Raw genomic sequence first — 288,358 nt, 5'->3', positions numbered from 1 at the left:
TAAACGCATTGTGTAAAGTGTAAAACTCACAGCTGCCAATCAAGATGAATCTTTTTTTTTATTAAGCTGGCTACAGTGAAATGAAAGTTTGTTGCTATGACAATTGACATATGACATCAATCTTCACTTGCCTACTAAACAAGTCTTGCTTGTCATTTTTAAATGTATCACCTTGCTTGCTTTGTGCAAAAACATATTTTTAGAATGTGGAACTTCAGGGACAAGGGTAAACTCCACCCCATAATTGAGCTCCCATAAGGCTTTGTTTAGGTAAGTGTATTAAAAGCAATGTTTTTTGTAGAGTAGAAACAAGTTAGAATTCCATTAGGTTTGTATTGGTGTCTATGTCCCCACTGAGGAGATTCATCCTTACTGTTTGTTCTGTTGACCATTCTCACCAAACTAAAAACAAGGGATCAGCCACATTTTTGGTTGTCCAGGAGACCAAAGGAGAGGAAATCATCGGATGGGACCATTTGTTCCTTGTAAAAGCCCTCTAGTAGAGGATTTTCCTGTAACAGACTGGGAAACTGCTCCCACTAGGCAGGGAACTGGCTAACCAGGACATTGTTTCAGCAGTTGGGCAGAAAGTGGCAAAAGTCACCGAATAGGCACAGAAATCATGAAAACCACACTGGGAAATACTAGAAGTCACTTTGGATCACAGGGTGGGCTGGGTGCTAGCATCTGGACACCTTCAAACACTGAGCAACCCATACCCGTACTCTTGCCAGAAGAAGCACCAAGCTGGCAGATACACACAGCGGGGAAGACATAGAGCAGGAGCATAAAACAGGTGAGTGTATGGGCTGGACCACTCCCCCTGCACATTGGGGTACCTTTAGTGTGAACACACCCATCAATGCCCAGGACCAGGGGGGAGCCACGGTCATGTGTAAATCAAACATTAAGGTGGTTCCACAGCTTAGAGATGAGCCGTAACACTGTGTGCAATGGTAAAAGTACAGAGTTCCTCTGAAAAGTACCATCCCGTGTCACTACACTCTGTTGCTTGATGCATGATGCATTTAGGAGGGACACCGCTGAGCCCATGCCCTCTCCACCAGTCCAGCATACCTCTATCACCTCACTCCCAGTGAAAAAATGGGGTCCTGTCATGCACCTAGCACAAACCTCATTTGCAAACTCCTTTCTTCCCATACCATGCGGCCAGTTTAAGGGTCTCTGCAATGTTAGTTTGGTACTGGTTGCTATGAGAAACTGGGGAGGGAGCCAGGTTGCTGACCCCCTTGCTACCAAAGGACCCATCACCTGCACCAGGTACCATGATTTATAACCGGCTTCAACGTACCTTGCACCAGTACTTGTTTACCCACAGCAACTGCATTAATCCTCCTGCTTGGCTTGCCGAGTAGATCTTTTGTAGTGGCTTTACCTCATATTCCATGTGCTTTACTGACCCTAGTTCTTTCATATGCCAGAACCATCATGCAACCCTTTAGTAAACTTCAGACCAGGCTTAGAACAGTTAATGCAACTTTTACTGAAACGCTTTGTCAATACAGTCCGATGTGAACAATTACAATAGAGTATCCCTGCCTATCTCTACTAGGCTGCCCAAGCATACCTCCACAAGGTAGTAATCCATTTTTGGTGCTCACCAGGAATTGGTAGATCTCTGGACCGCCGGTGCCTCTGATGCCGCGTACACACGATCAGACTATCGGAGGACTATCAGACTATCCGGCGGACTAAGAAAGAAGTTTTGACTCGTTGGAGGCTACGATATTGACTTCCTGCGCTAGTCCCGGCTACCTGGAGCCATGTTCAAAATTAACTGACTTTTCTCTGTGTGTGGGCAAGTCTGTTCATTCCCAAAGTCCGGCAGACTCCTGCCTAACCCGCCGGAAAAGTCCGGTCGTGTGTGGGCAGGTCCGCTCATTCGGAAAGTCCGGCGGACCTCAGCTGCAAAGTCTAGCGGTTTGTCCGCCGGATTAAGTCCACTGGATAGTCCGATCATGTGTACGCGGAATGACTGACAGCAAGGCTCAGCAGTCCTCCTCCACACCAATCACGTCATTCTTCCTCTTGAGTGGCTTGACACCGACTTTCCCTGTTATTTATGTTAAGCTAGGTCCACAAATCTTGGGAACAGCAGCACACAACATTAACCCCTTTACCAGCCTGGCACAGACAATAGTCTAGCTAACATATTCATACCTCCCAACTTTTTGAGATGGAAACGATTAGCGAAAGCATGTAGACATAGGACACACCCCTGTCACGTCCTCCTTAAAAGAGAATTATACAAAAAAATGATTAGTCAAACCCATAAGTGTTTTTTTTTTTACTTCTACTATTCCTTTATAGTGGCTTTATACTGGCTTTTGAAAATTACAAATGCAGCAATTTAGAAATTGTATGAAAGGTTTAGCACTTGGAAACACTTTTTGAAAGATAAAAAGTGCATTGTATATACATTATACAACTATATATAGATTGGAGCAAAATGAAGGACAAAAGAGGAGGAAAGAAGGACAGAAGGGCTTTTTACCAAATCAGGGACAGTCCCTCGAAAACAGGGACAGTCCCTCGAAAACAGGGACAGTCCCTCCAAATCAGGAACAGTTGGGAGCAATGCATACTGTAGACAAGCTGCCTACAAGTGTGACATTTCATACCATTTCCTGTTGTGTCTAAAGGGCAGGGCGTCAAAAGAAAACCATCCTAGTGGGACATGGGAAAGGCAAAACGAACCTAGGGAGCTTGTAACATTACTTGTTCTATCTAAAAATAAAAAAATAAAATGTTTTAGCCGGAGATATACCTAAAAAAAACAATCCTCATACTCTGCTGCATTAATCAGATACTTCCGTATGGAGTGATTCATATTACAAGTTCACAAGCTTGCTGAATCATGCTTGTCATTCTGTCTGTGAACCTGTGAAAAGTCTCCACATTGTTCTGTGTTAGCTTATGCTGTTTGATGGTTTTGAACCTCGGTGTGCCCAGCTGATTTGCAGCAAAGTCTAGAAAAACTATAAATTCATCATATAGACTATAAAGTCAATGGGCTGCCAGTGGGGTTTTAATATTCCCACCACCACTAAGCTTTGAGGCAACTTTGTAAGTAAAAAAATTGCAGTTCTGAGGAAAGATTCCTTATGGCAATGAATGTCATGGGCACGTGGGATTGATGTCACTGTCAGAACTACAGTTTTCAGCATTGATTTATAGATAAATGAAGAATGTGAGTGACATTGGGTATTGTCAAGTTTTCAATGAGCCGAGACTGGAGGAAGTTTTGCTGTACCTCATCTCTCCATCACCATGTGATTTGTTAATATGATACTAAGGCCCCATTCACACCTGAGCATAGCGTTTTCAGGCATAAAATGCGTGATTTTACCCTGATTTTGCAGCATTTTTTACCGAGATTCTGTGGCGTCTTTTATGGTGTTTTGCCACGATTTTGTGCAGGGCAAAAGGTCACCAATGTAAAAAGAAGATAAATGCCCAAATCTGCCTGATCCGAGCGACCAAAAAGGGTCCAGAACTTGTTTGAGCTTCAGGCGTTCGGCTTCAGGTGACTTGGAGTGGAGATGTGAACCATCTCCATTGAGAATAATAGATTTTTTCCCCGCCAGCATTTTGTAGCTTCAGGCTTCAAGCTACAAAACGCTCAGGTGTGAATGGGGCCTTAGGGGTACATTTATAAAGCAGTGATTGTGATTCCCCGTTGGAGAATCAATGGCTGTCATTTAAAACACATGAACCTGGAAGATTCACCTGCAGCGAATGTTAGCTGAATGTCATGGCTTTAAAAATAACGGTGTATCTCCACGTCTTATATTATTTACATATCCCTTAGAATCCCACACAACACTGTTTTATATTTACTGTTTTAAATTTTGTGTTCTTTCACTCCCCCACATTTTGTTGTCTCCCTAATCACATAAACTCCAGTGCGTTGCTTGATAAAGGAAAGTCTAGGTGAAAGAGCGTATAATTAGTGGCCTGCTCGCAAAGCAGTGCTCTTCTCACGGATCATTAATTTGAACTTGATTATTTCAGCTCATAACATTTGCAATCCAGGCACACAATGAAGCCGTTATACATAAACAAGTGTCAAAAAACATTGCCATATAAAGGACGGACTGGAAACCAAAGCCGCGAATGGCCTACAACTGCTGCGTGTGCAGGGGAGAATTTCCTTAGCCTGCCAGTTTTATTCCTTGTATGTAAGTCATTTTCGAAGGCAATCTTACCCATATTTACAAGCAGCTGTTCGCCAAAGAACCCTCTGTGCAGAAGCTACACAGAGCTATAAGCACTGCTACATGTGGAACTCATTTAAATTGAAGACTCATTTTTACATTTACTGAGTAATTATAAAACATTTAATGGCTCTCAGTAAGGTGTGGGGGTCCTTAATGCTTACATATGTTACACGGGATATAATTGTACCTAATGTCCACATACTATAACGCAGCTATTCTGTGAATCGTAATACTGAAAAATACATAGTCTACGAATGCCGAGCTCGCCTTTCTAAAATACACCTTGTCTAATGCCGCGTACACACGAACGAAATTCCGGCCAGAAAAAGACAGATGAGAGCTTTTCATCGGAAAATGCGACTGTGTGTATGCTCCATCGGGATTTAGCTGTCTGAATTTCGGCCAGCCAAAAATTGATAGCATGTTCTCAATTTTCCCGATGGAAAAACTTTCTATCGGTAATTCCGATCGTGCGTATGCAATTCCGACACGCCAAAAATCACGCATACTCAGATTCAACTACAAGACAGAAGCTATTGGCTACTGGCTATTGAACTTCCTTTTTCTAGTCACGTCGTACGTGTTGTACGTCACCGCTTTATAAGCGATCGGAATTTGATGTGACCGGGTGTAGGCAAGACAGCTTGAGCCGAATTCCGTCGGGAAAACCATCAGAGCTTTTTCCAACGAGAATCCCAATCGTGTGTATGCGGCATAAGTGTTATGCTAATTCAGAAGCTTCAATTCTTTCTGATCTATTCATCACAGGTATTTATATAGCATGACAATTTATGCAACACTCAAAGGGCTTTTAATCGAAGACCCTTATCCCACATGTATGCATAGAGAGAGCATGCAAACTCAATGCAGATAGTGCCCAGACTCTGGATTTAACTCAAGTACTTGAATGCTGTAAGGCAGAAATACTAACCAGTAACCACTAAGCTACTGCGTTGCTCAAGCCTGCACCAACTTTGAAATTATTGGAGTTGGAGATGGCCAGGGAACTCTGTTTTTTCAGAAGCAGGTTGATAACGGCAGAAAAATGCATTCTGTAGGTAGGGCATCACTAATAAATTAAAATAATAAATGCCTTTTCAAATTGAGCCATTTTGATCAAACATTTACTTTTCTGTGGGTGACAATATAAAGACTATGCCACAACTATGACACAGTAACAACAAATACTTATTTCAAAATAAGATATATGAATAAAATAAATATATTAGAAGACATCAGCTGACACCAAGGACATCAATGATACCACATGGCTACTATTTTCACACCATGGTTATCTCTCAAACACGGTACAAAGGGTAAACCGCGCTACTCAAACAGCAAAAGAAAGTAACCTATAAGCAGCAACCCTAATCGTAATACTCCGATATCAAACTAAATAGGTGAACAAAATGAGCTGCGCTAAAAACAAAAAATTATATACCTAAAACCTAATCCAAAACTATACCGATAGATATAGAAAAGAACAATATTAATTGCCGAAAAAATAATTAGTAAATAGTATACATAAATGTTATCATATCATCATATAAGTGAATAAAGTGTATACTAAATCTGAAATGAAGTTGACATAAATCATATAGAAAAAAACCCCCACAAAAATTAATGTATATTAAAACAAAAATTGTGTGTGCTAAATCTAAACCAATAAAATTAGCAAAAATAGTAATCAAAAGCAATAAAAAGTTCGTATATGATGAAGAAAAAATTGTCCAAAAAGTATTGCTGATTCCTCAAATTGATATTAAGGTGCAAAAATATCCACAAATGCGTGTATATAGAAAATAATCAAAACAATCCTCCACCAGTGAGAAGAAGGGCCGCTTACCAGAGTTTTAGATCCCAGTGTTAGTGAGATCAGTAAGGCAACAGCACAGAGGTTTCTGGATAAACCGTCACAGACACCACACCATTTGCATCTCCAATACGAAGGCTCCAATCGGGAAACGAAGGTATCGTAGATTGCTGACACCACGCTGCTTCTATCTCCAATACGAAGCCTCCAGTCAGGAAACGAGGGTATCGTGGATCATGTATAAAAAATCAAAGGCACTCGCATAGCGTAAAACCACTTGGTTTAATGAAATAGAGTAAAAAAATTTACACTCACATATGTATAGAAAAAACGATCACATAAAAAACGAGCCGGCCGGACTCGTGTGCCGCCCGCACTTCCTGGTTGGGCGTAGAACGCGGAGACGTCAGAACGCCGGGATGAACACGTCCGTTCGTGACGAAACGCGCGTAGGGAGATAGGCGTTCTGACGTCTCCGCGTTCTACGCCCAACCAGGAAGTGCGGCCGGCTCGTTTTTTATGTGATCGTTTTTTCTATACATATGTGAGTGTAAATTTTTTTACTCTATTTCATTAAACCAAGTGGTTTTACACTATGCGAGTGCCTTTGATTTTTTATACATGATCCACGATACCCTCGTTTCCTGACTGGAGGCTTCGTATTGGAGATAGAAGCAGCGTGGTGTCAGCAATCTACGATACCTTCGTTTCCCGATTGGAGCCTTCGTATTGGAGATGCAAATGGTGTGGTGTCTGTGACGGTTTATCCAGAAACCTCTGTGCTGTTGCCTTACTGATCTCACTAACACTGGGATCTAAAACTCTGGTAAGAGGCCCTTCTTCTCACTGGTGGAGGATTGTTTTGATTATTTTCTATATACACGCATTTGTGGATATTTTTGCACCTTAATATCAATTTGAGGAATCAGCAATACTTTTTGGACAATTTTTTCTTCATCAAATACGAACTTTTTATTGCTTTTGATTACTATTTTTGCTAATTTTATTGGTTTAGATTTAGCACACACAATTTTTGTTTTAATATACATTAATTTTTGTGGGGGTTTTTTTCTATATGATTTATGTCAACTTCATTTCAGATTTAGTATACACTTTATTCACTTATATGATGATATGATAACATTTATGTATACTATTTACTAATTATTTTTTCGTCACTTAATATTGTTCTTTTCTATATCTATCGGTATAGTTTTGGATTAGGTTTTAGGTATATAATTTTTTGTTTTTAGCGCAGCTCATTTTGTTCACCTACATGGTTATCTCTCGCCTTGACTACTGCAACTCCCTCCTCAATGGCTTACCTTTACATAGGGTATCTCCTATTCAGTCCATTATAAATGCTGCTGCCAGACTCATCTACCTTACAAACTGCCTCTCTCTGCCAATCGCTCCATTAGCTGCCACTCACCCAACTAATTCAATTCAAAATAGTAAATTAATTACTATTCAAAATAGTAATAATAATTTACAAAGCCATCCACAACTTGGCCCCCAGCTACATCACTAACCTATTCTCAAAATACCAACCTAATAGTTCTCTTCATTCTTCCCAAGACCTCCTGTTCTCTAATTCTCTTGTCATCTCCTCCCATGCTCATATCCAAGACTTCTCCCGAGCCTCTCCCATCCTCTGGAATTAATCTGTCCGACCATCTCCTACTCTATCCAATTTTAGGTGATCTCCAAAAATGTATCTCTTCAGAGAAGCCTATCCTGCATTCACCTAACTGCACTGTTATTTTCTCCAGTAGTTGTTGGCTTTATATAAATCCTGCATAATAATAATAATAATAATAATAATAATCAGCTAGCCACTCATATTTCAGACACATGTAATATAGTTGTTAATACCATGTTGGATGCTAGAGGTATTTCTGTATGAAGCCCAATGAACAGATGGGAGTCATTATGAACACAGTGCCACCTATATTTCTCAAAAATTCATAAGTCAGTGACAAAACAATCAAATTTATAACCTCATATCACCCCCCCCCCCCCCCACCCACAAAAATAACCCACTGAAGACAAATCAAGCAGATCAGGTTGGAATGCAAAAACAGTATGTAGAATCTGGAAAACCTCTTAATGACTAAACAGCATTAGGCAGAGAATAATAATTAGTCTAATAATCCCTGTTATAAAATAGTCATTAAAATATTCATTTTTTTTTCCTTTGTAAATGGCTAATAGCTGTTGTAAACCTCTTGGTCTTCTCTGATTCTCCCCTTCTTTGACTGTCCCCAACCCATCTGCTGATAGAACAGAGTCTTGGGGGCTAGCACATGCTCAGTTTGGTGTGTATTGCTGGAGAGGTTTTCTTGGGAGAGTGCATGTGATAAGTACAGGGCCAATCAGCACTGTCCACACAGAGGGTCATGAGTCATGCAGCCTCATAGGACAGTCAGGGGAGAATGAAAATTACTCCTACAAGCTTTAACCAGACATTGATAGAAGTTACAAGACTGCTCTAGCTGCTGATGAGAAAAGGTACTTAGTTTATATTTACTAAAACTATTGCATTTCCATGTTCTTTGTACTGTGGGAGACCAGATATAGTGAATGCACACCGTGAAAAGCTAATAGTGTGCTGTGAAATCCGAGTAAATATTTCAGTAGAGCAGAGGAGCCTGCAGAGCTGTGTAGGCCTGACCGTAAGGCTGAAGTTCTGTTTTTAACGGTGTTAGGCAGAACAGGATGGTGCTATTAAAACAGCAGCTATTAATATATATATATATATATATATATATATATATATATATATATATATATATATATATATATATATATATATATATATATATATATATATATATATATATATATATATATTAGCATGAGAAAAGTTTAGAACCTTTGTCAGGATTATTGTTGTCTGTGTCCCTATGCCCAGGATCACCCCTCACTTCCTGTTCAGGTTACAGATGTAGGGACAGCATTTTATTCCTGACAAAGGAATCTCCTCAATGAAGACATGGATAACATGAAAATGTTACTCTACTTTAAGTCTCGGAAACTTCACCACTCCATCCAAAACTAAAAAACAGGCTGTAACTGGTATTTAAAGCACACCTCAACATTATATGTATAAAAATCCTAAGAAACAAATGTCCATTAGTACAAATTTGCAGAAATGTTTCCCAAGAGGTGTGTAGGTGCAGCAGCGGGGTTATGGAAGATTTAAGAGCTTGGCTTTGATCTGTCCTTGCAGTATGCCTCCCTCTGTGTGCAGTGCAGTCCTACCTTGCATCCTGCTTTTTATGATGTGCATGGCTAAATAGTTCATTGGGTACTTTGAGCTCATTGCTGAGAGCCGATGATTAATCTGTAATTTGAATCTTCTCTTTTTTTGTCCGGGTTTTTTTACCCAACAGCCTATGGGCTGTGGTGGGAAAAGGCAAATAATAGCAAACCATTTGCATTGCCCCAAACTAGGGGCATTAGTCAAGCTGCACATGCCCTGCCTACATAGAGGCAATGAGGTTTAGTGCATCACAGGGATTCAAAGCCTTTACTAGTAGTAGAAAATGTGTAGTGTTGAAAGAAAGGAGCTAATGGACAGTCGGCTGCTCTGACCCCTCCCCACTATGTTAAGGAGAAAGACAGGACAGTGTTTTGTAGTTTTGTCCTATGGTGACAATGCTGCTTCTTTAAAGCAATGGGAAAGGTAATGTGCTTTGCATGCTCCTACTAATGACAGTCTCTTTAGGGCACCAAAGAAAGCATTGTGGTCCCACTGATTCTCTTTAAAGAACCAGTGAAGGCATTGGGGGTTATTTACTAAAGACAACTCCAATTTTCACTACAAGTGCAACGTGCACTTGAAATTGCACTAAAAGTGCACTTGGAAGTGCAGTCGCTGTAGGTCTGGGGGGGACATGCAAGGAAAATAAAAAACAGCATTTTAGCTTGCATAAGATTGGATAATAAAACCAGCAGAGCGTCCCCTCATTTCAGATCTACCCCTCAGATTTACAGCGACTGCACTTCCAAGGGCACTTTCAGTGCAATTTCAAGTGCACTTTGCACTTGTAGTGCAAAGTGGATTTGCCTTTCATAAATAACCTCCATTTTGTTCATGTATGATCCCACTGATAATAAGTTATCTTTAAAGCACCAGAGAAGGCATTGTACCTATATATTCCTCTCTCACTGGTTACTAGGACCCCTGTATAGAACCAGTAATGTATGCATACTTTACTATTGATAGACACACATATATATGATTGGCATGACAGCCCCACCCAGGTATAGTACTCAACATCTCCCACCCTCTTATAGTTTCTCAATCTCACCCGCAGCACCTTTGACATGCTTGGCAGCCCAGAAGCACCAAACTCCACAGCAGAGATTACTTTCAGGTATGCTCAATCCTGATAGGACAAATAGCATCACCTGATGCACTTCAGGGGTTGCAGTTCCGCCATTATATGGGCATGGGAAAGTGATGGATGATTAGGTAAGTGGAGATTTGGATCATGATGACACTGGCAGACTCCAGCTTGTACGTGTGCAGTGTATAAACGGGGAAAGGGGTTCCCTGATGCTGCCCATGGACATTCACAAATGGGGGGGAAAAAAACATGTATTTTTGCGAATAACTTGTAAATTAATGGGTAGATGGCAACCCTGGTGACTAAATTCCAAGGATTTGGTTTGACCCAAAGAAATCTGTTTGCAAGCTTGCATGGAACCCAAAGTTAAAGTGGAAAGAGATGACCAATTGGATCCTCAAAGATGTGGTTGAGTTAAATCAATCTGTGTGTAAGGGGAGAAGGGGATTGAACAGGGGCTACTCCAAAAACATATTGACCCTTAATCACCCAGAGAAAGTTGGACTATTGCAGTACCCAGTGATGCAAAAAAAGCATTGATAAAAATAATATTTATTTGAAAATGTACAAAAACATTACAACCCAAACATCAGAATAATTGTTACAAATATAATGCAATAAAAATTCCTTGGTAGAGGCCCCTACAGATATATGGGGGTACAAGTGGGGGTACGGCATAGCTGACACACCCTGAACTGGGTGTTCCCCCTGGGGGCGGACACAGGGTATGTTGCTAGGGCTGCCCCGCCCCCCCCCGTGTCTGCCCCCAGGGGGAACACCCAGTTCAGGGTGTCTCAGCTATGCCATCTGTTGCCCCTTTGGGCCCTTGTTGGTAAGTCGCACTGGTTTAACTTAATACTCCAATGCTATCATGCATTTGCTGTTTGATTTTTTGATTTATTGTTACTATAATCTTATATTGTATTGCTCTTAGATGTGTGGGTTGACGCCTCCTGAGGAAGCGGCATTGGCCGCAAAACTAGTCAAGGTTCACGTCTATACCAACACCACTTGTACCGGCACATACCTGTGGGGGCCTCCACCAAGGAATTTTTATTGCATTATATTTGTAACAATTATCCTGATGTCTGTGTTGTAATTTATGAATATTTTTGTACATTTTTTAAATATATATTATGCTTTTTTTGCATCACAGGGTACCGCAATAGTCCAACTTTCTCTGGGTGATTAAGGGCCAATATGTTTTTGGAGTAGCCCTTGTTCAATCCCCTTCTCCCTTTTCATTGTGTAATTTTCAGGATGATGGTACCTTTTTTTTTAACCTACTTTTGAGGCAAAATCATCAATCTGTGTGTAAGCATACATAGAAAAAAAATGGAAAATGATGGGCCCAAAAAGATTCAGATTAAGCCTAAATTTTATTTTTATTTTTTAAATAGTTAAATAAGTTATTCGAGATGTCCCTCATCCATATCACTAACTTTTTTTTTTATGCAGTTTTACTTCGAAAAAAAGATTTTGAAAAAAGGAAAGGCAGAGTTCAACTTTAACATTGGTAATGCCTGCAGCTTGTCTTGGGAATTGTATTTAGCTTTTCCTTAAATAGAACTGAAACCTTTATATTATTATGAACCACATGGGATTAACATATTGGAAGATGAAGAAGCAAAGATGCACCTGTTCTGTTTTGTTTAGACCGCAACGTCCTTCCGCAGTACAGCAAGACAGAAGAATAAAAGAGAATCCTTTTTCCTGGCTTCAGTTCACAACATGAATAGACTGTGCAAGGTCAGCATACAGGGCTGCCAGGGTTACAGTCAGTCCCAGGAAAGTTTGGGGAGCAGATGGCACAGATTACAGAAAACAGACATTTCTGCAGTTCTACTGGATAGCGGGGCTTTATCTGCAATCTGAAAATGTGTTGTTTTTGCAGCCGTCAGGCACTGTCTGCATATACCGTACTTTACATAGCTCCATCCAAGAACTGACATATTGAAGTTACAAGCAACCATATACCGGCGTCATCTGTTCAGATGTCTTTTTCATTTTTTTTTTTTTTTTTATGAAAGATTATGTGGTTGTTTCCCAGCAAAAGTAGAATCTTTTAATATAAGGTGTAAAATATTCAGCTTTACATAATGTTTACAGCTTGTGTTTATGTCTGTTAACCCATCAATAATATAACACATTGGAAAGCCAATTTAAATACATCTGATGGTGGATTTTGCCGAGAGTCTGGAATTTTAAAGCGCGGGGAAAAAAAGCTGACCTCCATATTAAATACTTTTTTTTTTTTTTCATTATCTGACATGCGGTGACCCCTACTGTATCCTTTTCAGACAAAAAGCTGCAAAAATCTGACTAATGTATGAGCTGTGCTCATTCTAAGTCATCCTGTCCATCTATTTAGCAGATGAACTGCATATTTGGTTTAACAGCCTTGACAGAAATGATAAGCCTAGGCCTTGGCATTAAGTTCTGTGAAAGCTCTTTTAAGATCCACTACAAGGCCCCTTTGCATTAGCATAATTTAATGCATTTGAAAAGTGTCACTGAGAACATTCTGGGCTGTATATAATCAGGAAAAATGTCCTAGCTCTGGGGCAAGAACTGCAATAATATCCTTTTGTTCTAGTTAATTATGCATAAGAATAAATATTTTGTGGCTTAATTGATCAATATTGACTTTTTTATTGTATCATACCATGTATCCAGGATTGGCTCCCTGAACAGCTGAACCCAGTATACTCCTGTAAGAGAAAGAGTATTATACGGTACACTGTTACAATAGATGTGCAAGGTTAAAGCAATGTTATAGGATGCAAACATTCCTAGAAACTGAATTTACTGGTAAATCCATTTTTTTTTTGTGGTAAATGAGCATGCCATTGTTGCTCCATTAAGAAACACTGCCAGTGTTAAAGTTAAAAATTCCACTGAAATGTTATAAAGCAGGGGTAGGCAACCTATCAAGGGTTAAGATCTACCTGGACAACATGGAGGAAATCAAAGATTCCCAGAGAAGGGGGGGGGGCGCCCTTTAAAAAAACACAAACTCCATGACCACGTGTTCTTGGTGGAAATGAAACCCAAGATCCAACCACCACAAGGTGAGAGTGCTAACAGCTTATCTATGATGTTGCGTGAATCCTAGTATTTTGATTTTTTTTTTTTTTTTGTGATGACTGAGGATTTCTAATGCCACATACACACGATCGGACTATCTGACAGACTTAGCCCGGACTTAGCCCGGTGGACAAACCGCCTGACTTTGAAGCGGAGGTCCGTCGGACTTTCCAGACGAGCAGACCTGCCCACACACGACCGAACTTTTGAAATGAATGGAATTGCCCACACACGGAGGAAAGTCCGTTCATTTTGAACGTGGCTCCAGGTAGACGGGACTAGCGAAGGAAGTCAGATTGACACCTTGCTAGCCCCATCATCTGGTATGGACTTAAAGGTGAAGCCCAACACCGAAAAAAAAGTCCATATCAGACCCTTATCCGAGCACGCAGCCCGGCCAGTCAGGAAAGGGGGTGGGGACGAGCGAGCTGGAAGAAGGAGCGGAGGCCCGACAAGAAGAACCGAAGAGGGGGACAAGACTCCCAAAGTTGGATGAAGAGGCGGCGGCGACAGAAGACCGGGCCACCGCTAGTAAAAGAGCTATAGGAAGAAGGCAGAGGCCCAGCAAGAAGAACCAAAGAGGGGGACAAGACCCCCGAAGAGGGGGACAAGACCCCCAAAGTCGGAAGAAGACCCCCGGACGGCGGCGGCGACGAAGAAGAAAGCCGGCTCCTCCGCTAGTAAAAAAGCGAGCAGAAGATATCGGAGGAGTCCGGCAAGAAGACCCCCCCAAGATGGAAGAAGACCCCCGGAGCTGTGCAATAAATTATTTTAAAGCCTTGTGTTGTGTTTTATTTACATTTTTTTTCACCAGGTGAATGGGTAGGGGTACCCCATACTCATTCACATAGGGTGGGGGCCGGTATCTGGGGGCCCCCTTATTAAAGGGGGCTCCCAGATTCCGATAAGCCCCCCACCCTTAGACCCCGACAACCAACGGTCAGGGTTGTCGGGAAGAGGCCCTTGTCCTCATCAACATGGGGACAAGGTGCTTTGGGGAAAGGGGGGGCCGCAGAGCCCCCTCTTCCCCAAAGCACCCCCCATGTTGAGGGCACGCAGTCTGGTACGGCTCAGGTGGGGGGCACTTGCTCGCCCCCACCCCATTTCCTGACCGACCAGGCTGCGTGCTCGAATAAGGGTCTGATATGGACTTGGGGGGGACCCCCACGCCGTTTTTTCTGCATAGGGCTTCCCCTAAGTCCATACCAGGTGACAGGGCTAGCGAGGTGTCAATCTGGCCGCCGAAGGTGGCGACATTGACTTCCTTCGCTAGTCCGTCTACCTGGAGCCGCGTTCAAAATGAACAGACTTTCCTTCGTGTGTGGGCAAGTCCGTTCATTTTAAAAGTTCGGCGGACTAGCACACCGACGGCCGGATTGTGCCCGGCAGAACATTTTTGAGTCAAAACTTCTTTCTAAGTCCGCCAGACTTTTGGGGAAAAAAAGTCCGCCGGAGCCCACACACGGGCTGATTGTCCGGTGAACTTTGGTCTGCCGGACCAAGTCCGCCGGATAGTCTGATCGTGTGTACGTGGCATAAGACTTTTCAAACATGCAACATGCTGCAGATATGATTGTATGGTGCTGTTCCTAGAAACCCAGCCTACTGCAGCATGGCAAAGAGGTGGCGCAAGCAGTCATATTTATTCTTTAAATCACATTGTCTGTAGCCTTTTGCAGTATGCACCTTACAGGTAGTGAGCCAAGGTTCAAACTAATGGCCATAAGGCCATAGCTCTCTGGCTAAACATAAAAATATAGAGGGGGCAAGCCATCTGAGTGATGGGCAGTGGAAATTCCTCCATTAGGGGCGCACGGTGCCACCCCCCTATCCATGTGTCCCGCGTCCTAATCTACGTACGCATGGATTTCAATGTTTTGGGTTTTTTGATGCACGTGATTAGAGCCTGAGCCTCTAATAGGCTTCAAAAAAGCACTGCAAGCACTGGAGCACTGCGCCCTGATCCCACTCAGTTGTGTGACAACAGCGAATGATTATTCACTATTGTCACACTGATTTTCCTCCTGGCCAATCAGGAAGCGGGTCCTGAGACCCATTTCCTGATTGGCTGAAAGGAATTAGACATGTGCAGAGTAAAATATTTCGTTTCGGAATTTCGTTTTCGTCCGAAAACTTAATTTATTTAGTTACTCCCGAAATTCGTTTTTATTTATTTCGTTTTTCGTTCAAAAATTGCATTCGTCCGAAAATCCACATGAATTACGGTCGAATCTGTCTTGGAAGGCTTATGGTGTCTGTCGAATGTATAAAGAAGATTCGACGGAGCTAACTATATAGCATACTTTAGAACCCTATTAAAGTCTATGGGACTCCAACGTTCAAAATCTAAAGTGCTAATTTTAAAGGCTAATTTGCAAGTTACTGTCCTAAAAAGTGTTTGGGGACCCGGGTCCTGCCCCAGGGGACATGTATCAATGCAAAAAAAAGTTTTAAAAACGGCAGTTTTTTCGGGAGCAGTGATTTTAATAATGATTAAAGTGAAACAATAAAAGTGTAATATTCCTTTAAATTTCGTAGGGGGGGGGTTGTCTATAGTATGCCTGTGAAGGGGCGCATGTTTCCCGTGCTTAGAATTGTCCCTGCACAAAGTGTCATTTATGCAGGAAAAAAAGTCCTTTAAAATCACTCGCAGCTATTATGAATTGTCGGCTCCGTAATACAGAGAACACTCATTGAAAGTCATTGATAAAAAAAAAAAAATAATAAAAAAGCGTGGGGGTCCCCCAAATTCAATTACCAGGCCCTTCAGGTCTGGTATGGATATTAAGGGGAACCCTGCCTCAAATTTAAGAAAAAATTTGACGTGGGGTTCCCCCTAAATATCCATAACCAGACCCTTCAGGTCTGGTATGGATATTAAGGGGAACCCCGCGTCAAATTTTAAAAAAAATTGACGTGGGGTTCCCCCTAAAAATCCATACCAGACCCTTTATCCGAGCACGCAACCTGGCAGGCCGCAGGAAAAGAGGGGGGGCGAGAGAGCGGCCCCCCTCCCTCCTGAACCGTACCAGGCCACATGCCCTCAACATTGGGAGGATGCTTTGGGGGTCCGTGACCCCTCAAAGCACCTTGTCCCCATGTTGATGAGGACAAGGGCCTCATCCCCACAACCCTGGCCGGTGGTTGTGGAGGTCTGCGGGCGGGGGGCTTATCAGAATCTGGAAGCCCCCTTTAACAAGGGGACCCCCAGATCCCGCCCCCCCCCCTGTTTGAAATGGTAAGGGGGTACAAAAGTACCCCTACCATTTCACAAAGAAAGTGTAAAAAATGGTTAAATAAAACAAACACACTTTTGAAAAATTCCTTTATTAAAAATAAAAAAATAAAAAAAAGATTCCAGCGGCGGTAATCCACTCTTGCTATCCAGCAACGGACGGTCATCTCTCCAGCGATGTCTCGTCTCATCCAGCGCAGCGATCCATCCTTCTTCTGTCTCCGTGGAGGAGACACTGGAGGCATTCCGGCGGCTGACGTTTCTTATATACGGAGGGCGGGGCCACCCGTCACCTGACCCCGCCCCCCTCTGACGCAAGGGGAAATCCGGGGTTCCCCGTGACGTATGGGTGACCCCGCCCCCCTCTGATGTAACGGAAACCTGCCTGTGTTACATCAGAGGGGTGCGGGTCACCCCTACGTCACAGGGAACCCCGGGTTTCCCCTTGCGTCAGAGGGGGACGGGGTCAGGTGACGGGTGGCCCCGCCCTCCGTATATAAGAAACGTCAGCCGCCGGAATGCCTGCAGTGTCTCCATGGAGGAGACAGAAGAAGGATGTATTCGCTGTGCTGGATGACATGAGACATCGCTGGAGACATGACCGTCCGTCGCTGGATAGCAAGAGTGGATTACCACCGCTGGAATCTTTTTTTTATTTTTTTATTTTTAATAAAGGAATTTTTCAAAAGTGTGTTTGTTTTATTTAACCATTTTTTACACTTTCTTTGTGAAATGGTAGGGGTACTTTTGTACCCCCTTACCATTTCAAACAGCAGGGGGGGGGGCGGGATCTGGGGGTCCCCTTGTTAAAGGGGGCTTCCAGATTCTGATAAGCCCCCCGCCCGCAGACCTCCACAACCACCGGCCAGGGTTGTGGGGATGAGGCCCTTGTCCTCATCAACATGGGGACAAGGTGCTTTGAGGGGTCACAGACCCCCAAAGCATCCTCCCAATGTTGAGGGCATGTGGCCTGGTACGGTTCAGGAGGGAGGGGGGGGCGCTCTCTCGCCCCCCCCTCTTTTCCTGCGGCCTGCCAGGTTGCGTGCTCGGATAAAGGGTCTGGTATGGATTTTTAGGGGGAACCCCACGTCAATTTTTTTTTAAATTTGATGTGGGGTTCCCCTTAATATCCATACCAGACCTGAAGGGTCTGGTTATGGATATTTAGGGGGAACCCCACGTCAAATTTTTTCTTAAATTTGAGGCAGGGTTCCCCTTAATATCCATACCAGACCTGAAGGGCCTGGTAATTGAATTTGGGGGACCCCCACGCTTTTTTTTTTATTTATTTTTTTATTTTTTTATCAATGACTTTCAATGAGTGTTCTCTGTATTACGGAGCCGACAATTCATAATAGCTGCGAGTGATTTTAAAGGACTTTTTTTCCTGCATAAATGACATTTTGTGCAGGGACAATTCTAAGCACGGGAAACATGCGCCCCTTCACAGGCATACTATAGACAACCCCCCCCCTACGAAATTTAAAGGAATATTACACTTTTATTGTTTCACTTTAATCATTATTAAAATCACTGCTCCCGAAAAAACGGCCGTTTTTAAAACTTTTTTTTGCATTGATACATGTCCCCTGGGGCAGGACCCGGGTCCCCAAACACTTTTTAGGACAGTAACTTGCAGAATCTTTTCTCTCTGTCAAATCTTTTTTCTCTGTCGAATATTTTCTCTATATAATCTTGGACTAATAGAGGTAAGGTTAAGCACATTCGACCACAGGTTCTATAGACACAGATTGTTGTCAGAGTCATGTCGAATCTCCTATTCTATATCGAACTGTTGTAACAATGAAAATGAAAATAAAGCATTTATTTATGTCGGATCTTTCGTTTTTGTGCTTTCGTTATCGTTTGTCAAAAACGAAAACGAAAATAGCTGAAATTCGGACGAAAATGCATTCGGACGAAAACTAATGCACATGTCTAAAAGGAGTAGGAAGGATCCTATTGGCCTAGGAGGAGGAGGGAGGAGATGCACAGCCAGAAGAGATGCAGGGAAACCCCGACCAACCAACCCACCACCCGCCACTGTCTCCAGGGATGGCTCACCAACAGTGGCTCAGCCATATCCAGCACTCCCTGGCTTGAACAGGGAAGGAAGTAAGAGGGGAGATCAGAGTGTCATCCCGGGCAGGGCATCTGCCTTCCCATCCATCTGTCTCCTGCGGGGGGGGGTGTTGTTGGTGTTCCTGTTGTTCCCCACCTTCATGTTCGTCTTCCGCTGGGGGGGGGGGGGTGGTGTTGATTTATTGAAATAGGAGAATCAGTCATTTACGTTTTTTATATGGTCCATCTGATCTTACAACTAGAACATCCAGGCAACTGTGCTTTATAAATTATATAATTTGCTGAAAATTGAAAATTTTGAATGCATACTGTAATTTATATTCAGGGAAATTGAAAGCATTCACAAATTTATAGTTTGTTGATTTACACATTATTTTACTTGCTGACCTATGAATGAATTACGGTAAGCCTACAAAGGTCATTCATAAGTAAACTTTTTTTTTAGGTTTACACTCATTCTTTAGCACCACACTAAAAAAATATAAAACTCACTTTAAAAAAGCCTAATTTGTAATAGTAATATTTTTTACATCTTAAAACACAGTGATTCAGCAAATGAACCCCTCTACAAAGCACTCTTGAGTAGAAGTTTAACAATATTTTAAATATATTCAAAAACTTATATTAAGGCCCCTTTCACACTGGGGCTGTTTTCAAAAACTGGCCCCTATCACTCCAATGTGAAAGCCAAAGGGCTTTCACACTGGAGCGGTGCGCTAGCAGGATGGTGAAAAAAGCCCTGCTAGCCGCATCTTTGGAGCGGTGAAAGGAGCGGTGAATAAACCGCTCCTACCCATTGAAATCAATGGGACAGCACGGCTATACCGCCGGCAAAGCACCGCTGCAGCGGCGCTTTGGGGGTGGTTTTAACCATTTTTCGTCCGCTAGCGGGGGTTAAAACCACCCCGCTAGCGCCCGCAGACCGCCGCTAAAACAACGATGCCCGCACCGCCCCAGTGTGAAAGGGGCCTTAAAGTTGATGACTGATTATACTTATTAATATCTTTAACTTTTATGTACAGGATTACGTTATTGGGGCTGTGCTTTATTTTGGTGGAGAGATCATAGAGGGACACCAGTGATACATGCCTCATACTTACCTGTTTGTGGTGGGTGTTGAATTTAAGGGGAGCGGGACACACTCGCGGTGATTTTGGTGATAGACATCTCAAATCTTATTGGAGTTGCTTTCCTCGGATGTCACTCTTATATAAAGACTTTCTCACACAAGATGGACTATGAATTTATTTAACTTCTAGTGGCAGATTGTATGAGGATAATCTAACCCCATGGGGTGGATACAATTACTGCTTTTTCCATCTGTAATATCTTTGTTGGATATATGTGTTGAAAGACATTTATATGCATGTAATTTAGTGTTGTTAAGTGATGGAGCGCTGCCGATGCTGTTTTTATAATAATATTTTTTACATACTTGTGCTTTGTACCAGAAACATAATTAAAATGTATAAAAGGAACACTCTATGGAATAACATTTTCTTGTTTGGTAAGACGAGATTGTTAAAGTGATATTAAACACACACTGTTTAATCTATATTGTGCCTTCTATTTCTTATTTTAATTTAAAAAAAACATTGAAGTACCTTTTTTCTAAATGATGTACAGCTGTCACATGACCCAGATCTTTCCCAGCCTGTCTGCAGGGATAACATAAGCAGGAGGAATGTCTAGTCCTCTCCTGCTGGTCACATGTTCAAAAAAAAAAAGTAAAAATAAATGATTAATATCAATAATATCAATATGTTTTAAATTGGCAAGGAAATATATATTTGAAATTAAATTATTTTTTGGAAATAACATGGTGTCGGGTGATTTCTGCCAGTCACAAGCTGTATCACACCCCCCCAGCCTGTGTCTTAGAATAAGAGGGAGGTGAAGTCTCCATCAATCTACATGCAATATCCAGTCTCCATTGTGTTTAGGTGGTTAGTGGGTATGGAGGAGGAGGAGGGAGGGAGTGGGCTGTCATTTACCACTGTGGATACGCCCACATGAGTGACTCTATAGTCACATGGGCTGCTCAGATGTGACAGGGAGGAAATTCTTAGCATAGAAACTCACTGAAAACTGAGCATGTGCAGAGTTTTCACTGCAGCTGCACAATCCCTAGCTGAATTGGGGGCATGGACAGAAGGTGGAGCTAGGGAGCAGCAGGATCAATCATGTTTTTTTGCAGAAAACAGAAAAGGAATCTCATAGTCACTGAGTGAGTATGAACAGTGCGTAATAAATCATTTATTGATAGTTTTTTTATGATGTGGGTTTAGTGACACTTTGAGGGTATTTTACTAAAGGAAAATCCACTCTGCACTGCAAGTGCACTTGGAAGTAAAGTCGCTGTAGATCTGAGGGGGACATGCAAGGAAAATTTAAAAAAAACAGCATTTTAGCTTGCACATGATTGGATGATAAAATCAGCAAAGCTTCCCCTCATTTCAGATCTACCCCTTAGATTTAGGGCGACTGCACTTCCAAGTGCACTTTCAAGGCACTTTCAAGTGCACTTGCAGTGCAAAGTGGATTTGCCTTTCGTAAATAGCCCCCTTTAAGCTATAAGCTGCCTGATCCGGATGGAAGAAAATTTATAAAAAAACAAATATTATAATTGTAGTGGAGACTTGGCTCTGTTTTATGATGGTCATTATAACCAAATCACACAGCTTTAACCACACCAGCTGAGCCATGCCCACTTTAGATAAACCACACCCATTTTCTGGTGCAGCATTTTAGTAGACACTACAAGACCACCCCTCTCCTTTCGGATTTCCATAAACTGAAAGGGGGCAACCCTAAGGACTTCAGAAAATACCTATCATTTCTGAGCAGGAGCATTCTTAGCATTCTGAGGCCGCGTACACACGGGCGGACTGTTCGCCCAACTTTGTTCGTCAAACAATCCGACAAACAGTCCGCTCAAAATTTGCATGAACGGACTTGACCACACACGATGAACGAACAGTCCGCTGAAAGCGTGCGCGATGACGTGAACGGCACGTACGACGGGACGAGAAATTCGACGTCCAATACACTGCAATGCAACCTTCGCCGTGTAAATCCTTTCTGAGCATGCGCGAAACTTAGTTTGTCGAACAAGCCTACACACGAGCGGACTGTCCGCTGAAACCAAGTTTCAGCGGACTGTCTTACGGAAATTCCGAAAAACTTTGTTCGTCAGACTGTCCGCTGAAACTGTCTGCTGAAGCCCACACACGAGCGGACTGTCCGCTGAAACACTGTTCAGCGGACAAAGTTGTGCGAACAGTCCGCCCGTGTGTACGCGGCCTCAAGGAGCATCCCTGGGCACTGCAAGTTGACGTTTGATATGGCAAACGGTGTGTGTGGACACTAGACGTGTGCACTGGTGAAAAATGTGTTTTGTTTCTGTTTCTTTTTTTTTCTGTTTATCGGATCATTCATTATGATCAGCATTTGTTTCTTCAGATCATTCATCAATTTGGATGTATTCATATTCGATCAGTTCCATTCATTTAGCTGCGGCATTCCTTACTTTGGATAATTCGTAACTTCGGATACATTTGTATTCATTCTATTCCATTCATTTAGATGCGGCACTCGTTACTTCGGATAATTCGTAACTTTAGATGCATTCATATTCATTTCATTCCTTTAGTTTAGATACAGCATTCATTACTTTGGACTCGGACCCTTCGTTCATTCAGGCGTTGGTGGTTGTATTCGTAATCGTTCATAACCTTCGTAAGTTCGGAATCAGAGGTATATTTATCTCTGAATCTCTATGTCATAAGAGACTCACAAATCCAGCAAAACCACCGGTCCACTACACCCTGTCCGGACTCTGGATAGAATCCTGTCTGACACAGAAAAAAACATAAGGGAGAAGCTCATTGGCCAGAGATAGCACACTAACACTGCCCATCCAAAAATCGAATGAGTCCGAATATATCCAAAATAAATATGAATACAAATGCATTCATCAATTATTTCCCTATATTCAGTGATCACGAATAGTCGGAAAGGACGAAAATACAAAAAACAAAATTATCCAAATGTAATCGATTCATTAAACTTGTAGGTTGAATTGTTTTCCGTTATTTCAGATTTTTGTATATTTTTGGATTTTCGTTCTTTAGATTTTTGTTCTTTCAGATTTTCGTTCTCTCTGATTTTTGTTCTTTCTGACAAATCATTTTCGTGCTGATGCTCCCGAATGAACGATTATGGCGAATTTCGTCTGAAAACAAATTTGTAACTAAACTAATTACACATGTCTAGTGGACACATTGCACTGACGAAGGGGGAGCTTGTATAGTTTGTAATAAAAACATCTTTGCTATTCTGAAACGTCCCTCCAACCACTGTGCATATTATTTTATATATACTGTGATTCTGTATTTACCAAACAGGCTGCAGAAATCTCCCTCCACTGAATCTGGTTGCAACCATTTTAACTGTGGGCAGCTGAAGCTGCTGCCTGTTCACTTCCTGGATTTACGAGGCACATCTCCAGCTCTGCGGCTCTCATTGGTCCTCTTATGACTCATCACCCCTCCCTTCCTGGAAAACTCTCATGAGAATGAGAGAGTTGTACATGGTGTCGTAAGCCTACCAGACAAGAAAAAGGAAGTGCGCTGTATAAGGTATTTACTGGCATAAAAAATATATTTTACTATCCAAAGTTAAAACAGCGAGGGCACAAGATAATAGAAGGAAAGATGAAAAAAATGACTGAAGGTCGGCTTTAATGAGATAAAGTTAAATAGAACCTGGGGCCACTCACTGTATACACAGCACACGTATGCCACAGTCTTTGCACCTATAAAACTGATTTTAAATGCTTTTATTAAAATATGAAGAATAATAGATACAGGGGTGATATATATTTAATTTGTTGCAAATATTCCTTTTTTTCATAAGCTCTGCAAAATGAATAGGAATTTGAAAAACCTCTGGGAGTGTTGAATCCTACTATCTTCCAGTGCCCCCCAGAGCTGTCATGGCTCATGCTGACAGTGTTTAAGCCGCTTGCTGATAGTATGAATGAATGAAAGAAAGTGTTTTTATCTAAAGCTCTACAGTGCCAGAAAGAGTTCCTGCAGAGCTATCAGGACCACAGCATGAAAAATACTCCATTCCTTCATGCGATCAGCAAGCGGTTCCTGTTTTCAACTTCTGTACTATCATTATCAGTGTGCAACTTTGCAGGGCGCCTCCTAAGATCTGTATGCAAACAGTGACTCGGGACCCAAATCATACCCGTAGTACTGACCACAGATCCCTGTAAAGCCACACATTGGTAATGACCATGCAGAGGCTAAAAGCAGGAGGAACTCATGGCTGACATTATAAATAATAATCAAGGAAGCAAGATTAAAACACTTGCATTCATTAAAGTGGTGCGCCAATTTAAAAAAAATAAAAGTCAGCAGTTACAAATACTGCAGCTGCTGACTTTTAATAATGGGACACTTACCTGTCCCAGGGTCCAGCGATGTGGGGGATCGAAGCCCCGCTTGTCCCTTCCTCCATTCGGCGGCACCAGCATTGTAACTGTGGGCGCCTGGCTATGGCTTCACAGCTGGGCACCCGCTGGACATGCGCGAGCATCACCGTGCGCCGTGAGTGGCTGCACAATCATCTGGGACCTGTCACATGTCCCAGATGATTGACAAGAGGGAGGGGACAGAGCTGAGCCCTTCCTGCGCCGAGGGGAACTGATGTCACCAGCCCAGGCACTGAAGGAGGCAGACTACGAGGAACCCCCTTGCAAGAGACATTTAGAGGTGAGTTAAAAGAAAAATCCCAATTTTTTTTTTTTTTTTTAGGAATATTAATGATTTTTTTTTGGTGTGCAACCCCAATTTAATGCTATCAGCAAGGGGCTCAAGCAGTGTTAGCATGAGCTGTGACAGCTGCAGATTATTTTTTAATAATTCAAATTAAAAACCTTAATCTAATGCTAAGCTATTTTTAAATTAGTGTACCACTGATTAATATCAACCTCAACAAATTATTTTTTTAAAACAAATCTTTTTCATTACATATACTTTTCTGCACATAAATATACAGAGATGTAGCACTTTGTCTGAGCCAACCTTAAAGAGGAACTAAAGATTTCCTCTTTAATTGTACCCACAGGTAAGCCTATAATAAGGCTTACCAGTAGGTACTGTACATATCTCCTATACCTGCACCGTTTAGGAGATATTTACTATATACGCAGACGCTGACGTCATCGGCGCATGCGCACTGATGGAATGGCCCCGCTCGTGCCAATTCTTCAGAACCCGCGCCGTGACAGGCAGCGCCCGCAAACCTAAACAGTTTGAGTAGGCTGACTTCCCCACCCCTTCAACCTCTGCAGCAATGGTGGCAGCACTCATACATCTCTGGATATGACGCTGATCATGTGCACTCAACTTCTTTGGTAGACCATGGCGAGGTCACCATGCTGCAGGTCAGTTTCAGGGTCTTGGAAATCTTCTTCTAGCCTAGGCCATCTTCATGTAGAGCAACAATTTTTTTTTTCAGATCCTCAGAGAGTTCTTTGACATGAGGTGCCATGTTGAACTTCCAGTGACCAGCATGAGAGAGTGAGAGCGATAACACCAAATTTAACACACCTGCTCCCCATTCACACCTTAGACCTTGTAACACTAACAAGTGACATGACACCAGGGAGGGAAAATGGCCAATTGGGCCCAATTTGGACATTTTCACTTAGGGGTATACTCACTTTTGTTGCCAGCGGTTTAGACATTAATGGCTGTGTGTTGAGTTTTTTTGAGAGGACAGCACATTTACACCGTTATACAAGCTGTACACTCACTACTTTACATTGTAGCAAAGTGTAATTTCTTCAGTTCTGTCACATGAAAAGATATAAAATATTTACAAAAATATGAGGGGTGTAAACACTTTTGTAAAATACTGTGTATGAATTGAGGAGGGAAAAATGCCAGCATAACATAAAATCCTTAACAAATGATTTTGTTGAATAAGTAATGCACGTACATCAATATGGATGGATACAGGCACTGTATATGTGATCACAAAAGGAGGAGAATGAGGAGCACGATGACAGGGAGCCAGCACAATACAGGCATACCCCACTTTTAAGTACACAATGGGGTTTATTTACTAAAGCTGGAAAGTGCAAAGTCAGGGTCACTTCTGCATAGAAACCAATGAGCTTCCAGGTTTTATTACCAAAGCTTAATTGAACAAGCTGGGGTTAGAAGCACATTGGTTTCTATGCAGAAGTGAGTCTGATTTGCACTTTCCAGCTTTAGTAAATAACCCCCATTGTGTACTTAAAAGTGGGGTATGCCTGTACAATGCAGCCCACTGCCATCTTCTCCCCACACACATACTTACAATGTAGCCCCCTGACCCTTCCTCATACATATTGAAATGGATATTTTATAGATAGGCAACTCCTATCCTCATATTGATTAGTGGTTCCAAATTAATAATAACTACTGCAGTAGGGAACAGACACAAAAGATACGCTCAGCATCTTTCCAAATAACCGTTCTCCTTGATTATGACGCATTTGAAGGTTTTTATACACATGATTACATAGGTATCACATTAATATTACAATTGTACGTTTATGGTAACAAGGGGCGTTACATAGGCAGGCTAATTTTAATCAGGACTCGAAAGAATGCAAAACATGTACTGAAAACATTATTAGTGCCGTGTGCACAGTGAGGGCATTGTGCAATACATATAAAATAGAATACAATTATATACAGAACCTACACATTTCCATTACAATACACACAATGTAACCCCCTGCCCGCATCTCCTCAAACCTACATACAATGCAACCTCCTGCTCCCCTTCCTTCATACTTGTCCTCCCATACTCCTAGTAGACCCCTACACACACACACATACACACAGAGAACATACACTGCAGTCCCGCACATGCACACACACATACAATGCAGTCTCTCTCCACCCCCCACCCCCTACACACACATACATATTGTACATACAAGGAAAAAGTGCAGAAAAATGTCCTGAAAAAATGAAAAAAGTGGTGAAGAATTAAAATTTTGCATATAGGATAAATTGGTGAAAATGATGATCCAAAAAATAATAAATGAGTCCCAAAGACACCATGGGGGTCATCACTGTGACAAGATCCACCACCATTAGAATATATGGGGGCTTACCAGAACATGTGGACCTAATTGGCTTATACCTAGTGGGTAGGGATGGGCGAATGGTTCAGGCCGAACTTTAGTTGTTCGGCCCTTCATCGAACATTGAACAATATGCGGTGTTTGGGGCAAATTCAAAAGCTGCAGAACACCGTTAAAGTCTGTGGGACACTAACATGAAAAACCAAAACTGCTAATTTTAAAGGCTAATATGCAATTTATTGTCATAAAAAGTGTCTAGGGACCTGGGTCCTGCCCCAGGGGACATGTAGCAATGCAAAAAAAAGTTTTAAAAACTGACGTTTTTTCAGGAGCAGTGATTTTAATCATGCTTAAAGTGAAACAATAAAAGTCAAATATTCCTTTAACTATTTTGCCTGGGGGGTGTCTATAGTATGCGAAAAATTTGAGAACCTGCTAGCCAAAATTTGTTGGTGGAAAGTCCGACAACAAATGTTCAATGGAGCATACACATAGTCGGACTTTCCGCCAACAAGCTCACATCCTACATTTGTTGTCGGAAAATGCGATCGTGTGTACGGGGCATTAGTTTGGGGTTGAAGTCCTTTACTTTGTAAGTAGCAGTCCTCGTTTCAGCACTCTCTCTAAATTTCTCCGTGTTCAGTACAACTGTCTTTATTAGGCACGATTTAACTAAGACAAGAGACACCTATTATGCTTGTGCAAAACATCTCACTAAATATGCTCAGTCAACGGGGCCATCCATCTCTATTACATTAAACTTTTACAGATCTGTGTAATGAAATGCACAGCGGTGGAAGGCAGAACAGAAGTCGATAGGAAGATCACCTTTTATAAACAACTTGTTTTTCCATTAACCTAAAATTCCCAGAGTTTTTAGAAATTATAACAAAGTTTTAGAAGTTGAAGAGGTGTTTTATTAAGTGGGAGACAAGAGACAGACTAGAGCAAGTGCTGAATGTGCTGGAGAGATGGCACAGTGTGTGAGTAAGGTATAGTATTTAACCTTTATTCAAGCTGATAGAGGATGATCTAGTATTCTATTATCCACACTGACAGATGATTTATTGGGATAGTGCCTTTTCCAGCAAACTCTTTTAAACCATTATTTCCTCTGAAATATAAAGGCTTTTTTCCAACATACAGAAAGCGCGGCGGGTAAACATTTTTCAAGAAAAATTATATGGCACCTGGAGAATTGTTTAGCACATAAATTGCAGCTTGCAAATTTATCCAGGAAGATGGAAAATGTCTACTATGAATTACTCAAGAGTTTTTTTGTTTTTTTAATTGCTGGGCTAACCCTTTTGGAGACAAGGTATAGTATCATGCTTCTCTGATGTCTTGCTTTTTTCCAGGTCAAACAGAGAATGCAATCAGTTTCTGCAATCAGGCTCTCTTTATCCAGGTAAGCGGCACCACTCAGACATCTCTAGAATATAATTCGATCCTGCTCGAGTCACATGGAGCTGCAAATTCAGAGATGTTCCCTTCTAGGATTCAATGCACACAGCATGTCGTAATCTGTCTATGTATTACAATATCTGGGTAAAACAATAGCATAAGAGCCTTGATATTGATGCATCTTCAATTGCATTCTTTGGGCCTATTGATTTTCATAGATAAAAAGGAAGCATAGACTACCTTTGGCAGCCAGAACAGATTATTCTATTGGTCCCATATGTTTGACTGTTTTTTCTTTTATTGTTTCCTTATTACAGCAAGTCAAGATTACATTGTCTGATAGATAATAGCTTCCAAAAAATGAGAAGCAGGGAGGCGTTTGGTGTAAAAACGACCTTTTCACTATGAGTTCAATAGCACAGAGCCAGATTTATACTGTATGTACAGTAAACAGTGTACACATGCGACTAACACATCATTTCTGTACACAAAGCTTACCTGACTCCCCTAAAAAAGCCAAAATTCCTCCATACTTATGACCCGACATGCCATTTGTGCCACGCAGCAACAGGTACGTTCTTCCAACTCATATGGAGCTGCCCAAACATTCAGACATATTGGATGCAGATTGTTCAGTTTTTACACGGCAATATGGGATCCCCAGTAGTATTAGCCCTTGTACACACGGTCGAACATTCCGATGGAAAATGTCCGATCGGACTGTGTTGTCGGATAATGTGTCGACTGTGTGTGAGCTCCATCGGACTGTTTCCGTCGGAATATCCGACGGACAAAGTTTTAGAGCTGGGCTATAAAACTTTCCGACAACATGATCCGATCGGACTTGGTCCGATTGTGTGTAGAGAATTCCGATCGGACAAAGTGCCACGCATGCTCAGATCAAACTCCTAGACCAAAGCTATTGGCTAGTAGCCTCAAAGTAGGCCCGTCGTAACGAAATAACGTCGTCACGTTACGTACGATCTGATTTTCCGTCAACTTTGTCCGACCGTGTGTATGCAACACAGGTTTCGGACAAAATCCGACGGATTTTGTTGTCGGAATGTCTGACCATGTGTACAAGGGCTTAGACCCCAAACTATGTCTTCTAGGACTTCTGCCAGATGTAGAAATTGACAAATACCAAGCTACATTTCTAAATGAAACTCTGTTTATGGTGCGTAAGGGCATAGCCAAGGTATGGATGCAGGTTCAGCCTCTCTCCATACACCAGTGGAAGAGGGATGTTAATTATGCACTGCCACTTAAAAAATTAGTCTATGGCCATAGAAAGTGCGCCCATAAGTACTCAAAGGTGTGGGATAGATGGTTAGAGGATGGAGAAACATGTGCCTAAAATACTCCAAGCCCTACAGACAGGCCTACTAAGATGAAAGTAGAAAGTGACTGTTCTATGAAGGTGTAAACCATGAAAATCTTAATCAGAACTGTATTGGTAGCAGAATGAATTCTCTTATATACTGGATGTCTATACCCTCATAAACTTGTGTCTTAACATGTACTGTTTATTATTCCACATAAGCAACTACTTTGTAAAATGACTTTTATCCAAATAAAGTTGTATTTTTCCAATAAAAAAAAAAATACATAATTTCTACTTCAGACTTCGTGTCATATTTCATGTTATATTTTATAATTTTGTGCGTATAAAGTATATGGTATACATTATATTGTATGTTTTATTTCATATAAAAGAGATTAAATGTATGTAAACCCTAAATCTATTTTTTATTATGTTTGGCATAATGTCTGACTATACACAGTTTTCCTCAAGAAATTATTTTTGTGAATATTTTGTACATTTTGTTACATGTTACCTGGAGATCCTGCCAAAAACAGCACTTCCTGCTGTAGGCTGACATTAAGCCATTAACTGGCAATTGGCAGTAGTGTTGCCAGACTGCCATGTACACTTCTTCAGTCTGGTCTGTCTGAGTGATCCATTTGATCTTGATATGAACGAGACACCTGAGCAGTGACAGTCTTCTTCGGATTTTGTGTGCATTGCAAGCACCCTCAAACTTTATTTTTAACACACTTTTTTATTTTGACACAGTACAGTGTCAATCATGACCACAGCCTATTGTACTAGGTTGTGCACTCCAAACCTCATAGTACCGATCACTCACTGTGTTCATTCAGAAAAAGAAGGGGCAGGTAAATTACATATTTACAGACCTCTTCTCCCATTCATTCTAAAACATCCCCCTTTGTGTGCCCACAGCAGCAGCCAATAGGAGAGAAGAGGAAGGAAGCCAGCAGCACTGGTGTGGGGGGGCAGGAAGTAGGGGTAATCTGCACTGCATGGGGTGAGTAGGGTGTGTCTAGGCATGCATATGATCATGACATAAACAGTGCAGCAATCATGTACAATCTTGGATAGACATGACTTTTCCAAAGCAGTTCACAGTATGAGCAAAGCTCAAAATATTTGTCATTGGTATGTTAAGTTAACCTCGTGTTTCCCTGGGGCCATGGGTTGACATTATCCTAATTGGATTGCGTTTAACATGCCAATAAACACTGTGGTGTGATGTGTTCTTCTTGTCAGATTTGTTTAATGTTGCTAAGCATGACTTATGTTGAGAAGGTCGGTCTGCAGGTTATCTTTATGGCAAAATCTCTTTTATTAAACCTATAGGGAACCCTTAATAAAAAAAACGATAAAGTGATCTTTGACGGTTTGTAGTTATTCTTGACTGGGTGCATCTCTAGCAAAGATTTTTCTGCTTTTTGATAGCCTAATGCCTAAGAAGAGAAGAAGAGAGCACAGCAGAACATTCTGGAATGTGCAGAGTATATGTGGACGAGGATGCAATTATGGTCCCGCAGTGGGACCTTTTCATACATTCTGCAGCAAGCCTCCTTCCTGTCATCTTGAGTAGTGTTGCCACCATTTCTTTAAACCAAACCCGAAGTGGCACACAGCATTTTTGTTTTTTTTAAGTATACACTATACATATATTTTGTGATTAAATAGCATTTCTAATCGTATAGATTTAATCACAAGTGTACCCCTTTACATCAGAACTCACAGAGTTCCCCTTTACATTTGAACTTGCAGAGTTCCCTTTCACTGTAAGGTGGGACATTACAGACTCTGTTTTAAAGAGAAAAACTGAGAAATGCTGATGTAAAGAGTTTCCAGCATTCTCCTTTGAAGGATAATTTCACCTTTGTAAAAAAAAAAATATATATATATATATATATATATATATATATATATATATATATATATATATATATACACATTTTTTGCAGGTAAAAAAATGGGTATTTATTATTTTTTACTAGGAGCCTGAAAAGCATTGCACCTGGCAGTATCAGATGTCAGTGTAAGCTGTCAGTGCAAGCTGTCTGCTTGTACCTCGTACAGGCAGGCAGTTACATAATGACAGGAAGAATCAGCGAACTACCTAGAGAGCTTAACATTGCCCTGGTAGTTCATTGAGACCTACAGGCTGACAGCCACAAAGGCTGTCAGAACTTGTAGTTTTTTCATTCACAGAACTCCATCAATGAATGGCAGGGCCAGGCACTAGAAGCCCCACATGACTGTGTTTTTTTAAAACTGTGACAGCGAGCAGGGGGAGAAGATCCCCCACTCGCTGTCAAAATGGGGGATGGGGGGTGCGGGGGCTGGTGCTTCTGTAACATGTTACACCCTGAATATGGGTGTAACATCTTACAAAATGTGAAATTTTCCTTTAATCAGGGTTCCTAGAGCCCCCTTTACATCAAAGTCTGTACAATTTCACTGTAAGGGGGAGCTCTGTGAGCTTAAATGTAAAATGGAACTCTGATGTAAGGAGTGCTCTGGGAACCCTGATTTAAGGGAGGGCTTATCATTAGTGTACTCAGAGACAAGAGAGAAAAGGGAGGGAGGACAGTTCAGTCATCATGGAAGGTGAGCTCACTCACCCCAGGAAGGAGGTTCAGGTGGTCTGCACATTTGCTGCACAATGTAGTTGCTGACTGCTGGGTTTTCCACAGGCATACAAGGAGGAGAAGGAGAGGAGGAGGAGGAGCAGATCCAGCTCTCTCTCTCCTCACCCATCCATGCGAGGGAGGGGGGCTATCAGTGCTGGTACTGGGCAGTGTGAGAGAGACTGTACCAGACATTCTCTGCTTACAACTGCAGCCTGCAACCCAGCTGAGAAGTCACAGTCTGAGCTCTTGCCCTCACAGTGGCAGAACACCAGGGCCCAGTCATAAATGCAACATTTGCGACCCTGGTAGTTCCACCACTGGTGTGTTTACTTCAACACTGTTGTTGAAACATATTAGACCAGATCAGATTTAAAATAAGTTAAAGCTCCTCTCCATGCATCAGCCCTTTTCTTCCATGATATTTCCCCTTTTTTTCCAACTAATCATCATTTTACCAGCAAAGGGAATACTGCATCCAAAGATGCAAAATTATAATCTTCCTTTATCAAAATAGGCAGTGGGAACACATTTTATTCTGATTTATTTCATGCTAGACACATTTTTTTCTATTTTAATAAATGAAGATTTACGGCTTCCTGTTGCTGGTATAATTGATTTCTTCAGTGGTGAGGCGCCAAGAAAGTACCTGAAATGTAATCATGGAGTATGGGTTTTAAACCCACCTGGAGCAGCGTGTGGAATGTGTAAATGCAAAAACTAAAATAGAAAGGTAAAAGCTCATGTAATATACCTAAAACCTTAAAAACTTTATGCTCAGGTCCTGGGTTTTCTTTCTTCTTCTGCAAAGGGGAGCTTTTCATTGGTTGCCAGTGTTACTGGCTGGGTTACATAGATACTTCCAATTGGCTGTTCAACAGCAGAGTTTTCTCAGGCTCCAGAAGACTGCACAGCAAAAGGACATCATGAAGAGGGAACTTCTTCAGCACTTGATCAAATGACTTGATCATGAAGAGGGAACTTCTTCAGCACTTGATCAAATGACTTGATCATGAAGAGAGAACTTCTTCAGCACTTGATCAAATGACTTGATCATGAAGAGGGAACTTCGTCAGCACTCGATCAAATGACTTGATCATGAAGAGGGAACTTCGTCAGTACTTGATCAAATGACTTGATCATGAAGAGGGAACTTCATCAGCACTCGATCAAATGACTTGATCATGAAGAGGGAACTCTGTCAGCACTTGATTAAATGACTTGATCATGAAGAGGGAACTCTGTCAGAACTTGATCAAATGACTTGATCATGAAGAGGGAACTTCTTCAGCACTTGATCAAATGACTTGATCATGAAGAGGGAACTTCTTCAGCACTTGATCAAATGACGTGATCATGAAGAGGGAACTTCTTCAGCACTTGATCAAATGACTTGATCATGAAGAGGGAACTTCTTCAGCACTTTATCAAATGTCTTCAATGAGCAATGCACTCGGACAGTGGTGAGTAAAAACAAGTCTGAGATGTTTTTTTTAAAGAGGTTGTGAATAGTTGGGAGTCGGGTGGGAGGGGGGTTTGTGAATGCCCAATAATAGTATTTAAGGTTAATGGGAACTTTTTACACAAGTGGAACTTTATGGCTCCGTGCACACTGGAGCTCATAAACTGCAGTTTATTGGAGTTTGGGCATTTTTTTAAAAGCCCATAAACTCCACTCTATGTTAGCCTATGTGTCCATGCACACATGGACGTTTTTTAGCTTTAATGAGCAGTGGAGTTTATGGGCTTTTTCCTGAGCGCCAGAAATTCGCGTTCAAAGTGCCGTTTTTCACCTCCAAAAAACGACAAACGCCGATAAACGCTCATAAATGCTTATTAACGCTCTTAGCATGTGTTAATTAGTGTTCGGCATTCTATTTTTTCAATGCATTGTGGGAGTTTGGAATGCACTGTGGGATATTTGGAGTGTCCTCTGTGTATTTTTATTGACAACGCCCATAAATGCTAACGCTAATAAACGCTCATAAACGCTCATAAACGCTGTTAAAAGAACGTTTTTCAACCAGCGTTTTCTGCCAGCAATCTGGCGTCCAGAAATTTTTTTTTGAGCTTCAGTGTGCATGGAGCCTAAACATAAAAAAGGCAACAGAAAGCTAGGCCTGCCTCACTCCAACAAGCTACCATCATACAAGAGGCTTACCAATTAACTTGTAGAAAAAGAAAAAGATATTAGACATTATTAGACAATATATGTATATGTTCTACGTGTTCCCCTATGAGATCAAAGATACAGACAGTTATCCCATCCCGCGATTGGCAATCTTGACCTAAACATGCTTTAGGATGTTCAAGGTTACATGTGTTTTTTCTTCTTGTAACCACTATGGTCTCTATTGGACGTTATTTACTCTACGGTACATGATTATGTTGTTTTACTTCTATGTAATATACTGTAAAACCTAATAAAATTCTTGGAAAAGAAAGAAAGGCCTGATGAAGACTAATTGAAACAAAAATAATACACTTTAAATTTTAAAATTACATATATTAACTTGCTTTGGAAAACTACTGGAAAAAAACAAAAAAACAAGCTCATTGTACGGGTACCGAATGTGTCCTAAATCTGTGCTAAAGCCTAGCGATAACATATTTTCTTTTCTTGCTAACATGACCTAAACTTTTTAATGATGTTCCTTTTATGTCATAGCAGCCCAGAAAGCACTAGCAGAAAAAGGTATCGTGGCACCTTTTTCCTGAATGGTTTGAACTTCTTAAGGCTGCTAGAGTTCTTCGTGTAGCAAGTCACCGGCATCACAGCATTTATCTGAATTGCAAATCTGGAAGATAAAGCGTTTCATGATTTTTAATCACATACCATATTTGCTTTAATCCGTTTTATGCAAGTCAGACTACTGAAAAGTGTTATTGTTCAGCATGTTAAAATCCTGAGACTATTGCCTTTCTTATTTCCCCTAGTCTTACATCATTAGGAGATTTTTTTATTAGAAGTGCTGCCAAAATTAACCAGCTATAAATTGTAATTGGATGTTCACTCTGGACATGCCGTTCCGGTAGAAAATAACAGTCTTCATTAATGTGGTCTGTAATTCCAAAGCTGCAATGTTATTCCTTAACAAGAATTTTAATGTAAGAGAGCAATGCAAAACTGTAATGGTATACTGTATTAAGGCTGAATCTTTTCTGCTGGTAGATTTGAAGAGAAGGGGAATTAAGTATGTTCTCCTGTGTAAGTTTTCTCAAGGCGCTCTACTTTCCTTCCACAACTCAATGTAAAAGCACTTTAGATCCTTCTTAAAACAGAAGGTATCTGCATGTTTTACATTCTTCACAGATACATAGTTATGAAGTTAGTCTGGTTGGAAAAAGATACAAGTCCATCTAGTTCAACCAAAAAAAAAAAAAAATCATACAATCCCATATTCACAATCCTTTACCCACAGTTGATCCAGAGGAAGGCGGAAAACTCCAGCAAAGCATGATCCAATTTGTTACAGCAGGGGAAAACAATTCTTCCTGATCCCCCGAGAGGCAATCGGATATTCCCCGGATCAACTTTAACCACTTCAGCCCCGGACCATTTTGCTGGCCAAGGACCAGAGCACTTTTTGCGGTTCGACACTGCGCCGCTTTAACTGACAATTGCATGGTCATGCTCCCAAACAAAATTTACGTCTTTTTTTTTCCCCCCCATAAATAGGGCTTTCTTTTGGTGGTATTTGATCACCTCTGCGGTTTTATTTTTTGCGCTATAAACAAAAAATAGCGACAATTTTGAAAAACGCATTATTTTTAGCTTTTTGCTATAGTAAATAGCCCCTCAAAAATATATAAAAAATATTTTTTTTTCCTCATTTTAGGCCCGATACGTATTCTTCTACATATTTTTGGTAAAAAATGTTTTGCAATAAGCGTTTATTGATTGGTTTGCGCAAAAGTTATAGCGTCTACAAAATAGGGGATAGTTTTATGCCTTTTTTATACATTTTTTTTTTTTACTAGTAATGGCAGTGATCAGTGATTTTTTATCGTGACTGCGACATTATGGCGGAAACGTTGGACAATTTTGGGGCGATTTTGGGACCATTCACATTTATACAGCGATCAGTGTGATTAAAATTGCATTGATTACTGTGTAAATGTGACTGGCAGTAAAGGGGTTAACAAAAGGTGGCGCTGCAGGGGTTAAGTGTGTCCTAGGGATGTGTTCTAACTGTAGGGGGGATGGGCTAGCTGTGACACATCACTGATCATAGCTCCCGATCACAGGGAGCTATGATCAGTGACACTTTCACTAGGCAAAACGGGGAGATGCTTGTTTACATTAGCATCTCCCCATTCTTCCTCTCTTTGAGATGATCACTAGTATCCCCACAGACATCGAGTCCGCGGACCAGCGACCCGACTCGCGGAGATCCCAGCCGCCGCACGCACGCCGCCGGCGATGTGCACATGATAGTACGGTGGCAAATTTAAAGGTACATACAGGTATGCCCATTTGCCCAGCCGTGCCATTCTGCCGATGTACATTGGCGTGTGCCGGTCGGGAACCGGTTAACTTATAATGTTAGTACCCAGTTATATTAAGTACACCTAGAAAATAATTCTGGCCTTTTATTAAAGCAATCTACTGGTCAGAACCACCTCTGCAGGGAGTCTATTCCACATTTTCACAGCTCTTACTGTGAAGAAACCTTTTCATATTTGAAGATAAAACTCTTTTCCTCTAGACGTAAAGAGTGCCCCCTTGTCCTCTGTGATGACCTTAAAGGGAATAAAAAGTTCACTATATGGAACCCTTATGTATTTGTACATGTTGATCATATCTCCCCTTAATCTCCTCTTCTCAAGAGAGAATAAATGCAGTTCCTCTAATATTTCCTCATAGCGGAGCTCCTCCATGCCTCTTATCAGTTTGGTTCTCTGCACTTTCTCCAGTTCCCTGATATCCTTTTTTAGAACTGGTGCCCAAAACTAAATTACAAATTCCAATTCCAATGATTTGTAAAGAGGCAAAATGATATCTCTCACTCTCTGGAGTCCATACCTCTCTTAATACAAGAAAGACTTTGCTCGCTTTGGAAACCGCAGCTTGGTACTGCATGCTATTATTAAAGGGGTTGTAAACCATTGTGTTTTTACACCTTTATGCATCCTATGCCCCCTGTTTAACTTACCTGAGACCCGTAATTCCCTTGGCAGAGACACGTTCCCCTCTCTGCACGGGATCCGGCTCTTGATTGGATAGACTGATAGCAGCGCAGCCATTGGCTCCAACTGTTGTCAATCAAGTCCAATGACGCGGGCGTCCGCACGTTAACCTCCCAGGAGATCGCATCTCCTAGGGGAGTATGTGATGTGAGGAGGAGCCGTGAGAGCCACAGAGGGACCCCAAAAGAGGAGGATCTGGGCCACTCTGTGCAAAACAAGCTCTACAGTGGAGGTAAGTATGGCATGTTTGTTACTTTAAAAAAATAAAACAGGAAGGTTTACAATCACTTTAAGTTATAATCTACCAAAACCCCCAGATCCTTCTCCACTATGAATTCCCCAGTTGTACTCCCCCTAGTATGTATGATGCATGCATATTCTTAGCCCCCAAGTGCATAACTTTACATTTATCAACATTAAACTTTATTTGCCACATAGTCACCTAATTAAACAGTCCATAGAGCTCGGCTTGTAAGTTAGAGACATCCTGTAAGGACAGTATTCTACCCATAGCTTGGTGTCATCTGCAAAGACTGAAATAGTACTTTTAATCTCAGACCCCGCATCATTTATAAATATATTTAAAAGTAGGGGGCCCAACACTGAACCTTGGGGTACACCACTGATAACCTTAGACCGTTCAGAGTAAGCATCGTTAACCACTAGTCTCGGAATTCTGTCTTTTAGCCAGTTTATTATCAATTTACAAACCGATTTTTCCAAGTCTGTAGATTTAACCTTACACATTAGCCTTGTTTTCGCTCTTTTTTTGTTTATAGCTCAAAAAATAAAAACTGCTGAGGTGATCAAATACCACCAAAAGAAAACTCTATTTGTGGGGAAAAAAAAGGACGTCAATTTTGTTTGGGTACAATATTGCACGACCGCGCAATTGTCAGCTAAAGCGACGCTGTACAGAATCACAAAAAAATGCTCTGGTCGGGAAGGGCACATGGCTTTGGTATGTTAAGCCAATCAACTGATTGTCCAAATGTCCATGTGTGATGTCAGGAGATAACTCTTAACCACTTCCCGACCAGCGCACGATGATGTACGTCGACAGAATGGCACGGGCAGGCATATTGGCGTACAGGTACGTCCAATATTCGATGCCACCGTGCCATCGGGAGCGCGCCGCCGGCGGCGCGCTCCCGCGCTGGTCGGGACCCCCGTGAGTCCGGTCGCAGGACCCGCGGACTCGATCGCCGCGGGCATCCCCGCGATCGTCTCACGGAGCGGCCGAATGGAGGAAATGCTGTATAAACAACATTTCTCCATTCTGCCTAGCAACTAGTGACGCTGATCTCTGCTCCATGTGATTGGAGCAGAGGTCAGTGTACACTAAATGAAAGCCCAACCCCCCCACAGTTAGTAACACACCCCTAGGAACACTTAACCCCTACACTGCCACCCACTGGTTAACCCTTTCACTGCCAGTGTCATTTACACAGGAATCACTGCATTTATATAGCAGTGATTACTGTATAAATGACAATGGTCCCAAAAATGTGTCAAAAATGTCCGATGGGTCCCCCACAATGTCGCAGTCACAATAAAAATCGCAGATCGCCGCCATTACTAGTAAAAAAAAAAATAATAAAAAATTATTAATAAAAATGCTATAAAACTATCCCTATTTTGTAAACGCTATAACTTTTGCGCAAACCAATCAATAATCGCTTATTGCGATTTTTTTACCAAAAATATGTAGAAGAATACGTATCGGCCTAGACTGAGGGAAAAAAATATTTTTTTATATATTTTTGGGGGATATTTATTATAACAAAAAGTAAAAAATAATGTGTTTTTTTCAAAATTGTCGCTCTATTTTTGTTTATAGCGCAAAAAATAAAAACCGCAGGGGTGATCAAATACCACCAAAAGAAAGCTCTATTTGTGGGAAAAAAAGGACGTCAATTTTGTTTGGGAGCCACGTCGCACGACCGCGCAATTGTCAGTTAAAGCGTCGCAGTGCCGAATCGCAAAAAGTGGTCTGGTCTTTGACCAGCAAAATGGTCCGGTCTGCAAGTGGTTAATAAACGTATACTTGCAAGAGAGGCCATGACTCTGCACATCAAGGAGAGATTACAGTTAATATTAAATAGTTTATCATATCAAAGAGGGGTTGATAATGGTCAGCCATACACAGAGAAAATTTCTTTCCATCCCCGCTGGGAGATGACAGTGATTATTGCTAGCGGCTTTAGCAGGCGCTAGTTATAATTACAGGTAAAACCATGCATGCTGGTTGTACCCAAGTTGATCAATCGATCAACTTTGTACATTCAGCCTGCCCATACATGGTTCAAATCTCGGTCGGTTCCTGCTGAACCAGCCGAAATTAGAATTATGTATGGCCTGCCTTACCATCCAATCACTTCAATGAGAAGTAATTGAATTGAATCATTTTGGACCAATCAATGGGAAATGAGAGTAACTAGGTCAAAAACAAGAGCAAGAGAGGCACACTGAGGGATACCTTAAGGACAGACACACGGAGGTCAGGCAGGAGCCTGAGAGAGGAGCCAGCCATTGTTCAATTTTTGATATGCTTTGCTGGCTAGAAATCTATCCAGTGTCTGATGATTGAGTATAGTTTCTTTGGTTCTATAGATATTTGTCCTCTAAGGTGCAGGGGCTTAATTATTTGATAGTATCAAGTGTTACTGTTAAAGGGGAAGTCCACCCTAACACTAAATTCGCTACATCTACAGACATCCACGATATAAGCCTAACCTATCTAGCCCTATAGAGAAGAAGTCAGTATACATACCTTTTTTGAAGCCGATCTGATCTCCAGCGGCGGAAGCTCTGCAGAGGACACTGCTGACAACGGCTGTGAAATGAATGGGAAGTGACGCCAACCAGACAGGTACTTTGGGGCTTCCGTTGTCGGCTGTGTCCTCTGCACCCACCTTCACAGCATAGACCAAGGTTGACAGCTTAGCGTAGGATCGGGTGGGATGGGCTTCAAAAAAGGCATGTATAATGATTTCTTCTTTACAGTATTAGATAGGTTAGTGTTAGATCTTGGATGTCTGTATATGTAGAGATTTTAGTGTTAGGGTGGACTTATCCTTTAAAGTGGAAGTAAACCCATCGATTTAAACAGTTAAAAAAAAAAGGCATGCCGGGAATGCTAACTGCACATTGGCTGTGCTCTCAGCCAAACTATCAAACCATCCAATGGCTGGTGTCATAACGAATCACATGTGCAGCACCATAGCAGTTGAAGATTAAACAGAGGCAAAGATGGCAGCTTCCTTGGCTAAAAACGATAGGGGAGTTTACTTCCACTTTAATCTTTGGATCTATATAAGGATTGCTTCTGTCATTTTTGTAGAATATTTCCTTACTAGTTACTAGGCTGTTCATGTATAATTCTATGTACAACATATACTTGTTCACCTACAGTTAGGCCTCATGCACACGAGACGCAGATGAAACCTCTGTTAAAAAAAAGCTGAAACGCGCGTTTAGAAACGCGCGTTTTGCCGCGTTTGCATGTCGCGTTTAGACGCGTTTAGACGCGTTTAGACGCGTTTAGACGCGTTTAGACGCGTTTGCGTTTAGACGCGTTTATAAAGATAACATCATGTAGACCCTCCCCAAGCTCTCAAAGCATTTTTTTTAACTATTTCTGCTATTTTGATCAGAGTGAGCAGCAGCAGCATAGAGAGCAGTTGTACACTTGCATTTGCCGTGTCACTTGCCACGGCACCTGCCACAAGTTGTGGATTGCCCACTTGCCACGTCACTTGCCACAAGTTGGGGATTGTCCACTTGCCACATCACCTGCCACGTCACCTGCCACAAATTGTGGATTGTCCACTTGCCACGTCACTTGCCACATCACCTGCCACGTCACTTGCCACGAGATGTGGATTGTCCACTTTCCACGTCATCTGCCATGCCACCTGCCACAAGCTGTGGATTGTCCACTTTCCACGTCACCAGCCACATCACCTGCCACAAGTTGTGGATTGTCTACTTGCCGCGTCACTTGCCACATCACCTGCCACGTCACTTGCCACGTCACCTGCCACAAGTTGTGGATTGTTCACTTGCCACGTCACCTGCCACGTCACCTGCCACAAGTTGTGGATTGTCCACTTGCCACGTCACTTGCCACAAGCTGTGGATTGTCCACTTGCCACATCACTTGCCACGTCACCTGCCACATCACTTGCCACGTCACCTGCCACAAGTTTTGGATTGTCCACTTGCCACGTCACTTGCCACGTCAGCTGCCACGTCACTTGCCACGAGATGTGGATTGTCCACTTTCCACGTCATCTGCCATGCCACCTGCCACAAGCTGTGGATTGTCCACTTGACACGTCACCAGCCACATCACCTGCCACAAGTTGTGGATTGTCCACTTGCCACGTGACTTGCCACATCACCTGCCACGTCACTTGCCACATCACCTGCCACAAGTTGTGGATTGTCTACTTGCCGCGTCACTTGCCACTTCACCTGCCACGTCACTTGCCACGTCACCTGCCACAAGTTGTGGATTGTTCACTTGCCACGTCACCTGCCACGTCACCTGCCACAAGTTGTGGATTGTCCACTTGCCACGTCACTTGCCACATGCTGTGGATTGTCCACTTGCCACATCACTTGCCACGTCACTTGCCACGTCACCTGCCACAAGTTTTGGATTGTCCACTTGCCACGTCAGCCGCCACGTCACTTGCCACATCACCTGCCACGTCACCTGCCACAAGTTGTGGATTGTCCACTTGCCACGTCACTTGCCACATCACCTGCCACGTCACTTGCCACGAGATGTGGATTGTCCACTTGCCATGTCACTTGCCACGTCACCTGCCACGTCACTTGCCACGTCAGCTGCCACGTCACTTGCCACAAGATGTGGATTGTCCACTTGTCACATCACCTGCCACATCACTTGCCACATCACCTGCCACAAGTTGTGGATTGTCCACTTGCCACGTCACTTGCCACATCACCTGCCACGTCACTTGCCACGAGATGTGGATTGTCCACTTGCCATGTCACTTGCCACGTCACCTGCCACGTCACTTGCCACGTCAGCTGCCACGTCACTTGCCACAAGATGTGGATTGTCCACTTGTCACATCACCTGCCACATCACTTGCCACATCACCTGCCACAAGTTGTGGATTGTCCACTTGCCACGTCACTTGCCACATCACCTGCCACGTCACTTGCCACAAGATGTGGATTGTCCACTTTCCACATCACCTGCCATGCCATCTGCCACAAGTTGTGGATTGTCCACTTACCACGTCACCAGCCACATCACCTGCCACAAGTTGTGGATTGTCCACTTGCCACACCACTTTCCACGTCACCTGCCACGTCACCTGCCACAAGATGTGGATTGTCCACTTGCCACGTCACCAGCCACATCACCTGCCACAAGTTGTGGATTGTCCACTTGCCACGTCCCTTGCCACGTCCCCTGCCACGTCACCTGCCACAAGTGGATTGTCCACTTGCCACATCACTTGCCACATCACCTGCCACAAGTTGTGGATTGTCCACTTGCCACGTCACCTGACACAAGTTGTGGATTGTCCACTCGCCACGTCACTTGCCACATCCCCTGCCACAAGTGGATTGTCCACTTGCCACATCACTTGCTCCATCACCTGCCACAAGTTGTGGATTGTCCACTTGCCACGTCACTTGCCACAAGTTGGGGATTGTCCACTTGCCACATCACCTGCCACGTCACCTGCCACAAATTGTGGATTGTCCACTTGCCACGTCACTTGCCACATCACCTGCCACGTCACTTGCCACGAGATGTGGATTGTCCACTTTCCACGTCATCTGCCACATCACCTGACACAAGTTGTGGATTGTCCACTCGCCACGTCACTTGCCACATCACCTTCCACAAGTGGATTGTCCACTTGCCACGTCACTTGCCACGTCCCCTGCCACAAGTGGATTGTCCACTTGCCACGTCACTTGCCACGTCACCTGCCACAAGTTATGGATTGTCCACTTGCCACGTCACATGCCAGTCACCTGCCACAAGTTGTTGATTTTCCACTTGCCACGTCACCTGCCAAGTCACTTGCCGCGTCACCTGCCAGGTCACTTGCCACGTCACCTGCCACAAGTTGTCTATTGTCCACTTGCCACGTCACATGCCAGTCACCTGCCACAAGTTGTTGATTTTCCACTTGCCACGTCACCTGCCAAGTCACTTGCCGCGTCACCTGCCAGGTCACTTGCCACGTCACCTGCCACAAGTTGTCTATTGTCCACTTTCCACGTCACTTGCCACTTCACCTGCCACGTCACTTGCCACAAGTTGTGGATTGTCCACTTGCCACATCACTTGCCACCTGCCATGTCACTTGCCACAAGTTGTGGATTGTCCACTTGCCACGTCACTTGCCACAAGTTGTGGATTGTCCACTTGCAATTGCAATTGTTTAAAATATTTTTCTAATGGTTTTTCATCATTTGCAATCATTTTTGAGATTTTTAATGTAAAAAAAAAGGTCACCTTTAAAAACGCATTTAAACGCAAACGCGGCTAAACGCGGTAGCGGCGTTTTGCCGCGTTTTACCGCGTTTTGCCGCGTTTTGCGTCTGAAACGCAGAAATTTTTGTTTCTGAACGCATTTTTTTGCTTCTGGAAAAACGAGATTAAACGCAACTGCATATAAACGGAAAAAAACGAGACTGTGTGCATGGACACATAGGATAACATTGAATGAGTTCAGGTGCAGTTGAAAAAACTGTCCAACTGCATCTGAACGCGCGTTTAACTGCGTCTCGTGTGCATGAGGCTTTACCGGTGTGTGTTTCATTGCTCCCTTATTAAATGGTAAGAAGTGGTTGTTGATTTATAATTTAGCTATTATGTTGATAATATTATTATTTGCTTAATCACCCGTATTTTGATATAACTGTGGAAGAATTTTACCATGAAGAACATAGGTGTGCGCAGCCTATTGCATTAGGGTGTGCACCCCAAAGGTCAAACACATATGCTTGTGTGTGCATGTATGTATATATATATATATATATATATATATATATATATATATATATATATACTGAGGGGTCAATAATTTTTATTTTTTTTACTATTTTTTTTAGCAGAAAAAAGAAAAACAAGATTTTTTTTTTTATTTGGTGAAATATTAGGGGTCTAAACAGGGGGAATGTGCACCACATGGGATAATTACGGCCTGGCACACCTTGTGTGCACACCTATGATGAAGAATCAAAGGACTGCTACAAGTATTCATCGCACTAGAAAAAGAAAGGCTGCTTCATTGTGCATAGGCACCTAAAAAAAAAAAACAATAAAAAGATTTAAAAAATAGAAACAGGATGTAAAATGTTTAGTTAAATGTGTGCCAGGCCGTCATAAACTGCGCAGGTGATGAGCTTTTGCTACAGGGTCTATTCATCTATAATTACACCTTCTCCTATCTCTGACATGCTACATTCTCACACCTCTGGATATAGACAAGCATCAAAACTCCTTTCATTTCTCTCGCCTTTCATTCACACATTATACCAGTGGTTAAGCAGATACAGGAGTCACTTACAAGCACATAAAACTAAACAAAATCACTTTCTTACTTCACTTACGATTAAATTAGACATTTGTACATCTTGATGACAGGCATATATTAACATATCAGATTTTGACAACGCAAAGTGCACTCCATAATAAGGGAAAAACATAGCTGTTGGGGATTTTTGTTACATTACAAATCGGCATCCTGTAGTGCCAAACTAAGTAGCTTGAGCTTTTGCTATATTGTGCCTATTTCTGCCGGTGACATTGAGATTTTCCAGGAAGTTTAAAACCTCTAACTCTTTGTTTATGTAACAGTAAAAAGGTGACAATACTTTCCTATTGTAAGATGTAACTGGATTTTATTATCTGCAGACATGCCTTGTTGGCTCTGTACCAAATGGAGTATTAGGTCACATCCAGCTTACAGTATCTCACAAAAGTGAGTACACCCTCACATTTTTGTAAATATTTTATTATATCTTTTCATGTGACAACACTGAAGAAATTACACTTTGCTACATTGTAAAGTAGTGAGTGTACAGCTTGTATAACAATGTAAATTTGCTGTCCCCACAAAATAACTCAATACACAGCCATTAACGTCTAAACTGCTGGCAACAAAAGTGAGTACACCCCAGTGGCGTCAGCGGGAGGGGCTGTCAGTGGCTGAAGCCCCGAGTGGGACCCCAAAAAGCCCAGGGTCTCAGGTGCGCACTCTTCTATTATTAGCCCCGAGCGCCACTGCCTGCCACTGAGTGGGGACCGATCTGATCTCGAGCGCCACCGAGTACAGCTGAGTCACATAGCAGGTCCCCCTCGGGAGCCTGCAGCACCTATGATGGATGTTCCACTGATCCAGTGGCGGGACTGCGGGACGTGTGACATCCATCAAAGGCTCCAGAAGGCGGGAACTACAATACGGCGGCCACGCAACATCGATCCCTGCTCAGCACTTGGGTGGGCGGCTCTCCTCTTCTCTGGCTCACCAGGGCTGAGCTGAGCTGCTGCTGCAGGACACGTGAAGTCTGTCTCCTGGTCAGGTAGGTCAGTGTGTGTATGTCAGGTAGGTAGGCCAGTTAGGTCAGTGCATGTCAGTTAGGTCATTGTATGTCAGCTAGGTCAGTGCATGTCAGGTAGGTCAGTGTATGTCAGGTAGGTATGTCAGTGCATGTCAGGTAGGTCAGTACATGTCAGGTATGTAGGTCAGTGTATGTGTCAGGTAGGTAGGTCAGTGCATGTCAGGTGGGTAGGTCAGTGTGTCAGGTAGGTCAGTGTGTGTCAGATAAGTAGGTCAGTGTATGTGTTAGGTAGGTAGGTCAGTGTGTGTAAGGGCACTGGTAAGCCAAGCAGCAAAAGAGCTTACCCCCTGCCACACAACCACACAACCCCACTGCCCAGCCAAAAAACCCTGTGCCACTACCGCCCCCCACCCCCGTCCATCCCCAAGATGCCCCCCGTGCGAGCCTTGGACTTCAGGCTGAAGCCCCTGGTCTTTTTGCCACCTAGCAACTCCCCTGGTACACCCCTAAGTGAAAATGTCCAAAGTGGGCCCAATTAGCCCCTCCCAGGTGTCTTGTGACTCTTTAGTGTTAGGTCTCAGGTGTGATTTGGAGATTTGGTGCTATCGCTCTCACGCTCTCATATTGGTCACTGGAAGTTCAACATGGCACCTCATGGCAAAGAACTCTCTGAGGATCTGAAAAAAAGAATTGTTGCTCTACACAAAGATGGTCTAGGGTATAATAAGATTGCCAAGACCCTTAAACTGAGCTGGAGCACATTGACCAAGACCATACAGCGGTTCACCAGGACAGGTTCCACTCAGAACAGGCCTCGCCATGGTCAACCAAAGAAGTTGAGTGCACATGATCAGCGTCATATACAGAGGTTGTCTTTAGCAAATAGATGTATAGATGTATGAGTGCTGCCAGCATTGCTGCCGAGGTTGAAGGGGTGGGGGTTCCCACAAAGTGTCAAAAGTATCAGTTAGTGTCAGATTGTTTGCCGCAATATTATAGTGCCGCTATAAGTTGCTGATCACTGCCATTACTAGTATAAAAAGTAAACACAAATTCCAGTATACAGTATATACCAATCAATATACGCTTATTGGGATTTTTTACAAAAATTATGTAACATAATATTGGCCTAAATTCATGAAGAAACTGAATGTAAAAAAAAATATATATATTGGATATGTCTTATAGCGATAAGTAAAAAATATTAGGTTTTTGTTTTTTGTTTTTGCAAAATTGCCAAAAAAAAACCCCAGAGGTGATGAAATACCACCGAAAGAAAGGTCTATTTGTGGGACAAAGGACATACATTATTATATGGGTACAGTGTTGCATGACCACGCAATTGTCAGTTAAAGTAATGCAGTGTCTATCATAAAAAATGGCCTTGTTATGGAGACTGTCACAGAAGCTGAGTTATATTTTAAAAGAGATGTAATGTTTGTTTGTTTTTTTAATCGTACCGAACTAGGTGGATGCAGCATTGATTCGAAGGTTCATTTGTCCCTCCCCGTCTCTAAGGCTGAGAACTGAGGGCTCAAACACCACTGATCACTCAGTGACTGTTAGGCACCGGCTGTCTGCTCTGCCCCCTGCATTTGCTCATGCGCTGGGTTTTGGAGTGGGCAGGAGCAGCTGACTCAGGCTCTCTTACCGAGAGGCTGAGCCAGCTGCCAATCCAGGTTTCTAAGTGTATCCCGACCATATGGGCTGGCTCTGTAATGTTTTAGCCCGCTTTCTGCTGAAAACAGGTCGCAGGAGTGTAGAATAAACTGCACTTCTGTGATCCACAGGAGAAGTACCACTTTGCATATTATTTTATATATACTCTTATTCTGTACTTGCCAAATATGCTACAGAAATCTCCCTCCACTGAGTCTGGCTGCAACCATTTTCACTGTGGGCAGCTGAAGCTGCTGCCTGTTCACTTCCTGGATTTATACAGACACACAAAGGCACACCTCCAGCTCTGCAGCTCTCATTGGCCCCCTTATGACTCATCCCCCCTCCCTTCCTGGTAAACTCTCACGAGAGTGAGAGAGAGAGAGAGAGCTGTGCATGATGCCATAAGCCTAGGCCAGTGATGGCGAACCTTGGCATTCCAGATGTTTTGGAGCTACATGTCCCATGATGCTCAGCTACACTACAGAGTGCGTGAGAATCATGGGAAATGTCAAACATCTGGGGTCTCCATCACTGGCCTAGGCTAATGACCAGACAAGAAAGAAGAATGGGGCTGTATAAGGTATTTACTGGCAGAAAAAAAAATGTACTATCCAAAGTTAATGACCGAAGTTCCACTTTAAGTGTAATCCACCTGCAGTATACAACATGCATACGCCTGGAGAATGTTACTTGTTGATCTGTAGAAGATATTTCTATGCCTCTGACTAATCATTTATGACGATTTGTCTAATGGCATGCTCACTGTCCAGCAATTAGAATAGGCTCATTGATAATCTGTCAGAGCTCAACAGCTCAGTACAATTATAATTGCACTTACTGCATAGAGAATGTAGTAGAAAAAACACTTTATACGTAAAATCTCTCAGCATTAATAGCAACAGTATATTACAGTCTGTTGCCTAATGCAAAAGATCTTTAAGCGGCATAAATATAGTATGTTTGCAGTCAAAGCACATCTCAGCACATGACAAAATATCTGCAGTTTTATATGTATAAATTTATCCTGCTTATTCTACACGTTAATAAAAGTTTACCAAGGTAATACAGTGTCACGAGTAAACATACCATACTGGGGGTTATTTACGAAAGGTAAATCCACTTTGCACTACAAGTGCACTTGGAAGTGTAGTCGCTCTAAATCTAAGGGGTAGATCTGAAATGAGGGGAAGCTCTGCTGATTTTATCATCCAATCATGTGCAAGCTAAAATGCTGTTTTTTATTTTCCTTGCATGTCCCCCTTGGATTTACAGCGACTTTACTTCCAAATGCGAAGTGGATTTGCCTTTCGTAAATAACCCCCATAGTCTCCTAAATTGGAACTTTTAGTAACCTTTTGGAGTCTATTCATATCAAATTTGCTGAGCAATAAGCTTTAACAATAATCCCCATATTTTGTCTAATAGGTTTATTTCCTGAGATCCTCAGCCCCATCTAGTGGCCATAATGCAGTATTTTGCTGAAACACCCCAATTCGGAAGATGTCACATTAGGGCCATTAGATGGAGATGACAATCATATGTAATAAACATAATAGATATATGGGAATTATTTGTGATAAAAGTAAAAAAGAATAAAAACACCAAAAGCTCTGAAGTCTAGAAAATCAATGACCGCAATAAGCTGATGGCAAGATGGATATAAAAGCCAAAACAGTTCGACAGGAATCCGTCAATAACTCTTGAATTCTTGAACTGTCTTGAATTCAAATTCGAGAATAGATTGGAATATAATTCAAAACAATGGAAACTAAAATAGAAAAGAATAGAAAAACAATAGCACAGACTATATATATATATATATATATATATATATTGTGAGGGGTTAGCTCGGTAGCGGGTGTGTGTGACCCCCTGGATGGGTTCACAACACAAAGTCAGGCACAGCAGACAGCGGTGTAGGTTCAAAAAACAAAAGATCCGGTTTATTTCTGCTACATGCAGTGATACATAAACAGCCAAACAAAATAAAACAAGAAAATAAATCCTGGTCAGCTTGACCTCTAACTACACACGTAGACTCCCTGTCTAACAACTGGGTACAGCCTTGTGCTGCCCCAGTCCCTGTCTCTATTGTAGGGGTTTGCCACACAGGCGTTAACTCACCGCACAGAACAGATCTCAGACTCCCCAGTCTATACACACAAAACTGGTTCCAGGATGGAGCATCTCCCTATGCATACTGGGGTTTTTTGTAGAGGCCTTAATGAGCCCACTTAATACAGCTGGGCTCATTAACTCTTCCCCTCTAATTGTAAAAGTCTGCATACAGCCTGAATCTAGGACACACATATTTCCCATCCTGAATACAACCAGGTGATTTTACCTGCGTGCTGCCACATACCCCCCCCTCTTGTTTCAACCTTGGGGTTGTAACACAAGCAGCCAGACACGCATGTATCCGAGACAAAGCATCCACATTCCCCATTTTAACACCAGGGCGATGCTTAACTGTAAAGTTAAATTCCTGTAGGGCCAGGAACCACCTATTTACCCTTCTATTGGTCTCCTTGTTCTGAGCCATCCACTTTAAAGGAGCGTGATCAGTCACCAGGTCAAAGTGCCTACCTAGCAGATAGTACCGAAGGGAATCTAGAGCCCACTTCACTGCTAAACATTCCTTCTCAATCGTGAAGTAATTTACCTCATGGGACTTTAACTTCCTGCTGAGGTAAATGACTGGGTGCTCTTCCCCGTTCCAGACCTGGGATAACACTGCTCCTAACCCAACGTCTGATGCATCAGTTTGTACAACAAAGTCCTTAGAGAAGTCTGGTGAGTACAACACTGGCTGGCTACATAAGGCTGTTTTTAAGGACTGAAATGCTTCTTCAGCCTCTGGGGACCATTTAACCATGACCGACTCTTTCCCTTTTGTCAGGTTGGTGAGGGGCACAGCCTGAGAAGCAAAATGGGGAATGAAGCGTCGATAATAGCCAGCGATTCCCAGAAAGGCTCGTACCTGTTTCTTGCTGTTGGGACGTGGCCAACTCTGTATGGCCTCGACTTTATTGACTTGGGGTTTTATCACCCCCCTCCCAATAGTGTACCCAAGATATTTGGCCTCCTCCTGTCCAATGGTACACTTCTTTGGATTGGCCGTAAACCCAGCTTCCCGGATAGAGTCTAGGACTGCTTGTACTTTTGGCAAATGTGAGACCCAGTCTGTGCTATGGATAATCACATCATCCAGGTAAGCTGCAGCATATTTCTGATGGGGCCTCAGAATCTTATCCATTTTCCGTTGGAATGTTGCCGGTGCATTCTGTAACCCAAACGGCATTCTCTTATATTGGAATGCCCCATCTGGGGTTACAAACGCAGTTTTCTCCTTGGCCGATTCGGCCAGGGGAATTTGCCAATACCCTTTGGTGAGATCAAGAGTTGTCATATATCGGGCTGTTCCCAGCCGGTCAACCAACTCATCTATACGTGGCATGGGGTAGGTGTCAAATTTTGTAACTTTATTTAATTGTCTAAAATCGTTACAAAACCGCCAGCTCCCATCAGGTTTGGGCACTAGTACAATAGGACTGGACCAGTCACTCTGGGACTCCTCTATCACACCCAATTCCAGCATCCTTTGAACCTCCCCACGTATTGCCTCCCGTCGGGCCTCTGGTATTCTATAAGGTTTTAGTTTAACCCTTTCTCCTGGCGGGGTGATAATGTCATGCTCTACGCCAGATGTTTGTCCCGGAAGCTCAGAGAAAATCTCTTTGTTACGAAGTACAAACTCTTTAACCTCCTGTTGTTGGGGTTTCGATAAGGTGTCTGCTATTCCAACCTCAGGAACTAAGCAATCAGGCTGTACTTGTGACAAAGTCTCTGCGACTAGGGATTCCCTATCCCTCCAGGCTTTCAGCAGATTGACGTGATAGATCTGCTCCGGCTTTCGCCTTCCTGGCTGTCTAACCCTGTAGGTCACCTCACAAATTTTTTCAATTACTTCATATGGACCTTGCCATTTGGCCAGAAATTTGCTTTCAACCGTAGGGACTAGCACCAAGACCCTATCCCCCGGGGAAAAAGTACGTGTCTTGGCCCCACGGTTGTACACTCTCTGCTGTGCTAACTGCGCTTGGGTTAAATGTTCCTTTACAATTGGCATTACCTGTGCAATTCTATCTTGCATCAGGGCGACATGCTCAATCACGCTCCTGTGAGGAGAACTCTCATTTTCCCAAGTTTCCTTGGTGATATCCAGCAGCCCTCTTGGGTGTCTCCCATAGAGCAACTCGAAGGGTGAGAAACCCGTAGAGGATTGGGGTACCTCCCTAATGGCAAACATCAGATAGGGTATTAGACAATCCCAATTCTTTCCATCTCTATCCACCACCTTCTTTAACATTTGTTTTAGGGTTTTGTTGAATCTTTCAACCAACCCATCTGTTTGGGGGTGATACACAGATGTACGCAATTGCTTCACTTTGTACAACTTGCATAATTCTTTCATAACCCGGGACATAAAGGGTGTACCTTGGTCCGTAAGCAGTTCCTTACAAATACCCACGCGGCTAAAAACAAGGGATAGCTCTTTGGCTATGGTTTTGGCCGAGGTATTTCGGAGAGGAATTGCTTCCGGATAACGGGTGGCATAGTCCAATATAACCAAAATGTACTGATGCCCCCTAGCAGACTTCATTATCGGACCTACCAAATCCATTGCGATCCTCTCAAAGGGGACCTCAATGATAGGAAGAGGTACCAGTGGGTTACGGAAATGTGGCATAGGTGCCGACTTCTGACACACAGGGCAGGAGGAACAATACTTTTCTATTTCCTTCATGACCCCAGGCCAATAGAATCTCTGCAATACCCTCTCTCTGGTTTTCTCTGTCCCCAGATGACCTCCCAGAATGTGTCCATGAGCCAATTCTAACACCAACTTCCTGTAAGGTTTGGGCACTACAAGTTGCTCAATGGTTTCTTCTGCCTTTGAGCCACTCGATATAGCAGGTCCCTTTCCATAGTGAAGTAAGGATAAGGGCAAGTCTTATCTGGGTTCACTAACTCGCCATCTATTTTCACCACATTTTCCCGTGCCTTTATTAGGGTGGGGTCTTTTAACTGTTCTGTGGCAAAATTTTCCCTGTGAACCTCAAGATCCGAAAACTCCACAGACGGCATGTTTTCATCTGAGGATGTTGGCTCCTCCCCAGTTTCTCGAGTTTCCCCCGCCAATACCGACAAGGGAAATTCAGGAGAGTCCTCACCACTCCCAGAGGAATTCTGGTCATCTTCCTGGTTTATAGGGGCACCAATGGGGGCCTCAGGACAATCCCAGAGTTCCCAGAATTTTGGAAAATCCCTTCCCACAATAGCATCATGTGGTAACTGAGACACTAACCCCACCTGATGAGAGAGGTTACCTTTGGGGGTCTCAAAAAACACTGAAGTTACAGGATACTCTCGGGTGTCCCCATGCACACAAATAACAGCCACCCTGTTCTTCCCAGAGACCTCTGTAGTAACTAATTCAGCTTTTATCAATGTTACCAGGCTACCTGAATCTAGCAACACATCAACATGTCTACCATTAATACACATTTTACATAAATGTTTCTCAGGTCCCCGAATGGCAGTGCATGCAACTGTCGCAAACAGCGACTGACGTCTCTCCCTTATAAAGTCACATTGCATAGGCTCATCCACAACTGGGCAATTGGCTGCAATATGTCCCTCTTGCCGGCAGCGGTAGCAAATAATTTTTTTCGCTGCCTCTTGCAGCATGGGCTTCCTGGGCTGCTCCCGCCAGACCTTAGGTAGAACTCCCACCCTCTCACTCTCTCCACCCTCACCCCTTGGAGTCATCTTACCCGCCACTGGGGATAATCTGGTCTTAGGGGGGAAAGTCCGTGAGTCCCTGGAAGAGGTGGTCAAGTTCTCTGTAGCCAAATACCTCTCAACCAGATCCACAAGTTTATCTGCATTTTCTGGGTCTCCATGGCTTACCCATTTTTGGATGGCAGTAGGAAGAGCTCTCAGGAAACGATCCATAACCACACGTTCCACAATGTTTGGTGCGGTCAAAATCTCTGGCTGCAGCCACTTCCTGCTCAGGTGAATGAGATCATACATTTGAGACCTGGGAGGTTTTCCAACCTGAAAAGTCCAGTTATGCACACGCTGAGCCCGGACTGCCAGGGTGACACCCAGCCGTGCCAATATTTCTGCTTTTAGCACCACATAGTCTTTTGCTTGGTCAGGCTCTAGGTCATAATAAGCTTTCTGCGATTCCCCAGTTAACAGAGGGGCCACCAGTCCAGCCCACTGCTCCTTAGGCCACTTTTCCCTTTCAGCAGTCCTTTCAAATGTGGTCAAAAACACCTCCGGATCATCCTCTCCAGTCATTTTTGTCAGTAAACGGCTCACACCAAAGGTTGCGGTATTATTGTACCCACTTGCTTCATTGGTCTGCGGACGTTGCTGTATCAATGTCTCTATTTGCTGTTGAAAATTCTGCTCTTGCTTCTGCAACAGGTCTATGAAGCGGGCTTCAGATCGCTGCTGGGCTTGTTGCTGAGCTTCCAGACTCTGCTGCAAAGTTGCATTTGTCTGCTGCTGATTTGCATTTGCCTGCTGCTGGGCTTCCAAACTCTGCTGCAAAGTTGCATTTATCTGCTGCTGATTTGCATTTGCCTGCTGCTGGGCTTGTTGTTGAGCTGCAAGGCTCTGTTGTTGAGCTGCAAGGCTCTTTTGTAAACCCGCATTTGTTTGCTGCTGATTTGCATTTGCTAGAGCCAGCTGTCTCAGTATCTCCTCCATGCTGGCCTTAACAAAAAAAAAAAAAAAAACTGCCAAAATTCTCCACCAACTGTGAGGGGTTAGCTCGGTAGCGGGTGTGTGTGACCCCCTGGATGGGTTCACAACACAAAGTCAGGCACAGCAGACAGCGGTGTAGGTTCAAAAAACAAAAGATCCGGTTTATTTCTGCTACATGCAGTGATACATAAACAGCCAAACAAAATAAAACAAGAAAATAAATCCTGGTCAGCTTGACCTCTAACTACACACGTAGACTCCCTGTCTAACAACTGGGTACAGCCTTGTGCTGCCCCAGTCCCTGTCTCTATTGTAGGGGTTTGCCACACAGGCGTTAACTCACCGCACAGAACAGATCTCAGACTCCCCAGTCTATACACACAGAACTGGTTCCAGGATGGAGCATCTCCCTATGCATGCTGGGGTTTTTTGTAGAGGCCTTAATGAGCCCACTTAATACAGCTGGGCTCATTAACTCTTCCCCTCTAATTGTAAAAGTCTGCATACAGCCTGAATCTAGGACACACATATTTCCCATCCTGAATACAACCAGGTGATTTTACCTGCGTGCTGCCACAATATATATATATATATTATTCTGTTCTATTGTTTTTCTAATCTATTCTTTTGTATTATTTTCTATTCTATTCTAATTCATTCTATACGAAATTCGAATTTTGGAAAATGGTTATATATATATATATATATATATATATAATATATATATATATATATATATATATATATATATATATTATTAAATCAAATTATAATAGAAAAGACTAGAATAGAAAAAACAATAGAACAGAACAGAAAACAAAATTATATATATATATATATATATATATATATATATATATATATATATATAAACCATATTCCGAAATTCGAATTTGGTACAGAATTAATTCGAATAGAAAAGATTAGAATAGAATATATTATATTTGCTTCTATTCTGTTCTATTGTTTTTCTATGCTATTCTTTTCTATTATGTTCTATTCTATTCTAATCTTTGCTATTGGAAGTTGATTTCATTCTATACGAAACTCGGATTTCAGAAGTCGTTATATATATACAGTGGTGTGAAAAAGTGTTTGCCCCCTTCCTCATTTCCTGTTCCTTTGCATGTTTGTCACACTTAAGTGTTTCGGAACATCAAACCAATTTAAACAATAGTCAAGGACAACACAAGTAAACACAAAATGCAATTTGTAAATGAAGGTGTTTATTATTAAAGGTGAAAAAAAATCCAAACCATCATGGCCCTGTGTGAAAAAGTGATTGCCCCCCTTGTTAAAACATACTATAACTGTGGTTGTCCACACCTGAGTTAAATTTCTCTAGCCACACCCAGGCCTGATTATTGCCACATCTGTTCACAATCAAGGCATCACTTAAATAGGAGCTGCTTGACACAGTAAGGTCCACCAGAAGATCCTTAAAAGCTACACATCATGCCGAGACCCAAAGAAATTCAGGAACAATTGAGAAAGAAAGTAATTGAGATCTATCAGTCTGGAAAGGGTTATAAAGCCATTTCCAAAGCTTTGGGAATCCAGCAAACCACAGTGAGAGCCATTATCCACAAATGGCGAAGACATGGAACAGTGGTGAACCTTCCCAGGAGTGGCCGGCCGCCCAAAATTACCCCAAGAGCGCAGCGACGACTCATCCAAGAGGTCACAAAAGACCCCACAGCAACGTCCAAGGAACTGCAGGCCTCACTTGCCTCAGTTAAGGTCAGCGTTCATGCCTCCACCATCAGGAAAAGACTGGGCAAAAATGGCCTGCATGGCAGAGTTCCAAGGAGAAAACCACTGCTGAGCAAAAAGAACATCAAAGCTCGTCTCAATTTCTCCACAACACATCTTGATGATCCCCAAGACTTTTGTGACAACATTCTGTGGACCGATGAGACAAAAGTGGAACTCTTTGGAAGGTGTGTGTCCAAGTATATCTGGCGTAGAAGGAACACTGCATTTCATAAAAAGAACATTATACCAACAGTAAAATATGGTGGTGGTAGTGTGATGGTCTGGGGCTGTTTTGCTGCTTCAGGACCTGGAAGACTTGCCATGATAAAAGGAACTATGAATTCTGCTGTCTACCAAGAGATCCTGAAGGAGAATGTCCGACCATCTGTTCGTGTACTCAAGCTGAAACGAACTTGGGTTCTGCAGCAGGACAATGATCCTAAACACACCAGCAAGTCCACCACCGAATGGCTGAAGAAAAACAAAATGAAGACTTTGGAGTGGCCTAGCCAAAGTCCTGACCTGAATCCTATTGAGATGTTGTGGTATGACCTTAAAAAGGCCGTTCATGCTCGAAAACCCTCTAATGTAACTGAATTAGGACAATTCTGCAAAGATGAGTGGGCCAAAATTCCTCCAGGACGCTGTAAAAGCCTCATTGCACGTTATCGCAAACGCTTGGTTGCAGTTGTTGCTGCTAAGGGTGGCCCAACCAGTTATTAGGTTTAGGGGGCAATCACTTTTTCACACAGGGCCATGATGGTTTGGATTTTTTTTCACCTTTAATAATAAACACCTTAATTTACAAATTGCATTTTGTGTTTACTTGTGTTGTCCTTGACTATTGTTTAAATTGGTTTGATGTTCCGAAACACTTAAGTGTGACAAACATGCAAAGGAACAGGAAATGAGGAAGGGGGCAAACACTTTTTCACACCACTGTAGATATATATCTATATATATATATATAGATATATATAGATAGATATAGATCTCTCTCTCTCTCTTTCTCTCTCTCTCTCACTCTCTCTCTCTCTCTCTCTCTCTCTCTCTCTCTCTCTTTCTCTATATATATATATATATATATATATATATATATATATATATAGATATAGATATATATAGATAGATAGATAGAATACATCTATATATAGATAGATATATCTATATCTATATCTATCTAGATATAGATATATATAATATTTTTTTCTGTTCTGTGCTATTGTTTTTTTCTATGCTATTCTTTTCTAATCTTTTCTATTCAAATTTGTTCGTTTTTTTTTTTCGAATTCGGTAGATTTTTTTTTTCGAATACAAATATGAAACGAAACGAATCCTGAAAACAAATGTAACAAATGCAATGAATTTAAGTAAATTAATTGAAAAGAAATTAAACAATTTTTTTCATGCTGCACATGTCTAGTAGAAAATTGGATCATGCTTTGCTGTTTTTTTTTGCCTTTCTCTGAATCAACTGTGGGTATAGGATTGGGTATATGGGATTGTAGGATGCTATTTATTTATTTTTATGGCTGAACTAGATGGACTTGTGTCTTTTTTCAACCTGACTATGTAACTATGACCCTGCATTCATTATATCTGGTCTCCTACAGGACACAGGACATGGTAATGCAATTATTTTAGTAAATATAAATTGCTAAATACCTTTTCTCATCACCTGTATATAACAGTCTTGTGATTTCTATAAGTTCCTGGTGAAGATTGTACGAGGAGTTCTCATACTGCACTGAGCTGTCCTATGAGGCTGCAGGGCTCCTGACCCTCTGTCTGGACAGTGCTGATTGGCCCTGTGCTGATCACATGCACTCTCCCAAGAAAAAAACAACTCTCTAGCAATAGCAAACTGAGCATGTGCAGCCTGATTCCAAAAGCTCTGTCTTATCCAGACTTGTCCAGGGGGACAGTGGAAGGAGGGGAGGATCTATGCATACAGAATCAAGCAGCCTTTTTACACAATGCCGAGGATTAACCCCTTAGGTTTCATAATGAGTAAAACAAGCATGCTTTACTGCATATACATACTGATTTTAATGTTGTAGGTTTAGTAACACTTTAAGTTCTGCTCAAATGATTTTGCTTACTGCAGACAGAAGGAAGCATTTTCTCAGTCACCTCTTTCCCAGTGATCAGAGTCCAGCATTGTAACTTTTTATAGCAAGTCATAAGGTGACAGCCTGCAGCAGTGAGCTGATATGTGTTAGATATTTATGAATGCAGTCAAGAGCTGGAAAGCCCCTGGGATTTACATGATTGTATCATTTCTGAGCTAGCATCACAGGCCGGGAAGTAGATGCTGACCCTGATAATCCCTGCACAAAGATGGCGCTGGCCTTCTGAAGAGAGAGGCAGATGAAAGCATAATCAGGGGAAGCACTATGATTTCCTGTGAGAGGTAATATATATCTATAAGTGTTACACCAACATATTACTTTGATCAGATGTACTTTTCGTGGAAAAAATATAGCTGATGCTAGGTCCAATTTTAAGAATCATTTAGCTGTGGTTTAGATGTGATCAATTTGGATCATAATTGGAGTGCTGTCCACGAGTGTAAATTTTGACATGAAATATCAATTTTGTTTTAATCATAGTCTTTGGATTAAAGCGCCATTTTAGGTTTAGTCATATTTTGGTCGACTAAAATCTTCAGTACATTTTACTAAAAAAATATATATCTATATCTAATGGGTTTAGATACATTGTAATGTATTATTTAAGCATTTCTCTAGAATTGCCAAACTCATTATCTACTCCTGGAGTAAAAATCTAATAACGTGTTATTATTTATGGTATTAACATCACAAAAAAGGGGGGTTTTATTAGGGACTTTGAGGAAGCCATGGCCGGTAGGTCACGTATTTCCATCCCTAGGGACTTTAATTAAAACCCTGACCTGGTAAGGTCAGGCATTTCCATCCCAATCTAGTTCAACAAAAGGGGGGCTAAACAAAGGGGGGATTGGGACTTTGTATGAAGCACAAGACTACAAAAAGGTAATAGGTGAATCTAAGGAATTTTATTGGATACACAACAGATACACAATTATAGTGGCAATATCAAAGGTACATGCTAGCATACATATAATACAGTATAGACATACAAATAATAATGGTAGTAATCATAAGTTGATAGACATGATAATAGCAAATAGCATGGCAAATTCATGATATTATATGACCACAATAAGTTTCCTGGTTCACCATCAAAGAGATTTGTATAAAACCATAATACAAATTAATATCTGTGGGGCCTATGTCCTTAGTGGCCTGGAAGGGTAGGTATTCCATAAACTTGAAAAAAGTGTAGATAAAATGAGTAACAATATAATGTCTGGTAGCTCTACGCATTTTGTGGCTTAAATGGCACTCATCAGGAGCAGACGGTATCTGGAATGAAACTAATATGAGTTACAATGTAGGATACAAAAGAGATGCTGGTTGGGGGTGGGGTACATAATAGTAACCCCCAGAGTCAATAATTACTTACTGAGGTTGTGTGTGTCGATGGCATGGAGGCAGGGCCCCCGTAAGGCATCCGAAAGTATCCCCAACTGGGAGCCGGGATGGGCAACCACATGGGCGGACAAGGCGACACGAGGGAATACTGTGAAAGAGTGGGCATGGTTAGACCAAAGGAGTGATAGCAGGTGGGTGTGAGGAAGGTGAGGAGGAGGGGTACAGAACCCCTCTTTCTTTCCACTCTCTCCCTCTATCCCCCCCTCTCCTCCCCCTCTCTCTCTACCCTCTCTCTCCACTCTCTCCCCCCTCTCTCCCCTCCCCTACTTCTCTCTCTCTTTCTCTCTCCATCTCTCTCCTCCCCTCTCTCCCCCTCTCTCTCCCCCTCCCTCTCTCCCCCCTCCCTCGGTCTCCCCCTCTCTCCCCCTCCCCTCCTTCTCTAATTCTCTCTCCCCCTCTCTCCCCCTCCCCTCCTCTCTCTCTCTCCCCTTCCCTCCTTCTCTCCTTCTCCTTCTCTCTCTCTCCCTCCTCCCTCTTTCTCCCCCCTCCCTCTCCCCCCCCCCCTCTCTCTCTTTTGCCCCCCTCCTATCACAGCGCCAGAGCATGCGAAACTGGAAGTAACTTCAGGAAAGACATTGGCAAAGTTATCTGTCTGCCAATTCCATTTCAGGCTATTTCATAATGAGCTTGTGTGTGATGCATACATGTTCATTATGCCTTTGTCTTCCATGTTGTTTTTATGTTTTTATTTTATGTATTTATTATTTTTTTAGAGGTTTACAACCTCTTTAATCCTATTTACCAAACAATCACAAATTAGTGTGCACTTCTTCTCCATATCACAGGTTGATTTTCTTTCTTTTTTGTTCAATTACTTTTTATTGCCATTTCAAACACAAATACAAAAAGAAGAAAATAATATATATAGTCAGGCATTTTAGCTCTTACTGAAAAAAAAAATGAACAATTGAAACAGCAAATATATATATATATATATATATATATATATATATATATATATATATATATATATATATATATATATATATATATATATATATATATATTATATATATATATATATATATATATATATATAAATATAGTATATTATTTAAATATTAATACTGTATCTCTGCTTATAGAACAAAAGCAAAAACAAAAAGAAGATGGGGGAGGAATAGGGAAGGAGGAAAGGACGATGGAAACAAATAAATAAAAAAATAAAAAAATAACAAGATAAATGCCAATGTGCTGCGTTTAATTCCTGAACTTCTATTGCACAATATCTATCCAAATGTTATGTATTATATCATCTGACAACTTTATGTCATTAGAATACTATAATATCAGGGATCTGATATCATATTATAATATAACAAAGTCGTTTTAAAATCAAAGCAACATGCCCATATCTTTAAGTGTTTGTCAACCCTTGTTATTGTACCTACATTCTTCTTTCTGATATATATCATCTATTTTTCATAACCATTGAGCTAAGTTTGGTGTACACTTTTTCTTCCAGTACATCGGTATTAAGAATTTTGCCGCGTTTAGCAAATGCGGAGTTATTGAGTTTTTATATCTAGATATTGATTGTGAAGTAAGGTGAAATAGAATAACCCAAGGATCAAACTGAATTTTATCTTTTTTGTATTATAGATGCCATATTAACCACTTCAGCCCCGCAAGATATAGCTGCTGAATGACCAGGCCATTTTTGCGATTTCTGCATCAATTTAACTGACAATTGCATGCTCGTGCGACACTGCACCCAAATAAAATTGACATCTTTTTTTTTCCCAGAAATAGAGCTTTATTTTGGTGGTATTTGATCATCTCTGCAGTTTTTATTTTTTGCACTATAAACAAAAAAAAGCAACAATTTTGAAAAAAACACAATATTTTATACTTTTTGCTATAATAAATATCCCCATTTTTAAAAAAAGCACATTTTTTCTCAGTTTAGGCCGATATATAGTCTTCTACATATTTTTGGTAAAAGAAAATCACAATAAGCATATACTGATTGGTTTGCGCAAAAGTTATAGCGTCTACAAATAACATTTTTATTATAATTAATTTTTACTAGTAATGGCGGTGATTTGCGATTTTTTTATTGGGACTTTGACATTATGGTGGACACATTGGACACTTTTGACACATTTTTGGGACCATTGGCATCTATACAGCAATCAGTGCTATAAAAATGCACTCATAACTCTAAAAATGTCTCTGGCAGGGCAGGGGTTAACACTAGGGGGCGATCAAGGGGTTCAGTGTGTTCCCTAGTGTGTGTTCTACTTGAAGGGGGGATGGAACGGTCTAGTGGAGATTACAGATCGCTGTCCATACTTTTTATGAGAAGACAATTTGTCCCTTCTCCCCTCAGAGAACCGGGATCTGTGTGTTTTCGTGCGCAGTATCGAATGCATACGTGAGTAGCGCCCGCATATTAAAACGGTAGTCAAGCCACACATGTGAGGTATTGCCGCGATCGGCAGAGCAAGAGCAATAGTTCTAGCCCTAGACCTTCTTTGTAACGCAAAACATGCAACCTGTAGAATTTTTTTAATGTTGCTTATGGAATTTTTTGAGGGTAAAAGTTTGACGCCATTTCACGAGCGGGCGCAATTTTGAAGCATGACATGTTGGGTATCACTTAACTCGGTGTAACATTATTTTTCACAATATAAAAAAATTGGGCTAATTTTACTGGTGTTTTATTATTTTATTCAAAAAAGTGATTTTTTTCAACAAAAAGTGCACTTGTAAGACCGCTGCGCAAATATGATGTGAAAAAAAGTATTGCAATGACCACCATTTTATTCTCTAGGGTGTTAGAAAAAAAGTATAATGTTTGGGGGTTCTAAGTAATTTTCTAGCAAAAAAAAAGAGTCTGAAAAAGAGGCCTGGTCCTTAAGTGGTTAACAGGCTTATAGTACCACCTAACAAGCAATTTATAGTTGATTTCCTCTATTCTGGAAGAAAGGGAGGCAACGTGAGAAAGTATCAGAATCTTGTCTCTTTGTGTATTATCAAGACTGGATTGTAGGTCAGTTTCCCAATGGGTTAGATACGCTGGATATCCAGTATCTCAAAAGACAGCAAAGCTTTAGAAAATTATACAATATACAATCCGCCCGTCAAAATATTGCCTCTACTTTAGTTAATTTTTTAATGATCGAATAGGTTTTGCTAAACTGCTACAAAATGAGATAACATATCCATGTAGCTATATCTTGTTGCACCACATAACAATCGCATAGATTTCATTTTAGAGTTTTCGGTCACATGGTGAAGTTGGGATTTGTCCTTTAAAAATCTTGACCTAAACCCTTTTTCTAAGGAGCAAGGCAGAAAATAGGAATGGTGTAACAAGGGCATCAAAGAGGAGTTATATTTCCATGAGTATCAGGAATTCAACGAGTCCCCTATAGCCAAGGTGGATACCGTCAGGGCCGATACTGAAGGTGCTAAAATTTTATATTTATGTGGGAGCCATACAATAACCGATAGATCAGTTTCTGCCATAATATGTTCCATCTGTACACACAACCTGGAATCCCCTGCATATATCCAATCTGATATTCGGACTATACTATAAGACTATTGCCTGGTAATATAGCTTAAAATTAGGAAGAGCTAAACCTCCGGCTTCTTTAGTGCGTTACAGTACATCCCACGAGATTCTAGAATACTGTCCTTTCCATATAAAATGGGAAACCAAGGATTGAAGGGTAGAAACAAACCCAGAAGTGACTCCAAAGGGAATCATTTGAAACATGAATAAGATACGTGGTAGGATATTCATTTTAGCTATATTTATTTTCCCCAAACAACTATGAAAAATATACTGTATTTATTGGTGTATAACCTGAAAATTAGGTGCAAATAGTGTGAGCGTTTTAATACGCCGATACTGCGATTTGGGCTGCCTAGGAGGGTACGGGGAGGGAGCGGGACGAGAGCCATCAGATTACATACAGCGAGAATCTCCTTTACCCAGCTTCTTCTGTAATAGGAAGTCCCATCTCCTGGGCAGGCATTGGACCAGTGTTCTGTCTATCATATTTGTATTACAGAGGCTGCCAAATAAACAGGAAATTCTCGCTGTATGTAATCTGACGGCACTTGTCCCCCCCCCCCCCGTCCCCTCCGAGGCAGCATGCTGATAATACAGAAACAGCACACATAGCGTGCCGTAAATTAAACGTCGGACTGCGCATGCGAGGGTGATGTCATCAACCATTGCAGGACGGATTGTGAGAATACTGTAAAAGTGGAGTTTCACAGGCACCAATCAGTAGCCTTATCAATGTAGACTGCAATAACCTAAAGCAGGGATATACAATTAGCGGACAGCTGTTGCAGAACTATAAGTCCCATGAGGCATAGCAAGACTCTGACAACCACAAGCATAACACCCAGAGGCAGAGGCATGATGGTACTTGTAGTTTTGCAACATCTGGAGGTCTGCTAATTGCTTATCCCTGACCTAAAGTGTAACTTGAAAGTTTACAACCACTTTAAAAGTGAATGTAAATCCTCTCCTATACCCAGTGAAATGAACAGCCTCAGATGATACACATAAATGAAACAAATCCCCCTACATAAAGTTTTATATGTATATCTGCTGTCTTCTGTTTTTTATATTCTTTAGAAAGTGTTCATTGTGTTAGAATGTTTTCTTCCTGTTCCACCACTGGGTGTAGAGTCTTGGCATACACTGTGTGGCAGCTGATTGAAGGAAAGGCACACACCTCCTCTCCACAGGAGTAATGATACTTGCAGAGCTGTGCTGTGAATAGACCAGCTCTCTGCTAATCTATTTAAAGCACCCTCCCCGATACAAATTTCAGGCTGGTTTTATCTCGGTTGTCAGGGAACTTGTCAGAAGTTATCATGTTGACAACAGAAAAACGGAGCAGCAGAAAGACACGGGACATAGGGCTTTGGAGAGAGATAAGAAAACACTGCAGATGTATGTGCCTAGGTCTGATTTCATGAATCGGGTTTACATCCATGTTAATGAACACTGCACTATTTATCATAGATATACTGTATATTTTTGTCTTGTGATTTTACTTGAGTGATTTAGCGGCTCCTGGTTTATATATAGTATATATGCCATATTATATATGGTATATTATTACTAGGGGTAGCGTGGGGATATTTTCTTTACATTTTTTTTATACAAGAACATAATCTTGCTGTATCTGGTAAATCAACTTTAGGATAGTAATTGTGTTAACCCTAAAGTGTCAGGAGGTTAAAAAATTCTATTGTTGTTATAGTTGGCTCCGTACTGTCATCGTGCATTTCCCATGAATTGTAAATGACCTAAGACTCAGCATATTGGATGCAACCACCAAAGGGGTTAACCTTGTCCACATTCTATAACTAGTATGCTGGAAACATCATTGTGCAAGGTAATGTAAGTAATGAACCTTTCATGTGAAATGATGTAGTGTCACAACTCATTTGCATCCCACTTAAAGTGTAATTAAGATTCTCTGACAGTGTTGCTCATCGCCGAAAGAACATGGATAGCTGCTAAATGAATCCAGAATCCCTTTAGTTAACAGCGTGCAAGAAAAGCTAGGCAATTTTCACTTGCTAAAATCCCCTCTCAGGTGACAGTTAATCATTTTTTTTTTTTTAATCTTAATGTATAATTGTGGCATTGTTATGCCATAAGCTCTGTGAGTGGCAAAATGCTATATTGCAATGATTTCTTGGATATAGAACAAAATAGGAGTTACTGCAAAGACGCATTATACAACAGAACATTCTGTTCAGCTGTCAGATTGAGGTGTGGTGTATCCAAATTATTAACTTAGTATTAACTGATTACAGCATGTACGTTGACTGGGGGACGAGTGATGTCATCTCAGGTATTCATCAAAGCCATTCCATCATACCTAATAAAGTACCTCCGATAACAGATTTTTTGGCATTTTTACTTTGTTGAATTTTGTTTTATAACTAGAAATTTGAATAAAAACACACCAGTAAAATTCATATATATTTTAACTCTATTGTTAAACGAATACATGCGATGACATCATAAAACATGCTAAGTGTTATGCCATGTACACACGACCGGACTTTCCGGCAGACTAGGTCCGACAGTCTTCCCGACGGACTTTCAGCAGACTTCCGTCTGACTTTCCGAACGAACAGACTTGGCCACACACAATCACATCAAAGTCCGACAGATTCGAACGTGATGACGTACGACCGGACTAGAATAAGGAAGTTCATAGCCAGTAGCCAATAGCTGCCCTAGCGTCAGTTCTCGTCCGTCGCACTAGCATACAGGTGGATGGATTTTTCAACGGACTCGAGTCCATCGGAAAGATTTGAAACATGTTCTAAATCTTAAGTCCATCTGATTTTTAGACAGCAAAGGTCCGATGAAGCTCACACACGATCGAATTGTCCGACGGATTCCTTCCGTCGGACCTTTGCTGACGAAAAGTCCGCTTGTGTGTACACAGCATTATTTATTCCTCCTATGACTACAAAACATTGTCAATTTAGAAAACATAACCTCTTTCTGTGTGGGAATCTGATTTTATAGTGTCCACTTGCCTTTAACTTCCAGATATGGAGAAATTCCTATTTTTGGTTATATACAGTGCCTTGCAAAAGTATTCACCCCCCTTGGCATTTTTCATGTTTTGTTGCCTCTCAACCTGAAATTAACATGGATTATTTGAGGATTTGCATCATTTAATTTACAGAACATGCCCACAACTTTGAAGATTTTTTTTTTTTATTGTGAAGTAAACAACAAATAGGGCAAAATAAAAGAAAAAGTCAGTGTGCATAACTATTCACCCCCCTAAAGTCAATACTTTTTAGAGCCATGTTTTTCAGCTATCACAGCTCCAAAGTCACTTTGGATAAGTCTCTATGAGCTTGCCACATCTTACCACTTTGATTTTTGTCCATTCCTCCTTGCAAAACTGCTTCAGCTCCTTCAAGTTGGATGGTTTGCACTTGTGAACAGGATTCTTTAAGTCTGACCAGAGATTTTCTATTGGATTGAGGTCTGGGCTTTGACTAGACCATTCCAACACATTTGCATGTTTCCTCTTAAACCACTCAAGTGTTGCTTTAGCAGTGTGTTTGGGGTCATTGTCCTGCTGGAAGGTGAACCTCCGTACTAGCCTCAAATCACACACAGAGTTGTACAGGTTGTGCTCAAGAATATCCCTGTATTTAGCACAATCCATCTTTCCCTCAACTCTGACTAGTTCCCCAGTCCTGAGTGCTGAAAAACATTCCAACAGCATGATGCTGCCACCACCATGTTTCACTGTGGGGATGGTATTCTTTGGGTGAAAGTAAAAGCTTTCTTCAGGCCACTCTGCCATAAAGCCCAACTCTATAGAGCGTACAGCTTATTGTCATCCTATGTACAGATACTCTAGTCTCTGCTATGGAACTCTGCAGCTCCTCCAGGGTTACCTTAGGTCTCTGTGCTGCCTCTCTGATTAATGCCCTCCTTGCCCGGTCCATGAGTTTTGTTGTGCGGCCGTCTCTTGGCAGGTTTGCTGTTGTGCCATGTTCTTTCCATTTGGTTATGATAGATTTGATGGTGCTCCTAGGGATCATCAAAGATTTGGATATTTTTTATAACCTAACCCTGACTTGTACTTCTCAACAGTATTGTCCCTTACTTGTTTGGAGAGTTCCTTGGTCGTCATGGCAGTGTTTGGTTAGTGGCGCCTCTTGCTTAGGTGTTGCAGCATCTGGGGCCTTTAAAAAAGGTGTGTATATGTAATGACAGATCATGTGACACTTATATTGCACACAGGTGGACATCATTTCACTAATTATGTGCCTTCTGAAGGTAACTGGTTGCACCAGAGCTTTTTATGGGCTTTATAACAAAGGGGGTGAATACGTACGCACATGGCAATTATACATTTATTAATTCTGAAAAATTGTTTTATGTATATATTTTTCTAATTTTACTTCACCAACTTAGACTATTGTGTTCTGATTCGTCATATATAATTCAGATTAAAAAAACATTGAACTAAAGGCTGTAATGTAACAAAATAGGTAAAAAGCCAAGGGGGTGAATACCTTTGCAAGGCACTGTATATGGCCACTGCTCCTCTTCAAAGTGATTTGTAGTTCAGTTTTGGGCACCAATTCTCAAAAAGGATATCGGGGAACTGGAGAAAGTTCAGAGAAGAGCAACCAAACTGATAAGAGGCACGGAGGAGCTCAGCTATGAAGAAAGATTGAAGGAACTGAATTTATTCTCTCTTGAGAAGAGGAGAATAAGGGTGGATATGAATAAACTGTACAAATACATGAGGGGTCCATACAGTGAACTTGGTGTTGAGGTCATCACAGAGGACAAGGGGGCACTCTTTACGTCTAGAGGAAAAAAAGATTTCCTCTCCAAATATGGAAAGGTTTCTTCACAGTAAGAGCTGTGAAAATGTGGAATAGACTCCCTCCAGAGGTAGTTCTGGCCAGCTAAGTAGATTGCTTTAAAAAAGGCCTGGATTCTTTCCTAAATGTACATAATATAACTGGGTACTAACTTTTATAGGCAAAGTTGATCCATGGAATATCAGATTGCCTCTCAGGGGATTAGGAAGGATTTTTTCCTCTGTTGTAGCGAATTGGATCATGCTTTACTGGGCCTTTTCACCTTCCTCTGGATCAACTGTGGGTGAAGGATTGTGTATATGGGATTGTACAATTTTTTTTTTCTTTAATTGGTTGAACTAGAGGAACCTGTTCTTAATTAACCTGACCAACTATGTAACTATAGCCAAAAAGGTAAAAAAAACAAAAAAGGCTTGGCCCTTAAGATGAAATGGCATGGAAGTATTGGGTCATAATTATTGCTTAAGTTAGGCAAGTACCTGTGTTGTTTTTTAAAAAGTTGTTGTATGCCTGGGTAGCCACTTTGGGAGTCAGGTAATGTCTCTTTTTGCTGGACAGTTACCAGGATGATTCCTTGAATGATCTTATCTTAAACCTTCTTTGTCTTGAACCATGAACTCTTTGCTACTCCCATGAACTTCCTAATTTAAGCCATGTCTCTGCACTTTCTATCTGCCAGATTATTATGCTCTTTCCAGCCAGTATCTCACTCTTGTATTCCCTGCTGCCATCTATATTTTGCTACCACTCCTTATCGACCCTTACCTTGTTCCTTAGCTAGGCTTCTGCCTGATCCCAACCTGCAACTACTCGTTACGGACCTTTTGGCTTGTTTACTGACTATGCTTCTGTTTGATCCCTACCTGCTTATCCATTACTGAGCACCACGACCTGGTTCTAACATGCAGCAAAATCCATCTCCACCATCAGGAGCTCTGGTTAACACCGGTTATTACTTAGACTTCACACCTCAGGTGAGCCTGGGTTATTCACCAAGATGACTGACTGCTTGAGTACCTATTCTTCTGCTACTGCTATACCCATTGGTCTTTAAGCATAGCCCCTGGTCGTGACACCTGCCCAACTCAGCATTAAAGTACAACTAGAGGCTGCTGTATGGCAGTCTAAACAAAGAACACATCCAGTTACCATGTCATGCACAAGCCTCATGAAGTAAACCAGAAACTTCCTTCACTTTACACAAGTCTCACATGCTTCCCTACCTAGACATTGCAACAGTGGGAGGGATTTAGCCAAAGAGACAGTGTTGTTAATAGAGAAATTAGTGGGAACGACTAGGCATGGCCAGTTACTGATTCACAAGCTACATGCTTATGAATCAGCACTTAGAATGCTGATAACCATGCCCCCTTCAATATTTTTTCAGTCCACTACACAGCCTGCATGAGAGCTGCATTTTTGCTCTCAAATCAGGTGCAGTGCAGCATCATCCCCACACCATTACAGGAAGTTGATTTCACTGGTAGGATTCTTTAATGGGTGGTCATAGTTCTACGTTAAGCCTTTCCACCGCTATAGAACAATCCAATGTCAGACTCCGATTGGTTGATAAAGGTACTGTCATTAGAATGGTATATGACAATTTGTAAATTTGAGTGCAGATTTTCTTGTAATTATCCACCATTAAAATTGCTTTGGCCTTCTGACAAATGTCCATACCAGATTCCCTCTATTCCTACTCACATAGGAACCATTGTTTCAACCACATGCATAACTCAACCTCTTATGGGTTTCTGGGATTTCTTTTGAGAAATGTTATGAATGAGATTGACATTGTTTTTTCTCAATATAATCACCCCCCACTCCCTTTTGTGTGGGTATGTATATGGCACAGAGCAGAAACACATGCCACCTTTAGTGGACTTGCCCCTACCTTGAAGATGGTGGCAACTTCATGTCTTATTTTTAGGGAATTGCTCCCTAATTATGGGTCTAGCTGCTCGATTGCTATGAAAAGCAGTGGGAGGGGAAGCCCCTGCTTTTGCCATCTTCTGCCACCAGGCTCAGGCTCTTGTCCCACAGGGGGACTTGAGCTACCAACCAGCATCCCCTCCAGCCAGTCGAACACTCTAACAAAGCCAAGATCAGCTTTGATCAGGTCTCTGCTATACTATAAATATCCATATAAATCCACTTGCTCCAAACTGAATAGTGTGAAGCAAATGTATCTAAACCTGTGCAAAAAATATTTTACATATGTGTAGCTGCTGTTTTCAAACCCTCGGGTTGGAAAATGCTGAGAAAAGAGGGCACACTTAAAAATATTGTGGGTTAAAAACACAAATCAACATAACATAACTGTGCAAAAAATCATGAAATAAGCATCTGTAAAACCACAATATTGAGTGCAATTCATAAAGTGATAAAATAATGTGCAAAAAAGCAGGAAAAGGTCCTTAATAATATGAAATGCTATGGAATTCCTACTGCATGGATCATACATAGCTCCAATAAAGAAAACCAGGGTGGGTAAACATCACGTGTGATGGGTAAGGTATAGTTTGGCACTCGCCGCAAGTCATTGACCCCCTTGCTTTATGACAAGAAGGATCTAAAAAGGCTTTAAGAGTCTCCAATCTCCTTTATATCCTCCGGCTGATTCCTCAGAGATCCTCCTCACAATTCCCAAAGCATTCCAGTGCGGAATGTCACCAGCGGCAAAAGGAAAGAAAAACGGAGAACAAACTCCCCATAGTGTCAAAACATTGAGGTAGCTTTATTAAAAGCCACCCTGGGCTATACAATATAAAAAAAAGCTGTTTAATATCTAAAAAGCCTTCTGTGCAAACAACCGCTCTATGCAGTGAAGGCAATGGGAAGAGTGAGATCCACATGGAGTCAGCGTGCATTCCACCAGAGCGCGACGTAGCGCAATGTGCGTCCCACCTTGATGCATTTCTTCATCAACATGGCATCTTCAGAAGCTGGAGGCCACACTGCACTCATTCCAAATATGTCCTCCCCATCCCACCCAGATACCGCCCCTCTCCTCCATGCACAGGAAAAAGATATGCAGATCAAATGGCACTTCTAAAACTCATAGCGGAAAGCCAGAAAGGGGATTTCTTGAAAGGCAGATTGACAGGAACCCATGTAAACAGGCTATAATGCCATCCCCTGCCACCAGTGGCCACCTGGTGGTCATGACGAATAACACAATCCAATATTTCACTATATGCTGGAATGGGCAATAACGATACAGCTCCTAAAGTGCACTATGGCTGAAAATTTTTTGAATAGAAAAATCTCAAATTCAATTAAGAAAAAAATTATAAAAACAATTACAAAAAAATATAAACGAACATTGATAAGAAACAAGAAATACAAATATGAAAATCCAAAGCTGGGCTAGTCCTCCCTCTAAGAGAACATCCTGATATGCCATATGATCTCCAGAGTACGTGTAAAATTAAAAATTAAAAATGGGATATGAAGCAATTAATATGCATTTCAATGTTCATACCCTGAGGACTCATAGTACACATCTTATGGATCCAGCATGTTTCATTTTGAGACACTACATTCCGCGTGTCAGTACCCCTACAGTGATTGTCTATTTTATCTATCCCGCAGAATGTGAGTAAACTGGGGTCTCTGTTGTGCTTGAGCCTGCAAAACACTATGCTTCCTGAAGCCTTTTCTTATATTGTTGAGATGTTCACCCAATCTCACCATCAACTTTCGTGTAGTGCCACCGATGTACTGTAGGTCACATGGACAAAAAAGCAGATATGTGACATGGGTGCTCTGTCAAGTAATGAGCTTTTTAACTGCATACTGCTTGTGAGTAACATGGGATTGAAAAGTCATTGTTTTTCTTGTTCTTTCTTTTACAGTCCTACAAGGTTTGCATCTGCCACATGTGGTCCAAAAATGTTGCCATTCTCTTTGGGGGGTCCGGTACATTATATACCAGTCTATCCCTCAAATTGGGTACCCTACAATACATAAATCTTGGTCTATTGGGTAGAATGGGAGCCAATGCAAGATCCCCAACAGAATAAGACAATTTCTGCATACTACTCTTTTGAATTCCTTATAGCTATTATTATAACCAGTAATGAAGACCAAAGTGTGATCTTCCCCCTGCTTCGATTTCTAATTCAACAGAACTGCCCTGTCCACATTCTGTGCCTCTTGTTTTGTATCCTGTAGAAAAAGATTTTTATATCCCTTCCCTCTAAACCTATCAATGAGTAATGCCGCGTACACACGATAAAATTATCCGGCGGACTTAGTCCGCTGGACCACATTTCACCGGACAATGCGATCGTGTGTGGGCTTCAGCGGACTTTTTCAGCGTTCGTGAGTATGCTAGTCCAGCGGACTAAGAATGACGCATGCTCAGAAGCAAGTACGAAAAGGAAGCTATTGGCTACTGGCTATTGAACTTTCTTTTTCTAGTCCTGTCGTATGTGCTGTACGTCATCGCGCTAGCAATCGCCGGACTTTCCGTGTGTCCGTGTGTGGCCAAGTCCGTTTGGTAGAAAGTCCGCCAGGCTATCCGCTGAATTGTTTGCCAGACTAAGTACGCTGGACAATTCGATCGTGTGTATGCAGCATAAGTCTGCCTGATGGCTGAAAGCCTCCTTCTCCCTGCAGTTGCGATGAAGCCTCATCAGTTGCCCCTTTGGTATTCTCCTTATCCACATAGGATGGTGGCAGCTATGTGTTGTATCCATTAAGGTCCGTTATCTTAAAAATTGTTTTTGTATATAACTTGTTATCTTTATTATATAATGTTATAGCCAAGAAATTTGCTTATTCATGATCCCAAACATGATGTTATACACATTAATATTAATCTCCTCCAGAAAAGTTTTCAACCCCTTTTCGGTACCACTCCACATTATTCCATACATCATCTATATACCTTTTATAGATTTTTCAATTCCTTTCTTGGCTTTCCAAATATCTCTTCCTGTTCCTATTTACTGAGGAAAATATTCACTACACAGGGCGCATATTTATCCCCCATTGCAATGCCTTTCTGCTGGCAGTAAAAGTCACCATCATGCCAAAAGTAATTGCTACCCATAGCTAATTTGAGAACCTCTAAAAATGCTATGGTAACCTGGAAGTAATTACATGACATCACTTCTGGTTTACCCAGATGTCAATGGCACCATTTAAAAAAAATCAAAAGTATGTGAATGCTTTGAATGAATGACTTGTATAGCGCTACCTATATGAACTGAATCGCCTCAGGGTGCTTTTCTTGCCACCAGTGTCCATCTGCAGCTATTTATGCAGTCCTTTAACCTGTAGAGTCCTGACACACTTACAACATTGACATACATATACACATATTATGGCCAATTTTTTTGGACAGGGTCTAATTAACCTACCAGCATGTCTTTGGAGTGTGGGAGGAAACTGGAGTACCCGGAGGAAACCCACACAGGCACAGGGAGAACATGCAAACTCCAGGCAGATAGTGTTATGGTTGGGATTTGAACCAGCAACCCTATTGCTGCTAGGTGAAAGTGCTAACCACTACACCACTGTGCTGCCCATCAGGGCTAGAGGAGGGATTTTGAATCTTATAGACCCCAGATCCTTCCATAAAGTGTACCTGTCATTTGCCTATTGCTGTCACAAAGGATTTTTATATTCCTTGTGACAGCAATAAAAGTGATCAAAAAAAAATGTTTTTTTTTTAAGCAACAGTGTGAAAATAAAATAAAATAAATTAATAATTTGCCCATGCTAGCATGCAAAGGCGAGCCCACGCTTTGGTCTGGCATGCACGCAAACAGCAATCGTCCCACACATGTGGGGTATCGCCGCAAACATCAGATTATGGGCAATAATTCTACCACTAGAATTATCCTCCTCTGAAAATCAAAAGTGGTAAAATGCAAAGGTTTTTAGTGTGCCATCTATGCATAGTAAAGTTTACGTCGTTTGCAACCGTTGCACAGGCAATTTTAAAGCGTGACATGTTTGTCATCAAAAGCCTGGTCTTCAAGTGGTTAAGTGCTTTACATTTCAAATTGATCTGTTACAGATTGCTGTGTTTGAATCTAATACTCTATTTGTTCTTTTTCTTCCTTTTCACTCCTTCTCTAAATGCACCCTCTGTTCCTGTGAGTATTACGTTCCTGAAGTACCACCTAGTAAAATTATGTAGTCCTAATAGGCAAATAAGCAGTAATATAACTTACCAAACAGATATGTTAAGCACCTATACACCTAAATTCCTGATATTTACTCATAATGTACAAGGTCTCCCTCTAAGAGGACTGAAGCTTTTCAACACTATAACAGGCTGGTCATAGATATTTTATTGCTCCAAGAAATACACTTTCCCCATTCTTCGACCCCTAAATACATCCATAACAAAAACCCCACTTTTTCTTGTTAATGGCTCTGAGAAAAAGAGAGAGGTGGTGATTCGCTTATCTAAATATGTATCCTTTACTTCACCTATGGTCATTATCGATAAGGAAGGTAGACATCCTGTAAGATAAAATAATGAAAATGTAGTCACTGTAATATCTCATTACTACCCCAATGCTGGGCAAATGGAATTTTTCCATACAATGCTTGACACTTTGTTGTCTGATGTGGTGGGCCACGTAATTTTAGGAAATAGCAGTGATAAGATTGGAAATTAATGGATTATAGTTCTACTTAAGTTTTGTTTAATTTTCTTTCATTTCTCTCTCTGCATTCTATGTGTACGTGTCAAAATATGTTGCAAGGTTGTAGTTTGTGGTTTTCTGTTAAACGACTGACCATCGCGTGATGTATGTTGAAATTAACTGCTTGTTACCTTATATGGAAACTTTGCTAAAACCTATACTTTTGTAACCACCCTATATAAGTTAATAAAAAAGAGGAAGAAGCTGAGCACGGGACATTTGAAGCTCAAAGCTGGCATACGGAGCATGGTCTTTCTGTGTCTCATTCTTTAAAGAGCTAAAATTTGGCACAGCAATATAAACTAGAAAGCAATTAAGTTTGAAATTGCAATTAACAGTTGGCGCCCGAACAGGGACCCGGCCAATGAAACTACAAGAGGTGGACGAACGGGACCGACGGAACAATCGGATCAGGCATTCTGGGAACCACAGACCAAAACCTGCGCAGGTAAGAAAAAGCTTTATTTTTCTTATATTCTGTGCTCCCCTGATTTGTGCCTATCCGTTCTGTCAGTTACTGTCCTCCTGGTGCAGAGCATCAGCCTCTGTAGTGGCGGGTCTTCAATTACTGTATATTTGGTTTATATTGCTGGAATTATTTGTTGTTTGTTGTCTGTCTGTCTTGTTGAGAAAGTGAATGAGCCTTGTCAAGGATGGTATGAGTTGGAAGGGGATTGCCGAACTAAGCAACGGAATGCGCCCTTTCGGGGGGGTCTGACGCTTATGCTTAACCTCACATCTAATTCATAAACCATAGGCGGGTTGAGAGTATAAGCCCTGTCTGCTCCATAAAGCAGGGATAAGAGTGCACGAGAGGGATCCCAGATACAAAGGGGAATAAGGTCTCCACAAGCCCGGAGATCTAGAGGGGATACCTGGCCACTTAAAGGAATGCTTGTATATGTTGTAGCCGTCAGTCTGGTTATAATATTTGTCAGTTGGCTAGCATATAAGGTAATTCGATTTCAGAAATCTCATCCAGGAGAGGTTTTTAGTATTTTTTGGCACCCTAGGAGGAAAGTAACGAGGTGTTTTTTGTAACTTTTTGAATTATATATATATCGGTACATTAAGTGTCCCACACGCTACCTAGGCACAGACTGCCAAAATGGGCCAGCTGAATACAAAGCCCCGACAGGGAACTGTGGCACACTATACTGTGCAACAGATAGTTAAAAACATCTATGGTAAAGATGGAGCGAGGGATTTGAAAAATGTCCTCCGTAAATTCAAAGTGAAAGGAGCAGCGGGTTTAGACCCAGAAGTATGGGATGAAATAAGAAAGGACAGACAGGGAGAGGTGTTAGAGAAACAATGGACGTATCAGATTGAATGCTTAATTAAGGTCTCAAATCTAGCACAGGATGAAGGGTGGAAATATAATCCAGAGTGTGACGGATGGGATATGAAAGACCGACGAATGAAACTGGTTGAGCCTAAAGTTAACCCCAAACCATCCACCCCACCCCCATATGCTGACATAGAGCGTAAGACACACAAGATACATCCTGTACTTGAGGGGAGAGGATGGGTTTGTCAGGTCTGTGGAGCACAGAACCCAGAATGGGCAATAGAATGTGTGCATTGTGGGGCACAAAAACCTCACTCAGAAACGGTAGCTCCCGTACGAACTGACACGCGTATAGTGCAAGTGAAAAACCCAGATTTTGGACCAGCCAACCCAAATGCCCCACCAACTGTCACCCGTAGAATGCAGATAAGGACTTGGGCGCCTTGGTCAGCAGACACCCTTATGGCATTAATACAGAGCGCCCCAGACCCAGTAGCAAAACCAGCTGCTTTCTGCAGATTTGTAACCCAATTAATGAATACGCATGAAGCGGCCTAGCAGGACGGAGAGGACTTATGTAGACATAAAATGACTTTGACATTATTCAACCAATTTATGAATGAGATAGGTCCACATCGGCCGGCAGGACAGACTGATGTGGATGGTAACCTGTTGGGAGGGCATGTGAGACACATAGACTCAAGGGCCCCTTTTATTGCTAGATTAGAAGCTTTCTGTCAGGCAAAACAACAGGAGAGGGGGTCCATATCACCCATGAAACAAATGCCAGACACAGGTCACCTTTCTGGGACATTGTATATCACAGGGTACGAGACACCTCACCGAGGAAAGAGTTCAGGTAATAAAGGGAATGTTACCCCCACGGAATTTCAAGCAATTGCGCATGTTTTTAGGTATTATATCATACTGTAGACAGTGGATACCACACGCTAGCGCCTTGATGCAGCCATTATACGATTGTTTAAAAATCGTACCGTATGTGCTCACTGAAGTAGCACATGAGTCTTTTGTCACTTTGAAAAAGTTACTGATATCGGCCCCGGCTATTGGTATACCAGACTACACAAAGACATTTCATCTGTACATTGCTGAGATCACTGGACATGCCACGGGGGTCTTGACTCAGACACATATAAAACAAAGACCCGTTGCATATTTCTCAGCAGCCCTAGATCCAGTATCTAGAGGTTCGCCGTCCTGTGTACGGGCGGTAGCTGCAGTATCAATCATTATAGATAAATCATCCGAGATTGTTCTAGACAATCCAGTTGTAGTGCATACCACACATGACATACATGCCATCCTGTCTCAAGTACAACCTAAGCATATTTCCATGGCTAGGCAATTAAGGCTCCAGTGTACTCTACTCTTACCTCCGAACGTCACTTTTCAGCGCTGTACAACTTTGAATCTAGCTACCTTTCTGCCTCTTCAGTCATCAGATTTGACAGGGGGGAGTAATGGTGAAGGCACGTCACAAGAAACTCAGGATTCTGACACACTTTCATTTCATGACATAACATCTGATGAACACGATTGTTTTCAACTTATGGAACAAGAGACCACGGGGTTCCCACATGTCACAGACACACCCATTGCAAATGCAGAACACACACTGTACATAGATGGTAGTAGATTTGCCGATGACAAAGGTAAATATCACATAGGTTATGCTGTGGTAACGGACACACAGGTAATTGAGGCAAAGTCACTACCAGCACACATGTCTGCACAAGAAGCGGAACTAACAGCTTTAGAAAAAGCCTTAGAACACTTAGAGGGACAAGAAGGGAACGTTTACACTGATTCTGCATACGCCTACGGTGTGGCACATGATTATGGCCACATATGGAAAGCTAGAGGTTACCTTACAGCAGCAGGCACACCTGTTAAACATGGTGAAGGAATCAAAAGAGTCCTGAACAATCTTCAAAAAGTTAGAAGAGTAGCCATTATGAAGATAGCGGCACACACGAGCGCAAAAACAACTGAGGCAAAAGGAAATGCATTTGCAGATTTAATTGCAAAACAAGCAGCTCTAGGGGAAGTAAGCCCTGAGACCTTAGCAACGGTAAAGGTGAGCATCCCAGAACCGACATGGCAGCAGCTGAGTAAACTACAGGAGCAAGCAGGAGAGAGCGAGAAAGATAGATGGGTAAAAATGGGAGCAGCACCAGGCCTTGACAATATATGGAGGGAAGGAGGCATAATATGCCTACCTGCCTCTCTGTATCCAGCAATGGCGGCGGCGGTTCACCTACCCACCCATGTCAGTTCCAATTCCATGTATAGGATTGTGAACCAAGGATGGCTCGCTCCTGGATTCAGTAGTACTGCGAGAAACTACTGTGCAGCCTGCCAAATCTGTCTCCTGAATAACCCAGGACAGAAAGTAAAAACTCCACAGAAACACCAGGTTCGGGCCCAGTATCCCTTTCAGAGACTGCAAATTGACTATATCCAAATGCCTAAGAGCGGCCCATTTGAATTTTGTCTCGTGTGATCGACTTATTTTCAGGCTGGCCCGAAAGTTATTCAGTGAAATCAGCTACAGCAAAAGCCACAGCCAAGAAACTGATCACTGAGTTAATACCTAGGTTTGGTCTTCCTGAAACCATAGAATCAGATAGGGGAACACACTTTACAGGAGAAATCATGCAGAATGTAATGGCTATGTTAGGGGTTCAACAAAGTTTCCACACCCCTTACCACCCACAGAGTTCAGGATCAGTAGAAAGAGTAAATGGGACAATAAAGTTAAAAATACAAAAAGCTATGCAGGAGTTAAATAAACCATGGCCTGAATGCCTACCCTTAGCTTTGTTCTCTATAAGGTACACTCCAACAGGGAAGACAGGCTTGTCTCCATATGAAATACTTTTTGGGAATGCACCCAGACTAGGTTTATACTTTCCACAGAGTATGCAATTGCAATGTGATAGTTTGACTGCATATGTGATACAATTACAACAGCGTCTAACTAAAGTCCACAAAAGTGTGTATTCTTCTCTTCCAGACCCTAACTCAATAGCAGGTACTCATTCGCTGAGCCCCGGAGATTGGGTCTATGTAAAGAAACATACCAGAAAAGCTTTAGAGCCACGGTTTGAAGGACCATATCAAGTACTGCTGACCACTCCCACATCGGTCAAGTTGGAGGGTAAAGCAGCCTGGATCCACGCATCACACTGCAAAAAGAGTCCTGAATCGAGAGAAACAGAATGACGATCTTTCTAACTATGATAATAGTGCTTGAGTGTTTTCAAACGTTTGTTTACACATGGACTCCCGGTATCAATGTAACAGTACATGAAAACAGTACTGATCTTAGATGGATAAATCAAGATAAGAGTATAACGCAATATCCTTACTATGAATGGTATACTGTAGGAAATTTCACAGTGTCAGGACAGGAGGGTCCTTTTTACATGATGCAGAATGTGGATTCACCAGTAGTGTGGATAAAAGCAAAGTCACAAGCACAAGTAAACATAACTTTCCATTGGAGGGACAATTTAACATGGCCCTTTAATAGCACACCACATAAATGTGGAGGGAAGTATTTGACAAAACACGAATGTTACTTTTTACCCCAGATTCCCAAATCTACAGGAACCAACAGAGGGGAAAGGGTCCCAGACCAGTAAGTGGAAGTGAACAATTCAATCTAACAGGTCCTATTAGTACAAATCAATCTGCAACTTATATTTGTGCAGCATGGTATTTTGTACCAATAAGGAAATCAGGTAAAAAATAGGAGGATATATACAATGGCAACATTATGGTTTCGATATAAAGATAGAGGACACTCTACCTACCATCTTTGAATCCTCTGTATTAACTCCTATTCCTAAAACTTGCATAAATGTTTCGGTATCACAACAGAAAACAAAAATCAAATTTAATGTAACTTTTCCCCAGCTACCAGAGTGTAGGTATCGACGAGAATGGTATGATACAGTTTTGGGAGCTGCAGGAACTGGAATGGGAGTAATGAATGGGATACAGATGGAAATGATACAAAATAAGTGGAAACGTGCAGGAAGTCACATAGCTGATAGTTTAATAATCACAAGCAAATGGTTACCTACAACATTTGAAACACAAATTAGCCAGGTACAGTTAACTAAATATCTCAATATTATGGTTAATCACACAGTACTAGCTAGTTTGGAGTTGTGGAAAGCAAATCAGAAGTTCATAAATATTACTCAATGTGCTTTCTCTACACTATCTTATCACATTCAAATTAATAGAGCTCGAGATGAGCTACGATTGGGGAATTATCACACTTGGATGACCTATTTCAAGGGTTTAAATTTAGAAAATACATGGTTTGGAGTACCAGGAAAAGAAGTTGAATGTGAAGAAAGATGGTGTGCTGGAAGATTTGATGTTTATAAAGTAGAAGGGATTGAGGTAATGTGTAAGTTAATAGTAATGCCACTCCTGATAGGGAAGGATCTACCTGAATTTTGGTATCCTGAGATCTATGGACATTATGTAGATACACAAAACATGACTCATGATCTAAGTCTATGTACTAAAACTAATAAGGGAATAGTTTGTGGAAGAAGTTCTCCAGTCTATGAACCTTGCTTATTGAAACATCAATCTAATATATGTAAGTTTCAGAGACTACCAGTAAGTGTAGGAAACAGATTTATGGAGATAGGACCACAACATATTTGTTTAATTACAAATGATCAGGAAACTATGGAAAGTTTAAATAAAACAGCTCCTTATTTAGGATGTGTAAAGAATGTTAAAATGCTTAAATGGCAGAATGAAACTTTCCTTTTTGAACCAGATGCACATAGAATATTCAATCAAGAATGGACGGTAGATAATCTTACTGATACTACACCTTTCATAATATCATTAGAGCCCTTACAACAAATCTTAAGAGAGTCCGAAATACTTAGAAAACACATAGAGACACAGGAACATACCCTTCAAAATAATCTAATATCTGCAGTTATAGATAAAGGAAAATTAATACATTTATCCTCACAGATAAGAGCTGAAACTACCCACCATTGGTACAATGTTTTCAGTGGATGGTCACCCACAGCTACGGGTATTTTCAATTGGATGCTCAATCCGATGCTTATTCTAATTTTAGCTTTTGTATTGCTTACCATAATAAACTGTTGCTTATATAGGAAGATTAAGGCACGAACAGATAGAATGGAAAGAGAAAGAAGATATTAAGGAACTCTAATGATAAAAAGGGTATTTTGACATCACCCCTTTTCTATTCTCTTTGCTTATAAGATGCTGGTATGGATTTGAGGGATGAGGGTAAATAGAGAAGACTTATCCTCCTCTGACAACCCGTGGTCAGGGATAGTACTCTTTGAAGTATCAGCTGTTCACTTGTTTGCAAGGACCCAGAATGGTGAAGGGTATGATGTCAAAGGGGGAAAATGATAAGATTGGAAATTAATGGATTATAGTTCTACTTAAGTTTTGTTTAATTTTCTTTCATTTCTCTCTCTGCATTCTATGTGTACGTGTCAAAATATGTTGCAAGGTTGTAGTTTGTGGTTTTCTGTTAAACGACTGACCATCGCGTGATGTATGTTGAAATGAACTGCTTGTTACCTTATATGGAAACTTTGCTAAAACCTATACTTTTGTAACCACCCTATATAAGTTAATAAAAAAGAGGAAGAAGCTGAGCACGGGACATTTGAAGCTCAAAGCTGGCATACGGAGCATGGTCTTTCTGTGTCTCATTCTTTAAAGAGCTAAAATTTGGCACAGCAATATAAACTAGAAAGCAATTAAGTTTGAAATTGCAATTAACAGCAGTATCCCTTCAGATCAAACACTGGATAAACAAAGCAATCTTGAAACACAGCCATTACATTATACCAATCGATTTATGATTTAATCGGTGTTTGGAGGGACTGTAATCCAACAGTGAAATATTACACATTCTACTTCTATGTGCATGGGACATACTCATGCATTTACCATCTACAAGTATTTACTCTCACCCCCTTGCTTCTTTTTTACTTCGGCCAAAATTCTCTCCACCCCTTGGATTGACCATTTGCTGGTACAATTGTATCTATCCAAATTTTGGTCTAAGCCACAGCCGTCTTCATGGTACTTTAACGCATTGTTACGCAACGACTCCATAATATTCAAGAGGATTAAATCGGAACTATACCAATTTTTTCGAGATTATGCATCTGATGCTGCCCTCGCAATTATTAATTGGGCTGCTCATAAGGCCACTATTGGGGGCAAACAAATTCAGTAAGCCTCCAAAGCAAAACGCATCAGTGAAACTACTATTAAACAACAAGAAGGGAAATTACCACTTCCGATGAGAGAACAGAGGAAGGCCCACATTTGGATATTAGATGACAAATAGACTTGGCAAAAACCCGCTTTAAAGTTAAAGGGGCTGTAAACCTAAGACATGATTTATGAACAAAGCATTTCCCTCTATAGTTTGTACTTGTCTCAATTAAGAGCAAGCATCATTTCTGTCTGCTGCTTCGTTCCTCTGCCATCAGTATTACTCATTTCTGAAAAGTTTTCCTGACACCAAGAGAAAATAAGATGACAGAGGAGGGATCTCCAGCTGATTGATAGGCACAGCTTTGTTCCTGTGGGGTGTGAAGGGGGTGTGTCCCCTCTCTCCAATCAGATGTCAAAGCTCCCATCACTGAGATCTTCAGAGTGTAACTTCAACTCCCCGCCCCCTTTTTTTGACAATCAGAAAAGCTTTATAAATTCTGAACTGAAGTAGAGAAGAAAAGACTGCAAATAAACAGGTATAACTTAAGTAGGAGGATTTGTTTGATCTCTGTGTATCACCTGAGGCGGGTCATTTCACTGGGTATATGTAAGGATTTACAACCACTTTAAGCCTCACAGCAAAGGCCAAAAAGTACACTATATTGCCAAAAGTATTGGCACACATGCATTTACACGCACATACACTTTAATGACATCCCAGTCTCAGTCTGTAGGGTTCAATATTGAGTTGGCCCACCCTTTTGCTGTTATAACAGCTTAAACTCTTCTAGGAAGGCTGTCCACAAGGTTTAGTAATGTGTCTACAGGAATGTTTGATCAATCTTCCAGAAGCGCATTTGTGAGGTCAGGCACTGATGTTGGATGAGAAAGCCTGGCTCGCAGTCTCCGTTCTAATTCATCCCAAAGGTGTTCTATCAGGTTGAGGTTAGGACTCTGTGCAGGCCTGTCAAGTTCCTTTACCCAAAACTCACTTATCCATGTCTTTATGGACCTTGCTGTGTGCACTGGTATGCAGCCATGTTGGTACAGGAAGGGGCCATCCCCAAACTGTTCCCACAAAGATGGGAGAATGAAATTGTCCAAAATGCCTTGGTATGCTGACGCCTTAAAGCGGAATTCCACCCAAAAGTGGAACTTCTGCTCATTTGTCTCTTCTCCCCCTCCGGTGCCACAATTAGCACCTTTCAGGGGGGAGGGGGGACAGGATACTCCGTCTTTGACAGGTATCGTGTTTCCACTTCCGGTAGTCTGCGTCACGGACCATCACATCACCGTGGGGCTCCCTCCTCCTCCCCCTGTCGCCGGGCCAGTAAGAGAGGGGCAGGGCCTCGCGCATGCGCAGTAGGGTTTCCTCTACCCGCAATGGTAGCGGCAGCACCCGACAGCCGATAGAAACATCAGCTGCGGTGCCGCCATCGCTGGACTCCAGGACAGGTAAGTGTCCTATTAATAAAAGCCAGCAGCTGCAGTATGCGGGGGAACGCAGTTCTGGCACCTCCAGTACTGAATGTACTGTATATAATGGCAAGGGGTGCTGGGGTGTGCTGGAGGATCTATTGATACTGGCTGTTGGGGGGATCTATTGTTGCTGGAGGGGATCTATGTTTGCATAGTGGTCTATTGTTGCTGGGGAGGTGTATTGTTGCTGTTTTGCTGGGAGGCTTATGTTGCTAGGAGGTCAGTTGTTGCTGTAAGGGATCTGCTATTGAGGGAGGGATCTATTGATACTGGCTGCTGGGAGATCTGTTGTTGCTGCTCAAGGTCTGTTGTTGCTGGGGTAGTATTTTTTTGCAGGCGTCCATTGTTGTTGGGAGAAATATATTGCTGCTGCAGAGGGTCTATTTCTGCTGGCTGCAAGGGTTCTAGTTTACTGCTTTTCTAGTTATCATTAACAAGTTCCAAACAAATTACTTAGCACCACAAAACGATACTTGGTTCTGTATTCTCTTAAAGGGACGGTACAGAGAGGTGGGTGAGGGTGGAATCAGGAAATGGTGCTCCGAGATGGGTAGGGGGCAGAGAAAATAATTTACTCCGAAAGGGGGAGTACGTGTTTGAGCAGCTTTCATTATATTGCGGTATATGCATTATTTTGCCATTCATGTATTGTATTATTGTACATACATACATATATATATATATATTTGTATGTATATGTATTATTGCTTCTATCTTTGCACATGTGTATTAAACTGCAAGTTGTAGTTATTCCCTATTCTGTTAAAATGTTAGCTATGCTGTGTTGTAAATCTCAGGAATGGATGGACCACATTATAAATCTGTTGGCGGGTAGGACAGCTTTTAAATATAGATTTCATCATTATATTTAGCTATTTGTTTTGAGTTCAGCTTTGATGCTACCTTAGGCCCTGTATAATGTCTGGGCCTGATACCCAAGTGGCCCATCGGAAGATAGGCAGGTCAGAAGAAGAAAACAGATCATTTGCAAGCAACACGAGTCAATGGGATTGCAGCAGCATTGTAAGCTTAGAATTCTAAAAACCTGACAGTAGTTTTTTTTTTTAGTACTTTCTTCTGTGTAAGTTGGCTGTTTATTAGTGTGATGCAGTGCGGTGAAGGTGTCAAGTACTGGACCGAACAGTAAATACAAGACCTTTGAAAGAAAAGAAGGCTAAAGTGTTAAAGGACAGAATTAGGTGATTTCAACAGGTCCTCATTTTAATATATGGATAGTCTAATTTTTAATTAGGCTGTAGATCTTCTTTATGGCCCCATTCACATCTATGCATTTTTTGTGCTTTTTGCATTTTGCAGATTTTCACTATAGTCCATTTAACATGTTTCCTATGGAACCCATTCTGTAGGGCAAAGCTGCAAAATGCAAAAAACACTAAAAATGCATCGGTGTGAATCAGGCCTAAACCCCTAGCAGTCTACCCCGATCACTGGTCAGAGGTATATGTAAGTACACAAAGCGGAAAATAGCAGTATATCTGAGTTCTTTTCCAAAGAACTTAGATTAATTACAGCAATGGCATCTTACTTCACATTGCACCAACTAGTTATTCATTATAAATAGCCCTGACAGCTTATTGTCAATGTTATTGTGAGTCTTATCTTTGCTAAGTGGGTTAGGATGCAGACACTGGCATGCAGTTGCCTGCCAACAATCTGATGTCACATCCTTGAAAGTGCAACTGTACACAGACTATGAACAATAAAGTATTTCCTGTTCAAATTTTCAACAATCAGTAAAAGCTTTAAAACAAGCCTTTATTGACCTATGTAGCTTTGAGACATTGTAAGACATTTATCTTTAAAGAATATCTAAAGGCATTCTGTGCACTGGGAGATTCACCCATTCAAATAGAGTCCAGTATACTGTTATCACTGGGAGTGAAAGTCAAAGAAAATACCAATAAGCGTATAAAGCAGTGGCGGCCCGTGCGCACCAACCCCCCCCCCCCCCCATCCATGCACCCAGCCCCTTTCAGGACACTAGACACATGGCGGGGCAGGAGGGGGTGGTACTTTTTGAAGCACCTGTTTAGAGCCAGAGGCTCTAATAGGCTTCAAAATAGTGTGGGCTCGGGGCGCAGAGCCCTGATCCCACCCAATTGTGCGATGATAGCAAATTCATTTTAATACTATTTTCACACTAACCTTTCTCCCCACCAATCAGGAGTCAGGGCTTCAGACCTGTTTCCTGATTGGCCAAATCGCCAGGCACTTAGGAAGAGGAGCAGAGGACTCAGAGACACACGCTGGAGTGGAGGTCACGGTAAGTGCCACAATATCAGAGCCGCGCGTGGGGGACTGAATTTTGCTGCCAGTGCCGTGAGCCCCGTGAGTGGGGAGGGTCGGTGGGCACAGTGGCTGCATATGATGGGCACAAGAGTGGCTGCATTTGATGTTCACAAGAGTGGCTGCATTTGATGGGCACAAGTGGCTGCATTTGATGGGCACAAGTGGCTGCGTTTGATGGGCACAATGTCTGCATATGATGGGGACATGTGGCTGCATATGATGGGCACAATGACTACATATGATTGGCACAAGTGGCTGCATATGATTGGCACAAGTGGCTGCATATGATGGGCACAATGGCTGCATATGATGGGCACAGTGGCTGCATATGATGGGCACAGTGGCTGAATTTGATGGGCACAATGGCTGCATTTGATGGGTACAATGAGGGTGCAATTGATGGGGGGGCAGTATTTTTCAGTTTGTTTGCACCCCCCCAAAAAAAAATTGGAGCACCAGCTGCCACTGGTATACAGCTCAAGATAACAGTGTAAAAAATTATGTGTACAAGTGAGGAAGTACCAGAAAGGTCAGGACATAGGCCGGGATCATCAAAAGCATATTAGGAAGGAAGAGTACAATTGCAATGATATCTGACAAAACGAGTATGATCAATATATGCGGATACGTTTGCCAGAGGGACAACCCTTCAGCACAGGGTCTGCTCCTCAGTGTTAGTGAATGCAACTCGCCGGTCGGGGGAATGGCCTAAGTGCCCTTCATTATGTAACAGGCAAGTGGGGGGAAAGATGCCCAAGAGGGAAGAAAGAAACAGGGCAAAGAAAGAAGAAAAAGGGGAGGGGATGGAGGAGGGAGGGAAAAGGGAAACCTTGCAGCGTACACCCAAACATCCACATGTAGGCTGCAGACAACACATTACATCGAGAGTAGGGAACAGTCCAGGTTCAGGCTGCCATTATATGTGAGACATGGTTTCCAGACCTTTAGAAACACAGCATGTGTGTCGTTCAAGATAGAAGTGAGCTTCTCATGCAACATGGTCCCCATTGTCAAAAGTTTTGGGACACCTCTCTTTGCAAGCACATTACGTTTAATAGCATTCCAGTCTTAGTCCTTATGGTTCAATATTGAGTTGGCCCACCCTTTACAGCTATAGCAGCTTAAATTCTTCTGGGAAGGTTGTCTACAAGGTTTAGAAGTGTCTCTATCGGAATGTTTGACCATTTCTCCAGAAGCGTATTTGCGAGGTCGGGCACTGATGTTGGACGAGAATGCCTGGGTCGCAGTCTCCGCTCTAATTCATAACAAAGGTCTTCTATTAGGTTGAGGTCAGTCAAGTTCCTCCACCTCAAACTCACTCATCCATGTCTTCAGGACCTATCATCTGCCTGCTCAGCAGAGATCAGCGCAGAGTTTCCCCACTGAGCATTCCTCTCGGACAGATCCGCCCTGTGTGAAAGGGGCCTAAAGTGGAACTTCACTCCCAATCAATTTTTATTGTTTTTAAACCTCATACTGCTAACATTAGTAAATAGATAAGAAGGTATATCATATTTACTGGTTTTAAACTCTTTTTTAACATTTCTTCAGTTACTTCCTGGTTTCTTGCCTAGGCAAATGTGTCATACATCCCAGGAGTGTTCAGCAGGAGAGGAGAGGAGCTGGGGTTTTCTTGGCTAAGCATACTCTCCTGCGTGCATGCCTGAACTAAGGGCAGATGGATTCCAGGAAGTAAATGTTACATGAATCATTTGCCCTTACTCAAGATGGCCACAACCAGAAATGCTAGGGGAATGTTTTTCCAAGTAATTTCTCAACAAAATAAATCAGAGACATGGATAGTGTTTTTGGTTTGCGCTGGTCAGATGCAGTGAAAATCGGCTTTAAGCAGGCCATACATGATTTATTTTCTTTGGTTCAACCAGCTGGTTGAACCAAAAATAATGAATCGATTTCCCAGCCACACATTTGAGGTATCCTTCCCTCACAGCTATTGTATTCTGACAGCAGAGATTATTCGCCACCGTCAGGATACACTCATCAGCTCCACCGTCAATAGCCCACAGCACTGGGCAAGCAAAAAACTTCCAACAGACTGGTTGTACAGTAGTCAGTCTCCTGGTCGACATTTGTACAACCAGCCTGTTGGAAAATTTTCCCTTCCCATAGATGGATAGCAATTTGGCCAGAATGGAGCAATCATGATAGCTGGTACTCTTGGATAGCAATTTGTCTGGTCCCTGCTGAATTGGCTCAGTTTTAAACCATGTATGGCCAGCTTTAGTTGGCAACATGCTATACCATATCCATAGAATTTGTCAACAAGGTAAATAGATTGAAATTAAAGCCTGTCAGACCTTAGGTATCATGAACTTGATTTTCTTGGCTTTGTTGCCTTGTATACGAGATTCAATGCCTTACGTACTGGTTTCATTGTCTTATTTACTGATGATTTCTGTACATTTGGAAATTGTTTTGTCCTGAACAACAACATATTTTTCAAACTATATCCCTTTTGTACTTACCTAGGATGCTGTTTCTTTATCTTCTATTTGTTACTGTTTTCACTCATCTTTGACTATACATGTCATATGTTGGATGATGTCTCTTATTGTACCTTGCTCTATACCCCAGAGAAAACGTCTCTCTGGAGATGCTGTATCAGATGTATATTTTTATTTTATTTTTTTAATAAACTTGGTTTAAACAAAAAAAATGTATAAATTAGAGCCCGAAGAGAGGAACCGGACCACTAGAGACTCTCTTGACCATGAGATATCCGTGAGGGCTGAAAGCGCAGACACCTGGACCTGCAGGGTGTTGTAGCTAAGTTCTGCATCAAGGCCGGATTGCAAGAATTCCAGAATATTAGCCACTGCAGGGGAGCGGAAAGAAAATCCCCTCTGGACCTCAAAAGCTTTGAACTTCTGCCACACTCTGTAATATGCGGAGTTGGTAGAATTTTTCCTGGCTGATAGAAGGGTTGGCAATACCAAACTAGAGAGGTTCAAGTCTCGCAGCATACCCCTCTCGAATTCCAGGCAGTCAAGGCCAGATGGGCCGGGTTGGGGTGAGTGCGACTGTTGCAAAGGAGCAGGTCATGGACTTAAGGCAGTTTGAGTGGTGGACATGCCGTTTGGTGACACAGAAGGGGAAACCATGGCCCCCTTGGCCAGAATGGAGCAATCATGATAGCTGGTACTCTTGGATAGCAATTTGTCTGGTCCCTGCTGAATTGGCTCAGTTTTAAACCATGTATGGCCAGCTTTAGTTGGCAACATGCTATACCATATCCATAGAATTTGTCAACAAGGTAAATAGATTGAAATTAAAGCCTGTCAGACCTTAGGTATCATGAACTTGATTTTCTTGGCTTTGTTGCCTTGTATACGAGATTCAATGCCTTACGTACTGGTTTCATTGTCTTATTTACTGATGATTTCTGTACATTTGGAAATTGTTTTGTCCTGAACAACAACATATTTTTCAAACTATATCCCTTTTGTACTTACCTAGGATGCTGTTTCTTTATCTTCTATTTGTTACTGTTTTCACTCATCTTTGACTATACATGTCATATGTTGGATGATGTCTCTTATTGTACCTTGCTCTATACCCCAGAGAAAACGTCTCTCTGGAGATGCTGTATCAGATGTATATTTTTATTTTATTTTTTTAATAAACTTGGTTTAAACAAAAAAAATGTATAAATTAGAGCCCGAAGAGAGGAACCGGACCACTAGAGACTCTCTTGACCATGAGATATCCGTGAGGGCTGAAAGCGCAGACACCTGGACCTGCAGGGTGTTGTAGCTAAGTTCTGCATCAAGGCCGGATTGCAAGAATTCCAGAATATTAGCCACTGCAGGGGAGCGGAAAGAAAATCCCCTCTGGACCTCAAAAGCTTTGAACTTCTGCCACACTCTGTAATATGCGGAGTTGGTAGAATTTTTCCTGGCTGATAGAAGGGTTGGCAATACCAAACTAGAGAGGTTCAAGTCTCGCAGCATACCCCTCTCGAATTCCAGGCAGTCAAGGCCAGATGGGCCGGGTTGGGGTGAGTGCGACTGTTGCAAAGGAGCAGGTCATGGACTTAAGGCAGTTTGAGTGGTGGACATGCCGTTTGGTGACACAGAAGGGGAAACCATGGCCCCCTTGGCCAGAATGGAGCAATCATGATAGCTGGTACTCTTGGATAGCAATTTGTCTGGTCCCTGCTGAATTGGCTCAGTTTTGATCCATGTATGGCCAGCTTTAGTTGGCAACATGCTATACCATATCCATAGAATTTGTCAACAAGGTAAATAGATTGAAATTAAAGCCTGTCAGACCTTAGGTATCATGAATTTGATTTTCTTGGCTTTGTTGCCTTGTATACGAGATTCAATGCCTTACGTACTGGTTTCATTGTCTTATTTACTGATGATTTCTGTACATTTGGAAATTGTTTTGTCCTGAACAACAACATATTTTTCAAACTATATCCTTTTTGTACTTACCTAGGATGCTGTTTCTTTATCTTCTATTTGTTACTGTTTTAACTCATCTTTGACTATACATGTCATATGTTGGATGATGTCTCTTATTGTACCTTGTTCTATACCCCAGAGAAAACGTCTCACTTGAGATGCTGTATCAGATGTATATTTTTATTTTATTTTTTTAATAAACTTGGTTTTAACAAAAAAAATGATAAATTAGAGTCCAAACAGAGGAACCGGACCACTAGAAACTCTCTTGACCACAAAATATCCGTGAGGGCTGAAAGCACAGACACCTGGACCTCCAGGGTGTTGTAGCTAAGTTCTGCATCAAGGCCGGATTGCAAGAATTCCAGAATATTAGCCACTGCAGGAGAGCGGAAAGAAAATCCCCTCTGGACCTCAAAAGCTTTGAACTTCTGCCACACTCTGTAATATGCGGAGTTGGTAGAATTCTTCCTGGCTGATAGAAGGGTGGACATTACCAAACTAGAGAGGTTCAAGTCTCGCAGCATACCCCTCTCGAATTCCAGGCAGTCAAGGCCAGATGGGCCGGGTTGGGGTGAGTGCAACTGTTGCAATGGAGCAGGTCTTGGACTTAAGGCAGTCTGAGTGGTGGACATGCCGCTTGGTGACACAGAAGGGGAAGCCATGGCCCCCTTGGCCAGAATGGAGCAATCATGATAGCTGGTACTCTCTCTTCCATGATCTTCAATAATGACTTGAGAATCAGGGCAATAGGCGGGAACAGGTAAACTTGTCTGAAGAGCCATTTCTGAGAGAGCTCATCTTGGGCTAGATAGAAGAGGTGGGAGAAAAATTTAGGTATCTGACAGTTGAATGGCGTCGCCATTAAATCTATGTCGGGAACCCCCCACTGCGTGAAGACCTCTGCCAGGTATATTGGATTCAGCATCCACTTGATATGGCTCAAGAACTTCTGGCTCAGCTGAACTGCCAGGGTGTTCCAAGGGCCGGTAGATATGATGCAGACAGGTCAAGTAAATGGGCTTCGGAAAATGAGAAGATATACACTGCCACCTGCTGTAGACTCCTTGTGCCCCCTTGTTTGACAATGTACGAAACTGCTGTCGTGTTGTCCATTATCATCTTGACCCTTCTGCCCCGAATTACAGGAAAAAATGTTTTGAGTGCCTCCATGGCCGCCTTCCTCTCCAGGAGGTCCAGGAGAAATGAGGAGCACGGCAAGCGATGGTTCCACATCCCCTGGGCCTTCAGGCCTAGATAGTGAGCTTCCCAACTGTGGAGACTGGCATCCGAAGTAATCATGATCCAGTCTCCAGGATTGAGTGGCCTGCCCAAACAGAAGTTGCTTTCCTTGGTTCACCATAGAAGGCTGTTGGAAATGAAGTGAGGAACTTGCAGCTTCTAGTTCAGAGAACTGCGATGCCACGGATTTAGTAGGCAGAACTGAAACCTTGCATGTCACTGCGCCTAAGCCACCGCTGGAATACAAGCTGTTAAGAGGCCCAAAAAACAATTGGCCCGATGTACGGTAATCACCGTTGAAGATCTCACTTCTGCTGCTTCCGCACAAACACGATTGACCTTGTCCTTCGGCAGGGTTTTGGGTTGGTATGAAGTGGCTTTTGGTGAGTTTACCATCAAAACCGAACTCCAATAAGGTTTGTAAGACTTGGTCCTGGTGCTTTATCAGAAGATCTTGTGCCAACACAAGGACATCATCCAGATAATGGAATATGCAAATACCCCTCTCGTGAAGAAAAGCAATCACCGTCACCAAAAATTTGGAAAAGTGAACTGAGGCCAAAGGATAGGCACTTGAACTGAAAATGGTTGCCGCTGAAGTGGAACCTGAGATACCGCTGATGAGCCTTGGCTACTGGGATATGAAAATAGGCATTTTCGAGATCTATTGAGATCATCCATTCTTCTCTCTGTACCACCACAGATATGGTCCTGAATGATTCCTGCTTGAGAAAAGTGTTTAGGTAATTGAAGTCCAAAACGAGGCGCCACTTGTCTGAAGACTAGAAATAAAGGGGAATAGATACCCCTGTCGTCGAGTTGCGTGAGCATCATGAGAAATGGTTAAACTCCCTACCTACCTAGTCTGTAGGATCTTGCGTCTCTGAACTGCTCCCGACATTTCCTATTTGTGCAAAAGACTGTGTTCGATGTCTCCGATCCTAGGGGAGGAGGCCAGATTTCCCTCCAGTCATCCAACATGTTGCATAATCCAGAGTTTTTATCAAAAAGCTTTCCTCCTTAAAACAGGATAGAACATAGGCCTTGTTTTGAGGCAGAGTCCACAGGCCAGTGCTTCAACCATGAGGCCCGTCTGGCCATGACAGAATGTGCCATAATTCGTGAAGTGAACATCACCAGATCCACAGCCGCTTCCGCAATGAATTCTGCAGGCAACTTGAGTTCCTGGAGGCTAGTAAAAACAGCTTTCTCATCGCCTTGTGATCTGAGAGCCAGCTCCACATTTGCAGACCATACTCTAACGGCCCTTGTGACAGAAGTCAGGGCAACAGCTGGCCTGCAGGCTGCCCCCACTGTAGAGAACACTCTCTTGACGTCTGAATCAGCCTTCCTCTCCATGGAGTCCTTGAATGACACAGTCTCCTCCAGTGCAGAGTAATATGCCTTGCTAAGTGTTGCAAAGGTGGGTCCACTTTTGGACGCATGTCCCAGGATTTTAAATCCGACGGCCGGAACGGATAAAGTTTATTCACTCTGTTCTGAAACGCTGGTTTTCTATCTGGCCTGGCCCACGCATCTTCTATCAGTTCCTTTATATCCTCCATAAGAGGAAACTTTGGCAGATCCCTCTTTAAGTTAGGGCAATATTTCCTTTGGTCTTGAGGAGCTGAGGTAAATTCCTCCAATTCAATAGCCTACTTAACTGTTGTAATGAAAGCATGAATTAAGGAAAAATATAAAGAAAATGAATCCATCTTATTTTGTTCCCCTTGAGGCGTCAGACCCACCGGTCACCAGCCCTGGTTCCTGTGAATCGCCTCCCTGCACCCCCTGGTGTATAGACCTACCCTTCCTGGAGGAGACAGGCAAAAGATCCTTTACAATATCTTGAACTGCTCTTTAATTTACCACTTGATATATTTGTTCACCGCTTAGCTGGACTAAGAGGCTTCCTTGAAGCACGATTCACACAGCCGTTTGTATGGCATAGATACACCTTCACACCCCCGAAAAATATTAGCCGTCGGACCAGTAGGATCAACTGCCCTTCTACACATAGATGAGCCTGTATGGCAATGTCTAGAAGATGGGCTGGCTGAAACAGAAGAGGATTCCTGATGGACAAGGTGTCGCTTGAACTTTGCTTTAGAATGAGAAAGACATGGAGATGGGGAATGATGATCACTGGATGAAGATATTACCCTTTTACGATTCTTGTGTGAAGAGCCTCTCCCCCTTTCCGTGCCTCATCCACAAGAGCTGGTGAACTCATCCTGGGCTAATAAGGAAGGAAGAAGCAAAGGGAGTAGAAATCAGAAGCTTTAACACATAAAATATACGAAAATAGGGAAGACTCAATCTGCAACACTCACCAGTAATATAGTTAGCAGGACACACAGGCATTAAAATCAGGTGAATGGAGATTGCTTCCCCAGCAGCACAAGGACAGACACAGGCTGTTAATAACATATGGTAGAGATTTAGCAGAGGTTAGCAGAGAGGCCGACCATTTAGTCCACCGGTGCAGCTATGGGCTAACTTTCTTACCAAGACAAAAAATCAGACAGCCTGGGCAGCAGCAGAAGGAGAACCGCCGAAACAGCAATTAAAAAAAATACATATTTACTGTTACATGTACTGTAGGCTGTTGCTTCCTATATTACCATTTTGTTTTTAAACTCTGGGCTTTTATCACAGTGGCCATTTTAAGTAAGGGCAGAAGATTTGATCTCCCTTTTTGACCTGGAACGGTTTTTCACCCCCTGTGATGATGCATATAAAGATCCCATTCCTGCACACTCAGCATATACAGGTCTGTGAATGAATTAACAAAATATCACCGAATTTTCTTAATTCATGTATATCTCTGTATTTGCCTCCTTGCACACATCATCTGTTGAATAAAAACATTATTTTAAAAGAGATCTTGCAGTTTACTAACAAGTGGGAGGCACTTGTTATGTAGTGTTCCCAAAATGTTAAGTTTGATATTGATTTTACATATAACTTCAAATTGGCTAGTAATCAGTAGGTAGAGCTACACGCTCCAGGGCTTTTTTGTGTTTGGGGTATGATTTAAGTATTTTAAGAGGTATCAGACAGATATGGACAACATTTTTTCAACCCACCAAGTCCTTGTGTTTCTAGAAAAATTGTATGTATCACAAAACAGTTTCTTTCCATGGATTTCTTCCGAGCGTTATAAACTATTAAGCAAGTAGAAGAAACGCATTTTGTGCACAAACGCTCCACGCGTATGAAGCGCTGACCTCTAATAATGTCCCCAACACTTTAGACAGTTCTAGATGACAATATAATTTACGTTTGTCAAAAGCCAAAAAAAACCCTTGTAGGCAAGGCTTATATTTTTCCACTGGTTTTCTGATATCTTTAAATGAGCCAACATTACTGGATACTTCGGTTCAGAAGTTTTGTTTCTGCAGAGTTTTGTTCATCAGATTACAATAAAAGAAAAGGATTTTCTTTGACAAAAAGCTATAAAGTGATATGTCAAACGATCTGCGTTCCCTCATGAGCTAAAACATATTGGTAAACTCTGTGTATCTCAGCTTCCAGTTATCTCCTCACTTCTGCATCTTGTCTGTGCCTTTTTATTTTCCTGTCTACATCTCCTCCTGAGATTAAACTGTCAGACTTTTCACAAGTACATATGAAGTAGACATCAAGGCAAAAAGTGAAGTACATCAGCCCATTGCACAACAGGATATTTATTTACTGAATGGGTGTGAAATATGTCTGCTGATCAATACACAATGCGTAGCTTGAAAGGAAGCTCTCACTTTGTAGTGTTTTTGTTGTTTTTGTGTAATGGTTTTATTATAGAAACCCATCAGAAGAAGTGGAAGTACATCCTTTTAAGTATCGCTGGATACATACAGTGCACTGTTAAAATAATTAAAACAGCCAGTACACTGGCCAGAATCATTTGTACTAAACGTACTAAGTGCTTCTTTTTCATCTATAAAAGAAGACAGTGACAGAAATTCTGGCTTTACACCTGCCGAATTTTATTTGAAAATTGTCATTTTCAGAATGTTAGTTAGATTAACTCATGCTGCATACACAAGACCGGACTTTTCGACATCAAAGGTCAGACGGAACGATTCCGGCGGACCATTCGATCGTGTGTGGGCTGCAGCGGACTTTTGATTTGCAAAAATCCGACAGACTTTAGAAATGGAACATGTTTCAAATTTTTCCGCCGGAACTCCGCCGGACCCAGTTCCTACTGAGAAATCCGCTCGTGTGTATACTAGTCCAACGGACAAAAACCGACGCGAGGGCAGCTATTGGCTACTGGCTATGAACGTCTTTATTCTAGTCCGGTCGTACGTCATCACGTTCGAATCCATCGGACTTTGGTGTGATTATGTGTGGCCAAGTCCGTTCATTCGGAAAGTCCATCAGAACTCCGCCGAAAGTTCGTCCGACCTAGTCCCTCGAAAAAAAAACGGCCGTGTGTACGCGGCATAAGAGTTAAAGGAGACAAATCAACAATTGGTTTTGACCAAAGCAAGTGAAAAAATTCAAAGGACAAGGATGGAAGTTGCCACATTTAATAGGAAAGGAAAAAGTTTCTAATCATTGAATTCCTTTCCGAACGAGAAAAATCATAACTAGTCCAATGTGCATGCACTTGTCAAAATTAATCCAGAAGTCGGACATTCATTGTACAAAAATAGAGGTATTGACATGGTACTTGAAAAAAAAAAAGTAATTCAAAATCAGTCCATAAAGTCACCATCAAATAGCCAGATGAATGATTTTTATACTTTTTAGTCCAAATGTTCAAACTAAATTCTATAGGTGTAAAGCCAGCATTACTTAGTTTTTGTGGCATCCATACAATATAGGATTATAATGTGCACTCATATACTCTAGTTACAGGGGTACAACCACTTCCTAATCTTAAAAAGCTTAACAAGCTTTTAGGTCTTACAAAAGGCATTCTTTCTAAGAATTAAAAATAAAAATCTGGAACACACAAAGCCAAACCCTGCTTCACATGAACTCAATGCCCCATCTGGTCAAATGTAGACAAGTCATCTTTGACATTCTCTGTTCTTTTCAGGGCCTCAAGATTTATAATCCTGTTAGGACCAGAACAGTTAGGAGTGATGTGTAAGATGTCTGGGTACTTTAGGTGCAAATCCTCTGTGAGCAAGGTTACCACAATTCTCCCAATATATATACTGTATGCAAGTCTTTAGGAGGCACAAGGTTGATATATGAGATGTGTGAGTGGTATATGATACGGGGGCACTATACCAATCTTATTAGTGAACATAAAGTGCTCTAGTGTTGTTATTGACAAACCATACTATTTATACAGTAATAAACATAAATTGCTTATCTAGACATGTAACAATAAATCACATTAATCTCAAAAAAGTCCATATAGTTGAAGAAAAAGTTTGCACTGAAGTGAATGAATTCGTTAAACCGTCACCACTTGCACATGAAGACAAACGCTGAATCACCCAGTGGATAATAGTAGGTAACCTACTCACCGACTCACCATGACCCCTTTAATTATAAAGACAGGTCAGGTGCAGCTTTGGCAGATTAAGGAACTGCTGCCTTAAGGCCGGGTTCACACCGATGCGATGCGGGAACGCCGCAAATCCGCAGCGTTTTCCCGCATCGCACACCTCCCGCCGGCAGTTCACACTGCCCTATGCGGACGGCTGGGAGTGTCAATGTTATGTTAATGACACCCCCAGATCCGTCTGCATATCGCAGTGTGATCTGCCGACTCGCACAGGAATCGGATCGCATGGTGTGAACCCCCATGCGATCCGATTCTGTTGCGGACCCAAAAAAGGGTCCCGTGCGAGTTTGCTGCGGGAGCGCTGCGAATTCAGCCATACTATCTGTATGGCTGAACTCGCATTGCTACGGAGATCGGATGTGATTTGCTGTGCGAATCACATCCGGATCTCCCCCCGCAGCAGTGTGAACCCAGCCTTAATGGAAAATCTCTGCTTTTGATATGCCAGGGAATGTTGATTCCATCCATAAAAGCTCAGAAAGAATGCAAAAAGAGCAGGGCCATAGCGTGATATCGTTTAATAAAAAATTATAACATACAAAATAAAACAGTCAAGTGGCCTCTTACATTAAAAAGTGCCTTGCCTCGGCACTTAAGGAAGTAGGCATGTCAGACCGGGTGTGCTGTGAACTGGCCGCGCCGTTTCCGCAATCGGCGTGCGTTCCACCGCTTCAACTGAAGAAACTGGAAGTTCCAATAGGTAAACGTGATATATGAGATGATTATTATGGCTTGTTTTATGGCATCTCTGTAATATGTAGGCCTGTAGGATTAAACGCAAACAACTGGAAATAGCAATACCACCATAGAACATGTTTCTCTTTGTTTCTCTGTTATTTTCTTTGCTAAAACTATACCAAAAACAATAAGTTTCTCCATCCCTTGACTGCCATATGTTTAAACCCAGCAGCAGCAGCAGCAACTTTTGTTCTGTTGTGCTTACATGTTTGCCTGTCTTCTCGCCTAATTTTGGTAGAGCTCAAAGTGAACACATGATTTCCCTTTCAAAGCTACACTGAAACCCAGGTAGGGAACTAAATAAATAAGTGTAAATTATTGGCATAATATTAAGATTAGATTAAGCCGGATTGACGAGGGCATAAATTAGCGACTTTTGTGCAGGTGTGCAATTTCTAGAAATGTCAGTGATATTGTATTCACTACGTGAACATCTAAAACTTGTACAGTAAATGTCATTACGCAAATGTCATCCAGTTCATACAACATCAATGTTGGGACCTGGGGAGGGAAATATGTATATTTATTTATTTGTTCTTATATTTTTTACACTTTTTTCCTCATGGGAGGTCTAGATCTGAATCGTGAAGGCCTTAAAGTTATTGTAAATGCTTGTACAAGGCTCGTAAATAACAAACATGCTATACTTACCTCATCTGTGCAGGTTTTGTACAGAGCAGCCTGGATCCTCCTCTTACCTCCTTTTTGCTTCTCCTGACCCCTCCCTCTTATCGAGTTTCCCCTCAGCCTGCAGCTCTCTATGGGGGCACCCAAACCGAGTCAGAGCTCCGTGTATCCATTCAGATGAGGAGCCCTGACCTGGCCCCGCCCCTCTCTTCCTTGATTGGGGGACTTTGATTGACAACTGCAGGAGCCAATGGCGCCACTGCTGTGTCTCAGTCAATCAGGAGTGTCCCGGAGGGCTTAGACACTCGTGGACATCGCTGGGGCTCAGGTAAGTAATTAGGGGGTGCTAGGGAGGCTGCTAAACACATGCATAGAATGCATTAAGATAAAAAAAAAACCTTCTGCCTTTACAACTCCTTTAAGTGGTATTCCGCCTGGGGAAAAAAAATCAGCAAATACTGTAACTGCTGACTTTTAATATATAAACACTTACCTTTCCAGGGAGTTAGCTAAGTCGGCACCCCAGCCAATTTTCTGATCAACTGTCGGGTGCTGCCCCTGCCATTCGTCGCGAGGGAAACTGGCTTCACAACCGGTTCCCTACTGCGCATGCTTTCTAATGCTTTCTAATGCTGTGTACACACAGTCCCGGAGGATGCTGGGGCTGAGACATCATAAGCGGTGGGGTCACCATGTGACATCACCCGGTAACCCCGCCCATTGTCCCTATATATGTCGCCGCACAACGCGTCCCCAGCAATACGGCCAGAGACAGCATTATGTCTACATCTGAAGAAGGAAGAAGAAGCAGAAGAAGCAGGAGGCGGCAACAGAGAAGGCGACAGAAGACCGGGCCAAGGCTAGTAAAAGAGCTGGAAGAAGAAAGCGGAGGCCCAGCAAGAAGAACCGAAGAGCGGGACAAGACCCCCGAAGAGCGGGACAAGACCTCCGAAGTCAAAAGAAGACCCCCGGTCAAAGGAGGAAGCCGGGCTCCTCCGCTAGTAAAAGAGCTAGCAGAAGATAGCTGAGGAGTCTGGCGAAAAGACCCCATCAAGACTGAAGAAGACCACCGGAGCTGTCTAATAAAGTATTTTAAAAACCTGTGTTGTGTTTTTTTATTTACACTTTTTTCCTCAGGTGAATGGGTAGGGGTACATTGTACCCCATACTCATTCACATATGGTAGGGGGCCGGAATCTGGGGGCCCCCTTATCAAAGGGGGCTGCCGGATTCTGATAATCCCCCTGCCTGCAGAACCCGACAACCAACGGCCAGGGTTGTCGGGAAGAGGCCCTTGTCCTCATCAACATGGGGACAAGGTGCTTTGAGGGTGCCCCCTCCCCCAAAGCACCCCCCCATGTTGAGGGCACATGGACTGGTACGGCTCGGGGGGGGGGGGGGGGGGGGGCGCTCGCTCATCCCCTCTCGTGAACGGCCAGGCGACGTGCTCGGATAAGGGTCTGCTATGGTATTTGGGGGGACCCCCATGCCGTTTTTTCGGCGTAGGCCTTCCCCTTTAAATCCATAGGCGACGGGGCTCGTGAGGTGTCAATCTCGCCGATGGAGGTGGCGACATTGACTTCCTTTGCTAGTTCTGTCTACCTGAAGCCACATTCAAAATGAACTGACTTTTCAGAAGGGCAGACAATTTTGAGTCAAAACTTATTTCTAAGTCCGCCCGACTTTTGGGAACAAAAAGTCCGCCGGAGCCTACACACGGGCGGATTGTCTGGCGGACTCTGGTCCACCGGATAATGCGATTGTGTGTACGCGGCATAATTGGCACGGTGGCAAAAAAAGGAGGAGGTGGTTTGAAATTCTGAGGGATGGCGCCGTGGTGCTGTCTCACAGAAAAGGGGAAGGGTACCTGTCAAAAACAGGTACCTGTTCCCCCTCCCCCCTGAAAGGTGCCAAATGTGGAACCAGAGGAGGGGAGATCAGTGGAAGCTCCACTTTTGGGTGGAACTTCGCTTTAACCAGATTCCTCATGCTGCTGTGCAGAACAGATCCCTTCTAATAGAGATCTATTGCTGCCTGCACTCTGCCTGCAATAGATCACTTTTGCAAAGATCTATTGCTGGGCAGAGCTGCAACAGAGGAAGTGCTGTGATGTCACTCGTGAAGTCACATTCCCTCCAATGTAAACACAACACAAATCAATGTGTTCACAGCTGTCTGCTACATGGGCTCTGATAGAGTGCCATGTAGAAAGAACCAAAGCCCACAAGCTGATCATTTCAGCTCCTGGGCTTAGTGCTGGACCTCAGCTGTCACTGACAGATGGTGGTTCTAGTACCAGAAGCCATTAAGGCTAATGGTACAAAAAGCTAGTGTCCTTATGTTGATGCCAAAGATAGCCAGTCGGTTAGAATATTCAGAAAGAATTCAGCAATGTTTCTATTCCCATAGGTTTCCTTTAATAAGCTGATTATGCATTGTCCCAAGGTGCCTTCCCTTATCATTCATTTTATAATCCACTATTGATGTTACCTTCACTGTTCTGCAAAATGTAGTCTGTGGAAAATCACAATGTACTGTACCCATGGACAAACAGCATTTTTCATCTTCTGCCGGCGAGGAAAATGCTACATTTGCAAATACTATAGCTCCATGTGTTGTGTCCCATTTTATTATACATAACACAAGATAAAATAACCAGCACACTTTAGATGACTTGAGAAAAGAAGAACATCTGTTCCCTGATGACATCACATAATCCATAGTGCAGTAAAATAGATAGAGGTAACACTTTTGCCAGGGGCAATGTGTGGTTTGAATTATATTCTGCTTTATTCTTTTTTTTTTTTAAGACAGTTCAATTCCCTGTTAGTTGTCCTTTAGCCCAGTGTATATTAGATTATATCTGGAAAGCTTAATCCAAACAAGAATCCATGGCATTTACATATCTCACCTCTGAAACATGCATGCAGTGGACTGGAAATATATAATTTGAAAGCGAGAAAAAAAAAAAAAAAGATCCATTCATCTCAGCATTGACAGCATCTATCTACCCTCCCTTTCTCAAGACTAAACTGTGCTGAGACATAATGCCGTTACATTATACATTAATGCATATGGCCACCTACAGGATATTAGCAGCAGCATCCAGCAAATATGAAGTGCATTCTCCTGCTGCCAATTTACCAGCCTTACTGCTTCCTTCCAGTTTACATGACAGTGCCGGAAAAGAGGGAGGGTTACACCTTCAAATCGTAAAGGTAATCATCTCAACCGCACAAGCTGTCATTTCTGAGAGCACTAGCTAAGCACCATTACCTTGACTGAATGAAATGTATTCAGGGTAGTGACTGATATCTATAAATAAACAGCAGGTCATCTGCCATTCTTAGTGGCTTTGCACAAACCTTCCCTACCTTTGGTTTATTATAACTTTCACTACAAAAAAAATCACACCATACCCAATATATAATGGTTATATAGATGCATTTATTCTAAGTATAGTTCTTTCAATATTTAAAATATATGTGTAACTGTAGGATTCACTTCAAGTAAATCATGATTTTGTTGTGCTAATGTTTTTTTTTTTTTAAATGGTTTCAATATATTGTTTGCAATTACATATCTACATGGTGGAAGCCATGTTTTCTTGCATGTTCAAACTCTACTTCCAGTGCTACACAATGCTTATGCTTTACTACTTCATCTCAGAATGCAAGCCATTATGGCGGTCAACACCCTAAAAAAAAAAAACCTCTGTCGCTTATATCTTTGCTCAATGGTGGTAAAGTTTTGGGTGTGTGTATATATATATATATATATATCTATATATATATATATATATATATATATATACTGTATATATATATATATATATATATATATATATACAGTATCTCACAAAAGTGAATACACCCCTCACATTTTTGTAAATATTTTATTATATCTTTTCATGTGACAACACTTAAGAAATGACACGTTGCTACAATGTAAAGTAGTGAGTGTACAGCTTGTGTAACAGTGTACATTTGCTGTCTCCTCAAAAAAAACTCAACACATATCCATTAATGTCTAAACCACTGGCAACAAAGGTGAGTACACCCCTAATTGAAAATGTTCAAATTGGGCCTAATGTGTCAATATTTTGTGTGCCCGTCAATGTTTTCCAGCACTGCCTTAACCCTATTGGGCATGAGGCTCACCAGAGCTTCACATGATGCCACTGGTGTCCTCTTCCACTCCTCCATGACAATATCACAGAGCTGGTGGATGTTAGAGACCTTGCGCTCCTCCACCTTCCGTTTGAAGATGCCTCACAGATGCTCAATAGGGTTTAGGTCTGGAGACATTTTTGGCCAGTCCGTCACCTTTACCCTCAGCTTCTTTAACAAGGCAGTGGTCATCTTGGAGGTGTGTTTGAGATCGTTATCATGTTGGAATACTGCCCTGCAACCCAGTCTCTGAAGGCAGGGGATCATGCCATGCTTCAGTATGTCACAGTACATGCTGGCATTTATGGTTCCCTCCATGAACTGTAGCTCCCCAGTGCCGGCAACACTCATGCAGGCCCAGACCATGACACTCTCACCACTATGCTTAACTGTAGGCAAGACACACTTGTCTTTGTACTCCTCACCTGGTTGCCACCACACATGCTTGACACCATCTAAACCAAATAAGTTTATCTTGGTCTCATCAGACCACAGGACATGATTCCAGTAAACCATGTCCTTAGTCTGTATGTCTTCAGCAAATTGTTTGTAGGATTTCTTGGGCATCATTTTTAGAAGAGGCTTCCTTCTGGGACGACAGCCATGCATACCAATTTGATGCAGTGTGCAGCGTATGGTCTGAGCACTGATAGGCTGACCCCCCACCCCTTCAACCTCTGCAGCAATGCTGGCGGCACTCATACGTCTATCTCCCAAAGACACTCTGGATATGATGCTGAACATGTGCACTCAACTTCTTTGGTTGACCATGGCGAGTCCCGTTCTGAGTGGAACCTGTCCTGGTAAACTGCTGTATGGTCTTGGCTACCATGCTGCAGCTCAGTTTCAGGGTCTTGGAAATCTTCTTATGGCCTAGGCCATCTTTATGTAGAGCAACAATTCCGAGAGCGATAACACTAAAAATAACACACCTGCTCCCCATTCACACCTGAGACCTTGTAACACTAATGAGTGGCATGACACTGTGGAGGCAAAATTGCTAATTGGGCCCAATTGGGTTCAATCTGGACATTTTCACTTAGGGGTGTACACACTTTTTTTTGCCAGCGGTTTAGACATTAATGGCTGTGTGTTGAGTTATTTTGAGGGGACAGCAAATTTACACTGTTATACAAGCTGTACACTCACTACTTTACATTGTAGCAAAGTGTCATTTCTTCAGTGTTGTCACATGAAAAGATATAATAAAATATTTACAAAAATGTGAGGGCTGTACTCACTTTTGTGAGATACTGTATATATATATATATATATATATATATATATATATATATATATGTACTTTAAGAGCCACCAGCTGACACATTTTTGTGTGGCTACTGGCTTGCCATGTCAGCTCTTACTGACAGGGTCCCCATTGGCAGCCAGGAACCAATCACAGTGGTTCCCAATTCGGTAACCACTACAATATGTATATAGTCTCTGTGCACATACCTACAAGGCTATAAATTCAAACCAAACCATATTTTATGACTAAAATTACAATAATGAATAATTATATAAAAGTGTTTGTGCTTAGTACAAGAAAAGTGTCAGTGCTTTATATAAAAAAGTGTCCAGTGGACAAAAACAAAGTGATCAGTGCTATGCCTCTTCCACACCAGTATTAGATCCACCTCTTTCTTCATTTAACAATAACGATTGTTTTACACACCCTACCTGATCCTTCATCTCCACACAAGTGAACTCACCAGATCTCCATGATCCTATAGTTTCCAGTGGGTCATTAAAGGGGTTGTAAAGGTAAATGTTTTTTCACCTTAATGCATTCTATGCATTAAGGTGAAAAAACATCTGACAGTGCCTGCGACCCCAGCCCCCCCCCCCCCCCCCCGTTTTACTTACCTCACCCCTCGAAAGTCCCGCGCTCGTCCCCCGACATCCTTTCCACTGTTCAGCCTGCCCGCTGATTGGCTGCAGTGGATGGATGGAAAGCAGTGCAGCCATTGGCCGGGGGGGCGGGGCCGTGTGATACAGCGAGCGGCTTTAGCCGCCGGCTGTATCACGGGAGCGTGCCCGCAGATGCTTCTCATCATGCGAGGGAGCTTGCATGAACGTGAGAAGCACCTGCGGGAGGAAGCCGAGACAGCCGCCGAGGGACCCCAGAAGAGCAGGTTCGGGGCCACTCTATGCAAAACGAGCTGCACAGTGGAGGTAAGTATAACATGTTTGTTATTTAAAAGAAAAAAAAAATCACTTTACAATCCCTTTAAGCACTTGTATTCCCCAGGAATAAATCCATCCAGGACTCCCTCCAGTCCTTTGACAATTGTCATGCCCCAAGCATCATAGAGAAGAGGAAAGCGGAAAAACGAATTAAAAACATATGAAAAGTGCCCACTCACATGTTACATGCCCTGCACAAAGGTGTAAATAGGTGTAAAAAGGGGTAAATGAGCAGCACAGTGGTGTAGCGGGTAACACTTTCACCTAGTAGCACTAGGGTTGCTCGTTCGAATTCCAGCCACGACAATACCTGCCTGGAGTTTGGATGTTCCCATGCTCCCAGTGTCTGCGTTGGTTTCCCCCAGGTACTCCGATTTCCTTCCACACTCCAAAGACATGCTGGTAGGTTAATTGGAAGGAGTCTGTCTAAATTCACCCCAGTATGTGTATGTATGAATGCGAGTTAGGGACCTTAGATTGTTAGTGCCTTGAGGGCAGGGACTGATGTGAATGTACAATATATATGTAAAGCACTGCATAAATTAACGGTGCTATATAAGTCAGGGCCGTTTTTAAGGCAGGGCAAAAGGGACAGCTGCCCTGGGCCCTGCCATTGTTGTGGGGCCCAAAGCAGCTGCTTCATACTTGCCAACTATCCTGGTTTAAATTCCCTCGTCTCTTGAGTCCCAATACTCAGTGCGAAGTGCTGCTACTAATGCTGCCCAGCTCTGCCCTATTGTTGTGTACAGATGACTCGCCTGTAGACCCTGTGTTTACATCTAAATTACCGGCATTGATATGTAAATAGCGTCGGCCGGCCGCATTGATATGTATATCATGCCCCCCTGAGGTCATATCCACAGTAATCTCTAGCAACCAATCAACAAGCAGAAATCATGTGCTGTAACCTCTAGTAACTAATCAGTGAGCCCTGTGTGCTGTAACCTCTAGCAACCAGTCAGTGAGCGGTAAGGATACACTGTAACCTCTGGCAACCAATTGCAATAGCTGCCTGATTTTGAGTCTAACTGCTATTTGTTGTATGTCTCAGACCAGGTGGAGAGTAAAACTGCACAGGGGGGAGGGGCCCCACAAAAAGTTTTGCCCAGGGTCCAATCAGTATTAAAGATGGCCCTGATATAAGTACCTGTAATAAATAAATAAAATAATAAATAAATCCCATTTACTCTTTAAGAAACCAGCTCCACCCTCTGCTATGTAAGCCAGGTTCCCTATATCAGACCTTGATTCCAGGTATAAGCATCACTTCTGGGAGTATCTGTCAGGGAAATGGCAAAAGAACTGGCAATCTTGCCAACACCCATCATGGCCTCATTAGGCGCACTCCCGTACATATTGGCACATGCAGATCCGTGGCTGCCCGAACAGGCATACGCAGATGCTCGGCGGCGCTAATGGGTATCCACAGATACGTGATGTTGCCTGCTGGCCTATATAAATCTGCTGCTAATTCCTGAGTTGCTGGATTATAATCAGCTCCCCCGTGTTCCTTGTGCTCCTGTATTCTGACCTTGGACTTCCCGTTTCCAACCCGACTTCCACTACTCGCTTATCTTGTCTTCCTGGTTTGACCCCTTGCTTGTATCCTGACCCGCTTCTGCCTGCTCCACTACTTGATCCGAGCTTGGCTCATCGACTCTGCTTCTGCCTGTCTTACCAATTACCAACCCTGGCTTGTTCCAGTATTAGGCCCCATTCACACCTGAGCATAGCATTTTCAGGCAGAAAATCACGTGATTTTACCGCAATTTTGCAGCTTTTTTTGCTGCGATTTTGCTGTGTTTTTTACCGCGTTTTGCCGTGATTTTGTGCAGGGCAAAAGGTCACCAATGTAAAAAGAAGAAAAATGCCCAAATCTGCTGATTTCAGTGATAAAAAAGGGTCCAGAACTTGTTTGAGCTTCAGGCGTTCGGCTTCAGGTGACTTGGAGTGGAGATGTGAACCATCTCCATTGAGAACACTTTTTTCCCCTCCAGCATTTTGTAGCTTCAGGCTTCAAGCTACAAAATGCTCAGGTGTGAATGGGGCCTTACTGCCTCAATCCCGAACCTGCTATTGACTGATCTTGCTGTGTATGAGCCCTGGCCTGGCTTCTGATACTCCTTCTGATCACCCAACCTGCCAGCCGCTGCTGGCTCTCCACAAGCACACCTGCCATACAGAACATCTCGCTTGTTCAAGTCGCCCCACAGTAATCAAGCCTTCAACTATGACCACTAGCAAACCGTGCTTCTCTGGGCACTGAATTCCCTGTTTCACCTTCAGGGTTGCACTGAACTCAGCCACAAGCAGAGCCCTCTTAGCACCTTGGCCCCAACCAGACCCCTGATAGTATTGTGCGGGTTGATATTGCTTCCTGTAGCTCCTAAAATCCTTGCTGCTCATTTTGGTAGCATGTGCAGAAATTTGAGTTAGTTCTTGTGACTGACTGCTTAGCACCAAGCGTGGGTGCCTCTGTCAAGATTCAGCTTCCTCCACTTTGCAACCAGAAACCAGGTATTATAGCATAGACTTGCACCCAAGAACTAGACAGCACTAGTTTAGATGCAAACTGGAACTGACTTTATTTTAAATTCACACAGAATATATACCACACAAAATCAGGTACAAGCTTGATCACATTATCCTAAACAATGCAAACTGTAAACAGTAATATCATCACTACATCTAACAGTACTAATGAACCGCTAACATAAACATAAATAGTAATCTAATTAAACAGTCAGCCTAGATAAGCCTAGGTGACTTGGGTCAGTGCCCAACTGTCTGTGTGGTATTCAAGAAGACCCAGGGCTGTCAAAATCGCATTAACCAGCTTTCTCTTCACACCTCTCTTCTCACTGTTTCAGTGAGTGTTGGCAGAGACCATCATGGCTTCCTTTACTGTTAAATGTGGTAATGTCTTCTTGCATTATATAACAGAATATCTTCCTGAATGCTCGTAGCGGCTACCCTGCAGTCCCCACAAAAGCCCCTGTCCTGGCTGGGTCTGTTATGCCGCGTACACACGACAGGACTTAAGTCCGGCAGACTTTCGGCGGAGTTCTGACGGAGTTCTGATGGACTTTCCGAATGAACGGACTTGGCCACACATAATCACACCAAAGTCCGACGGATTCGAACGTGATGTATGACTGGACTAGAATAAGGAAGTTCATAGCCAGTAGCCAATAGCTGCCCTAGCGTCGGTTTTAGTCCGTCAGACTAGCACACACACGAGCGGATTTCTGGGTCCGGCAGAGTTCTTTTGGAAAAATTTGAAGCATGTTCCATTTCTAAAGTCTGTCAGACTTTTGCGAATCAAAAGTCCGTTGCAGCCCACACACGATCGAATAGTCTGCCGGAATCATTCCGTCAGACTTTGGATGTTGAAAAGTCCGCTCGTGTGTACGGGGCTTTACAGTTCTTAATAGTGACATTTTTACAAAGTGGTACTTTGAATGCACCAAATTCAAAAATAATTACCTTCAGTTCATAGATAATGAAATTGGACCAAGAGCAAATCTAACTTGCCATACAAAGACAGGCAGACTGATGGGGAAGAAGCTCAGCTACACTGAGGACAGAGTGTCCATAGTTACACGCTGGTCTTAGTGCGTCTTTGTATATGGTGAATGGCCAAAATTCATGTACCTGTTTTACACAAATCTGTCCTCCACACCAACATTTGTCTTGCAAAGGCACAATGAGATTCTAAAGCGTGTCATAGACACTGTTTATGATTCTAAAGCGTGTCATAGACACTGTTTATTAATTCCCCTGAATGAGTCCTCAGTGGGATCTTGCAGTTTTGGTGGCTGTATTTGCAGAAAAACTAAATAATGCAGCTGCCTCATCTAATGGCTGGCAAGCTGCAATTTATTACACCTTTGCCCTTGGGCTTAGACATACTTATATTATATGATAATGATTGGGTTTACATACACTTTAACTCTCCAGCATCTACTAAAAACTGATGTATCAGTTTGGATGAATTCACACTTTAAATAAGTACTTCTCTAAACTCTGTAGTGCAGGAATAAGAACAAGCGTTACGAACAGTATCCAGCAATTAAGGCAAGAAGTGCTCTGTACGTGCTGGGCAGCTGGATAGCATTATCAGGGACGCCATCAGAAACAGGTATTTCTGTCAATATTTCAGTGAATGTGCCAAGTGCAATCCCAAGTGGAAGAAAGTTAATTTGTTTAACAGGTTTTATCACAAATAATTTGTTGGGTTTTCCAAAATAAGAGATAAACTCATTTCCATGGTGACTGCATCTGCTAAACACAGGTAGTCAGAACTTTCTTTGACGTTTTGGGAACTTAAGGCTGTTAAGGAGTGTAAGTCAAAGACGAGCTGTGAGACAGTCCCTGGAGCTATGAGAAGCAAAAAAAAAAAAAGCGTCTGACTCAAAGATATATGAACTTATTTTTCCAATCACATCCAGCATTATGCTTGTGTTTGTTGTGTATATGTATGTGTGGGAAGCATCAAGGGGATTATGTAGGGGGGAAATGAAGGGGAAATCAAGTGCTCTTTATTTCCACTTGTAGGTTCCCGCTGTTTCTGAGAAAACAAAAAAAGAAAAAAGGAAGAAAAATCTACTTATAGCATTCTATAGCTCCAACAACATTAATCAGTTTTAGCTGGAGACTAGTATAAAATGAAATGTTATATTTCTGATATACAATACAGCCCGAAGCAAAAAATAAATAAAACAAGAATGAGCACAGGGCTATCATGATATGGGACTCAGGAGAATCTGAAGGTGACAGAGTTAACTATTTCGTAGTGAAGGGGACCTTTAAGGGGATTGGTGCGGATAGTCATTTGGAAGGAGCTTCACGGGGAGTTTTTGGAGGAAAGAGAAAAGAACTTCAGACATCCGATAAAGAAACATGGGGGAAGAACATTCCCAGCAACAGCATGCCTTCATATCGATCTCCTGGCTTCCCTGCCCGCCTGCTCACCCCCACCACCTCTACTATGGTCGACCTGCTAGAGCTGCAGGAGCAGCTCCGCTTCATGGCGGCTGCAATGGGTGACTAACTGGCTGCAGGACCAGGTATCAGCCTTGCTGGGAGCCTCTGCCACGACAACTCAAGTATCTTCCCCATGGCATGTTCATTCATCAGGCGTCTGAGGAAGGAACACGTTTGTTCCGACCGCGTGCACGCCATTAGCATTATCCGATCGTGACAACACGCCATTAGTATCATCTGATTGTGACATTAGCATCATCCAATCATGACCCAGGACTCTGCGGACTGATGATTCTCGTTGTGCCTTGCCTACTCTGATCTGTGACACTGGAAGCCACGGGCTCCGGTAGACAAGAGCATACAGCCTGAGTGGATCATCTCCTTTGAAGCCCCGTTGTCCATCCTGCTGTCCATTTGGATTACTTTTATGATACGTCTGCTTACATCTTACACAGAGTGAGTGCATTTTAAACTATAATTAAAAGCATGTTTTAAACTACTACACAAAGGTTGGCGCTGCTTGTTCTCTGTTTTTATAGTGCTCTTCATATACCAAGGTCTGGCAGGAGTGGGGGGATTTTCTTCAGCGGGCTGGAGTGGGCATGGACAGTTCTTGGTGGTTTCGTCGGATATCGTAGGCTGCACGTCTTGGTGCCAGGTCTGTGGACAAACAGGGTAAGAGTTAAAATGAATAAGGAGGTTGGGGAGTTCATTTCACAAAACTGAAGTTTTGTGGTCCGGCCCCGGGAGCTGGAGATGGATACCTGATGGTATCTCCGCAGTGACGGTTTGTGCACCTTAACGTGATGGGCATGGATCTTTGGGTTCTGGGATTACAAGATGGGGTGCAGAGGGCATTGCACACTTTGCTCTGTGGCGGTTGGGGTCTTTGGAGGCAGTTTAAACAAACTGTGTGCTTATCAGATTAGGGACCCATCTAAGGTATGGAGTCCCTGGTGGAATGCCAGTTAGGCCAGTCGGTGTAGTATGGCTAGGGACCATGTAAGTACAACTTTCATTTTCTTGTGTTTGTTTACTATTTTTGGTTTCCTGTTTTAAGGAAGTTTTTTGTTATGTTTTGTTATTGTTTTAATAAAGGGGCTGAGACAGCCATTTTTTTACTCCAACATTGGTGTCAATTGTTTTTTCTTGTAAGCTTAAGTTGGGGAAAAAGAGGAATTGCGTAGCAGTTAGCGTTTAAGGGTCAGGATTGCACCTGAGGTACCTTAGTCAAATACAGCCCGAAGCAATAAATAAATAAAATTAAAATGAGTGTAGGGCTGGCATGATATGGGACTCAGGGGAATCTGAAGGTGACAGGGTTAACAATTTTGTAGCCAAGGGGACCTTTTAGGGGATTGGTGCTGATAGTAAGTTAAAGTGTGGTATCTTCTGAATGTGGTTCGTCCTCGAGCCGGTGTGGTGGGGCTAGGGACCGTATAAGCACTTACGCAGATACGAAATGTATAATTGATAATTGGTGCCTCCAAGGATCAGCAACCTTCATTTTCTGGTATTTGTTTATTATTTTTGGCTTCCTATTTTAAGGAAGGTTTTTGTAATGTTTTGTTATTGTTTTAATAAAGGGGCCAAGATGGCCATATTTTGCTCCAACATTGGTGTCAATGTTTTTTTCTTATAGGCTTCAGCTGCACCATTTTATTGCAGCTTGCAAATTTAATATTTCATCTGCATTTACACATCTAGAATTGTAGCTCTTGCTTCCATGTGTGCTTTGTGAAAAGAATGCCTTTAGTCTTGCAAGCAATCCCTGATATTGATAAAGAGTATCATAGACTCTTTTAATAAATCTGTCACACCATGCATCACAAGTATCAGTGCTGGCAACAGATTTATGCTCCGGCTGGGAACTGGTGCATTAATTTGTAGTAGGGGGTGGTTGACACTGTGGCCAGAGTGTCTATACCAGACACATTCACTCCTAAGTGCAACTCATTAATACTAAGCCAAACAAAATCCCAGACTTAGCATTAGTAACTCCATCCCCTTTAACTGTGCCCTTCACACAAAGAGGTGAAGTAGCCAAGGAGTTTTGTTGTGAGCTGGGTGGAGCCTGATGGAGAATGCTGAGACTAGATCTTCATCAGGTTCACCTGCCTTGCGACTGACAGCAAAAGGCAGTGGGTGGATTCCATTGCCATTATTGGACTGAGATTGTTTGGTCTTTAGTTAGGACAAAAGTAGGAAAACATAACGATACGAACCCGGTAAAAACGTGAGTATCATAACACCCCTAATGTGATACCCAAGAATGATATAAACTATGTTCTTAATGTTCTTAACTTAACCTAGATATGGACATAATAACCAAATGTATGGATAAGCCTACAGTTAAATGGACTGTTCCAGTTAATTCTTACAGTGTATACATTTTTAAAGCACATATTTTAAATGAAATGTGTCTCGGTAATGTTTTTTTAGAATCTGATACGAGAAACCAAAGTTTGGCTTAGCTGCTGAACATGCCATACTCATAAATTAGTCCTTCTGGAAAAATAACTATACAACCAATAACTTGATAGGGAAGTGGTTGGATGACTGGTGTTTTTCTGAGGAGGGTCCACCTGCTTGACGGTGACAGGAAAGTTTCCTCTGGGTGTGCAGGCCTGGCTACAGGGCCCCCATATATCAATGACCTTGGGTGTTTGGTGGGATCCCGTGGAGACTAGACCTGACACCAATCAAAAAAAGGTGTCTGATGTAAGTGTTTACATGAGATTCCCATCATAGCCCAAGACCGATAAAATAAAATAAAAAGTTGGCAAGAGAAAATTGGAAGGTTGGTCATACAGGCATTATGCAAAAGTCTTCTGAGAAAGCCACAGCATGGTAATTCAACTCTCATGTAGGGGATGCTAAAACAGCAACCCACTTAACAGTAAAAACATGTCCAGAGTAGTTGCTATATGTTGATTTAAAAAAAGGGCACTTAAATACCTTTATTTTGATGATTTATATTCAGTCACATGACATCAAAGCCCAGATAGCAAACAAATGTGCTGCAAGTTTGAAAAAGTAAAAAAACATAAAAACTGTTTGCTGCGCTTAGGGTTGATCTTAGGGTTAAACATGCAGAACACACAAAAAATGTATAAACTCTCATTAGATGATGAAACAAAATGCTTGTGCTTAAATTGACATCTTCTGTGCAATGGTGTTCAGATAGGGTGTCCCACATAGATGTCCATTCACCCTGGATGTTGACCAACTATCGCTAGTATGGTTGTTTAGGCATGTGGGGATACCCCTAGGGAGCCTGTTAAAATGACGTCTCATGCATGAATGCACCTCATAAGTATGGATGGAAATCACAAACGAGAACCTTTAATGCTGTAAAACCAGGCTTATTAAATACACAAATTAAAATAATTCACTCACATTTAAAAGTGCCTTGTAGTCCTGGCACCCGGCGTGTGTAGCAGGTGATTATTAAGGGTAACCGCCCTGATAGGAAAAGCCGTCGTTTGCAGCGTTCAGCTCAAATCCTGGGTAGTTTCGTATAGGCGGAAGTAACAAGATGATGCGGTGAAACCTTTGATGTTTCGGCCTGTCACAAAGCCATCATCAGTGGTTGAAAATGGCTTGCTAAGTTATTGCTAGACCTGCCAGGCTTTACAAGTTTGTTTCACAATTGCAGAAAGTCCGCATTGCATAACTCCAGCTCAACTTTCTTTGCAAACATTCTACAAGTCTGCTGCAAGTTCTGGTTTTGTTGGTAAATAGTCATCCCACCACAGGGGTAATTGTGACTTGCAGAGCTTTTGCTGTAGACTCACCATTGCAACTTTGCTCTTGCTAGATAAAATTAGAAAAGTGCCAAGTGCTTCAAGTGCTCTGCAAGTGTGCAACTTACCAGTGAAAAATGTGCAGCAAGTTAACAGACTTACAATTCAACATTGCCACAAATTTCAGGCAATTCAGCCACAGTGACCCCTGTGGTGGGATGACTATTGTACAACATAACTGAACCAGAACATGCAGCAGACTTGCAGAATGTTTTGTAAATAAAGTTGATCTTGAGTCATGCAATGCGAACATTCATCCTTGGCCTTGTTTATAACTGTTGTTATCCTTCCAATGCTTCTTACCGTGATAGCTATAGATGGGGGCAAGTGGTGTACCCTTTTTGTATCACTGTACGCACTGATACCTTTGCAGCCATTGTGCTATATGCTGGGTGTTCAGTGTGTCACTGTACCTTTAAGAAGGGGTGGCTCCCCTTCAGTCTACCTGCTCTTAACTATCCATCAGAATGCATGCACCTCCACTGTGGGGACACTTATAAGTTAGTGTTAGGTACCACAGATACCAGGGTGCCTTGACGAGGCTCTGTGGCTTACACATGCATTTGCAAATGTGTGAAGACTAAACCCCTGCTTTTAACGCATACTGTTAGACAGGTTTTCTTGGTTGTCTGCGGGCTGGTCGACAAGCTTGTTTTTTTCTTTGGATTTATCCTTGGCCTTGTTTATAACTCTGATGAGGACCCCTGATGTAAGGTACAACTCCGATATGGACACTTGTCATAAAGAGGCACAAGTTTGTTTTATCATCCTAATCTAATGTTATTTGCATCTGTACTATGAGTTGTGACTCATGATACAGATGCATGCTGAGTGAACAGGGAATACTGGTTTCCTGCATATATGTCACACTGTTGACATTATGCCCCCTGACTTTATATAATGCACCCCAGATCAGATAGGCTATATCCAGCCCTGGGGTCACGTGGTCTATTTTTACTACAGCAGCTTCTATAGCTGCTGTTTTAACACTGCAATTCCCAGCTATAATTTTGACAGCTGGTATTTGCTGGCAAGTGCAAGGGGGTTAGTAGCAGTGGGTAAGTAGCACCGTAGGCACTACACACATCCTGTGTACTTTAATTATATGTTTGTGCAGTGTGTGTGTGGCATGCCCATTGTCCGCAACTGGTGTATGTTACCCCAACATTTCATATTCCTGATGCCTGTCGTAGCATGTACTTGTATCCTGCTCTCTTAGCATAGCTTCCTTTGTGTGAAATAACTGGTGATTCTGCCAGTACCCTTGCTTTCCTATTTCTAAATGAGGCACATCCATCACAGCATGGTCCATTTCTTTCTTTGCATTCTACTTGGGAGCTCAACCTGCTGTGCTTCATATATATATATATATATATATATATATATATATATATTTTTTTTTTTTTGTCACGTTAATGTATTTTATTGGAGTTTTATGTGATAGACCAACACAAAGTGCACAATAGTTGTGAAATGGAATGAAAATTATAAATGTTTTTTAATTTTTTTTTTTACAAATAAGTATATATACTTTCATACTTGCATACTTTCTAGAACCCACCTTTCACTGCAATTACAGCTGCATGTCTTTTGGGGAATGTCTCTACCATCTTTGCACATCTAAAGAGTGAAATCTTTGCCCATTCTCTTTTGGAAAATAGCTCAAGCTCTGTTAGATTGGATGGAGAGCATCTGTGAACAACGATTTTCAAGTCTTGCTACAGATTCTCAATTGGATTTAGATATGGACTTTGACTGGGCCATTCTGACACATAAATATGCTTTGATCAAAACGATTTCATTGTAGCTCTGGCTGCATGTTTAGGATATTGTGTTCAGGGTGATGTGCAGTGTTAGTTTTCCGCCACACATAGCGTTTTGCTTTTAGGCCAAAAAGTTCAATTTTGGTCTCATCTGACTGGAGCACCTTCTTCCACGTGTTTGCTGTGTCCCCCACATCTTCTCACAAACTGCAAACTGAACTTCTTATGGTTTTCTTTCAACAATGGCTTTCTTCTTGCTACTCTTCCATAAAGGTCAGACTTGTGAAGTGCATGATTTATGGCGCGTACACACGACCGGACTTTCCGGCAGAAAAGGTCAAACGGAATCATTTCATCGGATATTCCGATTGTGTGTGGACTTCAGCAGACTTTTTTTTCAAAAAGTCTGATGGACCTAGAAATAGAACATGTTTTAAATCTTTCAGACGGATTCAATTCCTAACGGTAAAAACCATTCTGTATGCTAGTCCGATGGACCAAATACGATCCAAGGGCAGCTATTGGCTACTGGCTTTTGAACTTCCTTTTCTAGTCCCGTCGTACTTCATCACGTTCCAAACGAACGGACTTTGGTGTGATGGTGTATAGGCAAATCAGTTCGGTTGGAACACCGTTGGAAAGACCGTCAGAATTTATTCTGACGGAAAGTCCAGTCGTGTGTACGCAGCATAATAGTTGTTCTGTGGACAGATTCTCCCACCTGAGCTCCTTCAGTTACCATGGGCCTCTTGGCTGCTTCTCCGATTAATGCTCTCCTTGCCCAGCCTGTCAGTTTAGGTGGACGGCCATGTCTTTGTAGGTTTTCAGTTGTGCCATACTCTTTCCATTTTCAGATGATGCATTCAGCAGTGAGATGTTCAAAGCTTGGGATATTTGTTTTTATAACCAAACCCTGCTTTAAACTTCTCCACAATTTTATCCCTGACCTATTTAGTATGCTCCTTGGCCTGCATGATGCTGTTTGTTTACTAAGGTTCTCTACCAAAACTCTGAGGGCTTCACAAAAAAGCTGTATTTATACTGAGATTAAATTACACACAGGTTTACTCTATTTACTAGGTGACTTCTGAGGGCAATTGGTTCCACTAGATTTTAGTTAGGGGTATCAGAGTAAAGGGGGCTGAATCCAAATGCATGCCACACTTTTCAAATGTTTATTTGAAAAAAATTTGGAAAACCATTTATCATTTTCCTTCCACTTCACAATTATGTGCCACTTTGTGTTGGTCTATCACATAAAATCCCAATAAAATACATGTAGGTTTTTGGTTGTAACATGACAACATGTGGAAAAGTTCAACGGGTAAGAATATTTTTTCAAGGCACTGTAAACTGAATGGTTTGTTTTTGTGAGGATTCACAAGAAAGCGCAGATGTATCTGTAGTCATTGTACTAGGAAAATAACTACAAAGATCACAAATTTGTAGCAGTGTATTTTACATGCCAGCTTTCCGGAACTTATAAGGACAGAGAGGTAAGGAAACATGATGGCATTACTCAGCAGAAGTGGGTGTATAAATCCCCAGTATTTCGGCCTGATTACACAGAACATTGTACAGCAGGCTAAGGTGGTTAGAGGTGACGAATAATTCTCACATTTATCAAAACACCACCATTCTAAGTGTTTTTTTTTTGGTTTTTTTTTTGCAGTACAACATTTTCTTTACAGGCTTTAAAATGAAATGTGTAAAACTGCTCAATAGCTTTAAAAAAGTGAAAACATCCAAGTTATCGCTTTTATTCCCAGGTATGTATAGATAGATGTCTGCTACTATAAAGTCCACATCCCAGAATTTATGTTTATATATTTTATGGTACAAGTAAAAGTGAAAACAACCAATCTGTTAAACTATGACATCACTCTGGCAGTCAAATAAAAAGTATTGAAATGAGCAATTAATACGCGGTATCAAAAGAGTTTTAGTAATGAAAAAGAATAAGCAATTTGCTAAATGCTAAATGCCAGTAGGAATTTATTTTTCTTCGAATTGGTCTTATTTTTATAGAGAGGAGACAGAGATGTTACAGGGAATAGAATCCCATAGGCAAGACGAGGGCTGCTCCCATTCTTCTCCCATGATCCATTTCAGTTTGAATGCTTTGAAATATTCCAGACGATGACTGCAAATATAAACAAATAGCATTAAATTGAAAAAAAGATGAAAGCCTCACAGCTCTCTTTGTATTTGGACTTGATAGGCTTGCATCAGTTCTTAAGTGCTTTTTGTCTTTGTCTCTACCGCTATTAAGATGCCTATTCACCAAAAGAAGCAGATACTTGATGCAACCGTTGGGTAGCCAGATTTTCAACAGATTTCTACAAACTCATTACCTGCTCTGAAGTGCTGGCTATTTGGCACTCTTTTTTTCAGATAGGAGACAATACATGTTCTCACATATTAATGAATCAAGAGGTGGGGGAGAGGTGCTGGATATGAATCCTCTACAAGTAAAAATGAAGTTCTTAGTGGAGCCACAAGACTTGGGTTAGGTGTCTCTCCACAAAGTGCCTCTGATCTACTGATCCTGGTCATATCTGATTCTCAAACAGTAAGATCCATTAAATAGGAGTTCCACCAATTTTTTTATTTTTTTTTAAGGTCAGCAGCTACAAATACTGCAGCTGCTGACTTTTAAAATATGAACACTTACCTGTCCAGGGCGCCCACACTGTCATCGCCCAAAGCCAATCTGTCCCTCGGCTCTCAAGTGGAGGTGCCGCCATCTTCGGTAAGGAAATCAGGAAGTGAAATCTGTCACAAAACATGGCCTGTGCAGGTTTGGTACCATGTTGTATAGTCAAATAGTACATGAAACTCAATGAACAATCACTGGTATAAGTGAAAGTGGTATAAGGGCTATTGGGTCTTTTTTCCCTAGCTCTCTTCTGATTCCACTGTTTTCTGTATCACTGATTCAACTATGTGCTAATTTTTAAATCCCAGAAAAGCAGGTGTGGTAAATGTCAATTTTAAATGAAACAGTGGGACAAATTGAGTGTTAAATACAGTATCTTCAAACAAATATTCCATCTCAACCTGTCCTTAAAGGGTAACTCCATCTTCATAGGAAAAAAAATATTGCATATACAATTGATATACAAGTTATATTGTAATTGAATGTTATTAAAAATTATCTTTACGTTTCAATCTGCAGCACTGCAATTTTCTGTAGAGTGCAATGCAATATGGCAACCTGGAGGTGTTCTGTATATAGATGCTGTACAGAATACCCCCTGGAAATGTAATGTCCTGCTTGTGTATTTGGTTACTGATTTTCCCAGAAGTCTGCACCAAGATACAAGTCAGATTTTGGGCATCCTCTGCAACAACAAAAAAATCTATTTTGGTGTGATACCCCCAAAGGGAAATCACATGTAAAAGGGATTCAGATCCTGCCACCTTCTTCATTAAATCCCTGCAAGTGCATCAGCTGACTGATAATTATAACATCACTCCCATTCACATGGACACAAACAGCGATTTCTTTAGAATAACAAAGGGTAGGAATGTGCAACAAAGTTTGATAAAGTTCTTGGAATGTACATAGATCACCCTCAGTGGAATGTTTTTTTCTCAGCAAAAGCGGAGTTACTCTTTAAAGTTATATCAAACTCAGTTTTTAACCACTTTTAGTAACTGATGCAATCACCAATATGCAACTTCTTCAACTTTTAATCCTTGCCTAAGTTCCAGTTTAATTTGGTGACCAGGGCTGCTCCTTTCACTTGAAACATCCTATGAAGTCAACCTTGCAGGCAGGGACTATAGCTGTTTCCCTACACTGTGTACATCAAAAGAAACACATAGCCCAATAACCTAAGATTGTAAGGCACTGCCCTGCTCCTACATCTCCTCTTCTCTATGGTAACCGACTGTCTGGTGACATTACTGTCCACTGTTAAAGTGTTACTAAGCCCAGGACCCTGCATTCACTATATCTGGTCTCCTACAGTACACAGAATTTGGAAATGCAATTATTTTAGCAAACATATACTGCTAAATACCTTTTCTCATCAGCAGTCTTGAGACTTCTATCAGTGTATGGTTAAAGCATGTAGGAGGAGTTTTTATTCTCTTCTGACTGAGGCTGCAGGGCTTCTGACCCTCTGTCTGGACATTGCTGTCCCAGCATGCCTCATGACCTAACATCATAAAGGGTGGGGCACCATGTGACATCACCCGGTGACTACGCCCCATTCCTATATAAATGAGCGTGCATCGCTCACATGGCAGGAAGAAAGAAGAGAGAAGAGGGAAGAAGGACAGAGGAGACCGGGCTCCTCCACAATTAAAAGAGCTGCAAGAAGATAGAGGAGGAACCCTGAAGAAGAACCGGTGAGAGTGGGAGAAGACGCCAGAGAAGAGACCGGACACCGGGAGAAGAGGCCGAACAGAGCGGAGAAGTCAGAAGAAGACCCCCAAAGATGGAAGAAGACCCTCGGAGCTGATTAATAAAAACCTGTGTTGTGTTTTTTTTATTAACACTTTTTTCCCCAGGCGAATGGGTAGGGGTACACCGTACCCCATACTCATTCACATAGGGTAGGGGGCCGGAATCTGGGGGCCCCCTGATTAAAGGGGGCTCCCAGATTCTGATAAGCCCCCAGCCCCCAGACCCTGACAACCAACGGCCAGGGTTGTCGGGAAGAGACCCTTTTCCTCATCAACATGGGGACAAGGTGCTTTGGGGTGGGGGGGGGGGGGCGCAGGGCTTTTTCATTTTTGATCAGGAAAGCGGCAAGGTCTACATTATTTTAGGAGTGATTAACCCTTTAGAAGCATCTAATCAAAACTTTATTGTTGCAGAGGATGCCTTAAATCTGACTTGTATCTTAGTGCAGACTTCTGGGAAAATCAGTAAGCCAATCACACAAGCAGGAAATTACATCTCTGGAGGTGTTCCATACACCATTTGTGTACAGAACACCTCCAGAGATGCAATATTGTATTGAATTTTACAGAAAGTCACAGCATTGAAGATTGAAAAGAAAAGGTAATTTTTACTAACATTCCATTAAGATATGGCTTGTGTCACAATGTTATGCAACATTCAGATGGTAGGGTCAGAATTTGGCATAAACAATATGAAAGCATGGATCCATCCTGCCTTCTATCAATGGTTCAGGCGTGTGGTGTAATGATGTGGGGGATGGTTTCTTGGCACACTTTGGGCCCCTTAGTACCAATTAATTGAGCATTGTTTTAATGCCACGGCCTACCTGAGTATTGTTGCTCACCATGTCCATCTCTTTGTGACTACAATGCACCCATCTTCTGATGGCTACTTCCAGCAGGATAATGCACCATGTCACAAAGCTCGAATAACCCCAAACTGGTTTCTTGAACATGACAATGAGTTCACTGTACCCCAATGGCCTCCACAGTCACCAGATCTCAATCCAATAGAACACCTTTGGGATGTGGTTAATTCACATCATGGATGTGCAGCCGACAAATCTGCAGCAACTGCATGATGCTATCATGTCAATATGGACCAAAATCTCTGAGGAATGTTTCCAACACCTTGTTACATCAATGCCACAAAGAATTAAGTGAATTTTAGAAGGCAAAAGGGGGTCCAACCCAGTACTAGCAACGTGCACCCAATAAAGTAGCCGGTGAGTGTATATCTTCAGCATTTTATTTTTGTGATTATTTTTTTACCCACAAAAGTGGAGTTACTAGTTGCTATGATCAATCAATTTATGGTCGCTAATGTTGTTGGGGGTGTGATGTTGTTTTGCATCTGACTCAGATTTCTTGGAGTGGAAATATAGAAAAAACATAGGAAAGAGTAAGATGATACAATCAATGTTATGAATTTGTTCATAAACTTGAAAGCAGCAATATGAAAGCTATGTTCAGTATATACTGTAAATGCCACTTCACTAAACAATTGAAATATGAAGTGAATATTTTCATTTAAAGGATAATAGGGAGTCTGTCTCTCTTACTGCAGTCTAATGAGCCATAAGTAAGACTTAGGATTTATATCATACTGTAAGTGCACTTGTGTTTCTGGAGTACATATGCCTTTATATTCTGTACCGTATATACTCGAGTATAGGCCGACCCGAATATAAGCCGAGGCCCCCAATTTACCCCCAAAAAAACTGGCAAACTTATTGACTCGTGTATAAGCCGAGGGTGAGACATGCCTGTCCATCCCTGTGTGTGTGTCCGTCCATCCCTGTGTGTCCGTCCATCCCTGTGTGTCCGTCCATCCCTGTGTGTCCGTCCATCCCTGTGTGTCCGTCCATCCATCCCTGTGTGTGTGTGTGTCCATCCATCCATCCATCCCTGTGTGTGTGTGTCTCCATCCATCCATCCATCCCTGTGTGTGTGTGTCTCCATCCATCCATCCATCCATCCCTGTGTGTGTGTGTCTCCATCCATCCATCCATCCATCCCTGTGTGTGTCTCCATCCATGTGTGTGTGTGTGTGTGTGTGTGTGTGTGTGTGTGTGTGTGTGTGTGTGTGTGTGTGTGTGTGTGTCCAGCCTACCTTTGTCCCGAGCCTCCGTCCCGTGCCTTGCCTCCTTGCCTCCGTCCCGTGCCGTGCCTTGCCTCCTTGCATCCGTCCCGTGTCGTGCCTTGCCTTGCCCCCGTCCCGTCCCGTCCCGTGCCGTGCCGTGCCGTCCCGTGCCCTCTTCGTCGGCGGCCATTGTAAAGTTCAAAAGCTGCGCCGCCGCCTTCGCCTGTGATAGGCGGAACACTGAATTTCCCAGCAGCCTGTGTTCCGCCTATCACAGACGTCGTATCATCCTCGTCCGTAGTACGAGGATGATACGATGTCCGTGATAGGCGGAACACAGGCTGCTGGGAAATTCAGTGTTCCGCCTATCACAGGCGAAGGCGGAGCCGGAGGCGCGGCTTTTGAATAGAATGGCCGCTGTCTGTCTGCTCGACACGCTGATCGAGCGGGCAGACAGCGATGACTCGAGTATAAGCCGAGGGGGGCACTTTCAGCCTCAAAAAAGAGGCTGAAAATCTCGGCTTATACTCGAGTATATACGGTATGTTTTATTAATTATATGATAAATTAAGACAATCATAGATAAGGAACATGAAGCATTCTGGTGGCATATGGGGTTACCGTATATGATAACAACAATATTTGGTTATATGTAAAAGTGTATGTTGCTCTAAAAATATTATAAATTAATATAAATAAAACCAGTCCAAGAGTCACAAACATGACAAATGATAGTTTGACTGTTGTGTCACCAACTTCCTCCACCTTGTGAGACCACCACTAATAGACAGGATGTGCCCTTACCAAAGAGCGTTGACCACCTATGCACTTACATGAAAGACAATTAAAACAGCATGTACCGGACACAATAATTTCCAAAGGTGTATCCTCCAATCACGATGACACAAACTGATGCTATCGCGATAGGAGGATAAACTTTTGGAAACTATTGTGTCCAGCACATGCTGATTTAATCGTCTTTCATGTAAGTGCATTACCTTAATAAAATCTTGGTTGAAAAGCTTTTACACTATTGTGGCGTTTGTCTCTCATGTGGGGTCAGGGGCGTTGATAGGTGGCAAAAAAGACCAGGGACTTCAGCCCGAAGTCTGAGCCTGGCATTGGGGGAGTGGGGGTGTTACTTAATTGACGCGCACTGACCTACCTGACACACACTGACCTACCTGACATACACTGACTTACCTGACATACACTGACCCACAATGATATGCACTGACCTACCTAACCAGACTTCAGATGACCTGACCTCCTCCTGCAGCTCAGCCGTAGTGTGAGGCTCGCCCATCCCAGTAGACAGCAGGCACTCCAGGCAGCCAGAGCCAGAGCCATGACAGGACAGGAGAGGAGAGCCACCCGCCCGAGCGCCGAGTGGGTATCTTCTGACAGTGGCGCATCGGCCGCATTGTAATTCCCGCCTTCTGGTGCCTGCAGCGCCCATGATGGACGTTACACGTCCTGCGGTCCCGGCATTGAACCAGTGGGACGTCCATCATAGACGCTGTGGCGGTGGCGCTCAGGGCTAATAACAGAACTGTGCATGCCAGAGACCCGGGACTTTTTGGGGACCCACTCGGGGGTCCAGCCCCCCCCCCCCAACGAAACTGTTTGGGGTATATGATCTGATGTCACGGTTGGAGTGAAAGAAACCTGATGTCCCCCCCCCCTGCTGGTGGCTTGGAGCTTTTGCTGAGTGGACCTCTTTAGAGACGTGGAATATCTCAGATATACAAGCCTATGTTTACCCCCCGTAATAGGTGGTCAACGCTCTTTGGTAAGGTCACATCCTGTCTATTGGTGGTGGTCTCACAAGGTGGAGGAAGTTGGTGGCACAACAGTGAAACTTTCATTTCTGGTCATGTTTGTGACTCTTGGACTCACTTCTTTCATTTATATTCATTTATAATTTATTTAGCGCAACATACACTTTTACTTATCTTGTATTGTGATAATATCTCAGTAGATTGTTGCAGCTGTGCATTTGTTTCTTCGTCACAAGCACAGTTTATTTTTTGTTTTCAATATTTGGTTATATGCTGAGTAATTAAAGTGACACCAAACAGTATCTTTATTCCCCCCCCCCCCCCCAACAATCTGCGCACATTCACCAATTAATGGCTCTTTAACCTTTTCTTAAATAAAATAAATGGTATTGTCATGTGTCGTGCTCTATGAATACTACAAATCCTGTGGTTTCTAGTCTATATTGGGAGTGAGCGGAAAAAAACAGCAGCAGGAAAAAAAATAAAAATTTGGAGGAGGCTCAGAGCAAAATAAGGTACTGAATTTGCATTAAGAATACAAACTTGAATGGGGTTTGTTTTTAATCAGAGTTTAGTGCCAATATTTAATAAAAGGATCAGTTGTAATGACAATATGCTAAGTATGGTGACCTGCAAAGCAACCTGGTTGCTGTGGGTTGCTGAGCTTTTCTCAAAAAGTCATGCATTTTATACTTCCCTATTGAAGAGGTTCAGTGATAACATGCTGCATCATATGTTAGCTTTGCATTTAATGGTATATTTAAAATGCAAAACAAAAAAAAATACATATATAATGCAGTCTGCCGCTAGTATTACCACAGCAGTCTTTGTTTTTACAAAAATCGGTGTTGCTAGACATTCCTTTTTGCTCGTACGCCACACCACAAGAAAAGCTAGACTCGTTTTTACTTGCGTGTACACCTACTTGTGACTATGGATCTGTATTAACCACTACAGATCCACGCTATTGCCAAATGACGGCATCAGCGCGGACCTACATTTCCGGGACTACGTCTATTGACGTCGTCCCGGATACGAGCGGCCTGCGCGCCCCCTGAGGGGCGCGCGCGGCGCGCTCTGTGATCGGCGAGTCCGTGAGACTCGCCTGATCACCGATCCGTGCAAGGGGTCGATCCCGACCCCTTATCACGTGATCAGCTGTCAGCCAATGACAGCTGATCATGTGATAGAACGGAGCCGGTAATCGGCTATTATTCTTCCTCGCGCTGACAGCGCGAGGAGAGAAAAAAAAAGCCGATCACCGGCGGCCGTGATCGGGACATCAGTCCCGATCACGGCCAGCAATACAGCTGACCACCTGCCCCCTGCCAGTGCCCACCTGCCCACCGCCGTGCCATCCTGAATAAAAGTAAGTGCCCCCCATCAGTGCCCCCCATCAGTGCCCATAGTGCCCACAGTGCCACCTACAGTGCCACCCACAATGCCACCCACAGTGCCATCCAGCAGTGCCACCAACAGTGCCACCCACAGTGCCCACAATCTGCCTCAAAGGTGCTGCGACCCAGTGCCGCCCATCAGTGCCCAGCAGTGCCGCCCATCAGTGCCCAGCAGTGCCACCTATCAGAGCCACCTATCAGTGCCACCTATCAGTGCCCATCAGTCCCATCTATCAGTGGTACCTATCAGTGCCCATCCGTGCCACCCATCCGTGCCACTTATCCGTGCCACCCATCCATGCCATCTTATCTGTGCCCATCTTTGCCCATCAGTGCCGCCTTATCTGTGCCCATCGGTGCCGCCTTATCTGTGCCTATTAGTGCCGCCTTAACTATGCCTATCAGTGCCCACCAGTGCAGCCCATCAGTGCCCACCAATGCAGCCCATCAGTGCCCACCAATGCAGCCCATCAGTGCCCACCAATGCAGCCATCAGTGCCGCCTAATCAGCGCACTTCAATGAAGGAGAAAAATGACCCGTTTGCAAAATTTTATAACAAACTATTAAAACATGATTTATTTATTTTTATTTTTTTGCAACTTTTTTTGTTTGTTTAGCAAAAAATAAAACTCCGAGCTGTAACTAAATACCACCAAAAGAAAGCTCTATTTGTGGGAAAAAAATGATAAAAATTTCATTTGGGTACAGTGTTGTATGCCCGCGCAATTGTCATTCAAAGTGCATCAGCGCTGAAAGCTGAAAATTGGTCTAGGACTGAGGGGGGTTTAAGTGCCCAGTAAGCAAGTGGTTAAACAGCCCCATCCTTGCATTTTTATCCTGGAATTTTCTGCCGCCAATCTGATGTGCATACAATAATGCACTGGGGGTTATTTACGAAAGGCAAATCCACTTTGCACTGCAAGTGCACTTGGAAGTGCAGTCGCTCTAAATCTAAGGGGTAGATCTGAAATGAGGGGAAGCTCTGCTGATTTTATCATCCAATCATGTGCAAGCTGAAATGCTGTTTTTTATTTTCCTTTGCAATTGCAGTGCAAAGTGATTTTTCCTTTAGTAAATAACCCCCAATGTGCGAGTGCCCAAATCCAATTGGACTTTTTTTGTGTTTGTTCAATTAGATTTGTGCAATCTGGTTTATCACTTCATATGGGGGACAATTTACATTAAAGCAGTATTAAACCCAAAAGCAAACATTTATTATATTGCAGCTTATCAATTCTTACATATGATGATTGCATTCGTTTTCTAGTTCCTTCTATTTTTATCTGGAAATCTAGCTAGCAAGTCTGTTATTTTTCACAGCACATCTCTTCAGCAGAATTTATCAGTTTATATGAATGAGAAAAAACACCTAAAAGTGTAGCTAAACCCAGGACTCTGCATTCACTATATCTGGTCTTCCACAGTACACAGAACACAGAAATGCAATAATTGTAGTAAATATAAACTGCTAAATAACTTTTTTCAACAGAAGTTAGAGCAGTCTTGTGACTTCTATCAGTCTGATTAAAGCTTGTAGGAGGAGTTTTCATTCTCCTGTGATAGTTCACAGGACCTCCGACCCTCTGTCTGCACAGTGCTGATTGGACCTGTGCTGATCACATGCACTCTCCCAAGAAAAATAAAAAACTCTCTAGCAATACACACCAATTGAGCATGTGCAGCTTGTCCCCTGGACTTTGTTCTAACAGGAGATGAATTAGGGACAGTGGAAGAAGGGGAAGATCGGAGAAGGCAGGACCAAACAGCCTTTTTACACAATGCAGAGGGTTAACCCCTTAGGTTCCACAGTGAGTATAACAAGCATGCTTTACTGCATAATCAGACTGATTTTACTGTTGTGGGTTTAGTAACACTTTAACACTGGCAGGGGTGATTAAAATGATCAGCTTTTATTAATTCATGCAATATTTTTATCCCAAAAAGTAAAAGAAATGTTTGCTGTAACTGATTATGAAGTGTGAGCTGGAGTTTGGCTTCAGTTAGTGGTTCTAAATCTGCTAATACTTTTAACACTCACCTTTCCCCAGACTGGCATAGCTGTGGTCTGCTGTACCTCCTGTGCTCATTCCTCTAGAGTTGTGTCTGACTAATACAGTGTGTTACTGGCCCAATCACCAGGTGAAAACAGAAGGAAAAATGCCAAAGAAAAGAAAACTGATTCAACCACCACATCTGATTGGTAGGCTGCAATATGATATATTTTTGGTTTTGGGTTTATTACCTCTTTAAAGTGGAACTTTACTCTGTCAAACAACAGTGACTATTTTTATTCCTTATGCTGCTAGCATTAGTAAACAGAGAGAACAGTATATCATATTTATTTGTTTTAAACTTTTCTTGTAAATTTCTTTAGTTTATTTCTGCATTGTCATGCCTAGACAAATGATGTCATACACCCCAGGAGTCTTCAGGAGGGGAAGAGGGATTTTCTCAGCTAAGCACACCCTCCTGGCTGCATGTCTGAGCTAAGGGCAGATGGATTCCAGGCTGTAAATGCTAGATGAATCATCTGGCATTACTCAGGGTGGTCACACCCAGAAATGGATCGGGGGGGGGAGGGGGTTTCAAAGTATTTTCCCAGCAAAATGAAGCATTGACACATGGATGGAGGGGTGAGTTTGCTTTGAATATTAAAAATTAATTAAATAGCGTTTTTTGGTTTGTGCCACTCAGATGCAGTGTAGTTCTGCTTTAAGCAATTTTCTATGAAATAGTAGGATTGGGAGTGCTACTTGGTGTTTATTTATATCCTTTTATGATTTATTTTAGTTTTGGGCAAGGCCTGCATTTCACTGTAGTGGGATGTTCTATACAGTGCTTATATTGGATTCAAGGGCTCTATTTGTCAAAATTTGTACCCAAGATTCACACAATTTTTATCCAAGATCTACGCATTTTTCACTTAAGATTCATTAAGAAAAATATGTGACTCTTGGGTAAAAGTTGTGTGAATCTTGGTTAAAAACATTGATAAATAGATCCTTGGATGTTAATGTTATGCTGTATATATTTAAAGGAAGCAAAATAAAAATTTTATTAGGACGAACATGTGGCGGACTTCTTTTAATTCTTACTAAGCATATCCTTGCCTATGTTGCTTACAGACAGCTGCCAACCACCCAGTTTTGGCAGGACAGTGTCGGTTCTTTGATCCCAGGAGGGCTGAGCTTAGTAATAATAGGCCTCGTTTATTAATATCATAAATACTGTAGAGCAGATTAAATTTTCCTCTTTTTTTTTTCTAAATAATAAAGTATATTCATACTTACAAATTAGGTCCTTGACCTTCAGTTATTTCTTCTGGAGGAATTGGATATAAGGACTCGTATACTCTGCCAATCCCAGAGCCATGGATAGCATAAGAATTCATCATGTCAACTCCAGGAGGAAAATAGGACCAGGGGATAAGAGCCGTGCCCTGCCATTTTCCCCAGTCTGACGTGACATCTGCTGAAAATTCCAGTGGCAGCTCTGTCTAATAAAGTACAATATAATATTTAGTACAGTGTTCGCATTTATCAGCTAAATACTAATAAATCTACAAACGGTTGTAACTGAAATAGAATTCATGAAGCAGAAGATCTAGCATGCAAAAATGATCAGTCTAAAAAGTATAATCTTCATTACTTCGCAACTGTTTTATGTAATTGAAATTTGAAAAACTGTTGTTTGTGGTGTAAGGCCTCTTTCACACTAATCTGTTTTTGTTGTGCTAAAACGCAGCTGTATGGCACCCCAAAACGCAATAAAAATATTTCCCTTTAAATCCATATAGAACTCTTCACATTAGTGCACTGCGGGTGCCGTGTATTTTGAAAAGTACTGCATGCTGCATCTTTGGTGCTCTGTTTCAAAACACATCAAATATGTACCGCCCATTGATTTCTATTGGAAACGCGCCAAAAACAAAAATAAATTAAAAATGCATGAAGCTGGACATACAGGGGTGAGGATGCCAGAGATCCACTCACATAACTCAGTTACAACCTATACAGGGGATATCGACTGGCTCACAGCATGTCTCCTTATGCTACAAAGGCGGTGGGCTTCATCTCAACCCCAGAGATCCTCCAAACTGAGGCGTGGATCGATTGATTTTTTTTTTTGCTGAGTGCCGGATGGCTCAGAGGTAGACATCCAAGCTGGTGCTGGAGCAAAGATGGGACCTGCAGAGCAGACTGCCACCTTCTACACATGCAGCCTCCCATCCCATCACCTAGACTGGTGAGTGAATCGGTTTCCCCTGATTCTCCCCTCTCCCCTGTCTCCAAAGATCAGAGTTCAGATGTGGCTAAAATCATTGGTGTAGTGACCTAAAGAAACAGATTTGTTCTCTCCCCACTAAAAAAGGATTTAGAGTGTTCTGCCTGCAGGGTAGAGAAAGTATTCAAAATTCATCATTTATCATGTGATGTTATCTATCTCCCCTAGCTTTCTCTACAATCTATCATTAAAAAAGCTCTTGGCAAGGGTCAGAACCATCTACTAAGTGCTTCCTTTGTTTCATCCTTATCTGTAACCCCTGGCAACCCCTTAATACAGCAATAAAATCTCAACTCTTACCTACATTCCGCATTCTCCTTATTGACAAACTTCAATTGCAGAGACATATGTGATATGCTGCCCTCTACTGTCTGAATTTGTAAATGCCTTTAACTATACTGTATTGTGCATGCACTTCCTGTCCACGGGTTGTTGGCTTTGAAAGAAGAAGTGGAGAGTGAGGAGGTGTCAGCCACTTGTCCTGCCCACGCTGCTAATCCCTAAACCAGAAGAGACTATTATGCAAGTTTTCCTATGCTCTTTACATTGCTGAGTGTATATCTAAATCCTTGTGACAGACAGATTATCTTTACCCTGTGTAGCGCCGGGCTCCTGAAGAGCACGTGCTATGTTTTTCAAAGTTAAAACTTTAATCAAACTACAGTTTGGTTTGGGTCTATTTGTCTAAATTTGACTTCTGTGTCAGTCTGACTGGACTGTGAAATGCTCAGCCTGAACGCAGGGGGCACTGTCTCTAGTGGCAGGCGTGGAACTATGGTCTGGTCAGGCAATTAAGTTACTCTTTCTTGGAGTCAGGTCAGTGGGAGTGGACCTCTCGCTTTGCCCTCTGGGAGAGGGTATTTAAGATACGAACATCACGTGGTTCGGGGTTCCGGTGCAGTATGAAGTGTTGATTACATGGTCCTGGTCCTCCTGACCAGCCCCTAGGAAGGCTATGGCCTGGGGTGCAGTTCCACCCGACTTTTATGCCTCGGGGCTGGCTAGCCCAAGGCGTGGAAACTAGAGGAGGATCCTGAGGTGGATGGGTGCCGTCTCTGGTCCGGGAGAGACCCATTGAACTTTGAGCATTCCAGGGGAGGACTCTTTAGAAGAACACCACGTGTGAGTTTGGTTTTCTTAACAAGAGCCTGGAAGGGCTGAAGTAACCAAGAGAATCCGGTCTTGTGGATATCGCCAAGTGGGCTGAAAGATCCAGGTATCCTACAAGTGTTCTACAGCTTAGTTTCCTACGTGTTCTGCAACAACGTCTGTGACAAAGACTTTATTCCTGAGTAAGCACCTTGTTGGCTACTAGACCTTGTGAGAGAGGGACTGTCCAACCTGAGTGTTCATCCAGCTGCAAATGGCTATTCTCTGGATGCAGTCAAAGTAAGCAAGTTCCTTAACGTTTATAGACTTTGACATTGAGAGTACCTGAATTCCTTTCCCACCCTCTTATCCCAAGTTAAAAGACTGTTCAATGGTGAAGTTTGCAAATAAAATCCATTCAATTGGATCTATTGTCAGTCTCAAGTTACTGGGTCACCTACCATGGGACATCCCCTAGACATGCAACAAGGATGTGGATGGTAATGGTAAGCCCAAAAATAACCAGCAGCTCCTTCGGGGGTTAGTGCTATACCTGCCTTTGTTAATATTTCACATGCACAGTGCCAGATAGCTAGGTTTGTGCTATTGTATGTGTAGTGGTCACCTTCCAGTACATTGGTAGGTGAACCTGTTTTTTGCAATGCAAACTATTGTTTCTGGGCTGTACTAGTGGTAACTAACATATGCATATGTGGTATTGCTGTGAACATCAGGAGCAGGAAATTTATATAAAGTGACATTTAAAAAAAAAATGTTTTGTTTCATTTTTTTTACTATTTTGAGGCAATTTTCCTTAGATAATAAAAAAAATCAGAAGATTTCTATTACCATTTACCACCAAATGAAAGTCCAGTTTGTCCTGTAAAACACAAGGTATAATCCACCTGGATGCGCAGAGTAGTTGTGATGATATGTACGGTTTTACTAACACATGAAAAAAATTGCAAACTTGGGCGTAGGCATTAAGATTTGTTTTATCCTTAGGCGTGAAGGTGTTAATAAAGTTTTTTGTAGCTTACCGTATGTCAAATTGAACTACATCATATGGAATTAGCATGGCTCATTGGTTCCTGGGGTAAAACTAAACTCTCCCAATCAACATTAACCATTTATATTCCTTATGCTGCTGGCCTTGTGTAGCATACACACGCCCGAACTTTCCGGGCAGAAAAGGTCCGACGGAATTATTCCGTTGGATATTATGATCATGTGTGGGCTTCATCAGACTTTTTTCTTCAAAAATTCATCAGATGGACCTAGAAATAGAACATGTTTCAAATCTGTCCGACGGAATCAATTGGGAACACCGTTGGTCTGTATGCTGGTCCGATGCACCAAATACGATGCTAGGGCAGCTATTGGCTATTGAACATCCTTTTCTAGTCCAGTCGTATACATCATCACGTTCAAAACTAACGGACTTTGGTCCGTTCATGTGTGGACAAGTCCGTTCGGTCAGAACTTCGTCGGAACTCCGTCGGGAAGACCGTCTGACCTTTTCTGCCGGAAAGTCCATTCGTGTGTACGCGACATAAGAGACACCCAAAGAGTATTTTTTCTGCACCTGTTTGACAGGTGCATATCATTGCAATTATTTTTGCCTTCATCAAGAGCACCTCTATAGGGTTACAGTGGGAAGGCGCCCCCAACACCCAAAGACCAATTTTTCTGCACCTGTTTGACAGGTGCATATCATTGCAATTTATTACAGCAAGTTCTTGCTTTTATCAAGATCACCTCTATAGGGTTATGGTGGGAAGGCGCCCCTGACACCTAAAGACCAATTTGTCTGCACTTGTTTGACAGGTACATATCATTGCAATTTTTTTTGCCTTCATCAAGAGCATCTCTAGGGAGCACAGTAGGAAGGCGCCAATGACACACTAAGACAAATTTTTCTGCACCTGTTTGATGGGTGCATATCATTGTAATTTTTCTCGTTCAAAAGATTTATTTGTTTTAGAAATAATAAATAACAACAAATACAGAATATTTGACAAAACAAAAATATTAAAATATAACATTAAAGTATAAATGTTATATAAAAAAAATTAAATACATAAAAAAAATATGCAAATAAATAAAAATAAACACACTAAAAGAAGAGAGGGGTGCTCCATCATTTACAACCTATGGAGATGGATGCAAATTATAACTACAGATATCTAAGTAAAAAGGGAATAAAATACCAAGGAGGAATAATAAACATTCCAAAAAAATAAATAAAAAAAGTGTGGTTATTATATAATCTAGAGAAGACTAGAGTATAAAATTATTTATATCTGAAATGTCAGGAGCTCAATAAACTAGAAAAGACAGAAATATATCAATTTTACATATTTGAGCAAAACGAAATCCTGACCTTAGGTATACTTCAATATAGATAACAAATACTGTAGTATAATTAAAGGTTTTTTGAAGAAGTATGGAAGAGAAAATGGTAAAAGGAGATGGGGACAGAAAGGAGGGGGAGAGACAATTATTTAACTCCAGGTATAAATTATAGTTTATATAGCTAAATATTATACTATTATACCAGAAAGAGAGAGAGAGAGAGAAAGAAAAAATAAATAAATAAATAAATAAATAAATAAATATATATATATATATATATATATATATATATATAAATTACCATGACAAGAGCGTTCGATTATCAAAATTATCTGACATATAGTATCTAATCCATGGTCTCCATATGTTTATTGAATTTTGATAGACGATTCTTATCTAAAGCGTCCATTTTGGCATGTATAAAAGATTGGTTCATTCTAGTTTTGGTTTCTGAAATATTCACAACAGATGTTTTCCATGCATTGGCTACTGTCTGTTTTGCGGCTATCAGAAACGTGAGGAATAGTTTGAATTGGTTCTGTGTGAGAGAATCCGGTTTTAGATTAAGAAGAGCTAGCATTGGGTCTGGTGAAATAGAACAATCGAATCGTTTCGAGATAATCAGAAAGACTTTTTTCCAAAATGAGTACACAATAGGACAATGCCACCAGATGTGCATATAAGTACCCTGTTCTGGACAGCCGCGAAAACAGAGGCCTAAATTATCAATTGTGAATTTGGCTAATCTGGCAGGAACCAAATACCATCTTGTAAGCACCTTATAAGATGTCTCAATTGCCAAAATGCTTGTGGAAGAAGATTTAGTATTAGACCAGATATGAGACCAAGTTTTGGGATCAATCGTGCGCTCAAGATCTTTTTCCCAAGTGGATGTATATGTAGGTACTATTGTGTTAGATTTAGTAATCAATTGAGTGTAAATTGTAGAGATACAACCTTTAGCGTGAGGTTCTTTGAGGCAGATTTTTTCAAATTGGGAAATAGATTGTAGATTTTCACTAGAATTAAGGAAAGGAGTATAAAAAAAAATTTATTTGTAGGTATCTAAATAGTTCAGATTGGGGTAACCCCGAAGTCTCACATAGTTCTGGGAAAGGTCGTATCGAGGACAATGATGTCAAATCATATAGGCAAGTAATGCCAGCTTTAGACCAGGCTTTAAAAGTTTTAGGATATATCCAGGCTGGGTAGAAGGATGGCTTTTTATGGAAGGAAAGAAGTGGGTTATGCAGTGATTGTAAGCCATGTGAAGTTTTATGTTTATCCCACAAAGATAGGGAATGCCTAGTGATTGGATTTTTTAAAGTCTTGCGAACTGCAGGTTGTAACCATAGTAAATTGTTGACAATAAAAGGGTCGCAGTCAATAGCCTCAATGGATACCCATATAGGGATCTCCGTTGTCGAGTGATATTTTGTTAATTGTGCCAACTGAGCTGCTTTATAATATAATGTAAAATCTGGGAATCCCAGACCACCCATACATTTAGGGAGAACTAAGGTATTCTTATGTAGTCAGGGTTTTATTTTACCCCACGTGAATTGTATCGCCTTTTGCTGAATCAATCTGAGAAAATAAGCAGGAGTATGAATAGGCATAAATAAATATAAGAATTTGGAAAGTATGGTCATTTTTATAATGTTAATTTTTCCAAACCATGAGATCGGTAGGGATGACCAGTTTGATAATAGACTGGTGATGTGTTTCAGTAAAGTTTCATTGTAATTTTTTACAGCAAGGCCAATTCTTGCTTTCATCAAGAGTACCTCTATAGGGTTACAGTGGGAAGACACCACCGACACCCAAAGACCAATTTTTACACATCCATTACTTCTATCCAAAGTCAAAGTGACACCAGAATGTATCCAAAAAATCTTTAATCTTGTTCCCAGTGCGCTACATTGTGGCCTCATCATACACACTGGCTCCCCAGCTGTTGCTGAGCAAAATAAAGGCAGCTTGCAGGGAAAATTTAATTTTGTTTGGCTTTATAAATGCAATTATTACTGCCTCAGATTCTAGACATGGTACAGATCTGCCACTTTACAGCTAACCTTAGTAAATAGATGGCGGTGCTCATGGCATTAATCCCTCGGCAAACTATTTGTTAAAATTCTTACCCCAGTACATGGGGTATTATTACTATTGTTGTGCACAGTGTAGGGATACACAACTCTAGTACCTGCATGCAAGGTTGACTTCATAGGATACTGCAAGAAAGGACCACCCAGAAAAAGGAAATCTGAGGCAGTGGTCATAGCACTAGGTTAAACTAGAACAAAGGCAAATATTAACATATGAAGACACTGCATACCAAGTTACGTAAATAAATCAGCTGCAGAAAATGCTTTAAAAAGCTGAGAGCAATTTCTCTAATTCAAGGTCAGCAGCCAAAGTAAGTTCATGGTGAAGAGACCAGAAGTCCTTAATATATGTGACTCAACTGCAGTACACACATGGGATCAAACTCGATAAATAAAAATAGAACACAGTACCTCCATAAACAGCGAATTAACAAAAATTATGAATTATTCATATTCAGACTAAAAAGTAATTACAAGGGCACCACAAGAACAACAGCCATTGCTAATATCTGAAAAGGTAGTACAATATCTTCATAGCCTGTATTCATTCCACATTGTGACAATAAATAGTAAATTATGAACAGTGAGTTGAAAAGTCACTAATAAAATAATTACTGTTCATGCACAAAGGTTTCAGAGGTTTATTTAATCGATTCCTCAAAGCCTGGGCTGATAATTAGTGCCTAAATCGAAAGATCACGTGCAGGAAACGTGGTGACCAGCAATTACGGAAAGGTTAACACTGAACTTGAGGTAATACATTTTTCCCACCTTGTTTCTCAAGTATCTAGATGGCAAAAATATTAATGAAGCCGTTTACATGTAACAATCAAGAAACTGCATTACACGGGGATAGACTTCTGCTCAGTGACCCTGGATGTCATTTTTAAAGTGTATTTCCCACAAGCACATTTCTCTGCTATCAGACAGTTCCCAAAATATATTTAGAGTGTATGTAAAGCCAAATATTATTTTTAGTCTTAGTTGGATTATGGAAATGTTTAAACACCTATCGAGTTATTTTTTGCAGTCTGTGTCTAGCAGGGGAAATTTCCCTCCACTTCAAGTCCTGCATATGCAAGGAGGAACAAGAGCAAATCTTCCAAAAGGGAATGGAATTCCCAACAGAGGGTTGTCAGAGGAATAGGTATCCTCAGTGGAGGACTTTCCCCCACCTACCACTCTGATGACAACTACCTCACATTCTGCCTTGGTGACAATGGTCAGGTAAAGGGGTGAATCTACAGAGTAGGGACAGCAAAATAAAATAAACTTGACAAAGAGTTAAACCCTTCTCTAACAAAAAAAATTAAATAAAAACTGATTAAACATTTTAAGTACAAGTACAGGTTTACATGTAACAAAAGCAGCTATTTATTTTGTTTTACTTTACTTGGTTAAAGATCGTGGAACAGGGATGCGGAAAACCTGATTTTTTTTCTTTCATAACTTAGACTCATGTGGCCTTCCAATATACAGTGGTGTGAAAAAGTGTTTGCCCCCTTCCTCATTTCCTGTTCCTTTGCATGTTTGTCACACTTAAGTGTTTCGGAACATCAAACCAATTTAAACAATAGTCAAGGACAACACAAGTAAACACAAAATGCAATTTGTAAATGAAGGTGTTTATTATTAAAGGTGAAAAAAAATCCAAACCATCATGGCCCTGTGTGAAAAAGTGATTGCCCCCCTTGTTAAAACATACTATAACTGTGGTTGTCCACACCTGAGTTCAATTTCTCTAGCCACACCCAGGCCTGATTATTGCCACACCTGTTCACAATCAAGGCATCACTTAAATAGGAGCTGCTTGACACAGTTAGGTCCACCAGAAGATCCTTAAAAGCTACACATCATGCCGAGACCCAAAGAAATTCAGGAACAATTGAGAAAGAAAGTAATTGAGATCTATCAGTCTGGAAAGGGTTATAAAGCCATTTCCAAAGCTTTGGGAATCCAGCGAACCACAGTGAGAGCCATTATCCACAAATGGCGAAGACATGGAACAGTGGTCAACCTTCCCAGGAGTGGCCGGCCGCCCAAAATTACCCCAAGAGCGCAGCGACGACTCATCCAAGAGGTCACAAAAGACCCCACAACAACGTCCAAGGAACTGCAGGCCTCACTTGCCTCAGTTAAGGTCAGCGTTCATGCCTCCACCATCAGGAAAAGACTGGGCAAAAATGGCCTGCATGGCAGAGTTCCAAGGAGAAAACCACTGCTTAGCAAAAAGAACATCAAAGCTCGTCCCAATTTCTCCACAACACATCTTGATGATCCCCAAGACTTTTGGGACAACATTCTGTGGACCGATGAGACAAAAGTGGAACTCTTTGGAAGGTGTGTGTCCAAGTATATCTGGCGTAGAAGGAACACTGCATTTCATAAAAAGAACATTATACCAACAGTAAAATATGGTGGTGGTAGTGTGATGGTCTGGGGCTGTTTTGCTGCTTCAGGACCTGGAAGACTTGCCGTGATAAAAGGAACTATGAATTCTGCTGTCTACCAAGAGATCCTGAAGGAGAATGTCCGACCATCTGTTCGTGTACTCAAGCTGAAACGAACTTGGGTTCTGCAGCAGGACAATGATCCTAAACACACCAGCAAGTCCACCACCGAATGGCTGAAGAAAAACAAAATGAAGACTTTGGAGTGGCCTAGCCAAAGTCCTGACCTGAATCCTATTGAGATGTTGTGGTATGACCTTAAAAAGGCCGTTCATGCTCGAAAACCCTCTAATGTAACTGAATTAGGACAATTCTGCAAAGATGAGTGGGCCAAAATTCCTCCAGGACGCTGTAAAAGCCTCATTACACGTTATCACTGCACGTTATCGCAAACGCTTGGTTGCAGTTGTTGCTGCTAAGGGTGGCCCAACCAGTTATTAGGTTTAGGGGGCAATCACTTTTTCACACAGGGCCATGATGGTTTGGATTTTTTTTCACCTTTAATAATAAACACCTTCATTTACAAATTGCATTTTGTGTTTACTTGTGTTGTCCTTGACTATTGTTTAAATTGGTTTGATGTTCCGAAACACTTAAGTGTGACAAACATGCAAAGGAACAGGAAATGAGGAAGGGGCAAACACTTTTTCACACCACTGTATCCTGGCAATACAGCTACAGAATCCCTTTAAGCTTTTTAAAAAAAAATTTGCATTAGTGCATGTCTCTAGGGCCGTCTTTAAGGCAGGGCAAAAGGGGCAGCTGCCCTGGGCCCTGTCATTGTTGTGGGGCAGCTGTCTTATACTTGCCAACCATCTGGGATTAAATTCCTTTGTCCCTTGAAGTTTGTGTCCCGATATATATGTGAAGTGCTGCTACTAATGGTGCCCAGCTCTGCCCTATTGCTGTGTACAGATGTTGTGTATAAATGGCTCACCTGCAGACCTGTGTTTATATATAAATAACCAGCATTGATATGTAAATAGTGGCAGCATTTGGTATGCAAATAGCCGTGGCTGGCAGCATTGATCTGTAAATAAAAAGTGGCATTCATATGTATATCATGTCCCCCTGAGGTCATATCCACCATCACCTATACTGAATGATGCCCGATGGGGAGACAAAGAGGCATGCTTGATAGTCCTGCCTGCAACTGTGGTTATTAAGCCTAACATCAGCCTGTTGCGCAAATGTAAGCAAATTGGTGGGGGGAGGGTAGTGTGGGGTGTGCCGAGGTAGGCAGAAAAGGTATTACAGTTTAGGAAGCACAGGTTAGCAAGGAGGGGATGTATGGAGGTAAGGAAGGTGGGTGCAAAGACAAGCAGAGGAGGCAGGCAGAGTTAAAGGGGGGAGGGTTGGAGTGGAGAGGATGGGGGAGGTTTGGGTTGCAGAGGTTAGTATGGGTTTTAGGTGTACTAACAGGGTGGATAAAGATGTAGATCACGTGTAGGGCAGCCCAGTAATTTCAATGGGCTGCTCTATGTGCTAGAATTGCAGAAGAAAGTCCCTAAAACGTTTTCAAAATCACACAGTGCCACAGCACGTCAGCAGATGCGTGAGGGTAACATTAACAATTGATGGCACTGCTGTGTATCTGCTAAAGGGCAGCACATTTCTTTGGTGTCAGGAAAGTGATTTTGCATGCATTCCCGACACACACAAATGTCAACGCAGCCTAAATGTCTCAGTTACACTGGTGGTTGCTGTAAATCTTCTCATTACATTGGGGCTTGGTGTAGAATCATTTCATTCACACTAGTGGTCAGTAGAGATGGGCAAATGGTTCGGCCCGGGCATAAGTTCAGGCCGAACTTTTGCTGTTTGGACGTTCGATGAACAGCCGAACAAAGGGGTCGTTCAACTGTATGCATTGTATTGTGGTGCTGAACAATGCATTGCAAGCCCTGATTGGCTGAAGCAGTGAAAGCTTCAGCCAATCAGGGCATAGAGCACTGTCAGAGTTATGATTGGACACTGTCATCATGAGTTTATCCAATCATAGCTCATTCCTGCCCCACAGTATAAAAGTATTCTTTCAATGGCAGCCATTTTCAGTGTGATTTCGGAGTGGACAGAGAGCTTCCATATCTCATCGGCAGCGTCTGCATCACATGATGGACGATTACCTCGGGGCCAAAACAGAGATGGAGAGCTTTCCAGCTGGCGATCCACTGACTTACTGGGTCATGAGAATAGATCACTGGCCAGAACTTGCCCAGTATTCTATTGAGTTGTTGGGTTGCCCTGCATCCAGCATGCCTTCAAAATGGGTATTCAATGCTGCAGGAGGTTTTGTTACCGATCATAGAACGCGTCCGTACACAGACTCCGTGGACCGTTTGACTTTTATTCAAATTAATCAGTCCTGGACTACCAGCTATGAAGCCCATGATGCCGAAGTCACGATTAATCTTTTTGGGATGTGGAATCTCTGCAGGACTTTAAGGTTGCATAGCTTTGAGGGTGTTCAATTATTTCATCCGGAAAAATGTTTTTGATAAAGATTTCATGGGCACAAGTAACACCCAAAAAACATTTTTTCAGCACCTGTTTGACACATGCAAATCATTGCAATTTTTTTGCCTTCATCAAGAGTACCTCTATAGGGTTAGGGTGGGAAGGCGCCCTGGAACCCAAACACCAATTTTTCTGCACCTGTTTGACAGGTGAATATCATTGCAAGCTTTTACAGCAAGGCCAATTCTTGCTTACATCAAGATTACCTCTATAGGATTACAGTGGGAAGGCACCACCAACACCCTACTTCTATACAAAGTCAAAGTGACACCAGAATGTATCCAAAAAATCTCTAATCTTGTTCCCAGTGCACTACATTGTGGCCTCATCATACCCCAGCTGTTGCTGAGTAAAAAAAAGTCAGCTTGCAGGGAAAATGCCTTTTTTTTGGCTTTATAAGTGCAATGGTACAGATATGCCATTTTACAGGTGGACTAAGGGGACCCCCCAGACCTATATAGGCTTTCACTTTTAAAATCAAAAAATCACTGCTAATTTAAAAATTATGTTTTTCACAAACTTTTTTTATTGATACATGTCCCCTAGGGCAGGGCTCAGACCCCTATAACCATTGTATGCCCAATTACTTGCATATAAGCCTTCAAAATGGGCACTTTTGATGTTCAGGTCCCATTGACTTTAATGGGGTTCGTTATTCGGGTCTGAACTTTTGCGGTGTTCGAAAGTTCTGATGCAAACTGAACAGAGGTCCATTCAGCCCATCCCTAGTGGCCAGTGTAAAGGTCCCCCTACATTAGTGGTCAGTGTAAATCCCTCCTCACAATGGTGTTTACTGTGAATGCGTCTATTACATTAGTGGTCAGCGTAAACCCCTATTTTATTGGTAGTCAGTAAAAAAAAAAAACAGCATTGCCATTGATCACACCCTCCCCTCCACCCAGCACTACCAATGATCCCAGGAGTTTTAGGATCCCTGGGAGTTTTCTGTCTATTGATGGGTCCCCTCACCACCCCAGTCAATGGTGTGCAGGCAGTGAGGAGATGCTGTGCTGTAAACTCTAGCGACCAGTGAGCAGTAAGGGCCCAAGAAAATATTTGCCCAGGGTCCAATCAATATTAGAGATGGCCCTGCATGTCTCCCAGGCCAGTGCCCAGCTGGCTATGCCCTTTCATGTTGCTTTCTGCAGAAAAAAGGCAGCAGGTAAATGCCATTTAACAGCAAATGGTATTTTCCTTTGTAAATGTCAATTTTGCTTGTATACATCCTACACATGTGCCACTTCAAAGGCTTGTTTGTATATCATTCAAATGATTTGTCTATGTTTAATGTTGCCATTTAAAGCAGAGCTCCACCCAAAAGTGATTCCTCCCCCTCTTCGATGCCACAATTGGTACCTTTCAGGAGGGAGGGGGGTGCAGATACCTGTAATAATACAGGTATCTGCACCCACTTCCGGGAATAAACCTCCTCGGGAGTCACGCCCCTTCCCGCACTCCCCCCCCCCCTGTCTCATGGGAAACACACAGGTCCCAGGAGATAACGGGACCATTTAGCATGCGCAGCGCGACTCATCGCGACTCAGCGCGATTCCTGCTTCCCTCACTGAGAATGGCGGTGGCAGCAGCTGAGAGCCGAGCAATTGATCGGCTTCAGCTGCCGAAATCACTGAACTCCTGAAAAGGTAAGTGTTCATTTATTAAAAGTCAGCAGCTGCAGTTTTTGTAGCTGCTGGCTTTTAATATATATTTTTTTTTAGGGGGAATCTCGCTTTAAAGAGGATATAAACCCTGATGACGTTGGCTCAAGCATATATGGTAAATATCTCCCAATGAGATATTTCCAGTACCTACAGGTAAGCCTTATTATAGGCTTACCTGTAGGTAAAAGTGATGTAACTGGGTTTACAACCACTTTAAGTCTTATTAAAAAAGCTGGTCCCCACCAAACCTTATTTTTTTAACCATTTATCTTACATTGGTACATGTCCCCCCTGGCAGTGCCTAGTTTCCCATGCCGTTGGCTATTATCCTTGAGAATTAATCTTCAATATTTGACTTCAGTGGGGTTCACATTAAGGCATGCAAGTTTCTGATATTTGGACTTGTTCGTCAAACCTGCACTCAAATCAAACCCAAGCTCATTCGCCCATTACTCCTCCGTTGTGTTTCTTGTCAGCACATGAGCACATAGGACACCTGATTGCCCCCTAATGTTGCTTCTCCTTCTCCCAGATTGAGTTCTGCAGTACAGGAGGCTAAAATCAAGTCAAATTTGGATATTTATATTAGTGGCATTTAAATTATATTTAAAGCGGAGGTCCACCCTAAAGTGGACCTCCGCTCATCGGAACCCTCCCCCCCTCCGGCGCCACAATTGGCACCTTTCAGGGGGGAGGGGGGTGCAGATACCTGTACAGTACAGGTATTCTGCACCCACTTCCGGGATAGCTCTCTGCAGAAAGGGGCGTAGATTACGCGCCTTTCCGCAAGTGCCCGCCCCTTTCCGCAAGTGCCCCGCTGCCTGCTGGGAAACACACAGATCCCAGAGGCAGCAGGGACCGTCCTTATTGCGCAGCGCGATTCGCGCATGCGCAGTAGGGAACCGGGAAATGAAGCCGAAAGGCTCCATTTCCTGATTCCCATACCCAAGATGGCGGCGGCAGCACCTTACAGACGACCTAGAGATCGGCTTCGGGTGCCGACATCGCGGGCGCGCTGGACAGGTAAGTGTCACTATTTTAAAAGTCAGCAGCTGCAGTATTTGTAGCTGCTGGCTTTAAAAAAAAAAAAAAAAAAAACGCGGAGTCCCGGTGGACTCCCGCTTTAAGTCTTTTTTAATGAATGCATTTTAAGTGTTTATTTAGTGTCTGTCTGGAGTTCAGCTTAGAAGTAATATTGTACAGCCCCTGATCTATGCAAATTGAGCCTGTGACCCCTTTGGCTCAATCTAAAGGTCAAACAAACAGTTTCAATATGCCTGATGTACTAGAGTTCACGCCCACTTTGTAAGACTGGCAAAAACATTCTACATGCTTGCAAGATCACATACAGTAATTGAGGCCCTACTCATGTCATGTACCAGAGCCCACTGCAAAGTTAGGGAAGTGATTTTTTTTTTTAATAAGCAAGTGCAATGATACAATGCCTCTTTGTGATTGTAGCAAGCACAGAAAATTCGGTAACTTCTGTAGAACATTTTCCAAAGCTAGATCACAATTTTCAAAGTTGCAGCATTCACACCTCTATGTAAAATATAGCATAGGTCAAAAGGTGTTTCTGTGTAGTTGCAGTTTTGCATTCCGAATTGAACTTTCAGACTAAACTTTTTCCGGTAGATGATGACAGTAATACTGCTAGGCTTATAATAAAAGATACAGCAGTCAGACATTATTTTTCAAATGCAGATCACTTTAAAATGATATCTGAATACCGATCCTCAAAGGAATGCTTAAATCTGCTTGAGAGCAAAAAAAAATTATAATGCAGTTTGGCCGCCAGATGATAAGAACAAAAAAAAAAAACAAAGTGATTGGATTTTTCAGAAACCGAGAGAAAGAAGCTGCTACTGGGAGCTTGTATTTAAAATGTATTCTGTAAGCATAGAAAAGTGTCACCTGGTAAAGCCCCCATAGATGACTAAATTTTCAGCTGATTTTATGCCTATTTCGAGCAGTGGGTGGCCCTGCAAGTGCCACCAGGCTCAACAAAAGTCAATCTGAAATTCCACTGAGCCGGGCAGAAATGATCGACTTATCAATGACTGCATCCTGTCTCATGGAGTCACCTATTGACAGCGCCAATGTATACAGGCAGGTGAGGCGGCTGTTTAAGTACAACATCCATTGGCGGAGATTTGTCCTTACTGACTCTCATACCACTGTAAAAGCATAGCTTTCAATAGTTCAGGCTTTGTTTTATACAGTATGTCTTTTTTGTTTTCTAGAGTGAGTGAGGAAGGATTAGCACAACACTGTAAAGCCTCACAGATACTTTTGTTGAGCACAGAAACAGGCACTGCTGTGAAATATTAGATCAAAAATTGTAATTACGTGCCCCTGTTAAACAGGGGCATACAAATTGGGCCTTAGGCAGTGGTGATGGTGCCCTGAACTGAAAATATTTCTAGAAGCTATCATCATGAAGATTGAGGAGGAATTAGGATAGTCACTCAGCATATACAGTCTTCAAAGGATCCCACATCCATAGAAAAATCAATCGGTTACATCAGCATCAGGTGCTGGTGATCCAAGACTGATTTTTTTTTAATGAATGTGAGCCGATCAACAGAGTCTGTGGACAGGCGTACTCTGTGATCAGTTACAAACCTCCAGCAGCACTGACTGTGCATTCAGAAAGAACGCTGGTTGTAGGACAGGCCAGTAGCTCAATTGCATATTGAGTAAGCTCTGGCTAGTGGTCCATCCTCCAGACCCAGTAACCCAGTGGATGTTCTGGTGGAAAGGTCTCCAAGTGTGATCTTGCCCCTAGATTTTCCTGCACCATGTAATTCAGATGCTAGCGATGGTTGCTGGAAGACCTGGGTGCCGAGGACTGAAGAATTGTCTGAAGGCATCGGTCAGCTGTCCACCTCCCCCGCTCTTTCTGTGACTGAACGAAGTCTCAGCAACACGTTGTCCAGCACCAGGAAATTGTAACCTACCAGGCTCTGGAAACGCATTGCACAAACCTTTCTGCACAGCCTCCTTAAGATCCTCTGCTCCCTCTGCAAAGGCTGGATAAGTTCTGCAACCTTACCCTTGTAACGTGGATCGGGACGGGTTGCCAACCAGTAATGATCCTTCTCCTTGATACCACGAATCCTAGGGTCCTTTCGCAGGCTTTGCAGGATCAGGGAGGTCATGCAGCGTAAGTTTGCAGAGGCATTTGATCCTGAGTCCTCTGGGTCACTAAGGATCACATGATCCTGAACCACCTCCTCCCAGCCACGTGCAATGCTATGGATTTCTGGGGACTGCAAACGATCCCTTGAAGACTGCTGCTGAGTGTTATCCTCCACCTCCATGCTGATAAAATCCTACTCCTCCTCGTCTTTTTCTTCCTGTGTGATCGACAGGCCTGCAGGAATACTAGTATCTGGATAAAGGGTGCCTTGAGAGGTAAGGAAGTCCTCCTCTTCCTTACACTGTTCTGCCTCAAATGCCCCATCCATTATTCCACAAATCATGTGCTCGAACAGGAAGACAAGAGGAACAGTATCATTGATGCATGCACTGTCACTGCTCACCATCCTCGTGGCCTCCTCAAATGGTGACAGGACAGTGCATACATCCTTGATCAGTAGCCACAGGCGTGGCAAAAAAAGCCAAGCTCCCCTGACCCTGTCCTGGTGCCATACTCACGCAGGTACTCATTGATAGCCCTTGTGCAGCCACTACAGCATTGCCAACGTTTGAGTTCCACCTGGTGGGCATGTCACAAATGAGGCAGTTTTTGGGCAGGTTTCATTCTCTTTGAATGTCAGCCAGCCGAGCACTGGCATTATATGACCGGTGGAAATTACCACATACTTTTCTGGCCTGCCTCAGGAGATCCTATAAGCCAGGGTACCTGCTGAAGAACGACTGCGCCACCAAATTCAGGACGTGAGCCAAACGGGGGGAACATGGGTCAAGTGTCCCTGTCGGAGGGCAGAGAGGAGGTTGGTGCCATTGTCGCATCCAACCATTCCGGGCTGAAGCTGGCATGGCGTCAACCACCTCTGAGCCTGCCCCTGCAGAGCTGACATAATCTTTGCCCCAGTGTGGCTCCTGTCCCCTAAGCAGACCAACTCAAGCACTACATGGCATCTTTTTGCCTTAGTGCTTGCGTAGCCCCTTGAACGCCTAAGGAGCACTGCTGTTTCAAGGGAGAAAGCTGCAGAGGAAGAGGCCATAGAGTAAGAAGAAGAGGAAGGAGGGGGTGGAAGAGAAAACTGTATCAGAATCACCACTAGCATTTTGGAGGCATGGTGGTGGAACAAGCTCCAACTACTGAACTCTGTCCTGCATCCTTCCCAGCTGCCAGCAGAGTTACCCAGTGCGCCGTGAAAGAAAGGTAACATCGATGTCCATGCCTGCTGGACCATAAATCAGCAGTAATATGCACCTTACTGCTGACTGCCCTGTCCAACGAGGCCAAGACATTGCCTTCCACATGCTGGTAGAGAGCTAGAATGGCCTTCCATGAAAAGAAATGGTGTTTGGGAACCTGCAACTGAGGTACCTCTCATTCCACAAATTCACAAAAGGGGGCAGGGTCTACCAGCTGAAAATTCAGCAGTGGCAGTGCTAGCAATTTTGCCAAGCTAGCATTCAGACGCTGAGCATGTGGATGGTTGAGACCAAATTTATTTTGATGGTTTAGCAACTGGGGTAGGGAAATTTGCCTGCTAAAATCTGATGTTGGTGTACTGCTAGCAGATTGTCCGTAAGTACTTGGGACGCCTATTTCTATACCTTCATTCCTCTCAGTGCAAGTTTCTGAGAGAACTGGAGGTATGGTGGGGTTGGAGATCCCAGCTGATGAGGAGCAAGGAGAGGTCCGCCTTGTTCTTTGATATGGGTCTTTTAAGTGCTGTTGCCAACGGACTGCATGGGAGGTCATCATATGTCTGGTCAAGCATGTGGTGTCCAAGCTGCTTCTGTTTTGGCCACGCTTGATACGCTTCAGACATATGTTGCAAACAGCAACAGTGCGATCTGCTGCATATGTGTCAAAAAAGGCTCACACCAAAGAACTTTTCAAAATATGTGGGGAGTCAGCAGCGCCCTGCACCTGCTTAGCTCTGCGGTGTGATGCAATAGGGTGGCTGCACTTAAGCTGCCCCTGGAGGGCATCCTGCCTTGTTGGAGATGTGCCTCCTCCTCCTCCTCTCTTCTATCAGGCACCCAAGTAGAGTCAGTGACCTCATCATCCCCTTCTCGTCACGGGAGCAAACTTGGCAGTATGCTGCAACTCGGGGAACATGACTGCCAGTTTCTTGACCTTCTTGGGCACCCCCCTCTCTCTAGGCTCACATTACTCCCTTCCTCAACCTGGGTACCATCATCGGATCCTTCAAATCGCTGTGCATCCTCTTGCAGCATGTACTCGACACTGTGGTTGAATAGTACGGGGGACTCCTACATGCATGATGGTGGGGCTGGTGAAGGAGTTACTGTTGACATGGAACCGGTGGAATAGGCCGCTTTGGCAGCTGCATTGGCAGGCAAACTACTCTGAGCCTGGGTGACAGAAGATGAGGAGGGTTTTGTTATCCATTCCACCAACTCTTCTGCATGTTGTGGCTCAGTAACACGGCCATCTGCAGAAGAAAAGGACAGGCGTGCCCATGCCCTGAGGATGCACCGTGTCCACGATCAGCACTTTCGGCTGTAGACACAGAGCCTGCTTGCCCTCTTTTAGGGCCTCTGAGCGTCTGCCTTTCCTTAGTGGCCTTCCGGACATGCTGTAAATTTTGTTTAGCAAAACCACACTACACTATATTGTTTACTGTGTACACCACCAGAAAAGTAGTAGCAAGTGCACTAGGGGTGCACGGTACTGTGTACACCAACACAAGTGTAATAACAACTATGGGTGCACTGTATGTATTGTGTACTGTGTACATCACTGGAAAAGTAGTAGCAACTGCACTAGCGGTGCAGGGTACTGTGTACACCAACAGGGGTGTAACAACTATGGGTGTACTGTATGCATTGTGTACACCACCAGAAAAGTAGTAGCAAGTGGACTAGGGCTGCACAGTACTGTGTACACCAACAGAAGTGTAATGACAACTATGGGTGCACTGTATGTATTGTGTACTGTGTACACAACCAGAAAAGTAGTAGAAACTGCACTAGGGGTGCACGGTACTGTGTAGACCAACAGAAGTGTAACAACAACTATGGGTATACTGTATTGTGTACACCACCAGAAAAGTAGTAGTAACTGCACTAGCGGTGCACGGTACTGTGTATCCCAACGGAAGTGTAATAACTATGGGTGCACGGTATGTATTGTGTACACCACCAGGAAAGTAGTAGCAAGTGCACTAGGGGTGCACGGTACTGTGTACACCAACAGGAGTGTAATAACAACTATGGGTGTACTGTATATATTGTGTAATGAGTACACAACCAGAAAAGTAGTAGCAAGTGCACTAGGGGTGCAAGGTACTGTGTACAACAACAGAAGTTTAACAACAACTATGACTCGGAGTCAGGTCAGTGGGGGTGGCCCTCCAGCTGTGCCCTCTGGGAGAGGGTATTTAAGACACGGATGTCACGTGGTTCTGGGTTCCGGTCCAGTATGCTGTGCTGAGTATATGGTCCTGGTCCTCCTGACCATCCCCCGGGAAGGCTATGGCCTGGTGTGCAGTTCCACCCAACTTTGATGCCTCTGGGCTGGCTAGCCTAAGGCAAGGGAACTAAGAAAGGATTCTGAGTTGGATGGGTGCTGTCTCCGGTCCGGGAGAGACCCAGTGTACTTCGAGCATTCCAGGGGAGTTTTCTTAACAAGAGCCTGGAAGGGCTGAAGTAACCAAGAGAATCCGGTCTTGGGGATATCGCCAAGCGGGCTGAAAGATCCAGGTATCCTGCAAGTGTTCTATCGCTTAGATTTCCTTACGTGTCCTGCAACAATGTCGGTGATAAAGACTTTGTTCCTGAGCAAGCATCTTGTTGGCTGCTAGGCCTTGTGAGAGAGGGACTGTGCAACCTGAGTGCTTATCCAGCTGCGAATGGCTATTCTCTGGATGCTGTCAAAGTAAGCAAGTTCCTTAACGTTTATAGACTTTGACATTGGGAGTACCTGAACTTTCCTTTGCAACCCTCTGATCCCAAGTTAAAAGACTGTTCAACGGTTGACGTTTGCAAATAAAATCCATTCAACTGGATCTATTGTCAGTCTCAAGTTACTGGGCCATCTACCAGGGGACATCCCCTAGACGTGTCACAAGGAGAACGAAAGGTAACGGTAAGCCCAAAAATAACCATCAGCTCCTTTGGGGGTTAGTGCTACATATATATATATATATATATATATATATGTATATATATATATATATATATATATATATATATGAGACTGACTGTATATATACATTAAATACACTGCAGCTAACTGAATAACCTGCCTGCCTGCTCAATCTAAATGACACTCTCTCTCCGTCCACGCCAACAGCACACTACACGAGGCTGACATGCAGGCAGCCTTATATAGTGTGGGGTGTGGACTTAGTCCCCCTATCGCCAATTATGGCTCTCTTAGCTGAGGGCGCTGGGATTGGCCAAAGCATGCAGGTCATGGTGCATGATTAGGCCAATCATCATACAGCAATGCATTGCGCTCTTGCAGTGCATTATGGGCCATCAAATTTGGGGCAAACGGCCCATAATGTTCAGTTTTCGATGAACGGGCAAACAGCCAATGTCCGAGTCAAACTCACTTTCGTTCCGAACAGAAAGCTCATCCCTACTCCTCACCTGGTTGCCACCACACACGTTTGACACCATCTGAACCAAATAAGCTTATCTTGGTCTCATCAGACCACGGGACATGGTGGCGGTAATCGATGTCCTTAGTCTGCTTGTCTTCAGAAAATTGATTGCGGGCATTCTTGTGCCTCATCTTTAGAAGAGGCTTCCTTCTGGGATGAGAGCCATGCAGACCAATTTGATACAGCGTGCAGCGTATGGTCTGAGCACTGACAGGATTCAGGGTCTTGCCAATCTTCTTATAGCCTAGACCAGGGATATGCAATTAGCAGACCTCCAGCTGTTGTAGAACTACAAGTCCTATGAGGCATAGCAAGACTCTGACAGCCACAGGCATGACACCCAGAGGCAGAGGCATGATGGGACTTGTATTTTTGCAACAGCTGGAGGTCTGCTAATTGCATATCCCTGGCCTAAACCATCTTTATGTAGAGCAGCAATTCTTTTTTTTTTTTTAAGATTTTTAGAGAGTTCTTTGCCATAAGGTGCCATATTGAACTTCCAGGGACCAGTATGAGAGAGTGAGAGCGACAACACCAAATTTAACACACCTGCTCCCCATTCACACCTGATTCCTTGTAACACTAACAAGTCACATGACACTGGGGATGGAAATGGCTAATTGGGCCCAATTTGGATATTTTCACTTAGGGGTGTACTCACTTTTGTTGCCAGTGTTTAGATATTAATGGCTGTGTGTTGAGTTATTTTGAGGGGACAGCAAATTTACACTGTTAGAGCCGGTTCATACTGAGGCAGCACGACTTGCAGTGTGACTGCCTCAGGCGACGTGCATCTGACTTCAGCGGCAGCTTGCAAAATGATTTCTGTATAGAAGTCAATGCAAGTTGCCTGAAGTCGCCCCAAAAGTAGTACAGGAACCTTTTTCTAAGTCGAAGCGACTTGTGTCGCTCCTATTAGAACGGTTTCATTGTACAGAATGGAGCGCGACTTGTCAGGCGGCTAAGTCACCTGACAAGTTGCCCCAGTGTGAACCAAGTCTTATACAAGCTGTACACTCACTACTTTACACTGTAGCAAAGTGTAATTTCTTCAGTGTTGTCACATTAAAAGTTAAAAGATATAATAAAATATTTACAAAAATGTGAGGGGTGTACTCTCTTTTGTGAGATACTGCATATATACATACATATATATATATATATATATATATATATATATATATACACACACACACACACACACACGTGTATATATATATATATATATATATATATATATATATATATATATATATATATATATATATATATATATATATATATATATATATATATATATATATATATATATATATAAACAATGGGACATTATCTCCAATACAACAAAGTTTACTAACAAATCTTGACGTGAAATATAGCAGCTACTGTACAGTTACGAGCATACCGTGCTCTTCATCAGGCTGTGTGCAAAAAACATCTTACCTATATACAAACACCACAGGGTATATCCAGGGCCGTCTTTAATATTGATTGGACCCTGGGCAAAAATTTTCTTAGGGCCCCCATCCCCCCATGCAATTTCGCTCTCCACCTTCTCTGAGACATACAATAAATAGCAGCTAGACTTAAAATCAGTTTACTGTATCGGATCAGGCAGCATTTGCGATTGGTTTCCAGAGGTTACAGCATATCATTACTGCTTACTGACTGGTTGCTAGAGGTTGGTTTCCAGAGGTTACAGCATATCATTACTGCTTACTGACTGGTTGCTAGAGGTTACAGCACTCCTTAAGGCTCACTGATTAGTTGCTAGAGAGTACAGCACATTTCTGCTTGTTGATTGGCTGCTAGAGATTGCTGTACAGTAATACTGCTCACTGGTTGCTATAGGTTACAGCACAACTTGTTCTCACTGCAGGGGGGCATGATATACCTATGAATGCTGCCTTTATTTACATATCGGTGCAGTTGGCCTCAGCTATTTACATATGCATGTCACTGCTATTTACATATGAATGCCAGTATTGGTGGACTGGTGTTACGACTGTTAACATCCCTTTTGGACTCTAGTGGACCATTGTTCATTATTTTCTATATTTTTTTATGTACACATACACTTATTTTATATGGGTGCCTTTGAGCGCTGCACTTATCTTATTTAATTAGCAGAAGGTGCCTAAAGGGTGGCGCTCAAGAGCTGAAATTCCACGTAGTACGTCACTACGTTCGTGTTTGTTGACCAACAATTGTGTGCCGTTAGTATGCAAGAAAAGTTCCTAGCACGCGCCCTTCGGACAAAAGTCTGACACTCTGTTGGCCAACAATCCGATCGTGTGTACAAGGCTTAACAGAAACTTTCAACATTACTCAATTCTATTTCTCATCCTCCCCCAAAAAAACAAAGATATATTTTATATTGTAACAAAAATTCAATACATCTTAATACAAAATTCATTTGAATATTATATCTCTCCATGGTTCGTCTCCAAATACATTCAATTTCTCTTATCCTGTATATTTCTGTATATTTCTGTTCCACCTGTTCCAGAAAAGAATATAAAATTCAATCCTCATATCTTTTATAGAAACAAATATAGATCATAATCCCTGTTCCTCCCATCAGGATGCAAGGACTGTAATCTATTGATCCACCATACTTCTCTCTGTTTAACCACTTCAAGCCCCGGAAGATTTTACCCACTTCCTGATCAGAGCGCTTTTTGCGATTCGGCACTGCATCGCTTTAACTGACAATTGCGCGGTCGTGCGACGTTACACCAAAACAAAATTTACGTTCTTTTTTTCCTACAAATAGAGCTTTCTTTTGATGGTATTTGATAACCTCAGCGTTTTTTATTTTTTGAGCTATAAATAAAAAAAGAACTTGTGAAACAAAAAAGCAAAAAAAAAAGAACAACAATTTTGAATTTATTTTTAATTTTTTTTACTTTTTGCTATAATAAATTATCTCCAAAAAAATATATAAAAAATATATATTTTTTCCTCAGTTTAGGCCAATATGTATTCTTCTACATATTTTTGGTAAAAGAAAATCGTAATAAGCGTATATTGATTGGTTTGCGCAAAAGTTATAGCATCTACAAAATAGGGGATAGATTTACGGCATTTTTTTTTTTTTTTTTTTTTATTAGCAATGGTGGCGATCTCTGATTTTTATTGTGACTGCGACATGCGGACACATCGAACACTTTTGACACTATTTTGGGACCACTGTCATTTATACAACGATCAATGCTATAAAAATGCACTGATTACTGTATAAATTTCACTGGCAGGTAAGGGGTTAACACTAGGGGTAGATCAAAGGGTTAACTGTGTTCCCTAGTGTGTGTTCTAACTGTAGGGGGAGGGGACTGATTATAGAAGATGAGAGATCGTGGTTCCTAGCTATTAGGAACTCACAATCTGCCTCTCATCTCCTCATAGAACATGTTTTGCTCTTCCTCTCGTGCCTGCAATTGCGCATGGCCAGCAGTCATCGCGACCGCCGGTCATGAGCATCAGCACCCACGCTGTGCAACGGGCACTCACGCGCCTGCTATCCCACTTAACCACTTAAAGACCGCCGTATTGCCAATGTACGTCATTACAATGGCACAGGCAGGCACAAGCACGTACATGTACGTGCCTGCCTTCCAGCGGGTGGGGGGTCCAATCGGACCCCCTTCGCTAGATACGGCAGTCCGGTTCGCTGCAGGAACGATCCGTGATGAGGGGATGGCCGTTGGTTTCTGGCCATCCCCTCTCGATCGCTCCTGGCCAATGAGAAGCTTCCTCCCACTGTGTATTGTATACACAGGAAGGAGGAAGTGATGTCCTTCTCCTCGGGGCGGTCTTTTTGACCGGACTACAAGGAGAAGACAGAAAGTAAGTGTGTACCAACACTACACTGACATGTAGGTACACACAGGTATACAAACCCCCCCCCCCCCGATCGCCCCCCTCCCCCCCCCAGTCACAGTGTCACTGATTGCAGTGATCATTTACTGATCACTGCATTCAGTGTCAGTTGTAAAAGTAAAAACTGTCAGGGCAGTTAGCGTTAGGTCCAGGGTAGCCCCCTATCACCCCCTTTTGCCAGTGTCACTAAGCAATCGTTTTTCTGATCACTGCATTAGTGTCACTAGTGCCGCTAGGTAGCTAGTTATTTTTTTAGGTTCACCGCCAGGTTTTTATAGCGCTAGGTACCCCGATATACTACCCAATAATGGTTTTAACCCCCTGATTGCCCCTAGTTAACCCTTTCACCCCCTTTTGTCAGTGTCACTAAGCAATCATTTTTCTGATCACTGCATTAGTGTCACTAGTGTCGCTAGGTAGCTAGTTATTTTTTTAGGTTCACCGCCAGGTTTTTATAGCGCTAGGTACCCCCATATACTACCTAATAATGGTTTTAACCCCCTGATTGCCCCTAGTTAACCCTTTCACCAGCGATCACAGTATAAGTGTCACTGGTGACGCTGGTTAGCCAGTTAGTTATTTAGGTTCCCCGTCAGGTTTTTATATAGTGCCAGGAACCCCCATATACTACCTAATAAAAATTTGAACCCCCTGATTGCCCCTAGTTAACCCTTTCACCAGTGATCACCGTATAAGTGTTACGGGTGACTCTGGTTAGTTTGTTTTTATAGCATCAGGGCACCCACCATTTATTACCCAATAAAGGTTTAACCCCCTGATCACCCGGCGGGTGATATCAATTAGGTTTTAGGGTCAGGGTCTGCGTTGCCCCAGGCAGCGCTAGGTTAGTGCCAGTACCGCTAACACCCACACGCAAAGCATAAACCTCCCGTAGTGGTATAGAATCTGAACAGATCAATATCTGATCTGATCAGATCTATACTAGCGTCCCCAGCAGTTTAGGGTTCCAAAAAAACGCATTGTTAGCGGGATACCTGCTAGCACCTGCGTTTTGCCCCTCTGCCCAGCCCACCCAAGTGCAGTATCGATCGATCACTGTCACTTACAAAACACTAAACACATAACTGCAGCGATCGCAGAGTCAGGCCTGATCCCTGTGATCGCTAAGTTTTTTTTGGTAGCATTTTATATTTAAATCTGGAAGGCAGTGCTTGGTTTTCGGGGTCCCGTACGTGGCTAGGCTCCAAAAAGTCCCCCATATGTGGTATCCCCATACTCGGGATAAGTAGCAGAATTTATTTTGGGGTGTAATTTGACTTATGCCCATAGCATGTGTGAGCAATATATCATTTAGTGACAACTTTGTGCAAAAAAAATAAATACATTTTAAATTCCTGCAACTTGTGGCAAAATATAAAATATTTCATGGACTCAACATGCCTCTCAGTAAATAGCTTGGGGTGTCTACTTTCCAAAATGGGGTAATTTGGGGGGGTTTTGTGCTATTTTGGCATTTTATGGCCTTCGAAACTGTAATAGGTAGTGAGGAGTGAAATCAAAAATTTGCACCCTTAGAAACCCTGAAGGCAGTGATTGGTTTTCGGGGTGCCGTACGCAGCTAGACTCCCAAAAAGTCCCACATATGTGGTATCCTCGTACTCAGGAGAAGCAGCAGAATATATTTTGGGGTGCAATTCCACATATAACTATGGCATGTGTGAGCAATATATCATTTAGTGACAACTTTTTGTAAACTTTTTTTTTTTTTTTGTGTCATTATTCAATCACTTGGGACAAAAAAAAAAAATATTCAATGGGCTCAACATGCCTCTCCACAACTTACTTGGGGTGTCTTCTTTCCAAAATGGGGTCATTTGGTGGGGTTTTGTGTTATTTTGGCATTTTATGGCCTTTGAAACTGTGATAGGTAGTGAAGAGTGAAATCAAAAATTTGCACCCTTAGAAATCCTGAAGGCAGTGATTGGCTTTCGGGGTGCCGTACGCGGCTAGACTCCCAAAAAGTCCCACATAAGTGGTATCCCCGTACTCAGGAGAAGCAGCAGAATATATTTTGGGGTGCAATTCCACATATAACTATGGCATGTGTGAGCAATATATCATTTAGTGACAACTTTTTGTAAACTTTTTTATTTTTTTTGTGTCATTATTCAATCACTTGGGACAAAAAAAAATATTCAATGGGCTCAATATGCCTCTCCACAACTTCCTTGGGGTGTCTACTTTCTAAAATGGGGTCATTTGGGGGGGGTTTGTACTGCCCTGCCATTTTAGCACCTCAAGAAATGAGATAGGCAGTCGTAAATTAAAAGCTGTGTAAATTCCAGAAAATGTACTCTAGTTTGTAGACGCTATAACTTTTGCGTAAACCAATAAATATACGCTTATTGACATTTTTTTTTACTAGAGACATGTGGCTGAATAAATTTTGCCCTAAATGTATGACTAAAATTGAGTTTATTCGATTTTTCTTATAACAAAAAGTAGAAAATATCATTTTTTCTCAAAATTTTCGGTCTTTTTCTATTTATATCACAAAAAATAAAAATCGCAGAGGCAATCAAATACCATCAAAAGAAAGCTCTATTTGTGGGAAGAAAAGGACGCAAATTTCGTTTGGGTGCAATATTGCATGACCGCGCAATTACCAGTTAAAGCAGCGCAGTGTGAAATTGTAAAAAGACCTCTGGTCCTTAGGGTGTTTATTGGTCCGGGGCTGAAGGGGTTAAAGGAGGCAATGTACAGCTATGACGCTATACAAGTCACTCATTATGACGACTCACGGGATAATGCCGACCTGCCGCAGTATAATGATGGCGGCTGGTCGGCAAGTGGTTGTAAACCTAGTTACAGAGGTAAGCCTATAATAAGGCTTACCTATAGGTACTGTAAATATCTCCTAAACCTGCACAGTTTAGGAGATATTTACCATATACGCTTGCGCCAATGTCATCAGCACACGTGCACTGAAGAAATGGGCCACTCGTGGCATTTCTTCAGCAGTCGCACCGTGCGCTCTTGCGCGCTTCCCACGAACCCTGAAATAACTCTGAGATACATGCCACCGGTCACAATGGTATGTGGGGCCATTGCAACTGCTTCGATCTAAGGCAAGTATTTAATAATGAGCTAGTATGCAATACATACTAGCCCATTATGCCTTTGTCTTACAGAGGTTGTTTTTTTTTTGGTTTTACGACCACTTTAACGCTTATACAAATTGGTTTATTTAATGTGTACATTTGGATACTGTATCATCCAAGCGCTACACTTTTTTTCGTTTCGTTTTTCTATAAGGGTTTGGGCTTATTCAGGGGCCGACTGACCATTTGTCCACTCAGGCACTACCCGAGGGCCCCATGCCACTAGGGGGCCCCATCAGGGTTGCCAGGCTCAGTAAAACCAAATAAAAATCAGTGTTTTTTTTACATCTGTCTCTGAAATGTCCCTTACCAACATCCTTTTGGTCTAAAAATCCTGAGATTATAGCTGCCCCACCCCTCCAGTACCTTCTCAGCCAATAGAAACATATGTCTGTGTATACTATGTGTGTGTGTGTGTATATTGTGGGGCCCCATAATGTCTGATTGCCTGGGGGTGGCCCATAATCTCCTATTGCCCGGGGGTCCCATGAGTTGTCAGTCCGCCCCTGGGCTTATTTACCTTTTAGTACCAGAAACTTTTTGATTTCCACAAAGTTCCTACTTTTTTCTATAAATATTGCACCTTGTTGTCTTAGTTGAAATCCAAAGTCTTATGCCACCCCTCATACCCCTGTATCGGTAGTCTTCCCGTGCTTTTTCTGAAGTTAATACAGCTGCTAAACTGGTGAACTATGTTCCACCATTTCTGGCCCCATTCTCCATTCACAGAAGCTGTACTATGGCTTCTATCAGTGAAAAGTTCTCTATGAATGGAGGAGGTAGACCTTTCACTGATCCACCCATCCTCCATTCATAAAGCACTCTTCATTGATGGTAGAGTACAGCTTCTATGAATGGAGGATGGGGTGGAAAGGGCAGACATAGCTGGCACTATTGATGAGTGCCTATGATAGTTCCAGTGACTGTATTGACCCCCACAGTACAGGAAGTACCACTTTGGGGGTATAAGGGGGAAAAGAACTTTGGATTTCATCCAAGATGGCAGCCACTAACACAAGGAACATGTCTCTTTAAATGTACTGTAAGTACAGTCCCTTGTGCTGATTTAAAAAAAAAAATACTCAATTTAGTTTTATTAAGTTTGACTCATTTAAAACTAATATAGCAACTATAATTACCATGCAATATGTTTTTTTTTTTTTTTTTTTACGATACTTGCCTTTCAGCTTAAAGCCAATTCTATCCATTATTTTTCTATAAAAAAAAACAGATCGCTCTTCCTGGTAACAGCTTACAGCCAAGTCCTCATTCTCTAAATTTAAATTCCCCAATCCATTCTACTTTAGTTATCTCTTTGGGAGGTCGGAATGTTTTTTTTAGAAAGTTTTATAACAACTTCAATGAGATGGCAGTACAGAATTCTAGCACATAAAGACATCTGGCGTTGGAAGATTTCATACAGCACAGTGTTAGGTAGATTGTCCTACTTTATGCCGATTGTCAAGAAGCTGCACTGCCGTGGCTGTGACCAGTATCTATAAAAAGAAAAATATTTGATTTTCTTGAAATGACTAACATTTGTAATTACTAAGGGCTCAGTTCCACTTTACCATACTGGCGAGTTGCATTAACACATGTGCGTTAATGTGCATTGCGTCAAGTCGGCTCATTCAAACGAATAGGCTGCCAATGCACCAGGAGGACAAAATGTAATTACAGTATTTACAGTTTCAGAATGCTGTCAATTTTGCTGGCTTATACTTGGCGAAAAAGATGACATGCATTACCTTCGCAAAGTATTTGCCACGTTTGTGAGAAATGCTGTGCTATGCTGTTCTAATGTAACACGAGTAATCCTGCCACATGGGCTAAATAGTTTTTTTTTTATACGTGTAGATGGGACTGGACCATTAGGTTTGTAGCTCTGTGTTATAATTGCCAAGACGTGGAACCCAAAGCATGAGCTTGCATCATTTTTTATCTGCTTTATATTTTCCCAATGCGTTCAGCAGCTGGTTTGGTCAATAAAGAAGATTGGCAGCTCAGCATATGGAGGGATTCCTAATGGGATAGAAATGTGCAGATCACGTGCCAGGTGAGGGATGTGATCCATTAAATGTTTTTATATTTGAACAAATGTGTATCTTTTATTATTTGGATATATACTTCATCATTTTTTTTTTTTTTTAATAAACTTTGGATTACATCTCTACACTATCGCTACTAGCTAGTTTGGTCATTTCAAAATTCACCCTGATGATATGAACTTTTTTTTTTGTTTTTTTTTGTTCAAACTCAATTTTCATTCAGCCTTCACTTTGATCCTGATTCCCAGACAAATGACAACTTGCCAAACTGTACAAAAACAACTGATTATTTTCCTGAATGGTACAAAAACTGCAGTTTCATTCAATTATATTCCAGTCTGCAAAACTGTAATCTCAAACCATTATTGACTGTTGAAGATATAAGCAGGATAATAGTAGAAGCCGCATAATCCAAGTATAATCTGTTAATCAGCGTGGACATAACAGAGATTTATTAGCTTGGGCATCTCTACAGGAGGTGCAAAGGTCCGGCTACTACAACGTATTTACCAACTGATTATACAAGAACAAAATTGGGCCTATTATTAAATAATATATTTTACTTTGAGTAATTTTTTTTAATCCCCAGATAACCTATAATATATAATGAATTTGAGCATTATCTTTACACTTTACATCAACCATTAATGCATAAAAACAATAATTCAATATAAGAAAAGCATGATGCAAAGCCATATAAAATATTTACTACAACAATAAAATCCATTGAATTTATGACAGCTCAGAAAATATTTCTTGTGTGCAAACACAAACCAAGGGTTAATTCTCAAAATGAACATCCAGTGTTAAAACGTGTCTTGAACAGAATGTGAAAGTGGTGCTTTAGAAAGACACAACCATATAACATACACGTCTCTTACCGGACAGACACGATCTCAGATTATAGAGATCTCACTCGCTTGAGGTATATCCAGAATAATCAGCAGCAGGAAGGAGGTTCCCTCCCGATCAATGAAGTGATCCCACAATATCCGATAGATCAGGGATATGCATTTAGCGGACCTCCAGCTGTTGCAGAACTACAAGTCCCATGAGGCATAGCAAGACTCTGACAGACACAAGCATGACACCCAGAGGCAGAGACATGATGGGAGTTGTAGTTTTGCAACAGCTGGAGGTCCACTAATTGCATATCCATAACGCATATCGCCCAGTCCCCACTCCCAACATATGTAGAGACAAAGGGAAACTCCATAGTGTAATACGTTTGAAATAGGGTTTATTAAAAGCTCAGATTACACTTACATTTTATCTGATAAAAACCAGAGTGACAAACACAATACTGTGCACAGTGGCAGTCGGCGCCAACCTGCTCGTGCAGAATGATGTCACAGAATTGGCTCTACCCGGCGCGTTTCTCCATAATTGGCGTCAACTGGCAAAGGAGACTCCTTTGCCAGTTTTAAAGCCTATTATGGGGCAATGCATCGGGTGGAGCCAATTTTGTGGCATCATTCCGCACTACGGAGTTTACCTTTGTCTCTACACATGTTGGGAGTGAGAACTGGGTGAGTACCATCTATATGGCATTGTGAGATCACGTCATTGATTGGGAGTGGAACAGAGAGAGTCTCCTTAGAATCTCTATAATCTGAGATCATATTTGTCCAGTAAGAGGTGTGTATATTATATGTTGGAAGTTAACTTCTAAAACACCGCTTTCACATTCAAGACACGTTTTAACACCGGATATTCATTTTGAGAACTAACCCTTTGTTTATGTTTGCACACAAGAATCATTTTCTGAACTGCCATAAATTTATTGGATTTTATTTTTGTAGTAAATATTTATAAGTTTTTGCATCACACTTTTCTTATATTAAATTGTTGTTAATATTGATTTGGATACACTGTTGATGTAATGTGGATACACGTATTGTTATAATAGAGTAGTTTATTTCCCTTATTTTATGTTAAACCTTGTGTTTGGACTTACTGAGTTGCAGCCTTCTTTATTTTAGAGTCACAAATTGTTCTAATTAATCCCTTTTATTGAAAGGTAGTGCGATAAGTGCAGGATTTTTTTAATTATATATATTATTACTGTATATACTTTGAGACATATGCCAGCACTATCAAACACATACATTTTAGGGTAAAAAAAATGTATTCTTTTTTATCACATATCATGCCTGCGCCTAAAAACACAGCCTAAAGGTAGAATTAAGTATGATGGAAGCCTATAGTAAAACTGGTAAAGGGTTCATTGGTTTTCTAAGCTCCATCCTAAAGAATGACATTTTAAATCAATATCTAGCAGTACATAGTATTGCTAATAATGACAATCTGATAAATGTACTTGAACTGTAGATAGGTAGGATAATACTTGCTGCCAGGTTAAATAATTACACAACGAGACAATATAGGGTTCTTATATGATCCATATAATTTGCTGGGGTACTTGTTACACAGCTCGCAAACCTATGATACTTGTTAGACAACTGGCAAATCTAAGATGACGGGAGTAAAAAGTTTGCAAATATATATCAATAACTTATATAGAAAGTACTCGTAAACTAAGAATCCAAAAGAAATGTAGAAAAAGTCAAGACACTTGCATCAGTCTGTCTCTTTTAATAAGAATAAAACTTCACTACGGTCTGAAAGAGCTGTTTCCAAAGTCATATCGCATCTGGTACTAGGTTTCTTTGGTGGTTCTGTTATACTGCTGTCTAAATATAGTCCTTTGTCAAGGATAAGCAATCTGTTCCCTGGCTTCTCTTTAAAGGCCCGTCACTGCCTGCTCTGCATATGTCTGGCAGCTCTCATAAGTCTGTCAATCACCTATGGCATGGCATTTTAATGCCTACATCTGGTATCTGGTTTTAGAACTCCTCACTTGTCCCAGCATGTATGCTTATAAACCTGTATAATGATCTGTTTCAAGGAACGCATGGTTCCTTTTGACAAATTTTACTCTTACCAGCTCCATTAAATCTGGTACTCCTACATTGCAATCTCATTTGCTAGTCCTGTATTTTCAAGCCAAAAAAAAGACTGGAGATCTGTATCACTAGTAAATAACTGATAAATAGTAACAGTGGATGCAGGCTGGACAGCCAACACTCAGTGTGAAGCTAAACGTATGAGGGCCCCTTCCTATGGTGCACAAGCATAAATATTACAAGAAAAATGAGTATACAGTATAAAAAATGTAACATTTATTCATGAATATTTACTTCACACATAGAAAAAGAAACAATAACAAAACATGGTTCAGAAAACCCAGAGGCCAGCCCCTAATATACAATATATATATATATATATATATATATATATATATATATATATATACATACACACACACACACACACACACACACACACACACATACATACACACACACACAGTATCTCACAAAAGTAAGTATATCCCTCACATTTTTGTAAATATTTTATATCTTTTCATGTGACAACACTGCAGAAAATAAAAAGTAAGTAGTGAGTGTACAGCTTGTATAACAGTGTAAATTTGCTGTCCCCTCAAAATAACTCAACAAACAGCCACTAATGTCTAAACCGCTGGCAACAAAAGTAAGTACACCTCTAAGTGAAAAGGTCCAAATTGGGCCCAAAGTGTCAATATTTTGTGAGGCCACCATTATTTTCCAGCACGGCCTTAACCCTCTTGGGCATGGAGTTCCCCAGAGCTTCACAGGTTGCCACTGGAGGTCTCTTCCACTCCTCTATGATGACATCACGGAGCTGGTGGATGTTATAGACCTTGCGCTCCTCCACCTTCCATTTGAGGATGCCCCACAGATGCTCAATAGGGTTTAGGTTTGGAGACATGCTTGGCCAATCCATCACCTTTACCCTCAGCTTATTTAGCAAGGCAGTGGTCGTTCTGGAGGTGTGTTTATATATGATATATATATGTGATAAAAAAGAATAATTTTTTTTACCCTAAAATGTATGTGTTTGATAGTGATGGCATTGAGGTCGTTATCATGTTAGAATACTGCCCTGCGGCCCAGTCTCTGAAGGGAGGGTCTCATGCTCTGCTTCAGTATGTCAGAGTACATATTGGCATTCATGGTTCCCTCAATGAACTGTAGCCCCCCCAGTGCCGGGAGCACTCATGCAGCCCCAGACCATGACACTTCCACCACCATGATTGACTGTAGGCAAGACACCCTTGTCTTTGTACTCCTCACCTGTTTGCTTTCACACACGCTTGATACCATCTGAACCAAATATGTTTATTTTGGTCTTATCAGACCACAGGACATGGTTCCAGTAATCCATGTCCTTAGTCTGCTTGTCTTCATCAAACTGTTTGCGGGCTTTCTTGTGCATGCTCTTTAGAAGAGGCTTCCTTCTGGGATGACAGACATGCAGACCAATTTGATGCAGTGTGTGGCATATTGTCTGAGTACTGACAGGCTGACCTCCCCACCCCTTCAACCTCTGCAGCAATGCTGGTAACACTCATAAGTCTATTTCCCAAAGACAACCTCTGGATATGATGCTGAGCAAATGCACTCAAATTCTTTGGTTGATCATGGCGAGGCCTGTTCTGAGTGGAGCCTGTCCTGTTAAACCGCTGTATGGTCTTGGCCACCGTGCTGCAGCTCAGTTTCAGGGTCTTGGCAATTGTCTTATAGCCTAAGCCATCTTTATGTAGAGCAACAATTATTTTTTTCAGATCCTCAGAGAGTTCTTTGCCATGAGGTGCCATGTTAAACTTCCAGTGACCAATATGAGAGATTGAGAGCGATAACACCAAATTTAACACACCTGCTCCCCATTCACACCTGAGACCTTGTAACACTAACGAGTCACACGACATCTGGGGAGGGAAAATGGCTAATTGGGCCCAATTTGTACATTTTCACTTAGGGGTGTACTCACTTTTGTTGCCAGTGGTTTAGACATCAATGGCTGTGTGTTCAGTTATTTTGAGGGGACAGCAAATTTACACTGTTATACAAGCTGTACACTCACAACTTTACATTGTAGCAAAGTGTCATTTCTTCAGAGTTGTCACATGAAAAGTTATAATAAAATATTTACAATAATGTGAGGGGTGTACTCACTTTTGTGAGATACTGTATATATTCATTTGTTTTTTAAAGGACATGGCAATCATAAATTCTGCACTGGACAGTCTAAGCAGGCTTGTCCTGCACTTAATTGGCAAGACAGAAAACAAACTCATAAAAAGTAGTAAAACATGTGCTAGTCTAAGCCACCAACCAAACTCGTAGAAGTTGCTAACAGAGTGTCCCCGAATAGGTTCTGTAAAACAAATAAGCAGCTATTGCACTTTTTTAGTGTTCTGTATGCAGTCTGTCATTTCACCCAGCAGCAGGTTTTCATAGCAAATGAGAGGTTCTGAGTATTAGTCAGCCCACATATAAAGAGGCTTGTTTTTTACACTGGCTGGGGCCAACTTTGAGTCTTGTCAACTAACAGTTTTTTTCCCCCTGTGCAATGCTGTAGCCCGAATCTTTCAGACCTATTGTGCATTTCTTTGCATTGTCTTTTAACATTTCTGCTGAGAGAGTCTTCTGAACCCTCCAGGGTTTTAGTAAGTTAACAGGATAATTTTGGTAGAGGATTTCTCTTTCTCACTGGTATACTTGGTAGTTGACATCATTGACTTTCTCTCTGATCTGTTAGGGGCCCTTGCACTTTGCCAGAAAGAAGGAATATGGTATGAAAACAAGAAAGTCCCATTTTATTCCATCTTTACCAACCACCTTTTTTTTGAATATGTTTAGGATTCTATTAAATCTTTCCACCAGTCCATCAGTTTGTGGGTGGTACATTGAGCTGCTTCTTAGGTGAGGCATTTTACACAACTCATCTGACAAAGTTCCCTAGGAATGCCTGTATGAGAATATATGTAAAACAGTTATTTTCTTTTAGCCCCAAAGGACTGTTTCTGAGAAGGATTGCTTTAAGATAAGATACTTGATGGCAAAGTCACAGGATACCAATATGTACTTGTGCCACCTGGCAGATTTTCACAGTGCCCTGACACAATCTATAGCAGTGATGGCACCCCAGATGTTTTGGAACTTGGTTTCCCATGATGCTCATGCACTCTGCAGTGTAGTGGAGCATCATGGGAAATGTAGTTCCAAAACATCTGGGGTGCCAAGGTTCGCCATCACTGATCTATAGCAATCCCCATCAATTAATATTAGAGCATACCAGAGGATTTACAGTATTTCTCAACTGCTTTGAAAATAATGGCCCAGAAAAAACATTGCTCAAGCTACCTCTTTCTTGTTCTATCCCTAAATGATCACCCAACACATTAGAATGGGCCAGATCCAACACTATCCATGTGTCATATAGGGAACCACCATGGCTCCTTCCCATGTATTCTTTAGGCAATAGAGTAAGTCATGATATACCACAAGGCTGACTTCTGCTTCTAAGAGTATCACATTTAAATTTTTTCATGAGCTACAATGGATCCTGCAGCTGTACAGTTCTGTTATTTTCCCTGGCCACGGGTGCATCTGTTATATCTGCCACTGAAGCCATTTTCTCTGACTTCCCATCCAAGATCTCTGTCCTGAATTTGTCAACTACCTATGATGTAGGGTTGTCAACATCCATTCAAGCTCAGGCAAAATAGTGACATGTTTTCAGATACAGTTTCAGAACTGGTTACCTTCCACCCCAAGTTCTAAAAAGCACAACTCAGTATTACACTATGTTGCAAGCTTTTAACCACACCCATAACATGCTTTACAGTTACAATAGGCATCTCTGCAGCACCATTTATAGCTTCATTATGTATACAAAGTGATTTCATTTGATCTGAGCAATGGATCGGCTTGGGCCAATGTGATAAGGTTTCTAGAGTCTAATAATGCTTATACCAGATGTCTTCCTAGAGTGAGCCTCTCAGTCTCAGTTCTGAGTGTATTGCAAGAACATACTTGACAAACACTAACATACAGTATGCTAGGTTCCATTCTAGAGGCTGATGTAATATAGTCAATTGGCAGCCACGCGTCCCAATCCTTGCCACCATCTTGGACTTTACAGGCTTTCTAGGGTCATATTCTCATGTGAACAAGGGCTTCGTATTTGATGGCCATGGTAACCTTGAACCTGGCTAGGATTTACCTTCTGAGTTTAACATATTTCTTAGCATCCTAGGTTGCAAGTCAAAGTAGGCTATTTGGAGCTGCCCCATTAAAAAAAGGTGCTATAACATCCACCCACTGTTCCTTGGGTAGTGTCTCACTGTCTGTGATTCTCTCATAGATGCAGAAGTAGGCTTCAACATCATCCAGCAGGAAAATTTTCACAAAGTGCTTTGCACCATGTCGAGATGTAGATGTTGGCCTTTGTGCTATCATCTTTCCCTCTGATAGAACCTGTATCTGCATCTGCTGCTGTAGAGACGGGTTAATTTTTGACGGACTAGGTGCGACGGTCTTCCCGACGGACTTTCGACGGAGTTCTGGTGGACTTTCCGAATGAACGGACTTGGACAAATACAATCAAACCAAAGGCCGACAGATTTGAACGTGATGACGTACAACCGGAATAGAATAAGGAAGTACATAGCCAGTAGCCAATAGCTGCGCTAGCGTCGGTTTTTGTCCGTCGGACTAGCATACACACGAACGGATTTCTCGGTAGGAACTGGATCCGGCAGAGTTCCGGCCGAAAAATTTGAAACATGTTCTATTTTTAAAGTCCATCAGATTGAGAAAAGTGAGAGGGAAAAAAAGTCCTCTGAAAATTTAAATAGCACTCTAAAGAGTGAGCTCATTAGTAAATGGTATGACTCACATCCCTCAGAAGGGCAAACCAATTGTAGCGGCGGCTCCTGAAGAGCACGCGCTATGCGTTTTTTAAAGTTAAAGTTATACCTGAACTGCAGTTTGGTTTGGGTACAATTGTATACATTTTGACGTCTGCATCAGTCTGACTGGACTGTGAGATGTTCAGCCTAGCCACAGGGGGCACCGTCTCTTCTGGCAGGCATAGAACTATGGTTTGGTTAGGTGCTTAAGTTACTCTCTCTCGGAGCCCGCCCAATGGGAGTGGCGCTCTCGCTGTGCTTTCTGGGAGAGGGTATTTAAGATGCGGACATCACATGGTTTGGGGTTCCGGTCCAGAATGATGTACTGACTTCATGGTCCTGGTCCTCCTGATCAGCCCCCAGGAAGGCTATGGCCTGAGGTGCGGATCCACCCAATTTTGATGTCTCGGGGCTGGCTAGCCCGAGGCAAGGAAACTAAAGGAGGATTCTGAGGTGGTTGGGGGCCGTCTCTGGTTTGGGAGAGACCCAGTGACTTCCAGTATTCCAGGACTCTTCTGAAGAACACCACGTATGGGTTGGTTTCTTAGTAAGAGCCTGGAGAGCTGAAGTACCCAAGAGAATACGGTCTCGTGGATATCGCCAAGCTGGCTGAGAGATCCAGGTATTCTTCAAGTTTAGTTTCCCGTGTTCTACAACAACGTCTGTGGCAGAGACATTATCTTGTATGTTCTACAACAACTGTGGCAGAGACTTGTTCCTGAGTAAGCACCTTGTTGGCTGCTAGGCCTTGTGGGAGAGGGACTGTCCAACTTGAGTGAACATCCAGTTGCAAATGGCTATTCTCTGGATGCAGTCAAAGTAAGCAAGTTCTTCAACATTTTGACTTTGACACTAAAGCCCCGTACACACGAGCGGACTTTTCAACATCCAAAGTCCGACGGAATGATTCCGTCAGACTATTCGATCGTGTGTGGGCTGCAACGGACTTTTGATTCGCAAAAGTCTGACAGACTTTAGAAAATGGAACATGCTTCAAATTTTTCCGCCGGAACTCCACCGGACCCGGTCCCTCCGAAAAATTTGCTCGTGTGTATGCTATTCCGACGGACTAAAACCGACGCTAGGGCAGCTATTGGCTACTGGCTATGAACTTCCTTATTCGAGTCCAGACGTACGTCATCACGTTCGAATCCGTCGGAGTTTGGTGTGATTGTGTGTGGCCAAGTCCGCTCAGTCGAAAAGTCCGTCAGAACTCTGTCGGAACTCCGGCAGAACTCCTTCGGAAGTCTGTCGGACATAAGTCCTCTCGTGTGTACGGGGCTTAAGAGTACCTGAACTTCCTTTCCAACCCTCTGATCCCAATTTACGAGATTGTTCATTGTCTATGTTTTGCAAATAAAATCCATTCAAGTGGATCTCTTGTCAGTCTCTCGAGTTACTGGGCCATTTACCACGGGTCATCCCTAGACGTGAAACGAGGAGAACAGAAGGTAGCGCTAAGCCCAAATCTAACCAGCAGCTCCTTCGGGAGTAGTGCTACACAATACTCTAAAAAGTTAGCGCAATAACCACTGTGACTACAAATACAATATTCAATGTAAATATGAAAAACAAAAATCATCTGAAAAGTGAAATGACACTCTGAAAAGTGAGCTCTTGGCCCTGGGTGAAAGAATGTCTAGCTTTGCCACGGAGTATGCATATGTCATACCTGTGGGACCTCTGTGGAATTGGAGAATCACTGTAGTAGTCACTGGTACTACACTGATCACTGCTGTCTTCTGGGTCCTGTGCTGAGTGGCTTCCCTACTGCATAGTGAACACAGAGGAAGTCCTGGAAGACAGCAGTGAATACTGTAGTAGCTGTGACTTTTACAGTGATTCCCTACAGCAGTTCTACAGTTGTGACATACACTATATTGATTGTAAGTATTGGCACACCTGCCTTTACATGCAGATGAACTTTAATGGCATCCCAGCCTTAGTCTGTAGGGCCCACCCTTTGCAGCTATAACAGCTTCAACTCTTCTAAGAAAGGCTGTCCACAAGTTTTAGGGGTGTGTCCATGAAAATGTTTGACCAATCTTCCAGAAGTGCATTTGTGAGGTCAAGCACTGATATTGGATGAGAAGGCCTGGCTTGCAGTCTCCACTCTAATTCATCCCAAAGGTGTTCTATTGGGTTGAGGTCAGAACTATGTGCAGGCCAGTCAAGTTCCTCAACCTCAAACTAGCTCATCCATGCCTTTATGAATCTTGCTTTGTGCCCTGGTCCAAATCATTTGGTGGAGGGTGGATTATGGCGTGGGGTTGTGTTTTCAGAAGTTGGGCTTGGAATGATCAAAAATTCCCATAGACACACTCCTAAACCTTCTGAACAGCCTTCCCAGAAAAGTTGAAGCTGTTATAGCTGCAAAGGGTGGGCCAACTCAATATTGTACCCTACAGACTAAGATTGTGCATCATTTACCTTACCCCTTAGTCTTAATTCCAAACACCTTTTCCTAAGCCATCCTACAGTATATTGGATCAAAGTCAGTCCCTTCTATGAGCCAAGCATTTTTCTTTCTCATTTTCTTCTTAGACACTGGTACTCCATGGGTTCACCTGCACATGGAGCCTAGGAGAGAGGACCCAGCAACTGCAAGTGTCACCTCACCCAATAGGAGATGTCCACATCATGCAGGCAGAGATGTTGACCCCCAAAGAAGGGTCCCAAGAAGTAAAGGGCAATAGACACAAATTAAAATGTGAATGTGGCTTAAGATAGTTTTTTTTAAATACCAGTGGTTAGGTAGATGAACTGTGGGGGGTCGTGGGGCTTGTTAATATCTTAGAGTTGTGATTTAAAGTAGCAAAGCCAAAGTTATATGTAGGTGTCATTATTGGTGCTCACACACACAGATATACAATACCAAGAGCTGGTTGTTATTGTTTTTTTTTTTTCTTCTTCTTCTTCGAGATTTAAAAATGAAAACATACCTGCAAAAAGTCACATAAACGGAAGTGACATTGATTGCTTGAAGTCATTTAGAGCAGGGTGCCTGCTTCTCTTCCTGAAGCCATAATATCAATGAGACACTTGGGATGAATTCAATGCCTCTGATAGGGAAATCTAATTCCACTGATCTAATCCCTTAACACAGCAATCAATCCTGAGGTTTCGTGGCCCTTATGTATTGAAGGATGAAGACAGCTTCAAATGAAAGTTTATTCATATTTTAATATCAAAGAAGACTCCCGTGATGGCTGCAATATGTCACCACACTTTCAATATAAACCTCATCACTGCATAAAATCTCTGACATAAAAAATAGATGTTAAGAAGGCAGGCTGGCGTGGAAGGAAAATGTAAGGCTCCGTGCCTGTTCATTTTCTCCTCTGCTTTGTGCTTTTCAGGGCAAAAATTACAAATTCATGCATACATTTGATAAAAAAACAAAGTGTGCACAGGAAACCTACTCGTCTCAGTTAATAGCAACTGGAACTATAAGATGCTTAATAAGCTCATAAGACTCTTTGGAGTGGTTGTAACTGCCCCAAAAAAATTGTAAAACCTTCCTAATATTTTTTATAATCCCTCTGTGCCTTTTCCTTTTTTTCCACGTACACACGATCGGAATTCTCGTCGGAAAAAGCTCTGATGGTTTTCCCGTCGGAAATCAAATTTTTGCTGGCGGGAATTTGGCCGGTAAATTCCGATGGAGCATACACACGGTCACATTTTCCAATGAAAAGCTCTCATCTGTCTTTTGCTGGTCGAAATTCCGATCACGCGTACGCGGCATTAGAGAAAGTATCTGTTAATCCTGCCAGTCACTCAAAAATCCTTCTCAGTGGCAACAATTTGAAATCTCAAGGAACCTCTGCAGTGTTGCCATCACAGTGCACAAGCTGTGAATTTATGGCTTACTGTGGGGGGAAATCCTCCTAGCTATGCACGTCACAGTCAGCAATGATGTAGGGCAGATTAGATACCTTGAATGACAGCTTGATTCCGCTCTACATGGCCTGGAGGATAGGGCACGAAAAAGCTGAAGTTCAACCCCTGACCTGGGCAGTGCAGAGGTGAAGAAAAGTAAAGCATTTTTTTTAAATACACTTTAATGAATAATAATAAAAATAAAAAAACAACACAATAAACACCCCAATTATTTTTTTTTTAAATGTTACGCTGAGTAAATGGATACCTAACATGTCACACTTAAAATTGCGCATGTTCGTGGAATGGCAACAACTAGGGTACTTAATCTCTAATAGGCGATGCTTTAAAATTTCTAACAGGTTATCTGTTTAGAGTTACAGAAGAGGTCTAGCGCTAGAATTATTGCTCTTGCTCTAGAATTCGCAGCAATACCTCACAATCTCACAGATAACACCACTGAAAAGCGAGGGAGAGAGAGAGAATCCAGTATCTTAATTCTTCCACCCCAGGGCCGTTCTCCCTCCCCATGCTATAAAACCATCTTATTGAAATCTATTACTCACCCTGTGCTGCCCTCGGACTGACACTTGGAGACGGTGGCAGGACTTCCCCACTCTACTATTACCAGTAGCCTAAACGTATTAAACTTTCTTATCCTCAGTATTTTGCTTGTCCTTTTCAGAGTACTCCAAAAATGTTAACTTCTTATACAAACTTTGTTCAAAACTAAGCACAGATATGTAAAAATTGCTTTTCATGATTTTTGTGAAGCTGACTTTCCAGCCATAATGCCATTATCAAGTGACAAACCCTTTTTTAAATTCCTTGGGAAATTTTGCAGTTTGATTTTGAGATTGGTTGTTTTGGCTGTTGACATGTGGCTGCTGTAAGACTAATTATTTGAAGTGAACGTTAACCTTTCTACATATTTTCTTGGGTAGGAAGATGATATGCACAGTCAATATTTGCTTTGTCCTTTGATTCCATATTAAAGCAATAAAATCAGCACTCATAGTATTGCTTTTTTACTTCTATTAGAGCGTATATTTAATAGTACCTATTTGGTCTGGTGTTATTGCAGTAATATGGAGGGGGGGGGGGGTGGAGAGATTCTAGTAGTACCCTAATGCCTTAACTCTTCTATCCAAGCCATGGCCGTCCTTCTGTTCTCCTGCTGCCGTCAGGGAAAATCACAGCGTGACTCTGGAGGCAGCAAACTAGTGGGCAACCAAATCCAGCATTTTTTCCATAGAGAACAAGCTCTCTCCTCTTCTTTCCACTCAGGTTTTGCTGAGAGCCATTGGCTGAATGAATCCTGTGACAAGGGAGGGGAGGTGGGACAAGCCTTGCTGCCTGTGTCTATAGATGCAGACAGTGCAGCTCAGGATCAAGCCTACTGTTGTGCCACAAAATAGGTGGCTTCCTATATTGGCATGCCAAGATGAGGAGGAGACAGGAGTGTTGGTGGGGGGACCCCAGAAAAGGAGGATTGGTCTGTTTCCACCTGATTGCCCCATAGACAAGAGCGAGCTATTCCGAGAGGACACCGACCTGTCATCTGCCTGTTTAGTGGGAATCAACGGAGAGATACCCTGCTGAGCAAGCAGATCCCGCTTTATAGAGGCGCCCATGTGAAAGGGGCCTTTACTGGCCAGATGACCAGTAAAATAAAGAAAAGGAAGCCTAAAAATTAAAACGAATGCATAGACCACATTTAGGAATTTGTAGGATGCAACATATGCCTAAAAATATGTGCGTAAAAATGAGGCTCTCATATAAGCAATAAAATATAGCACATACAAAAGGCTAAATGCAAGTGCTGTTTAGAAATGAATTGGTACCTAATGACACCAGAATAATAAGGGCTCATGCACACTGCATCTCACAGAAGCTGCTCATACAGGCTTTTGAGCTTTAATTTTTTCTACCTGGAAACTCCCCTCCATGTTAACCATTGTGTCCATGAACAGTATGGCTTTTTTATAGGAGTTTACAGGCATATGCTCTTACAGGCAGAAAAACCCCCACTAAACTCGTATTTTTGGAGGAGCTTTTCAGGCAGAAAAGATGCCTAAGTGCCCAAAAACATGTGAAAAGGCGTGAAAAAGCACAAAAAAGCTCCAACGCACACAAAAAAAGTAAAAAAGAGCTGAGGGGAGGGTTTGTGAAAAAAAAACGCATATGCTCAAAAATAAGCTCAATAAAAATGCACAAAAGAGCACAAGCTACTTTAAGCTTTTAGGCAGAGAAAAAAAAGCTCAATCGCTATATGAATCATCATGGGGCAGACCGACCCTCTTGTGCCCATCAAAAATGCCCAGCACTTTTCTTACCTGCAGAAGAATTCGGGGGGGGGGGGGGTAAGCACTGCCATGTTCTGCCCCAAAACTTCTGGCGGTCCCATTTAAATACTGGACATGAAGTCCACTTCTGCCTTTTGCATGGGCTGTGTTTTAGGCTGGGTCCACACTAGAGAACAGAGCGGCTTATAGCAGGGGGTACAGTGCGTCTTCATTCACCGTTTCAGGTCTTATTTCAGCCAGAATGTTTGGCTGAATTCATACCTAAAATGGACCAAAGGACGCAGGGACTCCTGTCCAATTCACACCAGAGCCGCTCCGGAGTTGTGTGAATCGGCTCCATAGAGAACCGGTCACAATCTCCTGCTATGTGAATTCGCAATAGTGTGAACCCAGCCTTAATATTTAATGGCCTTTCAGGTCAAAGTAACAGGGTTTTCTTTAAGCCTCTTCCCATCCCCAGCCACAAATAATTACAGCTCCTTGATTCTCCCAATGCGTGCATCAGTCCATGGAGACATAAGGAGTATTTGCCAAGTATGGCCAATTGAAAAAAAAGACAAAAAGACAAGGCATCCATGTCCAGTCTTGGTATTGCACCTTATTCCTCATCCTCTAGACCAGGGATTCTCAACCAGGATTCCATGGAACCCTAGGATTCTTCCAGAGGTTGCTAGGGGTTCCTTCAGCATTGGGCAATTTCTGCTTCCCACTGACACCACTGATCCTTTTAACTATCTGTAAGGAGGTAATTCTTCCCAATGACCAAAAGTGTAAGGACCATTCTTCCCACTGACCATCACACTATTGTATCATGAGTTGTAGATTTCTAATTTTTAGCAAGGGTTCCCCGAGACCGGAGAACTATTTCAAAGGTTCCTCTGTGTTGAAAAGGTTGAGAAAGGCTGCTCTAGACATAATGAACATTTAACCCTTGCAGTGTAAAATGAAATGACATGGCCTATGGCAGCACATCTTACATAGCAGCTAGGTACCAATCTACATCTAATTGTTAGACCAACTTGTATTATTCAAAATATAAAAGAGAACATTTTAGCTAATTTAATGCCTAGATTATATTTAAACTGTTCCTTGTGGGTTTAAAGTTACACTCTTTTCATCTACGAATACCTCCAGGCTATCTTTTACTTTATATTTCATTTTATTTGAAGTGTTTTGACAGGGTACTTGAAATGACCGCATTTATAGTTGAAATCTTTAGAAAAGACTGAACCAGATTCTTTCTAAAAAGTTATTTCATCTTTAGTTTACTGAAAAATAATATTACCACAAATGCAATCTTCCATCTCCCATGAAATCCATTTTATAGATATATAGTAAATATATATATATAGAGAGAAAGAGATATACTGTATATATACAGTGGATATAAAAAGTCTACACACCCCTGTTAAAATGTCAGGTTTCTGTGATATAAAAAATGAGACAAAGATAAATCATTTCAGAACTTTTTCCACCTTTAATGTGACCTATAAACTGTAAAAGTCAGTTGAAAAAAAATCTGAAATATTTTAGGGGGAAATAAAAATAAAAAAACAAAAATAATGTGGTTGTTTAAGTGTGCACCATAACTGAGGATGTAGCTGTGTGTAGATATACAGCATACTGTATATACATACATATATTTAATGTGTGTGTAGTTTTCTATTTTTAGGCTTTTTTTTCCCCTTTGTTTTCACCTGATGATCTGGCCAGTTAATCTGTTATTTTTCAAATTCCTTAAACAGACCAAGCCATCCAGCAAAAGTGTCACTGAGACACTTGGTCAAGACACACCAATTTACAATCACAGGTTTCAATGCTGATATTTAAAACCTGACAATATTCAGCTTTTATTTATGTAAAAAATAACTGTTGCTATAACTGCTTAATGTGTTGGCTTAAAGTGGTTCTAAAGGCAGGAGGTTTTTTTTTGTTATCTCAATGCATACTATGCATTAAGATAAAAAAAAAACTCCTGCAAGTAGCTCCCCTTTTTACTTACCCAAGCCCAATATCAATTCAGCAATGTGCAGGAGAGCAGAGGCTCTCTTGACTCCCCCCACTCCTCAATGGCTCAGACACCGCATCAGGAGCCATTGGCTCCCGCTGCTGTCAATCACAGCCAATGAGGAGGGAGTGGGGGGCTATGCATACACAAGGCCAGCTCAGGAGCGGGGATGCACAAGTGCCCCCTTAGCAAGCAGATTGCTATGGTAGGCACTCAATGAGGGGGAGGAGCCAGGAGTGCCAGCCGGGGACACAAGAAGAGAAGGATTGTGGCTGATTTGTGCAAAGCCATCACACAGAGAAGTAAGTATGACATGTTCAATATTTAAAAAATAAAATGTTTGCCTTTCATTTTGGCATTAATTTGTTAGTCAAGTTCAGTGGTCTCCAAACTGCGGCTCAGGGGCCAGATGCGGCTCTATGCTTGCCTTTATCCGGCCCAAGGAGCACTACTCTGCCAACTGACACCAACAATGGGGCACCATTTCTACCGCTGACACCAATAATCGGGCACTATTCCTCCCCCTAATACCAAATGTGGCTATAATTACTCCCACTGATGCCAGAAAAATTTCCACTCCTACTGGCCAGGGACCGTCCCCCTAAATCCTTGAGGACAATAAGCTGGCCAATTTCTTACAAAGTTTGGAGACCTCTGGTCAAATCCATCTAAATCATCTGGTGCGTTTTACACTATCCTCTACACAGACTGTGTTTGGGACTTAGGCCCCTTTCACACTTGTACGACTTGTCCTATGACTTGGGATTGCAAAGTCGTATGACAAGTCGTTCCTCATGATTTCCAATGACAACCATGCATATTAGTACGACTTCAAGTCGTGCCGACTTCAAGTTGGGCCGATTTCAAAGTAGTCCCTGCACTACTTTGGTCCGATTTTGAGCCTACTTCAGCCCATTGAATATCACTGAAGTCGGAACAAAGTCAGATCTCAATCTTTTACTCTCCACGCTAAATTGAAAAGAGAAAAGGGCACGGGGCCCCCCTCCAAGAGCATATCAGGCCCATCAGTCTGGTATGGAGAACCCCTATGCCGAAAAAACTACTGGGGGTCCCCCAAAAATCCATACCAGGCCCTTATCCGAGCACACAGTCCGGCAGGTCAGGAAAGTGGGTGGGGAAGAGCCCCCCCCCTCCTGAACCATACCAGGCCTGCCCTCAACATGGGAACCATGTCCACATGTTGATAAGGACAACGGCCTCTTCCTGACAACCCTGGCAGTTGGTTGTCGGGGTCTGCAGGTGGGGAGCTTATCGGAATCTGCAATCCCCCTTTAACAAGGGGGCCCCCAGATCCCGGCCCCCCCACCCTATGTGAATGAGTATCAGGTACATTGTACCCCTACCCATTCACCTAAAAAAAAAAATTTGAAAAGCTCTGCGTAAACTGTTGGCGCTATATAAATCGTGAATAATAATAATAATAATAATAATAATAATAATATAGTGAATCCTTATAACCTTGAAGGTATCCCATCCATTGGACGAATCAGTGATAATTAAATATTACAATTCCATTATTTGGAAAGTGAGTCCTATGTTTGATTTGATTTTGGATTTTTTGACTAACTATTATTTAGCTTTTACCCACACCAGTGCTAGTCTGATGGACCTAGGGGTTGTGGGATTATAGTTTCATCATAGTAAGTGTCAGTTCTTAGACTACAGAAGTCATACATTAACTTGTGCAATGCCATGCCACATGCCTCATGTTTGAAAACAAACAAAAACTTCTGACACTGAATGTGAAGATTTACTCTGCGGTAAGCTGAGCATACAGAGCAACAATGACACCATGAAACAACATAATCAATGCACAGCTTCATGTGAAAAACACAAAGTGCAGGTAGTAAGGTTTATAATGCTTTTAACCTGTTGCTGATGACCATACACATATGCTGCCACTGAGTGGGTGGGCTTTAATGCAGAGTGGCTGCATATATGCATCCATGGGGAATGGTTTTCTGTGTTAAGAGTATGCTCACAGCACATTCGCACAGTACCTAAGATGTCGTGAGAAGCTCCCGATGCATTCTTGCAATCATAAACTTCCGATCATGTGACCACTGTGAGAGCCATAGAAATAAAATATACCTGTGCTCAAATCCCAACAGCTTGAACACGTACAGTGCCTTTGCGAAAGTATTCGGCCCCCTTGAACTTTTCAACCTTTTGCCACATTTCAGGCTTCAAACATAAAGATATAAAATTGTTATTTTTTGTGAAGAATCACCAACAAGTGGGACACAATTGTGAAGTGGAACGAAATCTATTGGATAATTTAAACTTTTTTAGCAAATAAAAAACTGAAAAGTGGTGCGTGCAAAATTATTCGGCCCCTTAACTTTCAGTGCAGCAAACTCACTCCAGAAGTTCAGCGAGGATCTCTGAATGATCCAATGTTGTCCTAAATGACTGATGGTGATAAATAGAATCCACCTGTGTGTAATCAAGTCTCTGTATAAATGCACCTGCTCTGTGATAGTCTCAGGGTTCTGTTGAAAGCGCAGAGAGCATCATGAAGACCAAGGAACACACTAGGCAGGTCCGTCATACTGTTGTGGAGAAGTTTAAAGCCGGATTTGGATACAAAAAGATTTCCCAAGCTTTAAACATCCCAAGGAGCACTGTGCAAGCGATCATTTTGAAATGGAAGGAGTATCAGACCACTGCAAATCTACCAAGACCTGGCCCTCCCTCTAAACTTTCAGCTCAGACAAGGAGAAGACTGATCAGAGATGCAGCCAAGAGGTCCATGATCACTCTGGATGAACTGCAGAGAACTACAGCTGAGGTGGGAGAGTCTGTCCATAGGACAACAATCAGTCGTACACTGCACAAATCTGGCCTTTATGGAAGAGTGGCAAGAAGAAAGCCATTTCTCAAAGATATCCATAAAAAGTCTCGTCTAAAGTTTGCCACAAGCCACCTGGGAGACACACCAAACATGTGGAAGAAGGCGCTCTGGTCAGATGAAACCAAAATCGAACTTTTTGCCCACAATGCAAAACGATATGTTTGGCGTAAAAGCAACACAGCTCATCACCCTCAACATACCATCCCCACTGTCAAACATGGTGGTGGCAGCATCATGGTTTGGGCCTGCTTTTCTTCAGCAGGGACAGGGAAGATGGTTAAAATTGAGGGGAAGATGGATTCAGTCAAATACAGGACCATTCTGGATGGAAACCTGTTGGAGTCTGCAACTGGGACGGAGATTTATCTTCCAACAAGACAATGATCCCAAACATACAGCAAAATCTACAAAGGAATGGTTCACAAATAAACGTATCCAGGTGTTAGAATGACCAAGTCAAAGTCCAGACCTAAATCCAATCGAGAATCTGTGGAAAGAGCTGAAAACTGCTGTTCACAAACGCTCTCCATCCAACCTCACTGAGTTCGAGCTGTTTTGCAAGGAAGAATGGGCAAGAATTTCAGTCTCTCGATGTGCAAAACTGATAGAGACATACCCCAAGAGACTTGCAGCTGTAATCGCAGCAAAAGGTGGCTCTACAAAGTATTAACGCAAGGGGGCCGAATAATTTTGCACGCCCCACTTTTCAGTTTTTTATTAGTTAAAAAAGTTTAAAAAATCCAATAGATTTCGTTCCACTTCACAATTGTGTCCCACTTGTTGGTGATCCTTCACAAAAAAATAAAAATTTTATATCTTTATGTTTGAAGCCTGAAATGTGGCAAAAGGTTGAAAAGTTCAAGGGGGCCGAATACTTTCGCAAGGCACTGTATATAATCTAACAGGTGCTACAGGGGTGTGACCGCATGTTACCACTAGAAATTCTGAATGAACACTCTGCACACTGCTATACACCTTTTCTAACAACCTTTGCAATGAAAAAACTGATTCTTAGTTCACACAGATTGCAATACATATTTAAATTGGCCAACTGCATCAAAGTAATCCCTCTATGGCCAGTCCCTAACCAGTAGCCAGAGGTGAACCTATAGTTCTCCTCCACCTTGTCATATTTGCCCCAAATCGACACTATATCCACTGTAGCATATGCATTTTGCAAAGCAGATTAACCACTTCAACCCTGGAAGGATTTACCCCCTTAATGACAGGCCTTTACTTTATTTAACTGACAATTGCACAGTCATGTAACGTTGTACCCAAAAACAATTGATGTCCTTTTTTTACACCCACAAATAGAGCTTTCTTTTGGTGATATTTAATCACCTCTGTGGTTTTTATTTTTTGCGCTATAAACAAAAAAATACTGACAATTTTGAAAAAAAAACTATATTTTTTACTTTCTGCTATAATACATATCCAAAAAACAAATATAAAAAAAAAATATTCATCAGTTTAGGCCAATATGTATTCTTCTACATATTTTTGGTAAAAAAAAAAAAAACAATAAGCGCATATTGATCGGTTTGCGCAAAAGTTAGAGCGTCTACAAAATAGATTTATGGCATTTTTATTTTTTATTTTTTTACTAGTACTGGCAGCGATCAGTGATTTTTAGCGGGACTGCGAAAATTGCAGCTGACAGATTGGACACCTAATTGACTTTTTTGACACTTTTTTTTGTGAACCAGAGAAGTTAATACAGTGATCAGTGCTAAAAATATGCACTGACATCGTACTAATGACACTGGCAGGAAAGCGGTTAACATCATGTGCAATCAAGGGGTTAAATTTGTTCCCTCTTTGTGATTACTAGCTGTATAGGGGACTGTGTGACTGGAGAAACACACAGATCCATCGTCCTGCTTAGCAGAAGACAGATCTCAGTGTCATCCCGTGACAGAACGGAGATCTGCCTTGTTTGCTTCGGCAGATCCCCATTCTGTCTCTGTGGAGAATGATGGCGGGCGGGTGGTGGACATTGAGCCACTGTTTGGCTCCCCTGCTGGCCAGCGTGTGCGTGCCCACAAATGCTAATGCACGAATCGCCATATTGGTACAGGGATTTGCACGGCTGAGCCACTTTGCCGCAGTACATCTGCAGCGGGTGGTCGGCAAGTAGTTAAGGACTGGTAATAGAGGGATTACTTTGATGCAGTTGGCCAGCTTACACATGTATTGCAATATGTGTGAAGTAAAAATACCTATTTTTTCATTGCAAAGTTTGCTAGAAAGGGTACATAATAGTGTGCAGAGGGTTCCTCCAGGATTTTCACCGTGGCAGCCAATCACAGCGGTCACACGATAAGAATGTCCACCTCTGCTTCCCAGCATTTACATTCTTTTAAAGAGCAGGTGAGCAGCAGTGGCAAGTTATTCAAGTAAATAAAATGCATCTGCTTTCTTTGCAATAGCAGAGGTTAAAATGCAAACATTGGGGGTTATTTACGAAAGGCAACTCCACTTTGCACTGCAAGTGCACTTGGAAGTGCAGTCGCTCTAAATCTAAGGGGAAGATCTGAAATGAGGGGAAGCTCTGCTGATTTTATCATCCAATCATGTGCAAGCTAAAATGCTGTTTTTTTATTTTCCTTGCATGTCCCCCTCGGATCTCCAGCGACTTTACTTCCAAGTGCACTTGCAGTGCAAAGTGGATTTTACTTTAGTAAATAACCCCCATTGTCTTTGTATCTGTGCCTCCTGAATTACATTATGTTGATAGTATAGTACATACCGCTATATAAAGTAGGAGCTAGCTGCATGCGCTTGCAAAGTGCAGTTATCTATTTCTAAAGAAAAATAAATGATTGTTGGTAGCCACAAAACTTTTCTAATATGCCTTGAAAATCTCCTATTGTCAATCCAAGCATGCTCACAGCTTATTATTACTTGGTAACACCTTCTCATTTCTTGGTAAAAAAACTAAATCTTGGAATGGAGAGGGGAGGAAGACAAAACTCCCTCTGGTTTTTATTTCTTTTTATGACTCTATTTGGGTGATTTTTCCTCATTTGCCGTTTCTGAGACAACCACAGAGAAATAACTCATCAACCAAAACAGAAAGCTCAGAGAGCAACATTGTCAAAATTGTTTTCCACTCTCTTATGCCCTGAACACACGGTCGGACTTTCCGGACGGAAAATGTGCGATCGGATCTTGTTGTCGGAAAATCCGAGATAGTGTGTGGGCTCCTTCTGACTTTTTCCGTCTGATTTTCCGACGCACAAAGTTTGAGAGCAGGATCTAACATTTTCCGACAACAAAATTCGATCGCATAAATTCTGATTGTATGTAGACAATTCCGACGGACAAAGTGTCACGCATGCTCAGAATAAACTAAGAGATGAAAGCTATTGGCTTTATAGTCCCAACGTACGTGTTTGACGTTACCTCGTTCAGAACGATCGGATTTTCCGACAACTTTGTGCGATTGTGTGTATGCAACACAAGTTTGGGCCAAAATCCTCCGGAAAAAATCTGACAGATTTTGACTTCGGAATGTCAGACCATGTGTACAGGGCATAAGGGATATGTTTTTGTTTTATGTCCCCTTTGGAGAGATTTCCCATCACGTCCTGTCCCAACAAAAATTGAGGGAATATATCCCAAAAAAAGGATAGATACAGGTGGTAATAAAAACCTGACAGAAGCGCTAATCCTTCCCAATTGTATCCAAAATTAAATTTGGATTTAATTGGATACAATTGGGAAATCCAATTACAAATCCAATCAATTTAACCCCTTGATCGCCCCCTTTTTTTTTTTTTTTTCGGAGACATTATAAGCATTTTTTATACATAAATGATTAGAGTTTCTTTAAAACGTTAGTGAGTTTATGTTATGTTACCATTTTGTATAAAATTAATTCATAAATGAGTTTGTCTAAAGCAAAAACCAAAGCACTTTTTTATGTTTTAGTAATTTTGAAACGCCATCAGTGAAAATGCTGATTCCTGCCCTCCCGATTGATCGCTCTCTGCTGGCATAGCTGAGTAACAGCCACACCCCTCATCACCTGTCCTCATGAGAAGGAGAGGGGGGCGCGCCATACCCGTTCTGTTACTAAGTACTGATTTCTACCAATCATATTTAGATACACTGCTCCCCAGGAGACAAGAAATACGACTGAAAATGGAGATTATAAATATCTATAGGACTGCATATCTATCTATATTTCTGTGACTTCAATTGAATTTTAAGCAAACATTCTAGCTGAATTTATGTGATTGGTTGACTACAAGCGAGTTAAATTCATCTTACTGCCAACTCTAAACAATAACATCTGTAACAAATGCATTGTGTTGGGTGTTTAGCAGCATTTGCACTGCATATTGATCAGCTATTTGCCCTAAACCTTCTGCCTAATCAAAAAAAAAAAAAAAAAAAAAAGTATTAATATTCTTCTGGGCAATGGGAAACGTTATTCCCACATATTAAAGAAATACTTTAGTTGGAGACAAGCTCCATTACATATCCTATAATATAGTATGCAGAATAAATTACTCCATTATTCAAAACATGATGTGGCCTGAGGGTGGACGGGAGGGGGGAGTTCAGATATTTAAAACAAGTCCTTGGATCTATGAAAAAAAAAAAAAAAAAATCTATATGATGTGTGTCAGGTTCACTATTTAGGTGGCTGTTTGATTAATTTGATTGAAGAAAATCTGTGAAACCAATTTGCAAGGGATTTGAAGATTTTGTAGTGTTATTCTAGCAAATGGGCCATTATTAACAAGATATATGTGGCAGGGTGCAGCATAAATAATTAGAGAAATGTACCGTCTTCAGCAGCAAACAAAATAAGAATAAGGAGCTGATATGTAGTACGCCAAATGACAGCACCACGCAGACATCCGAATGTGATAATGAAAATTATTCTGGATATTATTATCAATCCAATTAAAGCTATGACCTTGAGAAGTTAGCCAACATGTCAACAATATCACCTCCCTTCCTTTTCTCTGATAGTCATGTTCCATATAATTCAGGTATTCAGTCCCAAACCCCAGCTCTCAATAACATTATCTATGTATCTATTTCTGACTGTAAGGCATATCACAAAAGAGATACATTCACCATTTAATTAGCTCTATATCTGCAAAGAAAAAAAATATAAATCATTTGTCCTTTGGATGAGGCATGTGATATAGGCACAAAGGAATACATTTAGCTTCACATGCGAGTATAGTAGCACATCATAGCAAGCAGGTGTGCAGAATAACTCAATTTAACATGAATTTGTGTAAAGTTTACAGAGCTAACATTAATGCCGCGTGCACACGCCCGGACTTTTTGACAGCAAAGGTCTGACGGAACGAGTCCGTCGGACAATTCGATCGTGTGTGGGCTCCATCGGACCTTTGCTTGCCAAAAATCCGGTGGACTTTAAAAATAAAACATGTTTTACATTTTTCAGCCAGACCGAGAAATACGTTCGTGAGTATGCTAATCCGACTGAGAAAAACCGAAGGTAGGGCAGCTATTGGCTACTGGCTATGAACTTCCTTATTCTAGTTTGGTCGTACGTCATCGGACTTTGGTGTGATTGTGTGTGTCCAAATCCATTCATTTTGATAGTCCGCCGGAACTCCGCCGAAAGTCCGTCGGGAAGACTGTCCGACCTAGTCCGTCGAAAAGTCTGGTCATGTGTACACGGCATTAGGCCTAAGTTTAGTTTAAATCGCAAACATAAAAATAAATACAAGGGACATAAATTACATTTTAGTATGATGTGTCCCTTGTGCTGATTCTTGGTTTAGAAGAAATGTTTTGTCTTTCCTACAAGGTGCGGCTGGGGTTATACCACTGAATGGCTGTCAGGAGCTCTCATCAAGAGATCATGACTATGCCTGCCCTTTCTGCCCACTTTGCCATTCATAAAAGCCATACCACAGCTTCTATGGATGGCACGGGATCTCTGAATAGGGTACAGGTGGGTAATTGATAGCTCCTCCCCTCCATATACATGATTCATATATAAACATATCAAATTCTGCACTGGATTTATAGCTCTGTTTGATTACAAAGTAAAAAGAAAAAAAGGACAGCTACTGGCAAAGGTTAGCAGATACAAACCCAAAGTGCAGCGCTTATCACAAAAAATATTGTTCAATAAATTATAAAAGTAAATATAGAAAAAATAGTCTGTCATTTCCAAGAAAGAGTCCATGCTTGAGCGTTAGAAAAAAATTAGATAATGCAGGAAAGTGTCCACAAGTGTACACAAAGTGTTTTCGCTGATCAGAGAAGACAAAACACCCACAAATCCAGAAAGGCAAGCTCTCGGGAAAGAAAAGAAACCCAGAAGTCCAATGGAGATGAGGTTGGGTGCTTACTGGAACTATCTGGCTTTCAGACAAATAAAAAGCCAGTAGCACTTTAGGGTATGAACCCCAAACAAATGTATGATTGAACATCACTCAGAAGCATGGCTCCACTTCAACAGTAATGCTCCGTAAACACACAATCGGATTTTCCCACAACAAATGTTGGATAAAAGTCCAACCGTATGTATGCTCCATCGAACATTTGCTGTCAGACTTTCTGCCAACAAATGTTTGATAACAGGTTCTCAAATTTTCCGCCAACAAAACGTTGTTGTCGGAATTTCCCATGGTGAGTACACAAGTCAGACACACAAAAGTTCACGCATGCTCAGAATCAAGCAGAAGGAGCCACGCTGGCTATTGAACTTCCTTATTCTCAGCTCGTCGTACACAATGTTCCCACGTTCGTAATTGTTGGCCAACATTTGTGTGACCGTGTGTATGGAAGACAAGTTGGAGCCAATATCCTTCAAGCAAAAATCCACGGTTTTGTTGTTGGAAAATCTGATCGTGTGTACGGGGCATAACAATTTACGAGTAGATAAACCAAGTACAAAACACACCGAGTCATGATGCTGGGTTACTTCGTTGTGTGCCTTTCAATTCGCTCTCTTACCTTTTTGTGGCTTATTCATATTCTTGTATTATACCAGCAATCTGGAGCAGTTACAGCCATTTGTTGTCCTTCAGAGGTAGTTTGTTCACTTCCCTCCCTTGTCTCTCCTGTGAAACGCTCTTTACTCCAGGTTTAAAGTATGAGTTAATAGCCCACCTCTTCTGGCCATTAGGCTGCCTCACTGCAGCACTGCTGTTCCCTATTTTTTTCTAATGCTCAAGCATGGATTCTTTCTTGGAAATTACAGACTTTTTGCTTCATTTATTTTTATAATTTATTGCACATTATGTTTGTGATAAGCGCCTCACTTTGTGTGTGAATAGTATAATTCATAGAAGCTGTAGTATGGCTTCTATGAATAGCAAAGTGGCACCAGAAAATTATTGCTGTGGGGTGGGGCTAATGGGAGCAATTAAGACAAAAAGTTTCTCCTAAACCAAGAAGAATCAGCACAAGGGATATATATCATACTAAGGCTCCATGCACACTAGCTTAAAAAATAGTGTTATCCTATGTATCTATGCACACTATTTTAATCTAGAAGTGTTTTTGAAGCAGAAAAAAAAAGCTGAAAAAAAAACTTTTTTTTTTTTTGACAGCGATTTGCCAGCAGAAAAAAGCTGAAAGCTCCTAACTGCTGCTAAAAGCTGGCACAAAAATGCTATTTTGAGTGTTTTTCATCCAGCGTTTTTTTCTGGTATTTTTTAGCTTATAGTGTGCATGAAGCCTTAATGTAAGTGTGCTGATTTTTATGTTTGTAGGCTAGACTTTCCTTTTAGCATAGAATTGGAAAGACCAAATTCATATTATTTTTTTATTGTCTGTGGGCTCAATGGGGTGATCTCACCATTCTTCATGCAAATTAGATGAGTGGTTGTCATCTAAAAAGAAACAAACAGTAAATGAACCCAGCAGAGGTTCATACTCTTCCCAACTGGGGAGATTTCCCTTCACTTCCTGTTCTGAGGGAGTAAATCTCCTCAATGAGGTCACATTCAATAGCGGTACTGCCTGCTGAATACAGCAGCAGCAATCGTTTTTTCTGCAGACATGAAGCAAAGCATTCATGACCACAGCAGGTGAACACCCCCATCGGCTGCCTTTGAAGCTTAAGTGGAGGGCGGTCAGGAGCACTAAAATTTCAGCTCAACTCTACTTTTTTTTATTGTCTCCCAACCACAAGTCCAAATGAGCCCTAAGTGGGGCGTTTCCCCACTGATCACCAATGTAAGGGAATGCTACAATTATCACTGTCTTCTTAATATTAGTATCATTATTATTATTGATCCCTACAAGACAGAGGATAAAACAAACGTTAAAGCTGGGTTCACACCATCACTTCATCTGTCTCACAGCACTGATAGTTACAGTTCATCACACCATTAATTTTATTTTAGGAAACAAGATTCTCACCTTTCAATCATGAGTACGAGACCTAAAGCTGTCGGTGCCATTTTGGTCTGTGCAGGCAGTGCATTGTGCAGCACATTCTCAGCACAAACACATGTACGCATATACTGTACGTGGCCTCATGGCTGAGACCCACTTCTGTGAGGCTGCATATATGCAGGCGAGAAGGGGTTAATCATTTAATTTAAAGTGATTGTAAAGGCAGAAGGTGTTTTATCTTAATGCATTCTTAATGCAGCCCCCCCCCCCTCCCCTCTAAGCCCACGTAAACACGGTCGGAGATTCTGCCAACCAAATCCGTCAGATTTTGTCCGTCAGATTTAGTCTGACGGATTGTGTCCGAAACTGTTGCATACACACGGTCGGACTAAGTTGTCGAAAAATCCGATCTTTCGGAACGTGATGACGTAATTTCGTTACGATGGGACTAGATTCAGGCTAGTAGCCAAGAGCTTTGATGTAGGAATTTGATCTGAGCATGCGTGGCACTTGGTCCGATCAAAATTCTCTACACATGATCGGATTACGTCCAACCGGCCCAGTTGGTCGGGAAATATTTCCAACATGTTGGAAAATTGGGTCCGACGGAGAAATCAGTCCGATGTATACCACACACAGTCGGATTATCTGACGACACGGTCCGATAAGACGCATTCCGACGGATTCTCCGACCGTGTGTACGCGGCATTATACTTACCTGAGTCCCATCTAGATCCAGCGATGTTGTTGGAGTGTCTTGGCTGCCCAGGACTCCCCTCCTCATTGGCTGAGACAGCAGCGCGGTGCCATTGGCTCCCGCTGCTGTCAAAATCTGTCAGCCAATTAGAAGAGAAAGTGGGCAGCTCCATGTCTGAATGGACAAAGGGAGTGGCTGTGGCTTGGCTCAGGTGCCCCCATAGCAAGCTGCTTGCTGGGGGGGGGGGGTGGCACTCAACAGGAGGAAGGGTCCAGGAGAGCCGAAGAGGTACCCGAGAAGAGGAGGATCTGGGCTGCTCTGTGCAAATCCACTGCACAGGACAGGTAAGTATAACATGTTTGTTATTTTTAATTTTAAAAAATTTTACTTTAGTATTACTTTAATTATTGTTACTGAAAATTGTGTTACATAGAGCATTCATGGGTGTCACATACACTAAGTAATGTACATCACATTTCTTATTCATTTGTTCATTCTTATCTCTCAACTCGCTGCTAGCGCTAATTTAGCCTGAGCTGTAGACATCATAGTTATTAGCAGGGGTTTTCAGAGATAAGGAAGTAATATCAAGGGTCCCTCTATATTCAAAAGGTTGGGAAAGGCTGAACTTTAAGCTACTTTTTGAGGAACTGAAATGCAAATCAAAGCTCATAGGCCAGTAAAATTATCAAATGCCGCGTACACACATAGCAGACTATCCGGCGGACTTAGTCTGGCGGACTTTCCGCCGGGCTGTCCGCCGGACTTTCCGAACGAGCTACTTGCCCACACACAGCACTTTTTCAGCGGACTAATACGGCGTACTAAGTCCGCCGGACTATCCGCCGTACTTTTGAACTGAACAGACTCGTCCCCACACGCGGAGGAAAGTCCACTCATTTTGAGCGCGTCTCCAGGTAGCCGAGGCCAGCGAAGGAGGCGTTGCTGGCCCCGTCACCTGGTATGGACTTAAAGGGGAACCCCTAAGCCGAAAAATCGGCGTGGGGGTCCCCCCCAGGTCCCTATCAGACCCTTATCCGAGCACGCTACCCGGCCGGCCAGGAAAGGGGGTGGGGACAAGAGAGCGCGTGGCCCCCCCACCCCAAAGCACCTTGTCCCCATGTTGATGAGGACAAGGGCCTCTTCCCGACAACCCTGGCCGTTGGTTGTCCGGGTCTGCGGAATCTGGGAGCCCCCTTTCAGAATCCAGGAGTACCCCTACCCATTCACCTGTGAAAAAAAGTAAAAAAAAAAACACAACACACAAGGGTTAAAATAGTTTATTGCGCAGCTCCGGGTGTCTTCTTCCATCTTCGGGGGTCTTCTCGCTGGACTCCTCCGCTATCTTCTGCTCTTTTGCTAGCTCTTTCACTAGCGGAGGAGCCTGGCTTTCTTCTTCGCCGCTGCCTTCTTCTTCCGACATCGGGGGTCTTGTCCCCCTCTTCAGGGGTCTTGTCCCCCTCTTCAGTTCTTCTTGCCACCGCGCCTTCTTCTAGCTCCTTTACAAACGGTGGCCCGGTCTTCTGTCGCCGCTGTCGCCGTATTCTGTTCTTCTCTTCTTCTGTTCTTCTCTTCTGGAGATGTTGCCTCATCGCTGCCTCCGGTCACAATGGCAGGGACGGGGCGTGTGGTGACTTATATAGGGACATCACCGGATGATGTCCCCGCCCATTATGATGTCACAGTCCCAGAATCCTCCACGCTGCCCCCCTTCCCCAAGGCACCCCCCCATGTTGAGGGCACACGGCCTGGTACGGCTCAGGAGGGGGGGCGCTCGCTCGTCCCCACCCCCTTTCCTGGCCGGCTGGGTAGGGTGCTCGGATAAGGGTCTAATATGGACCTGGGGGGGGGACCCCCACGCCGATTTTTCGGCGTAGGGGTTCCCCTTTAAGTCCATACCAGGTGACTCGGCTACCTGGAGACGCGCTCAAAATGAGCGGACTTTTCTCCGGGCGGGAAAAGTCAGTTCATTTCAAAAGTACGGCGGAGTACGCCGGAGCCCACACACGGCAGGATTGTCCGCCGGACTTTTCCACCGGATAGTTTGATCGTGTGTACGAGGCATAAGGGGCACTTGAAACATAGTGCTATTAACCAAACCTAAAATACTAGGCCTGTTTATAGAAGCTCTGAAGGTACCTACATACACTCATTAGGAATTAACCCTCAAACATTGGTCTTTCCATGCAACATACATATCTCCTGAAGAGTGTCCATCTAAAAAGCTCATCTCGGGCAACATGCTCAGTGCCGTTAGGAATTGCCCTACCATGTTCCATTCCAACCAACTGATATTCCATAAGTCGTTGCCTTATGCTTGTGTCTATTTTATGTCAATACATTTTAATTTTTTTATTGTTTATCATATTGCTCAGAATGCTTGCAAGCAAGCCAATCTGCCCATGCATGATTATGTTTAGTATGCCTAAAGGTCTCTTGTTGTTGAATTTGGCTTATGAGCTGACAAAGCCCAAGGACCTCTGCGGTATAATATGCAAAATAAGAAAGAAAAAAGATTGTCCAGATGATATGAATAGCCCATTACGTTAATGTATTACTCATTTAGAAACAGCGCTTTGTTTCATTAGTAAAATCAGAGTGGAAGATTACAATTCTGCAGCATAAACATCATGCTTCCAGACACTATGTGTTATCTGAAGGTAATTAACCTCTTTTTTGGGATATACAGTGCAGTTAATGAATTACCCACAGAACCACATCAGTGTTGTAGGAAACACACAATTAGCACTTGGCGATGTGCTCCTGGCTTCAGCGGCACAAGGGATTAATATTTTTAATACCTTTCTTCCATATACTTAACAGTGACTGTGCTATGAATTGCATATGAGTCTTGCAGTTTATAAATATGTGTGACCTGAATACATCTCATGACTGTTTTTTGCCCGTGGGAAGGAGGTGTTAAAAGTGAGCGGGGATGATCATTGTTTCACCCCATGAACGAGCAGCACACTGTGCTAATGTCCCTTTGAATTACCTCCCTCTAAGCAGCACTTATTCAGAGATGGCAGATCCCAGTTTTAGGGAACTAGTAGTTCACAAGTGATTATAAATCAGTCTTTCTTATGATATCCACAGTGTGATAATGCCAGGTGGAGATGTCAGTACCAATGCGCTTCTTTGTTTTCATAAACATGATTGCTTTCGATATCTTTTTTTTTTTTCATCTGTAACCATTTCAAATATTTGTATATTTCTGTGTTCCTGTACTCACCATAAACGCATTTCCGATGCCAGAAAGTAACAGAACCAGATGCTGCCCATGCCTAAAATAAATGCACAATTGTGAAAAACAGATTAAAATAACCTGAAATGTTTACAGCGGTGAATGAAAATGCAGCAAAATGTAAGATTTCGGAGTGCATCATTTTACATTACAAAAGATTTTTTCCAGCCTTCAACTCTCTAGTGCCCAGCAAAATGGAAGCCATTAAGGTTACAAATGTCAGGACTGGTTTGTGGTATTTCAGCCATGAATGGTGATACAGAGATGAAATAATTAATTCTTTCATTATACAATTATTTTTTCAAGGTTGTATTGTATTTATCTTTCCATTACCCCAATAGGAACCCTATTGCCATTGCAATTTAGAAAGTCTTATGGATACAACTAAAGAAAAACTTTCTCTCCTTAAATTCTCCGTAAGGTGACATCATTTAAAATAACAGCACCATAACTTCCAGAATGGTATATTTTGAAAACCATGCCCACTGCAGGTAAATCCCACCTTTGAAAATCGGCATGGAAGTAACACTTATCAAAAAAATAAGAATGGAGAAAACCCCCTAGATGTGGGATTTATAGGTACTACCATGTCCACATAAATAGAAAAATATAACATTTATTATACAAAGAAAAAAAAATACATAATTACAATACCAGAAAAAATACAAAAATAGTCAAGGATCCATAACAATATACAAACAATAAACAAACAATCATGGATAGGTGTAATGGAATAAAATTATCAAAAAAATGTGCTACTGGGCCATGTAGTCTAATTTGTTAAAAGAATTTGCCTAATTTCAAATGCTCAGCTTTCCATATGTCCAAGTAGCGCTGGCAGGCAGACCAAGGTAGACCTTTCTCTCACTGGCAAGTAGATTTTTCTCTAACTGGCACCATTCTTTTCATAAACCCAAAAAAAAGCAATCATAAATGGTCTCATGCAAATATCATAAGGTTTAGTCTTACTTTAAGATCATTTTGTGAGCATTCTCCAACAAATAACTGTATTTACACCTTTACTTACAGTGGTGTGAAAAAGTGTTTACCCCCTTCCTCATTTCCTGTTCCTTTGCATGTTTGTCACACTTAAGTGTTTCGGAACATCAAACCAATTTAAACAATAGTCAAGGACAACACAAGTAAACACAAAATGCAATTTGTAAATGAAGGTGTTTATTATTAAAGGTGAAAAAAAATCCAAACCATCATGGCCCTGTGTGAAAAAGTGATTGCCCCCTTGTTAAAACATACTATAACTGTGGTTGTCCACACCTGAGTTCAATTTCTCTAGCCACACCCAGGCCTGATTATTGCCACACCTGTTCACAATCAAGGCATCACTTAAATAGGAGCTGCTTGACACAGTAAGGTCCACCAGAAGATCCTTAAAAGCTACACATCATGCCGAGACCCAAAGAAATTCAGGAACAATTGAGAAAGAAAGTAATTGAGATCTATCAGTCTGGAAAGGGTTATAAAGCCATTTCCAAAGCTTTGGGAATCCAGCGAATCACAGTGAGAGCCATTATCCACAAATGGCGAAGACATGGAACAGTGGTGAACCTTCCCAGGAGTGGCCGGCCGCCCAAAATTACCCCAATAGCGCAGCGACGACTCATCCAAGAGGTCACAAAAGAGCCCACAACAACGTCCAAGGAACTGCAGGCCTCACTTGCCTCAATTAAGGTCAGCGTTCATGCCTCCACCATCAGGAAAAGACTGGGCAAAAATGGCCTGCATGGCAGAGTTCCAAGGAGAAAACCACTGCTGAGCAAAAAGAACATCAAAGCTCGTCTCAATTTCTCCACAACACATCTTGATGATCCCCAAGACTTTTGGGACAACATTCTGTGGACCGATGAGACAAAAGTAGAACTCTTTGGAAGGTGTGTGTCCAAGTATATCTGGCGTAGAAGGAACACTGCATTTCATAAAAAGAACATTATACCAACAGTAAAATATGGTGGTGGTAGTGTGATGGTCTGGGGCTGTTTTGCTGCTTCAGGACCTGGAAGACTTGCCGTGATAAAAGGAACTATGAATTCTGCTGTCTACCAAGAGATCCTGAAGGAGAATGTCCGACCATCTGTTCGTGTACTCAAGCTGAAACGAACTTGGGTTCTGCAGCAGGACAATGATCCTAAACACACCAGCAAGTCCACCACCGAATGGCTGAAGAAAAACAAAATGAAGACTTTGGAGTGGCCTAGCCAAAGTCCTGACCTGAATCCTATTGAGATGTTGTGGTATGACCTTAAAAAGGCCGTTCATGCTCGAAAACCCTCTAATGTAACTGAATTAGGACAATTCTGCAAAGATGAGTGGGCCAAAATTCCTCCAGGACGCTGTAAAAGCCTCATTGCACGTTATCGCAAACGCTTGGTTGCAGTTGTTGCTGCTAAGGGTGGCCCAACCAGTTATTAGGTTTAGGGGGCAATCACTTTTTCACACAGGGCCATGATGGTTTGGATTTTTTTTCACCTTTAATAATAAACACCTTCATTTACAAATTGCATTTTGTGTTTACTTGTGTTGTCCTTGACTATTGTTTAAATTGGTTTGATGTTCCGAAACACTTAAGTGTGACAAACATGCAAAGGAACAGGAAATGAGGAAGGGGGCAAACACTTTTTCACACCACTGTAGTGTTATTTGGTATTTTTGAGGATGCTTTTTGGCAATAATAGTCAGGAGTGACTGAGGTATGACAACTGAGGTCCCGTGAGGTATGGCAGCTGCTGCCAATTGTCTGAATTTATACTATTGCTCCTAAGCCATTTTTTTTTGGTCTTCTGCATGGCTTTACTATATGACACTGTATACACACTTATGCCCCGTACACACGATCAGACTATCTGGCGGACTTGGTCCGGCAGACCAGAGTCCGCCGGACAATCCGCCCGTGTGTTGGCTCCGACAGACTTTTTCTTTCCAAAAGTCCGACAGACTTATAAAGAAGTTTTGACCGAAAATTGTCCGGCGGACTCGGCAGTCCGGCGGACAATCCGGCCGTCTGTGTGCTAGTCCGCCGGACTTTTGAAATGAACGGACTTGCCCACACACGGAGGAAAGTCCGTTCATTTTGAACGTGGCTCCAGGTAGACAGGACTAGCTCAGGAAGTCAATGTCGCTGCCTCCATCGGCGAGATTGACACCTTGCCAGCCCCATAACCTGGTATGGACTTAAAGGGGAAGCCCTATGCAGAAAAAACAGCGTGGGGGTCCTCCCAAAGTCCATCAGATCCTTATAAAAGCACGCAGCCCGTCCGGTCAGGAAAGGGGATGGGGACGAGCGAGCCCCCCCCCCCCGAGCCTTACCAGGCTGCGTGCCTTCAACATGGGGGGGTGCTTTGGGGAAGGGGGGCCCTGTGGCCCCCCACCCCAAAGCACCTTGTCCCCATGTTGATGAGGACAAGGGCCTCTTCCTGACAACCCTGGCTGGTGGTTGTCAGGGTCTGCGGGCGGGGGCTTATCGGAATCCAGGAGCCCCCTTTAATAAGGGGGCCACCAGATACCGGCCCCCCACCCTACATGAATGAGTTTTGGGGTACCGTGTACCCCTACCCGTTCACCTGGTCAAAAAAAATGTAAAGAAAAACACAACACATGTTTTTAAAATAATTTATTGCACTCCTCCGGTGGTCTTCCGTCTTGGGGGGTCTTCTCGCCAGACTCCTCCGCTATCTTGTGCTCTTTTACTAGCTCTTTTACTAGCAGAGGAGCCCGGCTTTCTTCTTCGTCGCCGCCGCCGTCCGGGGGTCTTCTTCCGACTTCGGAGTCCACTTTTTTTTCACCAGGTGAATGGGTACATGGTACCCCAATACTCATTCACGTAGGGTGGGTGTCCGGCATCTGGGGGCCCCCTTATTAAAGGGGGCTCCCGGATTCCGATAAGCCCCCTGCCCGCAGACCCCAACAAACAACGGCCAGAGTTGTCGGGAAGAGGCCCTTGTCCTCATCAACATTGGGACAAGGTGCTTTGGGGTGGGGGGGCAGCACCCCCCCTTGTTGAGGGCACGCGGCCCGGTGCGGCTCAGGTGGTCGGGCGCTCGCTCGTCCCCACACCCTTTCCTGACCGGCCGGGCTGCGTGCTCGGATAAGGGTCTGATATGGACCTTGGGGGGACCCCCACGCCATTTTTTTGGCATAGGGCTTCCCCTTTAAGTCTATACCAGGTGACAGGGCTGGCAAGGAGTCAATCTCGCCGGTGGAGGTGGCGACATTGACTTCCTGCGCTGGTCCTGTGTACCTGGAGCCACGTTCAAAATGAACGGACTTTCCTCCGTGTGTGGGCAAGTCCTTTCATTTCAAAAGTCTGGCGGACTCCCGCCATAGTCCGGCGGGTTGTCTGCCGGAAAAGTCTGTTCATGTGTGGGCAGATCCGCTTGTTCGGAAAGTCTGGCAGACCTCCGCTACAAAGTCCGGCGGTTTGTCCGCCGGATTAAGTCTGTCGGATAGTCCGATCGTGTGTACGCGGCATTAGGGGACATTATATGTTATCAGGCATACGGTCATGCAGCTGCCTAGCAATAACTGTCAAACTTTGAATGGCCCTTTACCCAGGGCCTGCAGTCTTCCTTAAGCCTAGTACACACTAGTAGTTTTTTTTTCCATTCAACTCAGCAGGGCTGAACAAAAAAAAACTGACAGCTCAGGAGAAACCACTGTACTAACAAGCCTTAGTACAGCGATCTCCCCTGCTGTTCTATTGTGTTCTGACAGGAGGATGCCCCCCCCCCGCCAAAACACTCTGGTCAGTGCTCTCAGCTATCGGCTGAGAGCACTGGCCGAGAGCCGATCGCCAGATCTTTTTGGTCATGCACCTTTCGACTGGTGGGCCAAATGTCAGACAGTTTCTATTGAACCAGCCAACGGTACCCTATATTCAGCCTGTGGGTACTAGGCAACGTTTATTTAAAGCCATTTTTTTTTTTTTGATGGAGTAGGGAAAGGTAGAACATTTATCCATTTTGTATTGCTCTTTGTGTCCCTGCTGGGAAAATGTGCCCTCTATTTGTCCGAGAGACCAAAATGACTGATACAGAAAGTAAGGTAAGATACAAAATTTTGAGTTGTCACCAGAACAGTAATGGGGGTGAGATCTTCAAATGAGGACATTTGTTCATTGGTGTCAGTGACAGTGGCAAGGATAATAACCCTTGCATTTATTGATGTCAGTGGCATTTCACTGGTATCAGTGATAGTGTCACCAATAATAACCCCTCCTTTTATTAGCATCAGTGACACCTTCATTGGTGTCAGAGAAAGTGGCAGAAACAATAACATGTTGGTGTCAGAGATTCTGTCAGCAATAATAAACCCCTCCTTCATTGGTGACAGTGGCAGCAATAATAACATCTCCCTTCCCTGGTGTCAGAGACAGTGTCAATTATAATAACCCCACTCTACAGTGGTTACAATAGTAGTGTCATCAATAATAACCCTTCCCTTGATTGGTGTCAGTGCTAACATTAATAACTCCTCCTTTTATTGGTGTCAGTGTCACCAATAATAACCCCGGCCCTTATTGGTGTCAGTAACAGTGGCAGAAATAATTACCTCTCCCTATACTGGTGTCAGTGAAATTGTCAGGAATAATAACTCCCTTCATTGGTATCAGCAATAGAGGCAGCAATAATAACCCCTCCCTTCATTGGTGTCAGCAACAGTGACAACGATAATACCTAGAGTTGGGGCAAGCGGTTCAACCCAAGCATCAGTTTGGGCCAAACATTGGCTGTCCACCCCATTCAGGGAACACCCAAATTTGCAGGGTGTTTGGCAGGTATTCGCCCCACTGAATGCCCTGTAATGCACTGCGTGCTGCGCAGTGCATTTTGCACCCTGTTTGGGTAAAGCTTTGACCAATCAGGGTGCAGTATAGCTGGTTGTTAAGGAGCTGGACCGGGAAGCAGGCCATAGCACCCTTAACAAACGATCAGTTGTCAAAAAAACTGTAAAAAAAAACTGCGTGGGGTCCCCCCGAAAATCTCCAGACCCTTCTCCAGGCATGCAGCCTACCAGGTCAGGAAAGGGGGGGGCGAGCGAGCGCCCCTTCTGAACCATACTGGGCCACATGCCTTCAACATGGATGCTTTGAGGCAGGGGGGCTCTCTGATCAGCGCTCTCTGCCATTGGTTGAGAGCCCTGATAAGGAGTCGGTTGGCTGCTGGTTTTCCAGCATGCATGTCTGACAGACCGACATACACACAGGCAGAATGTCGGGCATTTTTTTTGAACCGGAAAATGTGTCCTGAGATTCTGCCCATGTGTATGAGGCTTATCCCACAGGTGCAAATGTAGCGGTGGCTCCTGAAGAGCATGCACTATGCGTTTTTCAAAGTTAAGGTTATACCTAAACTACAGTTTGGTTTGGGTACTATTGTCTAAATTGGGACTTCAGCATCAGTCTGACTGGACTATGGGATGTTCCGCCTGACCACAGAGGGGGCACTGTCTCTTCTGGCAGGTATGGAACTATGGTCTGGTTGGGCGCTTAAGTTACTCTCTCCCGGAGCCCGCCTAGTGGGAGTGGCGCTCTTGCTGTGCTTTCTGGGAGAAAGTATTTAGGATGCAGACGTCACGGGGTTCGGGGATCCGGTCCAGAAGGATGTACTGACTTCATGGTCCTGGTCCTCCTGACCAGCCCCCAGGAAGGCTTTTGATGTCTTGGGGCTGGCTAGAGGAGGATTTTGAGGGGTTTGGGTGCCGTCTCCGGTTTGAGAGAGACCCAGTGACTTCAAGCATTCCAGGGGAGGACTCTTCAGAAGAAGACCACATATGGGTTGGTTTCTTAGTAAGAGCCTAGAAGGGCTGAAGTACCCAAGAGAATCCGGTCTCGTGCATATTGCCAAGCTGGCTGAAAGATCCAGGTATCCTATGAGTGTTCTTCAAGTTTAGTTTCCCTACGTGTTCTACAACAACGTCTGTGGCAGAGACATATCTTGTATGTTCTACAACAACGTCTGTGGCAGAGACTTGATCCTAAGTTAAGCACCTTGTTGGCGGCTAGGCCTTGTGAGAGAGGGACTATCCAACTTGAGTGAACATCCAGTTGCGAATGGCTATTCTCTGGATGCAGTCAAAGTAAGCAAGTTCTTCAACATTTGACTTGAACACTAAAGAGTACCTGAACTTCCTTTCCAACCCTCTGATCCCAATTTAAGAGACTGTTCGCGTTTTGCAAATAAAATCCATTCAAGTGATCTGTTGTCAGTCTCTCGAGTTACTGGGCCATCTACCACGGGACACTCATAGACGTTGAAGTGTGGAGAGAAGTTAACGGTAAGCCCAAATCTAATCAACAACTACTTCGGGGGTAGTGCTACACAAACGCTTAATAATACCTAGGTTCGGGGCGGATCGTCAGGAACCCGAGCAGCTTGGACAGGGGGTAAAACCCGGTGCTCCCAGTCCCTCCCTTCACTGGTTTCAGTAGTAGTGTCAGCAATACTCCCACCACCACCCCAACTTTTCTGGTATGCATTGCAGTAGATTAAAAAATCTTCACTGGTGTGCAGAGGGAGTAAAAATCACCAAACTCTATTGGTGTTCAGTGGTTACTTCCGGGATTAAAAAAACACTTCTGTGCTGTTTTACCTATTTCACTTTTTCCAATAAGGTCCAGCCAGAACTATACTGTCCCTGTCAGGTGGGGTAATCTGTGCAGAGAGCGTTCCAGTATTTTGCATCCCATTGTCATGGTGCATCATGCGTACTAGCTGAAGCTGAAGCTGGAGCCAAGGCTTCACGGGCCTCAAAAGAAAACCCCCAAGTTACACAGCCCTGACCTAGCATTAGTTTGAACCCTCGTAAAAAGTCGGGGCTATCCAATGAAAACATGGCCGTTGGTAGTTGTAATACTTTTGCTGTAAACTTTAAAATGAAGCAATATAGTATAATAATGCCAAGAAAAATGAAACGTGACAACAAAAATGATTAAAAAGCTTTCATCTTTCAATCTTGGAATAACTCTTATGCCAAGCACTCAAAACTGGGCCTAGCCTCTCCTGAGGAATATGTGACTATAGTCTGATCAGATAAAAGTTGACATGTTGCATGAGTCAAACAAATAAATATGTGATTTGGTGTAGGAAAAAGTGTAAACTGTCCAATGACAGATTGCCAAACATGTTTAGCAAACTCTCCAGAGGCCTAAAATGTCTTTTGTATGCTTTCGTTTTTGTTATGCATATCAGCCTGGAGATTTGCCAGAGGCTGCTGCTAAATAAATGAACGAAAGCCAACCTTTTCACTCCACATATTCCATATTTCACATAAACTAAAAAAACTGATCTGAATGGACTGAATTGTTATCGGAGAGAAAGCAACAATCCTCTCTAGGGTCATATGAGAGTATGTGAAGGTTCCATTTTAAAACAAGTGCTCCAGCCCTCTGACAAAGCATGCAGCTAGCAAATAAAACAGTGCATGACTGTTTCATTATCCCAGCTGACAAAGCCGAGGCACGTAATACCTGTAAAATTCATTAATGATTTCATTAGATAAATCATTATTATTTCCTGTTGCTATCATTTTACTTCAGTTGTCTGCAGCTGAGCAGAAAAATCGTTTCAACTCAAGTTGCAAAAATAAGAATTATTGTTATCACACAAAATTTTTCTTTTTATACATCCAGCTTAAAGCGGGAGTCCGCCGTTTTTTTGTTTTTAAAAGCCAGCAGCTACAAATACTGCAGCTGCTGACTTTTAAAATAAGGACACTTACCCGCCCAGCGCGCCCGCGATGTCGGCACCCGAAGCCGATCTCTCGATCGTCTCTCGGGTGCTGCCGCCGCCATCTTGGCTATGGGAATCAGGAAGTGGAGCCTTTCGGCTTCATTTCCCCGTTCCCTACTGCGCATGCGCGAGTCGCGCTGCGCAATAAGGATGGACCCGCTGCCTCTGGGATCTGTGTGTTTCCCAGCAGGCAGCGGGGGACTTTCGGAAAGGGGTGTAATCTACGCCCCTTTCCCCAGAGAGCTATCCCGGAAGTGGGTGCAGATACCTGTACTGTACAGGTACCTGCACCCCCCTCCCCCCTGAAAGGTGCCAATTGTGGCGCCGGAGGGGGGGAGGATTCCAATGAACGGAAGGTCCACTTTAGGGTGGCCCTCCGCTTTAATATTTAGTTCTGCTAGTATTAGAATTTTCCTTTTGATTTACACATGTTTTAGAGCCATGGCCGTTGAAATACAGTAAATAAAGAGTAAAAGAAGAGAGGATATGCTACTCCAGTGCTGGTCACATATTTGAATGTCTAGCCACCCGGTCATCTTTGATCTCTGTTAACAAGGGAGGATTGAAGAGGAGACTGTCTGACCCACCTTTTCGGTTAACCTCATGTGATCAAATGCCTAAGGTTTTGGCAATTTGACCAACACATCATTTTCATCACTCATTTTAAAGAAGTTCTATGGTTACAGCATACACTTTCATTTAATAACATCAGCACTGTAATAGCAATACAAGCAAAGGTTCTTTTTAACAGTCCAACATATGATTAAAGTGGTCGTAAAGTCAGAATGCATTAAGATTAAAAAAAAGAAAACCTTTTGTATGCAGCAGCCCCCCTAATATCCGTTCTGATCCCCATCTTGATCCAGCGATGTTGCAGGAGAGTCTCGGCTATCCCCAGACTCTCCCTCCTCATTGGCTGAGACAGCAGCGTGGCACCATTGGCTCCCACTACTGTCAATCAAATTCAGTGAGACAATAAGGAGAGAGAGGGGGTGAGGCCGAGCCGCGGCTCAGCTCAGGTGCCCCGATAGCAAGCTGCTTGCTGTTGGAGAACTCGGCAGGAGGGAGGGGCCAGGAGCACTGGCGAGGGGCCCGAGAAGAGAGGCTGCTCTGTACAAAACCATTTCAAAGAGAAGGTAAGTATAACATATAAAACATAAAAGGTTGCGCTCTAAACTATAACATTAAAAATGGCCAGTGAATAATATATGAAAAATATTATAATCCCAAAGTGTCCAACGAAAACACTTTCTTTTAAATAAAGTCAATGAATTGTGTTAGTGAGCAAAAATTTTCCAAACAGTATCCAGTATCTGTGCAATATTGGTGACACTAAGTGAAAACATCCACAAAAAAAAGTGACTTTTGCTGAACAAATCCCATCACCGTACGAAGTATGCGCTTACCAGATGTAAGAAAATGAATGACTGTAGCTTACACCCAGCCAGGGTCTTTTCCTCAGTAGGTATCTGGAAGCGATCTGATCGTCACATCTATGGAGGGATCCCCCGACCACATCTGTATCCACACACAAAACCTCCACTGGCAACAGTAGGTGTTGCAAGATGTATTCGATGCAAAGTAGGCTCAAAAAAAGAGGGATGAAATAGCCATAGGTAAAACTCATAGGGTGTTTATTGATATACAAAACTAACGCAACATGCGCTTAAACAAACAAATGTAAATAGATAAAAAACTTGCGGCTGGCCGGCTGCAGTACGAACGCCCGTGCTTGCAAATAGCGGGATGTCAGTACGCATTTCGTCACAGATTTGACATCGTCTTGGGGCCTAATATCCTTTCTGAGCCCCATCTCAATCCAGCGATGTTGCAGGAGAGTCTCGGCTACCCCCAAACTCTTCCTCCTCATTGGCTAAGACAGCAGCGTGGCAGCATTGGCTCCCACTGCTGTCAATCAAAGTCAGTGAGCCAATAAGGTAAGAGAGGGGGTGGAGCCGAACCGTGGCTCCGTGTCTAAATGGACACAGAGCAGCGGGTTGGCTCAGGTGCCCCCATAGCAAGCTGCCTGCTGTTGGAGAACTCGGCAGGAGGGAGGGGCCAGGAGCGCCGGCGAGGGACCCAAGAAGAGAAGAATCTAGGTTGCTCTGTACGAAATCATTACAAAGAGAAGGTAAGTATAACACGTTTGGTATTTTTAAATGAAAAAAAAAAAACAGAGACTTTAGTATCAATTTAATTGAAAAAAAATATCCTTTTATATTGTGAGTGCTGGCTTCCAACTGGCCATCTCTTTCCAGAACTTCCTGGATCGCCGGCATACCTTGCAGCTTCTCCTCTGCTGTTTACTTTAAATTTCTAAGGACTACATATCCCATGGTGCCTTGCTGCTTGCAAGCAGTGCTTGCTAGTACACTAACTCTGCCTACTCACAGGGCATAGTGAATATGTGCCACAGAATTCAAGGGAGTACATGTGTGGGGAACTTCACAAAGTAACTTTCCAAACCTTAAGATTATTCAGCGTAGGCTAGAAATAACTGAAATAAAATGTGGAAATAAATATATGTCTTTACAGTTTGACCATAGATACACTTGAAGTTAGCAGGAATATGAGTAATACCTGTAAAATGCATTATTGATGTGATTATATAAATCATCATTATTTCCTGCTGCTATCATTTTACTGCCGCTGAGCAACAAAATCTTTTAACTCAAGCTGCAAAAATAGTAATTATTTTTATCACACAGATTCTCTCTTTTTCTACATCAAGTGTATTATTTAGTTTTGTTACTTACAGAATTTTCTTTTACCCCTGTTTTAGAGCCATGGTCATTGAGATAAATGAAGAGTAAAAGAGGAGGGAATATGCTACACCACTGCTGGTCACATGCCTGAATGCCTAGGCACAGGGTCATCTTTGATCTCTGATAACAAGCGAGCATTGAAGAGAAGATGGCTGATCCGTCGTTTCAGCTCAGATCATGTGACCAAATGCCTAAGATTTTGGTGAATTGAACAGCACTGGAGGAAGTCCGCAACTGCATTTTCTCTTGGAAAGGTAAGTAGGTAATGTTAGAAAGGAGTAGTAAAGCCTTTTCATTAATCTTTCTCCCCCCCACCCAAACGTACCCTCCATTAAGTTAACATTTGAGTATGGATAATACCCGCAAAATGCACTATTAATGTGGTTTTTATAATCATCTTTATTTAGTGTTGCTATCATTTTACTACCGCTGAGCAACAAAATCTTTTAATTCAAGTTGCAAAAATAATAATTATTGTGATCACATTGACTTGTTCTTTTATACATCAAGCCAAATGTTGTTCTGCCACAGCCCCCCCCGGGATACATGCCCTTTGGCAGCTGCCATCCAAAAGAGCCTTGGTTTTTAACTTGGTTTTGAAGCTAATTTGTAAGAGAATGCATGAAGGTAAAAACCCTTGAGCCTTTAGATCCACTTTAATTATTATGTTATTTGTTTTTGTATTGGACATAAAGGTTTTATCTGTGGATAGTTAAAATAAAATAAAAAAATAAAAAGTTGTTTTACATAATTTGTTTTGTTAAGATGCGTGCATGGGGCCTTTAGCATTGTTTTCTATACACCAAATGTGAACAAAAGGCTTCCAAATTGCCATATGGCATTGAGTTTTACAGAAAATTACAACATTACAGATTTAAATGGGAAGGTAATTATTAATAATATTAACCGCTTCAATACTTAGCACTTTTACCAACTTCCTGCCCAGGCGAATTTTCAGCTTTCAGCGCTGTCACACTTTTAATTATAATTGCTGAGTCATGAAATGCTGTGCCCAAACAAAAATGTTATCATTTTTTTTTGAGACAAGAGCTTTATTTTAGTATTCAGTTGCCACTGGGTGTTTAAATTTTTGCTAAAAAAACTAAAAATTGATCGAAAATTTTGTAAAAAAATGAAATTTTCTTAGATTCTGATAAATTTTTTTGTAAATAAGTAATTTTTCTCCTCCGCTGATGTGTGCTGATGAGGCTGCACTGATGGGCACTAATGAGGTGGCACTGATGCGCACTGATGAGAGGGCACTGAAGGGCACTTATGAGGTGGCAATGATGAGGAGGCACATATGCAGCACTGATGAGCACTAATAGGCATCACTGATGAGCTTGAGGTGGCACTGATGGGCATGGAGAGGAAGTACTGAAGGGAGCCACTGATTGGCATCACTGATGGGCACTGATGGGCAACACTGCTGGGCACTGACTGCCATCACTGATGGGCCCTCACTGGCATCACTGATGGGACTGTTGGGGCTGCCCTGATTATCTGTGCAGATCTCCCCTGTGAGGAAACTACTGATCGGCTTTCCTCATCTCACACACTGTCATTGTTAGGAGAGGAAAGACAATAACCGGCATTTCCTTGTTTACATGTGATCAGCTGTGATTGGACATAGCTGAACACATGGGTAAATCTTTGGATTAGGGATGCACCTTGTCGTGGGGGCACAGCGCGCCGCCAATCACCATGCTGCATGCCCCCGCGGGCATGCAAGCGCAGCAAGAGTGGGACAGCGTCATATTGTTGGAAGAACAACAACATGTAATGTAAAGTACTGTGAACTATATATAGTGTATGAATTATACCTTTCTATCCAGCAGGTGGCCCTGCAGTATGATATTCTATGGTACAAAGTAATAACAGGATGTACCGTCTGTATCTAAATATGTACTTGTATGCTCCTCTTCTTGTTCTATGATAAAAGGCATGTAATATATTTCTCCGTAAAAGTAAAGCCATTTGCTGTATCCAAGAACCTTCCAAAACATGATTTCAATACTCAGACATTAGGTTATGGGTCCCAGGCACCCAGCAAACCCAGCAGCACCCAGAGGTACTCGAAAGAATATTCAGTAAGTACAGCAAGTCAGGGAATACTGTATACAAGCTACTGAAACATGGCAAGTGGTCCAGATGTGAGGTTTACAATTGCAAGGCTGATCAATTACCAGCCATGGACATTTAAACTGGAAGTGTTTCCCACCAAGAATGACTTGTGGCAAGTGCTGAAAAAAGACATACCCACAGACGGGGAGAGGGAGGACTGTTATAGGAAGGACAGACAGACAGAAATAATTATAAACTTACCAGTAGAAGATGACTAGCTTATCCACATAAGAACAGAGAAAATGACCAAAGATATGTGGACTTCATTACAAAAACTACATGAGCATTCAAGCCTGAACAGTAAGATGTTTTTGCTAAGAAAGCTGTATAAGATAAGACTAGAAGAAAGCCAGCAAATGTGTGACTACATGACTGCTATGCTAGAAATCATAGAGCAGCTGCATGCCATTGGAGAGGACATCAAAGATAAACATATTGTTGCCCTGCTCCTCTGCAGCCTTCCAGAGACATATACTGCTCTTATAAACACTTTAGATACCAGACCAGAGCAGGAGCTGACATTGGAATATATCAAAGGGAAATTAATCGATGAATATGACAGAAGGAAAGAAAATATGTACAATGATAACAAAGCTCTTAAGATGTACAAAGGCACAAAACACAAGAACAGCAGAGCCTGTTTTCGCTGTAAAAAAGAATGGTCACTTAAAAAAAAGACTGTTCTATCCGGAAAACCAAGAATGAGTGAAAGCAATCACAAAATAAACTGCAGAAACAATGTGAGTGGCACCTTTAAAGTGACACAGTGCAGCAAGCCATGCGGCTGGTGCATAGACTCAGGAGCAACAAGCCACATGACTATCAATGAAACTTTCTTCACAAACATTGATTACAGTGCAAAAGGCAAAGTTTTCTTAGCAAATGGGAAAAGCGTCAGGATATGCATAGATTATAATGTAAGACTATCTGTTATGCAGTTCCTTCTTGAGAGAGAGAGAGAGCCATGTCTAGCTCGTTATACCTTCATCTTGCAGGTCTTTTTTTTTTTTTCAGAGGTTTACAACCTCTTTAAGTTTCAGGGCGATGAATGCACAATTCACAATTATAAGCGATTCCTCGCAAAAGGAAAACTGGATGATCACCTATACAGGCTCATCACCACAGACCAGCAAGCCTATATACTCTCTAATGACCTACTCAGCAAATGTTTTCACTTGTGGCACAGGCAACTGGGACACAGAAGTCTAAAAGCTATACAGGACATTATAAAAAGAGGTTTATGGGAAGATTTAACAACAGCGCCTTGCAGAGTGCTCATGAAATGCAAGTGCTGTATTGAAGCAAAAGCCACACATGCGCCCCTTCCACAGGCATTGCAAAGAAAAATGGCCCACCCCCTGCAGATCATGTTGTCGGATGCCAACCTACCTCACAAGTACTGGGGAGAAGCAGTCATGAATGCAACCTACCTACATACAGAACAGGCTACCCTCAAGAGCCCTTAAAAGTACTCCATTCGAAATGTTGCATGGATAAAAGTCTAGCATAAGGCACATCAGAGTGTTTGGTAATAAATTATATGCCTATATTCCAAGTGAGAAGCGATTCAAGCTGGAGAACAAAGCCATAGAGGGCATTCTAGTAGACTACAGCAAGCAAACTAATGCCGCGTACACACGATCAGACTATTCGGCGGACTTGGTCCGGCGGACCAGAGTATGCTGGACAATCCACCCGTGTGTAGGCTCCGACAGACTTTTTTTCCTAAAAGTCCGGCGGGCTTAGAAAGAATTTTTGACTCAATAATTGTCCACTGGACTGCGAGTCCAGCGGACAATCCGGCCGTCTGTGTGCTAGTCCACCAGACTTTTGAAATGAACAGACTTGCCCACACACGGAGGAAAGTCTGTTCATTTTAAAAGCGGCTCCAGGTAGACGGGACTAGGGAAGGAAGTGAATGTCACCGCCTTCGGTGGCGAGAATGACACCTCGCTAGCACCGTCACCTGGTATGGCCTTAAAGGGGAAGCCCTACGCCAAAAAAACGGTAACAGCAGGCGTGGCGGTGGCGGAGACAGTGTCGGAAGACCGGGCCACCGCTAGTAAAAGAGCTGGAAGAAGATAGCGGAGGAGCCCAGTGAGAAGACCCCCCAAGACGGAAGAAGAACCCCGGAGCTGTGCAATAAATTATTTTAAAACCTTGAGTCATGTTTTATTTACATTTTTTTCACCAGGTGAATGGGTAGGGGTACATTGTACCCCATACTTATTCACATAGGGTGGGGGCCAGTATCTGGGGGCCCCCTTATTAAAGGGGGCTCCCGGATTCCGATAAGCCCCCTGCCCACAGACCCCGACAACCAACGGCCAGGGTTGTCGGGAAGAGGCCCTTGTCCTCATCAACATGGGGACAAGGTGCTTTGGGGTAGGGCCCCCCTTACCCAAAGCACCCCCCATGTTGAGGGCACGCAGCCTGGAACAGCTCAGGAGGGGAGGCGCTCGCTCGTCCCCACCCCCTTTCCTTACCGGCCGGGTAGCATGCTCGGATAACGGTCTGATATGGGCTTTGGGGGGACCCCCGCGCCATTTTTCGGCGTAGGGCTTCCCCTTTAAGTCCATACCAGGTGACGGGGCTAGCGGGGAGTCAATCTCGCCGCCGAAGGCGGCAAAATTCACTTCCTTCGCTAGTCCCGTCTACCTGGAGCCGCGTTCAAAATGAACGGACTTTCCTCTGTGTGTGGGCAAGTTCGTTCATTTCAAAAGTCCGGCGGACTCCCGCCATAGTTCAGTGGTTTTTCCACCGCACCTAGTCCGCCGGAAAAGTCCGGTCGTGTGTGGGCAAATCTGCTCGTTCAGAAAGTCCGTCGGACCTCCGCTTCAAGGTCCGGCGGTTTGTCCACTGGGCTAAGTCTGCCGGATAGTCCGATCATGTGTACGCGGTATAAGGGTTACAGAATCCTACACCCAAAGACTGACAAAGTGACAATAAGCCTAAAGGTTTATTTTGATGAGAGCCCATCATCAAACACCAATCACCTGAAAGCTGTGAAGTGAATATGCCAAGCAAACCAGAAGAAAAAGTCAACCAAAGCGAAACTTTGCAGGAGTAAGAACAAGAGGTGGAACTCACATTGCCTAAATCAAGTTCCCCACCAGATCCTACTGAAGTACCTGAAGTCAGAATATCCACTTGGACCACAAAGGGGATACCACCCCTGTCAAAACACACAGCATACTTGAACCAACATCATGGGAAGATGTAGAAAAACTGCCAAAATGTGAAACCAATAAATGGAGAAAGGCAGCAGAAGAATTAAAGTCACTTCAGGAAAATAAAACCTGGACACTCCCAGAGTTCCCTCCTAAACAGGAGACCTATAGGAACTAAGTGGACTTTCAAAGTAAAGTCAGACGCAGAAGGGAATATCCACAAATACAAAGCCAGACTAGTTGACAAGGGTTACTCCCAGAAATTCGGTGAAGATTACAATGAAGCATTCCCTCCCGTCATAAAACTCTCCGCCATCAGAGCACTTCTTAGTGTTGCAGCTGGGAAGGGCATGCAAGTTAAACAGCTAGACATTAAAACTGCTTTCCTATATGGCGACATTAAGGAAGATCTCTACGTGGACCAACTTCAGTCCTAAACAATCTATAGGATGTGGAATGAGAAAGTGAACAAAGTACTTACCAGAGAGGGATTCTCAAGAAGTAAAGCAGACCCCTGTCTCTACTCCAAGAATCAAGAAGACACATGGATATGCATCCTTATCTATGTTGATGATACTATAACCTGTTTTAAACAACAAGGGGATTACAATGAGATAGTTCACAAGCTGAAACTAAATTTTGAAATCAAACAACTTAGAAACATTAGCTACTATCTGGGAATCCAAATAGAGAGAGACAAAGATGGAAGTTATCTTCTCAACCAATCTCAGAAAATCTTGGAAATCTTTGAACCATTCCATATGCAAAATGCAAAGGAAGTGAAAACTCCTATGAAACCAACTAAAGAGCAATGAAACATGATGATGTTATGGTTACCAGCAATATCAGATGCAACGCTAGTCGGATATGTGAATGCTGATTGGGCTGGAGACTGCAAAGACCACAAATCCACAAGTGGATTAATCTTCCAGTATGGGGAAGGAACCATAAGTTGGTCTAATCAAAAGCAAGCAACTGTCACTCTATCTTCAACTGAAGCAGAGTACATTGCAGGAGCACACGCATGTCAAGAAGCGATATGGATTCATCTTTTTTGTGGACATTGGGATAGACATGTCAAAACCAATTCCCATTTTTGAAGACAACCAGGGATGTATAAAGCTTATCAGAAAGGGTCAGTCCTAGGACCAAACACATCAAGGTCAATTATCACCTACTGAGGGACTGTCAGTATGCACCTGCCAGCAGACAGTTTGGTCTCCTCAGAAGACCCCTGAGGCGCAAAAATATGCGCATTCCTGTTGCACATAGAAACCGTGCTATGGCACATTGAAGTGCGCATTCACGAACTGGAGCGCAAACAGAAGCCCATGCTGGCACCAAGTGAATCTATTTGAGTTCAACCAGTACCCAGCCTGGTGCTGCTTTGTCATCAGCTTCTGTGTATCCTGTCTCCTGAGAACCTGTATCCTGATCCCTGTTATCCATTCGGCTCGTCTTGACCACCCCTTGAACTTTGCCTGTACTGACCTCGGCTTATCCTGTGACCAATCTCCTGTCTTCTCCCTGGCACCTGCACCGCTGATCTGGCTTGACCTGGCTAGCTTCCTGACTACGATCCTGCCTGAACCCAGTATCCGATTCTGCCAGCCATGTACGACCCTGCCTGCCTGACCTTGCTACTTGTCGCTGTCATCTGCAACTGCTGCCCACCTGTTGGTCTTCTTCTGAAGCTTTCCTGCATCTTCACCAGTACTACTGGGACTAGCCGCCCTGCTGCCACCAAAGACCCCTTGGCGCTCATGTGACTCTGCACTCCAGCTCCTTCTGTTTACTCTATCAGAGGCCCTGAGTCAGAGTGGTAAGGGAGGCCTTGCTTGTCCATTCAAACTCTTCTACCAGATATGTGATAGGGACAATCAAGAGCAACGAGTTATTGACATTTAATACCGCCTGTTAGAGGAGATGACTGCTGATGCACTCACCAAACCTTTGTTGAAGGAATGTCATAGTTATATCCAGAAGAAGCGGAATGTAATTTGACAAAGCACGTGCTGTTGAGAAGGGGTGTTGGAAAAACAACAGCTAATGTAAAGTACTGTGACCTATATAGTGCATGCGTTATACATTTCTATCCAGCAGGTAGCACTGTTGTATGATATTTTGTATTTTATGCTACAAAGTAATAACAGGAAGTACCATCTGTATTTAAATGTGTACTTGTATGCTCCTTGTTCCTGTTCTCTTCCTGTCCTATGATAAAAGGCATTCAATATATTTCTCCATAAAAGTAAAGCCGTTTGCAGTATCCAAGAAGCTTTCAAAGCATGATTTCAATACTTGGCTAATACATATGATGTTGTCCCAGAACAACTGACCCCCCCCCCCCCCCCCGCAACCATCATTTCCCTATACAGTGGGCGGAGGGTGGTTAAAATACAATATGGCTTGTGTAGCAACTGTTTATGTTATAATATACTTTTGATTTGCTACTTTTTTTTTACACAAAAGTGTAGTTACCCTTTATCATAATTGGTATTTATATCTCATTTTACCCATAACAAAATCCCCCACCTTTTTGAGAGAGACAGCAGCCCTCTCTTTGCAAAGTACATTTGGTAAACTGCAATTATTAACGTTTTGTTCTTGGGTTTATACATGCTAACATCTTAACTTAAAGGGGTTGTAAAGTCAGAAGGTGTTTTATCCTAATGCATTCTATGCATTAAGATTAAAAGCCTTCTGTGTGCAGCAGCCCCCTAATGCTTACCTGAGGTCCCTCCCTGTCCAGCGATGTCCACGAGTATCTCAACCATCAATCTCAACCAGGATTCTCCTTCCTGATTGGCTGAGACAGAGCAGCGGCGCCATTGGCTCCCACTGCTGTCAATCAAAGTGAGCTAGCCAATCAGGAAAGAGAGGTAACAAGGCCGGGTTTAGGCTCTATGTCCAAATGGACACAGGGAGCTGTGATTCAAGACGGGTGCCCCATAGCTTGTGGGGGCAATGAACATCAGGGGACACAGAGTCATAGAGCTATAGTAATAACTATGTGGGTTATATCGGCATATCAGGGGCTGGACACTGGCGGTGGAGGGACAGAGCAGAGTGGTTGCTGGTCAGGTTTGGTGACACAGGTGTGGCTGGCGTCTGATGCCGTTTAGCAATGCCCCCCACGTGAAAACAACCCCCCCTTCCTGTTTCAAACAGGGAAGCGAATCTCCCACGTGAGCACCGGCATCATGGCGGGCGGCGGCGGGGGGGGGTAAATCCTCCGCTCGGCGAGTTTTGTAAAGAAAAAGAGGCAGCTGGCTGGCATCCAAATAGATCAAAATCGCCAATCTGGGGGCCCAGGAAGTGATCAGACCCCCCTTCATACCAGAGGGTCTGAGCTGGCTTGAACGGAAAGGAGAGTGGAGCTTCTGCTGTTTCCAGCATCAGAATGGTGAGTGCTCAATACAACCTCCAGTGGTGACACATAGACATGACATGACAACACAATACATGGAAGGAGAGATTATCTCCCCTACCTTTCCTCACAACAGGGTTTGTCAGAGATAAAAAAAACAATCTTCGCCCTTCACTGTAGGCTCCGAGACCCTGAAAGGAAACCTTCAGGAACAGGGGTACACTCAGATAATCCCACAATCCTGAACCTGCGAGAAGACCCTGCCAGTAAACTTTTATTGGCCTTACTACCAAAAAGTTCTGGATCCCAGGGCCCAGCTTTAAAAGCAATCGCATACAAAACCTCGTGTCTTTGGATGACGAGGCCCGGGTACCGTTCATTTAGTCCATTACAGAGACATCAGAACGGATCCGGTCAGGATGGCTGGCTCTCATCAAAGGATTACTGCCCGTGGAGCTCAGTACACACATCCTCACATGTGCCCAACACCTTAGACACTGGCAAAAAAACTGAGGACTCCCAGTAATGGGAGGGGTTATATGGGGGAAGTTCACACCTTAAGGGGCATGCCAGTGTCCAGCACCTGATATGCCGATATAACCTACATAGTTATTACTATGGCTCTGTGTCCCCTGATGTAAGAAAAGAAAATTAGACTTTACAATCACTTTAAGCCTCATACACACCACTCGTTTTTGACAGCTCGGATCAGAGCCACTGTGCTAACAATCCCCTGCCAGAACACTCCATTGGCTGAGAAAACTGACCGGGAGGCGATCGGCAGACCTTTTTTGGTCATGAGCCTTCGACAGAAGTCAGCCGACATTCGGCCCGTGTGTACTGGGCTTTAGTCCCTGATACAAACACTGACAAAACCCCTAAATCGATTACACTAAATTACACCAATTACTCTTTCCTCTGAGCAAAAGTATTGAACCTTCCTAGTTCTGCACCCAAACATACCAGCACTTTTATGTCACCACTCAAAGTTGAGTCCTGCCCCCTTGGAACTCTATGGATGATGGTGCAGTACAGTCAGGGGTCAAGTCCTGGGGAAAAAAGTGTGGGAACTCCCACCCAAGATATACTCGCCCACCAAAAAAAAATGATATGCTCATATGCACGAATGTTTCAAAAGTGATATTTTTCATCCAATTTTCGTTTTGTGTGTATGAAGCTTAACTGTTAGTACATAAAAAAAAAAAATCCTCAATAAACATAAATACGATAATTCTCTGAATAATCAGCATTCATTCAATTGTGCTCCCATGCAAATGTGAACATCATGTTCTGATCTTTATTGGGGAATTTTATTTTGTATATAGAGTGTTTATATGGTGAGTTTACACTTTTCATTGAACAGAGTTTGGATAACACAGGGTTAAACGGAAAGGTCATAAACTAGCTGCACATTATCTGGATAGAATGCTTAGGGAGAAAGTGATGCGTTCCTGCTTAGGAGATGTATGTTAGCTTGGGGGGCTGCAAATTCTGCAGGGCTCCAATACACACTCGCTGCTATTCCAACTCTTCACATATTTCCACATAAACTTTCCTCCTGGCATTAAACTTTGCCAGGTATTGGGCTCAGCTTACCACCCCAAACTGATGTTCCTCCCTCAGCTCACCTCTCTCCCTGCATGTCTTGTGAGCAGAATAGCTGTGCTCCTTCTCTGGGTTCTCTCATCATATGGCACTGAAGATAGAGGAGGGGGGATCCAGCGGGACACACAGAGCAAGTATGCAGGAGACTGGGGATGAGGAGACAGAAAATCAGGAGGGGCCGGCAGGGAGGAGCGCATCACGAGAGGTCTGACTAAATACAATCTCTTAGCAGCAGGAACCTGATCTACCTGTCAGCTAGCTGTGATTGACAGGTAGATCGAAGCGGAAGCTGTCATGGGACCCCCTACTGTCAATACCTGAATGGTCAGGTGTGCAGCACTTACTATTGCGAGCTGTGTTGGCAGCTGCTGGTGTAGCACCTGCCATACAGCTCGCATACTTGAAAGTCTTGCAGGACACGGCTGCTAATGGGAACTGAGTTCCTGTTGTGAAAAAAGTACAGGAACTCCATTCCCATGCGTTCCCGCAGGTCTTGAGCCCTGAGTACAGTGGTGGCTGCTGGTTTTTTGTTTAGGGGGTGGCAAATAACCACCCCTCCCCCCACTGCCTGTCGTTCCAGCAGCACTTACCCTATCGGCATCGGGGATTGGTGGGCACATGGGGAATCAGAGGCCACACAGCAACGGGGATCGGAGGCCACACAGCAACGGGGATCGGAGGCCACACAGAAGCGGGAATCGGCAGCCACACATCGGTGGCGGTCGTCAGCAACATCGGGCAGGGGATCAAGCTGTGACGGGCATCTGGCAGCATCTCCTGTGTCCTCTTCTCTTCTGAGATCATGGCGGCTTCCCCCGTGCATCTCCTCCCTTCCTCCTAGGCATCCAATAGGTTCGCCTGACCTTCCAGCCAATCGGGAAATGGGTATCAGACCCCCGCTTTCTGATTGACAGAGATGCGATTCAGTGTTAGAAAAGCAAATGTTCATTTGCTTTTCTAACACACCTGGGTGGGCTCCGAGCGCAACGCTCTGCGCTTCAAGTCCCCCCTAGTTTGAAGCCTATTAGAGCCTGCTGTTGTAATTCATGCATCCTGAAAGGGGCCGGACACATGAATAGGGGGTGGCCATTAGATTCATGCTATGCATGAATCTATCCATTAACCATATGGGGGGGGGGCGTGGATAGAGTGGGTGGTGCCTGTGTGCCCTTAATGTACGGTTTACCCCTGGCGCAGTACAAAAAAGAACTGGCTTCTTACTCCGTGCCAGAGGGAAGTTGTACACTTATTTTTATGGGGAATCTAAGTAGTTTTCCACTTGCCATTTCAGGCTTGAGAGGAATGCAACCTGCGAACATGTTATAGCAAAAGACAGAAAATCAAACAGAAGCCATTTATAGAGGATACATGATCAAGCCATTCAAAGAAGAGTGGTAAAGTTGGGAGCACATAGGGCAGTATAGGTCGTACTCATAACCACTATCTTGTTCCCTAAAACATCAACATTTACAACGGTTGGCTGCTGAAGACATTGCAGTGTGTCGATAAAGAAGTGTGTATATGTCATTCAGAATCTTTCTCAGTAGCAAGATTTAAAGACTTCACGCTCGCTTGTACATCAGCCAACTAAAACATGTCTTAATCCAAATGCTTCCCTCTTGGCTGAGTTTCACTGACAGCGTAAAATAGAGCCATTTTTTCCCTGACTTACATTGACAAAGGGTCAGGGCTGTCAAAGCTTAACAGTTTCTAGAAACTCTGTACATTTGCAGTAAGTGTTGTACCTGCTCCATTGCTAAATGTCTATGGCGTTCACAGTTCAGTGCTGTCGGCTTTAAGTCATTGTTTTTGTCGCTTAAAAATGATTTTATACAAAGACGGAAATATACTCACGGACACAGCTCTACTTCCAGATATTGAGTAGTCTGGCTGTTCAGGAAAAAAGATTCAACCACTGTGGAAAAATGAGGAAAAAAAAAAAAAAGCAATTTTGTGAGGAGAAAAATGAAATGTTATTGGCTAGATAGAAGCTAAGTGATTACATAGGAAGATGCCGCCTGCTTTTTTTTGCTATTGCATAAAGGAGCTATGGAGCCCAGAGATACATAGAGTTGTGTGTATGAAGCCAGCCTCTGCTCGCTGTTCTGGAAAATGTAGTTGATGTAGATATTTTGCTCTTCCAGTAAGCGGCTTCCTGCTCAGGCTCCACATAGTAATGGTGACATCTTAGGTCACTAGAAATATTGACTTTTCCATCTGTCTCTGCCACTGGCTCCCATCAATAATATTTGGGAGGTAAATATGCCCCTTAACCAGGATAAATCTAGTACAAATAATGGCTTTAAAATGATGCATTGAAGCACAGACAAGATTTAAAAAGCTGCGGTCAGCCTGCAGACCACAGCTCTGACAGTGCCCATGTATTCACACTAGAAGAACGATTAGATGTGGTGACTGGTATTATAGTTCTGTATGGTCTACTTACTGACCGGTTATTAACATAAGGAACATTGTGCATATTCATTTAGAAATTTCTATTACTATAAAAATTTTTATCTGCTGCATTCACCATATTCACAAATAAAGGCTTTCGCACTTTAGATGTTCTGTTTCAACCATTAAAAAAGCGGTATCTTTCACCCAGTTATATTAAAAACAAAGGTATGGATTATCGAAAATAACTATTTTGTATTGGTATTGCTTGCATCTATTTTATTCCATCAAATAAACTACAGTGGGTTAAACATTTGCAACCTAGATACTTTAAGGCTTGATTCACACCTATGCATTTTTTGTGTTTTTTGCAGATTTGCACTAAAGAACATGTTCCATAGGAAACCATGTTAAATGGACTGTAGTGTAAATCTGCAAAAAACACTAAGCCCTTGTACACACGGTCGGACATTCCGACAACAAAATCCGTCAGATTTTTTCCAATGGATTTTGTCCAAAACTGGTGTTGCATACACACGGTGGGACAAAGTTATCGGAAAATCCGATCGTTTAGAACGTAATGACATTCGTTCGTTCTGACGGGACTACGTTCAGGCTAGTAGCCAATAGCTTTGGTCTTGTAATTTGATCTGAGAATGCGTGCCACTTTGTCCGATCGGAATTCTCTACAAACAATCGCATAAGGTCCGATCGGATCATGTTGTCGGAAAATGTTAACGCCAAGCTCTCAAACTTTGTCCATCGGATATTCCGCCGGAAACAGTCCGATGGAGCCCACACACTGTCGGATTACCCAAAAACACGCTCCGATCATACATTTTCCATCGGATCTTCCGACCGTGTGTACAAGGGCTTAAACTGCATAGGTGTGAATCTAGCCTAAAAGTGTAAAATGTTACTAAACCCACAATAGTAAAATCAGGGTGTATATGCAGTAAGGCCTGATTCACACCTATGCATTTTTAGTGCTTTTTGCATTTTGCAGATTTGCAATACAGAATGTGTTCCATAGGAAACCATGATAAATGGACTGTAATGCAAATCTGCAACATGCAAAAAGCACCAAAAATGCATAGGTGTGTATCAGTCCTTAGGCTAAATTTATAGATATGCATTTTTTTGTGCTTTTTGCATTTTGAAGATTTGCACTACAGAACGTGTTCCATAGGAAACCATGATAAATGGATTGTAGTGCAAATCTGCAAAATGCAAAAAGCACTAAAAATGCATAGGTGTGAATCCAGCCTAAGGGGTTAATCCTCTGCATTGTGTAAAAAGGCTTTTTGGTCCTGTCTCCTCTGATTTTTAGTCTATTTTCTCTCCAGGTTGAATGTTCTTTATTCATACAGAATAGAGTGAATCAGGAAAATACCACATTATGGCCACTATATGGAGCCAATTGCCTATGACCACAAGCTCCCACTACAGGTGGGTCTAAGCCTTTGGCAGACCAGGCCATGGGAATACCACTGGATGCACGTAGCAAAGTTACAAAAGGGTTAGTTAGCAAACAAACCTCAACCAAGGGTCATCATCCCTTTTGGACTGACAAAAAGGGTAGTATATAGGCATGCTACTGTGCCATGCAAATCCTGTACTGATGTGTAAAAATACTGCTATTGCTGTAAGCAATAAATGTAGGTACTTTGTTTTGCATGTCTAATTGTTTCTTTCTGCCAGTGTGTGAGAGTCCTAGGGGTCTATTTATATATTTATACACAAAATTCACAGAACTTTCCTCTAAGATTCACATTTTTTTCTAATTGGATTCAATTGAAAAACAGGTGAATCTTATAAATAAGCACCTTAAAGTGTTACTAAACCTAAAAAAGTTTTTCATCCTAATTCATTGTTTGCATTAAGGTAAAAAACATTTTCAGTCTCCCTGTACCCCCTTTTCCTGTGTGAAGGCTGTGTAAAGGTTTCTATGCAGCAGACCCCCTCAGCCCCCCTAATACTTACCTGAGGTCCATCTAGAGCCAACAATGTTGTAGCAGTGTCTCGGCTGCTCGGGACTCCCCTCCTTATTGGCCGAGACAGCAGTGCAGCACCATTGGCTCCTGCTGCTGTCAATCAAAGTCAGTCGGCCAATGAGTAGAAATAAGGGGCGGGGTCGGGGCGCGGCTCAGTGTCTGAATGGATGCAAGCTGCTTGCTGTGTGGGCACTCAACAGGAGGGAAGGGCCAGGAGCACCGAAGAGGCACCAGAGAAGAGGAGGATCTGGGTCACTCTGTGCAAAGCCACTGCAACAGAGCAGGTAAGTATAACGTTTGTTACGTTTAACAAAAAAAAAAAAGAGACTTTAGTATCACTTTTAGTACCATATGAAGCTACACGACTACTAAGCAAGAAACACCACACAAAGGACAATCAAAACATTTAATGGTCTGGATTTATTCAATTCACCTTCATAGTCCCAGAGTCCATTAAAGGGTTTTCCAGGTTCCCCAGGGGGTGCAAGAGGGTCATCAAAGAAAAGAGCATTAACTTTCAACAGCAGTCCATCTGGATGTGGCTTAAATGTGATTGTCACTGGGTCATGCAGCACTGGTTTGCTGTCCCATGTTGTAGATATTTTGTAAGTTTTCTGAAAAAAAAAAAAGCATTTAGGAAAAGACTAAGTAAAATCACATTCTAAGGGTATATTTTTATATATGATATAAAAAAAAAGCTAAGATATTTATCCTACGAAACTCGTGAGAATGGGGGCAAAATCAAATATTTACTAATTTCCCTATGAAGGGAATCTTACCTGTTTTTCTTTGAAGGTTGAGTCTTCATGGTGCCTTTTTAAAAAAAGTAAAAAAAAAATCAATTTAGAACATAAAAATATATAAATATTTAGCGGGGTCAAGTTAAGATTGTTTTCATGTAACTTTCACCTAAGATTCAGACATCGGATTCCACTGGAAAAGTGTGTGAATCCTGAGAGAGCGTATGAATCTTGGGTGAAAACATTATGGTGTACGTTTATTACACTGAGAAGTTCTCCTCAGTTCAGTTCTTGGCAGTTCTCAGAGGAAATTATATCCTCTGCAGCCTGTCCAAATTGGGCCCAAAGTGTCAATAACAATTCTTTTTTTCAGATCCTCAGAGTTCTTGGCCATGAGGTGCCATGTTGAACTTCCAGTGACCAGTATGAGAGAATGAGAGCGATAACACCAAATTTAACACACCTGCGCCCCATTCACACCTGAGACCTTTTAACACTAATGAGACACAGGGGAGGGAAAATGGCTAATTAGGCTCAATTTGGACATTTTCACTTAGGGGTGTTCTCACTTTTGTTGCCAGCGGTTTAGACATTAATGGCTGTGTGTTGAGTTATTTTGAGGGAACAGCAAATTCACACTGTTCTACAAGCTCTACACTCACTACTTTACATTGTAGCAAAGTGTCATTTTTTCAGTGTTGTCACATTGAAAGATATAACAAAATATTTACAAAAATGTGAGGGGTGTACTCACTTTTGTGAGATATTGTATTTGTAAAAGCTGTAGTATAATGTCACATGCTTCAATCACATTACTTACATGCTAAACTCTATTTAGCTGACCCTTAATAGGACACAGTCTAAAGAGACATATTTTGTCTAGGTCAGTGATTTTCAACCTCCGAGCCATGGCCTAGGCCTCCCTCTTTCCAGGCCTCCATTTAGATGCAGTTCTCCTAACCTTCCACAGTGCCTCCTAGCTCCCATAGTGCCCTACAACCTCCCAAATTGACCCACGGTGCCCCAAACTCCGTGGTAGCTAGCAGTACCCCCCAACCTCCCACAGTGCCACTGCAGTTGGCAATACCTGCTACAAAGCCTCTAGCCTACACAGTGCCCCCAACCCCCAACAGTACTCCATAGCTTCCACAAGGCCCTACAGCCTTCCACAGTGCTCCTGCAAAGTTCCCAGCCTCCCAGAGAGACAACAATCCGCACAGTTACCCCGAGATCTCTCCAGAAATGTCATCCTTTACAGAACAACCAAGTCTGTTGTAGACCCCTAACTCCCTCCAGAACCCTTATCCCCCCCCCCCCCACAGTGACATCTACCCAGAGCCTTCCAGCATTTAAATGAGGCTCTGTATTCACAGATTCAAGAGAATGGCCCCTATTTTGGTAAAGAGTATAGTACATATACAACTTCTTGCCTCTGTTAGAATACATCTCACAGTGAAGTTCAGGGAAGGACTGAGTAAACAGGAAAAGAACTGGGTTGAAATCCTTGGGCTTTCACCACAGGCAAGCGGCTGGAGGAGTCTCAGGGCTGGAACCACCAGCAGGTAGCTTTAAACCGTAGGACCACCCCACTTAAAGCACAGTACGTTAGAAGCAGCCCATGTAGTACTCTTGGGCTTCAGCTCAGCTGCCCGTATGCCAGGATTAACTGCGCAGGACTAAACTCCTGGCAGCAGATTGCATGCCCAGCCACCTCTGCGTAATCAGGTGTCTTCACATTATGCTGCTGAGGGAGAGGAGAGAAACGTATATCTCCTGTGCATTTCCAGGAGTTCATGGCCTTGTCGGGGTTTTAGAAGAAATCTGAGCCTTGAAAAAAGCCCAGTCTTTCTACTCAGCACTTTGATTCAGGCATTGCTGTAGTACACCAATTCACCCCCTTACCCTTTGTCTTTAATCTGGTTTTCCTAGGAAAATGCCTACTTGTGATTCTGGAACACACACTTGTCTGCTTCTCACACAAAGTCTTCTAAAAAATATATATATCTGTAATACGTTGTTTCTTCATTTATTAGTCAGATTATATCTGAAGGTTTGAATGCAATTTGCAATGAGTGAGACAAAAAAAAGAGAAAGTAGGTTACCCAGTTCCGGTTGCTGGACGTACACGCCTGTTGACTATCGCTCTGTGATGTGCTCTGTGTGTGCTGTGTGTACATTACATCTCAGTGAAATTTCTTATTTTAGTACAGCTGCAGTTTGCTGAAATGCATTACTAGCTCACTGATTGGTTTCTCTTGCTGCCTGAAAAGGCTCCGTTATCCAGTAGTGTAAACCATAGCAAACAATCAGACTTCATCATTTAACTTGACTTTTGTCGTTTTTCTCATTTGACTGCAGCAAATTGAACCTTACTTGGTTGCTATGGTTTGGTATATTGGGCACATAGGCTTTGCATTTTGCAAGGGCCTGTTACGTGTTAAAGTGACATCTTATTCCACAAAAATAATCCATACTAACCCACTACTTAATGACCCTGTAATCTATTTGTCAAGAAATTGGTACTTATGGCTCATTTACATTCATGGTCCCTGATGGGGATCATTCTTCAGAGGGCATTTGACAGGTGGTGTGGAGTTGTTATGTTGCCTTGTCACCGTCTATTTTAACTCCTATAAATCTCCATACATTGCACATGATCACTGTGCAACCTCATTAAAGAGGAGCTCCAGGCTGCTTCAGAAACAATTCTGAAGCTGCTGACTTTTAACATTAGGACACTTACCTGTTCAGGAATCCAGCGGTGTCCTCACCACAGCCGCTTTTACAATCGACTATTGGGTGCTGCCGCCACCATCTCCACTAAGGGAAGCCAGCATTGAAGCCTTACAGCTTCCCAGCCAGTTCCCTACTGCGCATGCGTGAAGTGCGCTGCACTCTGTGAATGGGCCAGCTGCAGGGGAAGGGGGAGGGGGTACGAACTTCCAGCTGAGTTCACCGCGACAAACTCAGCCGGAAGTGGGAGCGGATACCTCTCAAAACCAGGTACCTGCTCCCTCCCAAAATGTGCCACATTTGGCAGGGGAGGGGCAGGGGCAGGGGAGGAGGCAGATAAGAGGAGCTTCCCTTTTTGGGTGGAGCTCCACTTCAAGGTGAATGCGTCACATTCATTGGACACTACTACGTCAGACTAAGACGGGGGATCATTTCTGCCACTCACAGCAGCATGTATACATATCTCCCAACTTTCTGATATGGGAATGAGGGACACCTATTAGCAAAATAATGTAGGGAAAGGACACACACCCAGCCACACGCCCCTTAAAAGGAGAATTGTACCAAAAAAAACAAAAAACGATTGGTTAAACCCACAAGTGTTTTTTTAGCACTACTATTCCTTTATATTGGCTGTTAAAACTTACAAATGCAGCAATTTAAAATTTGAATGAAAGGTTTAACTCTGGGAAACACTTTTTGATAATTAAGTAGTGCATTTTACATACAACTATATAGATCAGACAAATGAGGAGGAAAGAGGGACAGAGGGACATTGTTCCAAATGAAGGACAGTTGGCTATGTGTATACACCATGTCCTCTGCCATTGCAGCTTAATGGGGGCATTTGGGAGATGGCAAAAATGTAGCTCAACCAATTTTTTTTTTTTTACCATTCCCCAACCACAAGTGTAAATTAGGTAGTATTGTGTTTTTCTGCCTCTTTGTAGTGTCCTTGGTTTACTCTTGAACCTCTAATTTTCTCCCTCACTTCCATTTGGCTGGAACAAGCAGTTCAGGTTAGTTTTTGTCACATGCATTGCTCTATGCCATTGATGGCAAACCTTGGCACCCCAGATGTTTTGGAACTATATTTCCCATGATGCTCTGGCACTCTGCAGTGTAGTGGAGCATCATGGGAAATGTTGTTCCAAAACATCTGGGGTGCCAAGGTTCGCCATCACTGCTATGCAGACTACAAATCATAGTAGTCTATAGTCCATCTCAGGAGCAAGAAATAGTTGGTGGCTACATTCCTACATCCAGTGGGACAGCGGAGAATGAACGTAGCCACTCTCTAACAGGAAGTCAAATCACAGCAGCTAAAAAAAGGAATGAGTTGGAAGAGGCTGAAAGCCATAGAAGTTACTTTTTTGATTTAAGAATACATATTTAAAGGAGAAGTACAGACAAAGTTTTGCTGTACTTCTCCTGTGGATCACAGGAGTGCAGTTTGTTCTGCACTCCTGTGACCCATTTTCAGCTGACAGCGGGCTATATTCTGCTGTCGGCTGATGTCACAGAGCCGGTCAAATGAAGTCGGCATCCACCCACATGCCTGGACTGGCACCCGGCTCAGCCGCTCCCGCCCCCTCCACAGCCCAGGGCTCCAGTGATCATGGGGGGGGGGGCAGAGCAGAGAGCTTAGACTGATAGTCAGCAGTTCCCTGCTCGGAAAACTGTGAGAACCAAGCGATCTGTGGTGTTTGATCACTCGGTTCTGCCGGTGGACAGATGCAGCATCCACCTAGGTAGGTGTGATTCAAGAAAAAAAAAATTCCATATTTTTAAATAGATTTTTTTTTTTTAATTAATTAATCTTCAGTTTTCAGCGCCAGCGCACTTTAAATGACAATTGTGCGGTCGTGCAACACTGTACCCCCTACAAATAGAGCTCTCTTTTGGTGGTATTTGATCACCTCTGCAGTTTTTATTTGTTGCGCTATAAACAAAAGAAAAATGACAAGTTTGAAAAAAAACACAATATTTTTTACTTTTTGCTATAATAAATATCCCAATTTTTAACCACTTCAGCCCTGGAAGGATTTACCCCTTTCTGACCAGAGCACTTTTTGCGATACAGCACTGCGTCGCTTTAACTGACAATTGCGCGGTCATGCTATGTTGCACCTAAACAAAATTGAGGTCCTTTTTTTCCCCACAAATAGAGCTTTCTTTTGATGGTATTTGATCACCTCTGCGGTTTCAATTTTTTGCGCTATAAACAAAAAAATGCAACAATTTTAAAAACAACTGCTGAAACTGTTGGCGCTATATAAATCCTGTATAATAATAACTTGTATTCCTCTACATATTTTTATTAAAAAAAAATTGAAAACGCAATAAGCGTATATTGATTGGTTTGCACTAGAGCTATAGTTTCTACAAAATAGGGGATAGGTTTATGGCATTTTTATTACTTTTTTTTATTATTTTTTTACTAGTAATGGCGGCGATCTGCGATTTTTATTGTGACTGTGACATTGCGGCGGACACATCGGACACTTTTGACACTATTTTGGGACCATTCACATTTATACAACGCTATAAAAATGCACGGATTACTGTATAAATGTCGCTGGCAGGGAAGGGATTAACACTATCAAAAAAAAACAAGGGGTTAAATGTGTTACCTTGGGAGTGACTCTAACTGTAGAGGGAGGGGACTCACAAGGGGAGGAGACTGAACGGTGTACTGGGAACACACCATCGGTCTCCTCTCTCCTGACAGGACGTGGATCTGTGTTTCCAAGTCCCGGGCTCTGTTACCAGCAGTCGAGGTGCCTGACAGACATCAAGGCCGCCGGGTACGTGCACTGGCTCCGGAGTAACGCGGTGCACCCCCTAGATGGGTGGGGAGCCCAGGATGTCATATAAAGCCAGCCCAGGATGGGAGATCCCTCCTGCGGACGTCATTTGACAACGGGCGGGGTATGAATTGGTTAAATGAACTGTATAAAAGAAAAACAAGCTCTCAATAAAATTGTACATTTATGTAGGAATGTTGTAAGGACGTTGGAGTCTAAGTGCCTTTGCGGCAGGGATTGATGTCATCTGTTTGCGTCCTTTTTAAAGAGCTGCGAAATATGTCAATGCTCGCTAAATGAATACATAAAATAAAAGGAAATGAAATCCATCAGTCTGTGCCCTTCACTAATTTCGCCCTGTGCTTGATCTACAACTTATGAAGGACTGAACATTTTAAATGAGCCTGTTGCTGAGCTCCGCCATTTAGCCTCCTATCTACGGTAAAGATAGATACTCCCTCGGAGCTGTCAAATTACACACGATTTACTGTAACGTCTAGATGGGAGAGTCTTCACACTGTAAAATCCATTATAAAACATTTCTTAAAGGGCCATAATTACTCAGCATGTGAAATGAGCTAGTCCTCAGCTTTAAATGTGTATTCCATGAAACTTTAATAAACTATCATAAAACCCAGGCTTGCCAGTTATTAAATGTAAACTATTCACGGCTGCAGATTAAAATGCCAGAGCTGGAAATCAGCCCTGTGGTAGTTGTCAATGGCTCATGTTTGTTTTCCTCAGAAATGTATCAGGTTGGTACATTCTGAGAAAAATGGCTGATGATAAAAAAAATATATCCAGGCTTCTTTATTAAAAAAAAAAAAAAAAAAAAAAAAAAAGCCAATAGCCTGGTTGACTTGACAGTTCTGTGACATATACAAGTGATTTCTGTACTACTTCAGAAATTGCATTAATATGCAGCTGTTATAGGAAGTAATTTTTAAAATGCAAAAAAAGAAAAAAAAGAAAAAAAGAAGCCTTGCTTTTGATGATCTGCTTCCCCCATCTAGTGGCAGTGAGTGGTATTACCTGTCATTAATGGAAAGTAGACTAAATGCTTGTACATAAAGCTGTCTACATCCTCTTCAACGTTTATGAAGGAAAGGAAACAAAATGGAAATCACTTGTACTAAGAGGATTTGCATGTGAAAGGTACATGGGCATGTTTACGGAAAAGTGTTTAGTTAAACATTGCTGCGCCCTTTTTATGTGTTTTCTGTTCATTTTTATTGTATCCGTCAGTATTCTGCCAAAAAGCACTTGTTGGGAGATCACATTATCAGAAAGACGTTGCCAAGCAGCATCTTAGCGATGCAACTTGTATGCTGTGAAGTGGAACAGTGGAAGTTAGCAAAATGCTAAACATCAAGGTCTGTGTTGCGCAGTTAAATCTGATCCCACATTATGCAATGACGCAGACAAGTTTTTATTTTTTCATAAAATGCTGTTTTCCCTTATTTTATTTTTTTAATCCTTCTGCAGCACCACCCCCCCAAAGGAGCCGCTTAATAATAATTTTGAGCAACCTCAGCCGCCCTCTGGCATGCCTGGTTGAATAAAATCACTGCAAGTACAAATAACAACACAAGTGAGAAATATCTTTTCACCTGGCTGTGGGGTATTGCCAATAAATAAGGACACACCTGTTTAGTGGTAAATATGCTTAATCTCAGTGGCAGCCTGTCCATAAGGGGGCGCCGTCCCCCTAATCTCTATGCAGGGCGCCGGACGCATAGAGTTCTACAGTGTTTTTTTTTTGCAAAGCATATGATTAGAGCCGAAGCAGAAAGAAATCGGATCAGATATATTATTATTTCCAGAATTATTGCTCTATACTGCAACGGACAGGGGTGGGATACCACTTTAACTCCCAAGTGGGCTAGAGCCATAGGCGTGCACAGGGGGTGTGCAAGGCGTGCCTGGGCACACCCTAAACACTATGTGCGGTGCCGATTCCACCTACTGCCTGGGCTTCCCCTCCATGTTGTGCCCCCAACCCAGTGTTACTGGCTTCCCTATTCTCCTCTTCCCGTGGCTGCTACAGGGATGTTTCAGAATGGAGAGCGGGGAAGGGTCTAGTCAATTTGTCATTCACCAGCCCCATCCTTTTCTAAATGAACACAGTGAACACACTCGCTCACTGTGTCCATTCATGACTGAAGCATAGAAACTGTGTGTATTATGCTTTAGTTTGTGAATGAACAGAAAGCCGCTCAGCACAGAGCACTTCCCATTCATTCACTGTCCAGTGCAGCTGAGGCTGTAGAGAAAGGCATGGCGTGTTTGAGCTTTGGGGTGCACATCCTAATGTAAAAGGCTGCACACTCTTATGGCTAGAACTTTAGGGTAGCTACAATTATGGGCAGTCCTTAGTTCTGAAGTCTTCACCGGCTAATCGTTGGAGCTGGTTGGTGTGCATTGCCAGGGCCGCTGATAGGGCAGTACAACCAGCCCTGTTGTATGGGGCCCAACCAGCACGGGGGCCCCGAGCAGATTTCTACCTAAAAAAACAAATTAGCTATATAACTTTATTAACCTGCACCTACTTGATTGGCAAGGTATATATTACCTACCTTGGCCCCATCAGGTTAATAGAGGGACCCAGGAGGTGAGAGAAGGAGAGGGACTTTTTCTCCATTTTCGGGTGGAGGCATACAATCCCTGCTCTGCATCTGTGTATTTTGTGCTCACTGTATGCTTTCCTGGGCAGATGGATTCAATTGTAATGTGGCTCCCTTCCCTCAGTAAGTGATTGGATTGGAAGCTCCATGTGGGTCTACAGGAGTCCAGATATGAATTGACTTGTGTCCATTCAGGTAAAAAAAAAAATATATATATAGAATAATAATGGTTATTAAAGCGAAGTTCCTGCTCATCTTATTCCTCCCCTGCCTCCGGTGCCACAATTGGCACCTTTTGGGGGGGAGTGGGGGGGTCAAGGTATCAGGTATTCTTTTCCACTTCTGGGAGCCCCTGCCTCCTCCCCCGGCTGCCGGGCCAATAGGAGAGAGGAGCGGGGCCAACACCCAACAGTTGATGGAAACATCAGCTGCAGTGTCAACATCGCTGGACTCCAGGACAGGTAAGTGTCCATTTATTAAAAGCCAGCAGCAGCAGTATGTGTTTTTAATGTTTATTTTTTTGGGGGGGAAACCCCACTTTAAAGGTTCACCTTTTGGAACATCTTACATGTTTCAGCTCCTACCACCATTACCCCAGATTTTGTGACAGCATGGGGTCAGTGACGGAGCCAGAGGTGGGGTTGTGGACAGGGCCAAAGGGGCCCTGTCAGGTACGCTGTACGGGGCCCCATGATTTCTAACAGCGGCCCTGTGCATTGCCATCAATAAAGTCTGCAGGCAGTATTAGAGCTATGGTTTAGCAGGTAAAGCAATTGCCTATGGCTTAGTCTATAGCAGTAGTAACAAGGCCCTCTCACCAGACCCAGAGACATAACAGGGATGATCCCTCTGACTGGACGTTCACACACTCTGGGTGGCCCTGGGCTGTATGGACTGACACAGTGAGAGATGTATATAGGGTTGTCACCTTTTCTTCAAGCCAAACCCGAACACTTTGGCAGCACAGGGCAATTTTTTATTTTATTTTTTGCTGTAAACACTATAAGATTATAAAAGACCTGGGATACATTTGGGTGCCCCAAGGAGAGTAGTAATGTAACGCACAGAGCGTGCCTTGGCACACAGTGGGTGTGGCCAAATTTCTCTTGCTGACATTCTCTTGCTGGCATTATCAACCTGCCCCCAAACAGCTGCCCGCAGCTCCTGGACGGCAACAGATTTGTGTATGACTATCTTGGTTACTTGGGGAGCCACAGCCTGGTCTGAATAATGTGTCCAGGTTTCAGGTGGACTGAAACCTGGACACATGATTCAAAACCCGAACTGCCTGGGTGAATCCTGGACAGGTGGCAACCCTAGATGTATACTGGAAACAGCTCTGGCCTTTGGCTTCCCTTGGCAGTACAGTACCAGACACTCAAGGCTCCCCACTGCAGGTCCATTCTTTCTACTGTCCCAGGTAGTATTCCCCACCAAAATCCCTTTCCTGGGCTCCTGGCTCTCTCCTCCTCCTGCAGAGCATGCTGGGACCTCTGGGAAATGCAGTTTAACTCTTGCAAATACATACCTCCCAACATTTTGAGATGGGAACGAGGGACACCTATTATCAAAAATAATGTAAGCATAGGACACACCCCCTGCCATTCCCCCTTAACCACTTCAGCCCCAAAAGATTTGGCTGCTCAATGGCCAGGCTATCTTTTGAGATTCAGCATTGTGCCGCTTTAACTGAAAATTGCGCGGTCATGCGATGATGTACCCAAACAAAAATTGACATCCTTTTCTTCCCCACAAATAGAGCTGTCTTTTGGTGGTATTTGATCATCTCTGCGGTTTTTAATTATTTGCACTATACACAAAAGATGAGTAACAATTTTGAAAAAAAATACAATATCTTTTACTTTTTGATATAATAAATATCCCAATTTTTTTTAAAAAATTACAATTTTCCTCAGTTTAGGCTGATATGCATTCTTCTAGATATTTTTGGTAAACAAAATTGCAATAAGTGTATATTGATTGGTTTGGGCAAAAGGTATAGCGTCTACAAAATAGGGGATGAATTTATGGTATTTTTATTATATTATTTTTTTTTAATAGTAATAGCGGTGATCTGCAATATTGCAGCGGACAAATTGGACACTTTTGAAACATTTTTAAGACTATTGACAATTATACAGCAATCAGTGCTATAAAAATGAACTGATTACTGTATAAATGTCACTGGCAAGGAAGGGGTTAACACTAGGGGGGCGATCAAGGGGTTAACTGTGTTCCCTAGGTGTGTTCTTACTGTAGGGGGGATGGGATTTACTAGGGGAGGAGACAGATCGGTGTTCCTACTTAGTAGGAACACCGATCTGTCTCCTCTCCCCTGGGAGAACCGGGATTTGTGTGTTTACACAAATAATTTACCGGTTCTCGCTCTGTCACAAGTGATCGCGGGTGCCCGGCACTCACATCGGCTCCGGGCACATGCTGCGTGCACCTCCTACAGCATCTTAAAGGTCTCCCCTGGGTGAACGGAGGTTCACCCAGGGGAGCCAACCTGCCACATGGAACCGGTTAAAAGAGGATTATACAAAAAAAAAAAAAAAAAGATTAATTAAACACACAAGTGCTTTTTTTTTTACCACTACTATTCCTTTATACTGGCTTTTGAAATTTACAAATGCAGCCATTTAGAAATTAGATGAAAGGTTTAGCACTGGGAAACACTTTTAGAAAAATGGAAAGAACATTTTATATACAAGTATATAGATCAGACCAAAATAAGGGACAAATGAGATGGAAAGAGCAACAGAGGGTCTTTGTTCCAAATCGGGGACAGTTGAGAGCTATGCAAATACAGTGTCCAGATGCTGCTTACAAACTACACTTCCCATTATGCTTTGTGTTTCTGGAAGTTCTAGAAGGAAAAGGTCATCAGCATTCTCCATATCTCCATCTTGTGGCCAAAATAAGAAATTGCATAATTAATACTCATATTATAATCTATGGATGTTCTGCATGACTCAGTGGAACTTCTTTACATTTCAGTGCTGCTGATCTCTTCAATCCTCTTTTATCAACTTCCCATCTACATGTACTCTCTCCAACAAGAGCTCCATATCATTACTCTGGACTGGATTCCTGATAATGTATTGAAGAACCGCTTGTAGTCTACATCATGGGTGCAGGTGGGAACAACTGGGAGACAGCTGTCACCCCATTATAGTAAAAGGCCCGAAGATGCACTTTCATGATAGAATCACCAGGTTTTTTAATGAAAGTGGTAGGTTATTCATACACTATACAATCTAATTGTATAGCATAAAATCATAATTTTAACAAAACTATGTAATGTTAGGATACATCTAAACAATCCATTCAATCTGTATCAAACTAGGCAGGCTCTTGTACTACATAGCCGATGATAAATCCAATGGAGATTGTGCAATCGGATTGTGTAGTGTATGGTCAGCTTAAAGCGATAACAAAGGCTCATTTTTTTTTCGGAAAAGAAAAAAGAAAATAATATTGCACAGAATGGTAACTTACCTGCTCAGCCACCACTGTCCACCCCTTCTTTCTCTGAGTGTCCGCTTAGCAAGCCAACTGCTAAGTGGGCACCCATGTGCCTCCCAGCCATGCTGTGTGTGTCCATAGACACACACAGCACCTGCAAACAACACCTCCCCCCTCCCTCCTCTCAGGAGTTTGACTGAAATCAGCATTTGCATATGGCTTCTCCTGCTCTCAGAGTCTCCTGTGGATTCAGGAAGGATTGTTGCTGCAGCCTAGGACAGTGCTGGATTGGTGAGAGGAGTCAGGTAATGCCACGATCTGACTTTCCGGCAGACTTGGTCCGGTGGACTTTTTGAGTGTTGGCTCCAGCAGACTTTTTTTTCCCAAAAGTCCGATGGACCTACAAATAAAATATGTTTCAAATCTATCCGACGGACTAAAAATCGGGAAAACCGCTTGTCTGTCTGCTAGTCCGATGGACCAAATATGACGCAAGGGCAGCTATTGGCTACTGGCTATTGAACTTCCTTGTTTAGTCCTGTTTACATCATCACGTTCAAAACGAACAGACTTTCGAAAGGACTTAGTCTGGTTGTGTGTGGCCAAGTCCATTTAGTTGAGAAAGTCTGTTGGACCTCCGTCGAAAGTCCGTCGGGAAGACCGTCGGACCTAGTCCATCGAAAAGTCCGGTCGTGTGTACGCGGCATAAGTGTCTAGAGATGAAGGAGGAACAGTTAGTTTTTACATTAATGTATACTTCCCAACTTTTTGAGATGGGAATGAGGGACACCTATCAGCAAAAATATGCAGGCATAGGACACACCCCTTGCCACACCCCCTTAAAGGAGAATTGTACAAAAAAAAAACAAGATTGGTTAAACCCACAAGAGTTTTTTTTTTTTCTACCACTACTATTCCTTTATATTGGTATTTAGAATTTACAAATGCAGCAATTTAGAAATTGGATGAAAGGTTTAGCACTGGGAAACACTTTTTGATAGATAAAAAGTGCATTTTATATACAACTACCCTGGTTCTCCAAAAATAAGACCTAGCGTGATTGTCGGTGATGGTTGCAATATAAGCCCTACCCCCCACCCCCAAATAAGCCCTAGTTAAAGTCCTTGTAGGTCTTATTTTCAGAGAAGCAGGGTAGGGCTTATTTGGGAGGTAGGGCTTATATTGCAGCCATCACCGACAATCACGCTAGATCTTATTTTTGGGGAAACAGGGTATATAGATCAGACCAAAATAAGGGACAAATGAGGTGGAATGAGGGACAGAGGGACATTGCTCCAAAGCAGGGACAGTCCCTCGAAATCAGGGACAGTTGGGAGCTATGTTAATGCAGAGAGTGTAAGAAAGTAATTCTGCTATCCCCTGTTGCTGTATGCAGCTGTATTTGTATAAATAAGGATGACGTGCAACTGCTCTGTTTTTATCATTTTTTCATGTTTTTTTTTATACAGGAAACTATAACCAGTACTTCCAAAACCTATATTATATGAGATGTAAAAATATCTGTATCGTTGGGGCTGTAAGTGTCACCAGGGGCCAATGACTACAGCACTGAGAAGTATATATCCTTTAATATTGTTTTATAAATTGATTTGATTAGGCATTTAATGCTCTTTACTAGATCCATTTCACCCTGATTGTGTATGATTAATTTGTTCGTGCGGGAAAGAAAAAGCTTCGGTGACATATGATGTAAGCAGCGAATGACTCTCCGGAGACCAGCTGATAAGCTCTGTAAGAATAAACTCTTGTTATAACATGGCAAGTCAGGTATGATTGCTCTTCTGGCCTTTCGTTTAACCACTATAATAAGCCTGAATCTATGACTGTCAGACAACAGCTTTAAGGTCTTATGGTACCTATACACATCTGCAGACCATTGCATGATGTGAATACGTTCAGTGCAATCATCAAGCAATACAACTGAAAATATATGGAATTCAAATGTGAACAAAGGATAACCTTGGAGGACAGACATAGCAAATGTTTGTCATTTAAAAAAAAATAGTGCCATTCTTTTATGTGTAGAAAGCTTCATTCAAATGCTTTCAAAATCAAGCATTGCATCCATGCATGGGATTAAAACGATGAACTCTGTAAATGCCTGGAACTAATAGATTGTATCATTTTACAAAAGTAGTAAAACATATATTGCTTTCCAAAGTTCCCCTATCCCATTGTCTGCACTTGGCATTGCATTTCTTACAATAAATTCTTCTCATTCAATCTTTAGATACCACTATTTCCAATAATAATAGTCTTTAATAGAACGGAAATGACATGAATTACAGCACTGATGTCAGCCAAAGTTTCACCATTTCTTATATAGTTTTATATCTTTAGCAGGGAATCAGCACTATACTCAGAAGATTTCATCAGAGGATTGCCACACATAAGAAAAGTAATGCAAATCTTCAGGTGTGAAAGTGGCAGTGACGTGAGTGCTCCTGAGAAGAAGACCTCATGCTGGGGTTGAGAAGGTAATGTGAAAATCTGGTTGTGATGCTTAATGGTGAACATCCTAAGGATGGCGAACCTTGGCATCCCAGATGTTGGCATCCCAGATGTTTTGGAACTACATATCCCATGATGCTCATGCACTCTGCAGTGTAGTTGAGTATCATGAGAAATGTAGTTCCAAAACATCTGGGGTGCCAAGGTTCACCTCACTGTCGAGGGTTTGATTGACTAAACGCAAATAGGCTGTTCATGTTGCAAGGGAAGCTCCCTAGAGCTCAGTGAACATGGGGAAATTTCACAATACCCAACCACATGCAAGGAGAATAAGACATTTTTTTGCTTGCACATGATTTGATGATGGAAGTCAGCAGAGCGTTACCTCATTCGCTAAGGTCTGAGGAAAATCACCTATAAGCCCTTGTACACACGGTCGGAGATCCCAACAGAATGTGTCCTATCGGACCGTTTTGTCTGTGTGTGTGGTCTCCATTGGACTGTTTCTGTCAGAATATCCGACAGACCAACTTTTCCAACTTGCCGGTAAAATTTACTGACAAAATGCTCCGATCGGACATACTCTGATCATGTGTAGCCTACTCCAACGGACAAAGTGCTCAGATCAAATTCCTAGACCAAAGCGATTGGCTACTAGCCTGAACGTAGCCCGTCGTAATGAAATAACGTCATCACGTTATGTACAATCAGATTTTCCGACAACTTTTTTCGACCGTGGGTATGCAACAGTTTCGGACAAAATCCGTCAGACAAAATCCGTCGGACAAAATCCAACGGATTTGGTTGTCAGAATGTCCGACTGTGTGTACAAGGGCTAAAGTCTAACTTCTCTGCCAAAGTGAACAACTTATTTGACTTTAGTAAAATAACCCCCGTACTAATATAAACAGAGGGTGCAGTTAGACACTGGGGGACAATATGACCAACCAAGTCCATATACTGGATAGGGTCTGTGATGAAACCTCCAGCGTCAGATTTAACCTAACAAAACTATAGTGACTGACCTGAAAGATCCAGCCTGCCCAATTAATGATATAAGAGATTAGTGGCAATATGATCGCATGTGAAGAGAACCGAGCATACAGTGACATGACAATAGCAGAATGAGGTACTGCAGCAGTCACTGCCACCCCTATAGTGAAGCCATCCCTAGTACTGCTAGAAGGGGAAGAGCTTCCACTAGTAGAATGGCAGTAGTTTGTCTTGTGTGCGAATGTGTGTGCAAACTCATGCTGCTGTTGTTGGAACCAAGCAGACTATTTACATAGTTACATGTTTGGTAAAGTTTAGTAGACACCAGTCCATCTAGGTTAATCTGTGTGGGTATATTTGTATATATGTAGATTGTTTTAATTATTGAGACTCCCTGCTAACAACACCAACTATGGAAGGAAATTCCACATCCTTGCCACTCTAATGCCCCATACACATGATTGTACTTTCCGACAAAACCGTGGATTTTTGTTTGAAGGTTGTTGGCTCCAACTTGTCTTGCATACACACGGTCACACAAATGTTGGCCAACAATTACGAATGTGGGAACGTGGTGACGTACAAGACGTATGATGAGCCAAGAAAAAGGAAGTTCAAGAGCCAGTGTGGCTCCTTCTGCTTGATTCAAAGTTTTGTTGGCGGAAAATTTGAGAACCTGCTAGCAAACATTTGTTGGCGGAAAGTCTGACAACAAATGTTCGATGGAGCATACACATGGTCAGACTTTCAGCCAACAAGTTCACATCCAACATTTGTTGTCAGAAAATCCAATTATGTGTACGGGGACATAACAGTAAAGAACCCCTTACGCAGTTTAAGGTTAAACCATTTAGGTTTGTTGTCCTTCCCTTGACTTTCTCCAGGTCCAGCACATTCTTCCTGAGGATTGGTGACCAGAATCGGATGGCATACTCAAGATGAGGCCGAACCAGAGTTTTGTATAGTATAGTTTTACTTCTTTAGTAGATGCCCTTTTTAATGTATACTGATAGACTGCCTTGCTAGCTGTAGCTTGGCATTGCATGCTATTGCTGAGCCAGTGATCTACTATGATTCTTTTCCCCAGAGGTTCTCCCCTAGTGAGTAACTTGCATTCATATTTTTAGCCCTCAAGTGCATTACTTTACATTTTTACATATTAAACCTTATTTGCCATGTAGTTGCCCATGCATTTATTTATATTGAAATCTTCCTGTAGAATTGCTATAGCTGTTGTGACATTATTGTCCTGCTTTGCTTTATACTGTCAGCAAACACTGAGATTAAACTACACTATACTACCAAAGGTATGGTAACACCTGCCCTTATACGCACATGAACTTTGATGGCTTCCCAGTCTTAGTCCTTAAGGTTCAATATTTAGTTTGCCCACCCTTTGCAGCTATAACAGCTTCAACTCTTCTGGGAAGGCTGTCCACAAGGTTTAGAAGTGTGTCCATGGGAATGTTTGATCATTCTGCCAAAAGCGCATTTGTGAGGTCAGGCATTGATGTTGGACAAGAAGGCCTGGGTTGCCATCTCCCCTCTAATTCATCCCAAAGGTGTTCTATCGGGTTGCAGTCAGGAATCTGTGCAGGCCAGTCAAGTTCCTCCACCCCAAACTTGTTCATCTATGTCTTTATGGACCTTTTTTGTGCGTTGGTGCGCAGTCATGGTAGAACAGGAAGGGGCCATCCCCAAACTGTTCCGACAAAGTTGGAAGCATGAAATTGTCCAAAATATCTTGGTATGCTGATGCCTTAAGAGTTCCCTTCACTGGAACTAAGGGGCCAAGTCCAACCCCTGAAAAACAACCCCACACCATAATCTCCCCTCCACCAAATGATTTGAACCAGTGCCCAAAGAGTCCTGACCTCAACACGAGGCCCTTCAGGTCTGACATGGATTTTAAGGGGAACCCCGTGGCAAAAAAATGGCCTGGGGATCCCCTCAAAATCGCGAGGCCGCTGTGTACAAATTGGCCGAGCAATCCACAGAGGGAAACCCCAACCTACAAACCGGCATCTCTGCAAATTACAGCTTTACAAAAAAATGCCGGTCCTGGTTTGCTACGTGTTATTTTATGAGCTATTCTCAGTGCACTAGCTCTGTGTACAATGCAGAGTGAAAAGAATGTGACCTAATAAATCAAAGCTTGCTGTTATTTTCCTCATACATTTTAGGACAGAGTTAACTTAGACCAGTGTTTCTCAACTCCAGTCATCAAGGCGCCCCAACAGGTCATGTTTTCAGGATTTCCATTATTTTGCACATGTGATTTGATCAGTTTCACTGCCTTAGTATTTACCACAGCCATTTCATCTGAGGGAAATCCTGAAAACATAACCTGTGGGGGCACCTTGAGGACTGGAGTTGAGAAACATTGACTTAGACCAACCAACCCACAGAGGGAACCCCCAACCTACAATTTGGCCAAGCAACCCACAGAAGGGAACTCCAAAATAGATATTGGCCAAACAAACCACAGAGGGAAACCCCAACCTAAAAATTAGCCAAGCAACCCACAGAGGGAACCCGCAACCTACAAATTGGCAAAACAACTTACAGAAGGAACTCCCAACCTACAAATTGGCCAAGCAATTCACAGAAGGAACTCCCAACCTACAAATTGGCCAAGCAATTCACAGAAGGAACTCCCAACCTACAAATTGGCCAAGCAATTCACAGAAGGAAACCCCCACCTAAAAACAGGTCAAGGTAACCACAGAGGGAAACTACAACCTACAAACAGGCTTCACTGCAAATTCCAGTTTTACAAAAAATGCTGGTCCTGCTTTGCTACATTATTTTATCAGCTATTTTCTCAATTCAGTGTTTCAATTTCTCAATTCTAGTTCTGTGTACAATGTGGAGTGAAAGGAATGTGACCTAATAAATCAAAGCTTGCTGTTATCTTCCTCATACATTTTAGAACAAAGTTAACTTAGGCCAACCAACCCACAGAGGGACCCCCCAACGTACATATTGGCCAAGCAACCCACAGAAGGAAACTCCAAAATAGATATTGGCCAAACAACCCACAGAGGGAAACCCCAACCTACAAATTGGGTCAGCAACCCACAGAAAAACCCCAAACTACAAATTGGCCAAACAACTCACAGAAGAAAACCCCAAACCTACAAATTGGCCAAACAACTCACAGAAGAAAACCCCAAACCTAAAAATTGGCCAAACAACTGACAGAAGGAAACCCCAAATCTACAAATTGGCCAAACAACTCACATAAGGAAACCTCAAACCTACAAATTGGCCAAACAACTCACAGAAGGAAACCCCAATCTACAAATTGGCCAAACAACTGACAGAAGGAAACCCCAAACCTACAAATTGGCCAAACAACTCACATAAGGAAACCTCAAACCTACAAATTGGCCAAACAACTCACAGAAGGAAACCCCAATCTACAAATTGGCCAAACAACTGACAGAAGGAAACCCCAAACCTACAAATTGGCCATGCAATCCACAGAGCGAAAACCCCAACCTACAAATTGGCCAAACAACCCACAGAAAAACCCCAAACTACAAATTAGCCAAACAACTCACAGAAGAAAACTCCAAACCTACAAATTGGCCAAACAACTCACAGAAGGAAACCCCAAACCTACAAATTGGCCAAACAACTCACAGAAGGAAACCCCAATCTACAAATTGGCCAAGCAATCCACAGAGGGAAACCCCAACCTACAAACCGGCATCCCTGTAAATTCCAGGTTTACAAAAAATGCTGATCCTGGTTTGCTACGTGTTATTTTATCAGCTATTTTCTCAACTCAGTGCACTAGCTCTGTGTACAATGCAGAGTGAAAGGAATGTGACCTAATAAATCAAAGCTTGCTGTTATCTTCCTCATACATTTAAAGGTAATATACAATCGCTACCTTGAAACAGGGTTAAAAAAAACTCCCATTTCCACAGGCAGGAACTGAAAGTGGTTAATGGGAACACTCAGCAGTAGAGCTATTGTCAGCACTGACATTCTGATATTTCAGATAACAGAACCATTAGCGAGAACTGCCTGAGCCTTGTGTACTGATGTAAATGGTGCTTCATCTCAGATCTGCTAGAGAGGCGAGGGGGAGAGTAGAAAATAAACATGCAATCCTGTTTGTGCAGCTACAGTACATTAATTAGCAGTATCTCTCCTCCAGGCAGAGTTTGTACAGGACAATACTGTGATTCCACTCTCCTTATGAGTGATATGATGCTCCTGAATCCCAAGTAGCATAGATATTAGCTAGAGACATTTGCAGACCTGCCATGTCTGATATAGGAGTGTGACACATGCATACTGATATGTACGCTCAGACTTGTCATCTTGCAAATACAGTTGACATGATAATTGTTAATTTTGCAAAATTAAAGTAATAAAAAAAAAGATGATCTGTTCAGGACTTTGCTACTTAAAATCACCATCTTTTAACATGTGAATTATAGTATTTATCTATAAGACTATTAATAGATTTGTATGACTGTTGTGCAATGCTGATGATTTGGGCTAGACTGAGTGAGGATCTCTAATGTCTACAGCACCTACAGATCAATCAATAGCCACGCACTGTTCGAATTTCACTCTGTGGGTGGCACTGTCAGCCCCCATCCCATCCAAAAGAGCCAGGCAGAAAATTGTCAGCCAAACGGCAGCTGCATCTAATCAAATGCAGTTGCTATATGGGTATTCTGATACCTGCTGGTGCCGGCTGTGGTACCACAATAGCTGCACTGGGAGATTCATCCATCAGTGCTGAATAGCATGGATAGAGGAATCTGTAGAGGAATAGGCAGGCTAAATTAAAATAAATAATAGTGTATAGCCAACCTTTGACTATCCTAGCTATTGGACTGCAGGGCTCTACTAGCATGATTCACTTTTCCCAGAAAATCAATATTCTTCCTCCAAGATAAGACCAGCACCAAGGACACCTCCTCAGTCTATAAACATACCTGCTGTGGTGGAATGAGAGCACATGTTTATGAATAGTAATGAGTGAATGTGTTTAAATTTGCTTCATCTATAACACGTTCAATGGAGTACTTCTATTGGGTTCCCCTAGTCAGCACATCATAACAGGAATTCATTTTTTAACTTTTTTTTAATACATAATGGAAAGGTGACTAAATATTTTTACAAATTTAGAGTGCAGTAGAGAAAAAGTTAACCAGAACAAGGTATATTTGAACTCACAATAGGGGGTGTATAACATGTATTATATTGGATGATATGCATAATGACTATAAATTGATATTTAATACAAATATCACTGAAAAGTATTTACCAAGAAATATTCCTCACTGATACCAGCGCTCTCAGTAGGATGCCAATTAGTTAGTAAGCAGCTATCATAAAAGGCTTAGATATATTCAAATATATAGTATATGCAATTCCTAGATCATATACAATGTAAGATATACTATATTGACAGCGCTGTCAATATAGTATATCTTACATTGTGTATGATCTAGGAATTGCATATACTATATATTTGAATATATAAATTGATATTGCTGATCTATAATATATTGTGGAAGAAGAACGGCCATACAAATGTTCTTTTCTTGTTAATTTCTTGCACATATGCCTGTTAGAGGCATAGAGATATAAAACATTGTTTTTTTTTTTCATAGCACACTTGTCCTCTGCAAATCATGATAGAGTGTGCCCTATTTTCGCAAGTAGCAGGGTTTTCAGTGGAGCTACAACATAAATTGTGGGGGGGCAAACAGAAGCACTTACAGTAATTTATAGTGTTGGAAGGTGACTGTTATTTTGTATGTGATTTGCTGATGCCAGGTTGGCTTTAAATGCCCACTTTGGGGTTGATTTACTAAAGCTGAAGAGTGCAAACTCTGGTATGGCTCTGCATAGAAACCAATCAGCTTCCAGGTTTTATTGTCAAAGCTTAACTGAACAAGCTGAAGTTAGAAGCTGATTGGCTACCATGCATAGCTACACCAGATTTGCACTCTCTGGTTTAAGGCTGGATTCACACCTATGCAGTTTTAGTGCCTTTTGCATTTTGCAGATTTGCACTACAGTCCATCTAACATGGTTTCCTATGGAACGCTTTCTGTAGTGCAAATCTGCAAAATGCAAAAAGCACAAAAAATGCATAGGTGTGAATCCAGCCTTAGTAAATGAACCCCTTTGAGTAGACAGTATTTGTTCATTTTCATGCTGTTTACATTATGTATGACTGGCAATCAAAAGGTTAATGCAATGCCCCTTAATGGTATTGCTTTAGAAGTTCTCTTATTGTAATTGCTTTTTTTACTTGGATTAATATTTATCTGGATATCCAGCACTGATCAGACGCTGTGCAATGCTTTCGTATTATTAATACCTTAGCTGTGAGCCTGGATTGGTAATAGATTAGATGGGTTTATAGACTTACTTTGTACAATTTATTGAAACACATCGTAATGAGTTATGTGTCATCTCACATTATAAAGCTGGATTTTACTTTACTGTGCTGCCACATCGCACACATCGCACACATTACACTACAATAAACCTGCAAGCTGCATATTTGTGAGACACAGCTGTCTCACCAGGTAGGGAAGTCTATCTTAAGAGAAACATTTTTTTTCAATTATAAATTTTTATTAAACACCACATAAAGGGAGACATCCCGACAGTACAATCAATACAGAGATACAAACATGTGAAGCGCTTGCATGACTTCAAAAACATTACTAGCAAGGTCACAGGACCAAGCGTCTCACAGTGAACTGCCAGCAAACCGGGATAATGCGCTAAACCATGCATCATCCCACCGTATGCACTCATGTCCAAGACGGGAACCTCCCTTCCATTTTCCATATACTCTTCAGGGAAAGGGGGGGGGGGGAGAAAAGAGGGAGTGAAAAGAAGGGGGGGGGGTATCAGCCAGGGAGATGGACATCTACATCCTCGGGTCCTCACCGCCGCCAGTCCATTACGAGCCCAGGAGGGTAGTCCCCTCCTCCGAATAAATAAAGGTAATCCATATGGCCCACGTCGCCGTAAATTGCTCACTCTTATGCTGTGCCGTAAGGGCCAAGTCCTCTAACTTCCTGATTTCCTCCACTTTGCGTAACCAATCCGCAACAGTGGGCGGGGACTGCTGCTTCCATCTAAGCGGAATGCATGACTTCGCTGCATTCAGAAGATGGCGTACTAACGACTTTTTATATTTTTTAAGGGGGATAGTTGACAGGTGTAGGAGGAAGAAGGCGGCGTCATCTGGAATTGTGTATTCCGCAAACTTCTGAACAATGCGCCTTATAGCTCCCCAATAATCTCCAAGTTTGGAACAAGTCCAAAAAATATGGAGCATGGTTCCCTCTTCCTCACCACATCGCCAGCATCGGTCCGAGACGTCAGGGAAACATTTTTGAAGTCTTGAAGGAGTGAGATACCACCTATAAAGCACTTTATAGTTTGTCTCCTGTATTCTGGTACAAATGGACGTTGTAACCGCGCAGCTAATCACCCTCTGTTTTTGTGTGTCTGAAAACGTTCGGTTTAGGTCTTTCTCCCACTTTTCCAGGCCAAGCAGGCGTGGCTGAGCGGCGGGTGAATTAAGTAGTACATACATACTGGATAGCGTACCAGACAAGGGTTCCGTGCCCACGCAAAGTTCTTCAAATACTGTCCGTGGACGACAGAAGTCCTGGGGTTCAGGGATCGAGTGCAGGAAGTGGTGTATCTGCACCGCCTTCCAGAAATTGAGGCGGAACTCACCCGTGCCGTCGGACAATTCCGCGAGAGTAGGCCAACGGTTCTGTATCACAAATTTCGCCGCATGATCGAAATCTTTGTCACGCAGGGCAACAAATTCCCTGGGGTGAAGGCCCGGCGCAAAGTCAGGGTGACCCAAGATTGGGTAAAGAGGGGACGTAAGCGAGGTTAGTGAGTGTTGTACTGCTACCCGTCTACCGTGTCGCAGCGTGATCCCCAGGAGGGGATGATGTTTCGTGTCTGAGGGGAGGGAGTCGTAGCACCACAGCGCGCCTTTCAGTGGGACAATGGACTGAGCCTGCTCCAACTGTACCCATAATTTGACTCCACCGTTCCGTCTCCAATCCAGAAAACGACCCAAGTGTGTCGCCTGGAAGTACCGCTTAATATCAGGCACTGCTAGACCGCCCTGGTGTTTGGGGAGGGACATCTGGTGTCTATTAATCCTCGGCTTTTTACCGGCCCAGATAAAGCTTATGAAAAGGTTGTGCGTTTGCTTGAAGAATGCTAATGGGATATGTATTGGAAGGGCCTGGAGCAGAAAGAGGATCTTAGGCAGTATACACATTTTAATGAGGTTACACCTGCCAAACCACGAATGGAGACCCCTGGACCAGCCATCCAGGAGTGAGCGGATTGTAACCAAGAGTGGCGGGAAATTCAACTCGAACGTTCGTGTGATGTCCATGGGGATTTGAGTCCCCAAATATTTCAGAGCCACATTCGTCCATCTAAAGGCGAAGTGGGTGTGCATAGATTGCATAATCGATGGGGGAACAGCCACACCCATGGCTGCCGATTTGGAATAATTGATTTTTAAATTCGATAACTCCCCATACGTCCCGAATTCTTTAAGGAGGTTGGGCAGTGAGATTGTGGGGTTGGTCAAAGTGAACAATAAGTCGTCCGCGTACGCCGATATTTTACAGTGCAAGGCGCCCACCTGAATACCCTGAATATCAGGGTTTCGTCTGATGTTACATAGGAAGGGTTCTAGGGAGAGTGCGAAGAGTAAGGGTGATAGGGGACACCCCTGCCTCGTTCCGTTTGTGATAGGGAAGGGCGTAGATAGGATACCATTAGCCTTCACCTGTGCCGTGGGGGAGGAATACAATTTGGTAATCCAGGTGATCATTCTATCTCCGAGGCCAATATGTCGGAGTACTGAAAACAGGAATGCCCAGCTCACCCTATCGAACGCTTTTTCAGCGTCTGTGCTAAGAAACACACATGGGGACTTTTTAGTACTGGCCACATGAAGTAGGTTTAGAACTTTGATAGTGTTATCACGCGCTTCCCTGCCAGGTATAAAGCCGACCTGATCTAAGTCGACCAGCGTCTGCAGGTGGCGGGCAAGGCGTGTCGCTAGAATTTTAGTAAATAGTTTTAAGTCCGTGTTTAACAGGGAGATGGGTCTATAACTACCGCAGCTGGAGGGGTCCTTACCCTCCTTGGGGATTAAAGAAATATGTGCGGTTAGCAGGTCCCTAGGTAGGGCTGTGTCTGCCCCCACGGCGTTAAAGAATCGCACCATGCGTGGACCCAGGACAGGGAACAACGTCTTGTAATATTGAATGGTGTATCCGTCCGGACCCGGGGCTTTCCCCGGCTTCATAGCACTAATGGCAGTCTGAAGGTCCACTAAACTTATCGGTGCTTCAAGTTCCTCCCGAACTTCCGCGGGGAGAGAGGGCATCTGGGAAGATGCTACGTAAGCATCAAGCACAGACTGGGAGGGGCCTTCTCGTGGGAGATTGTATAAATCGCTGTAATAGTCACGAAAGGCCGTCGAGATATGTTGCGGCAGGGCAACTCTCCGGCCGTCCGGACCCACGATATAGGGAATGTAGGCTGCCTGTTTCTGTACCCGAATCGTTCTAGCTAACGACTTCCCGCATTTGTCTCCGGATTCATATGCAATTTGCCGGCTACGTTGCACCGCTGCCTTAGCCCTGTAGTGAAGCAAGTCCGTAATCTGTTTGCGTGTCATGGTCAAGTCTGCTTCTAAGGTCTGGGAAGGGGCGTGTTTGTGTCGCGCCTCTAGAGAGGCTAGAGTATCGAGGAGTGTACGCAAAGTTGCGGATCTCTCTTTTTTTATACGTGCCCCGTGGCTGATCAAGAGCCCCCGAATGACCACCTTATGCGCCTCCCACAGCGAACCCGGATCACAGTCAGGGATGTCGTTCTCCTGGAAATATAAGTCCAGCGATTTGTTCACTTCAGCTAGTATCTCAGGTGACTGGAGGAGGCTCTCATTCAGCCGCCAGAACCGCGAATGCAACGCCGTTCGACCCGTGAGAGTGTATGTAAGGTAGATAGGGGCATGGTCTGACCATGTAATGTGTCCGATAGCCGAGTCTACCACTGCGTGCAGTTGATTGTGAGGGATCAAGAAAAAGTCAATTCTGGAGTAAAGTTTATGGGTGTTTGAGAAATAGGTATAGTCCCGTTCGCTCGAATGCTGTAACCGCCAAACGTCAACTAGTTGGACCTTGTGAAGGGACTGAGCCACGCGTTTCCTATGGGCTACAGGGACCGATGAGGAACCCGACGAGGTATCTGAAGATGGAATTAGAGGGATGTTAAAGTCCCCCCCTAAAATCAACTGGCCCTCCCTAAAGTCGTCCAAACTATCCAGCACCTTAGCAATAAAGGTGTGCTGGTGTTCGTTAGGCGCATACACTGTCGCAAGGGTGACTGTCACGTCTCCAACCAACCCCTTAAGGAACAAGTAACGACCCTCCGTATCCCGAAGGGCGGTTTGACACTTCCAGGGAATGCCACTGGAGATCACTATTGAGACACCCTTGGTTTTGGCAGAAGGGTTGGTAGCATGATATGTCGTGGGGAAGAATCTGTTTTGAAGGATTGGGACTTTAGTGTTTTGAAAGTGAGTTTCTTGGATAAACGCTATGTCCACACGGGATTTCCTTAAATCAGTTAACAGCATGCGCCTTTTTTCGGGGGTGTTTAGTCCCCGTACATTCAATGAAACCACCTTGATGGAGTCCATCTCCCCTGGCTGAGGAGTGGGGAGGGAGGGGTGTGACAGAAAGGGGGGGGGGGAGGGAGAAGCAAGGACAGGGGGGGGGCGAGAGACAGGCAAGGGAAAGAGGAAAGACAACAGAAAGAGGGTGGGGGGGGGGAGGAAGGGCAGGCCGATATAATATCAGAGACCTCCCTCCCACTCAGGGAAGAAAGTTGTAAGGGGTGAGTCCCGGAAAAAGGGGGACCCACAAATAACTAATCAAGTCTAACCTTGAGAAGGCACGTCACCTCCAGAAATCCGGGGGTGCGTGCCGGCCTACGTGGGGGATGGGTTGGACTCAGGCAGGAAAAAGGAGCTCCCGTCCACCCACCCTCCCCAAGACCACACTGTACCAGTGTAAGCGGCAACAATAAACAACTTAGTCACAACCCCGCGAGGGGGGAAACACTAAACAAAAATGGAGAAAAAAAAAAAAAAATAACAGAACGAGATAATTAAAACAGAGCACTTCCAAACATAGTGCGGTGATATGGGGCAGAGGATCCCAATGCAGAGCACTCCACCATCTTCTCATGAAGACCCGAGGCGTGTCCCCCCGAGACATGGGGGGGAATCCGCGGCAAGGTCACACGTCCGTGAAAACAACCCTAGAAATAAGAGTCTGCAATATTATACAATAACATTGTATCAACCATAACATCCCAACATAGCACACCTCCCCAGCACCCCCCCCCCCCGCGTAAGAACCCCACCCTGCCACCACCGCCCCCCCACCCAGCACCCAAGGTCCACCCGGGGGGGGGGCCCCCCACCCGCTCCACTACAGCCCCCCCACTCCCAGCAAAACAAAGCACCCTCCAGAAGGACACCCCAACCAACATCCCGGCGTCCCATATAGGCTGCAGTCCAAAATACAGCGTCCACGACCTGTTCAGTGTAGGCACAACGTTCGTGCGGAGGAGTCCAGGTACTAATTAACGAGTACCCAACGGTACAATCTGGACCACAGGTTCCAAGGCCAGAGCAAGGTCTTACCCACCGGGCCGGCAGGTAGGGGATGAGGGGGTGTCCACCGCATCAACGGCTCAAGAAAGGAAGACAGTCCACGGAGCAACCCCCATCCATCACCCCGAGGCATCCATCAAAACTGTGGGCGGCAAGCAAGAGGTCGCAGGTGGCAGCCGCCTCGCTCCACTCGGCAGGCAGATCGACCCCCCCACCACCCCAAACCCCAGAAAAAAGGAGACAGGAGACAGGGGGGAAGGGTCCCTAGATACCTCCGGGCGGCGGGACGGGGGGGGGGCGGGGACCCCAAAGGAGCCAGATAAACCTTTCATCAGGAGGAGCGAGGGGGGGGGCCCCGGAACAACTCCGGGCGGCGGGAGGGGGGGAAGCCAGAAGGAATCATCTGATGTAGAAGGGCAGGGGGGGGGTCCCAAAACAGCACCAGGCAACAGAAATGAGAGGGGAGGTGTGGGGAAGTAACAAAACAGTCACCAAAAAAGAAAAAGATAAAGGGGGAGATCTCACACCTCTCTGCCGTCTTCCGGGGATGGCACTCGGGATCGTCGTCTACTTCTCTGTGTTCTGGGAGGCAAGCCACCGCCCGCAGCGACACGACTCCTGTGCCCTGGATAGTCCGGGAGGTAATCCAGCCAGTTGGGCAGCCTGATTGGCTCAGCCTCCAGGAAGGAGAAAAGCGCCGGCAAAGAATCGGGGGAACGAAGTGTAAAGGACCGCTGGTCCCTCCGGAAGGTAACTGAAAGGGGAAAACCCCAACGGTAAGTCACACCTCTCCTCCTGGCTAGATCCAGCAAAGGTTTCAACAGCGCCCTGCGCTGTAACGTAGCTCTGGAAATGTCTGGGAGGATCTTGAGGGCCGCCCCGTCCAGTTCCAGGTCCTGAGTCTCCCAAGCCTTGCGGGCTATAAGATCCTTATGAGCATAGTGGTGCAGGCGACATATTACGTCACGAGGTCTAGTAGGATCCTCAGATCTCGGACCCAGCGCTCGATGGACACGATCGAACTCCAGTCTGCCCTGCAATTGATCCCCCGCTACCCTGCGGAAAATATCTGCCACGGTCGCCTCCAGATCTTGCGGGCCAGTAGCTTCAGGGAGGCCACGGAGCCGCAGGTTGTTCCTGCGGCTCCTGTCCTCCATTTCTTCCATATGGAGCTGCAGACCCAACGATCGCTCCGAGTGCGCACGATGGTGTGCCTCCAGGTCCGACACCCTGCGGTCCAGTACTGAGAGGGATGTCTCCCCCACCGTCAGCCTATCCGCCAGGGAGTGCACCTCCTGCTTAACCGCATTAAGCTCCTTACGATGGGCCGCCTCCACCCGGCCGACCAAGTCCTCAATATCCGCCTTCGTTGGCAGTGCCCGCAGGATGTCACGCAGCTCCTCATCAGCACTACATGGCGGCCGTCGCCGCGGTGAATCCCCCGGGGGTGAGGAGAAGGCAAGTGGGAAGTCCGGGGCCGGCTCCGGGCTCCGGGATCCCGAGGGGGTAGCCAGTGGAGTCGTGCACTCTGAGTCCCGCACGTGGGGGGCCTGCGCCTCCGCCATATTGGTGTCCGCGGAGCTCGGCAGGGCTGCCCCAAACAAACGCTGGATTTCGCCCCGGGGAGAAGTCGAGGGAAGCCGAAGATCAGGTCTCCTGTTCTTCTTGGATGTGCGCTTACGAGAGGAGAGCATTATGCTGTCAAAGGAGCTAAGTGATCCGGAGAAGGTAGGAGATGGACGGGAGCTTCACTCAAACACCTCTCTACTCCGCCATGTCCAGGCCACGCCCCCTAAGAGAAACATTTTACCCCTATGTTAGGATCAGAAAGCAGCGCTATGGAGGACAAATGGCTTTTAAAGGGACCCTGTTGTAAAATGTAATAAAGAAATTGCTGTAGGAATAAGGAGTGGGCACTTAGGGGTGCATATCCCTGAAATAGCGTCTAACTACCTCCTGTCATGGTTGAATACTGAGCCACACTGATGCAAAGCTCCCAACTGTCCTGATTTCGAGGGACTGTCCCTGTTTGGAGCAATGTTCCTCAGTCCCTCATCCCCCCTCATTTGTCTCTCATTTTGGTCTGATCTATATAGTTGTATATAAAATGCACTTTTTTATCATAAACTGTTTTCCAGCGCTAAACCTTTCATCTGATTTCTAAATTGCTGCATTTGTAAATTCCAAAAGCCAAAATAAAGGAATAGTAGTGGTAAAAAAATTAATAAAAAAAAAACACTTGTGGGTTTAACCAATCTTGTTTTTTTGTACAATTCTGCTTTAAGGGGGAGTGGCAAGGGGTGTGTCCTATGTCTGCATACCTTTGCTGATAGGTGTCCCTCATTCCCATCTCAAAAAGTTGGGAGGTATGCTGATGGTCAAACCCCCAACACTACTGGGTATTATCGAAGCTGCAAGAAGTGCCCATCAGAACACACAAGGATTCCGCTATGACAGGAGAGTTTTTGGGAGACTGCTGTAGGTGTGCATGTGCCTCTAAAGGGTCATACACGTGGAAGTACAGTAAAAACAGGAGGATGAGGCGTGGCTTTACTGGCTTCCGACTGCCCTCCTAAAATAAGAAATGTGGCTGCTCAGGGCAGTACCCGTACTGTGGGAATGGCAAAAATTAAAGAGCATGTCACATTCACCAGGCGGTAGCACCACACAGTTGCAGCATGGTGGGCAGCATATTGAGAGTTCAAGCAGGCGCTGAGAAAGTGACATATTGCCGCCTCAAGACCTGTCAAAGCCCTACGACAGGTCGTTTTTTCAGAGGCCAATGGTTTAACCATACACACAGTATAAAGAAGCCCTAAGTGCCTGTACTTTTTACCAATTTTTTTTTAATGACAAATAAATATCAGCAAACAAACTAACAGCAGCAAAATTGTCCTTAAAGATGTGAATCCTGATTTTCATATACTGTATGTATTCATGACCAGCAATAAACATGCTTTAAAATAAGCTATCAAGGAACCCTGTAGCCCTAAACTTAGGGAAATTCACCCTTAAAGTGGATATAAACCTGATCCATTAAATTTGACCTAAGCACATATATCTGTAGTGTTTTCCTATCTCTCACCAAAGCCCTGAGCCCCGTGTCTTTCTGCTGTTTTGTTCTGATAAGCTCTCCATCAACCAAGATAAAACCAGCCTGAAATTTGTGTTGAGGGAGGTTGCTATAAATAGATTAGCAGAGACCTTGACTTGCATCAGCACAGCTCTACAAATCTCTGCCTATGTGGAATGTGGGTGTGTGCCTTTTCTCCAATCAGCTGTCTCGACTGTATGTCAAGAATCCACTCCCACTGCTGAATAGGAAGAGCAAATCTCTAGCATGATGTGCACTTTCTAAAGAATATATAAAGCTGAAGACAGCAGATATTCATGTAAAACTTATGTAGGGAGATTTGTTTAATCTCTGTGTATCATCTGAGGCTTCACTGGGTATAGGAGAGGGTTTACATCCACTTTAAAGTGTATGTCAAGCCAAAATCTTTAAGCGAGGAGGGATTAGACCCCATGTCAGGATTTTATGATAGTCTCCTAGTAAGTGGCCAGAGGCAGCAACATGAGAGGGGCAAAACCTCTCTTCTGTCAGGTAAGTAACCTCTGACCCAGATCATCGATATGTTCCCACAGGTTGCCAGGTTACCAACATATTGGGGAAATAACCAATAACCACCAATATAATAATAAGGAGCACTTCATCAATGACTACCAATGTAAGGGGGTGCTTCTGCACTGACCACCAATGTAAGGGGGCACTTGATCACTAATCATCAATATGAGGGTGTGCTTCTCTTCTGACAACTAATGTAAGCCCTTGTATACACGGTCTGAGATTCCGACGGAATGTGTCCTATCAGACCGTTTTGTCGGATATTCCGACAGTGTGTGGTCTACATCGGACTGTTTCCGTCGGAGTATCCGACGGACCAAGTTTTCCAACTTTTTGGTAAAATTTTCAGACAAAATGCTCTGATCATGTGTAGAGAATTCCGATCGGACAAAGTGCCACGCATGCTCAGATCAAATTCCTACACCAAAGCTATTGGCTACTAGCGTCAACGTAGTCCCGTTGTAACAAAATAACGTAATCACGTCGGATTTTCCGACAACTTTGTCCGACCGAGTGTATGCAACAGTTTCGGACAAAATCCAACGGATTTGGTTGTCGGAATCTCCGACCGTGTGTACAAGGGCTAAGAGAGTACATTTGCACAGAACACCAATGTAAGGGGGCACTTTACCACTGTCCTTTTTCAATTGTGTTCAGTGCAGAAGCAATGTAAGGGTGTGCTTCTCCACTGACCACCAATGTAAGGGGACGCTTCACCACTGGCCAAAGTAAGGGGAGCTTCTGCGCTGACCACCAATGTAAGGAATCACTTCACCAGTGTCCTTTAATGTAAGAGGGTACTTCTACACTGTCCACGAATGTATGTGGACACCTCACCACTGACCATCAATGTAAGGGGGTGCTTCTGCGCTGAACACAATTGAAAAAGGACAATTAGGCACTGACCACTAAAGTAATGGGGTGCTTCTCCACTGATCACAAGTGTAGGGGGACACTACACCAAAGTCAGATGTGTCTTAATTGTTTTCTGTAGCCATTTTTATTAAATCTCATAATGGTTATTGTAAATAAGAGGATGGGTTGAGAAAAATTGATCCACTTTGCATGTCAGTTATGCAAACCTTCACTTCTATAAAAACTGAGCTTTCATTGCCCCCTTCCATCTACCAAGCCTTCCTTTTCATCCTTCATGTGATAGGCAACCTTGCTTACAAGAGGGAAGCTGAGGTCAGAGGGAGACACAGCCAACCTTGACTTTTACAAAATTTGCAAATTAATTTAGCTGCATATATAGTATTGCATGATGTACTCGTTGTTTTAACATAGAGTTTTCACCCAAGATAACCTCTGGTTATGCAATTTTATTAATATGCTCAGTTTGAATTGTCCAGGTTTTTGACAGGTTCACTTCATAAAATAAGCACACCCAGACATGATTTATCACCAGTGTCATAAAATATTCAACTTACCATTATGCTGAGCACTGGTGTCATAGCTGATTACTTTATGTTAGCCTTATGACACTGAAATGACAACTGAAGGAATGAGGACATGCTATGGTGAGCAAGGAAAACATAATCTTTACACGTGGCAAGAGACTTATTCTGTAATTTTTTTACTTGTAGTTGTTCAGCAAGGAAGCTGATTGCAGTGCTTGACAAAAAATAAGTCCCTTCAAATCATAAAGAATATGGCTGTGAACATGTGGCTGCCCTAAATCATGAAAATGTAAAAAATCTCTTCAAAATGCATTTCAGGTAAATGCTACAATAAAACCTAAGTTCACTGTAAATCCACAACAACCTGAATGTTAAATTACAGGCAAGCAGGAAATGCCTCAATACACATATAATAAAACCCAGTCCTGTTTTTATTTTGTTTGTGCCTTTATTGTTTGAAATAAATAAACAATGCGCTAATGGTTTTGGGCATGTAGCAGCAAATGTGACCTACCTCAGGCAACAACCTGCTTTAGCAAGAGCCAGACAATTAGTGATTACACACAATACAATTCCATTAACAGTCACTTTTAAAGCAGAATTATATATTTCTTTTTTAAATGTGCTTCCAGGAGGATTATGCCATATAATGTGCTAGTACGTAATGAAACAAAGAAAGCGGCTCCAGGTTGAATGAGTCTCCAGTTAATCCCCACACACACTAGTCAGGTGCTAGCCCAGCTCACAGTCATTGTCTTAGACCAGGGGTCTCCACACTACGGCCCTCCAGTTGTTCAGGAACCACAATTCCCATCATGCCTAGTCATGTCTGTGAATGTCAGAGTTTTACAATGCCTCATGGGATGTGTAGTTCTGCAATAGCTGGACCGTACTTTGGAAATCCCTGCCTTAGACTAAGCGCTACCATTTGCGCTAAACGTGTCTGCCTCTTTGTCCTCTGCCCCATGAAGCTTCAATAAAGAGGATTTTTGGAAGTGTAGGAATCCAGAATCTTTGCTTTATATGCTAGTGGTTTATGTGATAGCGCGTAATCAGGTGCTTATGGAGTGTCATTGAATGTAGTTATACAGACAGTTACAGGCTGGCCGGGATGGGAAAGGGTTAACTGTCTAGACTCTTTTCCCGGGCTTTCCGAGTCCTGCTCTCTGCTGAAAGGCACATAAATACTGGTGGAGGACTGAGGACTCTCTTCCTCATTGGATTTACAAAGAAAGAACTGCTGCAACATGTAGTTCTACTGAAGCATGTGTCTCCCTTCTGGATCACCCTGCTGGGGTTCTCCCTGGACTAGTAATCTACCATCACTGGACTCTTGCTGAATGGACTTTGCTGTCCTGTAGGGTATGAATCTGGGTGGCCTGCATTAGGTATTTAGGGCTGGACTGTTAAGCCCCATACACACTATCAGATTTTCCTTCAGATTTGCCAAAACCATGTAGTACAAGGGCATGCCTGATTGCATACAAATTGGAACTCCTAAGGTTTGACCTCATATTATATGGTTTTGGTAAATCTGAAGGAGAAAATCAGCATAAAATCTGATAGTGTGTATGGAGCTTTAGGCCCCTTTCACACGGGACGGATCAGTAATGATCCACCCCGTGATGATCCGCTTGCTCAGCGGGGATCGCTCCGTTGTCCTTGCTGAGCCGGCGGATAACAGGGCGGTCCCGGTACACTGTGCTGGGACCGCCCTGTCAGCTCTCCGCTCTCCTCTATGGGGGATCGGATGAACACGGACCGTCTGTCCATGTTCATCGGATCCGCTCTGCAGACAGATAGAAAAATAGGATTTTCCTCCGTCTGCAGAATCGAGACAATAGTGGAGGTGGACGATAGTGGGTGTCTGCAGATGTTTATCCGCAGACACCTGCTATCCCATAGGAATGCATGTATTTCCGTAATTCATCCGCAAACGGATGGATGAAATACGGACATAATGTCCGCATGTGTGAACGGGGCCTTAGGGTGTTGCTGATTTTTTTGTAGATCTGTTAACTGATTTATGCCTGGTCTGAAGTTACTCTAAAGGGGTGCATGGTGGAACGCGTGGGGTACCCCATGCACAAACAGAGGCTTTTTACAAACGGAAGCTTTTTACGAAGCAAAGCACTGTAGCAGTTCTACTTGGCAAGTCGAACAAGAGTAATGCAATTGCAGTATCCCTGATCACCACCACACCTATTACAGTATCCCTGATCATCGCCACACCAGTTACAGTATCCCTGATCACCCCCACAGCAATTACAGTATCCCTGATCACCAGAGGCATAGGTAGCTTGAAGCTTGTGGGCCTCAATGCAAAAGTTGACCTGGCCCCCCCCCCCCCACTATTTCCAACGTATGTGCAAATACATCCACCACACGCCAAGATACTCAAAGTGGCTTAAGAGTTTTGAGTATACAGAGTGGGGTAAGTAGACATCTCTGGGTGGGTTTGTACAGAGAATCCAAGCTGGTGACTAGGAGACACTGAGCAGTGTCATACATCACCAGTGACATTGGTCCCATCGTGGCTACAGGATAGCACTCTCCTCCTCTTGCCTCACTGAGATCGGTTACCATTCCATGTTGCCAGCACACAGCACAGACACTTCCCCATCCTGGGCTGTTCTCAACTTGTGCTCCTCTCCATTCAGCCATATACCAGTAGGTTAGGCTTTTTTGGCTTATAGCAGGGGTGTCAAACTGGCAGCCCTCCAGCTGTTGCTGAACTACAAGTCCCATCATGACTCTGCGTGTAGGAGTCATGCTTGTAACTGTCAGCCTTGCAATGCCTCACGGGACTTGTAGTACCATAACAGCTGGAGGGCCACTAGTTTGTCACCTGTGGTTTTTAGGAATGGGTACTGCTATAAGTGACACTACACTAAGCTATATTCCCTAACCACTCATTTAGAGGCGACCATTACAGTACATTGGATTTGATTCAATTGGTTGATTTGTGTGATACACTAGATACAATGTCTAGTACATAATCAGTCCAGACACTTGAGATGAGTAGCAAAATGTGTTCTGGGTTGTAATTCTAAGTATGCCCATGCTGTGTGTGGGAAATATCTTATTAAATTGACACCTTAGTGTAAAAATAAAAGAAAAAAAAAATTAATTCTGCATTTTCTGAAGACTTATGGCAAAAAAAGTCTTCAAAAAGACTCACCATGCCTCACACATGTGGTATCCTCATACTTGGGAGGCATAGCAGAATGTGTTTTGGGGTGTAATTCTAAGTATGCCTATGCTGTGTGTTTGAGAAATAACTCGTTAAAATTACAACTTTGTGGGGGAAAAAAATATTTACAGTGGGGATCGAAAGTTTGGGCACCCCAGGTAAAAATGTGTATTAATGTGCATAACGAAGCCAAGGAAAGATGGAAAAAATCTCCAAATGGCATCAAATTACAGATTAGACATTCTTATAATATGTCAAAAAAGTTAGATTTTATTTCCATCATTTATACTTTCAAAATTACAGAAAACAAAAAAAATGGCGTCTGCAAAAGTTTGGGCACCCTGCAGAGTTAATATCTTGTACTGCCCCTTTGGCAAGTATCACAACTTGTAAACGCTTTTTGTAGCCAGCCAAGAGTCTTTCAATTCTTGTTTGAGGTATCTTTGCCCATTCTTCCTTACAAAAGTGTTCCATTACTTTGAGATTTCTGGGCTGTCTGTCACGCACTGCTCTTTTAAGGTCTATCCATAGATTTTCAATAATGTTGAGGTCAGGAGATTGTGAAGGCCATGGCAAAACCTTCAGTTTATGCCTCTTGATGTAATCCCCCGTGGATTTTGAGGTGTGTTTAAGATCATTATCCATTTGTAGAAGCCATCCTCTCTTTAACTTCAGATTTTTCACAGATGGCATCAAGTTACCATCCAAAATTTGCTGAAATTTTATTAAATCCATTTTTCCTTCTACTCGTGAAATGTTCCCTGTGCCACTGCCTGCAATACAACCCCAAAGCATGATTGATCCACCCCCATGCTTAACAGTTGGACAGAGGTTCTTTTCATTAAATTCTGTGCCCTTTCTTCTCCAAACATACCTTTGCTCATTCCGGCCAGAAAGTTCTATTTTAACCTCATTGGTCCACAGAACTTGTTTCCAAAATGCCTCAGGCTTGTCTATATGTTCATTTGCAAAGTTCAAATGCTGATTTTTGTGGTGAGGACGTAGAAGAGGTTTTCTTCTGATGACTCTTCCATGAAGACCATATTTGTACAAGTATCTTTTTATAGTGGAATAGTGTACCACAACTTCAGTGTCTGCCAGATCTTTCTGGAGGGATCGTGCAGTCAAACCTGGGTTTTGAATTGCTTTTCTCACAATCCTGCAAGCTGTTCTGTCTGATATTTTTCTTGGTCTTTTAGATCTTGCTTTAACTTCCACTGTTCCTGATGACTGCCATTTCTTAATTACATTCCGAAAAGAGGATATTGACATCTGAAAACGCTTTTCTATATTCTTATAGCCTTCTCCAGGTTTGTGAGCGTCAACTATTTTCAGTTTCAGTTTTCTAGACAACTGCTTAGAAGAACCCATGGTGCTGATTGTTGGGGCAAGGTCAGATGAGTCTGGCCATTTAAAACCTTTGAGATTGACATCACCTGGTCTTCCCAGACAATGATTGAGAACAATCCATGACGCTGGCAGGTCTCAGCTTTGCAAAGGGGGCAGTGCATGCTATAAATTCTGCAGGGTGCCCAAACTTTTGCAGACGCCATTTTTTTGTTTTCTGTAATTTTGAAAGTCTAAATGATGGAAATAAAATCTAACTTTTTTTGACATATTATAAGAATGTCTAATCTGTAATTTGATGCCATTTGGAGATTTTTCCATCTTTCCTTGGCTTCGTTATAAACATTAATACACATTTTTACCTGGGGTGCCCAAACTTTCGATCCCCACTGTAATTTCTTAATTTTCCAAAAAATTTGAAACAAAAAAATTACAAGTTGGCCATCCATTTTACTAAATACCTTGGGGTGTCTACTTTCCAAAAATTGGTTTATTTGAGGGTATTTGTATTGTCTTGACATTTTGGGGACTCAAGAAATTAGAAATTTTCAAAAATATATATCAAAGTTTGTAGACTCCAAAACTTGCATACAGACTAAAAAATATACACGGAATTGGTTATTTTCAACAAAAACATGTAGCAGAAAACATTTTGGCTTAAATCAGGCTTTACTAAATGGCGGACCATAGTCTGGATCTAGACCCAGTAATAGTCCTATTCAGACTGCAGCCATGCCAAATAGTTTCCCGAGTGTCCAATCCCCTCGCCGGCTCGCCTGCTCGCCGCTGCTGCTATCATCCTTAATTATATGGGAGGCATGGCAGGTCTGTCCCTTTCCTCGTTGTAGCACTCCTCCCTTCCTCCCAACTCCCCACACTGCCCTATTAACACAAGACGGGAAGCACGGCAGGTCCGGACAAAAAGCAGGATTTTTCAAGTTACAATACAGGTGATTGGTTGGATCAGTGTGAAAGGGCCTAAAACAACAACCTTCCCCTAATTAGAAACTGATTCTTACTGTGATTTTTAAAATTTGTTGCCTTCATTAGATCTACAGCAATGGCTAATTATCAGAACAAAACAAAGGGCATGAAACCTAGTGTTATGTGAATTTACTAGGGATTAGGGATTTGACATTAATTCTCTTCGGAATACAATAAAAAACAAATGGGCTTGATTTACTATTCTAATCATTATTCACTTAGCCAACTGAACCTGTGATCACTTTTGTTAATGCTACGTCCATTGAGCTGTGTTGTTTTGCACACCACCACACATGTATAGAGTAAACAGAGCATAAAGGAAACAATTGATTTCTATGTACCCTGTTCACAGTGCAGTGGCATGCAGAAAAACACAGTTCAACAAACATGGCATGTTCAAGCTCTATTGTGCAGTGAAATTAAAAAAGATTTTTTTACTCACCATAAAATCCTTTTCTCTGAAGTTCATTGATGGACACAGCTCCTTTAATTCTTGATCTTAGGGTTATAACGCCACCTTCAGGAGAGGACTAGGCAGCACATGTAACACATGTAAAAACAGCAAGACTGCACAGAGGGGGGGGGGGGGGGGTCCCTCTGGCTATAGCCCCTCACCCTGCTTCCTGCAGCTCAGTTTGTCAAAAAGCAGTACAAACATAAATAGGAGGGGTGGGTGCTGTGTCCGCCAATGAACTTCAGAGAAAAGGATTTTACGGATTTTACGGTGAGTACAAAAATCACATTTTCTCTTTCATTCATTGATGGACACAGCTCCTTTAACCACTTGACCACTGGGCACTTAAACCCCCTTAATAACCAGACCAATTTTCAGCTCACATTTTGAATGACAATTACTCAGTCATGCAACACTGTACCTATTTGAAATTTCTATCCTTTTTTTCACACAAATAGAGCTTTCTTTTGGTTGTATTTAATCACCGCTGGGTTTTTTCTTTTTTATGCAAAAAAAGATCGAAAATTCTCTAAAAAAAATGCATTTTTCTTCGTTTCTGTTATAAAATTTAGCAAATTAGTAATTTTTCTTCATATATTTTGGCCAAAATTTATACCACTACATATCTTTGGTAAAAATAACCCAAATAGGTGTATATTATTTGGTCTTTGTGAAAGTTATAGAGTCCACAAGCTATGGTGCCAATCTCTGAAAATTTATCACACCTGAAGTACAGGCGGCCTATCTCATTTCTTGAGACCCTAACAAGCCAGGAAAGTACAAATACCCCCAAATGACCCCTTTTTGGAAAGTAGACATTCCAAGGTATTTAGTAAGATGCATGGTGAGTTTTTTGAAATTGTAATTTTTTCCCACAATTCTTTGCAAAATCAAGATTTTCTTTTCTTTTTTTTTTCACAAAATTGTTATATTAGCAGGTTATTTCTAACACATAGCATACGCATAGCACAAATGACACCCCAAAACACATTCTACTACTCCTCCTGAGTACGGCGATACCACATGTGTGAGACTTTTCCACAGCGTGGTCACATACAGAGGACCAACATGCAGGGAGCACCGTCAGGTGTTCGAGGGACATAAGTTTCAAATCTAATTTGACTATCTATTACACTTTTGTGAGGCACTGTAGTGGCATGGATGTGGCATGGATGAGCATGAATGGCGATAGATGAGCATTAATGGGGATGGATTAGCCTGGATGGGGATGGCTGAGCATGAATGAGTATGGCCAGATACGGCTGAGTATGAATGTGTACAGCTCAGTATGGATAGGTATAGATGGGATGGCTGGGTATGACTGAGGATGATTGGGTATGGCTGGGTATGGCTGAGTATGGCTGAGTATGGCTAAGTATGGCTGAGTATGGCTAAGTATGGCTGAGTATGGCTGGGTACGGCTGAGTATGGATGGGTATGGCTAATTATGGATGGGGGTGGATGGGATGGCTGAGCATGGATGGATGGATGAGTAATTCTGAGGATGGATGGATGGGTATGCAGAGTATGGATGGATGGGTATGCAGAGTATGGATGGATGGGTATGCAGAGTGTGGATGGGTATGGCTGGGTATGCAGAGCATGGATGAGTATGGATGGGTATTCAGAGTATGGATGGGTATGAAGAGTATGGATGGGTATGCAGAGTATGGATGAGTATGCAGAGTATGGATGGGTATGCAGAGTATGGCTGGGTATGCAGAGTATGGATGAGTATGCAGAGTATGGATGGGTATGCAGAGTATGGATGAGTATGGCTGGGTATGAAGAGTATGGATGGGTATGTAGAGTATGGATGGGTATGCAAAGTACGGATGTGTATGGCTGGGTATGCAGAGTATGGCCGAGTATGGATGGGTATTCAAAGTATGGATGAGTATGCAGAGTATGGATGGGTATGCAGAGTATGGATGGGTATGCAGAGTATGGATGGGTGAGCATGGATGGATGGATCTCTCACTAGGCAGTGCTGTGGGCACTACACATGCAGCCCACAGCGCTGCTGCCACCGATCTCTCCCCTCTCCGCTCAGACTGGACGGAGAGGGGAGGGAGGAATCGGAAATCAAGCCGGTTTGTTTACATGTGAATGCTCCATCATTTGATGGATCGATCACGTGTTAAACGGCCGGGATGAGTGGCTGTTCACCGTGATGCCCGGCGGTCACGGAAGTTCTCAGGTGCGCACCCCAGGGGGCACGTGAGAGCGGAATTCTGGGAGGACGTCACTGTACACCCTCCCAGATTTAACAAACCGCCCTGTAGCCGTCATTCGGCAATGGGCCGGTTATTAAGTGGTTAATTCTTGACCTTAAGGACGTCTTCAAGCAGTGTCATCTTAAACGGCCGCCATCAAAACCAGCGGCCAACTTATGCATCAAAAGATGCATTTACAACAAACTTGTAACTTAAAGTGTAAATTGCAACCTTACACAGCTGCCTGTAAAACCTTGCGGCCAAAGCAAGCATCCAAAGATACGCTTACGTCGACTTTGTAGAATTTAGTGAAAGTGTGAATGGAGGACCAAGTCGCCACCTTACACACCTGCGAGACAGACGTTTGATGTCGGAAAGCCCAGGAGGTCCAATTGCCCTGGTGGATTGAGCCGTGACAGGAAAAGGGGACACCTGCCCCTTTAAGGCATAGGCCTGAACCACGATCTGTCTGATCCACAGAGAGATGGTGGACGACGTGACCGCCAGACCTTTTTTCGGACCAGCCAGCGAGACAAACAGAGAGCCTGACTTTTGGAAGGGAGCCGTAACAGACAGATACACCAGTAGAGCCCGGACCACGTCCAGGGAATGTAAAGCAACCTCTTTCGGGTGTGTCGACAGATGTAATGGCCACTAGAAAGACTACTTTCTGAGAAAGAGTTAACAAGGGAATCTCTATAATGTTTTCAAATGGCGGTTTCTGAAGCGCCGATAGCACCAGATTCAGATCCCAGAGAGGTAGCGGTGGTCGACTACGTGTTGACTACGTGTTGAACCCCTTGCACAAAAGTACTCACCAATGAGTGAGTCGCCAAGGGACGATGGAAAAAGACAGTCAAGGCTGATATCTGTCCTTTGATGGTGCTTAAGGCAAGTTTCTGATCCATTCCTCGCTGCAAAAACAGCAGGATCCTGGAAACTGAGTATATGCGCGGATGCCACCCCATCCCCTCACACATGGAGATGTAAGCCTTCCACGTATGATGGTAAATCTTTAGAGAAGATGACTTCCGTGCTCTCAGCATAATGTAAATTACCGAGTCCGACAGACCTCGGTCCCTTAGTACCGAGGTCTGTTGGACTCGGAAGTAGAGGTAGGTTGGAGGGAAGAAATCTGTTTGGTGGACAAGAAAGAATCTCTTGTATCCCGATGAAACCAGTTTGCAAACCCATTGGTCGGACAGTAGAGGGTCCACCGAGCTGCAAACTCCTGAAGACGACCTCCCACCCGAGAGTTGGGCGGGGCAAACCTTTATGCGGTAACATTTTTGTTTTGCAGACTTGTTTGGCTTGTGAAACCAGGGACACTTCCATCCTTCAGCGGGTGCCTTGTCGGACTGGGAACGCTTACCTGCCGACCCGGACGGGCGAAAAAAACATTTCTGATCAGAAAAAGAGGGCCCTTGCCTACGGCGTGGCTCCTTATCCTTCCTGGACTGAGGGAGCAAGTGCTGTTCCCACCGGTAACATTTTTAATAATGTCATCCAGCGAAGCTCCAAATAGCCTCTCACCTTGGAAGGGCAAATCTGCCAGTGCTTTTTTAGATTTTATTTCAGCCAAATCAGGCGCCGTAGCACCACTGCTGATACTGATGCTCTAGAGAGCAGGGGGACCGTATCCAGGGCCGCATCACAGACATACTTAAGGCCATGCGCTGATCTGCCAGTTCTGCGCAGACTGGAGGAGACTGTTGCTCCTCCAATTCACGGTGCAACAACTTTGTCCATTCAGTAAGCGTCTGCAACGCCAAGGCCGTGGCCAGCACAGGTCGTAATGCTGACCCCATCACTGTAAACATGGACCGGGTCACTGCCTCGGCCCTCCTGTCGTCAGGGTCCTTGAAGGCAGGAGTCCCTTCTACCGGAATGGTGGTTACTTTATTTAACCTGGATACCGGGGGGTCAACGACCGGGGGAGATGGCCATTTTTTCAGGAGGCTCTCCTCAAAGGGGTAACTCACCGCCATTCTTCTTGGGACTGAAAGGCCGTTGTGGACTTGCTCATTCCTTGCAGATGCACTTATCAAAATAAGTCAAATATGGAAACACCTTAGACGTGCGGGCCAGTTTGCGGGACCCAAAAGGGACCGCCACCTTAGCAGAAGTTCCTGCTGCATCCTGTATCTTCAGGGTATCCCACACTGCAGTGATAAGTGCTCCAACTAGCACTATTTCCTGCGCTAACCCGGACACAGAGTCATTCTCACTGTCCTAACGGTCATGGTCCGCATCCTCTGACCCGTCAGAACAGGGGCCGTCAGTCACCGTGGGGCCCGAGTATGAATCAGAGCTCTCCCCAGAAGACAGGGGCAGGGGACGTTTTTTACCCCCTTTGCGCTCGCACACCACCAAAGTGCCTAGAGTGAAAACCGCTCTGTTCTGAGTTACACAGACGAAATCCACCACAGACCCATCACCCGAGCAGTACGGAGTGGCTGCTGGCCACAGCACACTGTGGCACACTGTGACACGGACAGCAGCAGCCCAGTCATATGTGTGCCCCGGAGCATATAGCTCACCAGCCACCCCTGGAGCAGAAGGGGCATGTCATGGCCGACCCATCGCATAGCTAGGGACAGCTCACACTTGATGGCCAGGCTGGGGAGACTACAAGGATCTATATTATCCAGCCTGTCACCCAGCCCGGCTGTTGATTGTGGATCACAGCATCAAAATTATAGAGAAAATTAAAAAATTCCCCTCAGGGAGCCAGGTCCTTCTCCTAAAACTAGGCAGAAAAAAACTGCAGAAAGCAGGGTGAGGGGTTATAGCCAGAGGGACCGCCCCCTGTGTCCGTCAATGAACGAAAGAGAGATTTTCATTGCACATAGCTTCACTGAGGTGAAAAATTTACTCCTTTAGTAAATTAACCACTTGCTTACTGGGCACTTAAACCCCCCTCAGTCCCAGACCAATTTTCAGCTTTCAGCGCTGATGCACTTTGAATGACAATTGCGCGGGCATACAACACTGTACCCAAATGAAATTTTTATAATTTTTTTCCCACAAATAGAGCTTTCTTTTGGTGGTATTTAATCACAGCTGGGAGTTTTATTTTTTGCTAAACAAACAAAAAAAGATGCAAAAAAAAAAAAAATCATGTTTAATAGTTTGTTATAAAATTTTGCAAACAGGTCATTTTTCTCCTTCATTGAAGTGCGCTGATGAGGCGGCACTGATAGGCTGCACTGGTGGGCACTGATAGGCTGCACTGGTGGGCACTGATAGGCTGCACTGGTGGGCACTGATAGGCATAGTTAAGGCGGCACTAATAGGCACAGATAAGGCGGCACCGATGGGCACAGATAAGGCGGCACTGATGGGCAAAGACGGGCACAGATAAGATGGCACGGATGGGTGGCACAGATGGGTGGCAAGGATGGGTGGCACTAAGGGGCACTGATAGGTACCACTGATAGATGGGACTGCTGGGCACTGATAGGTGGCACTGATAGGTGGCACTGCTGGGCACTGATGGGCGGCACTGCTGGGCACTGATAGGCGGCACTGCTGGGCACGGATATGTGGCACTGGGGTGCAGCACCTTTGTTTAGGCAGACTGTGGGCACTGCTGGGTGGCACTGTGGGCACTGCTGGGTGGCACTGTGGGCACTGCTGGGTGGCACTATGGGCACTGCTGGGTGGCACTATGGGCACTGCTGGGTGGCACTGACAGGGGGGACACATTTTTTATTTAGGCAGGCAAAGCAGGGGGCAGGTGGGCACTGGCAGGGCTGGCTGTGATCGGGACTGATGTCCCGATCACGGCCGCCGGTGATCGACTTTTTTTTTCTCCTCGCGCTGTCAGCGCGAGGAGGAATAATAGCCGATTACCGGCTCCGTTATATCACATGATCAGCTGTCATTGGCTGACAGCTGATCACATGATAAGGGGTCGGGATCGACCCCTTGCACGGATCGGTGATCAGGCGAGTCTCATAGACTCGCCGATCACAGAGCGCGCCGCGCGCGCCCCTCAGGGGCGTCAATAGACGTCAATAGACGTAGTCCCGGAAAAGGAGATCCGCGCTGTAGCCGTCATTCGGCTATAGCGCGGGTCTCAAGTGGCTAAAGCAGTAATAAACCCACCAGATGCAATAGCTGCATTAGTTTTATGTTTTAGACTTATTTGCTTTATTTTCACCTGGTAATCCAGCCAGTAACATACTTTCTGTTTTAGTGTGTCTCCCCTCTGAATTGAGGAGCAATAGAAACACCTTTGAGCAAGGAGGAGAGGGTGAGGCGCCATCTAAGTGCAGTATTAAAAGTAAAGCTTTAAAAATCCGGAATTAAAAACACTCACAGAGTATAAGTTGTAAGCATGCTCATCATCGCCTCCATCCTGTAGGCTACGCCGGTAAGTCCAGATGGCTGGGAGATGGTGGAGAGTGACACAGATGCCCTGGAGGTCCAGGAAATCTACACTAACCAGTGTGGAATGCATCAGCGGAAGTTACGTCACTGGGGGAAGCGAGAGCTGTGACACAGCCTCACCTCCCAGCAATCCGGACTACCAGTGAAGCCTGCAGGATGGAGGCGAGCAGCAGATCCATTCCTTTATGATGAGCACTTTAACCCTGTATTGATAAAAATGTTACTTTTAATACTGCACTTAGGTGCCAGTGTTGCTTGATGAATTATCATTTATTTATGAACTGAGCTTTTTGCTTGCTACACCTTTTTTACATATCTGTTTGGAGACTTTCATTTACAAGTTGGGCATACACTCTCTGTGAGCCAGAAATTTCTGACCATCAGGAACATCTTTGAATAGCAGCATTTTCAGTCTGGAGAGAGGTATTGTTAAACTAGCAGATTTAGATGGAGTTGACTAACAAATTAAAGCTGAGCTTCAGATAAGCAGCTATAGCAATAGTTTTTGTCGATCTTTTGGGATAAAGGTTTTACAAAAATTAATAAAAGCTGACCATTGTTAGCACCCCTATCAGTGTTAAATTGTTTGTCTCAATCCTCTACCTTCCATTTTATTTCTGGACAGCTTGGTCTGTTAAAGGAAGTTGGAAAATAACAGGTGTACTGTCTGGATCACCAGGTGAAAATAGCTTAACCCCTTTGCGCTTAAGGGCAAAACAAATGTTAATGCCTAAGCATAATTTTGCAACTTTGACATGTGTTTTTAAAACTGTTACTATTATCATGACTACTTTGTGCATCCGGGTGGATTATACCACATATTTTGTAGGACAAATTGGGTTTTCATTTTGTGGTAAATGGTAATAAATATCTCCTTGGTTATTCTTTTTTTATTATCAAAGAAAAACTGGCCCAAAATAGTAAAAAAAAAATATTTTAAATTTAGCTGTATATTTCTTGCTACTACCGTATTCCTTCACCAAAAAACAATGCAAAGTAAATTTCTCCTGCTCATAACAATCGCAGTGATACCACATATATGTATGTTAATCGTTGATTGTACCCGTAGTACAGCCCAAAACAATAGTGTACATTTTTTTTTTATCCTACCTAAAACACACTGACACTAACACACTGATACTCATTAAAATAAAAATCCTGTCCAAAAAAAAAAAAAAAACACTGACCATGACCCAAACATTAACCCTGGCACTGACCTATATCAAACCTTGATCGAGGTATTTTCTATTTTTTTTATTATTGTTATTTTATTTATTTATTTTTGTTTTACTCTCCAAGGAGAGAAAGAGAGATATTATGCATCTCTTTCCTCCATTCACAGAGAAAAAAACACAAGGGTGGGCTTCACAGTGACCGATCACTATAATAGAAAATCAGAGGCTATCACATCGATTGAGTGATCCGGAATTGGGAGTTCCGGGTCCTGGTCGTTAGTATGGGGCCCGGGGCTCTCCGCGAGACCCGGCCTCTGTGCTGTGAGCACACCATGCAACGGGCTCCTAGCACAAAGGGAGATACCCAAATATACAGCTCCACAGGAAAAAATAGCTCAGTCCAGTGGGACCACATTTGTGTTAGGTCAACGTGAAGAGGTAAAGTGTTACTAAACCCAGGAGCCTGCATTCACTATATCTGCTCTCCAACAGTACACAGAAATGCAATTATTTTAGTAAATATAAACGACTAAATACCTTTCCTTATCAGCCGTATAGAGCAGTCTTGTGACTTCTATCAGTATCTAGTTAAATCTTATAGGAAGAGTTTCCATTCTCCTCTGACTGTTCTATCAGGCTACAGGACCGGACCCCTGACCCTCTGTTTGGACAGTGCTGATTGGCCCTGCGCTGATCACATGCACTTCCCAAGAAAAAAAAATAACTCTCTAGCAATACGCACCATACTGAGCATGTGTAGAGTGTCTCCAAGGCTCTGTTCTATCCGCAGATGGTTTGGGGGCAGTGGAAGAAGGGGAAGATCAGAGAAGACAGGCTCAAACAGCATTTTTACAAAATGCAGAGGATTAAAGGTGTTGTAAACCCTTGTGTTTTATCACCTTAATGCATCCTATGCATTAAGGTGAAAAAACACCTGCCAGTCACCGGCCCCCCAGCCCCCCCATTGTACTTACCTGAGCCTCTTCATCTCTTTGGCAGGGATGCGCTGTCCCTCTCTCCACAGGGTCCCAGCTCTTGATTGGATAGATTGATAGCAGCGCAGCGGTTGGCTCCCGCTGCTATCAATTAAATCAAAATGACGTGGGCGGAGCGGGGCGGGGCCGAGTCCAGCAATCGTGTCTGTGGTTGCAAATGCTGGACTCAGGAGCGCGGCCGCAAGGTAACCCCCCCCCCCCCACCGATAGCGCTTCTCCTAGGGGGTTATCTGATGCGGGAGGAACAACGAGAGCCACCGGTGGTCCCCAGAAGAGGATGTTTGGGGCCACTCTGTGCAAAACAAGCTGCACAGTGGAGGTAAGTATGACAATCCTTTACAATCACTTTAACCCCTTAGGTTCCACAGTGAGTATAAAAAGCATACTTTACTGCATATACAGACTGATTTTACTGTTGTGGGTTTAGAAACACTTTAAAAAAGAAAACGAATGCAGCCACCACATCTAAAACTTGATAAGATGCAATATATTGTATTTTTTGCTTTTGGGTTTAACACCACTTTAGCCCTTTATAAATACAAATACTTACCCAGAATACTACACTGTGGATAAAACAGAATTGAACAGCAATTACATGCTTGTAAGTAATGCATTGAAAATCCAGACAACAAAATTGTACATGGCAGTACAGCCCATTAACATCCAGACTCCATTCTATACAATGCCAGAGAATACTGACAGGGACCAGGATAATCTCTGTACCATAGACTTCCTTTGGCACCTCAATTTTTCACTGCCTACAAAAATTAATCTGTTTATACTTGAGTCTATTCCTCGGTATAACAATGATGAATTAGCCAACAAGGCTAGATGACTTTCAAAATCCTATTTATCTTGACAAAATAACAATAAATTCAATTAGATGCAGGTAGTGATACCGAATTCAACTAATTGCCTGGCAACTGATTAAAGATGCCAGTGGCTCTTCTGACAATCCTAATGAAGAAATTTATAGCAACTGATTAATACCGCACTAAGAAGATGTTCAGAAGCAATTTGCAGTCAGATATTTCTGATTTAGGAAGCACGCCGATGACAGGAGGTCCTTCTGAGTAGTCTTTTTTTTTTTATTACGATAAATTTGGAGGCATTTAGGCTGCTAGTTAATATTTAATCTAGGTATTTCAGCAAGAATAATCCTGGAAGAAATACAAGCTGGCTGAAAAACACGCAGTGTGCTGTATATATTTCATTTCTATTGCTTCTGTAAAGGCACAGCTACCAGATGAAGGAAAAAAAAAAAAAAGAATAACGATAATACAATACTAAGACTCTGGGAGAAAATAAAAAGTAAATTGAACAAATCAAATTTAACCTGTCATTGTAATAGAAGAGGTTAAAGTATAACTAAAGCCAACACTTTTTTTTAGTTTTGGATAGAATGAATATTGTCTGTTCGCCCCGTTTATCCTCTCTATTTCTACAGTTTACCATTATAACCAGAGCTTTTTTGTTTTTCTCAGAGAACAGTGCAGGTACTACCGTCTTCTAAGTCACCTCTTGTGTCCACCCCCTACCCACCCCTGAGCACCGTCCCTTGGTTCCACCCCCTACCCACCCCTGAGCACCGTCCCTTGGTTCCACCCCCTAACCACCCCTGAGCACCGTCCCTTGGTTCCACCCCCTACCCACCTCCCAATACTACCCATTTTAGAGAAAACAGAACCAAGTATCCCTTTGTGATGCTAAGTAATTTGTATGGAATTTGCTGAGGCTAATATAAAAAGCTAAAAAGATCCCCTGCAGCCAGCAACAATAGCTCCCCAAGCAACAATAGATCCCTCCAGCAACAATAGACCCCCATAAACAAAATACCCCCTAACAACAACAGATCCACCCCAGGAATAATAGACCCCAACCAACAACAATAGCTCTCCCAAAAAGCCAGCATTAATAGACCCTCCAGCAGCCAGCAACAATAGACCCCTTCCCTCAGCACTAGACCCCCCAGCAACATAGGATCCCTGAGCAACAATATACCCCACCCTCAACAATAGATCCTCCAGCAGCCAGCATCATTGGCGCATGGGTCTCCAAGCTTTTTAAACAAAGGGCCAGTTTATTGTCCTCCAGAATTTAGGAGGGCTGGACTGTGGACAGTGGGAATAGAAAATGCACCAGCCCCCAATGCCCTATCAATGCCCCACCTTTGGTTTTAGTGGGAGGAATAGTGCCCCATCATTAGTGTCAGTTATGGGTGGAATTGTGCCCCAAGGACCAGATAGAGGCAAGCAAAGGGACATATCCGGCCCCAGGGCCGCAGTTTGTAGACCACTACTCCAGCCCATCCCTTGCCATTAGATACATTCAGTGCTGGAGGAGCCGGTACTGCGTTCCCCAGAGTTCCCACAAAAAAAAGGCCTGATTATCACCAAGAGTGAAAGGGAAAGAAAATCCCTAATTTTGGGTTGTTCCCAGAACAGGAACAGAGGGGAAATCTTCCAATGGGGACAATAGTTATGTGACCAACCATCACTGTGGTGGGATTTCCTCTTACCTGTGGGAAATTGTTTACCTGTGGGAAAAACTGTAGCTTCTGACTTTCAATAAACAGAGACTTACCTGTCCAAGATCCAGTACTGTGCTCACCCAAACCGGTTTCTTCACCGTTCTACAGTCCTGGTGAAGGCATCTTACCTACCACTGCTTGCAACTTCACGCTGTGCTATTTGAATGGTCCCGCAATCTTCTGGGACCTATGATGTGTCCCAGAGGGCTGCAAGGGGTGGAGGATTGCCTATGTGATCTGAGTGGAAGTGGGAGCTGGTAGCTGGCAAAACCAGGTACCCGCTACCTCCTGAAAAACAATATGTGCCAAATGTGTCTGAGGAGGGGGGTGGAAGTGGGGGAGGAAGAGTGGAACTTTCCCTTTTGAGTGAAGTTTTACTTTAAATTGCAGGGCCTGTAGATCTGTAGATGACACAATCATGTAAATCTTGGTGCCTGTGAAAATTTTGGTGTTTCTTTGCTCTCGGTCAGTGACTTGCTACAGCACTATATTTTTACAGTTTGAACACTGCTATAGAACACTGCCTGAAGTAGGCAGATGACATCATCTGAGCCTAGACAAAGGCAAAGCTTAAAGTGGTTGTAACCTATGCACCCACCCAGAGGGCGCGAGGGGAACATGTGGCAGCGATGGGATCATTGGATGGCTATAATCCTGCAATGCCGGTTCATGCGACACGTCCTCATGTCCTCATACACCCATTGGTAACTATATCTCTATATGCATGGAGACATATTTTTGCTTAATTTGAAATATTATATATATTTCTATGTTGTCCAAAGTCTTTAATTAGATATTTTGACATTCCCCTAGAATATAAATCCCCCTGAAGAGACCGGAAATCGCAAGGGTCGAAATGCATCGGGGTTTTTCATGTGGATACATATGTTACGAATACAATTGGCAAACCATTCTTGTACATAGAGGTTTTTGCTATGAGTGATGTTCCATGTTTGTATTTGTCGCACTACCTATATGGATGATGTATTATTGTTCATTTGGAATTACTATTGTCTGTCAAATAAATTATTTTTTTACATCAACTATTTTCACACCAACTCTCTGCTGCTAAAAAACCCCTGGGGAAATTTTCCTGTGTTTTTGTTGTTACACCACTTTTACCTACAGGTAAGCCTATAATAAGGCTTACCTGTGGGTACTGGAAATATTTCCTAAACCTGCACGGTTTAGGAGATATTTATCATATACGCTTGTGCCAATGTCATTGGCGCATGCACACTGAAGAAAGGGCACGTTTGCGCCGTTTCTAAAGGGCCCGTACCGTGATCGTCGGCTCTCGCTTGCATGCGTGGGAGTGACATTACGCGACTCTAGACAGTCACAGAGCTGGAGTCCACGGCACCTGCAGGAAGAGGGGTGAAGATGGATGCGACCACCAGCGGGGACATCGGAGACATTGCAGGTTTCATTTACAGGTAAGTGGCACATAATGGGCTAGTACCCGATGCATACTAGCCCATTATGCTTTTACTTTGCAGGGAACAAAAGAGAAAGTAAAACCCAAGGTCTTATTTTCCATTGTGCTAGGTGCAGCCTTTCCGAAAAAAACACAATATTACGTATAATATGTCAGAAATGTATGTATGCAGACCTGTAGTGATTTATCTATATTAATGTCAGAAGACTTACATAAAAAAGACAAAACACCTTTTAAGCGTTCAGACAGGTCAAATTATCCGTGGTTTATACCTGACTTCTGCATACAATATACTGGTAAAAAAAGGTATTTTAGGGTTACCTAGCTGAGTATCGGTTATGATTTTGTGGTTGCTCTTTATCTGAATAATGAATATTGTTGCCTGCCCGGTTATTAGTAGGACTCATTCTGTTTTCATTCTAAGCTTCTAAACTGGCACAGTCTCTTGAGAAATTACCCTGGACTGGGTTTTTGTTTTACAACTGTGTATGCTGATTCTGTGCAGAACTTGGCAAGCTGTGGTTTGACCTGGCTCATACAAACCACTGACTTTATGATTATATAAAGCTATTAGGTCACCAAGTTTTAAGCAGCAGAGTTTTATATGTACTGTATATAGAAATATTAAAGTATATCAATAGCCAACTTAATTGTTATATAAATTGTGTATTTATTTATTTACAACATACAATTACCGGGTATTTATTAATTTTTCACAAAAATGCAGAAAAAACAGAAAGTAGATTGTGAGATTCGCAATCATCAAAGTGACACAAGTCATATACATAGGATATCAGAATGAATATACAATAATATCTATATCTAAAACTTCATACAGTGCAAATGGGGGGGCGGGGGGGAGGACCCAAGAGTAGGCGTAACAAACTGGCATGAGTATATCACACAAACAGAAAATGTTACTCTCTGGATCAACTATCAGTAAGGTTCTCAGAGCGCCCAAATTGAGGGACTGAGGCACTCCGCAGAAGCCTAACTAAGGGGGGGGGGGGGGGGTGGATACCATGGAGAGATAATCAAAAAAGAGTCAGGAAGTCTGAGAAGACAAGATTGGCATAGTAACATGAAAGGGTAATGATCATATACAACGTATTGGTATGGCACCAGGGTTAAGCTCGGAGTGATCCCATAAATCTCAAATTTTTGAAAACGGAGGAAGTAAGTCGTGTACTACCGCTGTAAGGTGTTCCATTCTGTGGATCTGCTCCAGTATCAGCAAAGCCTGTTAGAGGGTAGGTGGGGAGGGAGATAGCCATCTCAAAAGGTATAGCCCTTTTGGCTATCAGGAAGATGAAGGCAGCTAATTTTTTGGTGTGCTTGGAGATGCCAGGGAACGGCAGACCCAGTAGGTAATGAACCGGGTCCATGGGTAGATTCATTTCAAGAAGGTCTTGTAAGTGGGCTTAAATGGAGGACCAGAATGGTTGGATGAGGGGACATTCCCAAAAAATATGAACTTGTGAGGCAATGTCACCCAGGCACATCCAGCACACACGGGGGACCTTAGGATCGATTCTAAGTAAGAGCTCCAGGGTTCTATACCAAAAGAACAATATCTTATAAGCTGTCTCTCTCTGCTCCACGCATCTTGATGATTTGGAAACAGTCTCCCATATCTTCTGCCATTGAGGGAGGGAAATAATTTGTTGAGTAACCTGAGACCATTTCTGCATGTATGGATATTGTGTGCTACTGAGTGGGAGGGTATTATGGAGATACATATAGATATCTGAAATAAGGTTGGTCTGATACAGGGCTTGGGCACATAAAAGTTTGAATGGGGTGAATTTTTCTAGGGCTAGGGTTTGGGATTTAGCGAGGAAGTAGTGTTTAAGCTGGAGATAGGAGTAGAATAGTTGTTTGGGTATCTGGTGTTTTTGTTGAATTTCCGCAAAAGATAGAAGGCTAAGAGTTAATGGATGCACTATGTTTCGAAGCTGAAAAATTACAGCCTGCAACCAGGGGTACATTTGGGTGTAGGATAGACTATCTGGTAAATCAGGGTTAAAAAGCATGTTTAGTAAAGGTGGACATGGAGAAGCGAGAGAGAACTGTCGGGAACATCTCTTCCATATAGAGATTGTGAATAGCATCGGTTGTAGGCAAAGGTCCCGCAGTTGTTCAATAGAGGTCTCTAGGGTCGACCAGATCATGGAACAGGGGTGGATCGGGCATGTTATACTAATTTCTATCTCTGACCAAACACTAGATGTCATTCTAGTAGACCATCTGATAATCAGTTTAAGATGGGTGGCGAAGTAGTACTTGATAAGGTCCAGGGCTCCCATACCCCCTCTAGAGCAAGGGGCTAGCATCACTGAGCTGGCTATACGATGAGCTTTATTATGCCAAATGAAGTTAAGGAATAATCTCTGCGTGACTTTGAGCTGTGACATGGGTATGGAGACTGGAAGGGTTTCAAACAAGTACAGGAGTCTTGGTAAGATAGACATCTTCAGGACATTGATCTGACCCAAGAGAGAGAGGGGAAAAGCGTCCCACTGGCGCAAAAGTCGATCAATGTCACGGAACAGTGGGGGGAAATTGGTCTGGTAAAGGGGGGGTACAAGGGGGTTAAGTTTATCCCTAGGTATTTGAGAGTTTGTGAGCACCAGTTGTAGGGGTAGTTCTGTTGTAGAATAACAAGAGTCGGGGGAGGTATGTGTAGTGGAAGGGCTCGTATTGATTTTGTCCCCAGGGATTGTGCCAAATTTTTTTAACAAGGAGGGAGGTATAGGGGTTGGCCAGTGTCAGTAGGATGTTGTCTACCAACAAGGAAAGTTTATACTCTCTCTGGCATAATGAGACCCCATGGATGTCAGGATGAGTGCGGATGTCTCGGCTTAGGGTTCCAGACATAGCATAAAGAGCAAAGGAGATAGCGGGCAGCCCTGTCTGGTACCATTACTTAAAGGGAATAATGGCGATAAAAAGGAGGACATCTGAACTTAGGAGGAAGGTCAAGAGTAAAGGGTGTGTAGCGCTGCTAAAAAGGTGCCTTTAAATCCATATTTGGAAAGGGTAGAAAACATAAAGTGCCAGCTGAGCCTATCAAAAGCTTTCTGAGTGTCTAGGCTCAAAATTAGTGAAGAGCGTGTCGTTTTATTTAACAGGTCAATAAGATAAATGGTGTGTCTTTTGTTGTAGCCAACATGTCTAGCGGGTACAAATCCTACTTGATCCTTGTGTATGAGTGTGGGCTTAAAATCGAGAGGAAGGTTTTATAATATGAGTAAGGTAGACCATCTGGGCCAGGGGATTTATGAGCTGGGAGGTTTTTGACTACTTCAGCTAATTCTTCAGGGGTAATCATAGAGTTCAAGGATGAAAGGTGGTGTGGAGAGTGTTTAGGTAGATACAAGGATTCAAAAAAGGAGTCAAATTTTTCTTAAGTGAAATGATAGTTGGAGTCTCTTTTTAGACAATTGTATAATTTATGATAAAATTCTCCAAATACTTTGGACTTGGGAAGAGGGCGGTAGGTGGGAGTACCATCAGTTTGCATGAGAAAATCTGGGGATGAATGGAAGGGCGGGGCCTTAATTTATTTACCAACATTCTGTTAGAGTACTAGTTAAATTTCTGTTTGGACCACATAAGAGATTTACCAATTCTCTTCATATCAAGGGATCTGAGTTGGTTTTGTAGGAAAATAAGTTTGGAGCTTAACCAGCGTGGGGGAAAATACCAAGAGCTTCTCAGCTTTGGTCAGGTTAGAAAAGCGCTGGAACGCTGCATCCCTTTTCAAGTGGGAGCCTGTAAAGATACATTGACCCAGGAAGACAGTTTTATGTGCTTCCCACAAGGTTGAGGCCTCAGAGACTGTGTTTTCATTGAATTGAAAGAACTCAGACAGGCTGGTGGATAGGTGGTCCCTAGTCTCTAGAATACATAGTAAGGACTAGTGGAAGGTCCTAGGGGAGGCAGAGGATAGGGCAATGTCTAAGTGAACAGAGGAGTGGTCCGACCAGGTTAATTTCTGAGGAAACCATAGACGTCAAAAGGGGTGAGGATACAAAGAAGTGGCCCAGTCTAGCAGTACCAGTAAAGCTTGTGGGGGTGAGAGTAGAACGTAAATTGCTTATGTGTGGGATGTTTAATTCTCAAACATCTAGGAGATTACACGCTCTCATGAGTTCACGGAAGGAGGTCGAGAGGCGATTGGCTGTGGTGGCAGTTGTGGTGGGAAATAGTATGCACCTATCCCTGCCAGGGAACATACAGTAATCATGTTAAAATTCCCACAGATAACCTAAAAGGTTGGGAGAATTTGTCTAGGTTGTCAAATACTGTGGAAAGGAACTGGTCAGAGTTACATAGTTACATAGTTACATATAGTTACATAGTAGGTGAGGTTAAAAAAAGACACAAGTCCATCAAGTTCAACCTATGTGTGTAATTATATGTCAGTATTACATTGTATATCCATGTATGTTGCAGTCGTTCAGGTGCTTATCTAATAGTTTCTTGAAACTATCAATGCCCCTTGCTGAGACCACTGCCTGTGGAAGGGAATTCCACATCCTTGCCGCCCTTATAGTAAATAACCCTCTACATAGTTTAAGGTTAACCTCCCTGACGGTATGATTATTTCAGATTTTAGGTGCTGAAAGCGGTATCATTATTTTGCATGGAAATTTTGCGTTTTATATTGTAGGCCCGTAATTCTTAGAAATAATACACTTAAATCCGTCCAAACAAGAGTCTAATAGACATCCCAGTTATGATAAAATTAGAAATGTGAAATCATAAATGATAAAATTATAATATAATATTATATATATATATATATATATATATATATATATATATATATATATATATATATATATAATAAAATAAATAACTATAAATAATTATAACAAATAATAATATAATAATAATAATGATGTAATCAAATCAAAAACACTGAAATATGCAGAGTTGCAGACTTGTCACTGTCATTACTTTTAGTGTTTGATGACGAATTTCCACACAAACTACTATCGCTCAATTCTGCGAGTGATTCTAATTTATTACCGCTGTTTTCTAGCTGGTCTATAACCACTTTTGATGTAAACAGACATTTTTTGGTTGCTATGGACAATCTCTAGTTTCCTGGCATAAAGAACAGTATTTATAATATAAAACTGCATGCAGGACACTGGACAAACCACTGGGGACAAAGGGGATATGTAATTATTTGATACAGTACTGTAATCTGTAAGATTATAGTATACTATATCTATACTGTGTATTTTACTTTTTGAATTTGGCGCTGGACTTTGTCCCCGTGCGTCGCAACGCTCACAGGGAACGTAAGCACGGCGCTGTCACAGATTGAGCAAGACACGGCGGCTCGCTGATCACAGCGAGGAGACATCGCTGGATCCAGTGGACAAGGTAAGTAACCCCCTACATGGATCCAGCGATGCGATCCCGAGTCTGGATCGGGAATACCGCTTATGGTAATTAAATCTCACCCTGAGCCAGACTCGGGAATACTGCCAGGGAGGCTACACCTCTTTTTGTAATTTTAATGAGTGGCCAAGAGTCTTGTTAAACTCCCTTTTGCGAAAAACTTTTATCTCTATTGTGGGGTCACCAGTATGGTATTTGTATATTGAAATTATATCCCCTCTAAAGCATCTCTTCTCCAGAGAGAATAAGTTCAGTGTTCGCAACCTTAACTAACATCCTCCAGACCCTTTATCAGCATTGTTGCCCTTATTTGTACTTGCTCCATTTCCAGTACATCCTTCCTGAGGACTGGTGCCCAGAACTGGATAGCATATTCCAGGTGTGGCCGGACCAGAGTCTTGTAGTGCGGGAGAATTATTGTTTTATCTCTGGAGTTAGGAGCATAGACATTAACTAGAGTAAGGGAGTGAGTGAGGAATGTGCAATCCAGGATGATAAATCTGCCCTGGGGATCTAAGTATAAAAATTTGATGCGCAGGGGACATGAGCATTTAACTAAAATCTCCACTCCTGCTTTCCCAGATGGATCAGAGGCCTTTAAATCTATTGGGAATTGTTTGCGAACAAATTTGAAGGATCCCTCAGGGCGGAAATGGGTCTCCTGGATTATGATTACGTCAGACATTAGCACTATAACATGAATGCAATAGGTCCATGAGGTGTAGCAGCCACAGGTAAAAAAAAAAAGACATGAAAAAGGAAAATAAACGAGAAAAACACAAGAATTTTTTTTTTATATTACATCAAAAAAGAAGCCTGAAGGGCACAATACCTCCAGGGAGCCAAGGTCGAAACTTTGGACTAGGAACAGGGGCATGGGGACCTCCAAAAATGAAGGAGGAGAGTCTCCCACCGTATTCTGGATTATGAAAGCCTGGAATACAAAGCATAAAAGATTAACTGCTTGTTGCCTGCCCACCGTCAAATGACGGCGGGGAAGTGCAGCTCTTGTTCTGTGCCCCCGTCATATGTCGGTTGCACGGAACGGCACCTCCCACATGCAGGCCGGGGCACGCAGCATGGCGATCATGGCTGCACCCTGTTGCTAGGACAGGGTGCGACCCTGATCTGTGTAAAGAGCCACGTCAGCACCTCTTTAACCATGTGATCAGCAGTGAGTGACAGAGTGTGAGGAGAGGAGAGCCGATCAGCGGCATCTCCTCACAGGGGACAGGTAGGGAAGTAATCAGGGCACTGATCATCAGTGTCCTGATTACAATATATAAATAAAGTGTAAAAAATTGAGTGCCCACCAGTGCCAGCATACAGTGCCCACCAATGCCAGTGATCAGAGCACACACTGCCCACAAGTGCCACAAATCAGTGCCCATTAGCCATCCCAGTAAGTGCTGGTAATTAGTGCCGCCCATCAGTGCTACCCATCAATGCCCATCACTGCTGTCCACTAATGCCCATCAGTGTCGCCCATCAGTACCACCCTTCAATGGCCATCAGTGCCCATCTGCACCGTCTATCCATGCTACCTATCTGTGCCCACCAGTGCAAACCTATCAGTGCCCGCCACTTCTGCCTATAAGTGCCACCTAACAGTGCCCATCAGTGCCACCTAACAGTGCCCATCAGTGCTGCCTATCAGTGCTCATCAGTGCCACATATCAGTGCCACCTATCAGTGCCCATAAGTGCGACATATTAGTGCCACCTCATCAGTGCCCATAAGTGCCACCTCATCAATGCCCACCAGTTCAGCCTATCAGTGCCCATTGGTGCTGCCTCATCAGCGCACATCAGTAAAGGTGAAAAATTACATAGTTACAAAATTTACTGACAGAAAAAAAGTAAAAAAAAAAAAAATTTCCCAAAATTTTTGGTCTTTTTTTTGTAAAAAATAAAAAACCCAGCAGTGATTAAATACCACCAAAAGAAAGCTATATTTGTGTGAAGAAAATGATAAAAAAATTAAAAATTTGGGTACAGTGTAGCATGACCGCACATTTGTCAAAGTGCAACAGCGCTGAAAGCTGAAAAATGGCTTGGGCAGGAAGGGGGTATTCGGGCCTGGTAGACAAGTGGTTAAAATGTTTTAAACCAGATTGCGAAAGTCACAACAAGTGATGCACCCCATGGGCATGGGCGGAAAAATCAAAGATCATAAGGAAAATATACACTGGTGTCGATCAGGTTGGAAATCTGGATAATGGGCGAATCTGAGGTGTGAAGGTAGATTTGAGTTGCTTCTGTCGCACTGGGGTCCAGATGCTACTTGGAGCCATCGGTGATTTGGGAGTTGCAGGAAGCCATGCAGGTTGATCTTCGGGGAGAGGTGGCAGGCCTAAGTTGCATAGAAAAACATCACTTTCTTGAAGACCACATAAGGAATACTGTACGTTATCGTGGGAGGCAGAGAGGTGAAAGGGAAAACCCCAGCAATACACGACTTTATGCGCCTGGAGATCAAGCGTCATCGGGCAAAGGTTCCTTCATTTGCCAGCGTAATAGGGGAAAGATCGCTGAAGATCTGGATTCTGGATCCTTTGAAATCCAGCCTGGATTTATTGTGGGTAGCAATGGTTAAAGCTTCTTTACTGTCATAATATGATCTGTGAGCTCTATCTAAGCGCCATTCAATATCAGGGATATTGGGAGCCACTATATTAAACAAGCTCAGTAGATGGGGCGGAGGTCATGATCTTCCACTGTTTCTGGGATACCCCTGATCCGAAGATTGTGTCTGCGCTTCCTATTCTCCAGGTCCTCCTGCTGGGCTTGGAACTGGGTGACGGTATGTTTTATGGCAGCATTGTCCTCTTCTAGGACCTGTACATATTGTATAAGTTCAGCAAATTTTGTCTCCAGGGTGTCAGTGCACTCTCCCAATTGCACGATTTCCCCTCTCAGTTTGTTTAGTAAGTTTCCCCACCTCCTGTGTAATGTTGTGAGTGATGTTTTGGAGCAGAGAATGCAGCTTTGCATCTAGTACTTCTGCTGTTAGGGGGGTGGGGGATTCCTGTGCCTGAGTGGGAGGGATATCAAAGAGGGTACTTGCCTCAGGCGCGTGATGTTCCAGTGGGTCCGGCGCATCCTCTTGGTTACTCGAGCACGGGGATGCAGGCCTAAATAGGAAGTGGCCCATGGTGGAGAAGGACTGAGGCCTGTGGGCTGCAGAGTAGATGCACCTCTGATCATCAATCTTGCCCATGGGATGCATGGCCGTCGCAGGTGTGGGGGGAGGTGACTCCCATCCGCCATGGCCAGAAGCCGTGCATGTGCCCAGCAAACTTAATTTTTTTTGTTTTTGGATAGAGTGACACTGTAGCGCACTACACGTAAGAGCTACAGGTGAAAGGGAATCTCCCACCTTGCACAGCCAGGCACACTGAATTTCCACAGTCTCCCAGAATCGTTTTTTGTATTCAATGAATGGATAAAACTTGGATGGGGAGTAGGGGTATTATGGGATGCCCACTTGACTTCAGACAACTTCAGGGACAACTTTGGTATATACAGTCTACACTCCTCTGCTCCTTGCAAGCAAGCACACTTGCTTGCAGAACTCCACTGGTACACCTGACAAAAAGATGATCCTGACACAGTACTCAGTCTGATCTTAGAGGAACAGCCTATTATAGGCAAGAACCCGAGGCCCCTTTAAATGTGTAGCAAAAGTCGGTGTCCAGCTTCTATTCCTGGGGCTACTGATCCCAGCACCACCTCTTCAGACACTGCCATCCTGCCTCACTAGCCCTCCTGGCTACTACTCCACAGTCCTCCCAGACTGCTCACTCACCAGCCCACCCGGCTGACTCCCCAGAAGATCTCCCAGACGTGCTGGCGTCTCCCGCCATCCTCACACTTGCTCCTGTGCATCCAGGAAAGGATTCCTCCATGTGTAGAGAGTGCCGCCAACACCAGGCCCGAGGTCACCCCCCAGATTAGGAGGCAGCCACAAGGGCCACCAACATCCTTCTCAGCTCTTCATCTTCCACCTGACTACTCCTGCTGACATGACCCATGAGTATTTATGAGGTACCTGCCCCCTACCAGTCCACTTTGCCGGGGAATGGCTAGGGTCCTCATCAATACGCCAATCAGCTCCTTTTAAACTCCACCCTCTACTTCTGGAAGCTTCTTCAAGGTTTTAGAGAGCAGGGGGAGTTACCAGAGATGCTGCTTACTGAGTCATCCAGCCTCCCTGAGTCACTCAGCCCTGACCCAGATTCAACCCAGGCCTGGCTCTCAATTTTTCAAGACTAAAAATTAACCTATTCTAACATGCTAGAGGGTGCTACACCCCTGTTGCCAGGTGCACATCCTGTCTGACTGATGTAAAGTGCACATACAGCCTAATACTATAGTGCCATTTATTTCAAACTGCATACAGCTGTTTCAGGCTATTAGGCTATCATCAGTGCAGTGTATATAAACTGCCCATTGTCCTGAAGTGAAGAATATTCCTCCACATGTGAATACCTTCCGATTTAAATTAGAAGTATGGCCAAAGCTTTTTTTGGCCATACTTCTCTTCTGGTCACAGGAGTGCATTTGCTTTTGCTTTCCTGTGACCCAGCATCAGCCAACAACCACCCAAATCCCTGATCAGCAGCTGGCTTAGCCTCTCAGCGCACTGCCCTCTCCCCTGACCAGAACTCCAGTGAGCACTGGAGGGGCAGAGCGAAGAGTGGTGACCAATAGGAAGACTGAGAATTAACCAATGAGTGAGCATGTGATCACTCAGTTCTCAGCCTAGAGCCAGCTAGAGAATACGATGTATGTTTGTTTCTTTAAACTGCAAACTTCTCCTTTAATAAGGCTTTACTGTGCTATGCAGTGTGGGCTTTTTGATTGTTTTAAAGCAGAGTTCCAGCTTGTTTTTTATTTAAACACCCCTGTGATGGTTGCAACTACTCCAAAACATTATGGAAGGTTTCGTAATTCATTTTTTATTTTAAAAACTTCCTCACGGTCCCATCTTTAGTATAGGCATCTGAAGCCCACTCGTTGCTGCTTCCGGGATACGGTGCTGCTGGCTACCCAGCACGCACCTCCTGATCTTGTGCATCATACAAAGTTACAAGCTGAGGATGCCCATTGACTCCTCAGATTGATGACACCCATATCTCAGGAGCCAATGGGTGGGCAAAAATGACACAGCAGAAGCAGAACCTTCAGCTCAACAAATAAGGTAAAAAAGTGTAAAGGAAAAAAAAAGGGTTCCAATGAGTAATTTACATGTGATCACAAATGCGGGGATGCAAAATTTCAAAAGTAGTTGGAACTCCGCTTTAATCTCCTCTCGTCTTTGCTGTCTATGGCCCAACTGTGCAGATTCACGCTCTCTGTTTGGTGATCACTGCCAGAGCAAATGAAATGAAGGGAAATCCAAAATGTTAAATTTTGCATAACCTAAATAGAGGAAAAATCTTCCAATGGGTATACTTGGCCCAGCAGTGACAACAGTCAACAATCTATCACAAAATATGTCTCCATGGGGTAAAGGGATGGGCCAATCAGACAAAAAATACCCTTTATTTAAAAAAATAATATTTTGTTTAATACTTTCCAAAGCAATCATTAAATAATGGTGCCTGTAAAGGAGGGTGAAGGGTGCTGCAGCTAACAAAACATCTGATGTCAAAAAGTAGCACCTCCTTGTGGTTTATTGCTTAGCTTTTCTGACTCAGGGGAAGGGGCAACCAATGTATACAGAGGGGCCTGGGGGTTCTTCAAAGAGGGTTTACTGAAAAAATATAAGTGCCATACCATTCTTTCATAGTTTAAATAGTATTTGTCTCGTAAATGCAGCAGAAATTAAAATGAAAATCACATTATTGCATTTTTATATTGGGATAGTGCCAACTGTCTTGTCTGACAGTTGTATGTATAGCCATCAGATGGAGAACATACATGTTCCTATATCAATTGTACAAAATCATCTCCCTTAATTAAAATCACTAGGCCAAATAGCCATTTGTAAATGGATAGAAAATTGGCTAAAAGACAGAATTCAGAGAGTAGTGATTAATGATTCTTACTCTGAATGGTCTAAGGTTATGAGTGGTGTACCCCAAGGTTCAGTGCTGGGACCCTTACTTTTTAACATCTTTATAAATGATATTGGGTCTGGGATCAAAAGTAACATTTCTGTCTTTGCAGATGACACCAAGATATGCAGTGGAATAACCTCCTTACAGGATGTCTCCAATTTACAAGCCGACCTCAATACACTGTCTAATTGGGCGACTATGTGGCAGATGAGGTTTAATGTTGATAAATGTAAAGTTATGCACTTGGGGGCTAAGAATATTCATGCATCATACATGCTAGGGGGAGTACAACTGGGGGGATCCATAGTGGAGAAGGATCTGGGGGTTTTGGTAGATCATAAGCTCAATAATAACATGCAATGCCAAGCTGCTGTTTCCAAAGCGAGCAAAGTCCTTTCTTGTATTAAGAGAGGTATGGACTCCAGAGAGAGAGATATAATTTTGCCCCTGTTCAAATCATTAGTAAGACCTCACCTTTTATATGCAGTTCAGTTTTGGGCACCAGTTCTCAAAAAGGATATCGGGGAACTGGAGAAAGTGCAGAGAAGGGCAACCAAACTGATAAGAGGCATGAAGGAACTCAGCTATGAGGAAAGATTAGAGGAACTGAATTTATTCACTCTTGAGAAGAGGAGAATAAGGGGGGATATGATCAACATGTTCAAATATATTAGGGGTCCATATAGTGAACTTGGTGTTGAGTTGTTCTCTGTACGGTCAACCCAGAGGACAAGGGGGCACTCTTTATGTCTAGAGGAAAAGAGATTTCATCTTCAAGTACGGAAAGGTTTCTTCACAGTTAGAGCTGTGAAAATGTGGAATAGACTCCCGCCAGAGGTGGTTCTGGCCAGCTCAGTAGATTGCTTTAAGAAAGGCCTGGATACTTTCCTGAATGTACATAATATAACTGGGTACTAACATAGCTAAAGTTGATCCAGGAAAAATCCGATCGCCTCTTGGGGGATCAGGAAGGAATTTTTTTCCCCTGCTGTAGCAAATTGGAGCATGCTCTGCTGGGGTTTTTTTTCCGCCTTCCTCTGGATCAATTGTGGGCATAAAATTGGGTATTTGGATTGTACGATTATTTTTTATTTTATTTATTTGTTTTTAAGGTTGAACTGGATGGACTTGTGTCTTTTTTCAACCTGACTAACTATGTAACTATGTAACTATGTAATACTATATGATATCAAAACAAAACCCTCCCTGCAAAGGAACGTCTGGAACACATTAGCGATGTAGGGTCCCAGTAGAAGAAACCACAGCCAGCAGTTGGGCCAGGCAACCAACACAAAGATAATGTTGGCAGCGCGACAGATAAATATTCACCCTTTTCTTTCAGGGGATGCCTTATTCTATTTTTTTAATATAACAACAGAGTGTCTTGCAGGGGATGTTTGACATGAACCTAGACAGAACCTGGTGGCTCACTTCTCACCAGATTTTTTCTGTCACAATAATTTATAAGTGTATAAACGGGGGAATCGCAGACTGTTCCTTAATAGGGGGCATGGTCAAAGAAAAAATTACTCAACAAAAGATAAACAATTGTAAATATAAGAGGTTCAGTACAACAATGCTGTAGAGATAAAATTACATCAAGATCATACAATTTACAAATAAGACATCAACCAAGCATTAAAGTGGTTGTGAACCTTTACATTTAACCAGTGAAGTGACTGGCCTCAGGTGATACACCTGTTTATCTGCAATCTTCTCTCCTCCAGATCCATTCAAAATGCTGAATTTGTAACGCTTGTCTGAGAATTCAGAAAAAAAATGGGGGTGGAGATCTGAATTTACACACTTCAGAGATCAGTAATCAGAGCTTTGAGAGCTGATTGGAGGGAAGAGACACACCCCCTCCACAAAGCTCACAGGACCAGAGATAAGGCTATCAATCTGCTGGAAGACCCTCCCCTGTCACCATTTTTCTATTGGTGTCAGGAAAACTTGTTAGAAGTGATTCATGCTGAGAGCAGAGGAATGGGTAGCAGACAAAAATGAGTCAATAATTGAGACAAGTACACTCTATAGTGGGATATGCCTTGTTCATATTTCATGTATGAGGTTTACAACCACTTTAAAATAAGGAAGGAAATGACATAATTAAATGACCATTTGGGAATTATACCATCTGACACTAGATGTTATTTAAAAGTAAAAAGATTGGATTATAAGAAGCCATCCCTTCACTTTTCATTGACCCCAATTTTACTTGAGCCACATTGTGCTTTTTACAGACATAACCAATGACCGTCCATTGGTAGTGTCAGAAAATAAAAAATATATATATAATCATTTAGTTTCTTATTCTGAATAATAATTGAGGCAATAGGCTGCATGATCATTAAAACTATTACATCTAAAAATCGTTTTAAAATAGTGAAAGGAAACTGACAGGCCCCAATGTGCAGGTGTGAATTTAATACTTAAACATTCAGCATTCTAAGTAATGCTCCTTTTATAACTTCCATTTGTCATCCTGAATCTCGCCGTTGCATTTAGTATTGATCTCATTACCTATGCAGGTACGGCACTCGGGATGTATGAAACGTGGTGTTAACTAAGAATCCTGACACAAATTTATTAGCTAGAACCGCTTTCCTACCTCATGCATGACAGATGTTTTGACCTGTTTAAAACGGAGAATGTGAAAAATGTATGATGAAGCTCTCTGCACCTTATAGAGATGCAAAGTAAACTCATTTATATTCACATTCCAAGTGCTTTAAGAGGGAAATAGAGTATTGTTTATTTTACTTATTGGACAATAAAATATATGAGCGTAATTTACAGGAAAGTAAAAGGTTCTGCTTAACCATTCTGCTGACTGGGCTGTCCTTCTTGCCCTTCATAAAGCTGCCATACAATAATGTTCAAAATATATTAAAAATGATGGAACTATTAGGCCATAATGAAGAAATCTTAAAGTGTACCCAAAGCCTATTTTATTTTATTTTTTAGCTTTTCGTTATAAGGGACTAGAATCCCAGCCAGGTTTTAATTGTGGTCCTTCCTAGAGAGAGTTCCACTTTCTCTTGACCTTGTAACTATTGTCACCAGGACTAAAAGTGATAACTCAATGACCCCAATCGATTTATCTCTGCAAGTTTTTTTTTCAGACTAGAGCATTAATAATGCATTACATCTATTGCGAAGTTCAGAGCTGCATTGCGATTTCTCAGAAAATAGATGGGAACTAGTTTCCCAATGCTTATGATGGACAATGCATAATAGACCCAGAAGCAGATTGGGGTTGAATTACTAAAACTGTAGAGTGCAAAATCTGGTGCAGCTCTGCATAGAAATCAATCAGCTTCCATTTTTTTGTTTTTGTTTTTGTCAAAGCTTAATTAAACAAGCTAAAGTTAGAAGCTGATTGGCTATCATGCACAGCTGCACCAAATTTTGCACTCCAAATTTAGTAAATCAACCCTATAGAGTTTGAGTGAACACAGCTGCAATGCAACCTGGTCGCATACCATAATAAGTAATATTACAAAATGCTAAAAAAATAAAAAAATACCTTTATTCAAATGACTGTAAAAAATGAAAATAATGACTATTTGCCACATTCAAGAAACCAATGAACAGAGTTGTAAGCTCAGTCATGGTTTTGTTCTAATTATATCAAACTTTTTAACCCAACTTTCTGAGATGGGAATGAGGGACAGCTATTAGCAAAAGTATGTAGGCGTATATATTAGAGGTCGACCGATATGGGTTTTTCTCTGGCCGATGCCGATATTTAGAAATCGTGGCGGCCAATGGCCGATATATGATGCCGATTTTTTTGGGCCGATATATTAGGCCGATTTTTTTTTTTTTCCTTTTTTTTTTTTCCCCCTTCATCTCATAAAATCTAAGTTGGACACCTTTCACACTGGGGCGTTTTTCAGGCGATTTTGGGCTAAAAATAGGGCCTGTAAATTGCCTTCAAAATGGCTCCCCTGCAGTCTGTGTGAAAGCCCGAGTGCTTTCACAATGAGGAGATGCGCTGGCAGGACGTTAAAAAAAAAATCCTGCAAGCAGCATCTTTGGAGCGGTGTAAACCGCTCCTCCACCACTCCTGCCCATTGAAATGAATGGTCACCACTGCTGAAGCACATGCAATGCGATTTTGCAGCAGTGCTTCACTGTCCCGCTAGCAGCCGAATAGCGGGGCTAAAATGACGGTAAATCGCTGCTAAAACTTGCAGCGTTTTACCGTCAACGCCTGCCCGATCCAGTGCGAAAGCAGCCTTTATAAGTGATGCAGAACATTTCTTACACATTTATTAAACAAAACAAACCTCCAATCAGTTCACTTGTATGTATAATTTAGATAAAAAAAAAAATAACTATTTATTAAATACACAAAAACAGGTACTCAAAACTTTTGGACGAAAAAAAAAAAGGGCTAACTTGCGTTTGAAAGACCTCTGCGCAAAAACCACGTCACATAAAATATTGCAACAACCGCTATTTTATTCCCTATGGTCTCTGCTAAAAAAATATATATAATTTTTGGGGCTTCTGAGTGATTTTCGAGCAGAAAATACTGGATTTTTACTTGTAAGCAACAAGTGTCAGAAAAGATTTAGTCTTTAAATGGTTAAACTGAGAACTTCTACACAGGGAGTTCAGCCCATTGAAGAAGAAACATTGTATCACTTTGAACTTTTCTTGGCAGCCTGCCCAGAGAGGAGGAAAGTCCTTCACTGATGTCTTCAGGCAACTTACATTGACTTCTATTACAGAAGTCTTTTGCAAGTCGCGCTGAACATGTAATCAGCTTTTTTATCAGCACAATCCGCCGATGCCGATTAATTAAAAAATGACAAATATCGTCCGATATATCGGTCGACCTCTAGTATATATATATATATATATATATATATATATATATATATATATATATATATATATATATATATATATATATATATATAACATATGAACCACATTTCTCTACGTTTAGCCCCATACACACTATCAGATTGTCTGCTGATTTTTTCCATCAGATTTACCAAAACCATATAATATGAGGTCAAGCCTTAGGGGTTTCAATGTGTATGCAATCAGGCAGGCCCTTGTACTACATGGTTTTGGTAAACCTGAAGGAAAAAATCAGCAGACAATCTGATAGTGTGTATGGGGCTTTATATAGAGCGCTGGGATGTGGACAGCTTTAAAGCTAAGGAGAATCCATCACTTACCTTGTCATATATACCTCCCAACTAGCCACTCTCTTTTATGTTGGTCTACCATATTGTACAGAGTACAGTGAACTCATTATCATGTTCAAGAAACCAGTTTGAGATGATCTGGGCTTTGTGACATGGTGCATTATCCTGCTGTAAGTCAGAAGATGGGTACATTGTAGTCATAAAGAGATGGACATAGTCGGCAACAATACTCAGGTAGGCTGTGGCATTTAAACAATGCTTAACTGGTACTAAGGGGCCCAAAGTGTGCTAGGAAAATATCCCCCACAGCATTACACCACCAGCCTGAACCATTGATACAAGGCAGAATGAATTCATACTTTCAGGTTGCTTATGCCAAATTCCGACCCTACCATCAGAATGTTCCAGCTGAAATTCAGACTCATGAGACCAGGCAATGTTTTTACAATCTTCTATTGTCCAAATTTTTGTAGCCTCAGTTTCCTGTTCTTAGCAGAGTGCTAACCTGTGTGGTCTTTTGCTGCTGTAGCCCTTCTTCTTCAAGGTTTGTTGTGCGTTCAGAGATGGTATACTATTCTGCATTCCTCGGTTGTAATGAGTGGGTATTTGAGTTACTCTTGCCTTTCTATCACCTCAAACCAGTCTGCCTATTCTCCTCTGACCTCTGACATCAATAAGGCATTTTATCCACACAACTGCCGCTTACTGAACTTTTTCTCTTTTTCGGACCATTCTCTGTAAACCTTAGAGATGGTTGTGTGTGAAAATCCCAGTAGTTCAGCAGGTTTTGAAATACTCCATCCAGCCCATCTGGCACCAACAACCATGCCACATTCAAAGTCACTTCAATCCCCTTTCTTCCCCATTCTGATGCTTGGACTTCAGCAAGTCATATTCACCACGACTAGATGCCTAAATGCATTGAGCAATGCATGTGATTGGTTGATGAGCAATTTCTGTTACAAAGCAATTTAACAGGTTTACCTAATAAAGTGGTCGTTGAGTGTATATATACACAGTAGTGCCACCATTGACATAAGAAAACGTATATAAGTTTATAACTATATATAATGTATAACTATATAATAACGTTTCTGAATTGTCTTTAGTATCAGAAGATTATATTATTGAGGACCAAGCTCAGGAAATGTACAGACCTTATTCATTGGTCACTGATGCTTACACCATCCCTAATAATGCTCTTATTCCCAGTAGGCTTTTGGTAAATCCTATCGTTTCCAGATTGCTAGTTCAGGCATTAGCAGAAGTGTTTGGAGATGTTGAGATCAGAACACTTCATTTTAGACATCCCTCAGGCACCAGCCTTATACAAATAACAAAGCCTAAAGTCTACCAATACTCAAGTGAATGTAGTACTCTTTTACAAAGTAGATTTTCCTAAACAAACGACATAATACATTTAGCTAAATACCTGATGTTAAATGAGTCAAGAGCGAAGCACTCAATGATAAGGCTTAAAATAAGCAGAGCTTTCATTTTTCTAATAGCTTCATAGGTTCCTACTCAATGAAAGTGGATCTTATATTTATACCCAATGTTCTTTGTTATAGCCAAGCAACTGTTAAAATATTCAGCTCCTTCCAACAGAAGAAGTGATTAATAACACATATACCCTTGAGTATTTTCAGAATTGATAGCTGCTGGAAGTGGTGAACAGGGCAGGCCAATCACAAGGGTTCAAATATTAAAGCCTTTTGGCTGCAAAAGCTGAGCAAATGTAGCATGAAAACATAACTCCATAGCTCTAAACATGACCCTTCAATACTTCCGAATGCAGTACTATTTGACTCTTAAAAAGCCCTAAGCACCTCTCATAATAACATAAATAATTGTACAGAATTGTACAGACTTAAATAGGTGGATTTACCCCTAGTTTTCTTGTACAAAGGATATTATTAAAGTTCAGTTCAACATAACAATACAATAGCATTGATGGTCATATCATGGAAAAAAAATAAAACTTCAAAAGAAGATAACCTAAGTCACATACAGTGGGGACGGAATGTATTCAGACCCCCTTAAAATTTTCACTCTTTGTTATATGTTACAGGTCTTATATAACGAAACCGTACGTCAGAGGGGGCGGGGTCACCAGGTGGCCCCGCCCTCCATTATATAAGACCTGTCAGAAGAAGAGAAGCGTTACACAGCGGGAGCCTCCCATTGCGTGGAGCGACCCGAGAACGAAGAAGAGACGCCATGGAGGAAGATGCCGGACGAGAACACCGGAGCAAGAAGAAGAGGATCTGAGGAAGAAGAAGATGGAGGAAGAAACCGAAGGATGAAGAAAGGAAGAATACCAGAAGAAAGAAGATGAAAGAAGACTTTAATAAAGGAATTGTCAAAAACTGTCTCTTGTCATTTTTAACACTTTTGTCACTTTTTTGGTGAAATGGTAGGGGTACTTTTGTACCCCCTTACCATCTCACACAGGGGCGGAGGCCGGGATCCGGGGGTCCCCTTGTTAAAGGGGGCTTCCAGATTCCGATAAGCCTCCCCGCCCGCAGACCCCCACAACCACCGGCCAGGGTTGTAGGGATAAGGCCCTTGTCCTCATCAACATGGGAACAAGGTGCTTTGGGGGGGACCCCAAAGCATCCTCCCAATGTTGAGGGCATGTGTCCTGGTACGGTTCAGGACGGGGGGCGCTCTCTCGTCCCCCCTCTTTTCCTGCGGCCTGCCAGGTTGCGTGCTCGGATAAGGGTCTGGTATGGGTCTGGTCCCACTCCATTTTTTTTTTGGAGTGGGGTTCCCCTTAATATCCATGCTAGACCTGAAGGGCCTGGTAATGATACGGCGTGTGCTATTATCAAATGCGCTGGCATATTATGTGTTGCACTTATGTGTGCTCCGGTTCATACGCTCACTTGATAATTTATCTGGCACACAAATTGAGGTATGAACTGGCACAGCGCATTCATTTTAGTAAATCAGCCCCAATGACCCTAAGCACACAGCTAAAATAACGGAGTGGCTTCACAACAACTCTGTGACGGTTCTTGCCAGAGCCCAGCCAGAGCCCTGACTTAAACCCAATTGAGCATCTCTGGAGAGACCTAAAAATAGCTGTCCACCAACATTTACCATCCAACATGACAGAACTGGAGAGGATCTGCAAGGAGGAATGGCAGAGGATCCCCAAATCCACATGTAAAAAACTTGTTGCATCTTTCCCATGGCTGTATTAGATCAAAAGGGTGCTTCTACTAAATTCTGAGCAAAGGGTCTGAATACAAAAATGTCAACAATTCTGTGTTTTTCTGTCAATATGGGGTGCTGTGTGTACATTAATGAGGATAATAACTTAAATAACTTAAATGATTTTAGCAAATGGCTGCAATATAACAAAGAGTGAACAATTTAAGGGGGTCTGAATATTTCTGTCCCCACTGTAGATTTGTTCAGGACCTTGAAAGTCCAAGGGCGATTATTTGTAATCGATAAGGAGTTATCGCTACCATATGGGACCTTGGGATATGACAGCACGCTGCACCAGGTGTAAGTAATGACGGTCTTACAGAGTCATAAGTGACGCGATTATCAAGACATAGAAACATACCGTATATACTCGAGTATAAGCCGAGATTTTCAGCCTCTTTTTTGAGGCTGAAAGTGCCCCCCTCGGCTTATACTCGAGTCATCGCTGTCTGCCCGCTCGATCAGCGTGTCGAGCAGACAGACAGCGGCCATTCTGATTCAAAAGCCGCGCCTCCGGCTCCGCCTTCGCCTGTGATAGGCGGAACACTGAATTTCCCAGCAGCCTGTGTTCCGCCTATCACGGACGTCGTATCATCCTCGTACTACGGACGAGGATGATACGACGTCTGTGATAGGCGGAACACAGGCTGCTGGGAAATTCAGTGTTCCGCCTATCACAGGCGAAGGAGGAGGCGCGGCTTTTGAATTTTACAATGGCCGCCGACGAAGAGGGCACGGGACGGAGGCAAGGCAAGGCACGGCACGGCACGGGACGGGACGGGACGGGACGAAGGCAAGGCACGACACGGGACGGAGGCTCGGGACAAAGGCTCGGGACACAGGTAGGCTGGACACACACACACACACACACACACACACACACACACACACACACACACACACACACACACGGATGGATGGATGGATACACACACACACAGGGATGGATGGATGGATGGAGACACACACACACAGGGATGGATGGATGGATGGATGGAGACACACACACACAGGGATGGATGGATGGATGGATGGAGACACACACACAGGGATGGATGGATGGATGGATGGAGACACACACACACAGGGATGGATGGATGGATGGACACACACAGGGATGGATGGACGGACACACAGGGACGGACGGACACACAGGGATGGACGGACACACACACAGGGA

The 288,358-nt window shown here is 42.8% G+C and overlaps 1 protein-coding gene across 1 annotated transcript; it reads right to left on the bottom strand.

Annotated features, from left to right (window-relative positions):
* Positions 1-117,437: 117,437 nt before the first annotated feature.
* Positions 117,438-285,456, bottom strand: LOC143974993 (UPF0462 protein C4orf33 homolog). The gene is made up of 7 exons (XM_077476905.1): positions 285,392-285,456; positions 216,763-216,796; positions 216,417-216,597; positions 213,450-213,510; positions 189,809-189,860; positions 128,652-128,857; positions 117,438-117,826 (listed from the first exon to the last, which is right to left on the bottom strand). Exons 1-7 carry the CDS (start codon positions 285,454-285,456, stop codon positions 117,706-117,708), a joined length of 720 nt encoding a protein of 239 aa, XP_077333031.1. The 3' UTR covers positions 117,438-117,705.
* Positions 285,457-288,358: the final 2,902 nt, after the last annotated feature.

The sequence above is a fragment of the Lithobates pipiens genome, unplaced genomic scaffold (genome assembly GCF_037356315.1).
Source record: "Lithobates pipiens isolate NorthernLeopardFrog02 unplaced genomic scaffold, aLitPip1_a1.2 Scaffold_13, whole genome shotgun sequence".
NCBI classification, from domain to species: domain Eukaryota; kingdom Metazoa; phylum Chordata; class Amphibia; order Anura; family Ranidae; genus Lithobates; species Lithobates pipiens.
The sequence above is the reverse complement of the archived record's forward strand: the minus strand, read 5'-3'. Positions and strand labels throughout refer to the sequence as shown.

Excerpts from the sequence above, each read along its gene's own strand:
- LOC143974993 (XM_077476905.1), bottom strand. The coding sequence starts at position 285,456 with ATGAAAGCTCTGCTTATTTTAAGCCTTATCATTGAGTGCTTCGCTCTT. Across the intron at positions 213,511-216,416 it reads TGGACTCTGGGACTATGAAG|TGGTTGAATCTTTTTTCCTG; the intron begins GTGAATTGAATA and ends ATTTTTCCACAG. Across the intron at positions 128,858-189,808 it reads GCATCGGAAATGCGTTTATG|ACAGAGCTGCCACTGGAATT; the intron begins GTGAGTACAGGA and ends GTACTTTATTAG.